The sequence below is a fragment of the Lichenostomus cassidix genome, chromosome 17, assembly GCF_008360975.1.
Source record: "Lichenostomus cassidix isolate B80296 chromosome 17, HeHo_3.0, whole genome shotgun sequence".
Taxonomy (NCBI): Eukaryota; Metazoa; Chordata; class Aves; order Passeriformes; family Meliphagidae; genus Lichenostomus; species Lichenostomus cassidix.
Window position 1 is genome coordinate 8,841,432 of NC_139497.1, and position 239,223 is coordinate 9,080,654.

General features: G+C 51.5%; 3 protein-coding genes and 1 long non-coding RNA gene across 23 annotated transcripts; all 4 read right to left on the reverse strand.

Annotated features, from left to right (window-relative positions):
• Nucleotides 1–19,576: 19,576 nt before the first annotated feature.
• EHMT1 (euchromatic histone lysine methyltransferase 1) lies at nt 19,577–139,331 on the reverse strand. 18 transcript variants are annotated; one of them, XM_085076396.1, is made up of 29 exons: nt 89,525–90,307; nt 88,294–88,954; nt 83,693–83,780; nt 71,779–72,332; nt 69,233–69,274; nt 62,399–62,573; nt 60,661–60,797; nt 59,717–59,905; nt 58,698–58,778; nt 56,627–56,768; nt 54,695–54,826; nt 51,546–51,691; nt 48,489–48,632; nt 46,545–46,771; nt 45,739–45,903; nt 44,584–44,666; nt 43,236–43,342; nt 41,254–41,376; nt 38,987–39,088; nt 38,278–38,382; nt 35,245–35,399; nt 34,372–34,539; nt 33,867–34,011; nt 32,879–32,956; nt 31,466–31,581; nt 29,231–29,317; nt 24,543–24,621; nt 22,313–22,488; nt 19,577–21,466 (listed from the first exon to the last, which is right to left on the reverse strand). In XM_085076396.1, exons 3-29 carry the CDS (start codon nt 83,736–83,738, stop codon nt 21,283–21,285), a joined length of 3,888 nt encoding a protein of 1,295 aa, XP_084932522.1. In that variant the 5' UTR covers nt 83,739–83,780; nt 88,294–88,954; nt 89,525–90,307; the 3' UTR covers nt 19,577–21,282. The 18 variants fall into 18 exon arrangements, with proteins under 18 accessions (XP_084932522.1, XP_084932519.1, XP_084932514.1 ...); XM_085076393.1 differs by having other exon boundaries at nt 89,514–90,307; XM_085076388.1 differs by lacking the exons at nt 88,294–88,954; nt 89,525–90,307 and adding an exon at nt 139,271–139,331.
• Nucleotides 139,332–142,746: 3,415 nt separating this feature from the next.
• On the reverse strand, nt 142,747–181,645 carry ARRDC1 (arrestin domain containing 1). Its single transcript, XM_085076402.1, has 8 exons — nt 181,444–181,645; nt 163,550–163,660; nt 150,619–150,669; nt 150,351–150,505; nt 149,683–149,865; nt 149,177–149,353; nt 148,608–149,019; nt 142,747–147,660 (listed from the first exon to the last, which is right to left on the reverse strand). The coding sequence occupies exons 1-8, from the start codon at nt 181,559–181,561 to the stop codon at nt 147,596–147,598; spliced, it is 1,272 nt and encodes a 423-aa protein (XP_084932528.1). The 5' UTR covers nt 181,562–181,645; the 3' UTR covers nt 142,747–147,595.
• A 21,334-nt stretch (nt 181,646–202,979) lies between these two features.
• LOC146429991 (glutamine synthetase) lies at nt 202,980–227,054 on the reverse strand. Of its 3 annotated transcripts, none has more exons than XM_085076406.1 (7): nt 226,745–227,054; nt 208,686–208,861; nt 207,964–208,125; nt 206,166–206,312; nt 205,191–205,318; nt 204,013–204,212; nt 202,980–203,717 (listed from the first exon to the last, which is right to left on the reverse strand). In XM_085076406.1, the coding sequence occupies exons 2-7, from the start codon at nt 208,849–208,851 to the stop codon at nt 203,396–203,398; spliced, it is 1,125 nt and encodes a 374-aa protein (XP_084932532.1). In that variant the 5' UTR covers nt 208,852–208,861; nt 226,745–227,054; the 3' UTR covers nt 202,980–203,395. The 3 variants fall into 3 exon arrangements, with proteins under 3 accessions (XP_084932532.1, XP_084932530.1, XP_084932529.1); XM_085076404.1 differs by lacking the exon at nt 226,745–227,054 and adding an exon at nt 208,966–209,078; XM_085076403.1 differs by lacking the exon at nt 226,745–227,054 and having other exon boundaries at nt 208,686–208,905.
• Nucleotides 227,055–228,792: 1,738 nt separating this feature from the next.
• LOC146429992 (uncharacterized) lies at nt 228,793–235,176 on the reverse strand. The gene is made up of 3 exons (XR_014855405.1): nt 234,317–235,176; nt 229,417–230,702; nt 228,793–229,380 (listed from the first exon to the last, which is right to left on the reverse strand). It is a non-coding gene; the product is annotated as an uncharacterized LOC146429992 (long non-coding RNA).
• Between the last annotated feature and the right edge of the window lie 4,047 nt (nt 235,177–239,223).

Consider the following 239,223-nt stretch of genomic DNA (forward strand, 5'->3'; position numbering starts at 1 on the left):
AAATTCTAAAAATGGATTCGGTCATGAGTGACTCCTCCTCGTAAGCCCCAAAGACAGAAGGGAGTAAATCACTCTGCTCTCCAGCACCGCTTAGCAAGGAGCCTTCCTCCTCCCCGAGCAGCTTTGCCAGGCAGCCAAGCGTTTCCTTGGACTTTCACCTCCATCCCAAGCCCCGGGCAGGTGACTGGGCTTAATGGAGCAGCACTTCCATCTGGCAAGGCACAGTCAGGGCAGAGACAACGGTCCAGGGCTGCAGGATTTTCCTGTCAGATGATTGGGACACCTGGAGCATGGCACTGCTCGTCTGCCCTGGCAGGGCAGCTCCCAGGAGCTGCTGGGGCAGTCTGGATCCATCTCTGGATGGGTTTCTGGTTAAATCACAACGTGGATTTCCAGCTTGCTGTGCTCCACGGGCTTCCAGCATGAGGGACAGTGGCTAAAATTTAGGGACACAACGCCAGCATCCCACTCTGGGCAGGACAAGAGGGACAAATTGCTGAAAGAGCAGCAGGAAATGAGATTTATTCCTTTAAAAGGGGAACTTCCACCACGCCCTGACTTCCCTGGATGCTGCCCTGCACCTGGAGTGGCTCAGAGGGAAGGTCAAAGCTCCACAGCACACCTTGTACCAGGTGAGCTCAGGGAACTGCAGGTAGGTTTTTATTTGCTCTCAGAATTTGCAAGAGTGAGGAACAGAGGAGCCACTTCAGTCCCATCTCGAGGCTCTGGATCCAGGGTATTGCCAAGCAGAGCAGCTCCCAGGAGCACATTCCCTTTAAAAATAAACAAACAACACAGACTGTACATCTCCTTCCAGCCCACAGGAAGGTCCAGAGCTTCAGGCCAAGAAAAGCAGCTTCCCAAGGTGTTCCTGGCCAGGGATTTCTGTTCTCCTCAATCTCATTTTGCACCAGCTGTGCTGGAGGAAAATCCAGGTAGAGGAAATTATTAAAGCTGGTGCTCAGGTCTGCCAGAGGATGTAGCATGGCTTATGAGAAAGATGCTCTGACACTTCTAATCGAGAATAAGAGAGTGAACAAAGGGGAAAGAGGCTTTTTGAAGGTACAGCTCCTCCTGTGCAAGTCCTGATCATGGCACTGCTTGGTGCCCTAAACCCCCAGGGCCAATTACCCTCAGCTGCTGCATAAACACAGAGCAAGAGAAGCCCTGAGCTCATCCCTTGGGTGGGAGCTCTGCTGGAAACATCCCTGGGCTGGCACAGCAGCCCCAGCTCTGCACAGGGAGCTGCACAAACCTCCCAGGCTGCCACAATCCCATCCCCACAGCTCCACACAGCTCTCCCAGGCCTCTTCCAGGCCACAGCAGACCAAGGGCAGTGTTGATAAGAATTGGTTGGAATGAGAGTTCCTCAGAATTGAGGGAAGAGGAACAGAGGGACAGCGCTGGGAGCCAAGAGCAGGGCAGGGAGGGGAAGCAGGAGCTGGGAGTCCCTGCTCAGCACCTTCCCCAAGGCACCTCCACCCTGAGGGAACCCCAGGGGATCAGGAGCTGTTGTGCTCATTCTGTTCCTCTTGAGCTGAATTCCCTTGTAGGTGGATCACGACTCCAAACCCAGCTGCTGGCTGAGTTCAGTTCCAGGAAGCTCAAAAATGAGGTTGTCAGCTCAGAAAACACTTCAGCCACCAGGACCAAGGTCTGAACAACACCACACAGGGAAATTAATGGGAAATGACCAGGAAATCACAGGACACAGGGAAGCAAAGCTGCCAATGGGTTGAAGAGGGACAAGAAGCCTCTGTGGTGCTCAGTGTTCCCTTCTGAGCTCCAGCACCACCAGAACAGGGTTTGCTCTGTGGGAAAGCAAAGTGTTTGCACACAGACAGTGCCTGTGGCAAGGAACTGTGGGAATATGATAGATAAAAGGGACTTAAAAGTACATCAGGCTTCATATTTTTATTTTTTGGGACATTTCTAAGATCATTTCTGCCCCACAGGTCTCCAAGACTTGCCAGCAGGGAAAGCCAACTTCACACCTTCTCTCCCATCATTTGGACCTCAATTTAACTGAGGCCTTGATCCCCAGGAGAGGGAGATTTGGGGAGTCTTTGCCTGTCTCTCAGTACATATCTGTCTGTGCTAAATGATTAGACATCTAATCCTCCTTAAGATTCAGGTCTCTCCTCTCCTTAGGCTCTTGTGAACATTTGCCTGGATGCTTCTCAGCATCTCGATGTCAAAACAGCTTTTCAAATCTGACTTTATCTGAACTCGAGTCGTGTACAGGCTCAGCTCTGCGTGAGCTTCACTCTGGAAATCCAAGAGGGAGAAACATCACAAGGATTGACAGAGCACCAGGTCCAGCTCTGGAACCAGATGGGCGAAAAAGTCAGAGAGATTTGGGGATTTCACCAGTCACTTGCCCAAAGGTTAATGCAGGCTGAAGCCATAAAGCCACCCCTGTCTGTCCTTGTGCCCCACAGGAGTTTGCTGTGTGTCAGCTGTCAAATCCCACTGCAAAAGGGGTCACACCCTGCCTGGGTTGTTTATTTTCAGCATTATCATTGGATACAGACTGATTAAAGACCAAGAGCTTTTCGTCTCCTCAGTGATGGGCAAGAGAAACTCTTCAGGCACAAGAAGAGAGCCCAGAGAAATTATCACAGTGAAAAGGCTCCATGTTCACGTTTTGGGCTGAGATGACCAAAATGCAGGAGCGCCCAGATTCCCAAAGTCCTCTGAAGTTTTGGAGAACTTGAGGCTTGAAGAGCAATATCACACAAGGATAGCACCACAATGCAAGGCCTTCTGCTTCCTCAGTGGGAGGATGGCTGTTGCTGTGGAATTAAGGGAGATAATAAACCCCTGCAGGTGCTGTGGGGGGTTTTGCACCCAACAGCTGCAAAAATGTGGCAAAAATGTGTTTGCAATATCAGTAATTATGCCACACACCTAAGGGAGGGCGTGGAGGGGAACAGAGAACCTCTGTAGTGGTTTTTTGTGCTAGAAAAGAGCCTCTGCTGTGGAACAGCTGGAACAGCTGGCTGGGCAAGCCTATCTCCCTGAAGACATCACTGTGGAGCAGAGAACAACGTGGAGCAATGACAGCACCAAAGCTGCTGCAGCTGCAGTCAGGGAGAGCTGACCTTCATCCTCTGGAAATGCTGGTGCAGCTCGGGGCAGGGCAGCAGCACCCACCTCACACATCACCTCCTCTGCAGGAAAACATCACAGGGAAATGTTCCTGGGACTATCTTTGAATCCATCACAACTGTTCCCAGTTTCAAGTGGGTTTTGGTCTTTTTATCCTAGGAAAAGGAGCAGGGTTTAGTGCCACGTGGTCAGATGGCACAAAACAAGGATCAGTTTCCCATACAGGGTCTTCAGCTCATTGTGGCACAAAACTAAATGGATAATTAGTACAAAAATGTGGGCAAGTTGCCTTAAAAATTGGCTATTTAATTAGTTTTTCCCGAGTGAGGTTGCAGATACATTCACTCCCACGTCACACACACAGGCAGAAACAAAGCCAGGGCAGGGATAACTTCTCCCCTTTCCCCAAACCCTGCAGCAGTCACTGAGGCCACCGTGCTGCTCTTTGTGCTCTTACAGTGCTGAGGTTTGCTGGCCAAGTGCTGAACCAGGGCCTGGAGGGCCACACGGCTTTGTCTCAGTCCTTTAAACACCCCCGGGCACACAGCCACACCTCCAGCCTTTAAATCACTGTTTCCCTTATCTCAAAATGGGAATCAAGACCCTTTGCTTGTGTTTTCCCTGTTTGAGTTGCTATCTCGGTGATCCCGGGAGGTTCTCTCCTCTGCAGAGTGCTCAGCTCAGCGAGGTTTCAAACGCACTCGGGATCTCCATTCCACCTAAAACACAAATTCAAGGTCTGATGAAGTGCTCAACGAGCTGCAGTTAATGGGGGAATGTGCTGTTACTCTGTCTAGGACTGGATCAGGAGCCATGCAGCAAGCACGGATAATAGGAATTAAAATAAAAAAAGCAATGCCCGCTGCACAGCCTTCTAAATCTGAAAGGTTAATGCACACGGAAAGGGAGAAACACAATAAAAAGCTCCGCAGCTACAGATTAACTTTCACTTTTCAGAATCTGTTATTGTTATTAAGGAAGCTATCGAGAGGCAGGAATAGGAGCTGGCTGCCCTACTTCCACTGCACTGCACTGGGAGTTGGGGTTTGGGTTTGCTTTTACGCCTTTCACTCTCTTCCCCCATTTGTTTTTTTCCGAACCTGCAGTGAAATGCAAATGCCAACGACTTGGAGAAGCAGCCTGAAAGCTGAATAATATTGACAGGCAGGGAATCCCCCAGGCTTGGGGTAGGTTGGGGCTTTAGAAAGCATCTCCCCTTCACCCCAAACCCACTGCCAGGCAGAAGGAAGGTGGAAAGGAACCAAAGCTGCCCAGGAGAGCTCCGGTTCTGACCCCACATCCATCAGGCAGCCGATCCGTTTAGCTCGGGTGCTCCTTGTTTATTCAGCTAATGGTGAAAGTTATGTCCACATTCCAGCGTAAATTAAGTATTCAGCTATTTTACAGACGCGGTAAGTCGGTCAGCCTTAGCCTCAGTAATTAGGGCTCAGTGTTTAATTAATCTCTTGTGGTCACACGCGCAGTGTCTATCACACTCTCTCCGTTGGCTCGCAGGGCTCGGGGAGGAGAGGCTGAGGAGCTGGAGGAGTTAATCCCTTCAGCTGATCCCACTGCCCAGGCGGGAAGGGAAAGGGGGAAGGGGAGCTGCTCTGTCTCGCCGGTGGGAGAACATTGGGATTACAAATTAGGAAAAACCCTCCTTGCGCTGAGCCCCTTGCCCGGGACAGGGACACCTCCGGACAGGGACACCAGCCAGGGACACAGCAGAGTCCCCAGGGACACAGCAGAGTCCCCAGGGACGCGCTGGCTGCGGCAGGGAAGAAGGGACCTCACCGGAGCTGCGTTTCCCCTGTCCCACACCCCCACAGCTCCCAGGCTCTCTCCCGCCGCTACAGCCCCGGGTCGATGTCCAGGGACAGCTCAGGGACCTTGGGGACACCCGAGGAGCTCCATCCCTGGCAGCGCCACGGAAGCAGGAGCAGCAGCAGCCCAGAGCTCAGGCAGGAGCTGCGTTTTCACTCGCTGAAAATGGGAGAATGGGAAGGAGTCAGAGCTCCTCTGGAAATAGAATCACAGCATTTTTAGGTCGGAGAATACCTCTAAAGCCATCGAGTCCAAGGTTCACTCAACACTGCCAAGGCCATCATGTCCCCAAGCGCCACATCCTCAGGTATTTTAAATCCCTGCAGCGATGGTGACATCACCACCGCCCGGGGCAGCCTGGTCCAGGGCTTGACATCCCTTCGAGAGAACCAATTTTCCCTAATATCCAATCTAAACTTTCCCTGGAGCAACTTGAGACCGTTTGCTATCGTCTTACCAAGATCTCAGGGGGAAGCAGAGCGCAGCCAAACAGAAATGTGGTAAAGCCTCAAAATCAACTCCCAGGGTGCCAGAGCAGGGGGAAAACTATCAGTGGGCCAAGATTATCGCATTAAAATGGTAAATAAACAGTGGGAGGGATCTTCTACAGGTTCCAGCACCGAGGGGCTAAGAGGGTGCGAATTAGTGTTGACCCCAAATATAAAAGCAGGTGATCACCAGCATTTCAAGGCGCTTTTCCCTTGCAGGATGTCAAGGAAAAGAGTCTGGAAAGCCAAGGGCTCCCGCGGAGAGCACCCGCTGCCCTGAGCTGGCGGCGAGGGACCCAGCGAGGGTCTGAGCTCCTCGGGCTGGGAGCTGCTGGGAGAGGATGGGAAACGCCTTGGATGAAAATCATCATCTGCAGCGTCCTCCTCTGCCCTGCCCTGCCCGGCCCCGGGATGCCGAGATGGGCACCGCTGCGACAGGGACAGGGACAGGGAGCTCTGCCCATCCCTGCCCAGCCCCAGCGAGCACCTGCATCCCGCAGGATGCGCTCAGCAGCGCTGGGATCGGCGGGATCGGGTGGGTCTGGAGCCGCTCGCCGCATCCCCGGCACTTTGCTGGGGCTCCAGCGCCCTCTGCTCCGGCACGGGCAGAACTGAAACTCCGCTCGCCCCACGCGGGGCAGTGGGGCAGGGCTGGGGGTGCCACCAACCCGCACCCGCGGCCGGCGGTGGCTTCCCCCGAGTGTCACCCTGACTGTCACCCGCCAGCGCCAGCCCTGGCACTCGGCAGGGCGGCCTCGGCAATCCAGCAGCTTTCTGACTTTGACTTTAAAACCTGATTTGCAAGGGAAACCGCCGGGGGAGGTGGCAGGCTGGGGACAGCGGTTCTTCGGGGCTCCAGGGGCATCTCTGCTGCCAGCCCTGCTGTGGCTCCAGCGGGAGCAGGACGGAGCCTCGGGAGTGGCGCTGGATGGAGGAGCTGCCAGCGCGGTGTGGCACAGCTCCTCCGGCCTCGGCACGGCCACCCGCGGCTCCTCCGGGTGTTTAGAGAGATATTCGCTCCCTTTCTGCCCCTTCCCACCCGGAATGCCCCGGAGCAGGCAGGAGCTGCCCGCCCTGAGCTCCTCCTCCCTCGCTGCTCCCAGGGCAGCAGAGCCTGCGGGGCTCCAGCATTCCCACCACCTCCTGGAGGATCCTGCTCCTCCTTCCCCAGCCTCTGGCACTGACAGAAGCTCCCAGAGCCACTCCTGCAGCTAACAAGCCTGTCTGGCTCAGGAAGCAGAAGCTGCTCACATTCCTTCAGAACAGTTTCCAGAGCCTCCCAGACCCACAGGTCACCCTCACTCTGCACAAGAGGTTCCTCAGCCCTGTTCTGCTGCTGGCTCTGGGTGTGAGTGTGACTGATTCTCCTGGAATGGAAAAGGCTCAGGTGGTGCCAGGCATGAGGGTTTAGAGGAACCTGGAGCCTTGAGGGGACCCCAGAGTCAGGGAGCAGCTGGACAGGAGTGGTGCAGATTTGGATGGAGGTGTTCAGGTGTCCCAGCTTTGGGTGACACATCTGGAAGGCTCTGAGTTTCCAGCAGAAGATTTTCCTCCATCTCTAATCCCCCACAATCAGTCACACACACAGAGCAGGGATGAGGCACTTCCCTTCAAACCTGATGCACCCTGCTAGCAGCTCCTGGGATGCTGCAAAACAGAGGCACCACCACCTCCTCTGACCCAGGAGGTCTTCTGAGAGCAGCTTCGAGGAGAGAGCAAATAATTCAAGAAATAAACATTATAGAAACAGTTCAGAATCCACAGCCATGTCCTGTTGGAAAAGTTGCACTTTTCTCCATATTTCCCCCAGTTTTCCCTAGATAATATCTTTGTGAGGCACTTATCTCTTCCCTCCTACCTGGTTGATGCAGTCTGGGCATCCAAAGTTTGAGACACAACAAAACTGAAGAAAAAATCCAACTGTTGCTATGTACATGGATATATATATTTAAAACTGCTTATATAGAAATGTAAATGCATATTTATGTGTTCAGAGCACCAGATTCTGTCAGACCAGGACCTGCATGGTTTCACCTCAGAGCTGCTCTTTGGAGGAGGGACAGTCCAAAACCCCAAAAAGGTTCCATAAAACAGCGACAGGTCCCAGGCATGCCCTGGGGACACCATGGCACCCCCAGGGCCCCCAGGCTGTGCCATCACAGGTGGCACTGGGGGCCAGCATGGGACCAAAGCCTGCTGCCATCACTCAGCTCCAGGACACGAGGAGGTGGCACCTCAGGAGCAGAGCTGCTGATTTATGATGTACTCAGGACTCTCCAAAGGCATTATTTATCTGCATTACTGAGAGGACTTAATTATTCCTCCTCACATCAGAGGAGACACTGAGAGCTTCTATTACTGAGAAAATCATTTTAATCAGCAAACAGAGCACACGCCACCACCAAACACTCATTTCTTGGGAGGGAAGTCAGATGGCTGAAGAGTTGATGTTCCCAACCTCACTGGGTAAAGCTGTCTGTGCCTGAACTGCCCAGGCTGGCCCAGAAAGGAGGGAAAAACTGCCCAAATGCAGCAAAACTGAGTGAGCTTTTCGGTGGGAGTGCTGCAGGAGAGGCCCAGCAATGCCAGAAAACGGGAAATTAGAGGAAGAAACTGCAGCTGACGATTTCACAGCACAAGAACTGGCAAGAGCAGGGGTTAAAAACAATAAATAAAGCAAAGCAGAGCATATTTAGGAGCAGGAGGCTTATTTCCTTGTCTCTTTGGCAAAAAGTGGAGCCCAGTGGTCAGAAGAGGAGGGATGTGGGAACTTCTCACCAGCACTGACCCCACTGCCAGCTCCTGGAACACAAACACACTGACCATGTCTCTGAAGCATTTCCATCTTTACATCAGAGGCAAAGTCTCAAAAAGCATTTCCAGCCCGCTGGGATTCCCACAAGGACCTCAGCAAGAGGCTCCCAGCTCCCGATGGAGTCAGCACTTCCCTCCCTGCAGGGTGGTTTTCATCTCTTTGATGTTTTCTTGGAGATCCAAGAGCAGCTGAAGGTGGGCTGAGGCACATCTGCTGAGGGGGTGGTTGTGGTTCCAGAGGTGACAGTGACACCAAAGGGACACCAGTGATGGGCACAGGGACCTGATTGCCAGCCTGGGCAGGCCAAAGGTGATGTCCCATCACCACCACAGTGCCCAGAGGTGACAGCAGCCCCTCGAGTGCTGATGGTCACCTCCTCCTCCAGGAGATCTCTGCTAAGACTCAACAGGAGCTCCAAGATTTTTTACCCCTGCCTGCAGCTTTTATCAAGGCAAAAATTAATGTGATTCAGAAAACCTGTGGGATTGCAGAGGGAGGTCACATGTGGTTTTAAAAGTTCAGTTCAAGCCCATGCTTGCAATATGATTTGTATTACAAAGCAACTCCTACTATACTATTAGCCCTGTGCCATCACTTGGTTTTCTGCAATCACAGAAATTCTCTACAGTCTTAAAATAACAAAAAATCTGTTATGGTCTGAACCAAAAAAATTCCAAACCCCACAGCCCCTCTCCCTCCTTGGCAGTTACCACAGCCTGATCTGCTGCAGGACTTGGACCTTTCCTGGAGGAAGAGAACTGGAAAATCCAGGGATTTTGGCCCAGCTGGGGAGGGTGGAGGAGCTCATCCAGCACAGGCACTTTCACTCTGCCTTTCATGCCCAGCTGTTTGATGTTTTCTTGAAGATCCAAGGAACCTCTGTGATCCTCAGATCAAATGTTCCTTCAGTGAACCAATCCAGGGCCTTTGGATGCAGCCAGGGCTGCTGCTCTGACCATTATGGTTTTTTTGCCTCTCCCTCCACCCTCCCTGTGTTCCCTCCAAGGGATGGTGTTTGCTGTTCCTTGGAGGAATCCAGCTCTACAGCCAGGATTTCCAGCAGTGGCATCTCTGCCCGTTAAACCCAGTAATTACAGCTCCCCAGCCTTCAGGGGAGGGACAATTTCCCTGCCAGGGAATTCACTTCAGAATCCACTTGACATCCTCCCCTGGAATGTGAGAATTAGAGGGATCAGCGCTTGGGTGGAATGGGAATGAGAATTCCTGCCAGGGAGCTGAGTGGTCAGCTCAGCTCTCAGCAGGTCGTTTGGCCAGTGAGGAATGCAGGCCAAGAGCAGCAGAGCAGGGGTCAGTCCCTCTCCAGAAGGGTCTGGTGAGAGCAGAGAGAGCTCTTTACCCTGTAGGGCAGCAAGGACAGAGCTCAGAGCCACGGGAGCTCCTGTGGGAGCAGGACTGCAGGAGCTGAGTGAGGCTGGTGACATCTCCTGCACGGGCAGCAAGGTCAGGCAGTGTCCCCAAAACACCCCCGAGAGGTTTGGGGCTGAGCTGAGGGCACAGAGGAACAGAGGGCAATGGGACATCCTTGTGCTCCCAAAGCTGCCGGGATCACTCCCTGATCCCAAGGAGCCCCTCGGGCAGGGGTGTGGGGGGCACAGCCCAGGTGAGCCCCACCGAGCAGTGCAGGGAGGGGAGCACAGCATGGAACTGACAGGCTGATCCTTCCACCCAAAAGGCACCCAGGGAGCAGCTCACCTCGGAGGAAAGGTGGTTCCCAAAGCAAGGAGGGCTGGCAGCTGTGGGAATTGGATCCCAGCAGCAGCACAGGGCACAGACTGGGGCAGTCAGCCATGAAACTAATCCCACAGAAACCTTGCTGGGGCTGATTTACACTGTCTGGGGAGAGGAAATCTGAGAGGAACAGGAGCATTCTGCCCACACTGGGGTCTCACCTCCCTGCTGGGATGGGGGACAGGCCTGCAGGGTATTTGTGCACAGTTCTGCTCTTCCATTCCCTCCCAGCTCCAGCAGCCTCCCCTGCAAACAGCAGCTCCAGCCCATGCTCACCCTGCCAGGCTGCTCCTCATCCCTCCATTTCCCAATTGCCCGAGTGCCTCATTCACTTTATATAGAACCAGAACAAAAAACCACCAAACCAAACCCAAAAAATCAGTATTTTAATCAGAAATTGGTTGCTTGCTCTAGTCCTGAAACATTCAGTAACAGCCAATATCTGAGCAGCCCAGCTCACTGTTTAGAATATTTCTCTTCAGTGGGTCTGTACTGTTCCTATTTCAGGGAGTTTATGAAAGGATTAGTTCTTGGGAACAGCTGCATTTCTCACTTCACTGAGAAATAAACACATCAGGCTGGTGCTGCAAGTGCCATAAAAGAGCTCAGTCCTTTCCATGTGTTGTTCCCTCCCCACCCCACCTTGGGGCTCTACAAGTCCTCTCCATGCTCAGAAGGTGTTTGGGGTTTTGGAAAGACCTCAAATATCACGGAATCACAGAGTCACAGAGTGGTTTGGATTGAAGGGACTTTGGATTGAGGATCATCTTGTTTCACCCTTACCATGGCAGGGACACCTTCCACTATCCCAGGCTGCTCCAAGCCCTGTCCAGCCTGGCCTTGGACACTGCCAGAGATCCAGGGGCACCACAGCTTCTCTGGGCATCCTGTGCCAGGGCCTGCCCACCCTCACAGGGAGGAATTCCTTCCCAAAATCCAACTAAATCTACTCCCTTTCAGTTTGAAGCCATAACTGAAGGACCATTAGGCTTCATCCTCACTTCTTCCCTTGTTGCCTTCTCCTCTTGCTCCTTCCCGAAGGAACAGCCAAAAATACCCTTTCCCAGCCCTGCTGGGCTGTCAGGGAGCTGCAGGACACAGCCCAGGAGAGGCTGCAATCCAGCAAGTGTTTGGCACCTCTGAGCTGGGGGGAGCTTTTTCCTGGGCTGTGAATAAAAACAACTTCTTAATTAAGCCCGGGATATTGATTTCATTTTCATCCTATTTACTGCTCTGCCCTCCATGGGTTTGCCACACTCTGTAGGATTCCCCTTGCCCCCACTCTGTGTACACACAAATTGCCAAGATAAAAAAGCTTCATTAGTCCCATCTACTCTTCAAGCACTCATTTCTTTAGGTTTTTTTTTTTTTGCTTTCAAGTGTTCATAAAAGAGGCTCTTTGACAGCTTCCAGAGCTGCATCTCTCCAGCAGAGAGAAGATTCACGAACCAACATCAAGAGCTCAGCTTCTTTGGAAAGAGAAGGAGGGGAAAAAGCCTCTGCAGAGCTCCTGAAGAAACCCAAGCTCTGGGTAGCCTCAGGTGTGAGGAGCTGGAGGTCTCACAGCAGCAGAACCCCTGAGCTGATGGGACTTGGGGATATTTTATTTTTGTTAAACAGTGGCAACAATTTGTCTTTAAACCCTGAGAGGCTCAGGGGTCACCCTGAGTGGGAGATGATTCTCCTGCTGAGAGAGAAATTCAAGTTTTTCCTGTTTCCCCCACACAGCCAGAAAAGGGAGAAGCCTCAGAAGGGAGAGGAATGAGACAAATATCCAATTAGAGAATGAGAACATAGAAAATTGGAAAATAATTGAAAGATGATAAATCAAGCAGAAAAGCAGTGTTTTGCATGATGCTTGAGTCAAAGGTACCAAAAGATTTGGGAATTTACTCTCCATCCTCAGAAGTTGTTGCATCAGTGACCATAAACCCCATGAACTCACACATTTTGGGCTGTGACCCAGAGAATTCCTAATCAAAATTAAGATTTCCAGCAATGAAGGAAAACAACCCCAGGGAAGATGTTCTCAGACAAGAGATGTGGGGAGGTATTCAAGCATTTGAGGGAGAAAAAAAAAAACAACCCACAATGATTTTTCCAGTCTTTATTGCCACATTAAGATGTGACAGGAGGGCACTGGAGGAAGGAGAGGTGGTTTAGAGGCTCAGGGAAGATGTTCCCTGCAGGAGCATGGTGGGAATTGTGGGGCTGTTCTGTGCAGGGCCAGGAGTTGGATTTTGCTGATCAAACTCAGGATATTCTGTGTTTCTGGCAGAGATATGGGGAGGGTAAATCCAGCACCACCTCAGCTAGGCTGGTCAGAGCTGTGAAGCACTTCCCAAACCTCAGAGAGTTTGAGTTTCCTTTGATTTTGAGCTGAAATCACAGGGATTTTCACCACTGAATGATGAGAAAATATTCCTCTCATCCAAATCTGGGAATTGCAACTGAAATGCAGCTGGGGAGAGCAAAGATCCTGACACTGGCTGGGCTCAATACCAGGGGCAAACACTCAGAAATTCAAAGAATAATCAACAACCTGAGGAGTGAATTGAACTTTCTCCACCATGAATATCTGGCTCTAAAACACAGAGTTGATCTCCAGCCTTCTGGTAAAGCCTCCCATGTGGGTCTGGGTTGTTTTTCCAGAGCAGGGCTGAGTTGGATCATTTGCCTCATTCCAGGCACTGCTTTGATGTTTCCACTGATTCAAGAATTAGCCTGGAAATCATGGTCTGTGCCAGGGGCAGTGGCAGCAAGGATTGGCTGCAGGAGAGGTGCCTGAGCTCTGCTTCGCAGTCCAGACTCTTCCTCCTCTGCTTTGTTTCAAGAAGTGAAGCTCAATAACATCAAGCCAGCCTCTGCTCAGCTCCAACCCCCAGGCATGCCCTGGTGCTGCACGAGGATCTCAGCCCTGCAGATCCCCACACCAGGCAACACTTACTCCAACTGAATTAGCAGGAAAGGTCTGGAATGGTTAATTGGAATTATTTAGCCATCATGTTTTGCCTTTCTCCTCCTCCTCTTCCTCTCCCTGGCGTGATGTTTTCTAAATTGAATTCCTTTAACAGAATCCAATATACAGCAAAACTGTTGGTACAGAGAAATGTTTCATTTGGGGTCTGGCGGATGGACTTCACCCCGGGGGACTCCCAGGGACCCTTTTGTGCCCCAATCCCCTGCCCAGCACCAGCAGGAGCCAGGAGGGCACAGGGAATTTGTTCCAGTTGGATAGGATGAGCTGGGATCACTCAGGGATCACAGCTGGGGGAAGTTCAGCTCCAGGAGCTCCCTGGGCAGCTGCAGCTCCATTCCTGCTGCACATCCAGGGAATCTGTGCTGGAAGAGCCACTCATGTCCTGAGCTGGAGGGACCCACAGGATCATCAATCCAACCCCAGCTCTACACAGACACCCAACAACCCCAGCCTGTGCATCCCTGGCAGCATTGTCCAAACACTCCTGGAGCTCTGGCAGCCTCAGGCTGTGCCCATTCCCTGGGGAGCCTGGGCAGTGCCCAGCACCCTCTGGGGGAAGAACCTTTCCTGATCTCCAGCCTGACCCTCCCGAGGCTCAGCCAAGCCACACTGCCCTTCTCTGGCCTTTTTTGTGCACACAGGTTGTGAAGAACTATGGAGACATCACAAAGAACTGGGAAAAGCTGGTTTTGCTTAGGCCAGCAGCCCTTGAATTCCATCCAAACCATGGTGGATTTTTCCCTCAGGGGAGTTTTCCACTCACAGGCCAAACACAGAGGAGACAAACAGCAGCTTCCTGCACCAGCAGAGGGTTGGGAAAGAGCTTTTCCAAGACACAGAGGTGCAATGTCCATCCCAGGGACATCCCAGGTCCATCCCAGGTCCATCCCAGGTCCATCCCAGGGACATCCCAGGGACACCTGTCCTGTCCCCAGAGCCCCAGAGCACAGCCAGCCCCTGGGTGTAACACCTCCCTCACCAGCACATTCACTGCACAGCAAGACAAGGATGGGAAGTTCCCAGGGAATTTTGTGTTCTTTTCCCTCCTCTTCAGTGCACTTCCATTAAAAAAATCAACTAAAAAAATAAATACATCTGTTGAAACAATCGAGGATGTTTTCCAGGGTAGTTTTACAGGAGCAGCTTGGTTGTCTCAAAAAAAAACCAAACCAGGATCTTTCTTTATCTCCCCCAATATCTTCCCAAGATAAAAACCCAAAATCCCTGTTTTTTCATTCTATTTGTCTCCAGCTGTGAGAGGGAAGTTCTCCTCTCCCAGGCATGTCCAGCTCCTCATTACTTGTTCATGGGTTGGTGAGGGTTTCAAAGCCAGGAGCCCAAAGCACCACACAACCCACAGGGAAGTTTTATTCCCATTTTCCTCCTGGGAAACTGAGGCAAAGAGAGATCTCCAGCTACCGAGAAGAGCTGTGCAGAGGGTGGGTAGGAAGATCCACGGTGCTAATTAGAGGTAAGAATGCTGAAAACGTCCCAAACCTTCCTGGGGTGAGCGAGGAGGCAGGCAGGGCGGGAATTGCTCATCCTCAGCCAGCCCTGGGGCAGAGCAGAGCTCATCCCTGTCCCACCCAGAGCCATTGCACACCTTCCCAGTCCCAGAGGAGAATTCACACCTGAAGGAAAGGAGGGGAGAGCTCAAGCAGAACCTGCAGCAGCACAAAACTGCCTGATTTTAGGTTTGCCTCCCCCTGAATTCATCATTTTGGCATTTCCCCTGCCGTCCCTGGGCTCATGCATGGAACTCCTGCCCTCTGAGGGATCAACTCCTGCTCTCTCCAGCCCAGCCTGCCTGCAGCATCCTGAGGGTTCCTGACTCCTCCTGCTCCCCACAGAGCTCCAGGGATTTGCCCCAGGGCAGAACAGCAGCTCCTGCAGCAGGAGGGAAGAGCAGGTAGCAGGAAAACCAAACACCACTGAACTTCTTAAACTTTTTCCAGCTCAAGCCTGTGTCACAGGGATTTTCACTATATAAATGAGAATATTCTCCCCACTCCCATTCTATTCATTTGTAAAGTCACTTTGCTAATGGTGCAGGCCATGTTTGCTGCTCACCAACTCCCAAGCAATTCATTCCAGCTATTTTCCCCCAACAGCTGCACAACCAGAGAGAAATTCTCTTCCCAGCAGAGGCAGGAGAAAAGGATATTTGTCTTGTTATGTCTGGGTAAAGCTTATCTGCTTATTTGCTGCTCAGAATTATATTTACAGAGCGCAACAAAGGCAAAGCCAAGTGCACTAATTGCTGTTGCTCAGGTGAAATATTTTCTGCTCACCCTGAGCCCTGCATCAGTGGGGCTTTATACTTTATCCAGCATGAGTGAGCTGCACAGAAGGGTTTTATTATCCACCCATCACTGCTGTTTCATTGCCACTGTGTTTTCTGAAAGGAGGGAGAAAAACCTCAATGATTTCTTGCGTGTCGTTCTGCTTTTCAAACAAGGGCTGCTGAGGGTTTTTTCCCGAGCTCATTGCACGTTGCAGACAAATAAATCACCATTTAAATCAGCCTCATTCTGAGCACACAGATGGAGGCTCCTCCAGAGGGGAAGCTCTCCATATCCAGGTGCTTTCCATCCTCCACACTGTGGGCTCCACATTTCCAGGCTCCCAAGGGAGCAGCACAGAGCAAAAAGCAACCCCTGGCAGGGAAAAATTCCAGCCCCAAAATCATTTCATTTTCTACCTTATCAATGCTGCAAATCCTCATTTTAGCTCTGCTGCAGGTGATTTGGGCACAGAACATCCTCCCAACCCTTTGTTCCCACAGCAGAGCCCAGGGCAGGCACAGCTCCCAGCACGGGGGGTTTATGGCCTGGCAAGGGGCTGGAAATGGGGTCAGTTGGTAAGCAAAGGGGATCAGGGGGTGGCACTTCCTCTATGCCCCCTTTCCTGGGGGAAGGGAAAACCATCCTAAATGCAAAATTCAGCTCCTTTGCCCACATCTCCCTGCCTGCTCCCCAGCCACCTCCTGCAGACTAACCCATCCCAAAGGCACTGGGCTCTGCTGGGCTCTGCTGGGCTCTGCTGGGCTCTGCTGGGCTCGAAGGAATTGTGTGGCTTTTGCAAACCCCTCAGAGGGGAACTGGGCAGGGATGATCTGTGTGTCCAGCACTGTCCATTCCTGTGGAATTCCAGGCTCTGCAGCCAGGAAAGCTGGCAGATGGATGCCTGTCAAAGAGCCAACCCTTTCCCAATGTAATCTCCTGTCATCCTTGTTAGAGAGCAGAGCTGCAGAGTTTAAACAAAGCCTTGCTTTGCCAAGTCCCTGCTCCCCCAGCTCAGCTGGGACACTTTCTGTGATGGGGAATGGAATCCCAGCCCAATGCCAGGCTCTGGGGGCTTCACTGGCAGCCCTGGCAGAACCCCCCAGTGCCACCCATCCCTCCATCCCTCCATCCCTCCATCCCATCTCCCTGCAGACCTCCAGAAGCTCTGAGAGCAAGGATGGAGAGCAGCTGCTGCTGCTCAGGGTGTGACCTGCTGGGGACACTCCTGGGGCCTGAACTTCCTTCCTTCCACTCCCCCACCCATCCCGGGGCAGATAGAGAACACTCATGAACGAAAAACTTCCCAGGAACAGGGGAATCCCTTGCTGTGGGGCTGCTGAGTCCCTCTGGTGCTGCAGGGAGAGCAGAGGTGACCCTGTGCCATTCCCAGTGGTGCTGTCACCTCCCAGGGCACTCAGGTACCCCCAGCAGGACCTCGTGTGTGTCCCCAGTGCCACCAGCAAAGAGCCCCAGCAGCTGCTGGACACCTCCCGAGGGGCTGAGCCCTCTGCAATGCCTTTCACATTGGCTAAATGGAAATCAGAAGGCAGAGGTGAGCAGAAATTCAGGCGTGGGGCTGAGCTTGTCCAACCTGCCCCTCCCGGGTGAGGCACACCTCAGCCTGCAGGCAGCACTCAGCAATATTTGCTTTTTCCGGGCATTCAGGCCATTCCTGGGGCTGGGGAAGGGACAGGGAGGCTGAGCCTGACCTCCCCCAGCATCACCTCCTGGCCCTTCATCTCTCCCACCCACCTGCAGCCTCCAACTCCAACCTCAGGCTGCTTCTCTCTCTCACAGCCTCACGCTGAAGCCTCTCCCTGCCACCAGTGAGAGCAGCAGAGCTTTTTCATCCTGCTTGGAGCACCAGAAAGGAAATTAAAAGGGTGATAAGGGAGCTCCTTCAGCCGACAAGGGAATATTCTCTGCTAGTGGGGAGATAAAGTAATATTTCTTCCAGCTCTGGCAAAGGCTCAGGAATGAGACTTGGGGAGAAATTCCACATTTATAGAGATTTTATAACTCTTACCTAGGCTGCAGGATAACCATCAGCCTCACTCATATTTCCTCGTCAGAGGAGGTCACAGCAGCACAAAGAGAGAGACAGAGTCTGTAAAGAGAAGCCAGATTAGCTGCAGTATCCAGGATCATTTTCTGGCTTTGCTGGCCCAGGTCAGCCCAGGGCAATGGATGCTTTTGGTGCCTTTGTAACACCCTGGAGAGATGAGCCAGGAGAGCTCCCCAGCTCGGTGTGCAGAGGGTTTGCAGTGCCCTGGGGTCCCACAGGGCTGGATCTGCCCCATCCATGTCCCATCCCTGCTCCTGGGGCAGGAGAACTCTGGAGCAGCTACAGAGCCCTGGGGATGTTCCACAGGAGCTGAGCCTGGAGCAGCCTGACCCCAACAGGGCACCCCAAACCATCAGCTGCCACTCTTGCAGGGAATGATGCCATCCCTCTGTGCCCCCTGAGCTGGGAGGGTGGGGCAGAACCCCAAAAATGCCTCACACCCCATCCTGCTGCTCAGGGCACACCCACTGAGCCTCCCACCTCCCTGAGCTTCACTGGGGGAAGGAAGGGGAGCAGGGGTGTCCCAGGCAGGGAAGGAGAGTGGGATGGATCTCCCCCAGCCCTGTGGAATGTGGGATTTGCCCTGGAATTCTCCTTCCAGCCATGGGGTGAGGGTTGGATGCTGTGGGATCCCCACAGCCACCTGAGCTTTGCACCCAAACCCAGCACCCAAAAATCCCACTCCCTGGGATGGCTGAGCCACCATGGGGACACCCCAAAGTGTGCCAAAATTCCCAGGAAAACCCAAGGAATGATTGAAGGTATCTCTGCATGTTCAGCAGAGCCATGGGGAGGTGGCTGAGAAGGGAAAACAGCAGTCTGGAGTTGGTCACTGCCCTGAGCAAAGGCAGTCCTGGCTGCTGCAGAGCCTGGAGCAGGAGCTGTCCGAGAGTGAGAAGGGAGAAATCTCCCTCAGACAAAGGCAAAATCTCCCTCAAACAAAAGCAAAATCTCCCTCAAACAAAAGCTCACCTCGGGCAGCTGGGCTGAGCATGAAGCAGCTCAGGGCAAAATATTCCCATTAAATTAATTGTGCTTCAGGGCAAGATTTTCCCATTGAAATCAATGCACCATTTGAACGAGCTGTCTCAGTATGGGGTCAGCAGAGGGGCTGAGGGGGCTTTGCCCACATTTCCTGACCCCAAACCCCTTTCACATCCCCTGGCCCTGGGCTGGGGCCCAGAGGCAATGCAGAAATGTCTGTTAACATCAACACCCCTTTTCCAGCTCATCCTTAACTCTGGGAACATGCTGGGATATGAACTGTGTGTATTTAATGCATAATTATTTGCACAGGAAAGCAAAGGAATTCCCAGAAGTGCTGGGGCTCACCTGGAGCTGTGTGTGACCTCGACCAGGAACCCCTCCTGTGATCCCAAAACCTCGAGTGGGTCCCACCCTCCACCCCAGGGAAATGCTGACTTTGGCCTAGAGATCTCTAGGGGTTTTCCACTTCTCCCCTTCAATTAAAACCCAGTCTTTTCATGGAAATGTTTAATTACATCATATTGAACTGTGTTATTGTAATCAGCCCGTGGCTAAAGGGTCTGGATGTGTGAGAACCCCTTGAAGGGGTCCAGCAGCTCTGGGGGGAATCTTTCACAATTCCAGCAGTAAAATCCATCATTTCTCACCAACTCAACCCAACCCAACCTGCAGACACAATTCACTGCCCACCTGCCCAATTCATGATGGTCACCATGTCCTCCTCAATCCTGCTGACCCCAGGCTGGGTTTTTCTCCCATTTAGGGACATTTTGAGGAGCTGTCACCCTGCAGGGACTCAGAGCTGCTCTTCCCCAGTTCCAGGGTGCAGGGAGGCTCTGCTGTCACTACATCCCACCCAGTCTGGCACCCCAGAGCTCCCCTGGGACCCCCAAACCCTACAGAGCATCCCCTGGGATTGCTCCAAGCACTTTCTGCCCCTCAGCTCCTTCCTCGGTGTTTTTGATTTGATTTGATCTCATTTTCCCCTGGCAGAGGGTGGAGAGACATCCCAGGATCCCCAAACCTGAGCCAGGCTCAGTGCTGCCCATCCAGCAACTGCAATTCAGGCAACTCAAAAAATTTCAAAAAACACCCCAAATCCCCCAGAATAAAAGGCAAAAGCCACTCACATTCCTTTTCTTTACATGAATATATCTTTTTTTCTTGTTTTCTTCATTTTCAAGCTCACAAAGTAGCTCAGCCCCAGCTGGAGGTGTCACCCCACCCTGGGCCATTTGCCCCCAGCAGACAAAAAAAAAAAATCCAAACTCCTTTTAAAGCACTTTTTTTTTCTTTTTTTATTGATTTCATTGAAAACAGAACAAGAAAATGATCAGAGCCAAAAGGCTGCTCCTTTAAAACTGTCAAAAACATTAACAGAAAAAAAATAATAATAATAAACATGATGGCATTATGAATGTTCTAGAAGAGATGAACAAAAAAAAAAAAACTTGTTACTGCACTAATTACAGTATTTAAAGATATATGCAAAAAAAAAAAAAAATTAAGATAATGACCTGCCCAGCCACCACACAAAAGGTGATGGCAAATTTATTCACACTACAATACTAACAATTTAAAAAAAGTTTTGTTTTTTTCCTGCATTTTTATACTAAAATCACTTTGTTCTTTTTATACAATTGATAAGTTTATATTCACGTGGTGAGCAAAAATCACACCAGAATCAGCACCGTTTTGTTTTGTGGTTTCTTTTTGTCGTCGTTTTGGTTTTTTTGGTTTTTTTGTGGGTTTTGTTTTGTTTTGTTTTTTTTTAACTTTTTTTTTTTTCCATGTTTTTTTTTTTAATGCTTGTCCCCTATGTTTCAATAATGGTAAAAAATAAATCAGTTCATTGAAACCTCATAGCGTGTGGCTTAAAAATCAATCCAAGGTGCCCAGCGTGGAGCAAAGGGATGGAAACAGATGAGCTGGTGGCATCTGGGAGCTTCTCACCGTGACACATCTGTCCACCCCAGCCAGTCCAGATTCTCTATAATATATATATCATTCACTTTATCTTTAAAAAAGGGAGGGGGGAAAACTGGTTTTCTTTAGGAATTAGTGTCTTGTAAAATCCTCTTCAGCCTTCCCTCTCTAAAACCACTCGTGGGACAGGGTGAGGGGAATTCCTTCATGGAGGAATCCAACACTGCAGGAGCAGGGCGTGGAGCAGAGCTGGTTTGAACGGAGAAAATCCAGGAGGGAGAGAGCCACGGGTCACAGGGATGGGAAGGATTCTGGGTTTCTTCTCATCAGATGAGAAAAAAGCTGTGGGGATGGGAGAGAATTGAGGGTATTTGTAGGAAATACCCCAGTTGGGAAAAGCCCCACCACAATGTCCTGCGAGATGGGGGAGGAATTATTCATTTGTAGATCCAAAAAAAAAAAAAAACCAAAAAACAAAAAAACCAACCAACCAAAAAACCAACCAAACCAACAAAAAACCAACCAGCACGACCTGCCCTGGGGCTGTGCCAAGCAAACCCAGAGGCAGCACCTCCTGCTCCCTCCCCACTCCCAAAGTCCCAGCAAGGATGCAGTTTCTTGGGGTGAGCTGGAGGTGTCTGGGCAGGAGGGATCCAGGCGTTCTGAGGACGGGAGGCTCTCCCTGGGCTCTGCCAACACTCAGCACGGGCAGAGATGGAGGCCAGGACAGCTCAGGGGGGCAAAAAAAAATGCAACAGCCACCCCTGCACACAGAGCTGTGACAGCCAGCAGCTTCCCAGGAGCAGGGAGGGGAGAACAACACCAGGAGGAGGGATTTGCTTTCACTCATTCCTCAAGTAACAGTCGGTGGCACAGCCCTAAGTGTCACAAACCCTTGGCTTTCCTCGAGCAGGGTTTTTTTTTCTTTTTTTTTTTTCCTTTTTAAATTTTTTGTGTGGTTTTGTGCCTTTTTTTTTTTTGTCTTTTCTCTTTAAATGAAAATTCAGACAGTATGTGAATCTCTAGGGCTGCGAGGAGTCACTCTGGGGGTCTCAAAAGGGGCCTGAGGCCGTGGCAGAGCTGGTGTCAGGTAATCCATTCTCCTGCGTGTCCTGGGCTGAGGTGCTCGCCTGCCGCTGGGCCAGCGCTGAGCTCGAGTGTTTGCACTTGGGTGAACCACACTGACAGCTGAAGAATTTGCCTTTGATGTCCCAGAACCTGTCCCCGTAGTCAAAGCTGCAAGAGAGAGACAAGAGGGGTCATGGGATGGCAGTGGAATGAGGATTGAGGGGGATGTGGGCAGGGCTTGGTGCTGCCAGGATTTCAGAGAATGCTGGGATGGTTTGGGTTGGAGAGACCTGAAAGATCATCCTTGTCCATGGGCTGGGACAGCTTCCTCTAGAGCTGCAGCCAACCTGGCCTTGGGCACTGCCAGGGATCCAGGGGCAGCCACAGCTTCTCTGGGCACCCTGTGCCAGGGCCTGCCCACCCTCAATTTAACAACTTCCTCCTAATCTAATCTAATCTAATCTAATCTATCCCTGCCCTCTGTCACCGTGAAGTCATTCCCCCCTGTCCTGCCCCTCCATCCCTTGTCCCAAGTCCCTCTTCAGCTCTCCTGCAGCCCCTTTAGGCACTGGAAGGAGCTCTAAATTCTCCTCAGAGCCTTCTCCTCTCCAGGCTGAACAATCCCAGCTCTCCCAGCTTTCCCTCCCAGCAGAGCTGCTCCATCCTCTGCTCATCCTGGAGCTCCTCTGGACTCTCTCCAGCAGCTCCAGCTCCTTGCTGTGCTGTTCCCCAGGGCTGGGGCAGCTCTGCAGGTCTCTGGGGTCTCACCTGAGGGGGCAGAGGGGCAGAATCCCCCCTGCCCTGCTGCCCAGGCTGGGGCTCAGCCCAGCTTCAGGGGGCTCAGGGCTCCCAGAGCACATGGCCAGCTCAGGTTGAGCCTGGGGCTTGGCAAACTCCAGGGGGATCCCCAAGTGACCCTGGGGCCACCAAGGGATGGAGTGGCCCAGCTGGGCAGCAGCAGAGCTCTGTCCCCACGCTGTCCCCTCCCTGGTGGCAGCCCGGGGTGGCACCTACCCGATCTCCTCTCCAGCCTCTATGTGCCTGGTGCTGAAGAAGGCGATCCTGGGGAAGCGCAGGTCCTGGTGGGACATGAACACCCGCACTGGGATCAGGTTGGGCTCACACAGGTGGTTGATGAAGCGGCTGATGTTGCCATAGAAACGAGCATCGATGCAGTAAACCTCTCCATCCTGGGGGGAAATGGCAGCTCTCGTTAGGGCATGGCAGGGTTGGGGTTTACTGCCTTTAATTAATGATCAGGCTATTGGTTTTGCCATTAATGCTCCAGAGAGCTCCAGAACAGCCAGGGCAGGGCACTCACTGAGGGGTTAAAGGACTGAAATCACACACACACTTCTGTGCTCAATTTATATTCAACAGTGCCCTGAAAATAGAGTTTCTGCACAGCACTCTGCCCCCACAAGCCCAAAGAGCTGTAAAAATGCCCATGACACTCTGGCACTCCGGTTCTCCCAGCCCAAGCACCAGCTTGGCACAATGGGACTGATGTTCAGTGCAGACACCTTATGGGGAGCAACCCCTGGATAGGGGAACAGGCATCTCTTCTGTCCTCTAATTGAACATGACAGCTTGGAAACACAAAGCCAGAGCCTCGAGAAAACACAGGGTTTTGCAGATAACAGTGAAAGTGAGAACACAGAAATTCCCTTTGCAGAGAGCCCGGAGAGCAGTAATACTTTGTTTTCCTTGAAAATAAAAGAACCCCCCTCAGGGCTTTTTTATTCCAGCAGAGAATGACTGTGCAAAGCAGAGGCTTTAATTACAGCAGCTAATTTCAGTTGCAAAGAGGCCAAAAGCAAAAGGATCCATTAGTGGTGCTCCAAGTCCCTTCTGGACGAGCACCTCGGATGGTTAATGGATGAGCTGTGCCAGGTCACACCCAGGGGTGCAGGAGGACAGGAAAACATCCCAGCAGCTGGGGGAGGCCTGGAGCACACACAGTGACATTGGCTCTGACTTCATAAATCAGTGATTTCAGTCCCTCATTTCAGCCCTGCAGATGCTGTGGTGGGGCAGGGTGACAGCAGCCAGTGCCACACCCACAGCAGGACCTGCAGCACTCAGTGATACCTCACACGGGGCTGGCAGGGACAGCTGAGGGACAGGGACACCAGAAATGCCAACCCAGACACCAGAAATGCCAACCCAACCCCTCTCCTGGCAGCACAAGTCCATTCAGGCCAGTCCTTCAAGACACACCAGGACCTGGAGGCCTCTCCAGAGCTGGGGTTCACACCCTTGGCAATCCCCCACCACTCTGGAGGGCACAGGACCTGCTGGCTCTGCCCTGCCCTTCTCTGCCCAGCCTGATGGGCAGCTTTAACCATCCCCCAGGGATCTGGTGCCTGGTTTTGTACAGATGCTCCTCCTTGCTTCCCTGAAGGCTTCCCAAGAGTCAACACAGAGGTTCTCCCCCAGGGCTGCCAGCCAGGACTAACCAAGAGGCAGGGCAGCACCCAGGTGGGCTCTTGCTCATAAATGCACCAACCAGGCTGAAGTCCCTTTCAACTGCTTAATTACAGTCGGACCCCCTGTTTTCAGACCAGACTCACTATTTCACTTTATTCAGCTCTTCAATGTGTGTTGCTTTAAAAAAAAAGAGGACAAAAAATAAAGCAAAGCTTCTTTGTCACAAGCTGATGACAGAAACAAGACACAGAGTGTTTGACAGCCTTCCTTGGAAGCCACCCCACTCCTCTGAGTCCCCAGCTCACCTCTTCTCACTTCTCCTTTCCCAGGGAAACTCTGAAGGCATGGCCTTGCTTAAAACTTTCAGATTGTACTTTGCAAAGCAGAATTTCTGCTCTGAGAGCTCTGACAGAGCAGTGCAGGGAACAAGCAGCAGAATGAGCCTCAAGCCCCTGCCAGGGTGTCTGATGGATCCTTTATGAGTGAACAGGGTTTGTTGGGGTTTTCTTTTTAATCTTTCAGCTCATCATCACTTTATGAAGAACTCCCAGAGCTGCCAATCACCAGGTGCCAGGCTGGGAGTACCAAAACCTAGAAAACCAACCTCAGGATGCTCCAGGGGGTGTGCCAGGAGAGCATCTTGCTCAAAAGTGCTGCTTCTGCTGCCCTAAGTCTCACTTCAACCACATTCCCACTAAAATGCAGCTCTCTGCAGGGTTTTGCTGCACATCAGGATGGAGACAAACACTCTCTGGGCTGTTCTGGGGAGGCAAGACCTTGTGTTCGTGTCTCTGGACAGCTGCAGACACAGTACCTTGTTGTCCAGGTCGAAGAGGTAGGAGTCCTCCTCACGGACATCAGCCTCGGAGTCAGAGATCAGCTCCCCAACGTACCTGTGGGCAAAGGGACAGCTGGGAATGAGGCTCCTGGGATCATCAAATATCTCTTTTGGGAAGAGAGGAGCAAAGGGGGACAGCCCAGCCACAGAGGGCAGCCACAGCAACAGTGCTGGTCAGCTCTGAGCCACCTGGGCTAACAGAGCCAGCTCACAGTGGCTGCAAACTCCATCTTCTCAGAGAAACACTTAATATTAAAAATGACTTTACTGATATTAAAACCACTTTAATATTAAAAAATAATTTACATTTTTCTGAGGACTAGGTTTCCTTTCACAAATCTCTTTGTTGGCCAAGATCAACACATGAACCCAATTCTCCTGAAGTTCCTGGTCAGGCTCAGGCTCTCCCATCACCACTGCAGTGCTCGTGCTCTTCACACCCCAAAACAAAACACTTGTGTCTGCCCCTCCTGCATTTTCCAGGGAATTTTGAGCAATTATAGAGTACATATAATTAAAAGTCTTAGGTCCAACCTAACCTGGCAGGATCCCTGGAAGGGTCCAGACTTCTTCCCCAATCCCTCCTGAACCAGAATAAATCGAAGCTGTGATCCCAAGCACAACCACCCTGCTGTAAAACCAGGTGTAAGGCAGGTGAAAGCAGCTCCTCCAAGCAGGATGAAGCAGGTGCTGCTTGGCCTGGGCTTGCTGAGAAGGACCAAACACAGCCCCACCTTTCAGAGAGAGGTCTGGGGTTGATGAAAATCCTCTTTTTGCCAGAGTCCCCATGGTGCTGCTGTGGAACATCTGCCTGTCTCCATTTTGAACAGTTTTGCACTGTCAAGGTTCAACACTTCCTGCCCTGAGCTGCTTGTAGGCAAAGAGTCAGCATGAAGGGGTTGAGGGAGGATGTGAGAAAAGAAGCAACAGCACAGCAGCTTTTCCAGTGTCCAAGGACAGGGTTTGGAGCAGCCTGGGATAGCAGAAGGTGTCCCTGCCCTTGGCAGGGGGTGGAATGAGATGGGATTTAAGGTCTCTCCCAACCCAAACCAGCCTGGTTTCTGTGATTTTGGTATGTAAGTGTTGCCAGCCTGCAATGAAACTCATTAACTGCAAGCAAAGGATTCACCAGATGAATAAATACTCTTTGCAGCATCAACAGAACTCCCATGGCCAGCAGCCTCTCTCACAGCATCCCTGCAGCTCTCAGGCATATTCCAAGTGTTAAAAAATTGCCTCCAATCCCCCTGGGGCTCAAGGCAGCAGTGAACTCCCAGGCTAGGGAGGAGGAGAGCCAGGAAACATGAACCTGGAGAGGATCCCTGTGCTCTGTGAACAGGGATTGTTTGGCTGCAGTTCCCAAGTGGGAATGATGTGCCCAAGCTGCTCCACCAGAGCCTCCTTTCTGCCCTCACTGCTCTACTGCTGGAAATCACCCACTCCTTGGAGGCCTAAAGCACAGGAGAGTAGCCAGGGAGGGAAAGAAATTGCTGTGGAAAGGCCCAGCAGGCAGCAGCAGCTGAGAACAGCTGAGATCAGCTGAATAATTCTGCCCAGAGAGGCCCCATGCTCAGGGACAGCCACTGCAGGTTTATAATTCCATGAAATAAAATACCACAATCTAATTTAAAAATAGTTGGTTTAATGCTCCTTTAAAGACTGTTCCTGTAACTCATTTCCTTTCCAAGGCTGTTTACAGATACAAATGGGTCCCTGATTTTCCAGGTCCAGAGTTAGGACAGGATGGGCAAGGGGTGCACATTCCTACCCAGAAAAGAGCAGGAGCCCCTTCATTTAAGAACTCCTGTGGTCAGAGCAGTGCCTTTCTTCCCAGCAGGATGTTTAGCACACACTGATGGCAAGGAACTCTATTCCAGAGCTTTACAGCTCATCACTGCTAAAACAGGATGGACTTAATGATCTTGGAGGTCTTTTCCAACCTTAATAACTCTGTGATCAGAGGGTACCCCATGCAAAAACCAAGAGCAACAGGCAGTCCCTAGCACAGGCTCCAGGGTTTCCATGGGATGTAGGAGACACACCTGGCTGGAGGTGTGGCTGAAACCCCTGGCTTGATGCAGCTGGTGTCTTCCTAAAGCATCATTGTAAAAGAATTAAATATTCCAAAACCACACAATGGATGCAGAAGGAACAGAGCAGATCCTCTGGTTTCTGCATCCCACTAATTCCCAGCCTCTCCAAGAGTCAGCACAAGCTGTGCTGTTTCCAGAAGGAGCAGTTCCACCACCTCCCAACTAGGCACAAACAGAACAGATTCAACCCAACCCACAGCAGCACAGAGTGAGCAACAGCAGTTTCTGAACAACAACAGATCCCCAGGCCAGGGAAAGCTGCAGGGGAGCACAGCCCTGAGGAGCTGGGGAGCCTGAAAGCTCCATGGGAGCCCAGAGGGACACGAGGTGACACTGCCACACCCACCCTGGCCAAGCTGCTGCTCCAAGGCTGCACTGAAGGACAGGAGGCACTGGAGAGTCACAGAATCATCAAGGTTGGGACAGACCTTCAGGATCATCACATCCAATCCAGCACCACCACAATCACCCCAAACCTTGTCCCCAGCTGCCACATCCAGATGCCCTTTGAACATTTCCAGAGGTGGCGACTGCAACACCTCCCTGGGCAGCTCATTCCAACGCCTGGCCATGCTTGCAGCAAAAAGACATTTTCATACCTCTGATCTGAACCTCCCCTGGCACAATTCGAGGCCATTTCCCCTTGTCAGTCCCTGTTCCCTGGAGCACAGCCTGACTCCTCTGGCTGTCCCCTCCTGTCAGCAGCTGTGCAGAGCCACAGGGTCCCCCTGAGCCTCCTTTGCTCCAGGCTGAGCCCCTCCAGGTCCCTCAGCCATTCCTGGTGCCCATGAAGAGTTACGGAATAAAGGTCACACTAATGCAATTATCCTTCCAAAGCAGAGCAACAACCACTGGACAAAGCACTGCCCAGTTTAACATTTTAAAGATATTTAACCCAAAATGCTCCTCCAGAGGAGCTGATCCTGGGATCTGCTGTGTCCTGACAGCCCCAAGCACTGCCAGCACTGGGGCAGCTGTCCAGAGGAGGAGAAGGAGGAACCAGCTCTATGGGCTACTCATGAAGAACCACAGCAAGGACATCAGTGCAGCTGGCTCGAGGAGCAGAGGACTTTGAGTGAGTAAAGGAGCGTGAGAGTGATGGAAAAGGAGCAATGTGCATGGGCAAGGCATTAATTAGCTCAGCTGCTTAGTATGCAGCTCATTTAGATAATGAAGACAGTGCCTAGCACTGACACAGTGTCAGCAGCTCCTGGCAGGCAGGCTGTGCTATCTGCACCCCAAGTGCTCTGCAGTGTCTGTGCTCATCACACCTTCTTCCCCAGGCTGCCTCCTCCCTGCCTGCTCCCCCTGGGCATTGGCATTCCAGCAGGGTTTGGGGAAATCAATGCCTTCTTCCTCCTTTTTGCAGGAGCAGTTCACTCACAGGCTCTGCTTTCTCCCTGAGCACTGCACACTGGACCTTTGGTACTTATGGAAAGCCCTGCATGAGGACACTGAGATACTCCCCACAAACAGCAGCTTTTGGCTTTATCTCTCAAAAAAAATATTTTAGCAGCTGGCAGCTCCTGACATGGAAGAAATATTTGGCCAATTCACTGCAGAATTATATTTTCCTTTATTTTTTCTTTTAAATACTGCAATAGTCTTCCTCAATCCCCCACCCCAATTCCATAACACATCAACAACTAGTTTTAAAAATCCCCAGCATCTATTTCCATGACAGATGTGAGTCCAGCCTTATTTAGAAGGTCTTCACTCACTGTTGTATTGCAAAGAAGAAAACATTTTCCAAACTATTTAACTATTTAATATTTATTCCACTTCAAAGCCTAAAACCATGGGGTCTGATGACAGGTTTTTCACTTCACATAAATCTGAACATTTCTGTGCCTAAGTACTTTATTGAGTCAGGGCCAAACTATGTGCCTAACCCCAAGTGCTTCAGTGTTTTGCTGAATCAGACTAAAGCCAGAATTGTGACACTGGAAAACCTCTGGAGAAGTCAGGATTGAAGAAGAGGAAGTTCTTCCAAACTGCCTTGGTCTGCAATGTCCCTTAACCATGGCAAACACCTGAGCTGAGCACATTTACAGCACAACCCAAATGTGGTTTTGCCCCATCACTCGTGTTTCAAAGGGGGAAGAGCTGAGTGCAGATCCCAGCAAGACAGAGACAGGAGGAGAAAGCTCCACACCATGAAGAAAAGGAGAAACAGAGCAGGAAGTGGAATCAGGAAACCTCTGGCTGAGGGCAGGCAGCTGGGCTGGATGCCAATTTGATTTGCATGAAAACCTCTCCTTAAAGAGGAGAAAACCGCGTGGGCCCTGGGGAAGTGCTGGATTTGGGAAGTGCTCGTGTTGCTGGGCTGAGGAAAGGTGCACAACTCACTCTTGGATTTGGGAATGGCTGGGATTGCTGGGCTGATGGAAGCTGCACAATTTACTCAGTGATGGATTTGGGATTGCTGGGGTTGCTGGGCTGATGGAAGTTGAACAACTCACTCTTGGATTTGGGAATGGCTGGGATTGCTGGGCTGATGGAAGCTGCACAGTTTAGTGCTGGATTTAGGATTTTTTGGGTTGCTGGGCTGATGGAAGCTGCACAACTTACTCGCACACAAAGGTTCCCAGAGGAATGTCCTGCATCGTCCGCACTCCCCAGCCCATCTTTTGTGTCCGGTAAAGCTGCAACCGAGTCCTGGAAAAGAGGGAAAGAGAAAAAGAGGGAATGAAGCCAGGTTGATGGCAGCACTCCATGGAAAGAAAACAGATTTTCATTTAGAGATGAGCAAAAAACCAGCACCTTCCATCACCACACACTCCCCAGAGGATTTTAATATTCACCCTCCTGTTCTCACACTGCAGGGATGCTGCACATCCCCAGCTCCCAGCTGTGGGCAGCTGCTGGCATGGAAACAGCCCAGGGACAAGGGACAGGTGCCAGTCAGCCCCTTCTGCCTGGCCAGGTGCACAATAAGGGGCTGGGGAAGAGGGGACAGGGCTGGAAGCTCTGTGTGTGATGATTTACACAGAGGACATCAGAATCCCTCCACCCGCACTTCCTTCCCCTCCATGCACCCCCCAGGAGGGAAGGCAAGGAGTTTCCAGGGAGTAAAGAACACCTTGAGCTAAGTGCTCTGACCCCTGTGCCCTCTGCCAAGGCCAGTGCATTTAGCAATTCCATCATATCCAGCTGTCTGGCTGAAAGACAAGGAAGAAACTCTGCAACTTGAAACTTGGTGGTGTAATAGCTGCTCTGTGGAATTTTACTGATGGGGTTTATAGGCAGAGAAAACAATCCTGTAAGTCATTCTGCCTCGTGCTCAGCCAGAACTTGAGTTAAGTGCAGGATGAACAGTCTCCAGGGCTAGGAAAAGCTTCCCTCTATCCCTGAGGGAACCAAAACCCACTCTCAGCAGCACTGTTATCGGAATTAAGTGAAATCTGATGCTCACCTTAACTTCACCCTGTTGCTTTTCCCAGTACTTCTCTTCTCCCCCCACCCACTCCCTCCTGCACCATCAGCTCAAACCAGGGGATGTGAATTCTATCCTGTTTGCCCACAGCTCCTGGAGCAATCCCCAGCACCTCAAGGGAGGGATTGCTCTCAAAGAGACAGGGTCCAACAGTGGGTTTGGGGCTTGGGAAGCTCCCCCAGGTTTTGCCTCGTCCAGCAGAGCAGAGCAGAGCTGACACTGGCAGCAGCAAAGCCACAGCTCCAAGCTGAGCCTGCCAGCTGAGCCGGGCCAGGCAGCCAGCTGGGTACGTGTGCTCTGCCAAGCAGAGTTAATTTGGAGCAGACCTGATGCAGGAAGCACTGAAAATGGAGCAGCAGCACCCCTGTGTCAGCTGCAGCCCCACAGCAGGAGCTTTCCCCACTGCCTCCCAGGGACTGAGAGCTCTGCCCAGCACCTGACTCTCCTTCCTGGCAGAGCTGCTCTCCCCAGCTCGTGGCTGGGTTTCCAACCCTTGCCATCTTTCAGAAAAAACACTTCAGCAAGGCAAAAAATGCAGAAGCAACAGCTCTAGCTGTACAGCTCCTAAATAAACACCCACAGAGGCACCGGAGCTCAGGAGCTTGGCAGGGAAAACCAGAGAGAGGTAAAGTTCTCTGGAAACACACTGAGTTTTTTCCTTGCTTATTTTTAACGTTGTAAAATGTCATTGAAACTACAAAGCTTGCAAAAAGAGCATTGTCAGCACCACAAAAAAATTCCAAAAAGTCTTTTTTTCTCCAGTGGGATCCCTTTGAACTCAGCACAGTGGCAAACTCCTCCATAGCAGAGGTCCAAACCAAAACACTGACATTTTTAGCCAGGCACCCAAAATCCCAGTGGTCTAACCTGAAGCTCCAAGGCCAACAGATATCCAGGTATCCAATTCAGGGGGAATCATGCCAACAACTTGGAAATTTTAGGAAGCCAAGTCTGGGCGTGCTGGCCTGTATTTCTAATCTAGACTGCTGGCTTACAAGATCTTCTGAGTTAAGACTCTACAGCTCTGTTGCTGTCATGTCCTTCTCAGCTCTCCCCGAGACACCACACTTGGGCTGTGCACGCAAACCCACAAGCCATTTTGATGTTTTATGGTCAGCTGATGGAAGAACACTGCAGTTCCCACCTGATGGTGCCATGGGCAGGGTGCAAACGTTAATTGAGATGTAAATGGAGCTCATCAACCCACTGCTGCTTCATTCCCAGCGGCAGCACAGGAACCCACTGCCATCCCAGCAGCCCCAATCTCTATCCTGGGTTTTTGTGGGTTTATGGGTGAGCTGAGAGCCAGCAAGCTCACGGGTTTGGGGATGGTCGTGCCAAGATCAGCTGTGTTTTGTCCTCCCTCTCACCTGAGGCCGTTCTGCACCACCCGGTTCCTGCAGGTTCTCCAGCACGAGCAGGCGTGGTTGCACTCGAAGATCAGGGGAGGCTCAGCCATGTTGAACTCAGGCAGCAGTCGGCCATCCTGCAGGAGAGAGCCATCCCACACTGGGTTATTTATCTGCTCCTGGGATCCCCAAAACCACAGGCAGAAATTCCCCCCAGGGTAAAAACAGCCCGGAGAACCCCAAGGTGGAGTCATGCCCTGATCTCCCCAAAAGCAGCATCACAGCTCAGGCTCTGCCCTGCTTTTGCTCTGCCCTGACAGCAGCATAGTCACCACTGTCACCCACAGCTGACAAACAGCCAGAGATTGGAGGTTTTTGCTGCCTGGCATCACCCTACCCAGCACTAAAAAAATACCTCACGGTCTGTGCAGAAAACTGGTGTGCATCATCATCATTATCGTCATTTGCTGTGCTGGAGGGGAGAAGTGGATGCTTAGTCTGCCTCTGGAATAAAGCCTGAGCTTGCAGAGTCCAAGGCCAGTACACCCAAGTTCTGTGAACCACATTACCTTCCCAGAGAACACTCCCAAAAAACCTACAATTCAATTATTTACCGACACCCAGGATTAAGGAAGTGCTTGATGCAATTTATCATATTTAACAAATTTGGCTTTTAAGGCTTGAAAGGTGTAATCACCTATAAATGTGTAAATAAAATAGCTACAAAGCCAAGAAAGATGCCAATGCTCCCCCTGGGAGAAACCTACAGAGATTCACAGAACTTCTGATCTTAGGAGCACCTGCCCAAATGTGAATCTCAGAACCTCCCTGGAGGGTTTCAACATTTACTCAAAACAAACCTGACTTCTGGCAATGTGGCAGTGAAAACATCTTTACTTTGCCTTCATCCAGAAGAACCACAATGAATAAAAGCAGATTAAAAAAAAAAATTCTCTCTCTACTCCCCTCCCTTTGTTTACATATTACAGCACTTCCCATGTTGCTCTGAAATGGAAGTTGATTTCATGCATGGATTATTAAATGCTCCCTATCACATGGGTGTAATTAATGGCTCAGTTGGCACGAGAGGAGCACAAATAAATGACACAAGAAAAGCTGCCCTGAGCACACCGTTTGGATTATCACATATGTCTCAGAGCTGAGACTACAACTTCAGGCATTCTAAATCAATAAGAAAGGAGCTGGAATTACAGAAGCAGGAAATGGTTTGGGTTGGAAGGGACCTTGAAGCTCAGCTCATTCCAACCCCTGCCACGGGCAGGGATATCTCCCACCAGCCCAGGCTCGCTCCAAGCCCTGTCCAGCCTGGCCTTGAGCTGTGCAAGGAATTAAAGGGAACACCCTAATTGCTGAATGAGGCAGAATTCAGCTCTCAAGGCCTGGAGGGAGCCAGGAGGGGCTGTGTGTGCTCACCTTGTCGTACCAGCAGCGCATGCTCAGCTGGCCACACATGCAGTTACTGGAGGAGCAGTCGTCTATGCAGACACAATACTGCAAGAGAAGCAAAGGGTTAATTCCACACCACTCACACAACTGAAACTGCAACTTGTGGTTGGGTCAGGCAGGAAACCACATCTCCTCCTCCTGCTGCAGCTCCTGAGCCAGAAGGAGAACCAGCTTCACCATTCAGTGGCAGTTTTACTCTGTTATTTATCTTTGAGTGCAATGAGTACCAAAGTTCTCTGCCTTGCAAGGGAGGATCTCATTCTGAGCCAGCTTCACTGCTCATGGGAAGATGAACCCCTGTTATCAACCTTCCCCCAAGCCCTGGGAGCTGCTCTCCACACCTGAGGACAAGGAAAGCTCCAACAGGGGACCAGAGCTGGGAGATGATGCAACTGTGCTCAGCCCTCCCCTGCTGTTTCCCAATTCCCACTGCAGCTGGCTGCTTCCCCAGCATCCCCAAGGCAGCACAGCCCCACCAGCAGCTGCTGCACACCAGGGATTGGGCACAGGAAGGTCACTTTAGGAATGCTCACCCACACCATGAACTTCCCCACCTCTGCTTTCCCCTTCCAGGACCTTCAGTATCTCAGCCAGGACCTCAGCCTGGATGCTGCAGTCCATGGGAAGGCAGCATGGGGAAGGTCTCCCAGCAAATCCCTGACTCTTCAGCCTCAGAACAGAGGACAAGAATAAATGGGAGCCACATCAGCCAGCACCAGATGGCCAATGCTCCAGCTGGACACAGAGCTCAGCTTAAGCCTCAAAAGTAAAGAAAATCAAAATCTCATCTCCTGGATCAAGAGCTGGAGGTGAGGAACTCAAGCTTAGCTGGAATTTGATGGCAATATTAGGACATGACATTCCCATTTGGAATGTCAAATCTGCTCTGAGGAGCACTGCACTGCTCTGGCTCTGAATGCACAGCCCAGAAGAGGAACAAAGCAGGATCCCTCACCTGTAAATGAGTGATGTTCCTGTCGATGTCCATCGGGGAGGTGACACAGTTCTGTGACACATATTTGTAGTTGCTGGGACAAGGCTCACTGTCCACGGAATTGACACAGGGAATGGGGATCCTCTCGTAACCCCGGGCAATGTCTCTGTCAGGGGAGAAGGAATTGTCACAGAAGGAAAGTCCCCCCAAACCAGGGGCCATTCACATGCCATCCTGGGGCAGAATTACTGGCTTTGATCACCAAGCACTCAAAGCCATTCAGTCTAAAACAGAGCTCCTGTTTTCCCACCCTGCCTTACAGATGGTTCTTTGTGCTTGTGAATATTTCCACTTGGAGGATGAATTTACAGACCATGGACTGAATCAGCTTAGTTCTTGCTAAGCTCACACCGACCTTCACACCAGTTTAAAAAGCTAAACAGTTCTTCCTTAAACCAGGACCCCAGCCTTGCCTGTGCAAGGGCTCCATTTCATGACCCACAAGCAAAGCCAGCCCTATTCTCACCTGCTCACCACCTTCTCTATCTGGGCAGGCTTCTCAGAAGATGATTCTTTGAGAGTCTTGTTCATCTGTAGGGCCACCCAGACCTGAGAGTTAAGGCTGGAGCACTGCAGCGGGGTCTCACCCTCCTTGTTCTTTAAAGTGACATCCGAGCCACGGGAAAGAAAGAGACTGCAAAACAGCAAGGAAGGATAAGGATTCTCCAGGAGAAACCAGGCAAGGGTTTACATGCTGAATCACATCCTCCAGCCAGCCCTTAGGGGATGAGGAAGAATCTGTAGTAGTGAATAATCACCTGAGTTTTCTTTATTAAGCATGGTTCAGTGAATCCTTCTGACAGAAGCCACAGACTGGAGCTCTAGGAACCCATGAGAGCTCTGGGCAAACCTTGCCTTGCTTCAGGTACCTTGCTGGTACCAGCCTAACTGCAGACAGGCTTGAAACTCTCTCTGGCAGGGAAAGATATGGGGTGGGAAGAGTAGGTTGGAAATGGAAGAGTCCCACAGGAAACTGGTGCTGGACTTGGCTCTTGTTTATACTCACCAGCTTTGGTGAGAACATGATGGCTTTATTCAGAGCAGGGATGAAGCAAAGGAAAAGCCCTGTTACCATGCTAGTTGTGGGGGGAAAAAAGCTTTAATCAAGGAAGCCTGACACCTTCCTGCTGGGAAGCCCAGGCTGAGCACAGCCCCTCAGACTCCAGAACACTCCACATCTTCTGAGCAGCAGCTGGTACCTCACAGCCACCACCCCAGGAGGAAAACAAGCCTCCATCCCCATGCTGGGCTGTGTGTAAAGACCAAAGGCACTGCAGAGGCCCTGCTGAGGCTGCCAGGCAGCAGCAGGGGGGCAGGCTGGGGTGAGCAGGGCACTTACACCACACACTCGTAGCGGTTCTCTCGGGCTGCGATGTGCAGCGGTGAATCCCCATGGATGTTCACGGCGTGCAGGTCACACTTGGCTGCCAGCAGGATCTCAGCTATGTCAACACAGCCAGAAAAAGCAGCCCAGTGCAAACAAATGTTTTCCTCCTGGAGGGGAAGAGGACAGAGCGGAGAGTGTTTAAAACCCCATGGCTTTGGGACCTCACCTTCCTCAGCTCTGCACCTGCAAGGTTCAACATGTGGCTGCCATCCCCACACTGCTCCCTCTGGCCAGGGAATGCCAGGGAAACCTTGGAGCAGCCAAGGAGAGAGTTCTCACTCCATCCATCCCTGCACAGCAAGGACAGGGAGGCTGCACACAGGAAAATCTTTCACCTTCCCTATACATACACTCAGACACAAGCCGTCTGTCTCTGAGCCACAAACCAATCTGGATCAATCCAGGAAAGAGGTGACAGACATGAACAAACATGCTGGGAAAGGCTGGGAGCTGAGCATTCCCAGCCCCAACAGCCAGGGAAGCTACTGTGCCTCTCAGGGCTACAAAATTAAGGAGAAAAAGAGCACAGTGCAAAATTAAAGAGAAAGAGAGCACACAGGGTGCGTGAAGGTGCCAGGAAGAGAACCAGGAGCCACAGGGTAAGCAATCAATCTGACTCCAGGCATCTCTTAAATACTGTATGTACTCATCTCTCACTAGCAGCACTGGAAATAGCTGAACACTCATCTTTCTGATGGAGATATTTTGAGGCTGATGCTGTTTTCTGTTACACTGCAATTTGCAGCACACGTCGATCCCTTCCCCATGACAGGCTCTAAAGACGTCGATTACAACAGTGAAATGATAGTAATGATCACCCAGCTATTCTCTCTCCTTTTTTTTCTTTTTAAAGCAAAAACAAAGCTGCTGCTTGAGTGTTTGACTAAAGGTCCTGCTTTAAATGGGGAGCTATTGCCACACACCAAGCAGGGGGAGACACCTCTCCACCCAGCTCCTGCCTCCCTTTATGGCATCATCTAGAAAAACCCCTGACACATCCCATACCAATCTACAGAAAAGATTCATCCTGTGATTTGCACCCACATGCTGCAGCTCAGACAGGTCACAGACACCTGGGCTGGGGCTCTGCCTTGCTCTTCTCCTGCCTAAAAAGCAGCATCATCACAATCAAAAGCGTTTCTCCCAGAGCAGGATGTTTCCCAGCACGAGTGACATTTGTCCTTAACCACATCCATCAGGACACCCCACCTGCAGGTCCAGGACGGATGTGTGACACACACAGCTGCTAACAGCACAGTTTTCTTTCAAGTAAATTGTTGACTGAGTTGATTTGATGTTCATCACTAACGTGTGATCTTGGAGATGTGACAGATCAAATGAGTCCGTTTTGTTCAGAGTCAGCAATCAGATGAACAGCCCAAAAACTCCCTCTCACCTTGACTTTCATTTTGAGCAACAGGATTGGATCCAGACCTGCCTGGGAACTACCTAAGTGTGCTGGCTTTGGCTGGGAGAGTTAATTTTCCTCCCAGTGGCTGCTGTGGGGCTGTGATAGGATTTGTGCTGAGCACAGGGCTGGTGACCCAGAGATGGTTTTGCTGCTGCTGAGCAGGGCTGACCCAGAGCCTGCTCTGTCCTCGTGCTGCCATGCAGGGGAGGAGGCTGGGTGAATGGAAAGCTGGAGGACACAGCAGGACAGGGGACCCAAAGAGACCAAAGGGATACTCCAGACCATATGACATCAGCTCAGGATGTAATGTGGGGCAAGAAGGAGGAAGGAGGATGTTTGGAGTGATGGTTTTTGTCTTCCCAAGTCCCTGTTCCATGGGATGGGGTCCTGCTCTCCAGGAGGTGCTGAACAGCTGCCCAACCATGGGAAGCAGGGAATGAATTCCCTGTGCTGCCTTGCTTGTGTGTGTGGCTTTGGCTTTCCTTATTAAACTGTCTGTATCTCAACCCATGAGTCTTTTTCTACCTCTTACCCATCCAATTCTCTCCCCATGGGTGGGGGAGTGAGTGAAGGGCTGTGAGGAGCTCAGTGACTGGCTGAGGTTAAACCACAGAATCACAGAAGGGTTTGGGTTGGTTGAGACCTTAAAGCTCATCTCATCCCACCCCTGCCATGGGCAGGGACACCTTGCACTACCCCAGGTTGCTCCAAGTCCTGTCCAACCTGGCCTGGGACACTTCCAGGGATCATGGGGCAAGATACACCTTTTTAATACTCTTAGGCACTCCAAGGGAAAAAAGTGAAACAGAGTATTAAGAAAAAAAGAAGCAGAGCAGTGCTGATACAATGACTCTTCTGAAGAAGGCTGGGGAAAAAAGGAGATACATTGCTGTATCTCCTTTGTATCTTCTCTATTTCCTTGTAAATCCCTGGGAAAGCAGCTGGCACAGCCCCACAGGCACTGCTGTCCCACAGAGCTCCCAGGGACTCCAGCACTGAGTGCTTCCCACTGGAGCAGGATTTATGGAGGGGAAGGGCAGACCCAGAGCTCCAGCACTCTGAGCTGCCAGCCTGGCCATGCTCTGGACACATCAGTGGCTCTGTGCTGGTGATGTCCTGGAAAAGCCAGGCTTTGACAGCTGCTGGCAGAGTGGCTGCCCAGTCCATCCAGAAACACAAACACAGCGTCATGCCCCTCCAAAGGCACACAGGGTGCCCCTAACCCACAGCCAGAGCCACTGCCCTGGGACAAACATGGAGCTGGTAAGTCTGGACTCCAGGGAACCTGCCTGGTGCAGTGTCAGTGTCAGCACAGCACCCAGAGGGATGGGAATCAGCAAGGCTCTGAGCTGACTCCAGCCTGAGAATTCCACACAGCAGCCTTACAGAGCAGCTGCAGGGAAAGGACATCCCACCAGCTGGTGAACTTCATCCCAGAACAGAGAACTCTCACCAGACACTCTACATACACACTGCATCAAGGGCCTGAGCCCAAAATCTGTCACCTCGGGTGTGTTTGGGGTTTAACCAAGGACTGTTTGTAATTCCTGCAGGAGATTCCCGAGGAGCCTTACGTTGTCCCGGATGTTGATGTCGGAGCCCTTGGCCAGCAGCAGCTTCACCAGCTCGATGTGTTTGTACTCCGTGGCCCAAATCATCGGCGTCCAGCCACCGTCATCCTGGCCAGGGACAGCAGAGGGTGACACAGGTGACAGCCCCAGCCCCCTGCTGGCCCCCCTGCCTCTGTCCCCTTCTGCCTGCACTGCTGCAGGTCCCTCAGGGGCTGCAGAACCCTGCAGAGCAGCACATCTGAGCCAGCTGGAGTTTATTCCAGCCCAGCATGCTGGCATGGCTCTCCAGCTTGTTCAAGTGCATGGATTGTCCAAAAGGCACAGCTAACACCCAGGCCGTGTCAAAGCTCTCACAGAAACTCCGTGAGAAGCCTGGGGGACCTGTCCTTGCCCCAGATGCAGCACTGCCTCACCCCACAGCGATGGATAAACCCCATAATGTGCCAGGCTCAACCCAGCCCACAGCACTGGCCATGATTGCCCCACGAGGAAAAGCAAATTCAGCAAATCCAGGGCCAAGGAGAGCCTGCAAACCAAGGGAAGTTTCCCTGAGGTCAGCAGAGAGGATCACCCTCCCTGGCAGATGGGAGGCCCATGGAATTGCCACCCTGCAATGATTTGGAGGTGTCCCCCAGCAGCAGGACTGTTGAGTGAGCACTCAGTGAGTCCCTGACCTGGGAAAAGCAGCTCCTGCCCCAGGGAAAGGCCTCACCTGGCAGTTGACATCCATCTTCCCGTTGGAGAGCAGGTACTGAACCACATCATAGTGCCCCTTCTTGGCTGCCAAGTGCAGACACGTGGAGCCCTCAGCATCCTGGACACAACAAGCACAGAACCAACAGTCAGGGATGCTCAGGAGCAGCAGAGAAGTTCCCAGAAGGAGCATAAAACTCCAGTCCACTGCCAGGAGGGCAGAGAGCAGAGTCAGGGCCAGCTCTGAGCAGAGCTTGGGAACTTTACACCAAACAGAGAAGAAGGCTGAGAGTGCCAAGGGCTTTGCAAAGCCTGGGGAAACCCCAAACCTTGGCAGTGATGCTCCCCTTCCCCAACAGCCCCTTTCCCACTCCTCTGTGTGCAGCAGAGCCAAAGGGAAGCAGAAATCCCTTAAAATCCAGGCAAAGTTTGCACTTTACAACAGAACAGTCGCCTTGTCTCAACTCAAAATGCTGCATTTCTCCAGGTTTTTTGCTGTGTTTTATTAGCCCAAGGCCTCATCCCAGCAGGGCACAGGGGTGTGGTGCCTCTCTCCAGAGAGACCACATCCCCAGCCTGCCCACAACCATCTGCCCAGGCAGGAGATAAAAAACAACCCGAAGGTTGAAAGGAAAAGTGCCTCTGGGAGCTGGAAATGCAGGGTCTGGAGGAGATGGACAGGCTGTGAGTCATGGTGGAGATGCTCCACACTCACACCAAACATCTCACTGGCTGCAGCCTGATTTTTATCAGGCTTTGATATCCCAGGAGCTTAGCACAGAGCAAGGCCCAGAGAGCAGGGAAGGACAAGGAAAGAACAGACTGAAAAAAAAACAACTCCTTCCAGCTAAATTCCTGGAAGCAACACCGGAGGTGAGAGTTATGGGATGGAGCTGAGTGGGATGCAGGGTGAGGGAGCAACTCTGAGCAAGGAGGAGACATCTCAGGTCAGGGATTGCACCATGTGGGCTCCTTAGGACACACAAGGAGTTTCTACACCCCCATAAGAGCCTGTCCTGTTTGAACAATTCCACAGCTTTCCCCTTGGATTGGCAAGAGCCAAGTGCACCTCTTCAGCCCCATGGAGAGCTGGAAGATTTTAATGTCAGGTTTCTTTAGGTTTGGAGTGGGACTTCTGCATCCTGTTAAGAGGAACACCAGCTTCACCCTGGGGTCTGAGAAGCTCCCACCCAGCCCAGCCCTGCCCCCCTCTGCATTCCCATGGGCTCCAAACACATCTGCCCCAGGTAATTTCTCATGGGAACAGCTGGAGCTGCTTCCAAACCAATGCTGCTGCTTCCAGAGGCCTGATTTGGTGCAAGAAACTAACTGACATAACAAACTAGCCTGGGCCTCAGATGTCATCTCAGGCTTCTAACTTGCTTTTGCAAGCTCAGAATTTACCTCCCTCCCTTTACCTTTAGGAGCACAAACTCCTCTCTTTTCTCTTCCACGGGAATAAATCAGGTGAGAGATGTCTGGAGTGCTCCAGGACCCTTGGGACAGTGGCCAGCATGAACCCACACATGCCTGTGCTGCCCTTTCCCCCTCCCCAGCTCAGAACCAGCCTCCCAAGGATCCATGTAAGGCTTGGATTGGGCAGCACTCAATACCTTATGCAACCCTGCCAGTTCCTTCCCAAACGCAGCCAAGAGCAGCAGGTTGTGACAATAAGAAGTTCACACGGGGAGGGTTCCTGTGCTCCAAATAGCATCTGATTTATGGGACTAATAAATGATCTGTATATTTTCCAAGATTGCAAAGCAACCAGAGCATGCTAAAGGCAAAGAGACAGCTGCATTTTATTGTTTTGGTTTAAATTAAAGGGTAGAGTTTAAAGATGGGGTTCAATTTTGCCACTGCAGCGTGACTGCAAGAATCCACACGTCAGTCCTTTGGAAAGGAAAGCTTCCTCTGTCATTCTTCCTGGCTTGGCAAGCACCTAATTACCAGCTCATTTTAAAGCATCACCCCAAAACTCTCATTATTAGAGTCTATAGAGAAGGAAACTCTGAAATCCAACTCTCCTGCAACAGATTTGGGACACTAAGGCTTATGAAATCAAATCCCCCTGACATTTGGTGCCACAAACTAATGGGATAAGTGGCAATATTTGCCCCAAACAGCTCATGGCAGCAGAAAAATGAGATAATGACACCCTCAGCCTTTGCTCCAAGACAAACCAGCCCATTTCCCCTCAGCCTGGGCACTTCCAGCCAAAACTTCAAGGAAGAAATGTTGGCCAGAGGCTTCCTCAGGAGAAAAAGCTATGGAATAAGTTGCTACCTTAGGATCCACTAGTGCTCCAGCCTTGATCAGGTATTTCACAGTTTCCAGGTGGTTGTTTTCTGCTGCTTCCATCAGTGGAGTCCTCTGGTCCTCAGAGCAGGTGTCAATGTTAGCACCAGCCTGTGAGGAGGCCAAGGCAAGGACAAGGACAATTAGCAGAGGAAGGATGTGGGAGTAGAGATTTAATAATGAGATTTCCCCCTGAAATTTAGCCATATTAAGCAAGGTGGGAAAAAAAGAGTAAAAAAGGAGAAATAAAACCAGGAAAGAAGGCAATGCAACTCCACCTGCTTTGGAAACAGCACACACTGTCTGCCTCCTCTCCTGCCTTCCCCAGCCAGGAAAGAACTGTAAGGAAGCCAACAGCTGGTATTAAATAACTCCTGTTATTAATAGATTTTGTACTCCTACTTTCTAGATATTGTTTGTGTAAGAATTTGGAAAAATCAGCCTCCTCCTTTCTCCAGCAGCTTTGTTTTCCCTGGTCTATCATTTAGACTAAAACAACCAGCTCTTCTCAATGTCACAAGCACCAGGAACAACTTGCTGATTGCAACAGAGGCAGGAGCTGGAAAAAATATCCTGGGAATTGGCTAAATATTCCTGTGGAAGTCAATGGCACCACTTCCATAGAGGTCTCTGAGCATATGTTCAGTTCAACCCAGTGCCTTCAAGCAGAACCACACTCTTTCCCAAACCATGGCTGTGTCAGGTTATCCTGCCTGCTTTGACTCCTGGGCTGAGCTCAGGAAGCACCCAAACCTGAAAGCCCAAAGGTGTCAGCCACACAGCTCTGGGCAGGGCAGGCCATGCAGGGGTGTGTGTGAGGCTCAGACCTGCTCAGAGCAGCTGATTTGGGTTCACCTGGCACAAGGAGCTGCTTTCAGGTGCCTCCCACGGAATTCCTTTATTTTGACTCTTTTCCACAGCCAGAGCTGTTTAAAGCAGAGCAGAGCAGAGGCATTTCAAGTGTAACAACCTGAGGCCATTCCCAGCCAAACACAGGGCTGCTGCAGAAGCCAGACAGCAGGGAGAGACAAGATGAAGCACTTTGGAAACAAACCAAGCCCGCTGATAACTAAATTGTTTGTAATATCTCACAAGTTGTGCTCCGTTTCCTCATTCCACTGTCTTCCCATGCAGTAATTTCAGTGAGAGCAGCCAGGTAGGTGCATTGCTGCCTTCAAAGAGCAACTGAAAGCCTGCAATTCCAGGTGCTGGAATGCACCATCCCAGCAGGATCATTTCCAAGGGCCACTCACTGCTGCTTTCTCAAAAGCCCTTTAAGGTTTCCCTATCCCACAGGGTAAACAAAACACACTTCCAGTTACACCAGACCAGGTGCACAAGCAGAAAAAAATAAAAACTGTAACTTTTTTAATGCTTCTTTTTCTTCTTCTCATCCTTTTGGAGCAGGCTCAACACGGCTTTGACCATCTTCCCTCACTTAGGACCCAAATCTCAGTCAATAAGGCAAACTTGCATCTTCCCTTCACTCCTTTCCACATGTGGGACATTTACACTGCAGAGGGAAATCCTGCTGGAGCTCCTTGGGTTTTGATGGAAGGGAAAACAAGGCCTGGCAGCTTCCAGGCTCCAGAGCCTCACTGCCCTCATCACAAAGAGATCAAAACAAAGAGCCTGGAGATCTCCTGCAGCCTGGCAGCACATCTGGCAGTGCCCAGCCTGCCAGCACATCTGGCAGTGCCCAGCCCTGGCTGTGCTCAGGCACAGATTCCCACCTGCCCCACAGTGCCCTGCATCAAATCTTCCCACACTCCTGGCCTGGAGAACAACACAGAAGGACCTTCAGAGGTTTCCTCCAAGCCCTCCCATTAATCTGCCCCACTCCTCCCTCAGCAAAGCCCAGGATGGAGGAGGTTTTTCACAGGAGGGATTTTTCCCAGCTGATTTCCACGTGGGGCAGAGCAAACCCCACAGCAAATGGCTTTTCCAGAGGGCTGTAAGTGGAGACAGACCTGAATGAGCATATGGCAGATGTCCACGTGGCCAGACTCGGCGGCAGCATGGAGAGGGGTTCTCTTACTCTGATGCTCCATTTTAAAATTAGGGTCAATTCCATCCACTGCAAAACAGAGCAGAGACACTTTCAACCACAATTCAGAGATTGAAGTGTAACAGGAGAATCATGTCTCAGCTAAAGGCTTTTAAAGGGTGGGTTCCCAGCCCATCCTCAGCCCTGCTCACGTCTCACTGCACATTTAACCAGACAGCTCTCAGGGCTGTCCCCTGGATATTCAATATGCAACAGCCCTCAAACCCAGAGCTTAGAAACACCACAGAATTCAATACCTTCTGAAGGCATTGCTATCTCTCCAAAGGCCACGTCCCTCAGATTCACAACTCATCTCAGAAACAACAAACACCACACGAGGATTAAAAGGAAAAAAAAAAATCACTGCTCGCTTTAAAGCAACACAGAAATTGGGAACAACACCAAGTTGGTACTACCTGGCCTCTGTCTCACCACTATTAACTGCAATTAATATTAGTGATCCTTGTTGCATCCCTGCAAACAGAGGGGGATGGAATTTCTCCACACAGGCTTAGGATCTGGCCAGGGATTCTCACAGCTGTGCAGAGACTGACAGATGATGCTGACAGCCAGACAAAGATGTCTGGCCATGATAACATGTTGTGTATGATGAGGCTGTAGTTAAATATCGATGAATAACATTTTTGTGCTATTGAAGGCTGGAACAATGGAGCAAACACTAGCTAGACAAAAAAAAAGAAGGAACTGATAAAGGGCAAGGACAGAAAGCGTCCAAAAATGTACAGCAAAGTACTGAAGTGGAAAGGAAGTGATCCTGAGGAAACATTGTGTCCTTCAGAGGGGGAGATTCCTGGGGGATATTGGTTGGTAAAAACAAGCTCAGCAGCTCAAAGGCATCGGGGGACAGGCACTGTGTACCCCCAGACAAACCCCATGGACTGAAGGCTCTTCCTTTTTGCTCTCTTGCTGATGGCTCTTGGCTTAAGCTACTCCCATCTTTTCCTCCTCTACCGGATGCAAATCTGTATCTATCCCACGGAGAGGGGACAGGAAAAACCACATGGAGCTCATTCTGGGGATCAAACCACACTCCAATGCAGCCACAAACCAGGAACAGTGCACACTTCCCAGAGACATGAAGCCCTTTCCAATGACACATCACTCGCAGGAGTGTCTCTCTGCTCCAGCTCCACTCCCCAGGGGCACTGGGGATATGAGGTGATGCCATGCTGGGAAGTGGCTGCTGGCACTGCCTGGCAGGAGCTGGGAGTGCTGCCAGCCCAGCCCTGGCACGGGGAGGAGGCACCTACCCAGCATCAGCAGGACCTTCTGCAGCTCCCCTTGCCTGGCAGAGAAGTACAACTGCTTCGGGTGGAACCGCAGCTTCTTGGGCCTGCAGGGAGAGAGGTGGAATTGATACACAGGGAAGGACACCAGGAATGTCCCACCCCACTGCCACCTGTGTGTGTGACAGTCTGTGCCACCCTGTTCTGGGCTGAGCCCCAGTGTGGGCAGCAGGGGAGGGGAGATTGTGCCCCTCTGCCCCCTCAGGTGAGACTCCACCTGCAGAGCTGCCTCCAAGTCTGGGATCCCCAACACAAGGAGGACCTGGAGCTCCTGGAGAGAGTCCAGAGGAGGCACCAAGGGGATCAAAGGGCTGGAGCCCCTCTGGAGCCAGGCTGGGAGAGCTGGGGGTGTTCAACTGGAGAAGAGAAAGCTCCAGAGAGACCTCAGAGCTCCTTCCAGTGCCTGAAGGGGCTCCAGGAGAGCTGGAGAGGGACTGGGGACAGGGGATGGAATGACAAGGGAGAATGGCTTTAAACTGAATGAGGGGAAATTTAGGATTAAATATATGAAAGAAATCCTTCCCCATGAGGGTGGGGAGGCCCTGGCACAGATTCCCAGAGAAGCTGTGGCTGCCCCTGGATCCCTGGAAGTGTTCAAGGCCAGGTTGGACAGGGCTTGGAGCAGCCTGGGATAGTGGAAGGTGTCCCTGCCCATGGCAGGAAGTGGCACTGGATGATGTTTAAGGTGAGTTCCAACCCAAATCTTCTGTGGCTCTTTGACAGAGCTCCAGAGTCAGAGTCAGCTCTCAGCAAAACAGAACAACTCTCCAGAAGGCGCTCTTAAAACTTCCAGCTCCAGCCCCAGCCAGCCTTGTTCCAATGAGGGCTGGATCTAGTCAGTGCTGCTCAACAACAAATTCTGGGTCTCACTGCTGTGAACAGGAGCTCCCAGAAGCTCCAGCTGCAGCTGAAGAGCCAGTGAAAAAATAAATCCTCCAGAAAAATCAATAAGACATTTAGAGCTGTAACAGTTCTCCCAAATCTGTTGGGGATGACTAATGAGTGAAGTGAACAAAAAAAGCTCTGAGTTGGGCCAAAATCCAGAGAAGATAAATCTCATTTTCTCTAGGTTAAGCAACTTTGTTGGGAACTGGAGTGACCCAATGGTCTTTTTCTTACTTTTCAGAGTCCAGGGCGATCAGGGCACTTTCCAAAGTTTCTTTAACTGGTCCCTGGGTCAAGCTAGTAGTAGGCTTTGGAAAAACTGAAGACCCAGCCATGTCAAACCCTTCAGCAGCCGAACTTTCTGGCTTGTCTTCCTCTGACAACCTCGTCCCAGTGCCACTGAAGAGGCAAAATGAGAGATAGCCAAAGCACAGCCATTAAAAATACACGACAGTGACTCTCTTACGCCAAAAAAGGAAAGCAAATGCATTTTAAATACAGATTAGTGTAACTGAAATCGAAACACAAAGCAATATATTTTACAGCCTTTTCAGTAAGAACTTGTCCCAGAAAGGAACTGCACTGCCCTGTCATTACATCTTGATGTACTCAGTGCTACAGGAGACCTAGGCACATGGGGCAAGGCTTAAAAGCCACCTGAACAAGGCCAGGTGTGATGGGAAGTCAGAGTACAGTTCAGCACAAGGCTGGTTTGGTTTGCCTTTCCCTCTGTGCTCTCCTCTCTTTGCCTTTGTGCTCATGGGTGCATCAGGAGCTGCAGGAATTGCTGTCACTCAGCAAACCTGGCAATATCAACTAACTGTCCATTCCTGACAACAAGAGGAAGGAATGGTTTAACTCCTGAGCCCTCCCATCTCCAGAGCTTTGGGGCAGCGAGCAACACCAAACAGATTCCTGCAGCTGAGCCTGGCTCAGCAGAGCCAGCCCAGGCAGCACTTTGCTCATCAGGAGGAGCCCAACCATTCAAACCAAAGCCTGCTCTGGCAGGAGCTCTGAGATCCCACATGGCCCAAGCTCACCTCCCCGTCGTGGTGTCGGCCCTGCCCTCCACAGCCGCCGGTTTCTGCTGCTCGTAGCTCAGGGACACCGTGGAGGTCGTGTCAGCCTTGGCTATCGTCACCTCCTTGGCCTTGGAGGCCTCCTCCCCGCAGTGTGGGCAGTAGCTGGTGTCGTTGACCTGCGAGGCACAGCTCTTGTGGAAGCGGTGGGAGATGCTGCTCTCCGGCTGACACTCCATGAAAGTGCCCTTAAAAAACCACAGAGAAGGAATTGAGCCCCAGCTCAGCCCCTGCCTCGCCCCTGAACACGCCGAGCTCAACCACTCCTTCACCACCTCTCTCGTCCCTGCTGCGTCCAGTACAGTAAAGCAAGCACTGCCACTTCTTTAGAAGAGAACAAAACCAAGGTAAAGGGGGAAAAACTCACTTGGTTAAGGACTGCAAAGCAAGGTTTGGAATTGTGCTTGGGAAACAGAACAAAGAAGTCCCAATTTCCAGCTCTTCCCTCTAACGCTTGACGTTCTCGCTTCTGTCTCTAGAAGTGCCAGTGCACTGTAAGGATGCCCCAAAAACTGGAAAAGAAAACTTCAGACCTGTGCTGAGCCAGCATTAAAACTACCTAAAACACAGCTGTACACAAACCATTCAAGAACCTACATGAATCTGTCCTTGTCCCCACTGTAACCCAAATTAGTGACTCTTCTGCCTGGACCAGCCTAATTAACCCAAACGAGCTCAGTGTTCACGCAACAAACTGGGCAATTCCTCTCGAAATTATTTTCCCTTTCTAAAAAAGTTCCTGCAACTGCTGTGCAGGACCCCAGAACTCCTTGCCCTGTGGTGTCAGTGCTGCCTGAAGCCCTGTTGTGCTCTGGGTTAGGGATGGGTGGCACAGAAACACTGCAGGTTCACCTCTGTGCACCGGGACACAGCACTGAGAGACAGAAGAGAGTGGAAGGAAAGGCCAGTCAATCCCCCTGTTCTCCTGAATTCAGTCCTCCCAAGCAATCTAATTAACTCTATTTCAGCTTTGCAAAATGCCTTGGAGGGTTTTGAGGGTTTTATCTTCTAAATGATCTTTGACTCAGCAGGAAACCCCAGGATGGCTCCATTTACTATAATAATGCTTGAAACTATTGCAGCGTTTTTCCTTGAGTCATCTTGAAAAATACCAGCGTCACACAATTAAGCCTCATCATCACTCCGTGAGGCCTCAACTGGTGCCTTTCAGCTTTATCCACAGGGAAAGCAGGACACTGACCACTAAAGGACTGCACCAAGTCCCTTAAAAGCCTCGGTGGCAGAGGTGGAAGAAGCAGCAGGAGATCACAGAGTTGGAAAAGACCTTAAATCTCATCTGGTTCCACCCCCCTGCCATGGGCAGGGACACCTTCCACTATCCCAGGCTGCTCCAAGCCCTGTCCAGCCAGACCTTGGACACTTCCAGGGATCCAGGGGCAGCCACAGCTTCTCTGGGAATCTGTGCCAGGACCTCATCATCCTCACAGGGAACAATTCCTTCCTAATATTTAATCTTCCTAACATCTAACCTAATTGAGATCTCCAACCCTGACTTGGTCCAGTGCCATCACTCAGGTTCCCCATCCTGAGAGGACACAGAGGTGTGGGCAAAGGTTCATTTACAAACCAAGCTAAGACTTTTTTTATATGATTGATCTGTACACAGAAAGAAAAACAAACCCTTGTTCCAAAGAAATTCCAAAGGCAAGACTTCCAGCATGTGAAATCCCTTTGGTAACACCCCTTGGGGGTCTCCAGGAAAATAAAGGTGATAATTTCAGCTACCCTCACATCCATCCTACTGAAAACACCTCCTGACGTGCTGTGGAACGAGGTGGGGCTGATGCCAGGAAGTCAGGAAACCCCTTTAGGGACCATCTCAACCTTCAGCTTCCAGCTACTGCAACAGGTACCCCCTTCCCTAGATTGAGAGCACGGACTTACTGCAGTGCAAAAGTATCCACAGCCAGGGCAACACTGGTGTTTCACCATCCTCCCTCTATGGTCCTCACACAGCACCAAAAGCTGGACTTTGTTAGACGGGCGCATCAGTTCATACTTAACCACACTGTTTGTGCATCGGCCCAGCTGGAACAGGAGAAATTAAAGGAAATGAAATTACTGGAGACCACAACACTCCCTGTGCTTGTGCGGAGGAAGATTTTTGCACGCTGCCTCGAGGAGGCCTGGCTTTTTCACAGGAATTCAGCTGTGTGCCAGAGAGCATTAGCAGTGCAGCAGGAAGCTGTGAAAGCTGCTCTCAGGAAGGAATGCATCATTTACTAACTAACATGCATGTGCACCCCGAGTCGTTTGTTCCTTGCAACAACAACAACAACAACAACAACAGAAAAAAATGATAACTGGAAACAGGCAACAGCCAAGCAGCAGAAGGGGCAGTCCCAGGGGCCTGACTCACACAGCACACACTCTCCTCTTGCCAGGAAGAGCGAGTGTCAGTGACCAAGAGAACGAGACTGTACGCACTAAATCTTGGTCCTGCTCACAAGTCCGAGTCACAGCAGATAAAGGGAAAAATAATTGCTCCTCCTTGCCAGCGAAGTTATCGTCTGTACTGCTTCCAGCACTGGCCCCTGCCCAGACCACAGGGATGGAGCCAGGCTTTCATGAGAGCTCAGCTAAAGTCATGTTTGAAGCGGGTTTTCCAAAGGATTTCACCAATCTACAGCTCTGGGCTTAAAAATCAGAGAATTGCAGAATCGTGGGATGGTTTGGGTTGTAGGGACCTTGAAGTTCATCTTGTTCCAAACCCTGCCATGGGCAGGGATGTCTTCCACTGTCCCAGGTTGCTCCAAGCCCTGTCCAGCCTGGCCTTGGACACTGCCAGGGATCCAGGGGCAGCCACAGCTTCTCTGGGCACCCTGTGCCAGAGCCCCACCACCCTCACAGGGAAGGATTTCTTCCCAATATTCCATCTCCACCTGTCCTCCTTCAGTGTGAAGCCATTCCCCCTTCCTAACCCTCCACACCTCATGCCCACCTTGCCCTGTTAATGGCAGCAGCTTCCAAAATTGGAGTTCCCTGCTCCCAACCAGTGCTCCTTGCTCTGCTGCACCAGAGGATCAGCACCTCCTGCTGCTGCCCCACTCCTATAGCCACCACACTGTCCCAGCTCAGCTGTCACCTGCCAGCACAACACCACACTCTTTGGGTTCTGTTTCAAGTTCCCCTTGATAATAATCTTGCTTTCCCTAAATACCTGGCAAAGGAGATTTAGAAGCTAGGAATGGAAAGGTGAAAGGCTGCTCCAAGGAAAGGTCCCTTGGAGGGAAGGTGCAGAGTTTACTGTCCTGTGACAGAGTCAGTCAGGGACTCAGTGCCACAGACTGTCCCTCTGCTCTAGCCAAGGATTTGCTGCTTTTTCTCAACAAACCTAAACTTCCTCTCTAATTTTTTTAAATTCCACTTCTGCAGAAGCAACACCCCTGTGGGAAAAGAGACTGGATTTTAACCTAGGCTCATCATTCACCCTGCCATCTCCAATTCAGCTTTCCCAAAGTCCAACTGCAAAGCCTTCCTGTGGTTGGGACACCTTGGCCAGACTGATCCCTGTCACCACTCTGACCCTGGGGGCTGCAGGGGTGGCACAAGGGGACTATGGAACTTTTCCTGAGGAGGAATTTTACTGGGCTGAGGAAATTCCAATAACATGTGGCAAGCTGCACTACCCATGCAAGGAAGACCCTGCACTATTATGTCACATTTTATTATTTGTTAGGAACTCTAAAAAAAATTCAGGATGATTAATTGCTATTTTCCAACCATTAGAGAGTGCAGCAGGGTGCTGGTAACTATTTTTAACACTCTCCAAGGACATGACAGTCTGGAGAAGCCACTATTCACACATCTAATATTCCTACAACATCTCTGAGTCATTTATCCCATTATTAAAAAGAATGTAACATGAAGCATGGCCTTTGCTGTTCCTCCCCGTGATTTATCCAGGGACAGAACTCTCAAAGCAATGTAGACAGGAGCAGGAATTCTTTCATACACCTCGTGTTTGTTTAGAAACCCTGAGCTCCCCCATCTCTGATAATTCTCCCAGGACATTCTCTCATTAATGAATTGATTTTGCCACTCTGGAAATTCTTCTCCCTACAGACACAGAAGCAGAGGTGGTCTGTGAACCAGATTATCCCTTTATCCCTCCATCCATCCTTCTCCTGGGATCCTAGAGGAGAACCAGGGATATTCTCACTCCCTGTGCTACCACCAGTGAGTGTGAGGGTGCTGCAGTGAGGCTGAAGCTGAAAAGAAACCCAAGTGCCTCCCAGTACAAGGAGAATCCATCAAGTGCATTCCTGTCCTGCAGTTCTCACATTCCAGATTTTGGAATGGGGTCACTTCTGCCACTTCCTTCCAGCTTTTGGAACCAGCAGAGCCCAACCAGCCCAGCTGTGACCAACCCCAGGGCAATCCCTGTCAGTCAGTCAGCCCTGGGGCTGCAGAGGTGCCAGGACATGGAAGCTTTGAGACAGAAAGAGAGGAGGAGAGAGGAAGGCTGGGGCAGCAGAGGCCATGCCAAGCTCCTGAAACTCAACACGTGGCCACACAAAGGTTTGCAGCAGTTCCTTCATAGTCAAGGGAAACCAATCCTTGACTGGATTCCCTCCCTTTGATGCAGGTTCATGTGTTTTAGCCCACTTGGCCTCAAGTGTGAATGTTACATCAACCAGACCCAGCCACACAGGCCAGGACAAGCCAGAGAGACCCACCCAGAGCCTCTCCCAGCACAGACACAGCACCTCCTCCCCTCCCAGTTGCCTCACCCCAGTACTGGGACAGACACAGAGTGCTGGAGCCCTCAGCTGAGCCAGGGGGACACTGGCCCTGCCATTCCTCACACCAGTGGGGTCCCAGTCTAGCAGGCCCAGAGCCCCCGAGTGACCCCACACGTGCTCCTGGCACAGCTTTTCACTCTTTAGGGCTTTGTCCTCAGCACAAAAGGCTGTGGGCAGCTCAAGGACAGGCTCCTACCTCGTTATCCACACTCTCCGTGGCCATGCACTGGTTGTTGGCTAACGTGGTGATCTCTCTGCTTTTGGGGGTTTCCATTCGACAGCTACACAGGGGCACCTCCTGGAGACCATCCACTTCCATGGCTTCAGGGCCATTGGAGAGACCTGCAGTGCAGAAAATCAGGAAATCAACTCGAGTTCTCCTCCAGGAGAAAGGATTCATCAACACCAGCCATGTCCTGGGACATCTTCCCATTCCATGTCCTGAAGGCTCCCAAGGCTTTAGCTAAACACTGTAGAAGAGACCCTTTCAGAGCAGCTGGAGTTTGCAAAAGCCTCCTGTACTTTTCCAGGTCCAGCCACACTCAGCTGACCGTGCTGAAATCAAGAGTGGTAAGTTAAGATCAGGTTACTCCGAGAAAACATCAGCAAGGCAAAGCAATGAGGTGCAGGTTTTTATCAGCCTCTCTCTCCTCCCCACAACACTGGGCTCTGGCACCAGGAAATTTGTAGGAAACCACCCAGAGCTGGAAATTTGAATAGGCAGTGGAGTGATAAATAGAGATGATCAGGAAAGCACAAACTCCTATTTGCAAAGGCTTATTACACAGATGGGAAAACAAAATTTCTGGGACTATTTGGTCTCAGTCAACCAAGAATTATTTATTTTGGAAAGAGAACAAGCCAGGCAAAAGAGAGCAGCAAGATGCTCCCATGTTCTTGCCTTTTCCTCATGTCTTTCTCTCAGATGTTGAACATTTACAGACCTATGAAAAGGTGGATAATGGGGTCACCACCAGGTATGGGACACAGTGGGAATATTCCTGTGATTCCTCAATCAATCACTGGGTTACCCAAAACTGCAGAACGCTGGCCTAGTGACAAAGGGGTTGATTCTAACCCTGCCCTCCTCTTCCAATCCTGCCCCAAACCATCTCCTTGCAGTGTCTGCAATCCAGAAGCAAATCTTTTTGGCTGCTTCCCCTTGGAGTACCCCAAGCTTTCCCACTGCTACAGGATTGACTCACACTGAGAAGAAAGCTTGCTGCTATTTTCTAAGCTTTTGACTGGAGAGTTGTTTTGCTGTGAGGTTTTGCAGATTAACTTCATCCCTGGGGGAGGTCCCTCTTCAGCTGGCCTGGCAATGGCAGCCTTCCCCCAGGGCACTCTGCCCGTGCCTCTGACCCTGCCAGCCCCTTTCATCCCACCAGGAATTCCTTCAGCCAACAAGTTGCAAGCCCAAGCCTAGCAAAGGGATATTTCAAGACATACAAGACCAGGGAAAGTCCTCGCTGTTTTCATGTAAAATCCTGTCAAGATCTTAAAGGTTTAAGATTTTTCTCTGGGAGCACAAATCACAAAGCTCATTCCTCACCTTCCGAGCTGTCACTTCCCTAATCTGTTTGACATCCAGAGGCTCTGGTGAAAGCATCCCTCATCCCTCCTGACCCTCCCTTGGTGGGGAAGGCTCCCACCCTCCCTTTGATGTGTCTCTATCAAAGGAGCCAGACAAGCTTTGAGGGAGCAGCAGGGACAGGCGGGAGGATCCAGGCAGGAGATGCTGGATGTGAGGAGAGTTCAGCCCTGGGAGCAGCAGCTGGGCTGAGCACCCTGAGCCCAGCACCAGTCCCTGCTCCTCCCAGGGCTGAACAAGACATTGCTGAGGGGCAGTGGCAGCGATTTTGAGGGGATGGTAAATCAGCACCTTTCAGGGAATGGAGGGGAGCTGCTGAGTGGGACAGGAGGGCTAGGACAGGACCTTGGAGCCTTGGTGAGTGCACTGCTGAGCTAATGTACCCCACTGGAACTGGGATCCCATCTACACCCTCACTCCATTACAGTGCCATCCCAGCACAATCTCTACCCTCACCCATATCTCCAGGCCCAGCACCATGCCCATCCCCATCCCAAATCCATCCCTGTTCCTATCCCAGCCCTATCCCAGCCTCATCCCTATCCTCATCCCAGCCCCATCCTATCATCATTCCCATCCTAGCCCCATACCTATCCTCATCCTCACCCCCAGCCCAGCCCCATTCCCATTTCTTCCTCATCCTCAGCCCCATTTCCATTGCTATTCCAGATCTATCCCTATCTTCATCACAGCCAGTCCCATACCCATCATTGTCTTCATCCCCATCCCCGCTGCATTCCTACCCTCAACCCTAGCTCCATCCCTATCCTCATCCTCATCATTATCCCCAGCCTAGCCCCAGCCCCATCCCTAACCCAACTCCATCCCTAACCTCATCCTCAGCCCAGTCCCAGCTCCATCCCTATCCCCATTGCTATCCCAGCCCCATCCCTATCCTGACCCTCATTTCAGCTCCAGCCCTACCCCTATCCTCATTCCCACCCCTAACCCCATCCCATCCCATCCCATGCCTATCCCACCCCATTCCCCTTGCACTGCGCGCTCTGTGGCCGCCAGGGGGCAGCCGGGGCCCCGCACGGCGCCGCCCGAGGAACAAAGGGACCCCAAACCCAGACTGACCCCAACCTGAACCTGACCCCAAACCCAAACTGACCCCAAACCCAAACTGACCCCAAACCCAAACTGACCCCAAACCCAAACCTGAACCCAAACCCAGACTGACCCCAAACCCAGACTGACCCCAACCTGAACCTGATCCCAAACCCAAACCTGACCCCAAACCCAAACTGACCCCAAACCCAAACTGACCCCAAACCCAGACTGACCCCAACCTAAACTGACCCCAAACCCAAACTGACCCCAAACCCAAACCTGACCCCAAACCACCCCAACAACCACCCCAAACCTGACCCCAGACTCAAACTAGACCCCAAACCCAAACCTGACCCCAACCCAAACTGACCCCAAACCCAAACCAGACCCCAAACCCAAACCTGACCCCACCCTAAACCTGACCCCAAACCCAAACCTGACCCCAAACCCAAACCAGACCCCAGACACAGCCCTGACCCAAACCCATCCCCGACCCCAATGCCAAACCTAACTCCAAATCCAGCCCTGACCCCAAACCCAGACACAAAACCAGCCCTGACCCAACCCCAGCCTTGACCCCAAGCCCAGCCTTGACCCAAAGCCCAGCCTCGACCCCAACCCAACCCTGTCCCCAAACCCAGCCCCAACCCCAGCCCAACCTCAACCCCAAACTCAACCCTGGCGCCAACCCCAGTACTGACCTCCCACTGGCGAGGAGAGGATCCCCTTCACCCGGAGATCCAGGGAATCCAGGGACACCTCCATGTACTCCATGCTGTTCTCCTGGCCAGGGCCTTCCCTGCTGCCCAGCGAGGCTTTATAGGCTTCAGCACCTGGATGGGAACAGGGGATTTACACAAACCCCACAGCAACAACCCACCTGAGAGTGTGGGGTCACAGCTCAGCCCAGGCTGCTGCAGGCTCCCTGTGGGAACCAGGACATGCAATGTGCAACATCTGGGCACACAGGGCACAGCTGGGCACTGCTCCGGTCAGACTGAGCTCCCACCTCTGCCCAGGCAGGGAATGACAGGAAGAGAATAAATGAGCCAAGTTCTGCCTCTGCCATGGCACGAGGAAGGGATGAAGCAGGGCTTGAGCATCCTCCTGCCCCCGAGCTGCTGCCCAGGGCTCAGCTACAGCCAGGCAGAGCCAGCTGCACCTCGGGAGGAGGATGGGACAGGTGACATTCAGCTTCATGGGAGGGGAAACACATCAGAGGCAAGTTCTGCCTCTAAGTGAACAGAGCTGCTGCTGGGAAGAGATTGTGGGAGATCCCTCAGAGCCTGAGTGGCAATTTGCAGTCTCTTCACACTCCCTTGGCTTCGTTTTCTCTGCTGGTTTGCTTCTCCCAGTGCAGCTTGGCTGACAGAGTTTGGTTACCCTTTAAGACAAGCTCCCACCTTCACTGAAGACTTTCACATGCAGACTGGCAGAAAACCAGTCTGCATCTGAAATGCAGAATTAGAGATTTGCTGTGATGGGGACCAGTGGTCCCTGGAGGACCAGAGGAGCAAGCCAGGTGACTGCCAGAGAGCCCAGGCAGGGCTGAAACAGTCCATTAACTCAGAAGTACCAAGGAGCTGCTGATACCAAAATGGTCTGTTTGCCATGTTGGCACGGAATTAGCAAACCCAGAACAAACCTTTGGTGGCAGTGGGTGTATGAAATCTGAGCAACTATCTACTTTATCTCTCCCATGCTGTTATCTTTACCAAAGAAGCAGCACATCCAGCCTGAACTCCTGGCTCTCCCCACCTCACAGCTTTCAGCAGAAGCCACTGAAACCTTCCTTTAGTGCTGGGTGCTGGTTTGTCCTGAGGACAAACAAGAGTGACCCCCTGAACAACAGCCATCCTTGAGATGGGCCTGAGGCAGCTCCTCACAAATGTCGTGGTGCTTCAAAAAGGAGTGAAGCCAACCTGCACTTTGCATTCAGCTGCACAAACATCCACACAAAAGCAATGGAGCACCATTCCAGGGTGTCTCTTTCTTTTCCTTCTGCAACCAAACATGCTCCCTCATGGGACAGGTCCCACACAGACATGGGTCATGGAACCCCAGACTGGTTTGGGTTGGAAAGGACCTTAAATCTCATCTCATCCCACCCCCTGCCATGGGCAGGGACACCTTCCACTGTCCCAGGCTGCTCCAAGCCCTGTCCAACCTGGCCTTGGACACTTCCAGGGATCCAGGGACAGCCACAGCTTCTCCAGCACCCTGTGCCAGGGCCTCAGCACCCTCACAGGGAACAATTTCTCCTGTATATATAACCTCAATTTCCCCTCTTTCAGTTTGAAGCCATCCCCCTGTCCTGCCACTATCAGCCCATAAAAAAAGTTCTTCTTTCTCCTTTTTGTAAGCTCCCACGGGGACTTTTCTGGATACTCCAAAATAAAGTGATTCATGACCAAAGTAACATCCCTCCAGCATTCCAAGGACAAAGCCACATGCTCTGCTGCTCCAGTGCCACCAGCAGCTCCTGTCACTGACAGCCAAATCCACAGCCTGGCTTATCCCAGCCCAACCTTGGGAAGGAAGAATGAGCCCTGCAGACTTAGATGCCTCAGCTCCTTCCCCTACACCTGGAAGGCTCATTTGGGTGGAATGAAGGAACAAACCCCATGAATTACCTAGCACAGCGCTTTGTTTCTTTTTATTCCTCCGTCTCCTCTTGCGGGTGGGTTTCAGCCATGGACTGTCCGTCTTCCCTTTCCTCTTCAGCAGCTTCTTCTTGACGCTGGACTCGGAGCTCTGAAGGACCAGAGAGGCCACCTGCACGTCAGGCATGGTGACACCAAGGTCCCTCACCCAGCTCGAGGTGTGTGAGAAGGCCTGAAGGACCAGGGCTTTGAAACCAAGGGGTGCTAAGATGCCTTTATAGCACTGAAAAGGAAACTCAGGCACACGTGTGGGTGGATTTCCTGTCAGTTCAGCAGTACAGGCTGCACTTTCTCTTCCATGGAGGCCCTCACACCACGCTCATGAGCAGCACTGCAAGTGGGCAGGCACCTGCATGCTTCCAGCTTCTCCCCCAAAAAACTGGAGAATCACAGAATATCCTGAGTTGGAAGGGAGCCACAAGGATGACCAAGTCCAGCTCCTGGCCCTGCACAGACACCCCACCCTGTGCCTCAGAGTGTTGTCCAAATGCTTCTTGAACTCTGGCAGAGGGGCTTTCAAATGAAAATGTTCATATTTCTCCACAAAAAAGCCGTTTTGCACTTGAAGAGCCACCTGGCAGGGCTGGGGTGGACCCAGGGGAATTGAGCTCTACAGCAGCAGAGCAGCCCCTCTGTGAGGCAGGCACAGGGCAGCACAGATTGATCATGCAGCAAATATTCAGCCACGTGGATGAATTCCAACAGACTTTGGGGTTTAGTTCAAAAAAATACAGTTGTGTGGGGTGGGGTTTCAAAGTCAACACCAGAATAAGAATCAGGCACCCCAACCCTGCCAGGGTTCAATGAATCAATCATAAAATCCATCTTCAGACTGAAACCATCAGCTCCTGATGCTTATCCAGCTCCCAGTAAAGCCTAAGGAAAAACCTCCTGGATCAGCTGGATCAGGCCCTGCTCTCCCACTGAGGCACCACGTGGAGCTGAGCCCTGGCTCTCTGTGCTCCCCAAAATCCCCGAGTGTGGGCTCAGCACGTGGCTTTGCCCCAGCTGCATCACTCTGCTCGTGGGAGAGAGGTTTGTGTGTGAGCCACTGCTGTCTGGGGAGCTCAGCGACTCCCCAGAGCTCAAACCACTGTCCAGCATGTGGAGATCCCACCTGGGGGTTGGATGTGAGTCTCAGCCCAGCCTTTGGTGGGGTCTAACACCACAGACTGGCCTCAGCTACCCCAAAAAAGCTGCACTGCTCCTGGAGTGCCAGAGCAGGGGGAACGAGACCCTGAAGAGCTCCAGTGATTCACTTGATGTATTTTGTATGTGTGATTCTACCTTCAGCTCAAAACATCAAGAAAATGAAGCCTAGAATTTTCTCAGGGTGACTGAAGAGTTGGGGTGCCTTAAATGCTGGCTCTTTACCTTGAGAGGCTGTGGAAAGGGAGTGAAAATTTTAAGGAAAAGGGGAAGGTTGGGGACAGAGGCAACCAATTTTTTTTTAACTCATCAGATTCTCTTCACCAACCACCTAAAAATAAAAATTAGAAATCCCCAGCAGCTGCTGAAAGTCTTGCCCCGGTGCTGTACAACCAAGGTCCCAGGGAGAGTGTCTGTCTGTCTGTCTGTGCTATTTGCCTCCCTGATAGGAGCTGCTCATCTGGAACAGTGAATTTCGGCTGTGAACTGTGTCAATGGATTTGGGAACAACCCCACCTGAGCCCAAAAAAGCCCAGCAGAACTTCAGGTTGGTAAGAAAGCTTTGCAGGCTCCTACCACTTGCCAACTGTGCACCTGAGGAACTCAAGCACCCTTAAATACCTCTACTAACATTGGAATGATTAAAAGCAGTCAACACCTTGTTGAAAACAACAAAAGCCCATTAGTTAGCATCAGAAAGCAATTAAGTGTACCACAGATCAGGGTTAAGCACCTTGTGGAAAACAATACTCCGTGTGTGGGTGGTTTCAGAGAGTGAGTTTTGTCAAGGAGACTTGAAACTGCACCGCTCTGGCTCTGCTCTCTTTCTGGCAGCGGTGCAAAGGGGAAAAATTATTATCAACAGAAAACCACGTGCAGCAGCCCAGCTTACCAAGTCAGACTCGTCTCCATCCTCCTCCTCCTCCCCAGATTCTGCAGACTCTTGCTCCTCCTCAGACTCACCATCGTCGATCTGCAACCACCATTTGCCCAAGAACAAGAGTCAGTCAGGTCGGGTCTCCCAAAATAGAGCATCCCCACCATCCTGATCCACCCAGCAGAGCATCTCCCACCATCCTGATACACCCAGAGCATCCCCCACCATCCTGATACATGCATCAGAGCATCCCTCTCCATCCTGATCCACCCAGAGCATCTCCCACCATCCTGATCCACCCATCAGAGCATCTCCCACCATCCTGATCCACCCATCAGAGCATCTCCCACCACCCTGATCCACCCAGAGCATCTCCCACCATCCTGATCCACCCATCAGAGCATCTCCCACCATCCTGCTCTGCACATCACAGCATCCCCCACCATCCTGCTGAGCCCCCATCCAGCAGAGCATCCCCCCAGCTCCCAGTAGGCACATGCACTAACAGGGCAGGGACTCCAAGGCTGCAGCTCAGTGAGTTTCAAACACATTATGGAACATCCATGGGGGTGGCAGAGAGGTGGGAAATAAAAATTCAACTCCAGAATAGAGTTTTCTAACCGAACTTCTGTGATAATCCCAAACCTGCCTCATGCTTTACTATGTATCATAATCCAGGGGAAAAAGGCAACTAAATTGTTACAGTGCTTAAATTGTTACAGTGCTTCCCCAAGCAAGACTGGGAAGATGTCTCCTGTTGTTACAGTGAATCCTAGAACCAAAGGTGGTGGGGGTTCTGCAGAGTGGATCACAGAGCTGTGTAGAGCTGGAACTGGGGGGAGCTGGGGAGACCCTCGGAGGGGGAATGGAAAGCAAGAAATGGTCACCAAAGAGCCTCACTACCATTGCTGATCCTTCAGTCATTTTGCAGGTGAAAAAACACCATAAATTGCTTCAACTGATGCCCTGCTATCCCAGGTGTCCCAGCAGTGTCCCACCCTGCTCCTCAGGCCCTGCTCAGGGATGGCAATCACCTTCCTGACGTTGTCTGCGTCGGACACGCTGTCCTTGGAGGTCCTGTTGTCATCCACGGGGAACATGGCTGCCTGATCTGCCCCATGATCATCCTCCTCTTCCAACTCATCCGAGTCCTCCTCTTCAGAGTCCACATCTATGCTTTCCCCATTCACATGAGGGCTGCCATCCCCCAGGTCCTTGTCACTCTGGAAGTCACCCAAGTGCAGGAGACAAAGACAACATCAGTTCCTGGGACAGAGCAGCTGGATCCATCCCAGACCTCCTCTGTGCTGGGAGCTCTAATGCTGCCTCTGGGTCCCCACAGGTGTCACCTCACCCTGCTGGATCTGGGGAGTCATTCCTTATGTTTCCATAAGGCATTAGGGGAGGAGAACCCAACTCAAACATGGAGGAGCAGCTCCACCAAGGGTGCAAGAAAGTTTCTAAGGAATGGAAAGGGAAGTTACATGACGTTGGGATTTTCCTACTAGCACTGTTCTCCTTGAATTCTAAGACCAAACTCCAGGACATGGGCTGCAGCAAAAGAAGAATTTAATCCGGAGTGAGTCCATGTCTAAACTTTTATAAGTAACCAAGTGTTTTGCTGTGCAGCCTCAAGCTGCAACACGAGACCTTGAGGACACTGAAAGAGAAAGGTCACACCTGAGGCATACTTGAAATCTCTCCAGATTCTCAGGATTCACAGGACAGAAGGGGAACAACCACTGGGAAAGGTTTGTTTAAGAGCAGGGATCTGAACAGCCACTCTGAAATAGTCACTCCCAAAGCAGCAAGGCTACTCCAGGCAGGAAGCTGCTGCCAGAGGGAAGATGGAAACTGAGAAGGGAAGATGCTGATCTCAAGTCAGCACATCCCTGCACCTCCACGTGGGCTTGGTGGCCACAGAAAGGGACATGGAAGTGACAACAAAAATCCCCAGTGGGCTCAGTGCTGCCCTTACCTTGGCACCCACAGAGGAATGAGTTATGCTCTTAAACATCTCAATCATTGTTCTCTGTTTTAACACTTTGGTCTTTTTCTTGGGAACCAGGCTATAGGTTCCCATTCTCCGTTTTTTCTTCCGAGATACTGCAGCAGCTGGAAGAGAGAAGCAAAAGGAACCCAAAGTTTGCTCAGGAATGAAAAGAAGGGAGAGAGTAGGAGCTGTATTAGAGAGGGACTTTGGACAAGGGATGGAGGGACAGGACAAGGGGGAATCTCATCCCAGTGCCAGAGGGCAGGGAGAGATGGAATATTGGGAAGAAATTGTTCCCTGTGAGGGTGGGCAGGCCCTGGCACAGAGTGCCCAGAGAAGCTGTGGCTGCCCCTGGATCCCTGGAAGTGTCCAAGGCCAGGCTGGACAGGGCTTGGAGCAGCCTGGGACAGTGGAAGGTGTCCCTGCCATTGCACAGGGTGGAACAAGATGAACTTTAAGGTCTCTCCCAACCCAAACCTTCTGTGATTCTATGAAATCACACTTGAGGGCACAACCTGAGAAAAAGGTTTCCCACTTCAACTGATTTATTTACAAGTCAAGCAGAAAATGACACACACAGATGTGCAGACACACAAACAACTTCCTGCCAGGGCTGCAAAGCTTCCCAAATTCTGAGCACCCTCTGCACACTCCTCCTGGCCCCTCCATCACCACACAAATCCTTAAATTATCCTGCATTTGGCAGTGCTGCTAGTGTTGTAGGAGGCTGAATGGAATCCAATTGCTCAAATAGAGACTGCAAGGCCAACAATACCCACTGACAATGGAAGCAATCTGACAAGAACTGAAGAACACACAGGGAAAAGGCACCTTACATAAAGCGCTGTTTGCCATTTAACCTCATTTCACACCTACTAGGGAAGTCTGTTTGATTCCTTTCACTCCTTTGATTGGGTCTTAATTTGTTAAGTCTCCCTCTTGGCTTTCTAATCAAACCAGACATCACAGCTCCCTGCCTGCTGCTGTCTGTGGTGAATGCACAGCAGAAGGATGCTTGGTGCACTCTTGCAGGAACAACCAGCTTCAGCACCACTGCTATTGCTTGCACTTGCACAGCCTGCTCCTTGAAAGCATTTCTTCATCTTCCATGATAAGGAAACGTCACCAAAATTTATGAAGAGACCTCTAAAAAAAATTCTGTGAACCCAATTAGTTTTATTTATAAGGCTGCAGTTCTTGGTAAGCAGCTGTGGTGATATTCAAAGTCCTTCAGAATTGATAGAAATCTCATCAGAATACCCCAGAGGAAAAAGGGATCAAAGTGTCTCCTGCAAGAAAAGCTTTTAGCAGAGGCAGGAGAGGTGCCTGGCAGAGCATACCTGGGGGGACTCTGCACCCCAGGACACAGTGGGGCAGCAAGGACAGCACGGGAAGTGCTCCCTTCACTTGGGAGAGGACTGCAGCAGGGCACTGAAGCAATGTCCCCTGGCCAGCAGCAGAGGGGAGCAGCAGGAGCCTGGGGACAGAGTGTCACACCTGCAGGCCACTGGCAGAGGGAGCAGAACATACAACTGTGACACACAAGGTCTGGGGCAGCACAGCAGCCGTAGAGGAAGGGAATCCTGGAGGGGTTGAGTGGCAAAAAGGTGCTGACAGAGGTTTTAATCCTTGTTAACCTCCTCATCACCCACTCAGCCCCACACACAGCTCTGGGAGGTGGGTGCTGCTGAGGATTCCAGCATTCCAGCCCTTCCCTTTTTACCTGTCTGCGACTTGGTGGTGGCCACATAGCTCTGGTTCTGAGGTAGTGACTGGTGAAGGCCCGGGAGAGAGGGCAACAACGGCTTCACAAAGTCCAGCATGTTCTCAAACTCCTTCTCCTTGGATTCTTTTTGATCTCTGCTGTCTCTCCCATCTTTGGGGTCTTTACTTGCATGCTGAAAAACAAAAGGCAGTTAAACTCAGCCTCTGCATTAAATAAATAAATTTTTTAAATCTAAGAAATTAATTCAATTCCTTTCTCTCAACTCTAATCACTTCCATCTGAAGGCAGGACCACACACTCCCAGCAGAAGCACACAGTTTCTGCTCCAGCACGTCAGGGGACTTTGCATAAACTCTCCCAGCCTGGCTGAGGTGACTCCCTCGGTGGCTGGAGGCTGTGAAGGTGACAGGTGAGCTCACAGAGGTAATGACAGGGATCAGAGCCTGTTTGTACAGCTTTGGGTGGCTCTCCAGAAGAGGAACCAACACAGCCATTCCCAGGAACACACCCTCAGCGTGGCTGCCACACCAAGCAAGCACAGGAACACTCCTGTGGAGCTGTTTTGGGAGAGCAGGCAGCAAAGGAAAGAGATCTTTCCTTCTGGACAGCATTTGGCACCACAGAGCCTCAGCAAAGGCTCCTCTCTAACCCAGCACACGACAGAACACAGGCTAAGCAGCTCTTTATGTGACACTGCAGGTGCATCTCCAGAGACCTGCCCAGGCTTCCCCAAAACCAGCTACCCCTGCTCCAGCTGCTGCTATTCCAAGCCCCAGGCAGGCTCCAGACTCCTACTGCAAACTAAGGGAATTCTGTAGTTGCCTCTCAGGCACCACAGCAGCTCACAGCTGCTCTGATTTGAGCTTTTACTCAGTATAAAGCCTCACCCTGCACCTCTGGTTATGAGAGAAGGGTTCCTACAGCTCCACAGAGAATCATTTAGGTTACACAAGACCTTTAAGGTCACCAAGTCCAAGCATTAACTCAGCAGGGCCAAGTCCACCACTAAACCATCTCCCTGAGTGCCATTTCTCAGCTTTTGATGCTACTTCAGTGTTTTCTCCTCTAATTTAGGAAACAATCCCCTTCCTGAGTGTCTAACTCCATTTCCTCTACCCTAAAAGCCTCAGACAGAGAGGTGCAGACTGTATTTGTGTCTCCCTTTTCCATCTGTGTTCATTCTCCTGGCTTGGGTTAAATGGTGCTTTTATTCCTGTGCCTTTTGTGTCAAGTGTGGCAAAGGGAAGTCAAGGGCACTGCAAAGCCCCTCAGTCCAGTTCACCAAACGTTTTCCTGTTACAGCCAAGCAAGGAGGTACCTGGTGAGGAAAGGAAACACATGGAAGCACATGAAACAAAGTCAGGGCTTGTCCTGCTCTCCCACACTGCTGCAAGCAGGGTGTCAACAGCCAGGGGGGTAAAAGCTGCTTCTGCTGTGCCATTTGACACTGGATTTGCCCTCTGATTTATCCCGCAGATGATCCAGCTGTACAGGAGGCTGGTTTGGCAGAGCTGCTCCAGCAAGCCAAGAGCACAGGCAGCAGAACACAAGGAAAGGTTGGGAGAATTGGGATTGTTCAGCCAGAGAAGGAGAAGGCTCTGGAGAGACCTCACTGTGGCCTCCCAGTACCTGAAGGAGCTACAAGACAGAGACTCTTTACAAGGGCACAGTGACAGGGCAAGGGGGAATGGCTTCAAACTGAAAAAGAGGAGGTTTAGATGGGATATTGGGAAGGAATTGTTCCCTGGGAGGGTGGGGAAGCTCTGGCACAGAGTGCCCAGAGAAGCTGTGGCTGCCCCTGGATCCCTGGCAGTGTCCAAGGCCAGGCTGGACAGGGCTTGGAGCAACCTGGGATAGTGGAAGGTGTCCCTGGCTGCGGCTTTAAGGTCCCTTCCAACCCAAACCATTCCATGATTCCAAGGTTTAAGTGCTGCTCCACTTGCAGGAAAACTCTTATGGGACTTGTGAAGCAACAGCTGAAAAACTCAACCAGAAATAGGAATCCAGGTGAAAGCAAGGCTGGAATAAAAATCAGGAAGCACTAGAAGCCCTCTGTGGAGCTCAGGGTCAGCCAGGCACCCTCAGCCACTGCTCCCAAGCAGTGTGACCTTGTGAACAACGGGGAAGAGCTGATTCCCCTAATTAGGCAGTGCCACGTGGGTGGTGCTGGCAGAGGCAGGGCCAGCAAAGCTCTAATGATAATCAGAAATGACCCACAGAAAAAGGCCATCAAAGTGCCAATGATTCCTGCATCAAGCCCATAACTTATGGCTCAATTGCCACAGCTTTGCTAAAAGGGCAGCAAGTCTTGGATTAACGATTTCAAAGACGACAAATCCACCACAGCCTTTGATATGTTGTTCTAATGCTTAATTGCTCTCACTGTCAAATAATTAAATGCATTATGCTTTTGCAACTAAATTAAAAAGCCCTGTCTCATCAGAACCTCTCACCCCCAGGAGATACTTATGGACTATGACCAACTGGGGCTTTTTTTTAAACTTTGTCTTCAATAAGTTTAATAGAATGAGCAAATTAAGTGCCCACAGGATCATTTTTCTGGACCTTGGGTCACTCCTGAGTCTGCTCCCAGTTGTTCTATCCCTTAAAAAATGCAGTCAGGAGTGCAGGGCACAGTATGCCAGGAATAGTCCCAACAATACTATTTATACCTCTTAAAAGTCCTGAGTTTATAGATCTAAAGGTTAACAGTAACTCTTGACTACAAAATTATTCTGAGAATTCCCAAGTCCCCTGAAATATCCAATGTTTTCCATTTCTAACTTAAAATTAGAAAAATGAGCTTGGGAGAGGCAGATCTGACCCAAGTGTAAACAAGGGCTGCATTTTGTGTCCTGAGAGTGCAAGGTTTTGCAACTGGTCTCTGATAAAAGGTGCTGTTATTCCCAAAAACCAGGAATTCATATTCAGGCCATGCCAGGCTGTTTGGAAGAACACAATCCAATTTTTAAATTAAAAAGTAGTATGGTATTAGCTCGGGGGCTTTCTCTCCCTCTGTAATTACAACATGGAAATAAATTTAAAATCTTCAATAGGCTGCACAACAACTGCTAAATGTGAACTTTTCATGGCAATTCTGGTAAAAGTTTTTTTAGAACAAATTAAGTGTTGTGAGATAAAGATTTTGCTTGGAGGCATATGCAGCAATGGTAAAGAAAACAACTTTCAGAAAGAGGTGAGGAGATCTCTCATATGTGTGTGTATACATATATATAAAAATTACATCTAAAAATTGTAGTAAAAAGCTTCAACACAAATTTTTAAGCACCCATAGTCAGTTTTTTCACCATCTTTCCTCATTCTCAGCTACATCAAAGTTACATCTTTGCTGTTCTTATTCAGTGTTACTCCTTTACAAGGTGGATGTTCAGTGGATCAAAGTTCATTCTTTTCCCATTTCCAACCTCTCTGAACTCCTGCACTCCCTCCTGCTCTCCTGCACTGAGCTGCTCTGCTCTGCTCTGCTCTGTCAGCTCCAAATTTAAACACTCCCAGAAAAGAGGTTTGCTACCCCAGCACAGCACTCTGCTGGGAATTTCTGCTTCCCTGCAATCCTTCACACTGGACAAGAGCTGGTTCAAGCTGGCTCCAGGAAACAGCCTCAAGTTGTGCCAGGGCAGGTTTACATCAGATATTAAGGAAAAAACTGTCCCAGACAGGGTTGGAAAGCATTGGAACAGGCTGCTCAGGGAACTGGTGAAGTCATCACCCCTGGAGGTGTTCAAAAAACCAACCCTTGCTCCCTGCTTAGGGCTTCTCCTCCCTTTTCCCAGCACAGGACACTCGTGCTGGCAAAGCACAGAAAGGTATACAGCAATAAAAATAAAAGCAAGTTGCTGGTGCTGCAACCAGCCTGAAGGAGCTGATTGCTACCCAGCATCTGTCCATCCAGTGTGACAAACCCTAAAACATTCCTGCTTCCCTTCCTGCAGATCCAGATTTCTCTGCTAAAGGTGGGAAATGCCAGAGCAGCAAAGCTGGAGCCTGCAGAGTGACCATGCTGGGGAAGAGAGGCACAGCTTTGGAAGAGCTGCTGGGCATGTCCTGACCTGCCAAGGACACCACTCAGGGCACACCTTCTTGGAGGGTTTTAGCTAAGTTTTAACTGACAAGACTCCCATACTCCAAAACTGGATGAAGATCATCCTCCTTCACTTCAACCATCAAGCATTCAAGAGAGTTGATATTCAACAGATAGCAAAACCACAGTGAGCAGCACCATTCCTCACCCTAAACTCCATCACTTTGTATTATCCTTGTCCAAAACAACCATGGACATCTCTTTTCTCCAATTACATTTACCACTCAATCACAGGTTTTATCTACAGTTTGAGAGAGGAAAGTTTCCTTTCCACACAAAGGCAACTCCACGATGCAGTTTGAGCTCCCTGTGATCACATGTTGTCCTAAACCCAACACTGTGGGCCACTGGAGGCCAAGAAAGGACTATAAATGAGAGAGAAAAAGAAACTGCAACACCAACATCTTCATTTCTTGCAGCTTCTCATCCTCTGCAAAAGACTGTAAGGTCACTATTTCATGTTTGGAATAGTGAAGAAGGTGGGCAGCTATTCCAACATTTCTAGAAATGCTTGTGCCTGGAAACAGCAAAAATGGGACCAACACTATGTCCAACCCACTGTGAGAAATACAGCCAAGAAAACTGCTTAGACTGGGGCAAGAACACAACATCTGACATGTCTACAAAAATTAAACTGAAGTGCTGTCTACATTTTAATGGGATCAAACACATTTCTATTACTGGCACAGAAGTCTCCTACAGCAGCAGGGAGAAGTTATTAAAAATGGCAAAAAATAGAATATCCTCACAGTTTTTGGTTGTTTTCTTTTTTCTTGAAAGCAAAACTAGAGACCAAACCACCCTTAGTCATGGACCTCCCATGTTGGCTCCATAAACCCCAGAAAGGGCATTTCTCCCACTGCCCAGCATTCAAGGAGTCTTTCCATCACCAAAACCAGCAAGCTGGGAGAGAAAGCAGAGTGCTGGTGGAAGAACACAGGCAAGGTCCTGCCTGGGAGCAGGGCAGCTCTGAGAGCACTGCAGAAGGCTCTCGATGCCTGACATCACCTCAGGCTTGGATTACACATTCCCTGATTTCCCTTCTCTGCAGGACTTTCACCTCCAGCACAGAGTGAGCTGCAAACCAGAGCCAACTGGGCAGGAGGACTGAGCTAAGCAGCAGTGCCACTGGGAGCAGGGCAGTGCCAGGGAGCAGCTCTGCCTCTCCATCCATCAGGGTCAGGGGCAGATCTGCCTTTGAAGAGCACAAAGCAGCAGCTCCCGGGGGGATTTGCCTCTAACAACTGGTGAGTGGTGGTTAAGCAAGAAATATCAGTCTGCTATAAAAAATTGATCACAAGCAGATGATAGTGCCTGTAGGAGCTGTGGTGGTGCTGCTCTGCCCCTTCTGCTGCTGCTGCAGGGTTGTGTTTTTCACTACTGAATTTCAGGAGGCTGATCAAGCCTTACCTTCGAGCAACAAACCTGCAAGGCTTTGGTCTTAATCTAGACCAGAGCAGCTGCAAGGCTGATCCACCTTTGGATCTGATCAACATGTGCCCATTAGAGCAGGGTTTCCATTGTGACTTGATTACAATTGCACTGATCTGAGTGCAGCTGTTCCCCCAAAGCTGCACTCAATGTGTTTCTGAAGAACACCCAGGCTGGATCTCATCCTTGTCCCCTCCTGCACCAAGCAGCTCCAAGGGAAGGGAGTGTCCCCCATCAGTCAGAACGAAACAGGGGAGCCCAAACCAGATGTGACACTAAGGCTCCTGGCAGAAATCAACCCCTCTGCTGGGGCCAGGGCTGTTATTTCTGTGGGCTGTGGTCAGAGCTGGGGCAGCACCTCCAGCCAGCACAGCCACCTCAGCAGCACCAGCACAACCAACTAAATACCAAATTAAATGCAGTGCACAACAGCCTTCATTCTTGCTTCCCTCAGCAGCAGCCCCTCTGCACAGGAAGCCCAATGGCAGCCTTGTCACTCCTGAAGGAGATTTCCCATCAGGGCAGATGCTGAAGGGTCTGGCAGGGCCATACAATGAGCAGCTGGGAGCACAGGCTCCAGCACTGCACACACAGGAGGCAGTTCAAAAGCTCTGGGATCAGGTATTTCATGGCAATGCTACTTAGAAGAATAGTTTGATGAATATTGGTAGAAAGACCAACATAAGCAAAGCATGTTCTGCTCCAAGCTCCCTGCCAACATTGCCTCCCCCAGTTAAATTGGTACCTGGCATTTTGGGGACACACTGAATCAGGCCAAAACACTCATTTATAGGATTTTTGCACTATTTCCTGACCTATTCCTCTGCACAGCATAACAAAATACCAGCAAAGACACACACCCCAAACTGCAGCCTCATGGTCACTGAGCAAAGGAAACACAACTTGGGATTCCCAATTCAGCCATCTGCTCCTCCTATCTCCAAAGCTAACTCTGGGATGCTCTCACAACCTTTATCATCCTTTATCCCTTATGTTTTACTGATGTTAAGCTCAGAAACTGAGGTTTCCAAGCAGGAGGAGCCTTGTCCAAGCACAGGACACACACAGACACACACACACACTTGCCTTGCAGTCTGTTGCCTGGCCCTGGAAACTTTTAGGTTCTTAACAGGGTTGTAAAATGGATTAGGAGTGAAAGAAAGATTCTTCCCAAAGACGCACTGCTTGTGTTACTGCTCTATTCAGAAGGGGAGCAGAAATAATGCTGTCAACAGCTCTTCTGAGGTCTCTGTCCAAAAACCACCTTAACATGCGACAACATCAATTAAAATTGTCACCTGTTTCAGATTCAGCTTCGATCCCAATTCAGGAAGCAACTCCTAAACAGAGAAAAAGCTCGTTAAATTGGTGAGAAAATTCTCTTCCTTCTCTCAGAGACCAATTCACATGTGCAGGAAAAAGGCTACCAAGGTCCCCTGACAGCTATTGGATTACAGAAAACAATTTTTTGGCCCCAGTGGGTTTCTGCAGGAGCCAGGGGGAACAAATGTTCACACTTTGCAGGCAGCAAAATACCTTCCTCCCCTCCTCCTCCCAGGCAGAACAGGTCTGTGAGAACAGTTTCACATGGAAAACAACAGTGCTCTAAAAAATACTAGCCAAGCAAACTACTGCGTCCTGTAATATCAGCTTCTGGATGATTTCCACAATTTATTTCCTAGTATACAGCACCTGATTTCATGATGGTTTTGAAGGGGAAAAGGGGTGAAGGTTGGTGCAGGAAAAGCTCCTGAGCTGCTGGGCTGAGGAGCCTCTAAGCAGCCAAAGAAATAATCAGGACAGAAAAATGACAACTAGCAAGGACCCTGCTGCTCCAAAGAAAATAGCATGTAAATCCCAAAGACAATGGGGAAAAATGAGGTAGTAATTATCAGGAAGGCTGAACACAACAGATGTTTTATTGTCTTGCAGGACTGAGATCAAATCTTGGGTTCCCATTCAGCTGCAGAGGCTTGAGCAGAGAACATGGGAACAGCCTCCTCTCACCACCCTTCCTGGGAATGTTGCTTCTCTCCCTATTTTAAGCCCAAGGCAAATGGCCAGAGGAGCTGAGGACAGCCCATGTACTTTCTAGGGCAGCCCAACAAGTGCAGGCTTTGGTGTTGTGAAGCTGTTTTTGTCGTGTGAGCAAATAAAAATCACCAGCACCATCCCAGCACTCCCAAACACCACACCACTTCCTAGAGACAAACCTTGAAACCCAAGGGGTTGAATATAAATATTCTTCTGATGTATCACAAAATATGAATGAGGAAAACACTCCCTCCTAACCTAGCAGTCACCTTTTAGGAGGGAATTGCCTCTTTCAATTGCTCAGCCCCACAGGGTCTCTCTGTAGTAAATTCCACAATGGTCTGGATGTTTGTCCAGCCTAATTCCAGTGCACAACTGGGGCCTGAAGGCAGTTTGGGCTGCAAAGCCATCTTTGGGTCTGAGATATCCTGACGGGAGATTTCTGGCACCTGGGCTTCCCCTGTGCAAGCCAGGGAGCACAGCCAGGGTGAGAGCAGAGAATTCAAACACAGCCAGGGGAAGGCAGAGGGGAAATGGGTGGCTGGGGAGGCTGGCTGGCAATCCTGGCAGGCAGGAGTGGTTTCTGCCCCTCTCCCGAGGCTGCTGCCCACAGGTCTGTGATCCTGCTGTGCTCTTTGGACTCCCAGCTGCTTCTGGAGGCACAGGGGGTACAGTAGGGACCTTTCCCCATCTGGGGCTGGCGAGGTGCCACCCTTCCTTCCCCTTCCCTTTTTCTCTCTCTTCCCCTGCTCCAGACCACAGGGATTCACAGCTTTCAGCCCTTCACACCTCACCACTGCTGTGCTGAGATGTGTGAGGGACATCTGAGGGCCATTTTGGACCTGCTGGATCACAGCACCAATGAATCCCACTGACCTTGACAAAGCTGCAGCAGCTTCCATGCATTTCTGGGAATGACAATGAGCCCCATGGCTAATCTTTTCCTTGACATAAAGGCCAATCTCCCTGCACCCATCAGACACAGCTCAGTGAGAGCATCCAGCTCACTGTGGGCATATAAAGCATCACAGGGATGAACACCAACTGCTTGTAGTGGAGATCTGCCCGTTCCAGGACCTATTCCCTACCTCTGGCAAAGAACCAAAAAAATAACCAAATTTGTCCCATGACAAAGAAAGGCCCATTTCTGTCCTCCTCACTGTGAGATGAATGCACCAAATGACATCTCCTCATGCCTCCTAAAAAAAAGCAGGGCTCTGTTTTATTAAGTGATGGTAAATCCACCACTAAGGATTCCAGAGAGAACACTTCCCAACAACATGGAGAGAAAACATCATCTGGTTTAGCCTTATAATGATTCCTACAGCAATGCAATCAAGCTGCCTAACAGATCAGCTCCTTGACAGCTTCCAAGCTTAGGAGGAGCCTCAAGTTTACATGCTATGCTTAATTTCCTTTGGGTCGACCTCAGAAGAAATCTAATTTGTTTCACAAGCAGCTCTGGATATCAGCAGAGGCTGATTAGCAATAGAGCCATGAGAGAAAGGCCATTTAGTGTCTTCCATAGATCTGCTGGAGGAGGCAATTGATCAATCATATATTTAGAAACACACTGGGGATGAGAGCTGATGGTGGCCATGTGACCATCTATTTTAACATCTCTGTCTGCAGGAAGAGAAAAATAAAATAAAAAAATAAATATATATATTAAAAAAAATAAAAACCAATCCACTCAGTGGGCAAGCTCTGAATGCCACGTGTTGCCATGCAGCCAGGTATCCCTCAGACCCCCAGAGAAAGGCAAGAGCAAGCCCAGCAGCAGCAGCTGTGTGCTGGGCAGGTACATTACCAGGCTGGGGGTGGGTTTAGGCATTGTCTTCCGTGCTCGGTGCACCTTGACCTCAGCGTTAGCAGCAGGGGCTCTTTTAGCATCCATGTCCTTACTGCCCTCCCCGAGCTTGCTGGGCATCGTGCCTTGCAGCTGGGCAAAGGAACCCACAGTCCTGCCTTTGCCTGCTCCTCCAGGAAGGGTTTTTGCAGCATGGCCAGTGAGAGAAGCAAAGCTGGTAGTCCTTAGAGGCTGCTCCTGTGCCATCTGCTTGGTTAGGATATATCCATTGCTCCCTGTGACAGAAGTCTGTGTGAAGTCATTTGCTTTCAGGTGGTTTTGCTTCCCAGGCTCGCCGTCCCGCTCCGAAATGCCATTTTCTGCTATCCTATTTAATTTAGTAGTAGAGTCCTGCTGGCTCACTTTCGTGTTGTCCTGAGTGTTTTTCGCTGGGTTTGGGTGGCCCCCACCCTCGCTGTGCTCACAGGAACCGTTGGTTTCACCATCTACTGCCATTTTTGGTTCCCCCACTTGCTTTTCTGTAGCGCTTTCATCTGCAGCCATGGCATTAAACCCTGGAGGGAGAGGGAGGACAGGGAGGAAGAGAGGAGAAAAGGGTCACAAGTGGTATTGAAACTGCCAAGAGAAGGTACAGCTACCCACAGCGTAAGAGCAACCCTCTCCTCCAGAATCCTGCTTGATGTAGCCCAGAATCCCACAATCATTAGGGTTGGGAAAGACCTCCAAGACTGCCCAACCATGAATCAAGCACCACCACATCAAGTGAGCCACAGCACCGAGTGCCAGGCTGTTCCCTCACCCACCTGCCCTGCCCTCCTGGATCCTCACACGGTGCCATTTGGGCTGGGTGGCCCAGGTGACAGCAGTGCACTCATTCCCACTTGCCTCAGCTGCAGATGTGGCCATGTATTCCCAACAACGGATTTTTCCAAGGTAAATATTATCTCTGGCTTTTCCAAAAACTGCATTTATTGGACCATATGTCAACACCTCGCCTGGCAAACAAAACTCTGCCCCATCTTGCATCCGGATCTCTGGCAAAGCCCTGCCCCAAGCCAGGCTGGCACAGCAAGGCTCTGCTGGTAGGGCTGTCCCAGGGAGCTTTGGTGGCACAGCACAGCCCAGCAGCCAAATGTCCACATCAGGGCTCTGTATGAATTCCTTGTGCTACAGGGAACAGCACAGGGAATAAATCCCTGGCTATCCCAGCTCTCCTGGGAATGCTGTCCAGAGGGAATTGGCTCTTTCAGCAGGACAGGACCAGGATTCATGGTGTCATTTCAGAGGTAACAGCAGGAGGAAACACAGGAGTGAAGCAGGGTGAATGCAATTTTAGACTAAAATAATTCTATGATTCAAATGCAGCAAGATTTTTGCAGCCTGACTAAAAGCTCATGCACAACAATGCTCATGTGAAACATTCCTTTTCCTTCCCTTCCAAACATCTCCCTCCTCCTCCATCAATGACTTTGTCCCATCAAAGATTTCAGATCCCAGCTGAAAAAAATCTGACTATGACTGTCATGTACTTGTAGGAAAGTTTCTGACATGACAAACCAGCAGCTCCCCAGGCAACCGGCAGTGATAACAATTCACTGGCACCATCAGTGCAATGATTACATCAACCTGCTGTTAGGGATTCCTCAGCTTGTTTTCCTTCCAGAGACCAGACAGTTATGAAAAGCAACACAAGGAGTACAGGGAGAGCTCTGACAGAGCAGGGGGGATTGATTCAAACCAGCTCCCATCAAAGAAATTCTCACCTACAGGATCCAAACAGCCTGGAGTCACACCAGAAGAACAGCCAGACCACTGGGTATCAGCAGCTCATTTCACACTGCCCTTGAAGCCCAAACAGGCAAGGAAAACAACACTCTGAATCCCAGAATCAAGGCTGGAAAAGACCTCCAAGATCATAGAGTCCAACCTGTGACCAATGCCCACCTTGTCACCCAGCCCAGAGCTCTGAGTGCCATGTCCAGGTGCTCTTTGGACACTTCCAGGGATGGGAACTCCCAACCTATCTGGGCAGCTCCTTCCAGCCAAGAAATTCCTCCTGATGTCCAACCTGAGGCTGCTCCCTGTTCTCTGGAGCACAGCCTGATCCCCCCGGCTGTCCCCTCCTGTCAGCAGCTGTGCAGAGCCACAAGGTCCCCCTGAGCCTCCTTTGCTCCAGGCTGAGCTCCTTTCCCAGCTCCCTCAGCTGCTGCTCATAGGACTCTCAAATGTCTCTTCTGACCTGGCAAGAACCTGATGCCAGGCTAAAGCCTGAAGGACCAGCTGGGATGACAAGTCCAATGTACCTACCTGGGCTGACATGCAAAGCTCAGCTCCAAGCACAGGCAGCTCCGTGTAAAGGTCAGCAGGGAGGAGACACAACACTGCACAGCTCACCAGAACAGCTCTTCCCAAAACCCACCCAAATTCTCTTTCCATTTCCATTGGGAAAAAAGGTATCTTCCCCTTTTCCTACCCCTTTTTAATGCATTTGTTTTATCAGAATCACAGAATCTCCTGAGCTGGAAGGACCCACAGGATCACCCAGCCCAGCTCCTGTCCCTGCACAGACACCCAACAATGCCACCCTGGGCATCCCTGGCAGCATTGTCCAAACACTCCTGGAGCTCTGGCAGCCTCAGGCTGTGCCCATTGCCTGGGGAGCCTGGGCAGTGCCCAGCACCCTCTGGGGGAAGAACCTTTCCCTGGTATCTAACACTTGCTTCCCATTGGGTTGACCTGGAAGATTTGAGTACCATTTCTGCCCAAACAGCCCTGGCAGCTCTAGATTATAAAACTGATGCATTCCAGTACCTGAAACAACCTTATAATTCCCCAAACTTCCTGAGTTTTGGTGCCCATCCGAGATTTAAAGACATTTCCAGCAAACTCAAAGCCTTCTCAGCCTGGTCAGTACACGTGGAGCATCCAACCCAACCTCTGGTTTGACCCATGGTCAGTGCTGAATCCCACCAGGCTCTGTCCAGGGGGTCTCAAAGACCTGCAGCAGCATCCAACCCCTCCAGCCTCGTCCTACCCAGCAGTTAAGAGGGGGACAGTCCCACTGATGCTCCTGATTGCCAGCTGAAATCCACAGATGTTGGGCACAAAGCATCTTTCCAGATGTATGTGGAAAATGTCTCCAAAGCCTGAGTGGTCACTGCTCCCTGGGGATCAGCTCTGGCCATTGCTCCTGATGAGACACCTGCACTAAGAGAGACAACCCAGCCTGGGACTGCCTCCCACCTGGGCTCTGCTGGCTCACAGCCTCCACAAAGAGCTCCAAAACATCCAAAAATTGCTCACCAGGGCTCTCTGGAGCACAGAGAGACACAAACCCCACCTGCAGGAGCAGGGACTGAAGGTTCTCCAAGCAGGATTGAAAGTTATCACCTCCAGCTGCTGCCTCTCACACCACCCAGACCCCCCTGGGAACAGAGAGAGCCACAAGGGTTTGTTTTTGATAGGAACAACTCTGGGAGAAGATAAAGTGCTCCTTTTTCACTGTTTTATTTAACTATTTGAAAAGCTGTGGGCAGAGGGAGCCACAACTAGGCCCTTATTCTTTCAATTCTTGTTTCTCTTTCTGCTTTCAGTGTCTTTAAAAGGCCATTTAAGCAATTATTGCAGCAAAGTCAGTGCCAGGAAAAAAAAAAAAAAAACAACAAAAAATGAGCTCTCTAACCACAGCTGGAGGTTTCTAGAGCTCAGCTTTAGGCACCTGGCTGAATGAAGCCTTCAATATTTGTTGATTTAAATACTGTGCTCTCCCACCAGAGCAGTCAAATAACTTCAGTGGCTGCCTATTAGATAAACTGAATAAGCAGAGGGCAAGAATTGCTCTACCTGCCATGAAGGCAACCAAAACAACGTGAATTAGAGCACTGCCCTAGGGAAAAGAGAAACTGCATTACTCCAGAAAGTGTCATTGGCTTTATGAAAAATCCATGACTCTAAAATTAAAATCACACACACACAAGTGGCATCAATCCCCTATAAACAGGCACCAGCTTCCAAACCTGTATGAGTAGATATTTGATGAAACAATGATATGGAATTTCATAGCAGAGGCCAAGGACTGAGGAGGAAGAGAGACCATGATCCCCTCCAGCCTCCAACAAATCTGAGACACCACAGGCAGGACCTTCTCTTTCTTTGCGGAAAAATCCCCTCTGTTCTCCCATTCCCTCTTCTGGCAGCACTAAAACAAATCCATGAGTAGCCTGGAATGGCATTTGGAATGTTTTCTACAAACTGAGCTCCTGCAAGAAGCATCACCTCATCATCCCAGGGTCCAATCTGAACCCCAACTTAAAGAGCTACCCATGGAGAACCAGTTTATGTCAGGAGCTGCATCACTTAAATTGTGTGGCAACTCAAGTGAGCTGGTCTGGTTTCCCCAGTCAAAACACTGGGTCTGGCAATAGGAAAAGAGGAATTGCCATCCCAGGCTTGGCTGCAGCTCCTCTGGTGCTCCATGAGCTCCATCCCCCTGTGCCAGGACATGTCAGCAGCTCTGACCACACTCAGGATGTCTCAGGTTCACCAAGGGCACCTGCACAGCACTGCTGAATAGGCACAACTCGACAGAAATTCACACCTTTGCTGAACTCTGGCCCATAGACAGGGATGGGAACACAAACCAGAGCCAGCAGGAGCCTCACTGTGAGAATACTGAATAAACAGCCCACAGAAGCTCTTCAACAGCTCCAGACACCTAAAGAAACATTTCTTCCTGACGTGACCTTTTCATCTCCCCTTTCTCATTCCCCAAAAAAAAACCTTCACTGAAAACCTGCTAACATCCTCATTTCAAATACACCTCGTGGCAGTGAGTTCTCCCCTTGAAAACGCTGTTCAGCAGCTTTTCTGCTCTTGTGCTGCAAGTGCAAGGGAATTATAAAACTGAAGTTGGTATTCCCCTAAAACTTTGTGACTTTACAGCATTCATCCCTTCTAAGTAGGCCAAAACAAGGTTTTCTCCACATTCAGTTTTCTCTCCATCTCACTCACTGCTCTTTAATCCACAACCATCCTTTCTTTAATTAAAAAGAAAGCAAAGGTAGAAAGTTCTAGCCTGCATCCATGAAGTGGAACCTTATTAGAAGCATCCCAGTCTTTTCACAGCTCCTTTATGCATCCCCTATGCCAGATGCAGCAGGAAAAGCTTCCCCCACGGACCCCAACACTGCCTGAATCCTCATCCAAGCTTGGATTTATTTAAAACCCAGCAACATGGAGGACAGGAAACATGGCCAAGAGATTTGTTGGTGGTATTTGAAGTTGATATCAAGTTGGCACAAACTTTAGTAAAAACATCAACTTTGAGGGCTGGGTACATTTTAGCAACACAAGGAATTTAAGACTCAAGAAGTTGAGCTCTTTCATTATCCCAGTGACTCCATGTGGCAAAGAATACCCAACAATGAATTTAAATCCCTCCTCTGAATTAACAACCCCCTGAGAGCCCTGCAGAGCTCCCAGCCCTCACCAGGCTCAAGCAGAAGGGTTAGGCTCAAGTTTTCTTCTCAGAACATCACAGTTGTCCAAAATTGAATTAAAATTTCCCTGAAGTAAACAGACTCCTATGAAAGCAGAGGAGAAGCTAAGACAGGATGAGACCACCCCATCTAATCTGAGGTGTCTCAAAGGCACCTCAGACTCCAGGGTGTCCCTAAGCCACCACTGCAAGCCAGGGAGAGAAACCAACAGCTCAAAAGCAGCACAGGCTCACTTTAGACATCTTTGGACAAATTCATTCCTGCCTGGAATATGTCTAACCTGCCTGCTACCGTGCCTAAGCAGAAATGAGCTGGACTAAATCAGAATTAGAATGATTACTTCAAAAGAACCCTAAATTAGGCAAAATTAGACCCACCTCTGCTCTGCCAGCCCAGACGTCAGTTCCTCTTCGCTGTCTTTGCCTGCTGGGGTTTCCAGCCCTTTCAGCAGAGCCAGACCTGGCTCCAGTCCTGTCCTGGAGCTCGCCAGAGCTCAGTCCAGCCTGCCAAAACTGATCTGTGGGCAGAGGCTGCCTAGCAGATGTGCTACTGTCCCCATCAGCCATGCTGGCCACAGCCAGAGGGGACCAACCGTCTCTGTGGGGACCCAACAGGATCAGCACCCACCAGAAACAACTTCTGAGGCAGGCCAGGTATCAACTCAAAAATCAGTGTTACTTTGACAATGCTCTGAAAAAAATTAAAGGCTTAAATGTATCTTTGAAAGTTGGATTTCAGTGCTCAGAGAAACAAAGTAAAAAAAAGATGCAAGCGTTAGGAGCCCTTGTACTCCAGGCCAAACTGCAGCCACCACGAGGTCTGAGGGAAAAGAGGGTGAAAAATAATAAAAAAAGAAATAAAAAATTGTTCTACAAGCAAAGGTGCTATTATCTGATCTGGAACTTTTACACATTTTTCTGATTATCTTGGTGCTGAGCACTGGTAGAGGTAAGACCCTCACTGCCCATGGGATTTTTCCATGCATTTGCAGAGCCCCCAGCACAGAGCCCAGGCAGAGCCTAGAGGCTTCAGCTGCTGCAAGAGAAACCTTTAATCAAAGGCAGAGCTTAAATGAACTTAGCTTAAATGAACAAAGCAAAGAGAGAGCTTAAAGGAAAAGCTGAGGATTTGGAGGTGCAGCCCAAGAAGTGCACACAGCTGTATTTATACACACACATCTCACACATGTTCTACCTTAACCACTTTGCAGATCATCTTTAAAACACCACACATCCCACAGACTTTGATTCAATACCCAACTGTCCTGCTGGATAAAAGTGAGAAATGCACCTGCTTGTAATCCCTGTGTTACAGCAGCTCCCTCCCCTCTTCCTCCTCTAAGCCAAACAAAAAGGGAAACTGCCAAGCAGAGAAAAGCCCAGCTGACATCAGGATGAAGATGTTTGGGCTGAAACCACACAGATAAGGGAGAGGTGGCAGCTGGATCCATGTATCCATGGGGAAGGAAAGCACTCCCTCCATCACTGAAGGCTGGAAGGGGCTCTGAGCAACCTGAGCCAGTGAATGGCATCACTGCCCATGGCAGGGCTTGGAAATGGATCATCTTTAAGGTCCCTTCCAACCCAAACCACTCCAGGATTCTGTGATTGAAGCCAAAAAGCAGAGCATCTTGAAGCCAAGAAATGCAGACAAACATGTTTTCAGGCAGAAGTTCCTCTCTGGGCTGAGTTATTGATGGTCTCTTGTTCCCCCCAAGCCCTTGTGAAGATGGGTGGTGTCCATGTATCTCCAGACCACAATTATCACTCCTCCCTGGAGCACTGTGACCCTGCACAGCAAGACTCAAATCAGGAAAAATAAAATAGAAAATAGGAAGAATCAACTTCTGCTGTGAGTGCTCAGCATTGAGGTTACACAGGTTGGGCTGATGGGGTTCAGCACTTGGCCAGTGGGCTGGAAATGCTGGTGGGGACTCAGAGAATCCCAGAATAGCTGGGGTTGGAAGGAACCTCTGGAGATCATCCAGTCCAACCTCCTGCCAAGGCAGTGTCACTTGGAACAGGCAACACAGGAACATGTTCAGGTGGGTTTGGAATGTCTCCAGAGAGAGAGGCTCCACACCCTCCCTGGGCAGCTGCTCCAGAGCTCTTTTTACCTTTCTCGTGCTGATGTGGAACTTCTTGTGTTTTAGTTTATGGCCATGGCTCCTCATCCTGTCACTGGAAGCAATGAACAGAGTCTGGCACCATCCTCTGTCACCTCTTGGAGATATTTATGTACATTAATCAGATCCCCTATGAGTCTTCTCCTCTCCAGACTAACCAGACCCAGCTCCTGCAGTCTTTCTTCATGTGAGAGACATTCCAGAGCTCTCATCATCTCTGTGCCTTCTGCTGGAGCCTCTCCACTAGCTCCTTGCCTTTCTTGAACCACGGAGACCAGAACTGAACCCCAAACTCCAGCTGAGGCCGAGGGGAATGATCACTTCCCCTGACCTGCTGGTCACACCCTTCCCAATGCCCCTCTGGATCCCCCTGGCACTCCTGGCCCTGAGGTCACACTTTTAACTTTAACAGTTTAACAGTTAAACTGACTCAACAACTTAATGACTCAGAGCAGGTTAACAACCTCCATGAAGCTCACTCATCCCTTTGCCATGGGATGGGGCTGTGGCCACGAGGCCCTGAGCCCAGCCATGTCCAAGGGACGCTCCTGCTCCAGGGCTGCCAGCTCTGAGCACATTTCCTGGGCTGCCACAGGCACATCCTTCCTGGAGCAAGGGTCCCAAAACCAGGGAGTGCTTGGCTGCACAGCTGGGTGAACATCTAAAATCCTGAAGCATCACTTAGCTCTGCCTGGTCTCCTGCTGCCAGCCTCAGCAGGGGATCCCAGTGCCAAGTACCTGAGGAGAGCAGATTAGTCCTTCCCTCCTTTCAAGCTGCCATCCCTGCACCTGGGAATGCAGAGGCTGCAGCTGCTCAGCGGAAGCAGCACTTCCCGTGCTCACAGCAGCTTCCTACCTGAAATAAGGGAGAAAAAGGGAAAAAAAAAGGCCTCTCCAAGAGTTTAAACCCCTGAGAGTCTCTCAAAGCACTCTGAAGTTTATCTGAGACTGTGCAGGTCTCACCCAGCACTATGCTCCAGCACTGTAGCTCTTGTAAAGCAGCTGCCTTAGGTGAAAGGTCAGAAACACTGGAGCTAATGGAGAACGTCATTCCCAACACCCATTCCTGCTCCTTCATACCACTGCTTTACTGGAACTTTCCATCCCTGGGGCTGGGGAATCAGAAAGGAGTGGTTTGCCTTGAAAGGTCAAGGGAGACGTAAAGCTGGGAGTGAAGCACATGAGGAGAACTGAATGCACTTGTAATTCTTGCAAAGAAACCACTTTTTAATAGTTTCTTTCTGAGTCAGACTAAAGACAATATGGCCTAATAAAAGGTTTTTTCCACTCATCTCCCATCTCCCTGCCCTCTTCCCCATCCTGTCAGAGGGAAATATGGACCTAAGATCACACCCACATGTAAAACTGAACTGGAACATTTCCCACAGACAACAAACAGCCTCATCCACAGCTTTTGTCTATCTGTGTTGAGCAATTTTACACAGAAAAGGACACTGAGCCTAGTGAGCAATTTCCACAAGCTGGGACTCACCCCCAGAACTGGAAATGAAAGTACTAGAACATGCAAAGGGCTTGCTCCTACAAATATTTGTTAGAGTTCAATTCTTTTTCTTTATCAGGATGAAGGCAGAAGAGGAGAGGCCAGCAGGGAACATTTCAGCAGGGCATTTCTGCAATACCTCCCTCTTGAGGAACAAAGAACAGAACACCACAGCTGCCCACCCAAGGGCAGCCACCTTCAGGATGCTCCCTGAAAACACCAACCCCACCCCAGACACCAACAACCCATCCCCAGCTGCTGAGCTGCCCAAAGGACAGGCTGAGGACCACCAGGAAAGGGTCCACTGCCTCAAACCAGCACATTAATGAAGGCTAGTTTGGACAGGTGTCCCTGCCCATGGCAGGGGGTGAAATGAGATGGGCTTTAAGGTCCCTTCAACCCAAACCAGCCTGGGATTCTATGATTATGAACTGGGGCAGCTCAGCTGCTGCCCCACTAGAGCAGGAGCCTTCTCTGCAACAGGAAATCTTCATGGAGATCTCCAAAATGATGATGTTCATCTGTGCTGAGCCAGGCAGTGCTCATGGGCACCACTGCAGGCCTTGCTTGCAGTCAGACCCCTAAATATCAGCCAAAGCTTCAAGCTGCCTGAATTTCCTGTCTTATCTTGGACTCAGGCAAAGCACAAATTTGTACACAGAGGTGTAACTGGTACAAGGCCATTCAGAGGCAGCAGTGGAGCTGTGAGATGTGCTAACTCAGTTCCAATGGAGATCTGATCTACCTTCAGCATCAGCATCTTTCTGAGTAAGGGGGGAGTGAAAAGAGAGGAAAACACAGCAATTCACACCAAGCCTTTAGCCCAAACAGCACCTTTAGTCAGCCTTTGGTTCTGCAACTTCAAACTTCTGGAAGTTTCGATTCCAGGTTCAGTATTGACAGGTTAGCTGCCAAGGGGGTTTTCCCAAAGGGAACACAGTCCAGAGCAGGTTCAGTCGCACGCTGAAGGCCATGGATCCCATCAAACACACCCTCAGCAGCCCAAACTAAACCAGTCTGTGCCACTGACAAAGATATTCAACAGCACCATCCTCCTCACCAAAGGAAATTACTGTTCAAGCAAACTTAAAGAGAGAAAGCTGAGATTTCAGGGTGCTTTTCCAGTCCATATATCCCAGCTCCACCTCCAAGCCAGGAAACTGGGCTCAAGGAAACAATTCCATGCCATCTTGCAAGTCTGCTGGATTAATTTCATGTTCATGCAACAGTCAAAAATGTGAATTCTGTGCCAGCACTAAACACTGTTATTAACAGGCTTTTGGAACATGAACCAATGTTCTGGTGGTGATGATGCTCTGAGGAGCCCAGCTGGGGAGCCAAGGGCAGAAGGGACAATGTCCCAGCAGAGCAGCACACACAGCATTGTCTGTGCCACACGTGCTGTGCCTGGGGAGGGAAGGACACATTCAGAACATTCCAGAAGAACGGAGACTGCACAGCTCACATTTAAGACTCTCCTTTCCCTGCTAACAGAGCAGGACAATGAACTGGAGAGGTTGGAATTTGAGCACCTTGTGAAGCTTCAAGACTGCTCCTGCACAGGGAGGGTTCTCAGGGTCCTTCTGACACAGCATTTGCTCCAAGTCAAAATCAGCCAAGACATCTGAGACACAGAAACGTCTTTTCCCACCCTCCTTTTGGAGTTTTTACTTCCACACACTCTTGACACCGTAAGATCAACCAAGAGCTACACAAACAAGCTTTATAGTCCTGAGCTAAGCAAGGCAAGGGATCAAAGTGAGTCTCCCCCAGAGCAACACAAGTTCCCACTGACACCTCAGACATTGCTCTTCCCAGACCAGAGGTCTCTATGCCACCAGCCCTGGCAGCAGGATTCCTGTGCTCCCAGTTAATATCCAAGCACCTGACACAGCATTCAGGATTTCTGCCCGTTCTGAGCTTTACTTTCTAACTAGAACAGCTTGACAAAACATTATACTGGACAGAAAAGAAAGAAAAAGCAATGCTGTGCTCACACACAACTGAATTAAGTCCAAAATTTTGCTTCTAGATAAGAGTAGGGATTTTGATGGGGCCAGTTCAGTGCTTTCCTAATGCTCTATTATGGAAAGCAGAACAAAAATACGCCAAATCCCTGAAGAGCTATGAGAAGTAACTAGTCCAGGAATAATAAAACCATGGGAAGAAAGAAGGGAGTGGGGGGAAAGATAAAGGGTGGTGGGCTTTTTTCCCTAATCCCACTGACACATTTATTAAGCCCTTAGATTTGTGAGCATGTAACTCACAGACAACCCTGCAGGAAAAGACTTTGTCAAATGAACTTGTGCTGCATCCTGCCCAGTAAAAGCTGCAGCACTCACACAGGAGCCATGAAGTGTGGGGTGTCTGACCCCTCCAGCCACCCTGCAGCCATCAGGGCTGCCCTGCAGCAGCAGAGAAACCCATAGCAAAGCAGAAAGTCAATGTTCCTAGAGGGAGGAAAAGGTCAGCGTGGGGAGGGATCAGAGTTCAGATAAAACCAGTCACACACAGGAAGTTCAAAGTAACGCCTGTGCGCTTCACACCAAAGAGGGGTGAAAATTAGATCTCCTTCTTCAGTGGAGTGGTGAGGGATGGACTGAAAAGGAAATTTGCATCTTTTGTGGAGGAGCCCTGCTGAGAATTAACACAGGAGAAGGGAGCCTCTGTTTGTGGGAGCACACCTGAGGCACTGGGGGCACTGAGCACATCTCCAAGCCCCCAGTTTTGTCCCCAACACGTGCCCACCTCACGAGCCAGGTGTGACCCTCAACCAGGGCAGCTGCTCACCTTCCTCTTTGTTGTTGGTGATGTCTTTCAGCAGCTCAGTCTTCATGCAGCCGTCTTTCCTCGGCTCTCCCTTACTCAGCACTGCTCGCTATGGTGGGGGGGAGAAAAAACAGAAATATCAGGGTTGAGCTCAGTGGTCAGACACACGTTGCATTCAAAAGAAGAGACAATCATGGACACATCCTGTTTACAGCACGGGCAAACCTCCCCGTGCAAAATGAGGCTGCCAGGAAGCTGCCACCAAGGCACAGGTCACAGATAAAACACGGCAAGGCTGGCCCCAGCTGACAGCCCCAGGAGCACAGGGGCTCTGGGTTGTGCCCAGGGCTGGCACTTCCCAGCTCTGGCTTGGAGGCAGCCAGACAGATTTGCCCAGTGCAACGTGCCTGGGAATCCTGAGTCTGTCTGTGTGAAAGGCATCTCCAGGAGGTGACTCTGACTCCCCCAAAACTTTTTAGGCCTTGGGTGGGGGAGGCAGATCTACCAGACTTCTCATTGCAACCTCATTTATCAACGTTTCCAGCCCATGTGCTTTTGGTGGCTTGGTTGGGTTTTTCTGTAGTTCATTCAAATGAACATCCAAAATGCAAACCATCAGTCAGCTACAGCTAACTCCTCATTCATAACGTCCATGTTTATTAAAGTTAATGAGCTCTATTTTTAATTCTATAGAAAGCAATTTTTCTTCATCCCTCTCTTTAAAAAAAAAAAAATGCATGTAAAAAGGGAACACCTGCTCATCTCCTCTGCCTTTCACACGCCTGGAGTCACGTTGTTAGCTCAGGTCTGCAGTGTTAATACCTTCTCTTTCTCTTTCTATTTTGAAGTAGCAAGACAAAAAAAAAATTTTAAAAAAAACCACTGAAACCAAAGAAATCCTACCAAAACAAAGCAGAAGGAAAATTGTATTTAAAAAAATAAACTAAGGGGTCTTTGCCCAGCTGTGTTGAAGGAGAGCAGTGGTGTGGAGGCAGAGCTGGAGGTCGGCGCTGGGTTCAGCACACTGCCGGTGCTGCGGCACAAGAATAAGCCCAGGTCAAGCCAACTGCTGTAGGCCAGCACGGGGAGCAGATGGTGCCTGCAGCCATGCAAATCACAAGGTTTAGAGCGCACTGAGTGATAAAGAAAGAAAAACAACCTGCCCACCTCCCATAAAGCAAGTGAGGGGGATGAGGCACAGGCACAGAGCCTGGTGTGGCAGCTCCCAAACCTTCCCACAGCAGCTCGCCTGTGCCCGTGTGGGATTGCCCAGAGCTGGCAGGGGACATGGGCCTTGCTGCTGCTGCTGTCACCAGCCACCCTGGCAGGTTTGGGAGCTCAGTGCAATGCCCTGTGCTGGCAGGTGCTGCACAGCAGCCCCCAGCCCCACTCAGGGCTCATCCAGCCCCACTCAGGGCTCATCCAGCCCCACTCAGGGCCCATCCAGCCCTAGATCCCTACAGGATCACCCTGTCCTGAGCCCTAATGGCACCATCACCAAAGGGAAGGAGGTAGACAGATTCCTGGGAAAGCCTCCACTACCTGCCAGGCCCACAGCTAAGGGCACTTCAAGGATGGCTCCTGCAGCACAGGACAGAGGCTGTGGGTGGCTGCCTGTCCCTGCCTGTCCCCAGCCTGCCCCAAGCACAATGAGACAACAAATCCAGCCGCATCTCGGTGATCTCAGCACCAGGAACTTGTACTCCAAACACAACACCTTCAATCTCCAGTCACAGACCAAAAAGCAACTGTGAGCATCTGAAAGCTCAGCTCAGCCCAGCCTGAAACACAGCCTACCTTCAGCAGACACTGGCCAACAGCTTCCATTGAGAAATCATCATAAAACACAGCCCAAAGTCTGAACATAGAGCAGCTGCCTTATTTATTTATTTGCTAAGCCAGGAATATATATCCTTGCTGCAAACACAAGCTTGTAAACCCTACCTCTCCTCTACTCAGACTTCTTGTAAACTGGGAATAACCTCGGTTTTTCTCATGGATTAGCCTGCTGCAGGACTTGAGCAAAGAGAGCTCAGAGTGCTGGAGGGCACCCCCAGCTCCCACCACAGCCAGGGGCACCCAGGCCCTTGCCACAGGCACCAGCAGCAAATAAAGAGCCTCAGTCAGTCTAACAGGGACCAGCTTGTTTTCCCAACCTTTGTTGCAACAGGGAAAGGTCTTGATATTCCTGCTGCTACACTGACTCATACAAGCAGCCCCAGGATTACCAGGGGCCATTCTTAACCATCTGAGCCTAAGTTTTTCTGTATTTTCTAAGCAGTACCCCCACTACACACATCATCCACATTCTCCACAGAGGCATTGCTGCTGCTCACCCATGAAGAAAGGCCACTGCAGAACCCTGGAGTCAATCAGACCTTGACCACTCGCCCTCCTTGCTGCAGTCACCAGGAGCTCAGAGCTGCCTGGGTCCTGCCCAGCTCTCAAAGCAGAATTCCCAACTCCAAGAAAGAAACCATCGCTTTTGTCCTTTGATAGTACAAAAGCTGAGTGCCAAGGCAAGGCTGGTTGAGGTGGCATCTCACAGGCTCTCCTGCTTCCTATCCCAGAGACAAATCCCTCACTAGCAGAGGCAACAACATTACAACTTCCCAACAAAAACTCAGTATCAAGGTAGAAAATAATAATAATTTTTAAAAAGCCAACTGTGAATTTTGAAGCATTTGATCAGAAGGAAGCTACAGGAAACCCCTTCAAAGCCCTCGAAGCCTCATCCCCCCAGGCCAGCGCTCTCCCGACCTTGCTCCATCAGCACCCAGCAGATGTGCCCAGCACCAAGGGACACCCATGGGGCACCCAGCACCATTCATCCCCACCCAGCTCCACCCAGCCAACTTAGCACCAACTTCACCGCAAGTGGCAATACCTCCAGCTTTTGCGTGTGTGTATGTGTGTGTGTGAGTGTGAGTGTGTGTTGGGGTTTTTTACCCTCCCCTCCCTTAAATCCAGAGCAAACTTCCCTTTCTGCTCACCCTCCCCATGCCCCATCCGTCCGCTCCCGATTGGCAGGGAAATCCTATACCCACCCTCCCCGCCGAGAAATGTCTGCTCTTGCAGCAGTCCCAACAAAGCCAACTGCCAAGCACACGCTGCTTCACAATAAAAGTCTCACTCGCTCCATTTATTTTTTTCCTCCTTTCCCCCTTTCCCGCAGCCGTCTGCCTCCATTCCCTCGCCCACCCCAGACTGATTATTAACCATCCGTGGCTGGAGAACCTCCATAAAGAGCACACACCACCAGCCACGAAGCATTCTTGCCCCCCCAACCCTTAATTTTTAGGTTTCAAAGGGTAGTAAAAATTAGTGCATCTGAAGAAAGACTGATTGGGTCTTTGAAAGGGCTTTAAGAGCCATGAGGAGCCAAGCAGAGGAGCTACTGCTGGTTTAGTTTTTTCCTCTCTGCCTCTGTTTACAAGAAAACAAGCTTCCTCTCCTCCATGAGGTCTTTGGAGGGGATGGAAGACAGGTCAGACCGGCCAAGGAAAGGCTCTGCAGCATTTCCAAACAGATGATGACTACAAACTACAGTGGTGCCTTTAAAACAAAAAAAAATACCAAAAAGCAAAAAAGCCCACCAAAAAAAAAAAAAAAAAAGGGAAAAGAAAGAAGAGAAAAAGAACAAAGCTGGGAAACACAGAAAGAGCTTTCGCAGCCTCCTCTCCTTGGCATTTTCATCAGCCATCAGGGTGCCCTTCGCAAAGGTCCAAACAGGGTTTAGAGGCAAAGACAACACATGCACAGCAAAACTCCAACATATTGCAGCTTACCAAGCCCAAGGGAGCAGAGTTACATCATGAGGCCGAGCTCCCTGCTCTCCCGGCAGCCCGGGAAGGAGCGCAGGCTGAGGTGCCAAGATGTCTACCTTCACCAGGGTCTTTTTTTTTTTTTTTTTTATGTCTTAAAAATCAACGGTCTGGGAACCTGAGGCTCAGCAGCAGCGTTCCTGAGAGCAGAGCCGTGCACACACAGCAGGGCCATCTGGAAAGGGGCTGGGAGCAGCAGACCCCTCCAAGTGCCCGTTCCCATCCGGGGCAGCGGATGCACCAACACCTCTGCGGGATGGACAGGATTGATCCTGCCTGGAATCCTCCAGCTGGGAGGTGTCACCAACCCCTCCGAGGTGACACCAGACCCCACTGAGGACACAGCCCCAGGGAAAGCTCCCACCAGCCAGGAAAATGAGGGCTGCAGCAATGCCAGAGCAAGGCAGAGTCAAATCTCTCAACAAATGATGCAACCCCAGCAGCAGCAGATTCTTATTCACTCATTTTTTCCCTCCTTCTCCTAAAAAAATAAAAATAAAAATAACACAACCCAAACCAGCCTGCTCATAATAACCTTTGCCTTGAAGAGAAGACAAACATTTTGTAGTTAATTATATAGGAAGTAATGATTAAGAGAATGTTTGTAGAAAGAGAGTGCTTCTTTTGTAGGCACGGGGAGGCTGCTCATTTCTGATCTCGGCACTGCTCAGGTCCTGCTGTGCTTGGGCAAGGCCTGGGCTCAGGGCTCGTGGGGACGCTGACCACGGGCCTGTCATTAGAAACAACAGAAGCATTTGATCTGAAGAAGGAAGGAAGGAAATGCAACCACCAGCATACCTGGCCTACAAAGCAGTCACCAGTCTCAAAGCTCCTTTTTTTTCAGGCTAAGGCCACTTCCTTATAAGCCTCATGCAATCATGTGAACATGGAATTTTATCTGCAGCTCACAACAAGCACTGCCCTCAGCCCGAAGTTTGCTCCCAAATCGAATTCTTTGCAATTCTTTTGTCTCCTGAAATCCTTTCATCCAGACTCTTCTCCAAAGAAAAGAAACACTTCCTTCTCAACCCCCATGTCCTCTCTCCTATTCCAGTCGCACACGTCAACTCCTCAAAGAGGGGGGAAGCACAGAAAGAGGTGCAAGTCCCTGCATGCAACAGCTGGGAACACGGAGACACGTGCATGAAACACAACAGGACTGAAAGTGACTTCTCCCAAGACAAGGCATTCCACGATGGCGTGCAGGCTTCAGGCAAGGGGGGTCTGCAGAGCCCGTGCCCTCCTGGAAAGGGGAGATCGATTTACACTTCCTCACTGCTTCCAGGCCCATCTAGCTGCATCCCAGTAGAGTTAAAGCCAGTGCAACTCGTGTGTGCAGGCAAATGTAAATCCAGAGCAGACAAAGGCGTCCCCTCCTTCCACGGGCTGAGGGTAGCAAGGAGTCCAGCTGCTGCCTGCCTTCTCCTAGCCCCCGGGAGGGGAGGGGGGGAAGAAAACCCTAAAATGGAGACCAAGATTCATCACTATCTCTAGCAAAAGCAAACCAGCCATTTCAGAAACACCCAGTCCCCAGGAACTGGCTGAGCCAAGACAAAACCAGAGCACCAAGAGGAGTCTGGAGCAAGCAGATTCCAGCAGTCCAGGGCAGAGGAGCTGGAAGGCAGCTCACCCCCATCAATGGGGCTCAGGCACCTCTTCAGCCTCCACACTCCTCTTCCTCCCACCCCAAAGCACCGCAGCCAGCGGAGTGGGTCCCTGTCCCCCTGCCCATCCCCATGCTGCCCAGCCAAGGGGCACACGGGGCAGCAGAGGAGGGAGAGCCCCTCGTGAGCTTCCCATGGGACCAGGAGGACCTGGCTGAGATGCCCACACCACCTCCACCTGGGTCACCTCTGGCCATCGAGCGGCCAAGCAGCGAGACAGCGGTGCCTGCGAGCCGGGAAAGCGGACGGGGAGGAGGAGGGGGGAAAAAAAGACAAAATAATCATGAAAATAATCATAATCATAAAACTTGCACCCTCGGGCCTGTCCCTCTAATAACTACAGCAAAACCTCACCAAGGCCTTACTCTGCTGGAGGGCGAGAAAGCGACACAGCGCTGCCCAGCACCCGAAGTCCTGGAGGTGGGAGATCCTCACACCCTCTCCTCCATGGCCTACGGGCTTCGTCCCCGGCGTGGGGCCTGGTTTTTCTGCTCTGTCATTAAGAGTGGAGCCTGGTCTTTTCCTTCAATCCCAAGAATTGCACGGAATTAGATCATCTTTCTGGCTCGCCTCCCCCTACAGGCAGCTCCCGAGCATGCTCAGCGCGGCCGCGCTGCCATTTCATAACCGCATTGTTTACGGACACACGGACCTGCCATCTTTTGACAGGGACACAGGGCCTGTCCCTGCCCAGCGCCCCGGCCACAAACACCCCCTTGGGGGAAGGCTAACTGCAAAAGCATGGAGAAGTAGAAGCCTGGGGGGTGATGGTGATGGGTTTGTTGTTTTTTTCCTGATGGTTTTTGTTTCTTTTTTCTCCTTTTTTCCTTCTTGATTTAGGTGAAAATCCACCTGCTTTGGCTGGAGAGGTTAACCCCTGTGGGGAGGAGGAACTCGCAGGACTCAGTGCAAAATGTCAGCCATGATTTTTAGCTTCTTCGAATCACAACTGTGCTTCGATGTCACCTAAAAATATAATCCCCAGCCCAGTCTGCCATCCTCTGTCGAGCCTTCCTCTGTGAGAGAAGGGGTTGGAAATATGGTATTTCCCTTAAATAAACAAGTTGGCTTAGTCCCAGCACATACAGTTTTCTGCTTTAAATGCAAACCAGAGTATTTTTGCAGGCACACAGGAAAACGAGGAGAGGAGGAGGGGAAATGTTCCTCATTTAACACCAAGAACTCCATGAAAAGCCTTGCAAGGTTGCTCAGAGCCCTGCTCCATTCCAGCCCTCTCCCCGTCTGTGCTGATCATACTTTACAGGTGAAAGCAGGTCTGACTTATGACAGAGAGAAAATGCCAGAAGAGCTGGAGGTTTCCTCATCCTTGGAACAAGGACAAGTTGTGAAAAGCTTCCTTTGCAAGAGGCACTGTGCTGCTCGGGCACAGTATGGCAGCGTTGCAGGGAGGACACTTGCACGTCAGACCTTCTTAACCCCCACTGCCTCGATCCTTCTCCACGTCCTTCCCCCTCCTGATGGGGACCGAAGGAAAAACATAAAAAAGTCACCTGTTTTGAAGGATGCAAGCTGTTGTGTTGGAGTCCAGGATACTTTTTTAAAAGCTTGTTTGATATTTCTTCCCCTTCTAATTTTTTCTTTCCTTTTTTTTAAAATGGATGCTTTCCAATTAGCTCGTACAGTTTGAGAGCTTCGCTCCTGCTGCTTTCCTGACTACTGTAAATCCTGGCAGGCCGCCCTCCTCCTCTGCCCCTCTCCAGGACCAACACCACCCTACAGCAAAGCCAGACACATATCCTCCACCCAAGAGACCAAGGAGCTCACACAGGCATAAGAGGGACAAATCCCACTGGAAATACAAGGAGCCATAAGGGTCTGCAAAGAGAGGTTGGTGTCTAAACTCTAAATTCATAGGAGTCAGAAAAAATAACTGGCTGAAAAGGGGAGTTAAGGATTATAAACTCAGGGATTCATTTCCAAATCACTGACATTCCATGTCACTGCAGGAACATATGGTCCTCCAAGGCTTGCAAGCAGGGAGCACACGCCATCAGTGCCCCGAGCCTTTGGGCTGACCCCAACACACGGTCACTCTCCCGCTGCGGCCATTCCTCGACCACTCTCAGCTCCAGGAGAGGGAAGGTGAGAAGGAAAAACTTCAGGGAAAAGCAGCAAAAGGAAAACAAAGAGGAGCAGCAGGAACCAAGCCAGCCCTCCCCCAAACCAGCTGGCCAGGAGAGTGAAGCTCCTTAAAACTCCTTGTTTACCTGAATAAAACAACTCACTGCCATTGCATGAGGTGCACACAATCCTCTTTCCTTAGGAGATGGCACCACATGGGAGAGCTCAGGGGAGCCAGGTCATGGAGCTGCCCCCCATCCAGGGCTGGTCTCACAGGGGCTGAGAGCAGGAATATGCCCTGTGTGTGCCACAGAGCCCAGTTCTACCCAAACATGTTCTGGGACGAGGGCAAGAGCTCATGCTGGCATTGTAGCGCCAGTTAAACACATGAAACAGAACAATACCAAGACCCAAAGGCCCCACTTTGGGCTCTTAACCCTTGCCGAGACACAGCGCCAAGCCCAGACCTCGGCTGCTCTCTTCCCTCCAAAGTAGGTCAGGCTTTTCTGCGTCTCTGCAGACGCTTCCAAAGGGCCCCAGCTGGCAGGGACAGCGTTGGGCACTTTCGGCCGGTGCCACGCCGGTGTCACCGTGGTCACCACCACCCAGGAGCATATCTCACACACCTCAGCAGGTTTTTGCTTCTTTCCTCAGCCTTCATCAAGCCTAAAGCCCATTTTCTCTCTGGATGGAGCTGCTCAGGCAGCAGGTCAAGGCCTCAGCTCTTCACTGTTAAAGAGAAATCTCATCTCTCTCCTCGTGACTTCTGATGCCTTTTCCTTTTCTTCTGATGATGAACAACGAGCACATTTATAGTCCAGTGGAGAGACGATAGATATTTAGATTAGGTATCACAGATTGTCCTGTGTAAGCTCCCTAATCTTTTAAATGCCATCTTCACATCTTGCTCCTTGATTGAAAATTCAATATTGTGTCTGCATTGCAGCTTTGAAGGTCTCCCTGGAGCACAGCAAGCTCAGGCCAGTGTTTTGCAGGGATGTCCAGACCCTCCACAGCCCTGGGACCTTCTGTGTCCTTCCCAAATCTCACCGAGGTCTGTGGCAGTCAACAGAGCTCTTGCATGTAACACAAACACAAACCAGAGGAAAAAAAAAAAAAAATCTCCACGGGCAGAGCCAGGGGGCTGAATTTTAAAATATGTTGCAGACGGGGACCTCCTGCCAGGAAACAAACCAGGGATGTTTCCTTTTAATCAGCTGTTCCCTTGGATTGCTACTATGAAAAAAAAAAAGGAAGAAGAAGAGAGAGGGGAGGAAGTCGCCCCAAAATAAAAAGGATTGTTTCTTCCTGGTAAAATATTGTTGGCTCTGGCCTCCACCCAAGTGAGCCATAGGCAGAAGCTGTCAAAAGAGACGCAGTGAGGAGCTGCCATGTGCCACAGGCCCTCCCCTCCCCTTTGGAAGTTCAGTCTTCGAGCAGCTCAGACACCCCAGGCTTTGCTCCTTTTCCTTATCAGAGCTACAAGCAGGGAGGGCTCCTGGGAGAATATTCCAGAAACTTCATGCTTCAAAAGCACAAACAAACCCTAAAAACACCAAAAAAAAACCCCAAAACCAAACCAAGCCCAAGCAAGCCTCCCCACCCCAGAAGACAAACGAAAGGCAGGAGGAAACAAAGCCCGAGGTTTCCCGGAGGAGATGCCAGGAGCTGAGGCCCCTGGAGCAGCCATCCCAGCAGGATGGATCATCCCAGCAGGATGGATCATCCCGGCCCAGCCAGGCCTCCCGCGCCCACGGCAGCCACACGCAGGAATATCGAAACAAATGAACAAATAACCCCGGCCATGATTCCCCGGCCTCTGCACCTCCTCTCCAAGGCTTCTCCTTCCCCAGCAGGACTCAGCCTGCCCTGCCAGGGCCTCGCCAGGCACGGGAGGTGGACGGACCCTGCGGTACCTGCGGGCAGCTGTTGTCTTCTTCTGGTGAAGACTCCAAGAGTTGCATATTCCAGATCCTCATGAGCAGTGATTCAGTTTCTGCTCATGTGATAAAGCTCCCTCTACAGAGTGAGCATGCCCAGAAGAGCCCATTTCACTGCTCCCTCCACTGCAGCCATTTCACAGAGAACCTGCCGGCTCCAGGGCGTCCATTGGAGCGCGATTATCCCGGGCATCCCGGGGACGCACCGGTAATGCAGATCATCTGTCAACTTTCTGACAGGGCGCCAGGCCTCAAAACTGATCACTCGCCTGAAAAAAAGAGAAAGCTTTTTAAACCAGAGTGCTGTCTTGTGGCCTTCAAGAGTAGCGCTTGCCCGTGGGAAAAGGAGAGGCAGGAGGGACAGGGAGGGATGTGAGTGGCTTGGGGATGTCCCCGGGCTGATTTTGTTGTGCTTGACAAAGGCCCAGACCTCTGAGAGCTGGGATGAAGGCTCATGGGTTAAACTGATGCAGGGAGCAGTGTCCAAGACAGTGTCTTCGACATCTGAGCTGCTGATCTGAAGGGGAATAATTTTCACTTTGGGGATTAATAACCTGACCTGGTACAAGTGACTTTAAAAGGGTATCATATACACAGTCATGGAAAAGCAGGGGGGGGAATGGAATGAAGGGACAACCTCATGGATCCATCCTCATCCTCACCCTAATGAAGGGATAGTACATTACAAGGTGCAGAAGCTCTAAGCTCAGCCTATGTCAAACCCTACAATACTGCTGGCCCAGCCAGCAAGACAACAGAAGAAATTTTAGCTTCAAAATAAAAGTAGTTTGTCTCTGTTCCACTTCACAATTAAGCATAAACTCTTGGCAACCTTCATATCTGCTCAGGCTCCCAGTAAAACTGCCAGAGCAGCTCACAGGAACATCTGTAAGCAGAGCTCGGCTGGAAGGGATTCAAGGAAGACTGGCATTTCTGGGAGGCAGGAGCAGGAGGCTGCTGGAGCCGGTGTCAGGCTGGAGAACCTCCCCCCGAGCAGGGGGAGGGCGGCCAGCAACCCCGGGAAGAGGCCAGAAGGAAGAGGAAACTCCGACATGGCCTCGTGGCACCACCCGCATGCTCTTGGCCAAAGGAAAAGCAGCTTTCCAGGAGAGGAGAGCACAGCAGAGTGTCCTCCTTAAGAGAGAGTTCTCTTTAAGAGTAGAACTGAAGTGAAGATGAGTGGAGTGCAACGTGTGACAGTGAGCTGGGGAGGGCAGGGAGCAGCCTGCACTGAAGGGAGGAAAAAGCCATCCAAATCCATAAGGAGGTTTGGAGGAGTCTGGGGGTGATGTTTGCCCTGCCCCAGCACCAGGTGAGTCCAGGCCTCAGCACAGCACACAGCCATGGCCAGCTCTGCCAGGCAGGAAACATCCACAAGCCACGTTTCCTCCACTCCCAGCAGCTCTTTCACCACCGTGGCCAGGCACATTTGCAGAGCTGCAAAAATTAAAGCAGCAAAGAGCTGCTATGGATCTCCCTCGGCTATGAGGATGTTGTTTTCCTCTCCACACTCTGGAGAAGTTTCCCTGCTAAACAGTTAAAACACACAAGGCTAGATCGAGATGACTGAAATTCATAGGCAAGGAGTATTTGAGGTGACAGCATAAAGAAAGGATCGCTCTTTCACCCACTGGGTTTTCGTTTGATGTGAATCTTAAGTTTTAATATACACAAAATGAGATTTTCCTGGCCTTTCTCTCAGTTGCTGAGAGGTGTAGAGGTAACTGATTTAAAGACAAATTCAAAAATCCCCAAACAAAAGCAACAAACCCTGGCTATGCAGACAGAAGTTGCATTATCCACCGCATCAAAAGATTACTGTACTTCAAACCAAAGATGGCTTTAAAACAGTTGACGTGCTGCCCTTTTCTTGCAGCATGAAATTACTAAGCTTTCATTAAAAGCCCAGAAATAGAAACGAAGATATTAACAAAGGCAGTGTCAATGATCCACCACAGTCAACATTCCCTTTCCAAGATAAAATAACGCCGGAGAACGGCACAGCCGCAGCCTCCCCACTGCATCTCCACACCAGACATGTTTTCACTGCTGAGGTTAAATATACACTGAGAGCAGATGCTACCAGAGACGCTTTTCACATCTCACGGCCATCCTTGAAAGCACTAAACACTGTTTAGAAACAAAAAGGAAAAAGCAGAGCTCATCAGGGCACTGCAAATGCTTCAACAACCAACTTGAGTAAAGCAATCGATCGGCGGCGTAGCAGCATCTCTGCCATGGGGGATGCCTGGGTGTCAGTCAGTGAAACCTTACATTTATGTCATCCAAAAGGAGAAAAAGCTTCCAGGACACAGCCATTGGCTGTGGGAGAGGTGCCTCCTGCGTGGGACCCTGCTGTCCCCCTTGGCAGGGATCAGGTGCTGCACACCAGCACTCCCAGACCCATCTCCAGACTGGCTGTGGAAGCAGTTTTGCTGTGATGGAGGATGAGAACAAGGCCGTGCTCCATGAAGCTGTGCCCTTTATTTAACCCAAGTGCTCTCCAGCAGCCTTCCCACCACACTGGCACTGCCAGCCCGACACCCCCTTCCAAACATTCCTACCAGGGCCCACAGATTACAGGGTATTTTCACTTTAGGCTCTCTGGCCTCCCTTCCCTGATTGAAGGCTCAAACATTCCTTTCAAAAATCCCACATTTTGAGGAGGAAGGGAGCAGCACAAACACCTCCCTTCTCAAAGGACACCAGGCTCCTCAGGGCTCTTGCTTAATGACACCATTAAGTCCAGCATTTTCACAGCTCCCTTGCAGGGGAAGCCCAAGTGGGAGGCAAAGGGAGGTTTTTCTTTTTATAGGAAGAACAGTATTTAGCTCTGCAAAATACAGAGGGTTTTCCTTATTTCCTTTTTTCCATCAGGCTCCTCTTCTTGCAGACCCTCCAGCTGATCAAACCTGATGCTCCCTTTCAGCCTCCTCACAAGCAATCCCAAAAGCACAACAAGCTAAAGGCCCTTTGGATATGAGATGAACATTTCTGCTGGAATCCTGATTTGTTTCTGCACTGCTATAAACCATTCCCCAGCTCCACCCCGAGCTGCTCAAATGTTGCCTTCCCTCCTCGACAATTATATAGGACATTCCTTAACCAGAATGTCCCAGGATACACTGGGTGTTCCCAGTATCCTCCAACGTCCACCTCCAGGCTCAGGCAACAGCCTTGAAAGAGCAGGCAGTCATTAGTGCATCTTTTGGAATCACAGCTTTCCCTACCTTTCAAACCTTTTTATTTCCCCCAAAGCTTCCAAGCCATCTCACTTCCTCCCCTCTTTTCCCCAGCAGAGCTGAAAACTGTTTTTACTTAATAGGAAACAAGAAATGCTCCCTGGGATGCTGCACTGAGTACATCATACACACTAAAAAGGAAAAAGAAAGGAAAAGAAAAAAGATCCTCTTGGACAGCAATCGAGATGTGAGCTCTCTGGGAGATGTTGCTATGTTTTGATAAGAATATGCATTGAATATTTCATTTACAGGGCAATCCTAGAACTTTATTTAGCAGCATATTGGCCAGACAGCTGTAATTTAGAACATACTGTATTCCTAACAGTTCCCAATTATAAATTCCTTCAGCTTTAACTTACAGTAACCACAGCTCCTTCTATTTTGGAACTCTAAATCCACCATTTCTCCCCTTCATTCAGCTATGGCATATCAAGAGCTCCTACAGTACAAACACAGCCTTGCTGGAGAAGGGTCCTAAATCCAGCATTCTACCCCCAGCACAGCCAGCAGGCTCATGCTTCCAGCACACTCACTGCTCCACAGACAAATGTTTTATTGGTTTATTTGGGGACAGTGGCCCCATTTGTCAGCGCAAAGCCATCCTGCAGTGCCCTGCCAGCAGCAGGCTGGGAAAATGGCTGTGCACATTCCATCCTCCTCCTGCTGCAACAAGCGCTGGAGATCCTGCCAACGAGCCTCACGTGTTCAGCATGTCCCTGTTCTTTGACCTCACACCTATTTTTTTTAAGGATTAAGGCACTGACATGAAAATAAGCAAGTTCTTCACTGGAGGAGGATCAGTGCTCCACAAAGGCTTTGTGTCTCCCCAAATCGTGAGCTCCTATGGAACAGCACCGTTGACGGCTCTCCCAGCCATCCTGCTGACTTTATCAAATCTCTGCAAGGAACAGAAGGAGCAGATGAACTCTGTAAAAACAAAGCTCCTGCCTCCATGCAAATACCCCTGGTTAAGAGGAGCGGAGAAATAGAGCGAGCATGATGTGTGCACGGAATTGGCTCAACAAACGCTGCTTCTCAGCAACTGCCATAAGGTGGCAGTGGGTCTTTAAGGCTACCTTACACCTTCCCACAGCACAATAGGAATTAGCACACCAGTGGGTTTCCAGCAGCTGAAACTGATTAAGTCAAATCTCCTCATCAGGGGAAGCAGACCCTACCATGAAAACTTGGGGGTGAGATCACCTCCACTGCCAGAGTCACACAAGGAGGAAAAGCCACCGAGGTGAATTCTGCAAAGCCATAAAGGCAGTGTCCATCTGAGCCAAAGAAAATCAACCCCTTTTCCCTCTCGCTGTACAATCACAATGCTGTTTGTCTTACAGAAACGCTTTCCTTTGTGCATTCATCCAGCCATAAACAAGCCACCGACCATTAAGGAGTAGAAGTTCTGCCTGGCCAGCAAGCTGGGCTCCAGCAGGATTTTATGCAGGGAACATAAAAGCAAGCCCAGTAAGCAAGCTGGTCACCAGCTCAGCACTGGGCTTGATGGAGCAAAACAGGCCCAGAAAGCACAGAAGAAGAGTTGGGTTCACAAGAAAGATGGAACCAGGCAATAAGCAGGCAACTTACTTTAGGTAATGAAGTGACTCATCATGCAGAATGCCCATCACCTGGGACACAGCAATAAAATCAAATCTTTGCCAGTCACCCCCTGAACTATGCTGTGAAAAGTAGCCAGAGTTGCCCTGAAGGAAGAGCTGATCTACCTTACAGCACACAACAAGCCTGTGATCACAGAGAGTTCTGTTCAGAAGGTCAAACACAATCATTCTGTACCACCCAAGGATTCCCAAAGCCCTGAGAGAGCAAACCCCTCACCTTACCTGTACTACAGCCAGGCTGCACCACAGTTGGGCCCCTGTGCCACACCTCCCATGTGTGAGGGAACAGGTCAGAGAGGGCTGACATCCCCCTGCTCCACACCAGCTCACAGCTCTCCTACACCTCGCTGACACAAGCATCCAGAGCCAACGTAAATGTTTTATTGGCACCTCACCACGCAGCGTGCTTGTACAACAACTGGAGTCAATCGGCTCATGCAGCACATACCTGCTGGTGCTTACACATTCCTTGTAAAAAGCTGGCAACTACGGATGAAATCCAAGAGCCCAACCGAGCACAACTCACACTGCCTTCCCCCAAACCCACTCACCAACACATCAAACCCCTGCAAGAAGCACAGAAAACCTCTCAGCCAAAGGAATAAACGCACATATTCCCTCCTCTCCATGCCAGTTTGGAGGACCTGATGTGGCAAGGTTTGTTTGCCATCACTGGAATGCAAAGTAAGTCTGCAAGAGGGGAGTTGGAGTTTAACATTCTTTCACCCTCCCACAGTCCCAGACGGATCTGGCTTTAAACTGCTCGGAGCAAGTCTGAGCCCTGCGAGGCTCCCCATTAATAATAATTAGCGCCCGAGCCCACGACGAGACGCAATCACGTGCCTGCCAATATGAAAGCTCAGCCCTGGCTGCAGCCCCTGCCTGCTGTCACCTCATGTCACCACCCTGACGTTACACAGGTCCCTTCTTTCCGCAGGCCTGCCAGCCAGCAAAGGTCAGTATTCCAAACCCCTCCCCGCGGATCCGCAGGAAGCGTTTGAAGCCATCTCGTGTCAGTGGTTTAACTGCGCTGCTTTTGAATCAATTCCAACAGTTTTTACTCCATCCGGTCTCCTGGCTCCCCCAGCCCAGGGGCACAGCAAGGAACCGATGGGTTTGCCCTACCTCCATCCCGGCTGCGGGTCCCTCCAGGTCCTGACTCCAGGCCTATCCCTCCTCCAGCCACAAATCCATCTCACTCCATGGGTGCAGCCTCCACCCCGGAGCATGCTCAGTACGGGCTGATCTTCAGCCATTTCAGAGCTTTAATGAAATGTAAGCATAAGGAAGTGTCATTAGCAAAAAAAAAAAAAAAAAAAAAAAAAAAGGAAAGGGGAAAAAAAAAACAAGGTGGAGGATTCATCCCGATCCGGCCAACCTTCCTCTTCCCATCCTCTTGTCAAGGAGGCGAAGCTCTCGCTGCGGGGATCGCAGGCATTTTTAGGCAGCAAGCATCTCGTTTTAGAACAAAAGCAAGGAAAATCCTGTCTCAGGCAAGCCTTGTGCAAAAGGAGCATTTCCCAGTGACACTCAAACCAGCCAATTTGTCACTCTGGGCCTTCCACAAACTACAATATTTTCATGAAATGCCATTAATATTATTTTTTCCCCCAACGGGCTTCAAGTGAAGCTTTTAGCTGGCAATGCAAATAGTGCTTCCCAGCCATCTTAAAGCTAACCTACCCCAGTCTACCCTGAGCTCCTTGAAGGTTATTTTAACTCCATTTGCAAGAAAGTTAAACAGCAAGATGAAAGAGAAGGAAAGAGACTGCAGTGTAACATACTTCATGCTATGCTTTCCTAAGGACCTGAATTTTAAGAGAGGTTTGTTTTTCACTCATCAGCCCTGAAATTCCTCCATCATTACCTCGTCCCCTCAATGCAGAAAGACTGTTTCAAGGAAGAATTAATAGAGGATTTTTTTTTTATATCCTTTCCAGGTTTCCAAACAACAAAATATGAAAGACACACAATGCTGGAGCACACCTGGGGAATACAGCCCTGCGTACTGAGTGATCTGCACATGGAGCTTGAATGCTCCTTAAAAACTCACATTTCCCCACATATCCTTTGCATGTCCCCTACATGTCCAGATCACTGAACTGCTTCAGAAAGCAAAGATAGTTGTTGCAAAAGTAAAGCTTTGCCATGGCAAAAATTGGTTATTCGATCCCAACAAAGCTGGAACATATATATCCTCTTCCTCATGTTGGGCCCAGGCCAAAACCAACTCTGGCTGTTGAAATCCATGAATTGTGTGCACTCTGCCCAGCGATGCTCACTTCCCGTGGCACACGAGCAATGGCTGCTCCAGAGCTGGAGTTTGAGGAAAATTCAAAAAAAGAGCAAGCTACTTCATGAACACAGCATTTCAGGAAACACCGGGGTGGCAGCTGAACACCAAACCAGCTTTTTCCCTGAACAAAACTTCCAAGGGAATCACAACAACGCTACAGCCGTTCTGTACAATGCCACAAGCCAAGTTCAGGCCAAGATTTTCATCAGGCCCCAGCACATCTGTGCCAGATGCTCTATGCAAACAACTCATGACGTCGTTCCCTCATCCCCTCCCTGATAAATTCAGCCCAGTGCTCACCACCAAGCCACAGCTTTTCAGCAAATTCTTTGGGCCCATGTCTGCCTCAGGAGCGCCAGGCAGCCTGGCACGCCAAGTGCTGGCGAGTTGCTTTGCACTGAAATATTTTTAGAGCACAAAACATTTGGTAAAGTGACCCAGGATAAACCACACTAACTCAGTGTGCTGAGCTCCCCTCAGACCTCTCTTCCTGCTGAAAGGTGTCACCAAAGGCCCTTTGGCCCCAGGCTGCTCCTTCCCAGGGACAGCCCAGGATCAATTCCCTGCACGCCGCACTGGGCAATCCCAGATCCGCCCAGCGCCTTCATTAAGCACAGATTGATAAACCCTGCCAACAAATTCTATTCCCATCCTCTGCCTTGCCTTGAAATTGGAGGTAGTTTAAAAATAATACTCAGACCATAAAATCCCGAGGCATGTCTGCTGAATCGAGCGGTGTTTGCATCTCGCACAGCTCAAGCATGTCAAATTTGTTTCCTTGGAAACAAAGACCAATTTGCAAGCATTGCTTTCTTCCCTTTTTTTTACTTTATGTAACGAAGACATCCATACCTGCAGCTCTTGCTGATACAAAGGAATTAAAGCGGATTCACCTACCAACAGGGTTCATAAGAGAATTATTAACATATTCCACTAATGAACCATTGGTTTGCTGCACTAAGGGAAAACCAGAGTTCATTACTATTTAAAAATCCCGTTTTCCCTCAATGGATGCACACTCGAGGCATGGCATTTATATTGTTTCCTTGGGGACAGGTAGGAAAAAACCAGCAAAAACCAGAGTGATTTGCTTACCCTGGGCTAGGGATGGTGGGTCCAGGGGAGGAGCAACCTAAGAGGGAAATCCTGTCCTGCTCCTGCCACATCACTCCAAAGGATACACAGCTCAAACACACCTGCCTCCAGCACAGGCTGAAGAGTCAACACAAGCTTAATAAAAAAAAAAAAAAGCGATAACATCTTGTGGATATGTTTTGGCAGTTTTAAGCCCAACTTTTCCCCGAGACACGCAGCAGGGAAGTGGGAAGCCAGACTTTCTGTGCAGCCATAACTCTTCTCGCAGACCCACTCCCACCAGATCCTCTCAGGGAAGGCAGTAAATCCTAAGGCAACGACACACAACCTCTCTGGGAGGGCATGAAACAGGAGGGAGGGCAAAAGTGTCAGAGCTGAGTTATCCACAGGCTCATTTACAAAGGGAGTCAGTGCCCTCACCCCCCAGAGCTTCCATCAGGAATCACAGGAGCTCAGCCTCTCTCACAAATCCATTAGATATGGCATAAAATGGACACATGAGAACAGCAAATAAAATGATGGCTCCTCAAACATGCCCTCCCCGAGGCCTGCTCAGCACAGAGGTCATTCCCAGCACACCTGGGCTGAGGCTGGGTTGCAATCTCTACCTGAGAAGGTGACCTTCACATCCAAGGGGACAGAGCCCCAAACTTCTCCTGGATCACTGGATAGAAAAAGCCATGGGAGCTACACAAACAGGAGGTGACAGGACCAAGAAACCCCTCATTCCTCCACATAAAGGACAAAGCCTTGCCACTCCCTGCCCCTGGAGAATCCCACAGTCATTCCTGGAGCCAATGGCCAGCACTAAATCTGATGTGAACCTTGGATACTTCACCCTTCTGAAAGTCAAGCCTTGGACTCCAACACCTCAGGTATTCCAAAGAGGTTTTGAGCTTGGCAAGGCCACTTCCCAGAGAGAGCAGCCTTGCTCTCCTCTTCAACATGCCCACAGTAGGACCAATCACCTGGAGGGCCATCTGCAAACAAAAAGCACCAAAAAAACCCCAAACCCTGCGAATGTCCAGCAGAACTCCCACAGGGTCTCACCCTCTTGAAAAGGAAATCTCTTTTCAGTACATTGACTTTTCCAATGCAGCTGAAGAGCACTTAGCACCACCAGCTCAAGGTTCCAATCTTGCTGCTCTCAAGGAATCCTGGAAGCAAATCCCCCAGACTACCAACAAGGTGCACCCTTTACCAAGTATTGTAACTACTAAATTTTATTCCAACCAATGCCACAGTCTTAAAGAGTTTTGGAGACCCTTGAATGAATTCTGGGGGAAGACCAAGGAAATCCATCAAGTTCTTCCTGATCAAAAGCAGAGCAAATACTGAAAAAACACATAAATATCACTGGGTAAAAGAACCAGAGAGATACATGGTGATTTGCTTAAAGGTATTGTAACAATAACATTAATTATGACTTTTATATAGCAATTTATAATAAAGACAGGAATAGTAGGCAGTATTAATCATCCACTTTTGCAGATGGGAAAATTAAGGTTTGGAGAATTAACTGCCAAAAATTTCTGGAGTGGTCCTTCACAAATGTCTGGAGCAGAGGAACAGGATACAGGACAACTCACTGTGAAGTCATGCTCAGCTGCTGATTTACTGAGTCACCTCAACTGGCCAGGCTGGGTCAGCAAGGAATGTGTCCAGACAGCCCATTTGGGATGAGTCAAATTTAAATTCCAGTGAAGTTTGAGCACCTCAAGTTCCCCTGAATAAAATCCTCCATTATTTAAAAGCTACCAGAAGACCTCAAACCACATAATGTACGTAACAAACACATCAGTATTTTCTCTCTCAGTCTGATATTCCCTTAACCAGCATGTTTTTGGAGGGGAGGGGAAATATTTATGCAGAACAGTGACCTTGCAATCACTAAGGAGCTCTTTATGCCCCTTGCCAAGTTTGAAAGTGGGTGGATGCCATGTGGGTGAATCTGTGACACCAGGACACAGGCCAGACTCATAAAAGGAGTCAGACCCGTTGGAATCAACCAACAGGAGCAATAAATTCCAAGAAGTTACTTAGAAATGTTTTGTCAGATAACTGGGCTGCAAGTCAAAGCCCCTGGGGCAAAGGCATGAGCTCCATTATGGGGTTTTAATGCAGATGCATGAAGCACCTGGCAAAGGCTTGGGTGAAAAGATGGGATCAAACAAAAGGAAACCTGGAAATAGAGGAGATGATGCCACTTCCCATCAGATTTAACTATTGCAGGTATGGGAGGAACAGTGAGAGCCCTGGGTATGTCTGGAGACCTCTAAACTCAGGTGTAAATTTGGGATGACACTCACAGAATTTATTTTAATGCCCAAAGCATTAAACCATCCTATTTTCTTGAGCTCCCAGAGCCACAACACTAGAGCCTCACTGTATTCCAGAGGACAGAGGCAAGGACAGTCTGTGGAGCTCAAAGCTAAGACTGACAAGCTCATTGTGATGTTTTCCCACAGGAAAACTCTGTAGGACAAAAAAATAAATTTTAAATCAAGAGTCACACAGTGATTTTGGGTGGCCAGTTGAGACAATTTTTCAAATCTATTTTTAGAATCACAGAATATTCTGAGTTGAAGGGACGCACAAGCATCATCAATCCAACTCCTGGCCTTGCACAGACAGGAGCTGGATTGATCCCACCAACAACCCCACCCTGTGCATCCCTGGCAGCATTGTCCAAACACTCCTGGAGCTCTGGCAGCCTCAGGCTGTGCCCATTCCCTGGGGAGCCTGGGCAGTGCCCAGCACCCTCTGGGGGAAGAACCTTTTCATGATATCCAACCTGTCCCTCCCTGACACAACTTCAGACCATTCTTCCAGGAGAGCATCTCCTACCCATGTACAGACACCACAGCAAGATGCAAATGGTCAGGCCACTTGAAAATTCAGCACTGGTTTCACATCAAAAATTGCACCACTTTCATAAATATCTTCCCTCCAATTCTCCCCCCTTTCCACCCCCCTGTATAAAACCCATTTATTTACCTCACAAGGAGGCACAGAGCTTCGTTCTGTTAACATTTTCAACTGAAGGACTCAGAATACAGTGAAACACGAGGAAGAAAAAACCAAACAAACCACAAAATGCTGCAATAACAACCAGCTCTCAGAGCTGAGAACCACAGATTGGGAAAGATGAACTTTGCAGAACATCTGCCCAGCAGCCCCTCTCCCCCTCTGCCCACTCTTGGCCACAGCAACAAGAATCTGTTTGGGAAGCAAAGCAAGGGAAGACAGGATTCTACCAGGGAGAAGTTCTGCACATGGAGAAAAAGATCATTTGCACTATTTTTATTATACAAGAAACAGGAAAGGGCTGTGCTGAGCCCAGAGTCTCCCTCCCAGTGCTGATCTGCTGAATTCAAATGTGCATCAAAAGTATGATGGACCTCTGGAAGCTTCTCCTGCACTGTCATACAGCCTCACCCCAGCGAAAAAACAAGCAGAAGTCATTGGTTCTGGTTCAGTGATAATACCAAAAATAAAATAAAAGCAGCTAGGCAATGAGCAAAAAATATAAATCCTGAGTATTTCACTTCTGCAACAGGAAGCCAAATGCCAGCCTTGATCACTCCTGAGCTCCAGTTAAACAAACTCAGGGCCTGCTGGAGTCAGCTTCCCTTCCTCCTGCAGTTTTATAAGACATTAACTTGGTAGCTGAAAGCTCTGGAGTTTCACATGAAACTTTTCAGCAGCTGGATCATGACTCAAACCCAGGCCCAGAGCAGTGCACCAAGGCAGCTTTGATAATGATTCCTGCTGCACCTGGGGAATGGAACTGCAGCAGTGTTTTCATGCACAAGCCAAGAAAAACCAGCCAGGGGGACAGAATATGGCCCCAAAAAGGATCTCCAGGATTCCCTGGCAGTGAGCAGCTGAGGATACCCAGGCAGACCCCAGGAGCAGAGGGAGGAATCCTCACAGCACATTCCCCACAGCCACAGTCGGAGGGATGATCCTTCTCCAGACGCTGAGAGTGGAGCCCAGAGCTGCTGCACCAGCTGGCAAAGATCACTCAGCTTTTACTGCATCCTTGGTGTGTTCAGCTCTCCCAACAGATCCCCCAGGAGCTGCAGCTCTGGACTGGGAGAGCACCTGGGAGCCACAGGCAGGGACAGGGCTAGCTCAGGACACTCTCAACAGTCCCTCTCACAGGATTGTTTCCAAATAAACCTGCCCTCTTCTAGGCGCAATGATACATTGTTTCAAAGCAAGAACCCAGGGAGGAAGTCAAATCCTTCATAACCTTTTATGGATACAGGTGGATACACACCCTGCCTCGTTCTTCTGCCCACAAGGCATTGAGAGCCCCAAGGGGACAGACAGGGGCCTTCCCAGCCAGCCCTGGGGACATCCTGTCCTCTCCTTCCTGGATCAGCTCCATCAGCAGGCACCTGAGATCAACACAAATGCTTCTGAGCCTTGAGCACAGCATTCCCATCTTAGCAGCAGAATTGCTCCATGGCATTTTTCCCTCCTTTAAGAAGGAGGAGGGAAAGCCCCACTCAGATAATGATAACAACATTAGCCAGGTGGATATAAAGGGAATATCCCTCAGGTACAGCCACCTCCACTGCAGTATTTCTGATATTCCCCTTTCCTGACGTGTGGAAAAGCTGCAAGGCTGGATATTTACAGGTCAATATGCTGTGACCTGCCTGAAGCACCAATATTTTTTTTCCTAAGTCCTTTTTAGAAGGAGCAGAGTTAAGGATCAACTCAAGCAGCTCAAAGTGCCTGTCACTTCAAACTGCATCTAACACCCCTCTTCCTCTCCACACTGAAAACAGCATTGCAGAAGGTCCTGTAAAGCCCTGCATATCCCTCTGTGAATCTAAACATGCCCCACTCCCAAGGGGAACGAATGGATATCATAAATATCACATCACAAGGCTTTAAAAACTCAAGGCGAGGCTGCATCCACTGCAATGCACAAGCAAAAAAACCCCAAGTAGATACAAATCTTCCTACAACAGCATCGTCTGTACACAGCAACCTAAATAAATGCCAGGTGTTCATACAGCAGGACTAACTCTACAGGGAAGGAAGGAACCAAGTCCAGTAATTCATGGAATTCTTCTCCATTTGTTTTTCCCAGGTTCTTACACCTCATTTCAACCCCAACGCTGCCTTGCACTCAGCAGTTGACTTCACCTTCATTCAGTCTGCTTGGGAAGAAGGAAGGTTGTTGCCATCATTTTGTTTTAAAGAGCTACTTCCCCGTGGATCCAGCTGTGCTGATTTGCACAGCTGCATTGCAACAAGATCCTTCCAGAATTAAGGTCAACTCAGCCTGGATCTCATTGTAAAATTCATCAAATATTTTGTCATGTATTTTTCTAGAGGTGAAAGCCAAAATTCTCAGCAGAACCAAACTGTGCCGAGCTCAGACCTTTCAGACTTGCCACATCTGTCAGTGACACAAAATCTATCCATGCACAACTCATTTCCTACTTGCCACATAATTGAGAATTAAATGGAGGCTCTGTCTTCACTGCAAAAGCCATGCCTGTTCTAAAAGGGCTACCTGAAGATGGGTTACGTGAAGGTTAAAATTACATTACCTTGACTCGCTAGTAAGGATACAAAGGATAAATTGCAAATTAACTTAAACTGTCTCTAGAGGTTAAAATATCCTTTGTTTTGTCTGCATTGGGCTGCAGTGCTGGACAGCCACCTGTCCTGATGCAAAATCAACACTTTTGGCACTGGGGACAATGCAAGACTGTGACACAACCATAAACCAAGTGTGGGAGACACAACTTACACAGCTCTTCATCCATTAGCCAGGTAGTTGTGCTTGACTTCCTCTCCCTTCAGCCACTCTCAGGGTTTGTGGGAGACCTTCAAAGTCAGGTTTTCTCAGCCTAGTAGAGCCCTGCCTCTCCTAAACAATGGAACTGGAGGCTCCCAGTGGAGAACGGAAGGGTCAGACCTTCCCACTCATCACCCCATCCACCATCACGGTTCACAGGACATTTTGGGATCCCTTTGAGGTCATTGGCCTGAAGGACAATTAAAGCAAATCTTCTGCAGCTGCTGCAGAGACAACCAGCAGCACTTGCCTCCCAACCCTTTGCCATTTTCACCTGTTTCCGACCTTCCTCCTCCACACCCAGGTGCCTCCCTCGAACATTTCTGGAGAAGTTTTTCCTGTTCACAGTTGTTCACATGCACAGATGCCCAGCTCCTCAAAGTTTCCTTCTGTGTTTCAAAACTCTCTTCCCATATTTTTAATTCCTGTATTGTCTTTTACTTCTGTTTCTAATTTATTCTCTCCATCCCACTTCTTTCTAATTCTTTAACACTCTTCTATTGGGGCAGGTTTAAAAACAAGGACCCTGCTGCTGTTCACCTCGAGGTACAGGCAGCAACAAGGCCTAACTGCCTTAAGACTTAAGTTTTTCCTACAAGCTTGGCCTAACTTGTCCTGCCCAGCTAATGATGCTTCTCTATTAATCACACATTGGATTCTGTCAGAAAATTCAGGTTTAAAGAGTTGCCCTATCCTACATATAGGGTGAACCATTAAACAACCTATTAGTGCAGCAAAACCATGAACCCAACCCAAAGATGAAGATCCCTTTGTAGCAAACAATAGGAATAAAAGTGGTGGGTGAAACAGGGGTTGGCACTGACAGCTCCCCTCGTTCACCACAGCTCGATGGATGCCCCAGCTGCCCCCCTTTAAAAAAACAGGCTTTACCTGGTTACCAAACCTCCCAAAATTCCTAGATTCGTTAAGGCTGGAGAAGTCTTCTAAGCCCTGTAAGATCATCCAGTCCAACCATTCCCCCAGCACTGCCAAGGCCACCACTAAGCCTTGTGCACCCCAAGTGCCACATCCAAATGTATTTCAACACTTTCAGGGCAGCCTGTTCCAATGCTTGGCAACCCTGGAGAAGAGTTTCCATGAGGAAATTCCTCCTGATATCCAACCTGAACCTCCCCTGGCACAACTCAAGGCCATTTCCCCTTGTCAGTCCCTGTTCCCTGGAGCACAGCCTGACCCCCCCAGCTGTCCCCTCCTGTCAGGAGCTGTGCAGAGCCACAAGGTCCCCCTGAGCCTCCTTTGTTCCAGGCTGAGCTCCTTTCCCAGCTCCTTCAGCCATTCCTGGTGCTCCAGACCTTCCTAGCTCCATTCCCTTCTCTGGACACTCTCCAGCCCCTCAGTGGTGTTGTGGCAGTGAGGGGCTCCCTGTGCAGCACTGGGAGGTGACAAAGGTGTCACCCTGGGACACACTGGGGACAGGGGGCTCGAGCCAACCCACAGAGGGACCAGGGATGAGCAACCAGCACCAGCTGAACCATCACATCTGCCCAGGACCTTGCTGGGGCTGGGAGCCTCCACGTGGAACATTCCAGAGCCACAAAGCCCAGCCCAAAGCAGGGCTGATGCTGATTCCTGCCCCACTCTGCAGCTCTGCCTGCCCTCCCAGCACTCCCGTTTGCTTCTGCAGGAGACATTTTCAGCAATGACCCCATTCCACTGTGCCTCCTAGTTTCACTTGCTTTCTTCCATCATGAATCATTAACCATCCCCATTTATCACCAGATAGTTATATATATAACACTTCACTTTTTACATATATAGAACTTCACATATGCTTGAAATTAAAATAATAAAGAAAATTGCACTGAAGCTTCAGGGTTTGGAGGGTTTTTGGTTTTTTTTTTAAACAAAGCTTCAAAACTATCCCACAGAAAATTACGCACTTTATACTAAAAAGGGAAAGGCAAACCTGGTTGAATTTTGAGCCTACCAACCTTCTACCCTTTTGATGTCTGACAACAAAGAGGTGTGAATGCTATTAAGTCACACACAGGTACAGGCAGAACCATCCTGTTCTGGGCTCGTTTTGATACAGCACAAGCTGCCATGCAATTCAAAAAGCCCCAAAACCAAAGACTGTCAAAAACCTACTCAGATACCCCACTCCCCTCGTTTTTAAGTTTAAATGAGGGTTAAAAAGGCACCAGGGTAGAATTGCTTTGGCAATGTGTCAGATTCAAAATCAAACAGCCCCTCCTGCCCCATTATAAATCCTCCCACAGGGATATTTTCTATATTCCATGTATTATGAACATGTCCCAGGGCACAGACAGTTTCATGGCTCCCTGTGCCACCCACTCCCACATTCCCAACAGGAAATCCCATCCTTGGCACAGCTGCATTAAAGCAGAAAGAAGGACCTGCCTTACCAATGGGCAATGAACAACTTGGGGGGAATAGAACAGAAAATAAATACAAAGTGTCCTTGCAATCCATGGCCTCCCCTGCTGGGAAGGAGCTCTCCTGCCACAGCACTTTCAGGGCACAGAGGCTTCAACCTGCCAGAGCCATCAGCACAGGGATGAACCAACGAGGAGCCAGGAAGTTCAGAAGCATTTTGTCCCAGGAAATCTCTAGGGATTTTCACTCTTTCCAACAGAGTGAAGCATCAGCAGGAAAAACCTTTTAGGGCACATCTGGGGTGCCACATCCCTCTGGCCATAACGGGATTTTATATTCCCAACCAGGATTTTGGAGGCCTGCACTGGATTGTCCATCAGCTCTCACCGTGGAAGGGCTGAGGAGGATGCTCAAAGCAGCAGCATCCTCCTGGCACAACACAAATCCATCCCCTTGCCATGGTGGGATGAAGGAGCTGTGCTGCTCCCAGAGCCTGGCAGGGGGAAGGAAGCCAGTCGAGGAGAGCAGGGACAGTTTTTTAAGCACTCTTGATCATTCCTTGGAATAAAATATAAAAAAAAAAATTGCTCATCGAGCGATTAAAATGTGCAAACATTTTGCTTGGTGTTCCGACTGCCACATTTAATATTTCAAACAACATCCAGGCCAATATTGTTGCTTAATTTAACATAACTGGATCCTGAATGCATTTCTAACAGATTAAACCACAGAAATATCCACATGTTTTAATGAGGATTTGGCACTACTTGGAGCCAAACACATTTTAGCAATATTTTTGGACTACAAATTCTTTCAGAAGAAAAGAAAGCCCACTGGTAATGGAGCTGCATTCCCTACATTTCAAGCCTCTTTGGATTTATGTAAATTGAAAAACTGAAATATTTAGTGCCATTATAATTCAAGCAACATCTGGACAATTTTCTTTGCCTCGTAAAAGATTTCAGTCAGCTTTGCAGAGGCTCAGGCCATGTTGCTCAGCAGAATGGCTCCTTTTACATTTGCATGCTTCACTTCCATTCTGCAGTTTCTATGCCAACAAGCATTTGTAACTCTTTAAAAAGCACATTTGGAACTGGGGGGAGATGGAAGATTGGAAATGTGATAAAGATTTGTTTGTTTTGGGGGGGTTTTGTTGGTGGTGTTTCCCTAAATCTAAATCATCTTCTTCTTTTTTTCTTTTCTTTTTTTTTTTTTTTCTTTTTGAGCCCTGGAAACCTCAAAAAGGCCCAATAACCATCACTGCAGCCATGGCAACTCTTCCACCTGCTTCAACATGCAGCAGGGACTTGGGTAAGAGGAGTTTGTGTTCAGCCAATTTGATGTATAAAATATAAATATAAAGATATATTACTCCAGTTCTTTCTCCAAACAAAAAATCAATGGCAAACATCACAAATGTAGGTGTCTATCCCCTCCTGCAGCATCCAGGTCCTGTGTGTTTCCAAATCCCAAGGAAAAGTAAACAGAGAGAAGCAGCTATGACTGAACTATCAGTCAAAACCCAGCAGGGTGATTTTTAACCAGATTTTTGGAAGAAACTCCTCCCCTTCCTCCCCACCCCCAGTCCCAGACCTCCCAGATGGCTCCAATTTTATATTTAAAGCTCATGCTCAGCGCTGTGACATTACAGGTGCAAGGAGATAAAGGAAACCACAACCACCAAGATGCACAATACAACATTCAGAGCAAAAAATAGTACTGATCTTACAAAACTTAGAGAAAAAACTGTATTTCTTTATATCAATACAGCCTACATTGCAAATTCCTCTCCTCCGGAAGCTCCCCACAGGACCAGAATGGAGCTGCCATCCTGGGACACCAGCAAAGGTGCCAAAAAAAACCCAAAAAAACAGTCAGACCAGGCCATTCCATGGACAGTGGGAACAAGGTGTTCCCACCAAAAGGCAGGACTAGGAGGGGATTTCCTGAGGGAGCTGCACAAGCTGGGAGCACCTACCAACAGCAGCATTTTTATTATGTTTAAGAGTATGTAGTGATGGGATAACAGGGAATGGCATCAAGCTGAAAAGAGTAGGTTTAGATGAGATATTGGGAAGGAATTGTTCCCTGGGAGGGTGGGCAGGCCCTGGCACAGGGTGCCCAGAGAAGCTGTGGCTGCCCCTGGATCCCTGGCAGTGTCCAAGGCCAGGCTGGACAGGGCTTGGAGCAGCCTGGGACAGTGGAAGGTGTCCCTGAACAGAGGTTGGAATGAGATGAGATTTAAGGTCCCTTCCAACCCAAAGCAGTCTGGGATTCTCTGATTTTCTTGTCCATGAACACCAGAGAACATAAACCAGAACCCACAGTGATCCTGCCAGTACTAAACCTTCCCGTCCATGGATCTGTCAGCCCCTTCCATCCACCTCCTGTGCAGATGTGACACCTGACCTGATGTGCTGGGAGGGCACAGGATGATGGCAATGCTGAGCAAGAATCAACCCTAACCTCAGCACCAAGAGGAAATCACAGAATCATTAAGGCTGGAAAACACCTCTAAGATCACCAAGTCCAACCACCCCCATGTTCACCATTAAACTGTGTCCCCAAGTGCCACATCCACATGGGTTTTGAACACTTCCAGGGATGGTGACTCCACCCCTGCCCTGGGCAGCCTGTTCCAGTGCTTTACAATGCCCAAATATGATAAACTTCTCTTCCTTCAGCGAGACAACAGACACAGAGGAAGGGAGACTGGGTGCCCTTGGCCAAAACAAAATGTTTTACACATTAACCAGTTCCCTCCCTCCCTGCACAGCCACAGATGATGCAGCACATCAGACAACTCATTTCAGTGCCAGGCCAGGACTTATTTTTGCAAGAAGGGATCAGAATGAGACCCAGGAAAGGCAAAAACTCCCTCAGGGAGGAGGAGACAAAAGGGCAGGATTACAGTGGTGGGGACTAGAAAAAAGTTATTAATTTTCCAAAGCCGTTTTGTCTCCCAGGAGAGTTAACAGTTGCCAGGTCCCAAACACAGCTCCTGCTGCACAGAGCCAGCAAAGAGCAGCAAAAGCTGCATTTGTGACACTCCTGTCATCTGAAAGAGGCCTACAAGCCACTGCCTGGCACCTGGAATGCCTGCAGCACAAGGAAGGAGTCTTGCAAACCTAAAGCCACCAAGACTCACTTTTCCAGCCCTGGCTGTGCTGTAGGAAGGGGCAGCTCCTCCTCTGGCCTCTGGTGTTTCCTGCCATGATTTCATAACCTCTGCCATTTCAAAAGTCCTTCTGGCAGCCCCAGCAGCAAGCATGGAGCTATTTTCCACCAGTGCGTGACTGATACAGTCAGGCTCCTCTCCCCACGTCGTGCACACGGAGCTGCCCACGGATCAGGGCCATAACTGCTGCAAACTGGAGCATTTTCACCTCCCTCAATGAACTGTATGGGTGTGGACTAGCTGGAAATACAGCTCCATCTGGGATTGAAGAGACTGAGCCTAAAATACTGAAATCAACGGCAGCTTTCGACACACAGGAGCTGGCCACATGGGTGTTCTCTGTCTGGGATAACTTCTTCCATGCTGTGCACGAGCCAAAGGCACCAACAGCAAGAAATAGCAATCCCTATCAGCTACAGAATGAACAGAACTGGGCAGGTTTATGCTGCAGCCACACCTACACCTTCCCAAGATGTCTGAAGAGGGAGGAGAGAGAGATCTCACCTATTAAGAGGAGAGAGAGTGACTTGAAATCAATGTTTGGCAAAATCAAAGTCTGTGGGGACTCGTGTTAATGAATTCCCCTGCCGGGTTTATGATATTTAAGGGAAAGCAAAAGATTGTTGCATGCATGGCAGAGCAGGTGGGACCTGAGGAGGTTGTTCACACACCTGGTTTTATATTCCCTAAGCTCCTCCTAAGCAGGAGAGGCTCCCTCCCCACCCTGTGCTCAGGGACACTCGGGTGATGAGCCACTGTCTCACTGGGCTCGATGGTCTCCCGGAGGTGGGTGGTGTTGAGGTGCCCCCCTTGCTCTCCTGCTTGAGATGGCAGCTCAGAACCGGCTGGAAATGCCAGAGATGATCTCATGTGCTCCTCAGCTAATGGAAATACCCAGGGGCCAAGGGTCCTTCCTGCCCAGGCTGCTCCCTGTGGGTCCCTTATGGGATTAGGCAGCAGCCAAGCCCGACAATTCACTATTAGCTGGACTAAGTGCTACAGAGAGATCATGAAAATGAATTAACTCTGCCCTTCTCTCTTCTGTGATGGATTACACTCTGCTCCTTCAGAGCAATCTTACATAAGGGGAGAGGGAAACATAGGAGAGATAGCAGGAATTATTTCCATGTGGTTTCTCGTGTGGAAACACAACACTGAAACTGCCCTGTGCTTCTGGCCACTCTGTGAGGTGAGGAACAGCCACATCCAGGGGTGGTGCCAGCAGCTTTTCCCTGGACACAGAGGAGATGAGCTCCACCTCCACTGGCCTGGGAGCCCCACCTGGGTGTGCAACTCTTGAGGGGACATGAATGACTGGGCAACAGCCCCTGGTCATCACACAGATCTGCTGGGTCACCACACTGGGCTTTTTCTCTCCATCCACCCTCAGTGTAAACCCCACTGGAAGCACAACCAGCTTCCAGTTTTTAAGTATTTCTCAGAGCTTGTTGGGATAAAGCTGGAAAGCAAAGTGAAGGGGACATCCAGCCCTGCCCTGCTGCTGACCTGGAGCTGCAGCTCTGCCAGTGCTCCCACACCACCTTCCCCAGAGCAGCCCTGGGATGAAAAATAAATGTGTTGGGTGATAAAACACAGAACTCCCTTCCCCAACCAACGCACCCACCAAGGCACTCATTTAGCTCTGAGATTCATCACTGAATATTGCATCACTTTGGAGCCTTTTAAGGAAACATTCCAGCATTTTCCCATATTAATCAGGTAACTTTTTTTTTAGCCAGACAGAGTTAAAAATAACCAAGAGCCAGGTAGGTGTCAGTGAACAGCTCCAGCAGGGAAAATCTTGTTCCATCACACCTGTAAGGAAGAAGTCCTTGCTCATCTCCAGGCACTGTCCCTGCAGACAAACAACCAAGCCCAGTGATAACTCTCCCCATTAATGCTGGATAATTTTAGGGTTTCAACTGCAGGCAGTCCATCTTTCTAGCAAAATCCTACCTAAGACTTGCACTATCTACCACAGCAGGCTTGACCCCGTTTTCATATGCAGAAGAAAAGAAAAAAAAACCCTCCTAATCCTACAGAACCCAGAGCAAATAACACTCTGGGAGTGGGTGATACCACCCTATTAAATACAAATATGTTCCTACAGTAGCTCAATGATTTTAAGCATTCACCATCTTTTCATTTCAGTTTTAAGCACTTTGCCTGGCAACTGTCTGAAGGGCAAACCATTATGGAAATAGGAAGACAATTAATTTTCCTTTATTCTGGAAGAGAGGATTATTGGAATAAATAAAATAATCAGCTTAAACAAGAGCATAATTCACAACTTCTGAAAAACAGGGGACAGGTTTCTTTCATTTCTCTTTCCAGAGAAAAGATTTCCAGGGATGGAGTTTGCAAGTGCAGAAGTTTTGGAGTTAACCTTGGACTGCTGACTCACAAATCACTGCCTCTATGTCTTCAGCAGGAGGAAGGCTGGCATTTCAGACACTCCTAGAGCAACTTTATATATTTATTTAATAGAGCAAATTAGAACAGCCCCCCCAAAAGATACAAAAACCATCTTCCCATCTCATTTTGAGCAGAGGTAAATCTGACACAGCCACTATTGCATGCCAGCCTTTGGCAGCAGATGTTCAGCATCACAATTATTATAGTTAAAGGAGGATCTGACACCCTGTGACACACATGTACACCTACATATATGAATTAAGTTAAAAGTATTCCACTCCCAACCCCAGAGGGAGAAGGGAAAAAATGGAAGAGGAGAGCTTTAAGTTCATATTAGTAAGAGATGAAATTATTTACTGAGAAAAATTTGGGATATCTTGGTGAGAACTGTAGAGTTATTTCTGGAGGACTCCTCTAATAGGCAGAATGAGTTATAAAAATAGGATGGAAACTGTGGTTCAAGGTTGCTACAGCCTCGAAAAGAAACAGATAATTGATGGAGGCACAGATTCCCAGGAACACTAAGGACTGTAGAAGTACTGAGAAATCAAATTGATGATCTGGAAAATAACACGAGATTAAGAATGATCAAGTTAGTGGGGGCTCCTGAAGGAGCAGAAGAAGGAGAAGGCAGACTTTTAGTTTGCAATGCATTATGAGAAGGTGGGGGAGGAATAATTGCCACTGTCCAGGGTGTCTGGGTGAGCCATGTCCCCACACAGGCCAGTATGCAGTGCTCCACATCCCTAAGGGAAGGAATTCCAGCACCCATGTGTTTATGGAGCTCACAGATCTGAGCCTGGTTCCAGCATCCAGCACCGTCCCCCTCCGTGGCTGTGACAGCAGCAGAAATGGCTCAAACTGCTCCCTGTCCTTTCTCCAGTGACAAATTTGGGGTGCCCAGGCACAGCCACATCCCAGCAGCAGGAGCTGCACCACTGGAAAGAGCTCCTGCACATCCCAGCACCCTGTGCTTCCCACAGGGAACAACATTCCCTCTGTTTGCTCCTCCAGCTGCAGAGCACCATGGCAGCAAGTAGGTCATGGACTCGATGGAAGCTGAGCAATCACCTGCAGTTTGTTTCCTCTTCCTTTCTTCACCTTTTTGGTTTTATAAGAGCCACCAAGTCACTTTACCATCAGCTTCAAACCCAGTGCTATCTATCCATCCATCCATCCATCCATCCATCCATCCATCCATCTATCCATCCATCCCACACCTCTCCTTACAGCCCCTATCTCCTGCATTTCTGCTCTCTCCCAACTCTGTTTAACTCCATCTCTCCCCTGCAGGTCTTTAAAGCAGGATTTTTCTTCCATCTTCCCTTTCCCCACGACCATATTATTCCCACCATAACACACCCCTTCTCTCACCCTCAGAACCCAAGCTATCCTCTGTGCTGGTCGATGCATTAAACCTCATCCACCATGGGAATGGAGTTACTCTACAATTCCACTTTTGGGTTAAAAAAAACACAGCTTCTTCTCCTGTGTCCCTAACTTCACTCACTAATCCTCAGGGAAAAGGGGGGTAGGGAGTCCCCTCTGCCAGCTGCTGCTGTCAGCCTTGCTCAGGTCCTGTCTCCATGCAGGACTCCATCAGATCCAAGGAGCACAGGATGCCCCAAACCCCTCCCTGCTTCACCCACAACACCTGGCAGGAGGGTTTGGGCAGAGGGACAGCACTGCCAAAGGACACAAAACAAGGATGCAGCAGCAAGGATTGATCCCAGGTGTTAAGGAAGCCAAAATTCAGCCATAAGCTGGGTTTCAAAATTGTCAGGAAGGCAGAAGAGCAGGAGATAAAACTCCTCTGAAGGCGGAGAAATGCTGTGCGTGACAGCAAACCCTTCCACACAGCGTCACCACAGAGAGGGTTCATCACAGCAAATAATTACAGAGGATAATGTCTGCTCTTAAAGGCTTTGCCAGTTGAGTCCAGGTTGGCTGAAGCAGTTAGAAGGGAGAGAAGCAAAGGCACCAGGCTTTGAAGTGGTCACCATCTGATTATTAAAGACTGGGGCTTGCATGCCATGTATATCCAGCACAGTTACTTTCTCCTCCCTGGGATTGCCAAGGTTGCATGAGGCTTTTTTGTTATAAACCTGTAGGGTTCAGTTCCATCTTGTTCTTTCTGGTTTGATTACAGTCCTGGGCTGATATGAGAACCAAAAAGGTGAGCAAGTCCCAGATTCAGGTTTCAGTTCATCCACTGAATAAAGCTGTGCTGGTGGAGAAAGAGACAGAACTGGCCACACAGGCAGGATTTTTCACACAAATCCAAAGACGTGAATGTGAAAATTCAAGCAATGAATCCTTCTGAAAAGTCCAAGCACCCATCTCAAAGAAAGTATCCAGGAGTCCCTGCTGTGCATTCCCTGCACATCCCACACCCCACAGCAGGCACTGGACACATTTCCACGGTCTGGAGAACCTCTCTCAGCTCAGCCACACCACAGCCTGGGGGTTTGCAAGGAGAGAGAGGTGCCCCCTCCATGGGAACACCCAGCAGGGCTCTGCAGAACTCCTCTGGCAGAGCCCATGAACAAACCCACAGACTGAAACTACATTTGGCTGTAGCTATTTTTTTCCTTCCAGACTTATCAGTTCCAGGGTTTGCTGGAGAGGAGCTGAATGTCTCCCTGGAACAGAGGAGCTCTGTGCAGGAGGGAAGCAGCTGTGGGATGAGGCTCTCCCAAAAGCTGCTCTGGTCCAGAGGAACCAAGTCCCCAGGCCTGGTGAGGCTGAAGCACAATGCTCCATGCTGGGGACTCTCCTCAGCCACTGAAAATAGCTCATTTCCCCCATTTTAGTCTAAAACAAGAAGAGGAGGAGGAGACCTTTATCCTCTGGCTTTGATCCAAAAGCCATGGCACTAAGGAAACAGTGTCACTTCTGTCCATTTGCTGAGCCTTTCCCCCATTCTACAACTGGAGATAGGAGGAGAAAGCCTAAAGCTGGTCCAAACCATTTCAGGGATGAACTTGATTACTCTTCCCAGTGAGGCTGTAATAAAGAATGTGATGATGGATCCAGACTCCCCAAAGTCACCCTCTGGAAAAGGGAAAGACAGAGATGGCCTGCACTGGGGGACACCCAGGGACCTGCACCTCCTCCCAGCCTAAGGACCAGTCCTGGTGTCACAAAACCTCTGGGGCCTGTCCTGGTGAAGCAGCCCCTCCTACACAATTCAGCCTGAAGATGTATTTTTGTTATCCTCTGATCATAGATTTTAAGGCTTCTTTTCACTTTCTTGCTTTCGACTTTGCTTCTCAACAAAACTATTTCCCAGCTCTTCCACCAAATGCACTTTTAAACAGAATTAGATCATTTTTCTCTGAACTAAAGCCCCTTGTCATGGTGACAGATACGTTGCTGGCATCACTTAAAAATCTGAAAGAGAAAACACTCATCCACCACTGAGAAACAAGCAGCGCCACTGAATCCTGACACAACCATGGTCCTCCACGAAATGAGTCTTTGTTCTCACCATCATCTCCAAAACAATATTCTGACAACACCATCCCCCCCATATAGATTTATATTGCTATATCTCTATCATTTCCCTCACGCCCATCAAAACGAAGTTATAATTAACCCATCATCAATAGAAATTACAATGATTTTGAAACAGCAAGAAACAATCCATTTGCATTTGGTAGCTAATTATTCCCCCTACGCACACAGCCACCAATGTTCCCTAAAACCATCCACGGAACAGACAGTCTGTGCTAGCCAGAGCTTCTGGAAAGGAGGGGAAAAGGAGGGACTAAGCAAAAAAACCTCAACATTGGGGTGGCAAAATTTTCTTCAAATCCGCAGCATCTCGAGCTCAGCCAAGTCTGTAATAGAACTGCCCTTCTGAACTCATCCAGCAGTGTTAGAATCCACCTGGGTATCACATGGAAGCTGACAGCTACCTCAGGACCAACCTAGCGGGAGCCACTGACATTTGCTCAATTATTGAATTATTATTCCCTTCTTCACACCACTCTAAGGAAACGTGAAGCCATTTTCTGATAAAAGTCGTTGGACATACATTTCACACTGGGTAACACCAGGACTGCTCCCAGAGCCAGGCAACGCTGGGATTCACAGTGGAACAGGCAGTGTTGTATCCGTGATTATTCCCTCCTCGAAGCAGGAAGGGTGTGCCCTCCTTCCAGCCATGCCCAGGGGTGACCTCCAGCCCCTCCAGCTCCCATTCATTCCAGTCAGGTACAGAACACAGCAATGCCCTTCCCACCCCTGCCCCCACGCCAGGCAGGTTCTGCTGACACATCACCTCCATTTCCTCACTATCCCCAAGGATCAAAACCGTGTTTGTAAGAGGTAAAGACACAAACGTTGGTCAGGGAGAGCTGCCTCTCCCAGCTCGAGCAGCCTGACAAAATCCCAGCCACCCAGGTATTCCTGCTTGGCATCCTGGCAGCCCCAGGTTGGCCCTCCATGGCTGACACAAAGCACTAGGGTGGTAAATCACATCCTCCTTCACCCACGCCTCTGGAGGTGAGTAGGTAAAACACTCTTTGCTCATTAGGAACTAGCTGAGGTTTCCCTTCCTCCAGGATGCCCCACAAAGCAGGGATTGGGGAGGAAGGGGCTCTGTTTCACCTGGATGCAATCCCTGTGCCTGCAACACTTACCTGGCTGGCAAGGCATCCCTCCTCAACACGCCGAGAGTCATCAGCCTTCAAAGCAAAGCCAAAATAGCTCAACGATTGTTTTCCTTCCCCCATCTGACACGGGATTGCAGCTCCTCAGGCATGGGGAGGAGGGGGAGCAAAATAATAGTAATAATCATAAGAAAAAGACTATTCTTCTGTAGGCAAAGCTAATCCTGTCACACATTTTCTTCCCAACAGAAGCATGATAGATCGAGTCCCACTGGGTTCTGCTCACAACTAAACAGGACGAGGTGGTTTCAGCTCCCTTCTGCCAACACAGCTCAACGAGCAGCAAGGCCTCACCTCCCAGAATCATTTAACTCAACACGAAGCCACCCTGGTGCTCTACCCCAGCTCTAGAAAGCCAGCCCGAGCCTCAGGATGGCCTTGCACGGAAATAGGATTACTTTGGCCTGGAGGAAAAAAAGAAACCACAACATGAAGGTCACCCATAAAATCATTACACAGCTCCCTCTTCCCCGGCTCTTAGAGAAAAAAACCTGTCTCAAACCCTCAACCTGAAAGGAGAAACACAAAAAGATATGTACATTAATGCCATATACCTCCGTCAATTTTTTTCCTCGTGTCTTTAGAGCAGTTGTTTACTGCAGCCAACTGCAGAGAAATTACAGTAGCTTAACTCTCCAACTCCCTCTAAAGGATTAATCTTCCAGTGAGCATGCTCACGCGGGAGCTTTTTCAGCACTTGCATCCATTTCATGAGTGAGGGCTGCTGCACACATGAGGAAATGCCATTTCAGGGCTCCAGGCTGAGCGAGCAGCCCCCAAACCAAGGCTAAAGCCCTTCCCAAGGCTCCACAAAGGATCTCTGCCCAAGCCTCCAGCTCCAAGGAGGTTGAAATATTCCACATCCATGGCCCCTTTCAGGAAGGAGGGGGGAGGTGGTTTGCCTGCGACACTCGTTTGAAATGTCTGACCTTGGCTTTTTCTCTACAGGCTGGTGGACAGTTCGTCCACTGAATCTGGAGTCAAAAATAGCTTCTTCTCACTGGCAGGTTTTCCTTTTGCATCACTTGTTGGCTCATCTTTGCTCTTCAGAAGAAAAAAAATCAGGAAGATAATTTGGGGTGCAGGGAGGGGGAGGGGAGGGGAAACATTCAAATAAAAACAAACAGCCTTAAAAATCTAGTTCTCAACTCTGCATCACAGTTGGTAACAGATCCTGAGACACATTTAACTCCACAGATTAAGGACCCATGCAAATGAGGATTTGCTGGTAGACAACAAATCCAGTATCTAAACAAGGCTGTTCAAGTAATCTTGTCCATTCTCTCCTAGACCACTGTGGATTAAACTGCTCTATTTGAGGTATTTCTCCCTCACTTCAAATGATGCAACTCGAATCAAAGCCTTCCTGGTGAAAATGAAGCTCCAAAACTAAGGACAAATACACTGCAGAAATAGTTTCTCCCATTTTCATCTTCTCATATTCCAGGGTTCTGCCCTTCCCCTTCCCATTTATCTAGTTTATGTCCTGTTGCTTAATTGCTCTTTGTAGCTGAAAGAGATCCAAGCCTCCCCCTCCCCCCAAAGGCTCTTATTTCAAGTTTTAAACCCAGCTTGAGTCTAGGACATGTAGAGACCAGACTGCAACCCCTGAGTCCAGGGAAAATCACAACTCCTGAGCCCAGGGAAAACCCAGAGAGGGCTGCAGCCCCAGGTTTGAGATCTCTTCCCAGATGCAGCGCCAGGCTTCACCCCAACCATTACAACCACCTAAACATGTATTTATTTTTTTCTGAAACTCTTGAGTGTCTTTGATGCCATGAAGCCCCTTTTATGTTTTAAGCCCCACAAGTGAATCCACAAAAAGGCAGGATGTCAGGAGAGTGTTAAAGAAGAGCTATGGCTGTGTTTGACAATGAGCTCTCACCATAGCGACCGCCCCTGTAAGAAATGATAAAACCTATGGTGACACTGGATATTTTGCTCTGTTGCCACCTAAATAGAATCACCCCCAGAAAGGGAATCTCTGTTACCATGCATTAAAATAGAGGCTTTGTTTTATTTATAAAGCATCCAAACTGGTTGGTTTGGATGTGTCAGAACACAGGCTGCTCAGCCACCCCTCCCTGCTCCATCCTTCGGGGACTTAATGACTGATGGCTGCACTTCATGCTGCCCTCACCTCCCACGGAGCTCAGGTGCTGCTGAGCTGCCCCAGCTCCTCCAAGGAAGGTTTGGAATCCAAACCCTGACCCTGAAAACCCCTGCAAAGCAAAGCCCAGACTGTGGAGAAGATGTGAAAAAGCCTCGATGAAGGAAGATCACATCCCACGCTTCCTCCTCCACGGCAGGACTACACCCACCTGAGAGGGTGGGACAGCAAATATGGAGTTATCCTGACCTGTCATTCCTAATTTGGAAACCAGTCATACTCCCTGAGAGTTTCGACTTTGAAGATTGACTACTATTGATTCTTCTGCAAGCAAACAGCCCAAGCTGGCAATCAGTCAATAATAAGCAATTACTCGACAGCCTCTTATCTGCAGATGCCAGCCCAGACAGCTCGATTCGTGGAGGCAGCAGGTCAATAAATCAAAGCTGTTCTCAAATTTTAAAATATCACCATTTAAAAACCCACCCAGCCTTCAAACTGGCTGGAAGAGCAGCCAGGTCAGGGGGATTCCTGCGGAACAGAGTGGTGGCTATCACTAATTTACAGCACAGGAGATAAAATGTGATGTGCTGAAATCCACCCCTGACACTCCTCATCTCTCAGGGGCTGCATGAGTGGGAGCTGGATGAAGATGATGAGAGGGAGAGGAGGAAACAAAACCCTTCTCCTTCAAACGTGTATGGGGAAAGCAGAGCAGAGCAGCCTTCCCAAAACACTCACCATTCCCAGGGACCCACCTTGCTGCTCACCAGGAGCCTCAAACCCCAACAAAAACATGTTTAACACCACCAAGACAGCAAATTGATGGCACCTCTCTTATCCCCCTGCTGTGACCTCCGTACCCTGGGTGTACAATTAATCATTTCATCCCAGGAAATGCACTTCTCTGCTTTTCACGGCCTAAACATGATACAAGCACATGAGCCAAAGGCTCCTCTTGAGCATTTTGGTGTGACCCAGAGGCGATGCTTTAAAGCCAGCAGTACCAGCAGTGCAACAAAGAAAATCAGCTGAAAACACATGGAGGCATTTGATGCTTACAGTACAGACTCCCTTTACAGGCTCATTTATATGAAAAGAGATAAAAATTGCCTACATAATTTGCAGAAGACTAAGCATGCAGCTGGAATGCCAGCCCAGTGCAATGGCAACCTTTATCTGTCTAATCTATCTATCATTGCAAGGGCAATCACAACCTTCCATCTAGTTCTGCAGACTCTGGAAATTCTGGTATCTTCCCTGTTTGTCCAGGGGTTCTTGCACAAGTCATGGAAAGAACCTAAAAGTACCAAAAGAACAGCAACACTTCAATAATGCTGCTGGTGCTGCTGGAGGAGGGTGGGGCATGCAGAACATCCACTGCAAACAGGATTAATCCCATAGATAGAACTCAATCTTCAAACTCCATTTACCACAAAACTCAGGCATCTGAAGATAGATTCTAAATGTGCTCAGTCTTCAACACTTTTCAGAGGTCTGGGAGGGAAGGTTGAGTGAAAGGCAGCAGATAATGGATTATTTCAACTCTACTTGGCAGTTGGGTCAGAGTTCTTGAGGAGGAGCCTACTGAGGTTTTCACTGCCAGCTACACACGCTGCACTCAGGTCCTGTCAGCAGTGGCTGGGCCAGCAGGAAGCTGTGGGCAGCTATGCCCAAAATCTGACAAGGATTTCTTCTCTTCTTACCCACAGAGCACCTACAGGTGGCTTTTACACTGCCAGCCTTGTCTGCAGCACTGTGGCAAAGCATGGGAGAGCACTCATGAAGAAAAAAAAAGTGTTAAATGCATCTTCCTGTATCACTCTCACCATTTATAGAGAAGCTTTGAAATGCCAAAGCAGCTGACAGGATCCCACAAACCGCACTGCAGAGCACCAGTGGCTCCTGGGTTTTGCAGGAAACCTACCAAGAAAGATTTTCACACAATACCTGCAGTTTTATACCACTTCAGACCAGTTTTCTGGTAGAAAACAGCAGACCCTTTTCCTTGCCCCTCCAGGTGTGCAGTGAACAGCAGGTCAGTGCATCCATGCTCTAAGGACAGTCCAGTGGCAGCACAGCTCTGAGGAGGAGCCTGCAAAGCTGCTGGAGTTGCTGAGCATGGAAAACATTATTTATTACCCAGAAAGGAGCTGCCTGCCATGGGCCTGGCTCCCTCAGCCCCACTGAAACCTGTGCTGGCCTACTCCTCACAAGGAAAATAATACAGCAACATTACAAACCACAGCCGTGGCAGCAACACAAGGCTATTTCTCACCTTTTATGACAAAAGCAATGCCAGTTGCAAGACAATAAGATATCACAACCTGCCATTCAGCCTCCCATCTCAAGGCACAGCCGTTCCATACAAAAGCTGGAGATCACCTGTCGTGCTCTGCTTCCTTCTTTCAAATGCAGCATTGTGTTAGCACCAGGATCCCGCTGCTTTGGGGCTGGAAGTGTTGCTAGAGCAACAAAAATGCTGGAAAGTAGAGCAGAGAACAAAAGGACTCCATGGCCCCACTGAGGATGTGATCAAGGAGACAGCAAGAATGTAAAATGGGACCAGGAGACCTCCCTTAGAGCAGGGAACTGCCATCTCCAATCCTCTGCTGGGCAGAATGGTAATTTAGCAAGTAGATCATCCCAGAAAGAAATTACAGCAGCTCAGCCCCATCTCTGCTTCTCATCAGGAGCCCCATGACTGACCAGGCACTGCTCCTCTCCATGATCTATCCTTTCATGCCCAGCAGGAAGATGCCACTCACAGCTGCCTTTGATGCAGAGAGGCAGGAATTAGGCACAGACTTTTCTGTAACAGCAGAGTAAATCCCTGCTTGCATGTCCAGCAGGTTGCCCTTGCAGCAGGAGATTGTGGTCAGAGTTCCTCTCACTGGACAAATCCAAATCAGGTGACATTCCAAAAGGTCACTGGGCTGGGCAGACACCATCAGCCTCTTCATGGGATCCCACTGCACCTTGCAGGGTTTATCAGAGTGGCCCTTGTGGATACTAAAGTGGATGCTTTAGGAAATAATCCTCAAAGCAGACCGATTCAGGGACTCCTCTTTGTCCCTTCTGGCACCTTCAGCACCGGGACACTGTGCCCAGGATGTGTGGAGAGTGTCCTAAGTGGAGCTGTCACCCCTGGAGCTGGGGAGAGGGTGATAGCAAGCAGCAGGCTGCTGAGTGATGGCAACCCACTGCCAAAATCCATCCATGGAGGTTTGTGTGCACTGCATCAGGATGTCTGGAATACTCTGGAAGAGCTCAGAAGATCCTCAGACTTCACACACACTTGGATTCGTTTGCCCTGCACTGGTCACAAGGATCTGGCTAACTCTGATTTGTGCCTCAAGATAAAGAACCACTGTTTAAGGGCAACATTTTCATGTAACAAAACCTGTCCTTCTGTGCCTGGTCTTCCTGTCACAGGTTAAACCTGTTGGCTTTAACCCTGGATCTGCTGACAGCTTCCAGAAGGCTCTGAGAGGACAGTGAGCTCCTTGCAGGAGTCACATTTGCTACACAGACATTTACACCACCTTGGCATGGGATTACAAACCACTCCAACTAAGCAGCAGCATCAGGGCAAGTCCTGGAGGTGTCTGGCTTGAAGTATAAAAGCAAAAAAAAAATTTTCAAGCTTAAGCAAATCCTTCAGTGAAGCTGATGAAGACAAAAATCCACACAGTGGCTTATGAAAATAAGCAAAGGCAGGACCAGTTTGAGGGAAGTGAAGCTCAAAGCCAGGCTCAGAGCTGGCCTCACCTCCTTGTGACCACTTGCACAGGTTACAGACCAAGCAGCAAAGAGGATGAACAGCATTTATCCACCCTCTACAATTCAAAGGTGGAGAAGTCACATGAACTGCAGAGGATCCCAGCACAGGAGAACAGACAGCCAAGGCTGCCGGAGTGCTCAGTGAGACTCCACACCTCAGGAAAACTGAAGGGGTTTGCAACTTGATCCAAGGCCCTGCTGTCCATGGCTGTGACTGTGACCTTCCAAAGCAGCCCAGGATCAATGCTCAGATGCCTCCTCATGCCTGCTCCCAGCTCTGGGAGAATCCTTGTCCCCTCCTCGCTCAGAGCCTTGCTCTGCTCTGCTCACAATGCACCTTCCCATGGCATGCAGAGCACTGGAATGTGCTCCAGCCTCACCTCAACTGGCACCTGTGGTCAGTGTTTCCATTCCAGAATAGCTCATTCCCCATTTGACCCATTAAAACAAAAAAACACAAGAGAAATACAAAGAATTCAAAGAGACAGACTGACAAATGCTGAAACTGTATAAAGTTAAAAAAAAAAAAAAAAAGCAAATTAATTCAAGTTCCTGAAGGGCGGTCCATCCACAATTTTGGCATCTTTTTAGCCAGCCCTGATAAAGGCACCTTTATAAATGATAGTTCTGTTGAGATAGGTCAAAGTTAGACCAACAGAAATGTTGTCCTGTCTGAATGTGCTGATACTGACACAGCTGTGCCCCAAGTCTTCCCTCAAGGACCTTCAATCTGGGTGTCAGCATTATACAAACACAATCTTCATTAACAGCCATTGCTTTCAACATGCAAAGGAACGGCCATGATCATCCTGTCAATTATTTCTACACTTCCAATGGACAGAAACCTGTAACTGAGGGTAAAACACGTCACATCTGCTTCTCCCTGGCTTCCCTGCTCTGCTGAGGAGGGCTGGGAGGAGCCCAGGACCCATCCAAGATGACCTTTACGCCATGGAAGCAGCTCACTTCACTCAGGAAGGCTAAATTTGCCAGCAAGCCACGTTCAAGCTATACAAGACACCCACACAGCATTCTGAGGCAGCATTCCTGGATGGAGGCATGGCTCACACCTGCCCACACAGCCAGGGCCTGATGTGCAGCCTGTTCCCAGTGTCTGTGCCATTGTGGCACCACAAACAGCTCTCCCTGCAATGCTGAATGCTCTGGAATATTATTACTGTAATAATCAGCAATTATTACTCTGATGCATTAAAGTTTGTGAATCCCAACCCCACCTGTGTGGCCTGGTTGGGTAATTCCAGAGCAGAGCCCTCAGCAGCACAGCCCTGCTCCTCTTCCTCCTGCTTTAGGTCTGCCCTGGACCATGGGCAATTCCCCCATGGAATGATGTTCATATAAACGACCTGTGTCACAGGTAGATCCCTCAGCACACCCCTGGGGGCTGTCAGGGCAAGGAAAGGATTTTTTATCTGATTTTGGGCACTTCATGCCTGGAGAAGCTGCTGCTGTCACATCAGCAGCTCAGAGGATGTAGCAGGAAAGACAGAGATGTGAATTACTCCTCCCAGAAGCTGCCCAGGCCAGCAGGCAGTGACACAGCCTCCTGTGGGGAGGGACAGATGTGCCCAGTGCCACAGCACAGCTGGGGAGCTCAGGGGATGAGACACAGCACCCAGATAATGGCAGTGCCTGCAGGAGATCAGCTTTGAAACTAAACCTGGGGAAACAGCACCTCAATTCACATGGAGATTAACAATCATTCTGATTCAAGTATTCCCAGAGAAAGAAATGGACCAGATGAGCCATTGTGGTGCTTCCAACCTGACTGATTCAGTGATTCTGTGGGATTTTCCTGGGAATTCTCCTGCAGAGGTGGCCTGTGTCTCTCAGTCTGCAGGCAGCAAGGGAAGAACAATCTGTTGAGACATTCAAGGAACAGAGAATGTCTGGCAAAGGCAGGAAACCCTGTCTCCCCTCCTGCCTTTCCTCCCTGGGTGCTGTGACACACAGGGATATTCCCAGTCAGCACAACCCTCCATTGGCCAACCCTTCACACAGTTCTGGTAATGCAGTGAGAAAACAATCCTGGCTGATTTTCCTTCCGTGCAATTTAACTTCTAGTACTGAATAGAACACACTCCTTCCCACTCCTGTGCCCAGAGCCAAACAAAGCAGATCTGCAGGAGAGGCATGTTTAAGTAGGATTTAAGATCTGCCTTGAGCTCCTGGTGGCATGGAGTGGATCCTACCCAGGCTGAGCAAGAGACTGCAACCACATGGGTTTGTCATGCATGGAATAAAAGAAGGCATGGAGAAGTTGTGCCAAAATATTAAGGCATTTTTCTCAATGAAAAAAATAAATAAATAAAACAGCTGAATCAACCAGGAGAGAGGAGTTTTTCCCAGGGTTTTTGCAGGCCAGATGCAGCCTGAGGCTGGGAGGATCCTGCACTGTGACACAGCAGGGCAGGGGATGCTGCTGGGGAGATCCAGCCCTTGTGATCCCCTCCCTGCTTTCCTCCACTCCCCTGCCCTGTGAAACCAGGCCTGAACCTCCAGCTGCAACTGCTGTGCTCTTGCAAAACCACATTAAAAAAAAACCCCAACAGAACAAAAAAGAAAGGTCACTGAGGTGACACTTTCAATTTTACTTTAGAAAAGTCCTTGACAGGTTGTCAAAGTGGATTTGTTTATTAAAAGTGTATTTTTCCTAGCAAGGAGCACAGAATGTCTGTACAATAGATGCCATAATTGCCCAGGTTTGTAACTAATTGCATCGGCTGGAACAGGATGTATTAGCCTAATTTAAGAACGAACTAAGAACATATGAAAGATCACAGATCCCATTTTCAAGGTGAACCAAGGCTGCTATCACAAGTCCAAAGAAGAGGAGCTGGACATTCAGAGTCACACCGGCTTTGATCACAAATAGTTCATACTTTACAAAGTGCTTCTAGAAGTTTTCTATTTCCTTCATCAGGCCTAGCCATGATGTCAAGGAATAAAGCCAAAAACCAGAGCACATAAAAGAGTGAACATTATGTAACTCGCCATCTCTTACCTAATGAAGATAATCTGGGCATTTAAAAATTAACGTTCAGCAGTTCTTCAACACTTCCATTTAAATGCTTCCAACACCAAGTCAGGCCTTAGAACTTTGTAAAAATATTACCTCTGTTTTACAGATGGGAAAAGCATCACAGCAGCAAAACATCAACCAGCCTTGCCTGGACATTTCTTTAACTTCTTTTGTTTGAGCTGCTGACTGCCCCATTGCCTGGGCACACTGCAGGGAGGCTGCTGTCCCTGCAGCTGATGGCAAATCCCTCCCTGATTTCTGTAGGTTTGGATCAGATCCCAAAACTCTTTTTAATATAATGCTCCAGTCTGGGTAATCTTGTGTCTTATGGAGGTTCAACACTGCAAACTCCCCTTGCAGTTAAGTGCTATTATCTGTCTGCACTAATTCTGCACAGAGGACATTTCCTCAGCTCTCTGCTCAGGCAGCACCACATTCACCAGCCCCACACATGATGCCAGGCAGCCGCTAAATAAGAACAAAAAATAAATCAAACCCCGGAGTTTTACCTTTCTCCAACACTCAACCACACAATCAGCTCCTCCAAACCTCCCATTTCACCCAGGGGACAACACTGCAGGAGCCCTGGGACACAAGCAGGTTATGTTCTGTGCTTGCAAAGCACCCTCCACACTTACAGGGTGACAAAAATTAGCTTAATTAATAATACATCGGCAAGGAAATGTTAACGAGCAGCCAGCAGGGGAGCAAAGGACTGCTGTCTAATCTCCTTGTGTGGACTGCTTGCTTTGGCAGGATCAGCAATGCAGCATCCCCATCCCGGGCAGGGACAGCTCGGAGCCACCGGGGACACACACAGGAAACATTGACATCTCTCTGCAAAAGCAGACACTGTTGCATCAGGAGTTACTCTTGGCAGCCCCAGCCAACTTCCACTTGTGGAGTTTTGGTCATTTAAAGAAGAATTTCGGCTATCCCCGGGCACCCTGTGTATAAACACACAGACACGGGGTCTCCTCCTGCTGCTGCAGCTCTTGGGCCATGTCTGCAAATTCTGCAGCTCTGCCCATGCTGGCCTCGAGCTGCTGGGTCACCAGTGGGGGACCAGAGCAGTTCTTTGGAGGTCACAGGGAATATCCAAGCCATTTGCTCAGGGCTTGCCCACCCTGAAGATGCACAGCGTGCTGAGGCAGAGCAGACAATGGCAATCCCCCTCACAGGAGGCTCTCCTCGCTGGGGCAGGAGGCAGCTCTGCACCCCACGAGAGGCAGCCCAGGGCTCCCAGCTCACAGGCAGCCCTGCCACGGGAGTTCATCCCCTGGGCAGCGTGGGGAGGAGGTTTCCTGCAGCCCAGGGAGCAGCCGCCGCTGCTGCCTTTCATGGGAAGCGTGGCTGGGAACAAAGGCCTGCTGAAGAAAGGCAAGAGGGCTGCTGAAACTTCCCAGCACTGGCCCAGGCCCAGACCTGACAAACCAGCCTCGTTCCTCAGCACCTCCTGCCCTTCTCCTCCTCCTGCACTGATCCCACTGGGTCAGTGCTTGAGCGCAAATGCTAGCAGGGGATAGGGATAGGGACAGGAAGGGAGATGGGGAGGATCTGGGTGTCCTACGGCACTGACACAGCTCCAAACCCCAATTCCTGACCAGACAGGAGCCACGATCCCATCAGCAGCAGCCACATGCACGTTCTCCCTGCACAAAGCACCAGCATCTGCAGCAGGAGGGGAAATCTGGGGCTGCTGTCACGACAGGGGCAGGAGATAAATGGTGTCTATAGAGGAGCCTCCATGAGGGCAGTCTGGAGGGTTGAGAAAACATCAAATCAACAAGGTTTTAATAAAAGCCATAAATGATTAAGACCAATGTGCTTTTATCAAAGGTAAACTCCTAGAAACACAAGAATGTAACCAGATCACCGACACAAAGGGCAGGTTCTATAGGGAAGGAGACTACAAAACTCACAAAAAACCCCAAAAGAAGTGTAAGGTGTGCATGGAGTTCACTGCGTGTGGCAGAAATCTTTAAAAAACTCTTCAAAAATCCATGAGAAATCCAACTCGCAGTTCCTAGAAACCCGAGTGGAAATAGAAGACAGAATATGATCCCCCCTCGCTGGCCTTTCCCAACGCTGCACGCCGGAGGCTGCGCTCGCTGCTGGCGCTGGAAATTCCCAAATTCAAAGCAGACGGATCTGCAGCCTGTTTGCTCACTGGTGGCATCTCCCTGGTGCAGGGGGATGTTGATTTAAGGACAGCCAGGATCTTCACCTCACCACTCCCAGAGCTACAGGAGCTGGCACTACAGCAAGAGGAAACATTCCAGCTCATCCGAGGGACATCTTTAAAGGAACAGTCGTTGTTTGTCCTCAAAGTGTGGCAAAAAGGATTAAATATTCCACATGTCACCTCCAGGCCCGACAGGACACCGTATAAACAATCACCTTTGCATATTAAGAAGGTATTAAAGCACCAAGTTGAAACAATCCGAGCGAGACTGAAAATCACCCTCCCTAATCCAAAGAACAAAAGGATTTCTAATGTATGGGATTCACAGATCCTTAACATTTAAAACACAGAGCTGATAAAAGCCATTACAAACAGGTTTGCAATTAAAAGGACTTCATGTTTTGGTTACCAGTTCAGCAGTGGTGCTTTCAGCAGAGCCTTCTAGGTGTTGGTTCAATCCATCAAATATTAACAATACTCTTCAATTAATAAAATATTCAGACTCATGTTTTATATTCCCATAATCTGGAGGTTTATGTGCAAACTGGCAGGATCCTACATGGAACCACACAAACCAGCTCCCAGCCCATTGTTAATGCTTTCATCTCCCCAATACAAATATTCACTTCTTTACACCTACAAACCCACATTTGACTATAAATCTGCTGCCAACCCCAGTGAACATAAGAAATACACCAAAACAGAAATTAATTCCTCAGGTCCCAAAAATGCAAGTGAGTTAAACACTCTTCTACTTAGTGCATGTCCTAGTGACCTCCAGACTGGAGGTGCTGCCCCTTCAGATCCCAAATCCTCCTCACAGGGCAGGAGGAGCCAAGAGGAGCCTCCAGCATCTTCCATGAGTCTCCTCCATGTGCCTAGAGCAAAACTCACACACAGAGAATGAACTGCAGCCAAAGCAGCCTAAAAACATGCCTTGGGTGACACCCCAGGAACTGAAATAATCAAGAAAAGACAAATTAAACTACAGGGAAGAAACAGCAAAAGATATACAGGGCTTTTCCACCCAGCTGCTACCACCTGGGCTGAGCTAATCCAGCATCAAACCTGGAGTCAGACTGGAGGTCAGGCATGGCTTTGGAATCACAGATTTGGGACATTTGCATTCACTAGACACCGAGGAACACCATGTTTCAGTAACTCCCTCCCAATCCTGCAACAGGCATACTTTCAATTCCCAAATCAGCAGCTGGATGAAGCATGTAATTTTGAAACCCATTAATCCTTTCTAAGTCTTCTACCATGTGCATGTTTAATTTCCCACTTCTTGAAACAATATTATGATTTTTGAGAGAAGCAGAGCTTCTGAATGCTCTGGGTCAGCAGTATGAAACATCCCCAATTCCCACTGAAGTTGGATAAAGCATTGGGGTAATTTGCCTTCTGGCTTTGAGCCTGCGGGAGAAATTACCTATTAAAACTTCCTCTGAAACTGCAAGGATTGGAAATGTGCAACTGGAGAGGAAGAAGGTAGCTCAGATTCTCAAGAAACCAGGAGCTGATGCTAAAAAATGAAAAGAAAGGAGGGGAAATGTATCTCACTGCACTCAGGGCTTACTCAAATGCACCTGCAGGTCATGGCCAAGAGCCCTAGGGAGATCAGGGCTCCCTTTTCCAAGTCAACATGCTCAAATTGTTCTATCACACCTTGAGTTCTAAATTGATTTAAAGTCTGAAGCAGCACTCTGAGCAACTTTTAGCATCACCAAGGCCCCAGCACAGCCTGGACTGCTGTCCTGCCATTCCCTCTCAAAGAGGTGCCCTCGTGCCATGCTCCCTTCAGCTCCATCAGGTTCATCCTGGCTGCCCCCTGATCTCAGAGGCAATAAACACCACATTCCTGTTCTGTTCACCAGCAAGGGCAGCAGGAGCAGGCAGTGCTGCTGCAGCATCCCAGGGCTCCTGGATTGGTTCTCCCCACACCACAGGGAACAGGCCTGAGCTGTCTTTGGGCACCACTGATCTCCACTCAGCTCAGCTCCCCAGCCTCTGCTGCTGCTGAAAATGCTCTGCTGAGCTCACAACACCTTCTGGAGCAGCTTCTGGCCCAGATGACCCAAGGATATATCATCACTGTAAATATTTTTATCCCTGTTTGCACAATTTCACATTTCCCTGTAACGCTAAGTCACTTACCTGGCTTTATTTTCAGTTTATCCATGTCAGCCCGGTTATCTTGCTCCATATTTACTTCCTCCCCAGCTGCACCACCTGCAAATTTCCTCCCTGTCCATGTGCTGGCTCTGCAGGACGATCAGCCTTATGCAAACAGAAGTGGACCTGAATTTTCTGCTCTGCCACTCAGCATCTCCCTGTCCTGAACTGACACTGCCTCCGAGAGCTCTCCTGCGAGAAGGAGACACTGAAAAGGATGGATTTAATATTTATTAATCTCCATCTCCACCCCCCAGCCAGCCCCTGGTACACACAGACAGCTCAGCCCCAGGCCAGGTGGGCTCACCTGGCTCAGGATTTGCCTGCACCACGAATCAGGCAGCAGCTTTAAACAATCCCAAATGGAAAGCCGGGCTGAGATGGAAGCAGATGGTAAGACAATGGTGGGGATCATGCTGGGCATTAAGGAAACAGGAATCCTCTTGAAGCAACATTTCCTACTTGAAAAGAGGATATGCTGGATGTGCTTGACACTTTGCCTATGCCAGAAAGTTTTAATTAAAAGCAGGAAAGCCTTTCTATTTTAGACACAGTGATACCACACTGAGCACTTTTCCAAACATGGTTTATTCTGGGTTTATGAACTTCTCAGAGCCTGGCAGCCAAGCCAGGAGAGCCACACCAAACTCTTCCATTCCCTGTTGGATTTACTTTACCACTCCAACCAGACTCCAGCCATCACCAATGGGATGTCCCTGCCCACACAGCCACACAGCAAGGGAGGACAGATTCACAGGACTGCTCCCTGATCCACACACAGCTGGGTGAGCTTCGTGGTGACCTTTGGCTTCCACAACAGGGAAAGAGGAAACTCTCCAGCAAAATGTGTCTAGAAGCAGCTACACAGACTCCTTGAACCTCTCATAGTCCTGCACAAAACACAACCCCCTCTCACCTCCTCCTTTTCTGGGATGCAGTGGCCCAAACCAGCATTTTGCCAGGGAAAAGCAAGAGGGGAAGAGACAGAGCACAAAAGGCCAGGCAAGCTGCTCCAGAGCAAGGTCCCAGACTGGCATTCCAAATCATTCCCTGATCATTCCATACACATTTGGGAATGGGAACCCCCGAGGCACCAGCACTGGCTCAGGGATGCTCATGCCTTCCTCACTCAGCTGCTCCAAGGGGAAGGATCCAGCTCCAGAGACTCCAACAGGCTTCCTCCACAGAGGAGCTGCTCATTTTCCCTGTTGCTGTTGGGGTTTTTGCTGGTAATTGCATCTCTCCCAGGGCTTCTGCTGACACAGCAGTGGGAGAGCAATTGCTTTGTATTCATGGACAGAGAACTAAGTGGGCAAAACTTCTCAAATGGAGACCTAGGCTCTACTTTGGAAAGCAAACAAATAAGCTACCTTGGTCTGGGATCACCGCTAAACTAATAAAGCTGCATCCACAGCAAGGACTTTTATTACAATTTCAGCAAGAAGAAATGAAAAATCATCCTCTCCAGCCAGCATAATTACATTGGAAGGGTTTATTTAAAGTATAACCCAGGCCTTTGATTCTGCCTCGACTGACATAACGTTCTTCAGATGCTCTCTTCAGTCACATTGGCTCAGTCATATCAGCTTAGCACAACTGAAGGGCACTTCTAAGGCTTTCTTAAAGCTTCACAAGTCATATTTGCTCATTTTGTTATTATTTAAAGTTTCTCTAAATGGAAGAAAAGGATGAGTTCCCCACGGGCCTTTTCTAGCCCATAACACGTGAGAATTCATGGAAAAAGTAAAAGTTAGCACCCACTTGACACAGGGGAAGACTTTGCCAGGGCCAGGGCTGAGTGTAATTAAAACAATGTTAACAAAGTAACCCCTGTGCAGAAACCCCCACTTCGAAAAGTTGCAAAATCTCCTTAGGAGGAAGAAAAAAAAAAAACCACCTTTCTCTGCACAAAGACACAGGTAAAATGTATTAACCTGGTGGCCCAGGAAGAATTGAACCCAAGTGAAGCCCAGGTGTGCAGTGTGTGCTCAGCATGGTGTGAACACACCTCGGTGCACTCCGGATCCCTGGGGAAGCAGCTGCCCTGCAGGACACAGCCCTGAGCAGGGATGGTGGGGTTTAGAATGCCCCAGGCCCTCCCGAGGTCACTGACTGAAATGGGATGTGAATTAAAAGCCACAAAGGCTTCTCCTGACTGGCAGCAGGGAATAGGGAGGGCAGCCTGTGAGCAGCGCTGGGTTGTGCGACACCTGCCAGACAGAGAGTGGGAATCTGCAGCACCTCCCTCCGAGCTCGCTGCTCCAAGGCTCTGCTCCTCAGCTCCTGCCTTCGGCTGGGATCCCTCCTGCACTCAGCACCTGCTGCAAGAGCCTCTCTCCAGGCAGAGCTGGGGAGATGTTATGCCTCAGTGCCACGGGGAGGTCACTGAGCAGGCAGGGGGCTCAGCCGAGCTCCCAGCACTGGCTGGAGGGGATGAGAGCTGGGATCAAAGCCACCGAGAAGCCTCAGCATCACAGCTGATCTCCCCACCCAGCGTGGGGAGCTGCTGGGTGCTGAGGCCAGCCCAGATCCAGCCTCAGCCGGGTGCAGAGCAGCAGGCAATTCTGCCCTCTCCGCCGGCTCGTCGCTTTAAAGATCAAAGCTGCACCTCCAGGAAAGAGATTTTACAGATCTGAACAGACAGAAGGGAAAAAATGATGAAAAATGCAGCGTGACTTCTGAAGGGAACCACTTCACTCAAAACCACACACACACCTTGCTTCCTGCACCAGCCTTCCTGAGGTTACCACGAGTCCCAGGAAAGACATCACAGCTGGAACTTCAAACCTGCACCAAACGAGTATTTTAGGAAACACACAAATGCAAGGCCAGCTCTTCACCAAACTGATGCAAACTGGAGGAGCAGCATGAAATCCAATGAACGTGCATCATCATAAAACTGGCTGAGCAAGGCTCAGTTCCTCAAAACCCAATTCCTTAAATGTTAAACTTCAGTGTAGTAGGGCTAAAGGATGTAACAACCCCAAACTGGACTGGATATAAGACACCTACTAAAGAAAACCAACAGCAAAATCAGATTTCTCTGCCGCCTGATGGTTACTGCACCTAAGGACTGCAGCACAGCCATTCTCCAACACAGAAATCACCTGGGGAATGTAACCAGAAGAGTACAACCACTGAAGTTCACAGGACTTTGCAAGAACTTGGTGTTCAGAGAGATTCTCCCTCATCTATCAACACTGAGATCTGGTAAGAAGCTGTTCTAGACTGGGAGTTTTTGTTTGAAGTGAAGTGACTGCCAGCAGAGTTGTTGGGCACTCCCTGCAGACACACAGACATCATCTTCCCAACCTGCCCACTCCCTCCCAGCTCTGTGCTGGGAGCAAGGATCTCCTCCCAAAAACACACCTCCGCACCTCTCTCAACCAAGTGAAATAATTCCATCTGCACACTGCAGAACATCGTGGATGTGGGATGTTTTTCCTTGCTCTCCCACACCAGCACTGGGGAAGCAAAGAGCTTCTCCTCCAGTCCCCACATTCCAGCCAGACTTACACCAACTTCCTCCCTCCTGGCCTCAGAGGGGTATAAGCAAAGGCAGATCAGGCCTCAGACAGAACTGAGTTCATGGGGGAGGGGAGGAATTAAACTCCAAATGAGTCACTGTTCCCTCCCCATAATCCACAGCAACATCTGTGGATATTACTGACTCGAAGAGCAGTGGTTCTTAATGCTCTGCACACAGGGCAGACCCAGCCAGGGCTCCTGGGAGATGCTTCCCAAAACAAAACCTGTGTGTCTGGAGTGTTAGGACTGACCTGTGCATTAGGAGCTGATGAGTTATGAGCCAACTCCTGCCCCAGTTACAGCCATGCCATTCTCCTGGAAGCAAAACTGGACCATGGAGTCACAGAGGCACCTGAGGGCTCATTCCTCCATCACAGGGAAAAATCAACACCAGTCCTCTTCAAAAGCACAAGGGAAAGGCAGCAGGATCAGGCCAATTGTAATGGAACAGAAAACATAAAAGATGCCTCAGACGATCTCCCAGCAGCAATGATGGGAATCCTGTCTGAGTAATAAATCCAAGCTGTCTGCAGCACTCCCAAAGCACTGCTGGTGTCACCTGCATGGCCCTGCCACAAACTTCACCCCACACAGGGCAGATGTTCCAGGCCAGAGCACAACCCTGGGAACAGGGAACTGCAGAGAGAGAGGCAGAGAGCTGGGAAGAGCAGCAGCCAGCCTGGCACACCTGGGTGGGCCCAGATGCTGATCAGTGACCACACCTGGCTGCAGTCACCAGCAGTTGCTCAGACCCAGCTCTGGTTGGTCTGTACACCAGTGTGCACCTGTATAATAATCCATGTATGATGCACACCTGTATCACAGTCTGTGTACAGTGTACATCTGTATCACAGTCTGTGTATGACTGTACACCTGTATTATAGCCTGTAAATGACTGTCTTAGTCTGCATATAAAGACTAATAATACACTATAATACACCTGTATTATAGCCCGTGTACAACTGCACACCTCTACTACTCTGTGTACAAATGTACACCTGTATTATAGGCTGTGTACAACCACACACCTGCATTAATGCACACCTGTATTACAGTCTATGTTCAACTGTAGACCTGTATTAGTCTGTGTACAAATGTACACCTGCATTAGTCTGTGTATGATGCACACCTGTATTATAGCCTGTGTACAGCTGTACACCCGTATTAGTCCATACACGACTCCATACCTGTATTGAGGTCTGTGTGTGATGCACACCTGTATTGTAGTCTACGTGTGATGCACACCTCTACCACAGTCCATGTGTGATGCACACCTGTACCGCAGTCTATGTGTGATGCACACCTATATTGCAGTCTGTGTGTGATGCACACCTGTATGACAGTCTCTGTACAGCTGTACACCTGTGTCACAGCCCGTGTGCGATGCCCACCCGTGCCATCACCTCGTGGCTCTGTGCACGAAGGCTCAGCAGCCAGCCTGCTGCACTCCCGTGCCCACCCGAGGGCACAGCCCCGTACCGAGTTTCTATTCTCCCGCAGCCGGGGCACTGTCAGGCCGCACAAGGCGCTGTCGCAGCCCGCTGTGGCCGCACATCCCTGCAGGGCGGCTCAGCCTCCCGGCATGGTCACAGCCCCGGCTGGCTGTCACCCCGCGGCAGTCCCGCTCCCCGGGGCCGTGCAGGCGCTGCCGCTGTCCCCGAGCCGGCAGGGTGACGGGGCTCTGCGGGCACAGCCACCCGCTGCCGGTACAGCTGGCACGGGGAGCCCAGGGATGCTGTGGCTGCTCCTGGATCCCTGAAGTGTCCAAGGCCGGGCTGGACAGGGCTGGGGGCAGCCTGGGATGGTGGAAGGTGTCCCTGCCATGGCAGGGGTGGCACTGGATCTTTAGGTCCTTCCAACCCGAATCATTCCATGACCGATCCTACACGCCCGGTGCGGCGGGCAGCCCCGGCCCCGCTCGGCAGCGCCCAGGCGGGTCGGCGCGGCTCAGGGAGCCACAGCACTATCAGCTCGCGGAGGAGCGGCCGGGCAGCGGCGGCAGCAGCAGCTCCCGAGCCGGGCTCTCCCGGGACGCGCAGCCCCGGCTCCCCCGTGCGGCTCCTCCCGCCCGCGGGCCCGGCACCCTGCATGGCTCCCGCCGCCGCCGCCCCGGACCCTGCATGGCCCATAGCACCGGCCCGCCCGCCGCCGCCGCCGCCGCGCCCGGCCGAGCCCCGGACTCTGGATGGAGGCGCGCCAGCGCCGCCCCGCCGCATGGAGCAGCCCCGGAACGTGGATGGCGGCCCGCCGCTCCCCCCTCCCGCCTCCGCCGCACGCACTCGCTCCCATTGGGGGGCGCCCCGGAATCTGTATGGCACATACCACCGACTCACCGTGGAGGGGTGTAACTTATACAGAGTCCCGGGCCCCCCTACACACAATGGCAGCAGCTCCCACATTCTTCCCCTGAGAGGAGTTGGACTGAACCATGGGGCGGCGGGGGCACGGCCCCCCTCCCGGCCTCCGACAGAACCCGCCTGGCCCTGGGCGATACCACTCCACGCTCCCCCATCTTCCTTCCCCCCGCCCGGGTAGATGGACGCCGCCGCTCTCACTCACCTCGGGATCCACTGTGGCCATGGCCGGAGCCCCGGAGCGCAGCCCCGCCCCCCCGGCGGCTCCTCGCGCCTTGGCTCCGCCCCTTGCCCCTCATTCTTCTCAATGGAGACGCTCGGCCGGGCACGGCGCATGCGCGCGGCAGCATGGCGGCTCCCTCAGGGGCCCCGCTGTCCGTACGGCGTCATGGCGGCGCCCATCGGGAGGTGCCGTACAGGGACGGGATGCGGTGACACGGGGACAGGCTGCCATGGGGACGGGCCGGCACCGGCACCCGTACACACGGCTCCTCACTGTTCCTACCGAGAGCCCCCGAGGCCCCAGCAAACCCCGAGACTGCGGGGGAAGAGCAGCCACCGTTCCCAGCGGAGCGCATCACGAGCTCCCCAAACTTCCAGCAGCACCCAGCACCAGAGCTTGCCCAAAAACCTACAGAAAACCCCTGCGAGATCCCAGAAAGAGCCAAAAAGCCCCTCTGCCCTCCTGCCAAGAAGTTAACCATAGAAAATCACGTCCTTTTGTAGCTTCTCCCACATTTTGGTCATTTTCAGCCCAGCTCATGCAAGGTTTTTGGTGTTTGTGTCACCTACAGACAGGGATGGGGCAGAGGGAGCAGCTTGCCCTGCTCCATAGAGGAGTCACTTCCAGCCTCTGACTCCCTTCCCTGCATCCTGAGCACCCAAAACAGCTTCAACCCTCCCAAACCCCACAGGGCCCTTCCTAATGCCCAGGCCATAAACCCATGATTGTAAAACAATTATCCCTTTTACAGCTCTTCAGTAAAGCAGAAATAGCACAAGGCAGGAGATAAACACCTGCAATGGCTCCCTGGCCCCACAAGTGCATCGGAAGTCACCCAGGGAAGTCACACCTACCCCAGGGAAACCCAGGGATGGGCAGGTGCTGCTGCACCAGCCTCCTGGATAGGGGAATCCGTGTGTCTTGGAGAGAAACAGGAGCCTTTGAGTGCTCTGCAGTCAGTTTACACATTTATTATCAGCTCTCTGGAGGGACACACTCCACGCCTTGGTCCTCAGGCTGCTCTCCTGCAGCCCCAGCTGTCACCTCACTCCTCCGAGCAGGCAAATGGACAATTCTGTTCCAGCTTCCTCCCGAGAGCAGCTCTGATCTCTGCTGTGGGACAGAGACAGCACCCAGGGAACGGCTGGAGCTGTCAGGGAGGGTCAGGCTGGAGATCAGGAAAGGCTCTTCCCCCAGAGGGTGCTGGGCACTGCCCAGGCTCCCCAGGCAATGGGCACAGCCTGAGGCTGCCAGAGCTCCAGGAGTGTTTGGACAATGCTGCCAGGGATGCACAGGGTGGCATTGTTGGGTGTCTGTGCAGGGACAGGAGCTGGGCTGGGTGATCCTGTGGGTCCTTCCCGCTAAGACATTGTTATTTTGCCTTGCAGTGAATCTCTCACCTTGCGGCACTCCCAGCCGGGGGCAGCGGCCATGGGCAGCCCTTGTGAATGCTGGGGTTACCCCGCTCCATCCCACACCTCCAGCCCCTGTCCTCTCCCGGCTCAGCCGTGCCAGCCCGGAGCTGTCGCTGTCGCGATGCACTGGCTGACTCGGGGAGCTGTGCTGCTGGAGCGGCGCTGCCCGCACAGCCGGGGTGACTCGGGCTTGGGGACAACTTGTGACAGCAAAGCGCCGCAGCTCCACCGGAGCATCTCCAGCATGGGGATCCCTTCCGGACCCCTGGGCCAGCAGCCAGACCCCGCAGGCGCCGGGCAGCGGAGGGGTGTGTGAGGGAGCCCGAGAGGGTCCCAAAGCCGCTGCGAGCCTCGGGCGAGCCCCGGCACAGAGCGAGCGGCTGCAGGCAGCGCTGGCTCGGCCGGCCCGGCACGGGAGGAGGCGGCGGCCCTCAGCGCGGCCCTCAGCGGCGGCAGTGCCCGCCCGGCAGCGCCGCGGTCAAAATAAGAGTCCCCGCGCCTGCGGACCCGCCCCCCGCCCGCTCCATCCCCTCCGAGCAGCCTCGCCCTCCGCTTGGCAGCGGCAGCTAATTAATTAATTAATATCCCAACACCCCCGCCCCCCCGAGAGCCGCCTGTGCACCGGTAGCCCCTCACGGCCGTGGCAGTGTCCCCAAGGAGCCCCCGGCGCGGCGCCTCCCGCCCGGCGGGGACACACAGGGGCCCCGGGAGGCTCATCCCGCCCGGGCTGAGGCGGGGTGGTGACAGAGTGCGTGTCCTCCTGGGATGCCCCCGGGATGGAGCCGTGGCTGCACAAAGAACCACCTCTGAAATATGCTGCAGCACGGGCCGGGGTCAGCCTGGACATGGCCAACATGCCGCGCTGGGGATGCTCAGCATCACCCCATGCCGCACTCGGGATGCTCCACGAGGGATGTAGGGGATTGCCTGCCCTCATCCCTGCTCCTACCAGCCAGGCCCAGCACCCCGGGGAAGGACGGGATAGGGATGAGGGCGGTGGGGGAGGCCGGACGCGATCGGGACAGGCTCTGGTGGCTCCTCTCCAGCATTTGCTGCAGCTCTGTCCTTCTCAGATGGACACAGGGACGCAGCAGCCACTGGGACAAACCTCCCCAAGCCATCAGGGATGGGAGAGGCTCTCAAAAAAAGCAGAAAGAACCAGAAATACACAGAGCCTTTGCAGCCCATCACCACCGGCCACAGCTCTTGTCCATCTCAAACGCATCGCTTCGCCTCCCGAGCGAACTCCAGCGGGGCGAGGACGGGATGTGCTGAGCCAGAACTCCCCGTTTTCCCGGAGCAGCTGCTGGGAGCCGGGGGAGGAGCTCGGGGTTCGGCCCGAGGAAGGGATTCGGGGCTCGGCCAGGCAGCCAGAGCACCTCGCAGGCTCTTCACGGCCGCGCCGAGCTCCAGCCGGGCGGACATCGCCCTCTCCCGCCCGAGCCGGGCGAGCGGAGCCGCAGCTCCACATCCTGGGATTCCTGCCAGCAGGAAGAGCTCAACCCAACCGCCCCGGCGCTTCCTGGCCGCAGCCGCGTCCTTCCAGCGGCACCTGCCCACGGAGCTTGCCATGGAGCTGTGTCGGGGGGGACGTTTAGGTTGGAACTCAGGAAAGGTTCTTCCCCCAGAGGGTGCTGGGCACTGCCCAGGCTCCCCAGGGAATGGGCACAGCCTGAGGCTGCCAGAGCTCCAGAAGTGTTTGGACAATGCTGCCAGAGATGCACAGGGTGGGGTTGTTGGTGTGTCTGTGCAGGGACAGGAGCTGGGCTGATGATCCTGGTGGATCCTTCCAGCTCAGGATATTCCATGATTCTGTGATTCACCATCACAGACTAGGTGGGTCTTCCCACTCCAGCCACTCCCCTGCTGAGCTGGAGGAGCCATGGCTTTGCTTTAGCCTCAGCTCTAACCCAACTTCCAAGCTCTGACTCCAGTGTGGATGCCTCCACTGACAGCTCTGAACCACTTCTCTCCATCAGCTCTCAGCATCCAGACAGCTGAGGTATCATTTATGATCATCACATACCCTGAGAAAAACACCCATGGTTTTAAAAAAGATCATCTTTATTTACATTTTTCCAGTTCTTTACATTTGGGGGGGTTAAAGCCCAGGACAAAAATACTCCCCAGAAGCCATGGTAAACCTGGAAAACTGTGAGTTTACATTTGAAAACCCAGTTATAAATTGCAGAGAAGTCTTAGATTGTACAGAGCCTTCACAAATTGTTGTATAAAACCCCAAAATCTGTAAAGAGAATCACAGGAATAAAGAATTACAGCCACAAGTAGTGGTACAAGAAAGGGCACAAGTTCTGAGGGTTTTACCCCACCAGTGTCTCTTGGGGAGGAGGGATGAGACATTCCTGTTGCAGATAGTTGGAAATACTTTAAAATATAGAATAAAACCCAAATGGAGCCTAGAACACCCTGTATCTCCCATCTTGTGCTGGCTCAACAGGAAAAAGTCCTAGCAGAAAATATTTATTTTTACAAAACTCCTGGAAGTTCAGTGGAAAGCTAAAAAAGAATCATTGTCCAAAAGAAAGAAGAGCCTTTGCATCCCCCGACTCCCCTTTCCCCATCTCCTGCAGGCAGAGAGACAGCAGATGCCAAAGCAGAGCTTAGTGGGACACAAACAACACTGAAAAAGCCAAAGATACAGTGGTGGGACATGTAGAGAGCAAGACAAGAACAAAACCATGAAGGACATAAAAGCAGCAGGGAAAAAAAACCAAAAAAGAACCAATGATATTTTTGGTGTTTTCCATTGAACACTGAGTTTGGAAACAACTCACAAGCTTCTCTCATACCCCACTGCTCCCCCTCCCCATTTCAAACAAACTCAAAACCAATTGCTTCAAACATCTGAGCCAGGAATTTGCATGAATTCCTATGTGCTGAAGTTTTTTACCCAGAGCTGGGTTAGGAAAAATAGGCTTTTTTTTGTCTTTATTCCAGTGTTCAGCAAGAGGAGGGAGAGATGACCAAGGGCCTAAAGGAGTTCCCCAAGACTTCAAGAGGTAGAAGCCAGAGAGGCTGTGGACAGAGGACAGAGGGATTTTTCCTCTCTGGGGAGGGTGAGTAGACAAACTCAACCCCAAATCCAAACCCAAACACTAGGGTTTGCCCCACTGTGCTCATCCAAAGCCCTCATACACCCCAAGGACTTGCCCTGGGGCCTCACCTGCAGGGGGTTCAAGGAGAGCTGGACTAACCCCTCCATCCTGCCATCCTGGCCCATTTCAGAGAGCTCCATTAAACATCAACAAGGCTCTTTGTGCCAGGCTTCACTTCCCTGTGCAGCCTGGGACAGGCAAGGCAGGGCAGGAGGGTTGGAAAACACTGATTGTCACTTGTTACGTCAATTCTCTTGCACAACAAAGAGGCTGCACAGAGACAACCCCAGGGTAATGACTTGCACCATGGCCAGAGCCACCTCACAGGGCTGAGAGGGACCCCTGTAGAGCAGCTGGGTTGTGGAGCTGCCCTGGCACCCAGAAGGACAAAGACCACCATGAGGTGTAGCTCCAACTCCTTCCACAGCAGCTGGAGGTGATGGACACTCCTGACCAGTGAAGTGTTCCCGTTTGCTCCTTGCTTTGCAAAGGGCACTCCGTGAACAGCAAAGAGGTCCCAAGGACCAGTTGGTAGCAAACAGAATTTGGGAGAGCAAGTTGAGGTGCACAGGAGCACTGGAGAGACCCAGGGCATAGCACAGGAGCCAGGCTCCCTCCTCCACAGCCTCCAACACAGATGGGATATTCCCAAAGCAAAGGTGGAACAAGGAGGACAGATGCTGGCTGGGAGTCTGGAAAAACAGCCCAGTGGCTCTGGCCACAGCAATCCCATTTTCCAGTCCAGGAACATGGGCTGGACACATCACCAGCAGCTCAGCTCCTGGGATGGAGAAGAAGCTGGGTGACCAGTCCTGGTCCCAGTCCTGTCTGCCTCTGCCAGAGCCTGGCTGGGTCAGGAGCCTCCAGCCCAACCCAGCAGGTCCAGAAGCACTGACAGTTCATAGGAATTTTTCCTGAGGTGGGGAATTGGATTGAGGGATATGTACAGCCAAGAGCAAGGAAGGCCACAGGAGCTGCAGCCTGAGCCAGGCAAGACAGGCTGATCCAAGGGGGAGGAAGAGGGAGAGCACTGGGGAAGAGCTGTACCTGCCTTTGACTCCCTGTGGATGAATAATGCTGCTCATGGCAGGCTGGAGCACCAGGCAAAGGAGAGTCTGGGCCATGGAAGCTGGGCAGAAGCATAAGCTGAGCAGAGAATGAAGAAGGATCTTTGTGTCCAAGACACAGATCACACCCTGCAGGGACAACATTTAGGGAACACCTGCATGCTTCAGACATGGGATCACCAAAGTGGGGTGTGGGGAGCAGCCTGCCTCCACTTTTAGTAAGTTTATTCCAGATGGCTCTTTAGGAGAGGGCTTGGGCTGGTGGTCTCCAACCTGTCCAGCCAGACTTTAGCTGTGCCATCTCCATCCTCTCAAAGGGAGAGTCTGCTCTCCCCTTCCTCCCCACCAGCCCACCCTGTCAGCAGTGAGCACTGCCCAAGACTCCCAGGGCACTTGGACAAATCCTGGCTTTGGGACACAGGGCCTGGGAAGCAGCAGTGCAGTGGCTGCTCTCTCCAGAGCCAAACCCACATGGTGCCAAGTTCCCTCCAGCCATGTGGAATTATGAGCCTGGCACTGTGGTCAGACCACACCGTTTTTGTTTTCCCCGAGATGCCTCAGCAGAGTTCACCACCCTTCCTGGTGAGAGCAAAAAAAACTTCACTTCTTTTTGTAAGAAATCAGCAAGGTGCATTCCTGGATTTGGCATGAACAGGCACATGGATCAGCATCAGAAATGGATGAAAAAGCACAGCATTTCTCTTAGAATAATTTATTAAATACATCATTAAAATTTGTATTTCTGAACTCAATCATTAAAAACAAAACTTAATCTCTTATATATATATTTATATATACTCAGGGACAATGATAATCACTCTATCAGCATCGGTGCATGTTGTGCCAGCACTGCTCAGAACAGCACCTTCGCTACACTACCCTTAAAGCAGTTCAGTGCTTAAAAAAAAAACCAACAAAAAACCAAAAAAAAAAGCATTTGCAAAGAAAGAGTGCAAAGCAGGGCCTGTCCCAGCTGCCTGAGGGGTGCACAGAGGTGGCTGAGCGAGGAGGCAGTGGCTGGAAACGCTCCTAAAGGTCTGTCAGATATTGCCTGCCCAGCCTGAGGCCGTGTGGGGACCAAGTCTGAGGTGCCAAAAGTCTGGAGGCCACAATTCCAGCCTGGCTGGGCGCCTGTGGCTCTGAAGGACATGGCTTGTGGTTTCCTCACCTTGGGCAGTCAATGCTAAAAAAATTAAACAAGGAGGGGGGGAAAATGCACAAAAGAAAAATTGCAAGAAAACCCAGCTTGTTCCCCCAACTGCTGGGTGCAGCGCAGGCTGTGAGCAAGGTGCAGCAGTTTGTGTTCCCACACAGTTTGTGTTCCTTGTCACATCCTGCTGAGGCTCAGGGGACACACAGCCAGCCAGTGCCACAACAGGCCCCTGGCCCAGCAGCCTGGTGTGCTGCCTTGGCAGTGACAGCCACTGACTGCTGGGGACAGCCACGGCTAAGCCCCACAGAAGGTGGTCCAATGTCGCTGTTGAACCACTAGCAGAGTGCAAGGACCAGGCTGTATCAAGTGTGGCAAAAATTCTGATTTTATTATTTAATTATAAAACTTATATAGACTTTCAAAGGTTGTCTGGATTGGGTCAATTCAAAACCTCCCCCTAGGCCGATTGGCCAGGCTTGAACTGCCTATCTTTCCAGAGACCATTTCAATAACATCCAAACTTTATCTTTGTTTATAGAACACAGGAATAAGAAGAGAAAAATTCCCATGGGAAAGAGTCTGTGCTTGCCACAGTCCCAGAGGGAAGGGATCCCATGGGCAGAGCCCCTGGGCAGACTCAGAGGTAGCAGCAGACAGACTTTTGTGATTGATGGTCATGTACTCTGGCCTGGGAGGACAGGGCTCCGTGCAGGGGAGCAGATGGGACATGGATGTGATCTCCCTGCTTGCAGAGTGACCAGTGCTGTTATCCTGGGCACCAAGGCCCAGCAGGGAGCAAGGATGGGCTGTGTCCCTCATGGCTCTGCAGAGGAAAGCCACCCATGATGGAAAAGGGCACCCCATGGAACACCAGGCTCACCCCCACAGCTCACCAGGGCTTATCAGCAAGTGCCCCCATGAGTCCCTCCTCTGCCCATGGCCACTCACACTGCCAGTCACTCCCCCCACAACTCAGGTACAGCGAAGGCTTGTGCTTTTGGCTTTTTAGAAGTCCTGACCTTCCAAACCTGCTTACTCCAAGAAACCTCCTGCTACCCTTCGGACCTCTGAGGACGAGGAGGAAGGGCTGTCAAAACCATTTGTGAAGAGCACATGGCCCCTAAAAGAGGAGAGAAAGTCCACCCAGCCCAGCCTTCACCTCCGGTGGAGCTGTGTCAAGTCAGGAGCGTTTCAGATAAGGCATCGCAGGTGCTTTGATAGTAAAGCAGTTAGTGTTGACTACAGTACTGGAACAGGCTGCTGCCCAGGGCATCCCTGGGGTAAATCCAGCTCTCCAGCACTTGGTGCAGCAGCAGGAGGCAGTTCAGTTCCCCAGACCTCTCCTACACACATGCAGGCTGCTCTGGCTGCCCTTTTTGGTTCTTTACCCCCTCCCTAGAAAGACACTGAAAAAGCCCAGGCCGGGATGTGGCAGCTCCCCCCCCAAGCAGCCAGAGAAACAAGAAGATGCCTTGTTCTGTACCAGACTTTGCCACAGGCAGGTGCCCTGTGGTGCCAGGGTGGGCAGCGCCGGCAGGGCTCGGAGCAGGGGAGGGCTAATTGCCATTGCTGATGCTGGAGTTTGCATTGCTGCAGCTCTGCTCGTAGGATGGAGGTGCCTCTGTGGGGAAAGGAAGAATGAGAGAGGTTATGGTGGGTGTTTTGGAGGTTCCCTTCACCCCAGTCTCTCTAACCCAGTGCAGAATGGAGCAACACACCTCCACACACTCCCTGCCAGGGCCCCAAAACCTGCCCTGCTGAGATACATGGGGTTTGTAGTATTTGAGCCAGCCAGGCCCATCCCTGCCCCAATGCCCACAGTGGTTGAAATCAGCACCTCACAGTTCTGTTTTGTTCCTCCCCTTTTTCCACAAGCATCCCCCTGATCTCCAGCACCTCCAGATCACCCATGCTCCATGTGCCCCAACCCAGGGCTGAGTTACACATGGAGTGTCCTGTTAGCCCAGTGCAAACAGAGGGGTTGATTTGGGTAGGACTGTGCTAACACACACTGCTGGCCCTGTCACCCCAGTAATCCAGCACACACTGCTAACCCTGTCACCCCAGCAATCCAGCACACACTGCTGGCCCTGTCACCCCAGCAGGGCTCCAAGAATCCAGCATGCTGGGATTTCCCCATGCTGTTCCACCCCGGACACTTTCTCACCTCCCACCCCCACAGCTTCAGACCAGCTGCAGGCCCACTCCAAGTCAGACAGAAGATTTCAGTGACATCATTTTCCTGGCTCTGCTCCCACCACAAGCCTCACCAGAAGCCAAGAAGTTTTTCTATCAGTGGGAGGCTGAAAGCTCATTTAAGAGCAGGGAGATCCTCTCCTCACGAGCCCAGGACAGGCATGGGCGTGGATGTGGGAAGGACAGCCAGCTTTTACAGCTGGAAGAGGGGACTCCTCCAGAGGCTAAAGCAGGCAGAGAGATGTCACAATCTGTGACACCAGCCTCCAGCAGACTGACTGAATGCCCAGATTCCCAACAGTTCACAGCTAGCAGAGACTGGCAGTAGGAGCCGTTTATCCCCCAGTCCCAGATCCCGGGAGCGCTGCTCACCGTAGGGATATCCCCACGTGCTGTACTCTGGGGGCAGGATGAGCGAGCTGGCTGTGGGGACAGGCACCACATTCCCCTCGGCGTAGTAGGGGACAGTGATTCCTGTGGACAGGCAGAGTGTGGGGTGGTTTGGGGAGCCCGTCTGCTCCGAGACCGCCCGGATCTCCTGGAAGCTCAGTCCTGGGGCGTAGCTGAACGGTTGCTGCTGGGAATGGCTTTTGGTGGGGATGGAGACATTGTCCATGGGGTGATAGCCACTGGCAGCCTCCTCTTCCTCCGGGGGGGCACTGGGGACCACCACAGATGGGATGTGCTGGATGGAGCAGGAGGGGCTCAGCGGGACCCTGTTCACAGCAATGTTACCAATGTAGATGGGGAGAGTGACCGAAACCTCTGGGGACTTGAGGGAGACCTGGAAGAGAAGGAAAAACAGTGGCATCCTCATTATACATGGCAGTGGGGTTCACCTGATGTCAGGACCACCCACACCACAGCTCCAGAGCTCAGCCCAGGGAGAACAGAGGCAGAGCCCAGCCCAGGGGTATCCCCAGGAGCACGGATGAACTCACCTGGATGTAGTAGTCGATGTGGATGAGGCTGCAGCCCTGTAGAATGGACTGGGGCAGTTCTGGAACCAGGATCTGCTCCTTCCATTCTGCATGTTTCCAGGCTTTCACCCCTGAGCCTTCCACCTCTGCGATTGTCCTCAGGTCATAAATCCAGCGCTTGGATTTATAGGCCACTTTCTGCACAGACAGGAGGAAATACAGCTTGTGCAGAGGCTGCAGATGGACTCCTAACTCCCACAAAATGTAAGTCAGGACACAAACCCACCCAACTGCTTTGTCAAATGAGCACAAGCACAACCCTAACAGGTATGTTCCAGAGCAGGAATACAAATTGTTGTGTGACAGTCTGAGTAGGGATAAGCAAGGCAAGTTCTACCTCCTCTTTTCCCCGGAAGGCAGAGAGGAGCAGAGTCGGACATTTGGCCTCCTGGCTGCCCCAGTTTCACAGAGGGCTCTCTGGGGTGAAGCACCAGCACAAGGCAGAGAATCACCCACTGGACACCCACCTGGAGCAGACTGGCCACCACAGCTCCGGTGTCGCGGCCAGACTTGTTCTCTATGTCGGTGCGAAGCTGGATGGCCTGGCCCACAATGTAGCCCTTCAGGTCTGACGTGGCCGTCAGGATGATGTTGCCACTTTTCACAAGCTTGTAGTTGAACTTCTTGGTGATGGACATAGTGTTGGGCTGCTGCAGGATAGCAGAGACAGAGGTGTTGGCTCAAGAGAGTCAGAGAGCCTCTGGGAAAACACTCAAGAGATTCGAAACAAGCAAACAGAAGTATTTGCAGAAATAGTTGCATCTAAGATGCAAAGAACCAGCAACACCACAGACAACAGGTTTCACTTCTCCAGCCCACAGTTCTCATGTCCTATTAGTCACTCTTGCCTCCAAAGCAAGCTCTCCACACCCAGCTCTCCAAGCACAAGACAACATATCTCCCTGCATGGTGAAAATTCACCTGAATCTTTCAAAACAACACATGCAAAAGTCAAAAATCACCTGGAGCAGGGACTGACAGCAAGGCAGAAGAAATGAGGAGTCCTTGTCCTGCTCTTGCACAGTCATAACATGCAGTCAGAGTTGTCCAACAGCACAGTGACTCCTCAGATAGCAGGACAAAGACAAGTGCTGAAGTGCTGGCACTGCCCATCCATGCCTCTCCTCATTCTTACCTCGATGTCAGGGATGTCATTCAAGTTGAGAGGGCAGAGAACATAGAAGATCTTGTTGCATTTGTAGTCCTTGGAGAAGCGAGGTGTGTCTATCACAGCTTTCACCTGATGCAGGACCTTACCAAAAGGGCCTTCAAATGATGTTGGAGCAGAAGCTGGAGTTGAGAGAGAAAATACAAGGCTGGGTCAGGCCAGTTTCTGAACTGGAGGTATAAGCAAAAGCCAAGGCTTACAGAGAAAGGCCTTCAGCCACTTTTCTGCATCTTACCTGGCAGCAGGAACTGGAAGGGAAAGTTGTGCTCTCCAGCTGTCAGGACCCCTGTGGAAAAAAGAGTGAAGGGTAAGAGGGATAGGCTGACACCTTGGAATGTGTAGTCTTCTGGAGAGAGAGGCCACCAGCCAGGGAATCCCGCATAACCTGCTCAGCTGCCTACAGCCACTGGGCAGCTCCAGATCTGATGGGCAGAGCTTGAGCTAACAGGAGCACCTGCTGCCACCCACCCCTCCTCGGGACAGATGTTCTGCATTAAGATACCCTGTAAATCAAGCTGTTTGGGGCAGGGTCTAAGGGATCCCAGTGCCACAACAAGGGGTTATCCCAGGATATCAACACAGAGCAGGGCTGCTGTGTTTATTTTTCCTCAAGTCTTGCCCATGTCACGCAGTCAGGGGGAAAGTGAGAGATCACAGTCACTGTCTGAGGGTGGTAGGGAATTCTGGTGGGCATCTCTACCACCAGCCACACACCGAGCCCCTCACAGACTGCACAGGGCTCAGGAGCTGGAACCAGAGGTTCATCCACCCTGGTCACAAGAAGGACCAGCAATACCTCAGCCTGGCTGCTGAGACAAGAGAAGCCCAGAAAAATATTTCCACAACATTAAAACCTCAGCACTTGTTTTTTACAACAAGTGCTCTGCAACAGCCTTGAGGGCAGAGCCAAGATCCAGTCCATGGCTAAAACAACAGCTACAGATTCCAACTCCCCAACTCCATCTACCCTCCAGCACTCCCAATTCTGATCCCAGATTCCCTCCAGGGCAGTATGATGGCTGGACTGGACCCTGGACCCAGGGTGATCCAGACACACCAGACATCTCCCAAAGTTGCCTTCAGTAAGAAAACCACTGAGGTTTATCCACATTTGTTAAATCCGTGTACACACAAGAGGTTTTGTTTTTAAAGTGGCAGAGCTTGAAGGAGACCTGGATACCCAGTAAATCGAGCTGTGTTTGTTCTGCTTTGTAGGATCATTGCTGGAGGTACCAAAACCCCAGATCCAGCTGGTGCTTTTGTTGTTGCAAGACAGGAGGAGGCAGCTTGCCTGTTAGCAACGCTGGCTCTGCAGAGCTGACAGTAATCGAGTCCTGTCGTCAGGGGATTAAGTGGATTACATGGAAGGGGGAGGTGGGGGAGAGAAGAGTAAATCCCCCCCACTGTCACTGCAGCCCAGACAGGACTTGGTGCATCGTTTGTGCTGTGAAAAGCTGGATCTCTGCCTCTCTGCTCACTCAGCCACCCCAGGGGGACAAGGGACACCCCAGTGAGCATGTCCTGCCCGCAGCGCAGGGACAGCAGAATAAATAATCCAACACGCGCCTCATCACGGATTCCTGCAAAGACTCGTCAGGAAAACATCAGAGATATCTATTTATACACTTTGTCCTCATAGAGAGGAGCAAGATTTGCTCATTGCCATCACCTCCCTGCTGATTCCCCTCCCGTCCCCCAAACAAACCCGAATTATGTAGGCTAAAATGCAGCACCCGGCGCTGTCACCAGGTGGAGGCACCAAGCCAGGCTCTGCCCTTGCTGCCAAGCCTGATGCTCCAGAGCTGGGCAGGCTCGGTGGCAGGGGTGGGACAGCCCCTCCTGTCCATCTTGGGCAGCCTGGCTCAGTAAAGGCGCCAGGTGAGCTGCAGCAGGTGCCTTTGCTGGTTGGCTCCAGGATAAAGTCAGGTTAATGTGAATGACTCAATGAACGCAGCCCTCGTGTGCTGCCCCGAGGGTTTCTGTCTTTTAATGGGCACCATTCACCATTGATCTTATACCCATTACCCCTGTTTTCAGAAAGCAAATGGATAACTGGAATACATCGACTGCCCTGTGCAGCTTCTGCATTGCAGTACAGGAACTTACTCCACCTGAAAGGGAGTGGGAGCAAGTCCTGTTCCTGCCCTGCAGATGGGAGGGAGGTGGGAATTCCAGAGGGTTGTGGTCACTGAGTTTCCACCAAGACCTGGAGAATTCCCAGCTGTCTGACCTGCAGAGCCTCAGATTAAGGTGCAGGCAGTGATTCCAAGTCTCCTGCTAAGAGCATTCAGTTTTTCCAGGGCCCTTAGGATGAGCCCACAGAGTCCATCAAGTAAAAGTCCTCATTCTACATTACAGGCAGCACCATCCAACAAGTCATTTCTGTCAAACTCCTGCCCAGCTCAGGTGCACCAACAGAAAGTCAGGCTGCAGGTGAACCTGTGAGCACTTTCACAGTTTCTAACTCACACAGCACCACCAAGCAAGGCCATGAACTCTCCCAGGTACACATGTGGGCAGCAGCACCCGCAGAGAATGTGGTTTGGCTGTCAGAGCGCCGTGTGACTCGCTGGCACTGGGACAGTTTCTGCACAGCTCTGAGTACATCACCAGAAGAGAACTGCCTCAGAGACAGCCTAGACCACCCTGATGGTTCTGACCAAGCCCAAGTGCCCAATGACTTGTTGGCTGTGACCCCACAGAGCAGCCTGCAGCTCCCTCCTGCAACAAGCTGCTGGTGAGGGCTGGAAAAGGCCCTTCCTGCTCTTTGCAGCCAGGGAGGAGTTCCCAGACCAGCCACCCCAGGCTGACGCTGTGCCCTGCCACAATTCACAGGGACCAAGGGCATCACAGCCCTGCTCAGCTCAGGGCCACAGAGCCCCAGCCCCACCCTGAGCTGAGCAGGGAGCCAGAGAAGCACAGAAAGCCCTGTTCTCCACTCCACTGAGCAGGGTGGAGATGCTGCAGGTGACCAGCAGCAGCTCTTGTTTTCAGACCTGCTCCTTACAGCCCACTCTCTCCTTCCCCCAAAGAGAGAGAAGCATCCTTAGACACCCTCGGCATCCCAGAGTGGGCATTCCAAGGCACCCACTGGTGCAGAAAGGAATTCAGTGCAGATATTTCAGAGACAAGGGTTAACAAAATTAATACAAAGAAAAGCCCAAGGTCCTGACCAAGATGGGAGACTCCCATGAAAGCTCTGGCATGATCCAGAGTGCCTGGCAGAGCAACAAGGCAGCAGAGACCACAGGTGAGCTCAGGTCCTGCCTGCTTCCTGCTGCAGCAGGAGGAGAGGCAGATATTTAGCAGCAATCTGGGTACAGTAATTCCTGCTTCTCCTGGCAGAGGTGCCTCCAGCACCGACACAGCAAAGGCTCCATTTACAACCTGGAATTACAAAAGACCATTTCTGTCTTCTGCCCACTGTCTGGTGGAAAGCTGGCAAACCCCAAGCCAAGCACCCTTACAGGGGGAAGGGAGGTAGCAACTACTTTTAAACTCTCCAGCTGGCAATTTTGCTCCTAAAGACTGAGCTTCCATTTCCAACTGCTGACTAATCTTGCTATAATAGGGAAAATCTTCAATTTCCCTCATCCCAGCCACTCCTTGAGCACAAGCAGGGCACAGACTGACCTTGAGCCAACACCCACATACTTTTCTCATTGAAAACAGGAGAAAAAGCCACCTCAGCTCCTTGCAAGGGACGCTGGCAGTGTCAGTCCAGCACAGCCTCTGTGATGGTGACACAGGGCAATGTGTGTCTCTCCAGGAATTCACATGCCTTGAACAGATCCCCAGATCACAGCAGGGGAGATGCAGCATCAGGCACAGCATCCAGAGCTGTCCCACAGCTGCATTGCCTGTGCAATTCCAGCATCCCAGCACCAAGGGGAACACAAAGCCCGTGGGAAGCCACTCATTACCCCTGTGCCTTCAGCCCTGAGAGTTTCAAATAACAATCCAGGGCATTTATTGTGCTTATTTCATTTGCAAGTGGGCTTTGCAACAGAGGTTGTTGGCAGCAGGCAGAGGTGAGCTGGTTTCCAGCCATGGTGGGGCCCACGGCCATCCCAACACCTGGGAAGAGCTGCCCTTTCCATGCGGCTGCAGAACCAGAGGCTTTGCCAAACCAGCCCCCAGCTTGGGCAGGGCACAGCAGGTCAGCAGGAGCTCACCACTACTCTAGGGGGGCTACTGAGACCCCTCAAACAGGGGCTCCAGGGCAGCTCACAAACCACGGTGAGGGCAAAAGGGCTGTGCCAGCCACCGCAGCCACGCCGAGCCGGCACCTCCCCATTCCCAGAAGCCGGAACAAAGGCCACAGTGTCCTCGGCTGCAAAAAAGCTTTTCCTGAAGTTTACGTGTAGCTAAAAATACCTTGAGAAAGTCATTAGGCAGCAGAGGCAGCTGGCTTAGCAGGGTTTTGCTGTGGGGCCATACCTGCAGCAGCCTTTCCCCCTGATAGGAGCCGAGCCAGCAGAGATTGGCCTCCCCCGCATGGCCTTGGGAAACTTCCGCCCAAAACATTCCTGGAGGGAAAGAAGCTGCTGCCCCAGACAGCCTAGGAAAAAACTGGTCCAGATAGCAGGAGCAGCAACAACACACTAACAGTGCAGAAGAACCTTGGAGATTTCCCTGAATCCAGTGGAGATCTGTCCAGTCTCTCCCATTCATGGCTCAGCTGCTCCCTTCCGTTCCACACTGGGACTGGAGTTGTTCACTTGTACCATTGGAAGGCGAGGAGTTCTGGAACAACTCATCATTTACAGACAGCAAATGCCTTTATCCAGAGGGCTGATGCCAAGTCTCTGGATCCCCTGGTGATGCTGGGTTGCCATCCAGAGAGACCTTGCCAGGCTGAAGAGGTTGGGCCTGTGAGAAGCTCAAGAAGTTTGACAAGATCAAGTGCAAGCTCGTGCAGCTGGGTCAGGGCAATCCCAAGCAAAAACACAGGCTGGGCAGAGAATGGATGGAGAGAGGCCTTGAGGAGAAGGACTTGGGAATGCTGGTGGATGAGAAGCTCAGAATGCCTCAACTGTGTATGCCAGGCCGATCCCCCAGTGTGGGCAGCAGGAAAGGGGGTGATTCTGCCCCTGTGCCCTGCTCAGGTGAGACCCCACCTGCAGAGTTGCCCCAGCCCCAGGGAACAGTACAGGAAAGGTGTGGAGATGCTGAAGAGAATCCAGAGGAGGCTACAGAGATGTTCCAAGGATTGGAGCCACTCTGCTCTGGAGCTGGCAGAGCTGTGGATGTTCACCTGGAGAAAAGAAGGCTCCAGGGAGAACTTAGAGCCTCTTCCAGGGCCTAAAGGGGCTCCAGGAGAGCTGGAGAGAGACTTAGAACAAAAGCATGGAGTGACAGCATAAGGAGGAATGGGTTCCCAGTGCCAGAAGGCAGGGATAGATGGGATACTGGGGAGAAATTCTTCCCTGTGAGGGTGGGGAGGCCCAAGCACAGGGTGCCCAGAGAAGCTGTGGCTGCCCCTGGATCCCTGGAAGTGTCCAAGGCCAGGTTGGACAGGGCTTGGAGCAGCCTGGGATTGTGGGATGAAACAAGGGGGGCAGGGGGTGGAACAAGGTGGTCTTTAAGGTCCCTTCCCACCCAAACAAAGGTTTCTGTGCACTCACTGCAAACCAGCACACTGCTGCACCACATGGGAAAACTGACACCCTCATACCTGTGTGGAGTGAAATGACCACACATCTGTATTTACACTCTTAAACAAATGACCCAAGTCGAATGATCCACAGCTGCTGAAAGTGTCTGGGCTCTTGTCCGAGCAGTGCAGCCTCCCTGGCTGGTGCTGCCAGGCCCCTGCCCAGGCAGAGCTGGCAGCCAGAGGAAGTCACCAGCCCTTCAAAGCCATCATCCCTCCAGATCGAGGGGAAGCTCCCTGCCCACACCCTGCCCTGCCTGCATCTGGCCAAGGGCTGGGAAAGGTCCTCCAGCAGCCTCTGCCCAGCACAAGAGCAGGGCTGGGCTGGGGCTCAGGAGGAGCCAACCCCACAGGAACAGCAGCCCTACCTGCTGTGTCCCACCCACCTTCCCAGGGCTGTCTGGCAGCTTTCTGTGCAAACATCCCAGTCTGACAGCACTGGGGCCAGATCTGCCTGGGCTCTGAGTTCCAAGCAGTGCCACTGCAGGGACACCTGCAAATCCTCCTCCCAGGCTGGCTGCCCCAGTGTCTCTATCTGGAAGTCACAGGCAGTCACAGCCATCTCTCCACAAAGGTCAAAGCCACCACGACAAAGCCAGGTCCTCCAGGATGGCAGAAGGGAGGTGGGAAGTGCCTTGGTCACTCATGCAGAGACACAACAGACTCAGGTGAGCCTTTATTCCTCTGCTATGAAGGCTCACACTGCTGTGCACTGGGACAGCCTGCCCAGATATGTGACACACAGCAGGCTGCAGGCCAGGAACTTGTGGCACAACACACACCTCTGCCTCATCAGGCTTCACCCACAGCTACACAGGGCAAAAGAGGTGAATATTCCACATATCACTCCCTCCATCTCCCAAAGAGAAGAATGATATTACCTCCACAACCACAACCAGGAGCCTGGAAGGTGTCCTGCACTCCAGGCACAGGAGACAGGGAGTGGCTGAAACAGAGCTCCTGCTCTAACCTCTGTCCCTCCCCACCAGTCCCTGCCAAGCACAGGGTTGTGGCTCTGCTTCCTGCTGTACACATGGATGCTAGTACAGGAACAGGCTGCACCTTTGGAGTACACAGATTTTTTGGTTCTTCTAGGAGAGGAACAGCAGGCCAGACCATATGGCAATTTCTCCCTGGCCACTTAACAAGTGATGCATTAACTGTGTTGGCCAATTCAAGGAGTACAGAAAGGTACCTGGTGCCTGCTGGTCCCTGTGCCATCACTTGTAGCAATATGGTCTTTCTTCCTGCTGCCTAAAATTGGCCCTAGGGAAGGCAAGCTCCTCCAAAGGTGCTGAATTAGACTGATTCTGGTGTTGCTGATGCACAGCTTGAGTACTCTCCTCTCAAGGCTCTTCAGGCAGAGATGAGGGAAGGAGCAGATTTATGTTTTCCACTCAGGGGTGGAGAAATAGACAGACTTAGCTCTGCTCTGTGCCACAGGACCCCAACTCCCCAGCTACAGGCAGAGATGTCACTCTCACTGCAGTCCCAGCAGCCAGCACCCCCCTCACCCCTGTCCTCCCCTCTCTCCTCATCCACTTTTGTAACCAGAAAACTGAATATTAGATGTAAGCAAGAGGCCAGAGCTCTTTAGCTCTCAGGAGGCTCTATCAGAGCTGTCAGAAGGGAAGCATTAAGTCTGCCAGGGCACTTGAGGTGATGCTGAGCCATTGCAGCTTTAGCACAGGACTCAACTCAGCCTCTGGTGAATGGAGTTAATACAGGGGATTACAAACTGCAACAAAGGAGGGAAAATGCACACATTTGCTCTTGCCATCAGGAGGCACAGGTGCCACAGAGGGAGCAGCCAAGAGCCAGAGGAGCAACCTGCCAGCAAGCACAGCCAAAGCTGCTGGGAAAGCCTCAGTGTTCAGCTCCAAGGAGAGCACTTCTGCTCTGTATAGCAGCAATGGAGCACAACCCCAGCAGGCTCCATGCTCCCTTTCAAGGCAGCAACTCGTTCACTCCAGCTTTGCATACCCACAAACACACAGCAGGAACAGCCTCCAGCATGGGTAATGCTGCTGAGATAAACCTTTCTGTAACACAGGAGGTGCAGCAGAGAGCCCAGCGCTGAGGCGAGGGCTCCACTGCTCACAAACCTCTGTGTCAGCAGTTTTCAGAGACCTTCTCAATGAATTAGCAGGATCTGGCAGTATTGCAATGCTGCAAAAGCACCCAGAGGATTAACTGGTCTACTGAGGCAAGAAATTGGGAAGTGCTGAGGAAGCAGCTGTGACCCAAGGCAACTGCAGATCCTTCCGTGTGGTTTTCCTGGGCTGAACCTGCAGCTACTGCTCCTGAACCTGGCAGCAGTGTGCCCAGGAGCTGGCACAGCACATCCTTAATGGCTCACCACTGCCCATGGGCACCCTCCTGCTCTCACCTGGGCAGGGGCTGTCCAGGAGCATCACCTGCTGCTCTGAGACCTCCTGCTCACACAGGACAACCTGCACAAGTCTCGCAATCCTGCTTAGTAAGGCCACCAAGATTTTTTAATTCAGCTGAGAGCCAGGATTGTTACCCTGTGCCAAGTGCTGGCCATGAAGGTGTTGTGCCAGGCCGGCAGAGAACCACCCTAGGGAAGAGGTGATGCACAGCTGCCCCTTTTTAGCTCTTTGTGCAAGAAATCTGCCAGCAGAGGAAGCGTGTGGAGCTGCCAGGAAATCCCTGCAGCGCCTTCAAGCTAAGTAACAAGCTGCCAAAAGAAAGGTCAGCTGGAAATTACAGCCAGCTCCCTGCATGAGTTCAACTCAGGTACAAGGAGGGAACGAAAAAAACAAAAGTCTACCTTTGCATGCACAACCCTTCCACAGGGCAAGAGCTGTGTGTGCAGCTGGAGATCCAGGGAAGGGACAGCCCCGTGGGGGTACAGGCACATGATGGACCTGCTCCTCTCTGGCTGAACAAGGGCAGAGCCACAGCAGGGAGGGGGAGAGGAGCAGGAGGCTCTGCAGAGCTGAATCACTCCATTATATTGGATCAAGAGAAGCATCTCTGTGTCTGAGAGCTGTGGGTACAAGCAGTGCCATTCTGTGCTCACTGCCACTTGATCCCCTGCACTGCTGACACCTACAGAAACCCAGCAGCCCCCACCCCTCCTGCATTTCTTTGCTAAAGAAAAACCAACACCAGCGAGCAATCAAAGTCCAAGTGGGAAAAGTAAATACCCTCTTAGCCTCCCCTCCAGGAGGCAAAAGACAAGTCCCCCTGGGAGCCCCCCGTGGGCTGAGTGACCTCTGTAGCACAGCAGTGCTCTCCAGCAAACAGAGCAGCGAGAGGCTCTGGAGCAGCTGGCACACTCCGCACTTCCCAGCAGCTTTTATGTAAAGAGCCTGAGTTCATTAAACCGTTGGCCTGTGTGTGATTGCCAAGGCTACAGCACAATTCCCTGCTCCTCACGGCTGCCTGCTCCTCCAGCTCCTGCTCAGCCCCACGAGAGGCTTTCCCAGAGCACAAAGGATGCCCTGCTCGAGTGGGGACAAGCCCCGAAGGGAGCAGGGTCCTTTGCAGCAACACCCAGCACCAGTGGCATGGCTGAGTCCTCCACATCCTGGGTGCTGTTCCAAGGTGGGGTGAGAAGGGAAAGTGCCTTAAACAAGTGCCAAAGTGGGCATCTGGGTTATTTCAGGGCCTGCCTCCTTTTTCATGCAATGTACAGCCTTAAGAAAAAACCCAAAGCAATGTGTAATACAAGCAGCGGCTGATGCCACAGAGGACGAGCTGCCCCCTCACTTATTTCAATTCAAAGGTGCGTAGGAGGAGAAGTGTGGAGTCACTCTTAGAGGCTTAAAGAGCAATCCGAGCCTCGACAGTTTTGCAAACCTCCTCTCCCCTTCCCCCCACGTGTCCTCAAAGAGCACAGATCGGTGTCTTATGAAGTTCCTGCTTGGGATGTGGGAAGGCAGAGAGCGAGACAGGCTGTTTTTCAGGCTGAGCCTGACTCCCTGCACCACCTCCACAGGTGCCAGCACTGCAGTGCCACCACTGGAGCTGAGCCTCTCACCAGGGACGGGCAAGACAGAGCTCCATTAGCTGTGTGGCCTTGGGGACACCTGGGATTCTTCCTCAAGCCAAGCCAATGCTGTGAGACTGGATGAGCCCCCTTCGAGGGGATGGTGTTGGAGGACAGCCTGGAATCACCCTCTGCCCCAGGGCACAGCCTGGCTGCCAGTTCCACCCCCCAGCAGGAACATGCTGCTCCTCCTCACCTTTTTTTGTAATGCACTTGTTCAAAAGGAAGAGCTAACAGCATTGCTGCAGTGGGGGGAAGGCAGGAACAGAAAAGTCCTCTGAGGCAGAAGCAAATTCCCCCTACTCCTCCACTAATTTTCAGGCAGTGACATTCCCTGTGCAGATAAGAACTGTGTGGCAGGAAGGCAGCCCCTCCACCTGACACCAGGACCTCTCACAGTCCTGCCCTCCCTTCTACTGCTTGCTTTTTGATGGGAGAAGGTGAGGTGGGCACAGGCAACCCTCACCTAGAGGAACAGACACAGATTCACCCTGGGGGGTTTTTGCATGGGTTTTACACACCTGCAGGACCATAACAGATGCCACCACAATAACTTGCTTGTCATGCTCTGTCACGAGTGGCTGCTGGTGCTGGCCAGTGTAGGCCAGTGGTCAGGCTGGCCTCATGCTCCTTTAGGAGTTCTTTCTTTGGAATTCTTCCAGCTCCCTTAACTCACCCTCACCTGGGCTCCTGCCATCACCATCAGTGACCTCACCACCCTGTGCTCCAACAGCCGGGAGTCCAGCCTGCCCCAGTTTCCCCTCCCAGCCTGGTGTCAGCCTTGCAGGGAGGCACCCAGGGAACACCCACATGGGACACTCCATCTGTCTGCAGCTCCTTCATGCTCTCTTCAGGAAAGGCCAGGACAGCTGAAAGCTATTCCTGGAAAGTCTAAAAACGCCACGGCTGAGTCAGCGCCGAGGCTCTGCCTGCACAAGGCCATTGCAGGACACCCCCAGCACAGCCCTGCCACTGCCTCACTGCAGGGCTGAGCTGTGCCAGCACACCGCCCTGCCAGCAGCCCCTTGGAGGACACAGACAGACAGACAGGCAGGCAGGCAGACACAGAGGCAGGGATATGGAGAGGCAGCCCAGCTCCCTCAGCTCTGCCAGCCCAGACACGCATCAATGTCACAGTGAGGGCTGTGACAGCAGACAGCTCCCTCTGTCCCTGTGCCGCAGGCTGGAGCAGTGCCAGACCCCAGGGCTTTTGTTCCACAGCCCTGCAAGCCAGCACAGCAAATGCAAGGGTCGGCTGCAAAGCCATCTCCACTGGTGGACTCAGTTCCAAAGGCACTATTGACACTCTCCCTTCCATCTACATCCTCCCAGGGCCCCAGCTGTGCTGCTTGAAGGCAGACATGGGACAAACCTGTAAGTCCAGGACAATAACTCCTCAGCATGAAGGGCAAACCCCCCTTGGCTGCAATCCCACCCACAGGGACTGACCACCCTCTCCCTATCTGCTGCCCTGCAGCTGGGAATCAGGGGCTGAGAGCTCCCAGAAGTTGTGTCCACTTGGACACAAGCAGCTGAAGAGCAGAGGTCAGTGACTGTGAGTACCCAGCACACTGCTCCAGACCAACTGCTGGCACCTTGGGCTGGGCTTTCCTTGTCATCTCACTGCAGCTCTGCAAGGCAGGACAAGAACACCACCACAACACAGCTCAGTTTCCGATCACACGAATCTATAGGAACAGATTTTCCCTTCAATCCATTACACCTCAGGTAAATCACACACTGCTTTTCTTGCCTCACCTGCCTGGAGCTGCGGCAGCTCTGGGAGACATCAACTGGCCCGTTCAGTCCCACTCACAGCCCAGGCATGTGGCTCTGTGACCAGCTCCAGTGCAGAGCCAGCAGCCCAGCCCTGCTGCCAGCCCCAGGCACCTGCTCAAGGCTGGCAGAGCCTGTGATACCAGTGGGTGACAGATAACAGCACTGCACTGGGATGTATACAGGAATCTGGGACCCAGAAAACAAAGAGTCAAAAGACCAGGGTTTTCCACAAACACTTTGAGAACTGGGAATACCAGATTTTGGCCACCAAATTTTGGATGTCAGGCCTTCAAAGGGCACACTTCAGCACATGGCTTTTCCTTCCATCCTTCCTAGTTCCTAGTTATCAAGGAGATGGCTCCCAAGGGCAACCTTAAAGAACTGACTGCCAAAGCAGCTATCAAAGTCTTCCAGAGGCTGCAAAACCAACAACCAGCACACCCACCTCTTCCCACTCCACCCTCCTGCCTGGCTTTTGCTGCTCAGTTTGACCAGCACAGATCTGACCACAGTATCAGAGTTCTCCCTCTAATCATTAAATATGAGAAACAGAAGTTGGAAGAAGAATTTTTCAGTGCAGTTGAAGGTTAAAACCTCTCCTCAAGTCCACATTCATACACAGCCTATAGCTCCCAACTCTTCTAAGCCCAATGGTCTGCAGCACCTTATAGAGCCTCTGTGATTGTGCCCCCCAGCATTCATGGCTGGGCTCTCTGTGCTCAGCACATCCAGAATCAGGCAGAAATGTCTCCCATTGCCCTCCCAGGCAGTTTATCTCTGACTGCAGCCCCCAGGCTGTGAGCCAAGAGCCAGCCAGCCAACCGTCTCCCCTGGCAGGGACCTGAGAGCAAGCAGCACTCTCACCAGTTGCTGTGACGATGAGCTCAGTCTCCTCTCGATGCTAAAAGCTCTGCTTGAAAAATTGCTGAGCTAGCAGAAACTGCCATTTCAGTTTTACCCATTTCCTGTTATTAGATAAAACAGTATCAGAGGGCTGAGATCCTGCTACCCTGGGCTTTTGCTGTGTTCCTGTTACAGCCACTGCCTTCAGCAGGTGCATACTGGCACATCTTGACTTCAACAGGAGCCAGGGCACAGCATGAATTATTTGTGGTAAGGCTGACCTATTTAACAGCAGAAAGACAGCATTCATTCAGGCTCAGATCCCCCAGAGGCTGCTGGTGTCACTTTACCCACAGGACAATACAACCCCATCGCTATCTCTCTCCATCTCACTGGGAGAAGGGGTAACTGTCCCAGGCTGATCCTGCCATGCTCCCAGGGCTTCTCCTGGAGCACAGGTGATGTGATACCCCCACATTCCTTTCAGAGCAAACTACTGGCTTCTGCTGACCACCTTTGATCAGTGTTTTGTGACCACCATAAGCAACATATGCAGGCAGCAGAGCAGCGTGAACCCACAGAGCCTCGAGACAGGGGAGCAGTCATTGCTGACAGCCCTGCTTCAGGCACACCAGAGCCAGAGGATGCCAGCAGTGTTTGCAGGGTGGCTGCCAAGTTCTGCTCAGGATCCTTCTCTGCACAGCTCCTGCTAAGCTCTTGTAGTCTCTAATTCTGGCTCCCATCCTCTGTGCACAGGCCAAGGCAGCCTGTGAGGGGTATTTCACATCGAGGGGATGCTGAATCTTGGTGATACATTTCTGTAAAGCATCTCCGAACCACAGATCTCCACCAGGCCTTTGTGGGCCATACCTTTGTCTGCCAGGGACAGCGTGCTGTTGAAGTACTGCTCCTCCACAGTCCATGCTGTGTCATTGATCTTGTTGGACACCCCACAGGATCCAATGCAGCTCACCTTGATGGCTGTGGAGAGACAGGACACATGTCAGCACTGGGAGAAAGCAAAACCTCAGGTTCAGACTTGCTTCAGGTCCTGTACTGTGCAGGAGCAATGCCTCCTGAAAACACACACAGGGTGGGAAAATGGAGCAAAGGAATGAGGTCATGCTTTCATTCCAAAAGCATGTTTTCCAGCACTCCCAGCATTTCTGCACACTCCCTGCTACCCCAGTACCCCAGATATTATCACCTTTGAAGTCCTTGAGCTGGCTTCCCTGCACTGTGAAAGCCCTTACCAGCAGGGATTCCAGCCCCCTTACAGGTAAACCTCTCCAGTTTTCCCCCAAATGAAGCAGTATCCCCTCCCAAAACACCCACCAGCCTTGGCACTCTGGCTGGGAGCAGAAGCCTTGGGTGTCCCTGTCCAGATAGGGATGAGCAGCCAAGGGCTCTGCTGCCTCCCACCCCACAAGGAGTCAGGCATCCCACCAAGTGTCCTGCTGTCCCTGGGAGGTAGACACATTTGGCATGGCCCATTAACCAGCTGAACAAGGGGTACAGCCCTGTTTGAAGCAGCAGCCTGGACAAGCTCCAGTTCACAGCACTGCTGCTCTCAGAGGACACTCCAAATCCCTGGGAGCCTGCTCCTGGGTCAGTCCTGGGGTCAGTCTCAATTTCAAATGTTTGCAGCAAAAGCACTTTGCCCATTAGCGCTTATCCTGCATCAGGATCTACAAAATATTGATACACATGCTGTTTCCCAGCAGCCAGACAACACTTCAAGGGAGTGGCTTCCTCCTCTGTTAGAGACACAGCAAAGCCACACAGCAAGAGGCGCCATCTCACCCTCCCAAAAGCAAGGACAATAATTTGAGCTATGTTTGTGCCTTGCCTGGACAAAGTCACCCCAGAGCTCAGCCTGCAGTGTGGCTCAGAGGAGCTACGTGGCTCTCAGAGGAGCTCCCCAAAGACATTTTCAGTTAGTCTTGGCCAATACTCAGCAGGTTGAAATTAGATTCTGATGTCGACACTGGACCACAGAGACAGACAGACGTGACAGACTGGCCTTGCTGCACAGCAGGAGATGATCTGCAGTGCCACCCCCACGCAGGGAGGACACAGGCAGACCTGTCACAGCACAAACAGAGCCTTCAGGGGTGTCCCAGCCCCAACATCTCCCACCCCAACATCTCCCACCCCAAATCCCATCAGATTTTGCAAGAGCTTTAGAGGAGTCTGCAGAACTCCCTTACCCCACTTGCCAGGTGAATAGTTCTGCTGGCATGAAGGTGACAAGATCCACCAGAGAGACTTTTTCCCTGTTTGACACATCTACCCCCCTGTATTCCAGCTGCATCCACAGGAAGCATCTCCCTGGGAAGCAGGTGGCTGATTTGCCTTGTCTTCAAGCTCTCCCCCTCCCCTCCACAAGTGCTCTCAGCCCTGTTGATATCATCACCACCACCCGCCTACCCAAACACTGAGGGCTGCAAGTCATGCTGCTTGCAACCACCTCAAACAGCCCTCCAGAGCACCTGCCTGGCCAGTGTGACCTTGTCCTCCATGGTGACTCAAGGCAGGGTTGAAAGAGCCCCAAATCCAGGCCCCTCTGCCAGGGGAGCACATAGCTCTTGCCCCAGTCCCAGTGAGGGGGGGTGCTTTGCTACATGCAGGCAGGCAGAATGAGCTCCTCAAGGCTTAAAGTCTGTAATCCCACAAGGAAGAAACAGCCTTCCCCCATCAGATCTCCTGCCATACCCTCACAGATGATCATGACTGTGAGATGAAGAGCCCATTGCAGTCCAAGTGTTGTTCTACACTCAAGGACAAAGGATAAGCAGCTCCAGATGCCAACTCTCATTAACTAAACATAAACAGAGCAGCGAGGCTGACACATCACTGCTTTGTTTGTGTTTGTGATCTGCTTCAGCACTTCCAAGGCAGGGGAAGAACAGGATAGTGAGGCCTGGGATGGGAACTCCCCCACCAGAGCACAGAGCACACCTGAGAAGACACTGGTGCCCTCTGAGGTACCATCACAACAAACTCTCCACACCCTCACAGATGACACCCAATACTCTCTTTTGGCAGATGGCAGAGCCAAAGCCACAGAGGGCTCTCAGCATCAGGAGCAGGGAGTGGTTTTAGCAGGTTGCCATCCTGTGTAGCCATACACCAGCTCTCATGCTCCCACCTCGGACATACCAACACATTTCTGCACTCACAACAAACCTGAGAGTTAGCCCACATTACACAGATGGATCCAATCAAATCAAGCCCAGACTCACCCGCTCCATTCCCACATTTTCACACAGGAGATGCGAGCAAGAAAAAGCCCAACCAAGAGCTGGGGAACATTCCCATCCTTCAGGAGCAACAGCCCCTGAGCAGGCTCCCCCTCAGCCTCCCTGCACCACAGGAGTTTCTGGATCACCACCATCTGTTGTGACGCCCAGATAAAGGGCCAACAGACTCTAATTCCAGCCCGATGGTGCACTGCAGTGCGGAGGCTCTCCTGTTGCAGGGAGGCAGGTGGGTGGGAATGCTCAGGAACACACACTGTGGCCCAGCTCCCTTCCCACAGCAGACAGACTCAGCAAGCACAGGCAATGGGTTTGCAGTCTGACACTCAGAGCCAGCCCTTGGCTGCCATGGTTAAGCACTAGAGTTAAAGTCAGACCAAGTCCGAAAATCCCTCTACAGTTTGCTAAGGAGTTTTTCAGCACAGGAGCTGCCAGCTTCCCAATTAGCCACTGACATCTCAAACTGGCATGGTCACAGCCCAGGAGGGACAGTCCCTGGAGGGAGAACTCTGGGGCTCCAAGAGCTTCCAGCCCTTCATCCCCACCAAGGGCAGCCCTCCCAAGTCACATTCCCTGACCATCACATGCCCAGGGACTGCCATTCCAGCCCCAAAGGACAGAAAGCAGCATTTCAAGCTGAAAAGTTTGAAGGAATTTCACTCTCCCCTTCCCTCTACATTCCCTAAAGTTCCCAGTGTTCCATCACCAGGCACATCAAGTCACCAGATGTAGGACAAGCCTTGGAGCAGTTCAGGGGGCAGAGATTTGTTTTGGAGCATCTTCTTCAACCTGCTAGAGATGCACGAACTCCCCCCACCTCATTGGGGGAGAAATGGGGTGGACAATAGCTCTGAGCTATTGCCCCACAGCTGACAGGGATTGCATATCCCACCTCATCCTCCAGGCTCCTGAAAGAGCCAGCAGATCCCCAGGCCCCCACAGAGGGGGTGATGCTGGGGGCAGCAGGTTCAGGACAGCCAGAGAGTCCCCTGATTTCATCCCCAGGGCAGGAAAGCCTGGTAACTACAGGGCCAGGTTATCTGGGAGGTTTCAGAGGTGCCTGGTTCAACAGATCAAAGCATTTATCTCACTCCTAATCAGGTTTTGGAGCAGTGAACCATGAAATCAGCCTCTCCATGAGCATCCCATGAGCAGAGGGAAATACTGGGGACTTAGCTAGCTCTCTCTTGTACAGGCTCCTGCCCACAAGCAGGAGGAGGGACAGGGGTGTGTGACAGGGACAGCTCAGGCACATGGTTCTGGGGGAGCTGAAACCTAAAAACAGCATTGTCAGGACAGATCTGGCAAAACCAGCAGTCAGAGCTGCTGCAATGGAACCACCTGAGCACAGAGCTTGTCAGCCTGCCTGTCAGGAAGCAAAATGCACAGTCTGAGGCTTTCCAAGGAAATCTTGGAACTGCCAAGCTGCAGATAGAGAAAATAAGAAAAGTTTCTGCATCAGAATAGGCCAGTTCCAGTTATTAGAAACCCATTAAAAACACCTGTGGAATCCAGTGCTACCAGTGGCCCCAGTCACCTCCCTCCTGTTCCCTGTTTACCCAGGCTGATTTGAATAAATACAGGAAAAAAACAAAGTTCAAAAACTGTAAGGGGAGTGGAAGGGGGAGGCAAAGAGCAGCAAGTAGAGAAGCAATGAATGATGAAGCCATGCAGAAGGCAAGAGCCCTTCACCCCTGCAGTCCCTCGGGGATTCAGGGAAGCGGGCAGCTCCACATCCAGCCAGACACATCTTTAGCAACACGCTACAGCACGCGCCAAATGCTGGAAATACAAGGAGACAGCTCAGCCATATCCATCTCTGCACAAAATAAAAATAGAGATGCCAGGAGCTGGGCACGTCTGCCTTCTTCCAAGGTGATTTAAGGAGAGCAGCCATAGACTTCAAACTGCTTTTTCTCCTGACCCAGTGAGCTGCCCTCCTCAGCAAGCTGGCGTGGCATTTTGGGTATGAGGAAGGCACAGGACACATATCCCCTCCTCTGCCAGGGGCAGGCTGTGTGTGCACATCTCTGCTTCCAAAATCCAGTCACACGCTGAGCAAGAAGAGGTTCAATGGCCACCCTGCTTTACTCAGCCTCAGTCCCAAACAAATGCCTCTGACTTCAAGTCCCACCTATGTCACACACCTGCCACAACAGGTATGGGCAGAGGGGGAGGGAAGGAGCTGCTGCATCTTGGTTGGTTTGAGTTTTCTAGGCTGGGCAGGGGAAGCAGCAAAACCAGTTCAAATAATCACCGAATACCCTGAGCTGGAAGGGACACACATGGATCATCAGTCCCACTCCTGCCCCTACACAGACACCCCAACAACCCCACCCTGTGCATCCCTGGCAGCATTGTCCAAACACTCCTGGAGCTCTGGCAGCCTCAGGCTGTGCCCATTCCCTGGGGAGCCTGGGCAGTGCCCAGCACCCTCCGGGGGAAGAACCTGTCCTGATCTCCAGCCTAAGCGTCTCCTGACACAACCTGACACAGTTGGAGGTGGTGGCTGTTGCATTTGGCAGCAGCTTAGTCAGGACAAACAGACCATCCCGGCATTCCCTTTCCTCTGCAAGGATGGATGAAGAGCTGGCAACTGAGCTCTCAAATGGCACTTACAAACAGCCCTGGGATTTTGCCAGCTGAAGCTTACCCAGGTCACCACGTGGCCCCAGCCATGTTTGCTGGACCCAGAGGCTCCAGCCGTCCCTGCTGCAGGGAAGGAGAAGCCCAGCCCTGCACACGTGGGATGAGATGGATGGCAGAGCCACTGTGTGCCTGCAGTGACCCCACAGAGCACAAGGGACCAGGGCATGCTCTAGTAACAGAATCAGAGGGCAGCCGGCGACTGAGATACCCTCTGGAAAACTCGTGCATGCCTGGGTGCAGCTAACAAGGGAGCAGGGGAAGAGAAAGTGCTGTGGGAGTTGTGGGAGTCAAGTGAGTCTGCATCAAAGAAGTCTTCATTTCATGGAAACCAGCCATGGGAAGCCAGAGCCCCATTCCCTCATCCCTCTCCATCAGAGCTGTGGCAGACAGCAATCACCACGTTTTAACTGATTGCCTCAAGCTGCCATCTGAACACTCAGAGCTGCAGGGACTCTGAGCATCCATGAGTTGGGAATGAGCCATTTTCCATCCCAGGAGCCAGAAACAGCCCTGGGAGAAGGGGTGATGGATTCCCCTGAGCCCAAACCCCTCCCCAAAGCATGGTAGTAGGGAGCTGTCCTTGACAGAAGGATGGGCTGTCACAGTGGCAGCAGGACATCACCTCAGCACCACTTGGAGTGACACCTCTGGGTTCAGCAAAGATCACAAGTTTGGGTATGCCCTGAGATCCTCCAGCCTTGTAAATCTCTGCCCTGGATCTGCATGAAGATGAGTGGTTTGAGGTTACCCACACTGCCAGCAAAGCAGGGCCAGATAGTGCTGGGAAAATGGAAAGCCTGGGAGACAGCAAGACCCATAGGCAGAGCATGTTACTCTCAGTTTGTAGAGACTGGGTAATTCCTAGAAAAGTTCCATGAAAAGTGGACACTGAGGAAGCTGAGGCAGAAAAGAAGGGCAGAGTGATGTTTTTCTAGTGATGGCCTTTACACAGAAACACAGCTTCAGACAGAAAGGGCTGAGCAGGAAGACTGGAAACTCACGAGATACACAACTCCCTCATGCATTAATATATTGAGACACTACTAATTAAACCAACAGCTCCTAATTAAATCTCAGCTGTCCCCATCCTTCTGGGTCCATCCTGTCTGTTCTTGAGACACAAATAGTCTTGAGCATTTCACAAGCCAGTGAGGCAAGAGCAGAGCTTACACCAAGTGCTGGAGGCAGCAGTGGGTTTGGAACAAGGTTAAGGATTGTCTGGGGAGGTTTTTATCTTCTTCCTTCCCAAGAGCCCAGCACAGAGGCAGGAAAGAAATCTGGCCCCTAATGGGGAAGGAGAGGAGTTGTCTAGAAGAGTTGTCTCTGCTTTCCATCTCAACTCAAATCCAAGCCTGTAGCTGGGCCCTGGGAGGTGACTTGTCTGGAGCTGACGCACAGGGAGCTGCATCTCCCACAGCACCAGCAGCCTGCAGCTCATGGAGGACTTGGCTGCTGCTCCCCGTGACCCAGGGGGACATCCCACCTCCCACAGCCTGCCAGCCATCACACAGCTCACACCCAAGCCAGCTCTCTGCTCGGAGGCGGCAGACAGGCTCCCAGTGAAATTCTGAGCTGTTGCTGTGTCTGACCCCTCTCTGTCCCTGTGCTGCTGCCTGTGGCAATGCTCCTGCCATGCACGAGCCCAGCTGCAGCCCCTCCGCAGTGGCACAAGCTTTAGCATCATTTAGCCCCCAGGAGCAAGAGCAAGCTCTGCCACTCAGCCATTCCTTCCCCAGGCTGGCACTTGCCTTCTACACCCTGTAAAGGGTTGGACCAGCCAAACCCCTCACAGCAATGCAAGGGACAGTACCTCCCTTCCTGACCTTCCAGTGAGCTGATTTCCAGGGCAACAGGACCAGCCCTGCAAACCCAAGTTCAGCAAATGCCATCCCAAGTGCCAGCAGTGCCTGTTGCCCTGGCTGTTGCAACAGAGTTGTACATGTCCACTGCCAGGCTGAGGCAGGAGGATGCACCTGGATGTCTCACACAACCTGCAGGAAGCCCAGACCCACCAAAAGCAGTCCCACACTGTAGGGAGGCTGGAGAAAGTGCAGTTTTCCTCCTGGAAAACTCCACCTGTAGGAACACGAAGGGAGTGACAGCTCTGCCACAGGGGCAAAGTGACCCACAGCCATTATTTTGATTACGCATTAGTTATTTTAGCCAGAGTCCAGCCCAGCACGAGGAGGGGAAAATAGTATGGATGAGGGAGTGTAAACATGAGGATGTCCTCATTCCAGCAATGCAGAAATCTCCAAAGGGAAGCTGGGCAGGTGTGTGCCTGCAGAAAAGCAGGAGAACAAATCTTGTCTGAGTCCTTTCCCAGGTAGGTCAGTCCTTCCCCCTCTGCAAGCACTTTCTTCCATCAAGCTGAGAGCAGCAGGGAAACATACATTTTCCAGCTCCTCCCCAAAACCAAGGGTCAATGTACATCCTAAGCGAAGAAAGCAAACTCTTGGGCTCCTGTTTAGAACACACTCCTGTTCAAACCGAAGGCTTTCCTCCCTTGTGGAGCAGACAGGTTTATTTATAGCATCACAGCATTTGATCAGCACGCTGGCTGCCCTCGGAGGAAGGGGGTCATCTCAAACATCTGGAATTAAATCCTCAGCTGAGTACATTTAACAAGCCTGGCTCTGCACATGCCAGGCTGCAGGGGGAAAACTCACCAGTGAGCAAGGCCATACGGGCTGCGGGAGGGGGGTGAACACGTGCCACAAAGTCTGTGCCTTGAATCTGCCACAGGCAGCTCCTTAGCAACAGGCATGGAGCACCACATGACCGAGGGACTTCACCCTAATCCCACCATGCTGCTGCTGCTACAACCAAACTGCTCCCCAAATATGCTCTAGGACAGAGGTAATCCTTTCTCCAAAACTGCCTCTTGGAAACGCAGCACAAGTTTGGGATTTTTTTTTTAAGCTTCAGACTGATGTAGATCTCAGTGCTGAGCCATGCAGACAGCCTGGGAAGAGGTGGGGAGGAGTGGGCTTGCTGTGCTCAAGAGCCCACGAGGGCAGAGGTGGTTGCACCATAACAGGCAGGCAGAGCAGAGTCTGTGGACATGGCCAGGCACTGGAGGAAGCAGGGAAGGAGAAAGCTGCACATCAGACCAGTTTTAGGGACCCAAACTCTCCCCCCATCCTAAACAGCCCAGCAGAGCTGCTCCTTCAGTGCCTGCTGCCACACATGGGGCAGAGGTTGGTGATGTCCTGGGGTCCTCCTGCAAGGACAACAACCATGCCCCACCCCAGCACATTGAGGGACCATCCTCTTCCTCCCAGGCCAGGCTGGTGGACACAGGCACCCCTGAGTGCTGGGAACAGCCAGATCAAACAGCAGTGAGAAACTATTTGGCAGAGAGAGGCAGATCTCACAGCTCCCCAGGAATATCTCTACGCCAGCCACCCACCTGAGCCACACTGCCAGCACTCACAGCCTCCTCCTCTCCCAACATCCATCCCTCCAAGTATTGGAGGGGAAAAGCAGAGAGGTTGCAGAGGAGCAGAAGGCTGGAGGAGAGATGGAGGCAGCATTTCATGTGGAGCTTCAATCGCTCTGGGGTGTGAAGCCAACTTTTAGTCTCAATAATCTTCTCTCCTTTCTGCTATTCCGGACAGAAATTCATAGGTGGAAACTATGAGAGACTGGAGTGCCTGCCCTTCTTCTACATTACATTTAAGGCTCAATTCTGTTCACCCCATCCACAAGGAAGCAGCCTCTGTTGCTCTCAGAAGGGATGGACTGGAATGGGATCAAGCTCCAGGCAGGGTCTGCAGATGCCAGCCTGGTACAGCAACATCTCGTATTTAGGATCTCAGCAGAGTCCAGAAGAGTTTTACTCATGATCCCCTGCACAGGACAGACTTATTTTAATAAATTTGGTGTAGATTTATTTTACTCCATCCTTCTCAGGGGACCTGAGTAACAAGCTGGATTTTGTGAGCCCCGAATTTAAGTAAGCTATGATCTTCAAAGCAAAATGAGGTTGTACATACATAAGCAGTCAGGGCATCTTAATCTTCAGCATTTGGCCCCCAGAGCAGCCCTGTGGGAAGGGAATGCAAGTCCCAGATGCCCAGCATGCAGCCAGACAAGTGGAACAGAATCAGCAGCTCACCCTGGCTCACAGGAATGCTGATGGATGCCAGGACCTGCCAGCACTCAACACTTCAGCCAGCCAGGGACCAAAGCCACCCTTCCTCAGGCTGAGCAGTGCTAAAACAGAAGTGAGGAATCTCTTTTTTTATAGCTTGCCCAAAGTGAAATAGGTTTCCACCCAGCACTTAACATTACTTTAGGCCAGAGGAGTTAAGATATTCTGGTACAACTGATTTGGCTGTCTAAAAAAGGAAGAACTGGGCAAGGAACCCCACCACAACGGGACCACACAGCACTGCAGGTCCCAAGGGGGATGTGCTGGATGCTGATGTAAGAAAACACCCTTTTAAACTCATTAGCAAACTCAATTGTTCTTTCCCAGCAAGTGCAAAGCCTGGCACTTTCTCCCACCTCGCTGGCAGAACAAGCTGCAATTCCAGTGGAAAAGGAGCAGCCAGGCAGGCTGAGCTCTCTGATGTCCTGGGAACACACCTCTGTCCTGGGAACATACCTCTGTGTGCGACCACCTCCAGCCCTGCTCCACTCTTCCCACACCCTGGAGCAGGTTTGACAAGCTCTTTCCCCAGACAGCCCCTCTGCCCCCGCTGCAGGAGCATCACCCATCACCCTCCACGCTGGGTGCAAAAGCCACTGCAGAAGATAAACAGCCGACTGATCAGGTTTCCCTACTCACCACAAAGAGGTTGATTCACCAGAGCCTACTCCCTTTTCAGACTCTTTCTAAATAAAGGCTTCAAAGAGTTCTGGAAATTCATGCTTAACAGGCTTACTGTAATACCAGAGCACCAGAGCTCCTGTGGGCAGACTCTGCTGTGGGACTGAGTCACACTCGTTTTCTTCTGAGGCTCTCAGATACCCTTTTCTAGGAGGGAAGGCTACAAGTCCTGTTGGCTGGTGCTCATTTTGGCAGACCCTCACTGCCACCCACGACATAGCTGGACACAGCTCTCCTGGCCTCAGCAACAGACAGCCCTGCAGATGTAAAATTCAGGAGATATGACACTTCTCCATCCCCTCCTGGGGCTCAAGGGATGCTCCTGAGAACAAATTCCCCAGCACCCACTTTTGAGAGGAGGAGCACATGCAAAGTCAGCCCAGCACCTGGTGGGACTGGAAAAGGTCAGTCACAGGCTGGACACCCCTGGGGCTGGAAGGACTCAGCACAGACAATGTTCTCACAACCCGGGGTCCTGAGTGAGCCTCTGCCTCCACGGCAGGAGAAAGACCAGAGCAGCACACGCAGGACTGCTCAGCCATCCTGGGAACACGAGTTTTGGTGTGAGGGGTTGAAGCCCACATACAGGGAGAGGAGATAGGAGAATGGAGATAGGCAGCCAGGCAGAATCACACCAAGGGTCTGTCCTCCTGCTGCTCCAGGCACTGAACTCGCAACTCAGCACACAGAACTGCTGAGACACCTCCAAATGATTTAGTGCTGCTGCAGCTCCCAAGCACGAGCCTGGAGCCAGCTCCCCTCCTCCTAGAAGGGGAGGTTTCAAGTGCTTTTTCCTGAAGAGCCTTATTTACAAGCAGTAAAGCAAGCCTGCATTTAGTGCCTCCTCATCCTGGCTGGGTCCCAGCACAGGCAGGTTCTCCTTGGGGAGGCAGGAAGGCACAGCATGGGATGGGAGATCCCAGCCTCACCTGCTCCCTGCTGAGGGTTCCACACATCACACTGAGCTCTCATGCACTGCTTTTGCACATCTCAGTTGTCAAGAAATCTCCCAACCCCAGCATCTTCAGAGAAAACAGCCAGAATCCACTTCACTAAGCATAAGAGCTGCTCCTATGATTTTCTTTGATGCCATTCAACGCAAGCAGCTGGATTCTCTATTTATAGCAAGATCATCAGTTTGGAAAGATGACTTATGTTCTTGTTATTACCAGAGCACCAGATACATAACAAATCCTTGCTGTGCTGGGAGTGCTACAGGTTGGTAAGACAGTGCTCATGGTCAGGCTGGGCTCCTCAGAGATATGAGCAGACAGAAAAGGACCATTTGGGACCTGAGCTGGACCCCTGGGCCCAACATTCAGTCCCTTGCTGACATTCCCCATCAAGAAGGCACCAACTCCTACCCACATACTGAGCTTTCCCCCCTTCTGAGCCAGTTTTATCCCGTTCTTATTGCAGGAAGCATTTGGGATTCAGGAGGGTGTGTTTGGGAGGGGTGAACAGTGAACTGCTGCAGCATTGTTACCTCTGGTCTGAGCTGCCTGAGCCAGAACGACTGACAGAGAGCACAGTGCCGTCAGCAAGAACAAAGGAGTGGAAGTCATAAGCATTAGTGCTCCAGAATGATTCATGCTCCTTGGAAACAGCTTTTGCTACGGATATCTGACAAACTCCGGTTTTTAAGGAAGATTAAGGTGCTCAGAGATCAGGGTGTTTTTAAACTAGGTCTCCAAATAATTCCAGGTTGGCACTAGCTTGCCACCCTCATCTTGTCGAGAGGGTCAAAAACAGCTCCGTACTTACCTTAGGACACCCCATATCCTCTCCACTGCCATCATCCAGCATCTCAAGGTCCCAGTGCATCTGTGGGAATTTACTTGAGCCACACAATTCAGCTACAAGGCACTGGCCACCCTTTTGCACACAGCAATGCCCAGCCACAGGAACCCACTTTCTGGTAAAAGGCCTCTACCCACAAACTTACCCATGGCAAAACACCTCACTGACATGTGCACCCCATCACCTACTTTTTATTTGCCATCAGAGAGAGTGTGGAATGTGGAGTTGCTGTTTAAAAGCCACAACAAGCAGACAGAAGCCTGAACATCTTTGTGGTGTGAATCCATTTCACCTCTGTTTTGGATCCTGGACACAACCCAGGGACTCTGAGCACACACAGAGCACAAGGCAAAAATCCACTGACTGGCAACAGTCTGGTCCTTTGCTCATTTTCTCCTCTCCTTCAGTCTGCATTTCTCCATGAGAGATTTGAAGAGTGACAGATTTTAAGAGCAGCACAAAGAGGCAATTAACTTCCACAGCAACTGCTGTTGCCAGACTCCAGAGGTCACACCAGTAGCCTAAAGGCTATACATTGGTTATCTCAGCAATCAGCCCTCAAGAAAAGAGGCACCAAACCAAAGCCCAGCCCCTGACATGTTTGCCAGCCATTCCAGGAGTAGCTGCCCTGAGCAGGAGAAGGAAAAGACCTTCCCCAATGCCTGGCAGAGCACCTTTCTCTGTGCTTTGGCACAGGTCAGGCCTGCAGCAGCCTCGCAGCACAACCCAACCACCCCACTCCCTTCTTCTCTTGGAAGGGTCTGAGCAGCCCCTCTCCAGACAGCAGAGGAAGATCCACATGTCCATGCTCCTCTTACTGGCTGTGAGAGACTCTAACAAGTCTTCACCAAGTTAAGTGACAGCTCTCGTGTGTCTTCTATACACCTACTTCTTCCCTGGGGATGACTTTCAGCACAAAGTATTCTGCAACACACTCCAAGTGGAGCACACCCATCCCTGCACCTCCCTGGCTACTCCTCCTCTCCCAACACAGCCAGAGATCGAGAGCTGCCTCGGGAGGAGAGGGATGGAAACCCACGGGCTTCTTCCTCCCAGCCAGGGAGCCTCCCTGCCGCCTACCTGACTCCAGCCCTGAAAGACAAGCTCCCTCTCTGACAGCTCTGCGCTGCTCCAGGGAAGGAATAAGCACTCACACCCCGTTTGTCACACTTGGAAGCAAATCAGACAGACAGAACTCCACTCCACTTGTCCTCCCATTTTGTTAAACAAGGGATGGGAGGCCGTGGCATGTCTCCTCGCCAAGGAAAGCAGCAAACAGTTTTTCAGCTGAGCACAAGTGGTGCGCGGGCGGGGGGAGCGGCCAAGAGCAGCTCACTGCAGCAACAAGAGACACAAACCCATCTCGTGATTAGTTATTGACTCCAGAGGAGTTGGAGCTCTAGCAGCAAGCCAGCCAGGAGAGCAAAAATCCCTCTTTTGTTCCCCAGCCTCAGACAGACTTGGCCACACAGCTCCCCGCTGTCTCGCTTCACACAATGAGAAAAGAAAGTTAATCCAGCTCCCCTACAGCAGGAGCCATCCAGCCTGCGGGAGCGATGCTGCAGAGCCATCCATGAGCATTCCTGTGCAGCAGTGCCAGCCTCGCCTCATCCTGGCACCCACTGCTGCTGGTGGATACCAGGCAGCTCAAGAGCCTCATGGGACATTGCCAGGATCACCAGGGACAGTGATGGAGCTGCTCCTGCCCTCCAAACCCCCGGGCCTTGCTCAGCTCTGTGGATCACACTCCCTCCCCACATTGTACCCAAAACAGGGACCAGCCATGGGGTCCCTGCTGCCCCAATGGTGTGCAGGTGACCTAAGCTGCAGCACAGGGATCTCAAATCCTCCTTTATAGACAAACTTCTGACTCAGGATAGAGCCAGACCACCATGCAGAGACTGAATCCACCTTTTCCCCAGCACTTTCCCAAGCCACAGCCTTCCCACAGGAACAATGTTTTCCTCTGTATCAGAGGTCAAGTGGTAGGAGAATCGTGGCCAACAGAGTCCTTTGGTGTCATCCCTTCCCCTCAGGAAGGGCACAGGTTACACACACATCAGAACCACCAAACCCAAATTTTTCCCTACTGCCCCTTCTAGGGAAGAGAAGCTACCTTTTAGTTTGGACACGACTCAGGATTCCAGTGCCCTGCTCTCCATACCCCTTCACAACCAGCTTTCTCTGCTCTCCATTTGAGAAGGAAGAATATTTACTAGATTTAAGATCAGAGAAAGAAATTACGATTCATGGGCTCTCTGCTCTGCAGAAACAGGAATTATGTATCTGTATTTCTAGAGCATGAACAGACACAGGTACTTGTGTCTGGAGCTTTGTAGTTCAAGGGAGTGATTTTGAAGTCAAGTCATCCCTGCATAAACCCGCACAGCCAAATAACAGAGTGGAGAACAGCAAAGTGCTGAAATCTGTTCCGGAAAGCACTTGCTGTTTCTTTACTCTCAGTGACCTGGCAGAGAGGGCTGTTATTTTAACATTACGCTCGTTGAAGCCTCACTGAACGGCAGGCAGCGGGACCGAAATAATCCACATGGCCCCTGGAAGCCACAGAGTTGAGAGGAAAGTGCTCCAGCATCCCCAGGCAGCACAAGCCTTTGTTCCCGCACACTCCTGCCGGCAACCAGGACTGCCTGCCCTGCTCCGAACAAACTGGCGTCCCTCCTCCTCCCTCCAAATTAACTCCATCTCCAGCTGTCCCTGCACAAGCTTCCTGTATGATTAATTATTCTTTGTACACACACGTTTGATGATTTACCCAGCAAGTCAGGCACAATGATTATGAATTCTCCGTTTCCATCAGGGCTCTCCCCTGAGGCTCAGAAGTTTTCTGGCAAGATCCTTCACCCTGGCACAAGCACAGGAAAAAGTGTGACTCCTCAGAAGGTCCACGTGTGTATTGGTTTGAAAACAAACCAGTGGGAGATCACAAGTCAATATTAAAATTAATAGGAAAAATTAATAATAAGTGAAATAATACAAAGAAAAGCACTGACAAAGTCAGATACAACTTGACACCCTGTTAGGGTGGTGGTAGCAGTCCAACTGAAGTAGTTCAGTTCAAGCGGTGATCCTGTGGAAGGTCTGGTCTCCAGCTGAAGGTCCAGTGGTAGCTCTCGTCCTCTGGGAACCCAGTAGACAGGGCTAGCTCAGGCAGTTCCAAGGCCAGGTTATGTCCAGGTGGGAATGCTTAGCTCTTCCCTCCTGGGCAGAGCATCTCACAATGGGATGAGATAAGTCCATGAGTCATTTGGTGGGTCCTTTGTGGCCCATTGTCTGTTATCCGGGGCGGGTCATTAGCAGGTGGTAACAACTAACGGCCCACAGCTGGTGGTAATAGAATACTTAACTACATCTATATTGTAACCTAGGACAACGTGGGTCACCAAGGACCAGTCAGTATTTGTGATGCTGCTGCACGGTCAACTGAAGATGATGTGCTCCTGAACAGCCTTCATTGCTGTTCAGCAACACCACCAGCGTAAATGGGAACATTTATAATCCCAAAAGGTGTGTCCCCAGCTATGCTGTCCTATGACCCAAGATTTCTCGTGTGTTTAGCAAGGCTCAAGGAGCTCTGTTTGTTTGCATTGTCACCTTTCAGAAGGTGTAATTTTCAAGAGCCATAAGTTACCGTGTGAAGAGTCACCTACAGCCTGGTTCCGGCTGTGATCTCACACACTACAGCACTAAGAAGTCACCACACCGGACCCGCCCGGCTCAGGAAATGGAAAGCAGCAAACCTTGGTGCTGTGGGCCAGACCTATGAGGGGTGGGGACTTTGTGTCTTCTCCTGGGAGCAGCTTATTAGTCTGAAAAGTCACAGTTGGCCACAGAAGGTGTGGGGGGTGATATATGCAATGCAAGACAAGTTGATGCCACCCAGCTTTCCCCACACCTCAGCAGGAAGCCAGAGCATGTCAGGTTGTCTGATCCCTCCACTGCTGAGCCCACAGAGCTCAACAGGGCTCAGTAGTCCCTTTAAGATCTCTTTCAGCAGGTGTAACCTGCTGTTACACCAAAAGGGTGTTTCAGCAGCATGTAGAATCTCTTTCTCTGAGGGTGAGACATTTCCTTCATCCAGGAAGAAGGAGACCCCTAGAGATCCCGAGAGATCCCCAGGCAAGTGTGGAGAGTTTAAACACCAAAGACCATAAGGTACAGAGTACACACAGAGAACACACAGCAAAGAGCCACCTTGTGCTTGGCAGAAGTTGGTTTCACATCCAAATGTGACTTCACTGGGTGATTTCAGACACCTGTAATGAAAAGGTTCTGCCCCAGCCTATGAAGCCAAACTGTACAGGAAACTCAGCCTGAAAGCTGCTCAGGTGACCTCAGCACAGCAGAAGAAACAACTACATGGAGCCCACCTCAGATTTTGGCTCTATGCTTCTACCAGCTTTCCTAGAGCTCAGCTGCCCCAGCTCCTACCAAAATCCCTGCACTAGCACCAACACCAGATTCCACAGCAAAACCCCTCCTAAGTTCAGGACCAGTACTTATACCAGACCCTGATGCTTCTCAGAATCAAAGCAATAAGGAAGCAGAAAAAAGATCTTGAACAAAGAGACACCTTCCTCCTTCGCTACAACACCAGCGGGAAGCAAAGGAGAGCTGGTGTAGAGCAGAACCTGGCAGGTCCTCTCCAAATGGGAGTTGTAGAGGCAGCAGCAAGGTGCAGCCATGGCCAGCCGGCAGCACAAGAGGCCAGCACAACCAAACCCTCCAAGGCCAAAGTCTTGTCCCCCCCAGAAGCCCCTTCAGGACGGGATGGAAGTCAATGGGATGGGCTGAGGAGGGAAGTCAGCCAGACTTCATTAAGAACATCTTTGCTGGAAGAAGTGCGTCTGGGAGTACTCTCCGAGGAGATAAACGCTGCATCTGCAACTGTTTTGCTCTGACAGGACTTAAACAGGATACAAGTTTGCACTTGTCCTAGATACTTTTTTCCACAAGAAGCTTCCAAAAAGCTATTGCAGGCAACTGGGAGAGGTGCTCACAAAAGGAAGGCACAGGCAAGCATAGGCACCATCATCCAGGCTGACGGCTCTTGAACAGAGACTTCGCATTTTACATTACTTGGTCTTTTTTCCCCCTCCAATAATTTGTTACAAAGGAAGCAGCATGCACACACGAGAAGCAAGCAAGACCTCAGGGAAAACAGCAAATCGCTTCACATTTCCACAGCACTGAGCACAAAGCTGACTTGCAAATGCGAACGACTTCTCTAGGGCGGGGGAGGAAGCTCCCGGTTTGGATGATCCGAACCCGGCACCTCATTTCCCTGTAGTCCAGCCCCATCCCCCTGTCCTGACGGACTGCACCAGCCACGAGCATGGCCTGAGCCTCACACGGAGCAACAGCCACGCTGTACCCAAACACCTCCTGCTCCAGATCGCTGCTGCCCAGCGGGCACTCTCTCCCCTGGCACACACAGCACCTCATACACAGCCTGGACATCTCCCAGACTAGCGCAGCCACAACTCAAACACCCAAGTTCATCCAAGACATTACAACACGGCTGCTCGCTGCGGACGGTGCCTGCGAGCCGGGGGCTGGGTGGGTACCGCTCCTGCCAGGACACAGCATCGCCCTCCTCCTCCCTCCTGCCGGGGCAGCGCTGCTGCCCACCGGGACACGGCATCGCCCACCTCCTCCCATCGCCCTGCCCTAACACATTCGGGCTCCGTCCGACCCAGGAGCTCCGTCCGACCGGGCTCGGCGTTCGAGGGCGATGCCGGCAGCGCAGGGAAGCCGCAGGGCTCCGGGAAAGCAGAACGAGGCGGCCGAGCTCCTCCACCACCTCCCGCTGCCACCCTGGGCACCCGCCAGCTCCGGAGGCTGCTGTGGCACAGCCCCGCACTGGGCGGTTTTGGGAAGGGGGTGGGGAGGCTGTTCGCTTATTTATGGGATGGGAGCAAAAAGTAAGAGGAGGAAGCGGAGGAGGAAATAATCCAGCAGGTTGCTCCCATCAGCCCCTCCCGGGCCGCCGCATGGCAGTAGGGGCAGCAGCGATGGGGCAGCCCCGGAGCCCTCTGTCCCCAGAGCCGGGGAAGGGAACCCGCCTGCTGCCCGGCACCATCCCCACGGCGCCCCGCGGGCCGGGGCAGCCCGTGAACCCCCCCGGGATATCCGCACCGCCGTGTGTCCCCGCGGGCTGCGGGCACGGCACGGCAGGGCACGGCAGGCCGCGGGCTCACCTCGATACTGCAGCGAACCCGAGAGCCGCACGGTGACGGTGCCGGCCAGCGGCTCGCCGGGGCTGTAGACGACGCGGCTGTCGCCCAGGCGGATCTCGAAGAGCTGCACCTTCCCCATGGCCGCGCCGGCCCGGCCGCTCCGCTCGCCGGCTCCGCTCGTACCTGCGGCCCGCGCTGTGCCTGCCCCGGCAGGCGGGACCCGCCCCGAGCCCGCCCCGGCACGCCCCGCCCCGGCCGCGCTGAGGGAGCGGGGCGGGCCTCAGGGACGGGGCAGCGCTGCGGCCGGGCGGCGGGCGAGGGGCGGCCGGTGGGTCCCTGACTGCTGAGGGAACGGGCCAGTTGTGCGGCCAGGCTGTGAGGGAAAGGAGCAGGTTGTGGGGCTGGGCTGTGAGGGAAGAGGCAGCTGATGGATCCCTGAGTGCTGAGGGAAGGAGCAGGTTGTGGGGCTGGGCTGCGAGAGAAGGAGCAGCTGATGGATCCCTCATTGCTGTGAGAGAAGAAGCAGGTTGTGGGGTCAGGCTATGAAGGAAGGGGAAGCTGATGGATCCCTGGCTACTTTAAGGGAAGGAGCTGTTTGTGGGGCTAGGCTGTGAGCGAAAGGGCAGCTCCAGGGGTTGGGCTGTGCTGGGAGGGAAGGGATTGATTTTCGGGTCAAGCTGTGAAAGAAAAGTAAGCTGATGGGTAGCTGATTACTGAGGGAAGGGGCTATTTATGGGGCCAAACTGTGAGGGAAGGGGAAGCTGATGGATCCCTGACTGCTATGAGGGAAGGGTCCTTTTGTGGGCTGGGAGAGAAGGAGAAGCTTGTAGGGCTGAGCTGTGAAGGAAGTGGCAGCTGATGGATCCATGACTGGTGTAAGAGAAGGAGCAGGTTGTGGGGTCAGGCTGTGAGGACAGGGGCAGCTCCAGGGGCTGGGCTGTGCTGGGAGGGAAGGGGCATGTTGTGGGGTCAGGCTATGAGGGAAGGAACAGGTGATGGATCCCTGTCTGCTATAAGGGAAGGAGCCAGTTATGGAGCCAGGGTGTGAGGGAAGGGACGGGTTCTGTGATCATGTTGTGAGGGAAGAAGCCGCCTGCCCAGGATGGGGCCATCTTGCCTCCTGGTGATCCCTGCTCCCTGTAATCTCATTTCCTCCCTGTAATTCTCCAGGCCCAGCTGTCACCTCTCCCTGCTCCTGTTTTTATAACCCCAGTCGCTTTAAGTGTCCAGTAAGAGGCAAAGATACCCGACAGCCACCTGGGACTGGGGCTGAGGAGTCAGTGACGGCCCCATGCTCCCCGTGGACCAGCGGGTGAAGGTCAGGGTGTGCCAGGAAGCCAGGGATGACCAGCACGCTTCATACACTTGCCATGTTTCCCTGTCATCTCTGCCTGATTGAATAAAAACCATCTGTAAAACCCACACCAAAGGCAGCACCGGGAAAAGGCACCTCCCGGCCGCTGGCGAGCGGGCTGTGTACACAGGCAGAATGAGTAAGTGTAAAAGGAGCTGTTTATCTGCAGAGCACACCCAGCCCGGACCTGGCTGGACAGACAGACGTCCTCCCACTGCCCTGCAGTGATGCCAGCCCGGGCGTGCGGGGCTGAGGGACCCTCCGTGCTGCCCTGTGGTGGCTGTTGCAACCTGAAACTCCTCACAAAGCACCAAGGAGTTCGTGTGCTCCGGGCACACGGGGCTCCTGCTGGGAAGCCCTTGCAGGCCCTCCCTCCTCCGGCGTTTAAGAGCTACCTCTTGTTTCCAGGCTGCGTGTAGTCACAGGCTACAGACAACCGAGAGACCTGTGCCAAGGCTTTCTGCAGCTCATCTCCTCCCGCAGGGCGTACCCTGGGATCCATCCGCACACCGCTCTCCTTGTGCTGCCCTTAGCTTTTGTTTTCCCAGGCTAGGCACGCCAATTTGCTCCAGCCTTTTTATTTGGTAATATGAGCCTGCAGCCTCTTTCATCAGTCTCTGCAGCCCCTGTTTAGCTCTGCCAGCAAAACCAAACAAATTAGGAGAAGCGGGGGTGAAAACACCCTGAGCCACAGCAGATTTTACTGAACCTGCTTCCCCCATGGAAAGTGGCCAAAGGCTCATGGCTTGGTGCACAATCGGGGCCACCCCATCCCTGGGACAACATTGGCGCCCTTGCCCCAAAGGGACACCACACATGTGACAACTTGGCGTGGAAAAACCCTTCACCAAACCTGAGCCCCTCATGCTGTGCTGCAGCTTCTCCTGACACGGAGATTTATGTGCCTTGTTTGCAGAGAAGTTAATTTTAAGCACAGCAAAGTTGCTTGCCCAAGGTCACAATGTAAATGAAAGGGATTCCTGCACCAGGAGCTGAACAAAAGCACCCAGGCATAACTACAGTACTGCAAGGATCTTTTTCCTATGTATACAGGGATCCTTGTCATGTCATGGCCAGCAGTGATGCCACAGCATTGATCCATCCCCTGGATCACAGGTACACTGTGCATAGCAGTCTGTAAAACGTAACTAGATGGATATAATTGGAACACGGAGAAGAGAAGGCTTCAGGGAGACCCCATTACAGCCTTCCAGCACCTTAAGGAGGCTTATAAAATGGAAGGACAGGGACCTTTTATACGTGCATAAAGTGACAGGAGAAGGGGCAGTGTTTTCAAACTGACAGAGGGCAGGGTTAGATTGGATATTAGGAAAAAAATCTTTACTTAGAGGATGGAAAGGCCCTGGCACAGGTGCCCAGAGAAGCTCCGGCTGCCCCCGGATCCCTGGAAGTGTCCAAGGCCAGGTTGGACAGGCTTGGAGCAGCCTGGGATAGTGGAAGGTGGCCCTGCCCGTGGCAGGGAGTGGCACAAGATGATCTTTAAGTTCCCAAGCCAGTCTGTGATTCTGTAATTCAGTGTATTCAATGTCTGCAGTGCCAGGGCACCCAACATGCCTTGGTGATGCCAGATCCAGGAGGATTTTACTCATTGCAGTTAAAACATGTGTTTACATTCCTGCCTCCCAGCTCACCTGCCCATGCCCCGGAGTCAATCCTCTTATCTACTTGTGTGAGGAGTCACTGGAGTTAAAACTCTGAGCTGGCAAAAAAAAAAAAAAAAAAAAAAAAAGCAAGCTAAGGATGTTTACTAAACTGCCATGATATGCTTTCTGACATTGTTGGCTATTGTTTTGCTTTAAAAAAAAATGTTTTGAAGAGTTTTGTTGTTGCAGTGGAAAGTCTCACTTCCTCTGCATTCTTTCTGCTCTCCCTTCCTCCTTTTCCCCTTATTAAAAGAGAAATTTAAAAAGAGAGAAGAAAAACAAATGTCAAGACAAGCTTTAGAATAAAATTTTCCTCTCAGATGTCACCACATTCCCGTAACTACAAGGAATATGGTATTTTCTGCAAAGAACATAGTAGTTATGAAAAAAAAAAATTATCAATAAGCGCTCCTCAACAACACCTGAGCCATGCTCTGCCAGCAGCACAGATGAGCTTCAATCACAGGTTCTGGGAGAGCAGCTGCGAGTTCTCTCACATGTGGGCAAAATGTGCCCACGAAGGGCTCAGCTGTGGCTGCTCGACTACCAATACATGAATTGTCAGAGACACACAAGACTCCATCGTCAAGTCACAGGCATTGCCTTGTGACTTAAATGCGTTCCTCTCGGCTTTTTAGGAGTTTCCACCTGCGCCTGGTGACACGGAGGAGGCACAGCCCCCACCTGACTGTGCCTCAGTTTCCCCCGCGCTGGGGCTGAGCTGAGCGAGGTAGCCGGGGCTGCTCAGGCAGAGGCACCGCGGAAATGCCTGGGCATTCCTGGCCCGTGACTGATGCCGGGTTAACGATGTGAGCGCGGCTGGGTGAGGCAGCAGCACGTTACCCCCGGGGCAGTTTGTATCTCACGAGGTCATTTCCACCTGCCCGACGCTCCGGGGCTCCTTCGTGGCTGCAGGGGAGAGGAGCGAGCCTGGCTGGTGCTGCTCGTCACCGTGGGGACACCCAGAGCCTCTCCAGCTCTCTTGTTAAAAGATGTGGAGTTTTAGCCCTCAATTCTCTTGCTTTTGCTTTTCCAACCTCTTTCCTCTCCTACTGGGGCTGGCGAGGGAGTGACACCACACCCCATAAGGGCAGGCAGCGGAGTGGCTGTGATGGAGGGGGAAATAAAGGCGCAGAGCTAATGGAAGTTGGCCTTTAGGTATCTTAAGTTTCTCAAACTAAAATACACAGATGTGAAGAGCCATGGAGGGCTCCCTATGCTACACACACTGGTAACCGTTCTGTATTCCTGTGTAAGCAAAATCCATTATGCTGATATATTTATATCACACTTAGGTTTATTACCTTTCTAAATAATTTCCCTGCTTACCTCACTGCCTCACCACTTCTCAGCTGATTAGCTGGCCGGTCAACTACGTCATTTGATACCAAGAGAAACAATTACTCATTTGTTTCAGGCTGACACCTTCCAGCAGTTCAGGCAGAGGTGGTAGCGTTCAGCCACACCTCCCTGCACACCCTCCCTCTCCTCACTGGAGGCCACAGCCAAGGTCTCCTGACCCCCTTCTGTGTGTTCATCTGCATGGCAGCTCCCAGGCAGCTTCCCCAAGGGTGGTGTTGGAGCTGGATGTCCCTCCAGTGCTGCATGAATCTCTGGGATCAACATGATAGAATTATAGACTGGTTTGGTTTGGGAGGGATCTTAAAGCCCATCTCATTCCTCCCCCTGCCATGGGCAGGGACAACTTCCACTATCCCAGGCTGCTCCAAGCCCTGTCCAGCCTGGCCTTGGACACTGCCAGGGATCCAGGAGCAGCCACAGCTTCTCTGGGCAACTCTGGCACAATGTCCCAGGGCTCTGCAGCAGCTCCCCACTGCTCCTGGAACTCAACCAGACACAAGGGCCACCAGCCCCACCACAACCTGACTCCTGGGAAGATGAGAGGGGAGCAGGAAGAGATTAAAAACAGCCCACAGAGCAGAGCCAGGAGGCACCACTGCTGAGGAGCTCTGCAAGGAGGGCAGGCAGCTGCTTTGGGCTCCATCCCATGGATGCTTCGCCACCCTATACCCTGAGAAAGTGCCCCAGGCCTCATTCAAGAGGTAAAAAAGAGACTGAAATGTAAGGGACTCTAACAGCATAACAAATAATATTGGCTTACCCTCACATGTGTGCCTGATTATGGAATAATTTGGCTGAGACACCACCAGAGGGACTGCCCTTCACCAAGCAAGAGAAACCCTGCCATGCCCCCTGGCAGTTTGCTTCCGCTGCTCATGCCCTTTGTGCCAATGTGCACACCTGCTCTTCAGTCCAAATTTGGCAGCTTCAGCCCCTGCTTCTTGTTCTGCTTTTCTCTGACACTAAAGAGTCCTTTGGTGCCACCTCCTTTCTCCTTGCAATGGTATTTACACACCAGAATAAAGACATCTCTTGATGTCTGTGGTAAACAGAGCGATTTGAGCTCTTCCAGCCTCTCCCTGTAACGCATTTTCTCCAGCCCCCATGTTATTGTGCTGGTTTGTGTCTGTGCAAGCCCACGGACTGGCATTTGTGTGTCGACTGCAATGTGCATGCAGGAGCAGCCTCCCACATACAGGCACGTGCACAGGCAGGAGTCGATGCATTAAAGCTCATTTACATCCATGAGCACAGAGGTACACACAGGTCCTACAGTTCACATCACTGGGGGCCAGGAGAGCACCCCTGGGTAACACACAGGGTGCTCCTGGCCTGGTCTTCTCCCCCATCCATGAACACTTATCCCTGGGATTCCTAAGGCAGTTCCTCCTAATCCTGCCCCCACAAGCCATGGAGAAAGATGAGGGCAGGGAGAGTGAAGCCCCCAGCTGAGGCAATGACAGATGACATGGTCCAGATGACAACCATCCCTTCACATGGGTGCTGTGGCTTTGATCAGTTAATGCCCAGCCAGCACCTGGCGAGCCTCACTAGAAAATCCTTAGAGAGAGGCGAGGCATTAATTACTGTTATTATAATTCTAATTGCACTGCCTGGATTTCTTTCCTTTGCTGGACGAGTTCCCGTTGCTCAGCATGGGCCTAGGGAGAAGGACTGGAGGGTGAGATGCTTGTCCTCCCTTCCCTGTGGGGCTCAGCATCTGTGGGGACAGCAGTTTGTTTGCACAGCCTACAAGCACTGGGAACAGGAGGATTCACCCACTCGACCTCAATGATCCCAGTGGGACCTCGCCTGAGAAAAAACGGAAACCACAGGCTGGATTCTCATACTCCAGCACCACACAGGATTTTGCATTTTTCCCTCCCTACAAAAAGATGTTTCATAGACTCATGGAATAACCTGAGCTGGAAAGGACCCACAAGGACTATCAAAGTCCAACTGCTGGCCCTGCACAGGACCTCACCAAGAATCACACCGTGTTTATCAGGACCAGGGAAAGGCAGCAGTTGTTGTTCTAAACATAGGAGCAGGCTGAGGTCAAGGGTCTCATGGAGATTTCTCCAGGGAAACACTGTGCTGTGGGAGCAGGGCAGCCCCATCCCCAGCTGTCTGCCATCCCTAGAGATGTCCTGGGCAGGCAGAGAGTCCAGCAGCATAAGATCTCTAACCCTGCCTGATACCACCAGAGGAGCAAGACATCTGGATCCTGTATTTGACCTGTTTCTCATGCCTTCCTCCCCTTCACTGCCCAGTTTGTCCCTTTTCTGCTGTAACAGGTCCCTCCAACAATATCACAGCACAGCTGCCCAGAGCAGTGACCCATTACAGCCCCAGCCACAGCTCTTCCCACACTCCTAATGTTTGATTCTGTCCCTCCAAGTGGAGATCACTTCTCTACCACAGACTCACCATTAGGGCAGTGACATCTCATTAACCACTCCCAGACAAGGTCCACAATCACACCTCCTGCACCCCTTACACCTAAATCCACTGAATTCCTCACAGAAATGGCCGAGGAACACTCACGTTGTTGGCTGTAGGGGACACAGCCTGTGACAGAGCCAGTGACGACAATGGTGACATGAGACCACCACAGCTGCCAACCAGAGGATTGGATCTGTGTGGCTCAGCAGCCCCCTGCTAGGATTAATTCACTCAAGAAGCCCAGATGTCCCAGTTCTAGCTGATAAAAAGCTATGGCATGGCCCCTGACCTACATGTCAGGGACAAAAGTCACAAAAAAATCCCCCAGAAATCCCTCAACCCTCCACACAACCCCAGGGGAGGTGTCTGGGGAGAGGACATTGGGCACCAAGGGCCACATCAGTGACACAGCTGGAGAGCCCTGGGGTGCAGGCACCCCACAAACACCCCTTCTCCTCTCCCACACCTGATTGCCTGTGACAGCTCATGGAGAATCCCATTCCCTCTCCCAGAACACATCTCCCCACCCCACTGCTGATAAAAACATTTCATTTTAGTGCTCATCACCAGTCACTCCATGTGTCCAGAGCAAAATATAGCAATCCCCAGCATGGAGAAACATGTCCCAGCAGCTGCTCGTGCAGGAATGCAGAGAGCAGCCCTCTGGGTATGTGCTGCAGCAGGATGTCTGAGCTAAAGCATGGCTTGGTGACAGAGCAGATGCACCCGGAGGACCAAGGCTCAGGGTGACACTGAGCCCCCTCCACCTGCTGATGAGAGTGGGGCTAACAGTCCAAATCCTGGTGACAAAGCCAAGGCTCCTCTTCCAAATAAAACCACCCCTCCATGGTGTAAGGTGACATGCAGAGCCCTTCCCCATCACCCAGGACCTGGGCGAGGGACAGGATGGCACCCCAGCAGTGCTGACACAAGGACACCCCATGGATGTGCCAGGCCAGGCATGCAGGGGAAGGAGTTAATCGCTCACCCAAGCTGCTGCTGAAGCAGCGCTCTGGCTCTGCCCGAGGGCACCATCAGCCGCGGCACATTTTTCATTGTGAAGTAATGCTCTCCAAAGCAGTGTGCTGGCTGGCTGCATCGGGGGCGACGCTGGGGGAGGAAGCCGGGGGAGCACAGGTGTCCCCAGCTATGGCACCTTGCTGTTCCTACCCCTGCTCACCGGGGCTGCCTGGGGACTGTGCCTTTCCAGGTATTTCCCTTTCCCAAGTCATTGTTTGGGTTTCCATGAGCTAATCCGCCAGTCTCAAAGGTCACCGCTCCGAGGCCAGCCAGAGCCGTCACACGGCAGGTGAGTCACACCTGGCAAACCTGCCCTGGCCAGCGCAGGAGGCAGCGCTAAAACGTCCTCCACTGCCAGCACGGGAGCAGTGCCTTCCCCTTTCACACACTGGCACAGTGCTGCTCACCAGGTGAGTCCCTGCCCACGCCAGAACTGCGGGCTGGACACCTTCCCCAGCCCGTGCCACCGCCAGCTGAGGGGACGTCTGCGACATGTTCTCACCCAGTGACCCGGCAGCAATGACGCCCCTGCAGCCACTTGCTTTGCGGCCCTTGTATTGGGCCAGTTGGCAAAAATCAAAGCCACTGTCCCCAGAGGATGGAGCAGCTAGTGACAGGTTCTATGAGCAGTCCCTGGGACACTGCTCCTGCCAGCAACCCCCAGCTCTCTGCATGGAGGAAAACTCCTCATCCCGCCTGCACAGGTCCATTGGGGATGCAGGGTGGTGACAAAAACAATTCAAGTGGTTTTGGTGTGGCCCAGGGCTGGACCTGGGTGCAGAACTGCCCTCGGGTGATAGCCAACGCCTGCCACTGTGAGGGCAGTGATGGGAAAAGCCTCAGTGCTCTGCCTGTCTCCACGCCTCCCATACTGATGGGAGCTGAGCAAGATGAGCTTCTGCACGTCCCTGTTCACTCCCTCCACACTGCCTCTGTGGGGAAACCTGCCCAGGAACCATCACCCAGTTTTCCCACTGAGACAGAGGGAGCTGAAGACACTGTGCCACCTCGAGGACCTGTCCGAATGCAGGATCCCAAAGGGGCTGAGTCAAGCAGCACATCAGGGGCAGCAGAGAGAGCCTCGAGCACTCAGGAGAGGTACGAGGGTACAACCTGGCAGAAGGAGGCAGAAAAACAACCAGTGGGTGCAGCCAGGAGGGCAGAGCCTTGTAGAGCCTCATACAGACATCCAGGAGTTTCATCCACTAAACTGAAAGCCAAGAGCAGATCAGCTTGTTCCAACAGCATGAGTCAGAAAGCAAAGGAGGACAGAGCAGCACTGAGGTATCTACAAGACCCAAAACAGCTTTTTTCTTCCCCAGATTTTGTGCCAGTGGGAAAACACACCCTGAGCACTGAAGAGCTGGTTAATAAGCCTTGGGACCTTTGTCTGAGGACATGGAGGGGAAAATCTTGGTATGCCTGAATTAATACAGCCAGGATAACTGTTAACAGCATGCTTCATCTCCCTGAGAACACGTGGGTGAGGTGAAAACATCCCAGGCACAGTGTGGGTCCATCTCCATGGAGCTCACTCCAGGACAAGACAATCATCCCAGCTAAATCTGTCCAGATTGATTTTATCCCTCAGGGCTGGAGTTTTCTTTTAGATCAGCTGCTGCCAAATCTGTCAAACTTTTGCTTTCCCTGAACTACAATATCACAGTTATATTTCCCCACCCTCCCCACCTTCCTGGGATCTTCAGGTAGTTTAGGATTAAACCCATTCCTTTACTAGCAGCTCTCTTTCCCAACAGCACCCACCACCTTGGCACATTCCTGCCACGGAGTATATTTCAAGCCCAACCCTATCTACAGCTATTTTTACAGAGTCCTTCTAAAACCTGCCTTGCACTGACATTTCAGCCGCTGAAAACACCTGCCCGGGTGGGAGTCAAGGCCAACAAATGCATTTAATTTGTGTTATTAGAGTTACCAGGCTAGAGCAGCACCAGAAGAAATAGCTTCATATATAAAAAGCAGGAGAAACAGCTTCGTTTGTGTTAGGGTCATCTCTCCACCAGACACCTGCCTGACAGCAGCTACAGCCCAGCCTCTCTCTCTCCTTTTGTTGGGCAGCTCTGCTGATATAATTTCACTGCTGGCCCTCCTTGCTGCAAGCCAAGCACCTGCAGAAACTGCAAAGGGCTTAACTGAAAAAGAGAAAGACATTATGGCAATTACATCTCATCATCCTCTGCAGATACATTCCTGCTCGTGGCATCCCATCACTGGCATCACTCCTCAGCAGCTGCAGGGAGTAAAGATTGAGGAAGAAATTGAATTCCACACACCCAACACTTTATTTTCTCCTGTAGCCCTTTGCACAACCTCCTCATCCCACCCATCGGGGCACAGCAAGGGCCAGGGGCACCCAGAGGTCCAGGAAGCCAGAAGAGACCCCACAGCTACAAGGCAGAGTCTCACCAGCAAATTCCTGTCCCTCTGTTCTCAAGGATGCCATATCCAGGGATGGTAGAAATGTTCATCCAGGAGTCCAGATCATCAGGAAAGTTCCCTACAATGAGGCAGGTCTGAAATCAAGCCAGAAGAATCAACCTGCAGTTCAGGATGAGGCTTGGTGAGGGCAATCAGGTGAGACACAGCCTGGGGATCTTCTGACAGGCCTGCAGTCCATGGGTTAAGCTCTGGGTGACCAACGCTGGAGAACAATACTCCTCAGTGAAACTCAAACAAAGGACTGATGGTTCTGGTAGAGCTTAAACAAACATCTCAGAGCCTCTCAGGGTGGGAATCCAGCTGAGGCTGATCACAGCCATTAAAGCCTGTTGGTGGCCAGACACCCCATGCAGATCCCTTGTAGCCCCCAGCCTGCATCTGGCGGCTGCTTCTGATGGGTTTTCTGGCCCTGTTCACCCATCAGCAGGACTGAGGGCTCAGGAGGGGTGCTGGGGTGAGCAGAGGGAGCTGCTGCAGGTCATCAAGGACTCCTTTGAGGATGCTGCTCTAGGAACACCTGGGGGAAGAGGATTCTTTGCAGAACTTTCTCAAGCCAATCATCAAAGTGCTGCTGTGACCTCATGGGGACTCTGGCCATCCCAGTGTGACTGAGACAAGCTGGGACTGAGGGGCTGGTCTGCTCTGCACTGTCACAGCCTCTGCTGCCTTCTCTCCCAAGAGCAGGGGACAGGCCTGGTGGTTCCTCTCACACCTGGGTACAAGCCCCAGCTGAACCCAAACTGCTCACCTTGAGACCATTTGCCCCCTACAAACACCCCCAGGCTGTGAGTGCTGCCCCAGGGCACTGCATTGCTCAGGATTGCTCAGCTTTGCACCATCTAGATTTTTTTTTTTCAGCAGCAGCAGCAGCTGGGTCCTGCCATGGTAACAGGCTTTCCTGGAAAGTCTGATTGCTGCATCTTCCCAGCAGTGAGGGAGCAGCAGGTCTCAGGCAGCATGATCCCTTCCCCAGAGCCCCTGGGACCAAGCCCCAGCTCGGATGTGGAGAGAGGGTGTAGTAGCAGCAAAACAAGAAGAGCCATCGTGCATTGCCAGGTCACTGCAGCATCACCCTCACAGCAGGACACTGCTGTCACCTGGGGTGTCTTGGTTTGAAAACAAACCAATGGGAGATCACAAGTCAAGATTGAAATTAAAAATAAGTGAAATAATACAAGGAAAAGCACTGACAAAGTCAGATACAACCTAACACCCTGTTAGGGTGGTAGTAGCAGTCCAACTGAAGTAGTCCAGTTGAAGCGGTGATCCTGTGAAGGTCTAGTCTCCAGCTGAAGATTCAGTAGTAGCTCTGGTCTTCTGGGAACCCAGTAGACAGGGCTAGCTCAGGTAGTTTTAAGGCTAGGTTATATTCAGGTGGGAACACCTGGCTCCTCCCTCCTGGGCAGAGCATCTCACAATGGGATAAGTCCATGAGTCACACGGTGGGTCCCTGATGGCCCATTGCCTGTCATGCGGGGTGGGTCATTAGCAAGTGATAATAGCTAACGGATGGCCCATTGTCTGTCATCAGGAGTGGGTGATAGCAGCTAATGGCCCACAGCTGGTGGTAATAGAATACTTAACTACATCAATATTGCAACCTAGGACATTATCCACCCCTTATTCTATTACCATCTACACAGTTCTCACTTAAGATAAGGTCTCCTTGTGGGACACAACGGGTTTCCCCATCTGCCTGCATCACCCACCAAGTATAACCAGGTCCTTGGGCAAAAACAACCCCACGGATGGGCTTGCCTTTGCCTGAGGTGGGACTAATCCAAACAGTCTTTCCTAAAAAACCTCTTATGTGTACCACAGGGACTTTATCTCCATCCACTGTGTGCAAAGGTTCGGACTCGGCAGGACCGGCTCGATTGATAGAACCCCTTGTGTTAACCATCCAGGTGGCCTTTGCTAAGTTCAGTTCCCAATTTTTGAAGGTTCCCCCGCCAAGTGCCTTAAAAGTTGTCTTAAGTAGTCCGTTGCACCGTTCAACTTTCCCGGCAGCTGGTGCATGATAGGGGATGTGGTATATCCATTCAATTCCGTGTTCTCTAGCCCAGGTGCTTATGAGGCCATTCTTGAAATGGGTTCCATTGTCAGACTCGATTCTCTCAGGGGTACCATGTCTCCACAGGACTTGCTTTTCCAGACCCAAGATGGTGTTCCGGGCAGTAGCATGAGGCACAGGGTAGGTCTCTAACCATCCCGTAGTTGCTTCCACCATGGTCAACACGTAGCGCTTTCCTTGGCGGGTTTGGGGAAGTGTGATGTAGTCAACTTGCCATACTTCCCCATACCTGTACTTTGACCATCGTCCACCATACCAAAGAGGCTTCACCCGCTTGGCCTGTTTGATTGCAGCGCAAGTCTCACAGCTGTGGATGACCTGTGAGATGTTGTCCATGGTCAAGTCCACCCCTCGGTCACGAGCCCACCTGTATGTCGCATCTCTCCCTTGATGACCAGAGGCATCATGGGCCCAACGAGCTAGAAATAATTCTCCTTTGTGCTGCCAGTCCAGATCCACCTGTGACACTTCCACCTTGGCAGCTCGGTCCACCTGCTCTTTGTTACGATGCTCTTCATTAGCCCGACTCTTAGGTACATGTGCATCCACGTGTCGAACTTTCACGGTCAGCTTTTCTGCCCGGGCGGCGATGTCTTGCCAAATCTCAGCGGCCCAGATGGGTTTTCCTCTGCGCTGCCAGTTAGCCTTTCTCCAGCGATCTAACCATCCCCCTAGCGCGTTGGCTACCATCCAGGAGTCGGTGTAGAGATAGAGCCTTGGCCATTTCTCTCGTTCGGCAATATCCAAAGCCAGTTGGATGGCTTTAAGCTCTGCGACCTGACTCGATCCACCTTGTCCCTCAGTAGCCTGTACAGCTTGTCGTGTGGGGCTCCATACTGCAGCTTTCCATTTCCGATCTGCGCCGACAATTCGGCAGGAACCATCGGTGAAGAGGGCATAGCGTCTTTCACTCTCTGGCAGTTCATTATACGGGGGTGCTTCCTCGGCACGTGCTACTTGCTCCTCTGCTTCTTCTGAAGATAATTTAAAAGTCTCACCTTCAGGCCAGTTTGTTATAATTTCCAGAATCCCAGGGCGTTTTGGGTTTCCAATACGGGCGCGCTGTGTGATGAGGGCAATCCATTTGCTCCACGTGGCATCAGTGGCATGGTGGGTAGAGGGAACCCTTCCCTTGAACATCCACCCCAGCACTGGCAGTCGGGGTGCAAGGAGAAGTTGTGTTTCTGTGCCGATCACCTCTGAGGCAGCTTGGACTCCTTCGTAAGCTGCCAAGATTTCTTTCTCGGTGGGAGTGTAGTTGACTTCAGACCCTCTGTAACTTTGACTCCAGAATCTCAGTGGTCGACCTCGGGTCTCGCCAGGCACCTTCTGCCAAAGGCTCCAGGACAGACCATGGCTCCCGGCTGCAGAGTAAAGCACATTCTTTACCTCTGGTCCTGTCCTGACTGGTCCCAGGGCTACCGCATGAGCGATCTCCTGTTTGATCTGGGTGAAAGCTTGCTGCTGTTCAGGGCCCCAGTGGAAATCGTTCTTCTTGCGGGTTATGAGGTAGAGAGGACTCACGATCTGGCTGTACTCAGGGATGTGCATTCTCCAAAAGCCTATGGCGCCTAGGAAAGCTTGCGTCTCCTTCTTGTTGGTTGGTGGAGACATCGCGTTGATCTTATTGATGACCTCAGAAGGAATCTGACGCCGTCCGTCTTGCCACTTTACTCCCAGGAACTGGATCTCTCGGGCAGGTCCCTTGACTTTACTCTTCTTGATGGCGAAACCGGCTTCCAGGAGAATTCTGATGATTTTCTCTCCTTTCCCAAATACTTCCGTTGCTGTGTCCCCCCACACAATGATGTCATCAATATACTGCAGATGTTCTGGAGCCTCACCCTTTTCCAGAGCAGCCTGGATCAGTCCATGGCAGATAGTAGGACTGTGCTTCCACCCCTGGGGCAGTCGGTTCCACGTGTACTGCACACCTCTCCAGGTGAAAGCAAACTGAGGCCTGCACTCTGCTGCCAGAGGAATGGAGAAAAAGGCGTTGGCAATGTCAATGGTCGCATACCACTTTGCTGCCTTGGATTCCAGCTCATACTGAAGTTCCAACATGTCGGGTACAGCAGCACTCAGTGGTGGTGTGACTTCATTCAGGCCACGGTAATCCACCGTCAGTCTCCATTCTTCACTGGACTTACGCACTGGCCATATGGGGCTGTTAAAGGGTGAGTGAGCCTTGCTGACCACCCCTTGGCTCTCCAGTTCCCGAATCATCTTATGGATGGGGGCCACAGAGTCTCTGTCAGTGCGGTATTGCCGGCGGTGCACTGTTGCTGTAGCAATTGGTACCTGCTGTTCTTCAATTCTCAGTAGTCCTACAGCAGACGGGTTGTCTGAGAGACCAGGCAGGCTATTCAGTTGTCTTATGTCTTCCGTCTCTACAGCTGCTATCCCAAAAGCCCAGCGATGTCCCTTCGGGTCCTTGAAATATCCACTCCTGAGATAATCTATGCCGAGGATGCATGGGGCGTCTGGACCAGTCACAATGGGGTGTTTCTGCCACTCATTCCCAGTTAAACTCACTTCAGCTTCCAGTACAGTCAGCTGCTGGGATCCTCCTGTCACCCCAGAAATAGAAATGGGTTCGGTCCCCACATACCTGGATGGCATCAGGGTGCACTGAGCGCCGGTGTCAACCAAAGCCGTGTATCTTTGTGGGTCAGACGTGCCAGGCCATCGGATCCACACAATCCAATAGATCCGATTATCCCTTTCCTCTACCTGGCTAGAGGCAGGGCTCCTCTAATCCTGTTTTTGGTGCACGATGTTCTTCTCCTGTAAATGTGTTCCTGAGGTCCCTTCAAGAGGATCAGTCATATTATCCTTTCCATTCTGTCGGGGGTTCTGTCCACAAGAGACTGGGGCAGTGTTGTACCTAGATGAGCCTCCTGAAGTGGATGTTTCTGTTTTCAATTCACGTACCCGGGCTGCTAAGGAGGAGGTGGGTTTCCTATCCCACTTCCTCATGTCTTCCCCATGCTCTTGAAGGAAAAACCAGAGGTCACGTCGTGGAGTTTGTTTTCTTTCCCTGACTGGAGTACGTCTACTCCTGATGGCAGAGACTCGGGTTGGTTTTGGTGTGGCATGGAAAAATCTTTCTGTGAGCTCTTTCCTTAGTTTCTGATGGCTCTCTTCAATCAATCTCCGGACTTGCTCGGCCAGGTTTGTTTCTACCGATGAGACCTGGGTGCGTAGTGGGGCGGTGACAGTGTCCTCATAAATTCTCAGTTTGTTTGCTAACACGCCCACCTGGTCTTCGCCTTCCCTCCACTGCAGTGTTGCCAGGTAACGAGAGCATATCTCTGGTCCGAGCCGCGCGAATCTTAGCCACATTTGTGAAGTGCACTGGACATTATCTGGGCTCTTGGGGAATCTCTCATTGTCCGAGAAAATGATCTCTAGCACGGCCAATTCCCTCAGGCATCGGATACCTTGTTCTATTGTGTTCTATTTCCTTTGGTGCATCTGGAGGTCTTCTTTGCACAGGTATCTGTCCCGTACACTCAGCAGCAATCGCCGCCAGAGGCTGAGAGTTTCCTGGGTTTTCCCAATCCCCTGGTCAATGACCACATCCTGAGACAGGGATCCCAGTTGTCTGGCCTCGCTTCCATCCAGAATAGTGTCATTAGCTGCGGCGTCCCAGATGCGGAGCAGCCAGGTCAAGATGGACTCATTCGCCTGCCGGGTGAATTCCCTCCGTAGGTCCCACAGCTCCCCCAGGGATAGAGAGCGAGTGATGATCTCTGGCTCTGTCTCTTCTGCTTGGTGAGATGGTCCTGCCGCATCCTCATCAGTCGCTGTGCGGACTGACTTGCTCTTGGATTTCTTTTTCTGGACGGGGGCAACTGCTACGGGCTTTAGCTGTTTTGACTTGCTTTGTTTCTCCTCCGCAAGAAGACAAAATATTTTCCTGATCTGCAGCATGAGGTACAGGGTGCTGGTCAAAGAAAACAGAACTAACAAAAAGATTATGCCATCCCTAGCATCCAGAGAGAACTCAATATCCTCAAAAATGGCTGTGCCTGACCTGAAAGGCTGGAAGAAACCGCTCTCTCCTCCTAGCCCCAGAGGGTGGGTGCGATTGCTGAGGAGGTCCCAGATGGAGCAGCTCAGGTTAGGCCAGGCAGACAAAGTTGAGTAAATATACCGAATGGTGTTCATCGCCTCACAGGTTACTATGCAATAGGCATAATAAACCAATAGAGCAATTTTCATGCTATGCCCTGATCGTAACAAGAGCAATACGACGGGCAGATAGCTTCCCATTTGAGGAAAGATATAGACAGCGAGATACAGCACCCATATAGATAAGCTGAGCATCATGGTGATAGGATTTCTGCGTTTCCCCAGGTCGTGCCCCACGTTGGGCGCCAAAATATGTCTTGGTTTGAAAACAAACCAATGGGAGATCACAAGTCAAGATTGAAATTAAAAATAAGTGAAATAATACAAGGAAAAGCACTGACAAAGTCAGATACAACCTAACACCCTGTTAGGGTGGTAGTAGCAGTCCGACTGAAGTAGTCCAGTTGAAGCAGTGATCCTGTGAAGGTCTAGTCTCTAGCTGAAGATCCAGTAGTAGCTCTGGTCCTCTGGGAACCCAGTAGACAGGGCTAGCTCAGGCAGTTCCAAGGCCAGGTTATATCCACGTGGGAACACCTGGCTCCTCCCTCCTCGGCAGAGCATCTCACAATGGGATGAGATAAGTCCATGAGTCACACGGTGGGTTCCTGATGGCCCATTGCCTGTCATGCGGGGTGGGTCGTTAACAAGTGATAATAGCTAACGGATGGCCCATTGCCTGTCATCCGGAGTGGGTGATAGCAGCTAATGGCCCACAGCTGATGGTAATAGAATACTTAACTACATCAATATTGCAACCTAGGACATGGGGTGTCCCCAAGGACTCCCCAGACAGCCCACCTGGAGCTCATTGGGCTCTTTCATCCCACAGTTTTGGGGACCTAACCAAGCTGAGAGCAGCTGGTTGCAAAGCCAGCCCCAGCCTGGTGACCACCCACCTGCCAGCCTGAGAGCCAGGCTTGGGCCAGGAGAGCCACACAGGGCTAGTGGGGCTTAGGGCCAAGGATCCCCCAGCCAAACCTCTCCCTGACTCTCTCTCCATAGTGCCTGTCCCTCTCCACTTGCATTTCAACAGCAACAAATTGCTGGTAATGAGCTGTGTCTCTCTGAGAGCTGAGAGCCTTCGAGATCAAAGATGCTCTTACACAAAACCAAAATATGATCAGTGGCCTTTAAAGCCCAGACTAAGCTTCTGAGGGAAAAAAATTCAATTTTCTGTAGATCTAATTTGAAACCATTTTAATGCTCATTAAGATAGAGGGACCCAAGCAGATTGTGCAGGCTGGAAGACAGGGAAGGAAAAAAAGGAGTTATTATTGACATTTTAGTTTAGGTCTTTATTCTATCCAGAGCTCCCCACTTCTGGGCAGCAGCTTTGAGTAATGCTATTGTTAGCACCAGAATCGTAATTCCAATGTCCTTTTTATAACTGGCTTGGAAAAAAAAAATCCTGAAGCTTTGACTAAATTCAAAGTAATGGAATTCATAGTGGTGAAAAGAGATCTGAAAAAAGAGAAATGTGCAAACCCCTGCTCTGTTGCTCCCTGTCATGGGGTGGCCATGATGTTCACCCTCCCTGGGGAGCTTCTCTGCAGCACCATCCTGGGGTGAAGGAAGAGACACAGGGGATGCCTGGATGAGGATATGAGGATGTGTCCCCACTTGGTCACCCTCTGAAGCCATGTCCTGAAATCAGCTGGGTCACAGCCCTGGGGACAACTGTCCTGAGGGGTAATGTGTCCCTCAGCAGCAGCACCCAGCTCCATGCCTCCAGCCTAGGGCTGGGATGGGCACTGGATAGAGCCCCATGGTGTTTTTACTTGCCACTAACTGAGTATTTGTGTGGAAATACAAAATTTGGTAAAGGTGGGTGCGTCTGCCCTATGGGTGAGGGTGGAAGGGTGGCAGGTGGGCATGGCTGGAGCCTAAACCAAAGGAGTTTAATGTTTTGATTTGCTTTTCTCCCTACAAGTATTGCTGACAGTTTTGGGTGATGCAGGCAAAGGTTCTGTTCCAATCTCCTCCCAAAAAACTAGCTTGAATTTTGCTTCACAGCAGCATGAAATGATTTGGAGCGTTTTAAGTAGATTTGTTTTCCTTCACCTCCTAGTATTTAATTGTACTTCTGTAAGGGTGCAAGAAATCCAGTTTAAATCTGGGATCAGATTGTCTGCTAGTTATAATCACTTCTCTTGCACCGTGTTACGGCAGCTGCTGGATTTCTGGCTGTCAAACATCTTCATTAGAGGGTAAAAAATATGTGAGTCAGATATCTGGGCTTAACACAACACCTTCTACAGGCACCTGAAAGGAAGGTGAAGCCACGTTGGGGTCATCTCCTCTCCCAGGTAACAAAGATGAGAGGAAATGGCCTCAACTTGTGCCAGGGGAGGTTTAGGTTAGATATTAGGGAAAATTTCCTCACCAAAACGGCTGTCCAGCCCTGGCATAGATACCAGGCGGTGGAGTCACCATCCGTGGAGGGATTTGAAAGCCGTGTGGGTGTGGGGACATGGGGACTTGGGGGCACGGGTTAGCGGTGGCCTTTGCAGGGCTGCGGGAAGGGTGGCACTCGATTATCCCAGCGGATTTTCCCAGCCCGGATCGGGGCGCTGCTCCCTGCCATTCCTGTCCGCGCCTGCAGAGGGCACCAGCCTCCCGAAATGTCCCTGCCACCCCCGGCCTGGGGGTGACACCGCCGGGACAGCAGGGACACTGCTTGGGGATGTCCGGGATAACACTGAGCCATCCACACCGGGATGGTCCTTGGGACTGTCCCGAATAACACTGACTCATCCACACCGGGACACTCCTTGGGAATATCCCGGATAACACTGACCCATCCACCTAGGGATGTTCCTTCGGGCATGCCCTGGATAACACTGACCCACCCCCAGCATCCCATCCCAGGCTGGATCCCAGCTGGGATCCCACCACTGCTCCAACCCATCACAGTCCAGCACAGAGCAGTAGGCCATGCTGGCTGTCTCCTCCCAGAACTGTCCAACCCTGGGGTGGGGATGGGGATGTGGATGGGGATGTGGACACTGCAGCCCCTGCCAAGGCCTCAAGCCTCAGCTCAGGCTGGCTCCATCCCCAGCACCTCACTAAACCAAACAACCCCACCTGCAACAGCAGCAAACACAGCAAAACGATCAGAAAACTCTTGTGGGAATGTGTCATTGTCCTTGTTTCCCCTGTGCTGCAGGCCCTGTGGGTGGGAAACTCTGCTTTAGTAAAAACCCAAAACCCTGAAATGTTTTCTGGCTCATTTTGACCTCAAAATGTACAAGAGAGAAGATCTGTGTTTTGGCAAAGGATAAGCATGAATGTCTCCAAGCACACAGTGGCTCCTGGCACGTGGGACAGGACTGAGCCCAGCTCAGGGAAAAGCCTCAGCAGTGGCTTTGGGAGAGTCTCTGGATTGCCCCTGGAGCCTCACTATCCTGCCCTGGAGAGGATTGTCCTTGGTTGCAGGGGAACCACAGGGTGAGACCCAGAGACACAAAATGTTTGCATGTCCCAGTCGCTGTGTCCAGCCACAGACATTGCCATGATGGGAATGTGAACTCACATGTTTCCCCAAATTTGACAGTGTCTGTACAGCATAGTGTGATGAAAGCTGAAGTACTTCAGCCACTGGTACAGCCAGGGAAGCAGACAGGAGTCTTCCCACTCCAGATTTAGCTCTTTATTGATTTTCCAGCTGCATCCATCAGTCATTGTCCGAGCGCTCAAATTACCCATTAGAGACATCATAGAAATGAGAGGAAAACAAGACAGGGTTGTGGTTTTGATGAAAAACGTTAAACATCCCAAACAGCAACTTCTGGAAGGAAAATGTGTCCTTTTTAGGCTGAGGACTGGGTCACATTTATTCTTGAACAGCTCAGAGGCACCAACGGCTCCTGGCTACTTGTGGTCCAAGGCTTGACCCTCTCCTGGCTCCTGTGGCCCTCATTCCCTGTGCCACTGGCAGTGCTGTGACCTGCAGGAGGGACTCAGGGGCCTCCATTCCAGCTTGTCACCTGTGTCAGATCCAAGGATAAACATAAAACCAGTTTCAAAACCTGCATGACTGCGCTGGAATGATGTCCTCTGTCCATTCTGCTGCTTCCCTCCCACCAACAGTGACTCCCCTGTTGGTGAGACTGCAGCTGGGTCACATCCTGCAGCTCTGTCCCACAGACTAAACCTGCCTGTTTGAGGTGTCCCTGGAATTAGGTGGATGTTCCCTGTGCTTGCCACCAAGATCCCCACAGCTGCACTGCAGAGGGACCAAAGGGCCTGGGATTGGAGATGCTGTTAACACTCATCTATATGGAAATGCCTTTCCTGAAGATTGGACTCTGTGACTTTGATTGGATGAGAGGGAATGGCTTTAAACTAAGAGTAGGTTTGGATTAGATATTAGGAAGAAATTCTTCCCTGTGAGGGTGGGGAGACCCTGGCACAGGGTGCCCAGAGAAGCTGTGGCTGCCCCTGGATCCCTGGGAGTGCCCAGTGCCAGGCTGGACAGGGCTTGGAGCAGCCTGGGACAGTGGGAGGTGTCCCTGCTCACAGCAGGGGGTGAAAAAAGGTGGTCTTTAAGGTCCCTTCCAACCCGAATCATTCTGTGATTCTATAAATAAATCTATGACCTCCACATTGTAGAGAGACTCCAACCCAGGGAGCTGCACCATGTCTCTGTGGTTCACCAAGGCAGCAGAGTAGATGTCCCCATGGTCCCCTCCTGCACCCAAAGGTGTCCCCAGAGGGGAGGGCTGTGCTGGCTGTACCCGGGCTGGGCTGGCAGTGCTGACTCAGCAGCACACACCCTGTGTAAACGCCCGCCAGCTGCTGCCCCAGCCGCTGTTTGCTCAGCCCGCACTGCTCTGTTTGCCTTTGGGATCACGATGGAAGGAGATGGCCTTTGGGCCAGAAAATGAGGCAAGGCAGCTCCAGGCACCTGCCTCAAGGTTCCTCCAGCATCTCTGCTCCTCCAGCTCCTGCCCAGGCTGCTCAGTAGCTGCAACCCACCAGCAACACCTGAATTATAATCTCCATGGAACTCTGGGAGCTATGGAAAAATGCACTCGCCACGGCATAACCCAGCTGCCACGCAGCCAGAAAAATTATTTATTATCATTTCCTTGCAACAGAGATATGGAAAAAAAGCATCCACCCTCCCTAGGTACAAACAGCAGCAGCTGCAGCATCCACATAGGGATCTATGTACATCACAGTGTAAAGTCCATCAGGAAAAAAATTCAATCCAAGTTTTAAAAAAAAAACAAAACCTCACGACCTAAAACCAGAAACCAGAAGAAACGAAGTGGTTGAGAAAATAGGTTGGGCCCCTCCCTCTTGCTATAAAATATATATTTCTAAGGCGACGTTTCACAAGACCAGAAGCGAGGTTCCTAAAGAGTCTGAGCGTGCAGCTGAGGACACCGCACAGGCACAAATCCCACAGGAGAAGCTACTGCAGACACGAGAACCTCCACCCACCCCGTGCCTTCAGTGGTCAGCGTAGTCCTTGGTCTCCACCCCGGTCTCGTTGAGCACTGTCGTCCTCATGATGGCCTCGGTGACAGCGTAGGGGTCACAGTTGGCCGCTGGCCGCCGGTCCTCGAAGTAGCCATAGCCGTCCTGGCCGACCTGGCGTGGGATTCGGATGCTGGCACCTCGGTTGGCCACACCGGCAGAGAACTCGAAGATGTTGGAGGTCTCGTGGTGGCCAGTGAGGCGCCGGGAGTTGTCCCTGCCGCCCCGCGGGTCGTACACGCAGATGTGGTAATCGTGCCTCTTGCTCAGCTTCTCGATGGCAGCTTCAATGTGTCTGTGTGAGAGGAGAGGGGGGTCAGCAGGTCCATTTGGGGAGTGTCACCCCCTCCTCCCATGCAGGGACAAGGACAGCCCAGGGGACACGCCCAGATGATAGGCTGCTTTTAAAATAATGAGCTGGAATAGCCCCAGCCCTGCCTGGTGCAGCCACAAAGGTAGGGAGACACTTCCACAGGGCCCAGGATATCCCCAACCTCCCAGGTACATCCAGAGAGCCTCCCGGGATTCCCTTGAGTCCTGAGACACCCCTTGAGACCCCCAGGACTCACTTGAGACCCCCCAGGACTCACTTGAGACCCCCCTCTCTCCGCATCTCCTCGGTGCTGTAGTTGGTGTGACACCCAGCGCCGTTCCAGTTGCCGGTCATTGGTTTGGGGTCCAGCGTGGCCACAACCCCAAAGTCCTCACAGACACGGTGGAGGATGAAGCGAGCCATCCAGAGGTGATCCCCCATCTCAATGCCTTCACACGGCCCCACCTGGAACTCCCACTGGAAGGGACGAGCAGATACCAGGTAAGGTAAGAATAACAGGTGGGTACCTCTCCAGCCACCACATTACTGCCACTCTGGCCTACACCTGAATGTTACCCTTGGGAATCAGCAACAAGGATGGGGAGCATCCATTTAAGCAACAGGACAGCTCTGGCATAGAACAAAAATGGGAATAAACCGCTCATGATTACACAGAGCAAATCAGAGGGGTTTTTAATCAAAACAGCGGTAAATAAACACCACGTCTGATTGAGGCTGGTGCTAGAGCTGCAGGACCCCCAGCCCACACTGCAAACAGGGTGGAGGATTAACGAGGAACCTGTTAGTCCTTCCCAGGGCTGCTCCCTTCCCGGCCGGAGCCAGGGTTGCACCACCCACGGTGACTAAGCACAGGGTGACGTCTTTACTGCTGCTGGCATGGAAGAGCCTGAGCCCAGGATGAGGAACGCAGCCAAGGAGGACCCTGCAGAAGTTGGGGCAAACAGCAGGGTCGGCAGAAGTCCCACCTCAGCTCCATTGATAAGCTCCCTGCTTATCAATGCCACATCAGCAGCAGGAGAGCCAGCGATCCGCAGCCAGTCAGTCTGGCCACCTGCCTAATGCAATCAGGGACTCTCTGCTGCTCACTCCTAGATAAACCCAAATCCCCCCAAGGCCATATCCCACCCAAACTTCCAGGTTCCCAGGTGGCGGAACAGGGCTCAGACCCTGTCACTGCACGTGGTGTTCCCACAGCCCACCCTGGATCCCACTGTCCCCTGCATCCCTGCTCCCAGCTCTGCTCTGGCTGCCAGAGCTCAGGCTGAGCTGTGTAAGGAGCTCGGGGTGAGTTAGGAGAAAATGAAATGTATTTTCATTCTAGCAGTGCAACTGCTCCCATGTGAGGAGTCACCGGATTCCAGAGGAGCTGGGAGCTGCTGGGTTATTCCAGCCTCCTGATAACTCATCTCCATCACTGGAAATGCCTCCACGTACCTGGGAGGGCATCACCTCTGCGTTGGTGCCACAGATCTTCACCCCGGCGTAGAGACAAGCCTTGTAGTGAGACTCCACAATATCTCGCCCATACACCTTATCTGCTCCAACCCCGCAGTAATAGGGGCCTGGAAAGAACAAGGAGTCACCACCCAAGGAAAGCTTTGGGGAGCAACAACAGCATTGTAGCATAATCCCACACTCCCAGGTACCTGCTGCCACAGGCAGAGGATTTATGGGAATTAAAAGGATGTTTCTCTCTACAGGACATCAAGCCACCAACCCCAGCTCCAGGACCAGCAGTGTGAGCAGTTCATCTTTGCAACCTCAGCCTTATCTGGGCGGTTAAATAAGAATTGTAACACATCAGCTGGGAAGTAGCCAGGAGATAAGGAAAGCTTGCTCTGCCCCAGGGCACCTCCCTGACCCTCTGAGCACATCAAGCATCCGAGATTGTTCTGACAACAGCTGGCATTGTTCACAGCTAGAAAATCCAACTCGCTGGGGTTTGATATCGTCTTCATTCAAACAGGTCAGGCAAAGATCTTCTCCCCGCCTGGGGGAAGGGAGATGTTGCAAGCAGCAGGTCCGCACAAAAATCAGGTTGGGAAAGCTCTGGCTCTCTCCCAGGAGGCAGCTGAGGAGCTGGCTCGCTGCTGCAGGAGGGCACAAGGAGCCATGCCAAGCCCTTTCTCCAACAGCCACGGGGAGGAGGTTTTTCCAGCCCAGTTCTCCAGCCCTTGCCAAACAAGTCGTGCAGCTGAGCTGTTTGTGCAAGCAGGGTCCGGCGGGAGCGGCGCTGCTCACGTGAGCCGCGGGGCACCAGGTGCTCTCTGCAAACACCTCCTACCTGGGGTCATCCCTGACGGCAGAGCTGCACCGAGCCTGCGATGGGATAACCACCATCCAGCACTGCACAAGCGGCAGTGTGGGAGCTGAGGGGAGGATTTGGGCAGGCGCAGGGAGGGAGCTTACCCTGCGGGCCGGGGAAGCCGTTGTCGGGCCAGCCGTAGGGGTGGCCGTTGATGCCCAGCAGTGTGTACTCCTGCTCCATCCCGAACCAGGGGTGGCTGTCCTTCACCAGGTCCATGACTTTCTTGCACGTGTGTCTCAGGTTGGTCTCTGGGAGCAGAGAGGTCCGGGTTAGAGCCGTGCTGTGAGCCAGCACCCACCATGCTCTGCTCCATCCCACTCAGGCTCCACCACTGCCAAGTGCTTCCCACAAAAGCCTTGAGGAAATCATGAGTGAATCCCCCTTCCTGCTCACCAAATTCTTCTTTGCAGTTACTCCGTCACCAGAGCATCAGGCCACAGGTCAGGAGGGTTTAATTACCTTATTCCCCAAACCACTGCTGATGGTCCATGAATATCCTCCTCCTCCTCTTACTCACATAGAGATCAGGAGCCTTACCCCAGCCCCATCCTCCAGGCATCCAGCAGACCTGGGAAGAGTGACTATATGTCTTCCATCACTCCTTCACCCCCATCCTCTTTCTATTAGCCTCATCTTAATTATTCTTATCTTTCTCCAGCTCCATGGTTTTGGTTGGCATCCAGACTGGCTGGCCCTGCCTTGGCCTTTCGAGATGCTGGAGGCAGCTGGGGCTTTTCCAGGAAAACACAGATATCAGAGAACAGTCCAGACACGGGACAATGTGCCAGGCAAGGGGAATGAGAGCTTGGACCAAGATATCTGGGAAAAGGCTGATAAACTGCCGTCCCAGGGACAGGCTGCACATTCTGCAATAAAAGTCCCAAAGCAGCTACAACAGAGCATGGGGCTGAAGGGAGCAGTGGGAGATGGGGAGCAAGGGAAAGAAAACTTCTTCCCCTGAGCCCACACAGTCTTTAAGGTCCACGGAAACCCATCACGGGAAGGGCTGGAGGGTGCACCTCCCTCGCCAGCAGGACTCTGGGCTGAGCTCTCTCTGCCCCAGGGGCTCCAGAGTCAGAGCTCTTTTTACAAACTGTTTCAGTGGAGGAGCTGCAGCGCAGGAATCTCAACCAAAACACTTCCCCCCATCCGTGGCTGAAAGGCAGGACGCTGTCAGAGGAGGAATCAGCCCCGTCTTTCACCATGGCTGCCCGCAGCCCCCGCTCTCCCGGCAGATGTGCACCACCCGCAGATGCTCTCCCCCTCCCCCTCACACTCAGCGGGGCACAGCCCTGCTCGACTGGCAAATATCCGGCTATTGGCCGGCAAATAACCCCTCCGGGAGCCCCTCAGCGTGTCCCTGCAAACCGGCTCCTTTTCCTGTGTCTGAGGCTTTATCGGAGGGACAAGACGGACTGCAGACTTCTGCGACTGCAGACTGGGTGATAAGACCGAGAGCCAGCGCGTTCTGGGCTGCTTGCAAAAGGTCACTCGGAGCCAGCACACGCCGTCTCAGCATCTTCTCCTTCCTTTTCTGCAGCCTCCCACCAGCGAGGCACGCAACCACAGCCCGGCATGCTAAAACCCCCGCGCTTGCAGCTCCCGCTGCCCCGGCGCTGGGTGCGCTCGGGCTCAAGAGCAGGGAGACGCCTTTGGCGAGTGCCGTGAGTGAGCTGCACGTCTCGCTGCTCTCCTCCTCGCCCTGTGCCACTAAAACAAGTTCCCGCAAGCAACCACCACCACCAGCGCCCGGATTTCGGAGCCTCGGGCCAAGCGCTCGGCGCTGAGCTGCACCCCAGGGCCAGCGGGCCAGAGCAAGCGGCTCCTGGGGGAGGTGGCACCCTAAATAATAAGGGGGTGACCCTGGGGAGCCGCGGGGTGCTCGCTGGAGGTGCTCACCTGCGGGTTTCCTGTTGTACTTCAGCACTTCGCAGAGCACCAGCTTGTTGGGGTCCAGGCAAAAAGGGTCCCTGAACATGCAGACGGGCACCAGGAACATGTCACTGTTGGAGCCCTCTGCCTGCGCCGTGCTGGAGCCATCGAAATTCCACTCGGGGACATCTGCGAGGCAGGAGGGGGACGGAGGAGGAGGGAGTGAGGTTGAGAAAAGGTCCACATATGGATTGTGCCAAGTGCTGGTGGCTCAGATCCAGGATGGAGCACCCAAAGGGTGCTGAGTTCCATGGGATGACAGCCACAAAGGTTTTCTTTCACATCCCCAGAGCCCATCGGTGCTCCCCGAGCATCAGTGTGTTCACCCCCCAGCACCATCAGGCACGATGGTGGCAGGATCAGTCCCAGCCACACCACGTCCCTCTGCCAAACCCCATCCAGATGCCGACACATCTCCATGCCTGTTTGCCTGGCTGAAAGGGGCGAGGAACTCATCCTCCCCTTCCCACCCAGCACTAATAGCAGAGATTAGCGGATTAAGCAAACCGCAGGGACGCCGGTTGGATATTCACCCTGCTGCTTGGTGCAACAGGTATCACTGGTGCCACGCAACCAGGCAGAGCCAGTCCCAACTCCCACCCCCTAAAGCACCCCAGAACTTTTCCCAGGCGATGCTCAAACCCTCCACCACTCCACCCATCACCCGGAGGGACAAGCAGCGGCCTTACCTTCGATGCTCTTGGGCTCCTTATCGAGGGTCCTGCTCTTGCAGCGCACTCCCTCGCCGCTGCCGTCGATCCACACGTAGGTGACCTGAACCTTCCCATCCTGGGGCAGCCTCATGTACTGCTCCCGCACCAGCTTGTTCAGCCTGGAGCTGTGCGACACCGACATGGCGACGGCCCTGCGAGGGCGCACAGGTGAGTGCCACATCACCCCCGGACCATCACCCCACGGGGACTTGACAAATCAACCTCCCAGCCCAAAATCAACCACCCAAACCCCCACCTCGGCTGCCTCCCCCCGGGCCGAGCGGAGTGTCCCCGGCGGGACTCGAACTTGTAACCCCCGGTCTCACCGGCCCCAGCGCTGCCCGCGCCCGCTCAGCCCGCGCTTTAAAGGCGCCCGCGGTCGGGGGAGGTGCGCAGGCAGCTCCGCCCCGGGGAGGGAGCGCCTGGCCCCGGCCCCCACCCCGGGACACCCATTGAGGACGTTTAGCATTGTTTTCTTTCCTTATTAAAATATTACTTATTAAAAACGAAAGCTAGCGCATGGCTGAAACATCACTTTATTTAAAAAGTGGTGAGTTATCGGCTAAATAACTTCCTGTTTATTTAAAAAGTAACAAGTGCTACACATTGAAAATATAATTTACCACCTTCCATCCTCTCTGTGAGTGTGTCGTCGCTCTTGGCCCCTTGTTTGTGTAGGGTTGCCCTCTCACACGTGTGCGGGTGTTTTCTCCCAGCTGGGGAGGCTGTTTGGGGTGTGCTCCCCCCAGCACCCCAAAAGCCTGGCTGCGACCATGCCCTGTGAGGGGTGGTGTGTGGGAATGGATCTGGGTGCCTGGGTGGTCCTGGGGACATCAGTGACAGAAACCGATCCCTGGGGACATCGGTGACAGCCAGACTCCCGGGGACAGGGGCAGGCGGGTGCCTGGCAGCCCTAGCGCTACCCTTCTGCCCCCATCCTGCCCTGAATACCCCAGGGATGAGCCCTTCCCACCCAGCTGCACCCCTCTGTAGCTGCAGGGCTTCTTCCAAGGGAAGAAAAGCTGAGGGCTGCAGGGAGAGCTACTGGGAAAACACTGACATCTCCTACTTCAGCCCTTCCCATCTATAAACCGCTGAGTTAAAGTACAAATTTTAAGCACCAGAGCGTGGTAAAGTCTCTTTAAACCCCCAAACTATCCACGCTCAGCACAGGCTCTGCTGTGATTTACAGTCAGCAAAAAAATCCTAAACCAACAGGTGTGAATCTGAGTCGATTATTTCAATACAGCAGCAATTTCCAGCTATTGAGCCGAGCGCAGATCCAATTAGGGGAATTAAACGCCTCGCTGCCTTCCTAGTTTTCCATCGATGCTGCGTTAGAGGCTCCCACGTGTCACAGCAGACAGACCCGAAGGTGACAATGCAGAACCAGCACGGCACAGCCGTGAGCGGCCCTGCCGGCGCCCCGGGGGTTATCTCAAATACTGCTGTCGTTTTCTCTGCGAGGAGGGTAAGATTCCAAACAACCCCCCAGCAAACCCGGCGGGGTGAGAGCACCTCGAGTCTCCAGCCTCGGGTTTCAAGCAGTTTTTCGATGTTACAAGAGGAGAAAAGGCTTTAAGGCATGACTGGGCTCTAAAGGAGTTGTGCTTCTGCTAATTCCCCCGGTTCTTAAGGCAGACTCATGCTTGTGGCTGCCTGACTCACCCCCAGGAATGTTTTTCTGCAAAACAATAAAACATCTGCACCAAGGCAGCTAAAAAAACCACTGCACGGTTGATTGCTCCCCCCAGGACATCTCCTCCCCGGGCACTGACCCAAGACATCAACTCTGTTTTTCTTCTGGAGGTGTTTTGGTCCCGCAGGCAGATAAAGAACCGGGAAGAAACCTGAAAGCACTTGGGGTTGCACAAGAACCAGGAAATGAGATTGGCAGCGAGAGAAGCAAAACTTAATGAGCAATTTGGGTGACCGGGCGGTGACATCAGTGGCAGCAGGCTGCGGGCAGGCCAGACGTCACCCACCCCACAGCTCGTGGGTGTTGCACCGAGCAGAGCACCGGGGCAGGAGGTTGGCACCCAGGGATGTGCCCAAGGTCCCTGGAGCAGCAGTGGCAGAGCCACTCTGGACTGCCCCGTGTCCTTGATACTGCCCTGATGACATTCAGAGCCTCCTGTAACTGAAGCTGGGGTGCAGCTCGAAAGCAGCCACCTCCCTCTCCGGGGTATTTTAGGGACATATCCACGAATGTGGTTGCAAAGCTCAGCATTTCCTCATTCTTGTTTGGAAACCGTCCCAGGGCAGGAGGAAATGCACCCCTGGGTGTGCAGCCGTTTCCCAGAGGCGTTGCAACACCGAGCCGGCGCCGGGCTGGGGAGGCGTCAGCGGCTCTGCTGGATCCTTGGCTCTGAGCTCCCATCTCCATCTCCATCCCCCTGGGGAGCTGCAGCCCACGGGACCGGCCTCAGGGCTGGGGAGGCAGGGCCTGATGCTGAGCAGGAAGCACAGAGATGGATCTGCATCCCTTGGGAAGCACCACAAACCCCAGGAGGAGAGGGGAGCTGCCTCTCCAGAGCCTGAAGTGCTGCATCCTTCACAGACAGCAACCCTGTGCTCACTGTGATATGAGGGCTCAGCTAATACCCTGCACCTTCTGACCATCTAGCTATGGCAGATCCTCATTTTATTCCCAGTAAAAACTCTGGCTTCCCTCCTGGGTGTGCCAGCCTCTGCAGAAATACCCCAGAGCTTGAGTGGGCTCAAACCCAGGGAGAAAGGAAACAAAATCCAGGCTGTGTTAATGCTCACTGGTAACCTGGATCGGAAAGCAGAGCTCCTCTGTGACCAGCTGGAATTCCTGAGCACCAAAACACCCAAAAGGGGAAGACAGAACAAACACCAATAATCCCTCACCTGATCAGAGCCCACCTGCCCCAGGAGAGCAAACACTGTGTGTTTGTGGTTGTTTGGGGACAGCAGGGACAACACCAACCTGTGGGTGCACAGCCATGGAATCACAGAATTCCTAAGGGTGGAAAAGATCATCGAGTCCAGCTGTTACCCCAGCACTGCTGAGGCCACCACTAAACCATGTCCCCAAGTGCCCATGTCCCACCCCTGCCCAAACACCACCCTCGAGGCAGCTCGCCAAATATACAAAATTATTTCATACCAAAAAGGATTTCAGTAAGCAGGAAAAGGTGTTTCTGCCATATAAGGTTGGGCACCTGCTTAGTCAGCTTTTCCTGGGATCAAGCCTTACCTCGCCAGAGTCTAATCCCAGCTATTTCTATAGCAACAACTCTGCCACACCAACACCACCGAGCACCATTCACACCTGGATCCTCCAGGCTCTTGGATAACATTTCACCCCGAACAAGCCCACGCTGTCTGCAATCAGAGGGCTCCTGCCTGCTCCCCTCCACACCAGGTACAGTAAATATTAACCACCACGAGGCTCCCGACTCAGGGAATCAGTGACTGTTCCAAGGTCGGGCAGGCAGCAAGGCTGAGGGCAGCCAGGGAGCAGGGGTGTCCTTGGAGAAGTAAAAGGTCACAGATTAAATCTCCAGAGGACTTTGTGAAGCCTGGTCAGAGCTGCAGCACAGAGGGGTTTCTCCACATAAAGGACAGCAGGAAGAGAAGCTGATTCTGCTTTGCTGCTCCAGCCCAGCCCAGCCATCCCCTGTGTTGTGCTCCCTGGATGCCATCCCAGTCCCCTGAGGGATGCAGCAGGGCTTCTCTCCTTCCCAGTGTCTGGTTTTTTGGTGATGGATCAGTCTGCAGGCAGCCTGGAGAGCCCTCCTGGGGACACCTGGCCAAGGCTGAAATACTTCCAGTTTTTATCTCTCTGACTTTGAGGCTTTATCAGCCTGAGCATTTTCCAGCCTTGCCAAAACACACTAAAGATATTTTTTCCTTTGATAGGAGTAATAAACCCTTAGGAAATTTTTCAGGTTGAAAATCCTCAGTAACACAACAGGCTTTACCACAAAAGGGGTTAAACATGGACTAATTTACCTGCTGGGGTGACTTATAACACCTTCTCCTGGTTCTGCAGCAGGGCAGGGGGTTGGGATCATCCCACCCACCCAAGAGGGATCATCCCTGGACACAAAGCAGGGATACTGGGATGAAGAGTTTGGGTTTTACTTCAAATCCTCCTCCAGGATTTAGGATGCTGCTCGGAACTGAGGGAGTTTCTCCCTGGTTGTTAAACCCCCAGAGCATCTCCCAGAGATCTGGACCATGGAGCCCCACAGGAGAGCATTCCCTCTCCCCAGGCTGGGTCTGAACAACCCAGGGTGGTTTTTGTCCTCCCAAACAGCTTGATGGGGAGATTAGAGGGAAGGCAAAGAGCAGGATCGGCAGGAGGAGCTCGGCACAAACACCATAAAGGGATTAGAGGGGCTGGGGGTTGAGCAGGTGGGAATTCTGTGAGCACTGCACTGGAAAAGACAGCTTTGTCCAGCTGAGGAAACCAGGGCAATGCTGTGGGGAAGGAATGGCTGCAGGAACTATGTGCAGGGATGTGGCAGGAGGTGGCCACGGTGGGTCAGATCCACACTGAAGGATTCAGCAGAGACCACCTAGTGCCCAGGGGCTGTGCTGGCATCCCCCTGTCCCCAGTACACACCCACTTTTATACTTTTCCTATAAAGCAGCTGAACTGACAGGTTTCCTTTACAGTTAAAACACATTTAGGAAACAGCAAATCTCCTTAGATTTGCACCCAAACCACTTTCCCTTCATTCAGGTAGTGCTGCCATACCTTTTTCTACACACACATATATATACATATATGTATATATGTATATATATAAGCACATACACATCATTCTTTATGTCATACTTGACTATGCCTGGGGAACCCACAGTCTCACCTCAAACAGCACTTCAATGACTGCCAAAGCACCCAGAACCAACCCTGTAAAGTCAGATTCTCCTACTCCCACTCATCCCACCCATTTCCCCCAGTGGCAGGACAGTGCACCACTCACTCCTACCCTGAGGGAAGTCCAGGAGACCCCAAACCTTGATTTTCCTCCTCTATTCTCTCAGTAGGGCTTCAACCCACTGGTGACTCCAGATCCAGCTGCACCAGCCCAGTGCAGGCAGGACAAGCTCATGGCAGAGGGTCCTCCTGGACACGATGGAGGCTTCAAACCCTGCTCTGAGCCAGGCAAGGAGGGACTTCCAGCAGGTCCCTGCTGTCCTTCACATACATGCCAGGAGGTGTTTGGCCCAGGAGGAGTGTAGCTGCCTGTCCAGCATCACAGCCAGGCATGGAGCACTCATCCTGGAGCAGCTCAGTGCCACATGCTGGAGCTTTGTCCCTTCCTCCGTGTGCCCCTGGGCTGGGCTGTGGCAGCTCCTGGCTCCTGCTCTGGGGGGACACCTGTGGGGACACCCGTGGGGACACCCAACCTCCCATCCCTCCTGGGTGAGCCCTGTGGGACACAAGGGCTCCTCAGTGACAGGGAGAAATGACACCTCACAAAATGCACTGACCTGGAGATGTGAGGAACATGCTGGAGGTCACAGAGAAACCCTCCTGGGAGCCAAGGATTCCCCTGCAGCCTCACAGCTCTGCTGGGAGCTGCCAGTGCCAGCCAAGCTCCCTCGAGCACAGAGGTGCATTAGGGTCTGTTTGCAGAAAGCTCTTACAGATTATTGTCACAGAATCACAGATCAGTGAGGTTGGCAAAGAACTCCAGGATCATCGAGTCCAAGCTGTGACCAATCCCCACCTTGTCACCAGCCCAGAGCACTGAGTGCCACATCCAGTCCCTCCAGGGTTGGGCACTCCACCACCTGCCTGGGCAGTTCCAAAACACAACCATCCTTTCCATGAAGAAATTCTTCCTGATGTTCAGGCTGAACCTCCTCTTGCCCTGTCACTTGTTCCATGGGAGAAGAGCCTGACCCCCACCTGGCTGCCCCTCCTGCCAGGAAGCTGTCAGGCTCCCGTCAGCCTCCTTTTCTCCAGGCTAAACAACATTTTGGAGGTTATTTTCAGCTTCAGGGACATGTTTACACTCATTAGGCTAAGGCTGCTCCCCACAGCAGCAGAAGGGGCTCAGAGCAGAGCTGCCCTGAGCATCCTCACTGCTCCAGCCCACAGACAGGACAAACCCCAGGTATAAACCCCAAACAGCTTCCCCCTGCAAGGCTTTCATTTGAATTCACTTTTTAATCCAGTGAAAGTCACTTCAGGCTGTAGGAAAAGAAAGAGGGGGAAAAAGAGAGTGGGCACAGGATACATGACCAACCTCAGGAAACCAGAGTGAGAGGAGCCAACCTCCAGCTGAACAGCTACAGTTTGCTGATTGCCAGGGCAGGAAAAACAGCACAGGCAGGAGGAGGAACACAAAACCCATTGGATCAGTGAAGAGCTGGGCTGAATTTCACCCAAACCTTCCCTGGGGTCACCCACAGCACAGAGCCAGGAAGGAAAAGCTGCCTGTGGGACACAAACTAGGGCTGCCCCAGCTGATGGCAGGGGGGGCAGGGCACCCCAGGGCTTCTTGGGCAGCAAAAGGGACAAATTTCCCTGTGATCTCTGCAGAGAAGGACCTGGCAGAAGGACCTGGCAGGCTCTGACTCATGGGGGGAATTTCTTTCTCATCTCTTCAGAGAAAGAAACCATGAGCTGGAGCTCCCCATGCAGGAACCAGGAGCTGTGTCCCATGGGCTCCCACCCAGCGCTTTGCTCTGGGGAAGGACAAGTCACAGAACAAGAGGAAAGTTGCACCAGAGGAGATGGAGACTGGATACTAAGAAAAACAAATTAATCAAAAAGATTGTAAAGCACTGGCACAGGCTACCCAGGGAACTGATGGAGTCACCATCCCTGGAGGTGTTCAAAGAAACGTGTGAATGTGGCACTTGGGGACATGGTTTAGTGGTGATCATTGTGGTGATGCTGGGCTGACAGTTGGACTTGATGATCTTAAAGGTCTTTTCCAACCTTAATGATTCTGTAATTCTGTGATTGCTGCCCTGTGAGGTCCCTCTCCAGGCTCCTATCTCACAGGATACAAACCCAGGGAATTTTAACCGACAGCACTTATTTCAGCAAAACTAAACACCCAAAATCTCAAAGTGCATCCAAACCCCCATAGCAGCACAGCGCTCAGAGCAGTGTGTTAAAAAGCAGTGAACCACCAAAAAGATTAACTCCCCTTTAATGTCAATAGAATTATCAGCACCAGCAAATGATGCACTCGGCAGGCCACAGCCTCCTCGCCCAGCTGGTTTCCCAGCCTATATCCTGTTTGGCAACCCCATTTTGCAGCCTTACACAAATGCAAAGCTTTTTTCACTTCCCTCCCTGCTCACACCAAGCCCTGGCTGCTGCCAGCCAGCCCTTCAAACCAGCCTCACTTTGTCTGAGTCACAAGGGGATTTTTCCCAAGAAAACAGGAGGCTCCTGGCTGGTGATTTTTGATATGTGGGTGCTTGCCCAAACCCAGGGCTTTTCTCAGCAATGTCATCTCCTTGCAATCACATGCTTTCAGGAGATGGAACTTTAAAGGGAGAAAATAATTATTTAAGCACTATTAAGGTGATTTTAAAATGTGAAGGATTTGGTTTTTGGTAACACAGAACAAGGCTGCCTTGAAGGGGTGTCATGTCAGAGGCCTTTAGTGCAGCTGAGGAGATATTTTGGGGGCAAAAGCTTTGTTTTTTAAAGAAAACCTTACTGCCCACTTATTGAAGGATTTACCTTTTCTTCACAAAGGAAAGGTAAATTCCTGCGAGTTCTGCAGAGCAAAGCAGCCAGATGTGCTTCAGCACTTGGGGCAGTGGTTTGAACTTGAGAGGCTCTAACTCAGTCTGGATCTTTCAAAGGTAAAACCAGAAGCTTGCCTTGGTGGGGCTTTAATGTGAATTTAAACCAAACCCAGAGCCCTAGGAACCCCCTTATTCTGGGAGGAAACACTCTCTAAAGCACTTCATTTTGGCCTTGTTTAACCCCTTTTGCAAGTAGATTGGTCTTACATGAATTCCTTTTGCTTCCCAGCAGAGCATCCCCATCCACACTGGCTCTCATCCCCTTCCCAGGTGAGATGAGGTTGATGCAAGTTTGTTTTCCTGCCATAGCAACACCCACTGCACAGTTATTGCCATTGGGTGCTAATCCCCAGCTCCCAACACGATCCCCTCTGGACAACACCCAGACCCAAATGCAGCTTCTGCCCCTGCCCAAATCTTGGGGATCTCTCCCAGCAGGGATTGGGGTGAGCTGCTGAAGCAGCCCCACATCACCACCTGCCCCCATGTGCTGCCCAGCAAGACCAGGGACATTACTGACCCTGTGCATTTACCCTTCCTGAGCAGCCAAACCCAAATCACCAAACCAGTGGCTTGGGGCTGATGAACCCTGAGGGACACAGCTATGCACAGCAGCCCCTCTGCACCCCCAAATCTGAGCCTCCAGCCCAGACAGGGGGGTCCAACCCCCCAGCATGGCTGCAGACACCCCAACACACCCAGAGCCAGTCCCTGGGAGCCTCTGTGTGCAGCTGCAGCAGTGGCACAGGCAGCCTCAGCTCCCCAGAGCCCCTGCCCCTCCCTCCAACCCCTTTCCCAGTTTTACTCCCTAGAATGGAGCAAAGCATCTCTCCAGCACCTTTCTCTTCAGCTGCCCAAAATTTGGCAGTGAAATCCCATTGCAAGGAGCAGCTTTGTCTCTGCTCCCCTCTCACCTGCATCGCCAAGGCTGGCAGCTCTTCACTGCTGCCCACACAACCAGGGCACAGCTCTGACACCTGAAATCAGCTCCCTCTGCCACCCCCCGGCCTCGAGAGGCTGCAGAGGCACTAATTACCCCTTGGTAATGAGCACAGGGAGGTCTGGGATGTCCCTGATGGGCTCGGTCTCGTTACAGGTGCCCATTCACCGAGCCATAGTGCTGCTGAAGGCAGAGGCTTTGCTGTCCCCTTGGCTAAAGGTTCAGGTGGTCACAGGACAAGGTAGCAAAAGTCACAAAGGAAAGTCAGATTTATTGTTCTGTGGGACCAGGAGCTTGTTCCAGCTCTGGGCAAGCCCTGGGGGTGCTTTTCCATCTCTTTTAGCCAGACCCGTCCCCTGTTCCTGCACACAGTCACTGCACTGAGCTCCCTGCAGCCCCTGCTCCGGCTGATGGCACATGGGGACATCGGGGGACAGAAGACCCCAGGCTCTGGGTGAGCATGGAGGGGCCACATCTCCTCCCCACAGCAGCCAGCCAGGGGCAGCCCCTTCCTCCAGAGCCAGGGACACCCTGATTCCTCCAGGACATCAGACTTTCCAGCAGCTCTGGCTGCCTGGAGAGCATCCCAACTCAGAGAGCAGGAGGTGCTGCAGTGTCCAGCCCAGGGACACAGATGTCACTGTGACCTCCCAGCTGGTCCCCAGCCGGTGGCACTGTAGGGACAGCCCTGCCCTGACACAGTCTCAGCTGGCAGAGCCGTGTGCCACTTGGCTTGGGGACAAAGACACATCCACAGCTGTGTGTCTCCAGCACCCTGACTGCCTGTCCTGCCCCTGGCAGGGTGGGAAGGATGAAGGACACAGCGCCTTGGTAAATCAGGCTGGAGCAAATACCTGCTGAGGCTGTCCTGGCAGGAGTGACAGGGGCCGGTGGTGGCACTGAGGGGTGCAGGATGTCCCCTTTACAGAGAACAGCCCCATGTGCAGATCCAGACCCTCTTCAGCCTCCCAGGGCCAGGCAGGAGGAAGAGGAGGGTGGCCCAGCAGGGAGGATGCAGGACCCAGGGCAGCTCGAGGAACATCAGCATCCCCTACCCTGCAGTGGAGGTGTCACTGTCCTCCCTGGGGTCACTCAACCCCAGACACCAAAACACAGCCACCCCCAGTCTGGAGGGAGCCCCTCAGCACTGGGGACCCCAGGGTGCTCACCCAGAGCCAGGGGAGGCTCATGGCTCCCCACACCCCTGCTGGGGTTTGTCTCACCCATCCCAGCTGGGCAGGGTGGGAACCTGACCTGGGCAGGGATGTGTGTCCATCTGTCCCTCACACCCAGCTGGACATGTCTGCTCACACCTGAGCCAGCTCTGGGCAGCAGGGATGGGGGGAAGGGGGAAAGGAAGCAGCTCCTCCCCAGCAGAGCCAGAGCAGCCATGGGGAGAGCCCAGGAGCACAATCCATACCACAGGGGGGTCTGCAGGGTCTGGCATTGCCAGCAGTGGCATCTCCACCCAAAAATGTCATCTCCATATTGCCACAGTGACACTGCCCATGGCATCCTGCTGAGGGAGGGACACCCCACAGCCATCCATGGGTGCCACCAAGCCTGGGCACAGCAGGTTCCGAGGGACCATTCCCAGGGTGCTCCCCATCCTGTGAGGCCAGAGGGGAAGGGGAGCCCTGGACAGGAATCCTCCTTCTGGTCCCTCATCCCTCATTCACTCTCCATCCCTGGTGGCATCACCAGCCTCCACCTGGGAATGGACCTTGAAAAAACACGGGAAGCTGGAGCCAGGGAGCAGTGTGTGGCTCCAGCTGTGCTGGTGGCCCTGGGGAGCTCAGCCACCACCTGGAGCCACTGCTGGGACAGTGCCAGCACCCTGGGATGCTGCTGGCTGAGCCCCAGCTGCCCCATGGTCACCTCTGGGACACTCCCCACATCACCCACCTCTTCAGAAAGCCAAAACAACACCGTGTTTGGCCTGCAGCAGGCAGGTCCTGGTGCTCCCAGGAAGGACCCAGCTCCAGCATGAGCTCCAGCAGCATCCTGGGGCTGCCCAGGGCTGCTGCCTCCCCATGCACCTCCCACCTCCAGCTGATGATCATCCTCCATCCCACACCCACACCTCCCCAGCAGCAGGATGGGGGTTGGTGCAGCCCTTGGCAGTGGGGATGGCCTGGGATGGGATCAGCACCCCAACCCCTAAAGCTTCCCTAGAAAGGGAGAAATCCCTCATGCAGCTTCCTCTCCTCAGGATGGGTGACAATCTTCAGCAGAGGGCAGGGAGGGAAACTGAGGCAAAAGGATGAGCCCTTGCCAGCTGGCTGGAGGAGGTGCAGGAGGAGAAACCAGGAGTTTCTCTGGTGGTCTCTGAGCTGCATTGACCCCAGGCAGCTCGAGCTCTCTTGGCACTAAGCAGAGCCCCAGGAGCTGCACAGTGCCTGCTTGGCCTCCTCAGCGTGGCTGTAAAAATCCATTTCTGTGTTATTTTCCCCTTAGGCAGACAAACTACTCCCTCCAGATACTGACACAGTTCCTCTGTTTTCCCTTTCCGCAGGCAGAACTTGTGTTTTCTCCAGTCTAGAGCAGGGATCATCCCCAGGGATCTGGGTGACAATCTCATGGTGGTGGCTGGCACTGGTTTTCTTGGCTCATCTCTTTTCAGCTGGGCTGGGCTGGGAAAGGCTGGTGCCCAGCTTGGGGCAGCGAGGTGCTGGAGCCAAATGAACATTGTCATCTTCTGGGAAGAAACTGAGGTGCAAAGCAGCCACTGATTGCTCCATTCCCAGCAGAAACGGATTTGGGATGGGTTTTGCTGGTTTTGGGAGGGCTGACCCCAGTGGGTGCCATGAGCCAGCTCAGCATGGGGCTGGACACAGGCCAGTGGGGCAGATTTCAATGAATGTGGAGGTTTTTAACCAAAAACACTGGCTGGGACATCCAAAGGTGCCTTTTCATACTAATTCTTCTTGTAAATATTTATCCTGCTGCAGCCTCCATCAGCGAGCAGCCCTGCAGGTGCTGGCAGGCTCGAGTGGCCTCTTGCCAGGACAGCAGCTTTTAAAACTGCTTTTGTTTGTGCTCAGAGCAAGAAAAGTCACCAAGGTCCTGGCTGGCAGGTCCCAGGGCATGTGACCTTTCAGTTTCCAGCCTCTGCTCCCTGCCAGTCACCCTTGATGATTGACTGACCTGCAGATTTTCCCATGTAGATTTTCCAGCTGGTTTGGGTGCAAAAACAAACTTGAAAATGCATCTCATCCCCTCCACCACGGCAAAGCTGATTTGGTGATTTGGAGCCCTCACTCTTGGGCTTTGAGCTGTTGGGGCTGGAGGAGCAGAGAGTGGATTGCAAACTCAGGAGTGGTTTGGTTGTGATGGTTGGCACAAAGCTGAGTTGGCAGCCAGTGACTTGTGTATCCCAGGGGTCAATCCTATAAATCCTGGCTCCAGTCCTGATCAACATCTTCATTAGTGACCTGGATGATGGGGCAGAATGTACTCTTGCCACCAAACTGGGAGCCATGGGTGATGTGCCAGGGGGCCGTGGTGCCACCCAGAGGGACCTGGGCAGGCTGGGAAAGGGAATGAGGAACCTCATGAAGTTCCACAGGGAGAAGTGCCAAGTCCTGCCCCTGGGAGGAATAAACACCACTCCATGCTTGGGGCCACCAGCTGGAGAGGCAGGAAAGGACCTGGTGGACACTGACCTGCACATGAACCCCCAGAGAGGCTCCTGGCACCTTGGGCTGCCTCAGCCCAGGTGTTGCTGAGGGCTGAGGGAGGTGATGTTCCATCCTTGGAGATGCTCAAAAGCTGCTTGGATGTGGCAACCATCTCTGGGTGACCCTGCTTGAGCAGGAGCTGGACTGGGTGGCTTCAGGAGGTCCCTTCCACCTCCACAGCACTGTGGAGGAGGAATAAAGCATTGCCAAGAGCCCTGAGCCCAGGCAGCATGCAGAGTGTGCAGTCAGTTTTGGGATGAGTTTTGGCACAGTTTTGGCACAGCATGTTCCTGCTGCGGTCAGGCTTTGCCAGCTCAGCAACAGGAAACACCTTGGAAAGTCACCACCTAAAAATGTGGGTAAATGGCCACAGTTCCTGCTGGGCAGGAGGTTCTGGCAGCTCAGGCTGCCCACACACCACACTGGCACTGCTGGCATCCCACAGCAATGCTGGACACATCCTCAGCCCTGCACCCTGGGCTTTCCCAGCCCCTCCAGTCCTCCCTCCCTCCCTGGGCTCTGACATCATGAGAAATCTCCCAGTCGCTCATTATCAGTATTAATATGCAAATTGGCTGATGTTTCCTGGGGCAGGAAGGGTTGTGGGAAAACCAGGGAATGTGCAGAATGAAGTGTTTGCACCCACAGCTTTCTGCTGAAGCACCAAGCTGCGGCTGTAGGATCTGCTCAGAATTCCCTACCAGCAAATAATCTGGATTAACCGAGGTATGGTGTGGTCATGGTCTTTACAAGCACACAAATTAATCTCAGAAAGGCATAAAAAAAAATCACCTTAAAATACTACAAGCTTAAAACCATTTTCCTCAGAGCGAATAAGGACCATATTCCCAAAATTCCTTTAAATCAAACAAGTCTGGAATGGAAGGATTTTACTGGAATTACTAAATACTGAGTAACTGTTAAATTGAGCAGAGACAACAGGATATGGGGGGTGATCAGGGTAGGTTTTGGTGTTTAGATGTAGCCTGAGCTACCACTGCTTGCAGGAATGTAGATACATTTTAATTCCTAGCTATTTCCATGCCTGGGAACAGCTCTGGGTTTCACAGCTGCCTGTCCCGAGGGAACCACTAATGAACAGTTAGTTAAGAATAAAAAGGTGACTGTCGACCTGCAGAAGTGTTTAGTACCAAAATCATTAGAGTTATGCTCCCTGGTGGAATAAAAAGGGATTATCCTGGTTCAGTTCCTCCCCAACCCTTGCTCAGCTGAATGTTGAAATATGAGACTTCAGCTGTTTGCTGGGCACTTTGGCAAATGTGGGGACAGCAACAGCCACTTCTTCCACAGATATATAAAAACATACAAATATTTATGCATCAAATCATGAACCCAAAAGCATTTCCTCCTCTAAGAGCCCAAATCCAAGGTGCTGATGGTGCCACCCACGAGCCTCAGGCAGACTCTGGGCTCTGCCTGTTTGGTAACAGGATTTATCCAAGGAGAGTGTTCTGACAGCAGGGAGCAACACCTTTCCTCTGAGCTTGCCAGGTGCATGAGAGACACAAATTCAATTAAGCTTCACAGCAACCCTGGCGAGGCAGGCAGGTGGGGATTAATCAAGGAATTAATTAGTACAGAGAAGCCAATTTGGAAAACAAGTCTGTCAGTCACTTCTACCCTGCCCTTGACAGCAGGTTCTAGGGTAAACAGGTTATTTGGAGAGTTCCATTAGAGCAGACCCCAAACCCAAAGTGCAGCACTGGGAACAAAAGCCTTGGTGGAAATCCCAACTACTGCCCAGCTCCTCCTGGGAGATGTGGAATTGCTTCCTCTCATTCTCACAGCAGCCTTTACTGTAGAGTCTTCCAGAAACCCAGAGAAAATCCAGGTCTCTGTGCCTGACTTTGCTGATGCAAAAAGCAAATCCCAGTTACTCTGTTAACTGCAGGTTTTCCATTGAAAAAGGCAAGATGGAAAGGGGAAGGGCATTTCAGACTGATTTGAGGGATGGAGAAGTGAAATGTGGGTCCTGTGTCATGCTCATGGGTTGAGTTTACAGCAAATCCTAAAAATAAACCCTGACTTCCAAGCTGTTGCCTTACCTAGAGGAACATTTCCTCTCTCAGTCTCCTGGCTCTAGAGCTCATTTCATTCCCCTCTTTCCCACAGTTTGGATCACTACAACATGAGCTGATCTGGGTGGCCAAGGGACAACCAGGGGCCTGGATTTGGGTTATTTTCCCTTGTGTTGGGATGCTGGATTCACACCTGTTCCTGCTGGAAGAGAAAAAAAACCCCACAAAATACTCATGGGCAGGAAACCCATGGCAATTCTCACTGGACTTTCTCATCATGGATGACTTTAGTCGTAAATTCTTCCCCTGCTTCTCCCTTGCTTCCAGCGAGGCCTGGGTCCTCAACAGTGCAAAAAATGCCACCTTTGAGATATTCAGCCACCAGTACAGGCAGGAGAGGTGTCTGCTCAGAGGCTCCTTACAGCCCAGGGAGTCCCTGCCCACAGCAACAACCCCTAAATAGCACAGGAGGAAAACAGAGAAACCCCAAAGTGCTGCAGTGCTGCTCCCAGGAGCTCTGGGACAGGGCAGGAGGAGGGAGCTCAGATCTCCAGCAGCTGCCCCACGAGACCTCCCAGGAATGTCTGGGCTGGCTCCTGGGCCTTTCACACTCAGCTGGTGCCCAGCAAGTGTGAAATGAGTCAGCAAAGCTCCTCTGAGAGCTGCCATTGGCAAACTCATCAATCAGGGGATCCAGGGGGTGATGCCAGGGTGAGCACCCAGCTGATGCTGGAGGCAATGTCTCAGTGCAGGAGGTGACAAATGTGCCCCAGGACTTGCCCAGGACAGCACTGAGCACAGCAGAAAGCACCAGGAACACTTCAATCCTCTGCAGCAGGGACAGCTTCTCCTGATCCTGAGGATCTGTGGCCCAAAGCTGGTTACTCTCTATTCTGTCTCTACACCTGGCAGGTGCAAGGGGCCAAGTCTTGTTTTCCATATGCAAATACAGGAGCTTGTGGGAGTCAGAGTCAGACCTGCTGTGCTCAGCTTGACATCACAGAATCATGGAATATTCTGAGCTGGCAGGGACCCCAAGGGTCATCAGTCCAGCCACAGACACCCAACAATCCCACCCTGTGCATCCCTGGCAGCATTGTCCAAACACTCCTGGAGCTCTGGCAGCCTCAGGCTGTGCCCATTCCCTGGGGAGCCTGGGCAGTGCCCAGCACCCTCTGGGGGAAGAACCTTTCCTGATCTCCAGCCTGACCTGCCCTGGCCCAGCTCCAGCCATTCCCTGGCTCCTGTCCCTGTCCCAGAGCAGAGCTCAGAGCTGCCCCTCCTCATCCCCTCAGGAGGAAGTTGTAACTGCAGTGAGTCTCCCCTCCATCTCCTCCAGGCTGAACAGACCCAGTGCCCTCAGCTGCTCCTCATACAGCTCCCCACAAGGCACTTCACCACCTTCATTGCCCTTTTTTTGGACAGTCTCTAATGGCTCAATACCTTTCTTACACTGTGGTGTAAGAGCCCCCAGACTGCCCCAGCACTGGAGGTGAGGCTGCCCCAGCCCAGAGCACAGTGATTGTGCTGCAAGGGAAAGAGGAAGGGCTGTACAGGAAATGTTCAGCAGCACCCACTGCTGATGGAGGATAATGAAATAACTAATGCTGTTACTGCTTGGCTCCAAAACTGCCTGCATTTGAAATGCCAGGTGAGAGCTCAGAACCTTCCACACTCAGTGATTCCAGCTGGTTTGGTTACAGCACACTCAGCCAGGGGCTGAGGAGCTGCTCCCTCTCCTGCTGCCAGAATTCCCAGCCCTGCAGCCCCCAAACACCTCCCTCTGTCCCCCAAACACCTCCCTCTGTCCCCCAAACACCTCCCTCTGTCCCCCAGACACCTCCCACTGTCCCCCCAAGCAGGTCACCCTGCTGGGAAGGAGGTGCTGCTGTTCTGAGTCAGGTCTTTCTCCTGGAGCACAGGGCTGATGCTGCTCCCTCCACCCACAGCAGCTCCTGCCCTTCAGCTCCCTCTTCACTGCCAGGGCCACCAGCAGCTGGGGAGGCTCTTCTGGGGACAGTTTGGGGGCACAGCCTCCTCCCAAGCTGCTCTTTCCCTTGAGGACAGTTGTACCATGGGGTGACCCAGGCTCAGGGTGGCAGCAGGACAGTGGGTGAGGAGCCCTGCTGGCAGGGACCCAGCTGTCCCTTTTTGGGAAGCAGCTTTCCAGCCCATTCACCAGCTGGGAAACACCTCCCTGGCCACTTGTCAGCCTCACTTCAGCTGTGGGCAATGCTCCAACCAGCCACTTGTGATTGTGCTGAAGCACTTGGATTTACAGCCTGGCTGCTGTGCCAGCCCTGCTCACTGTGGCTCTGGGCTGTCCCCGTGTCACATCCCAGCATCTCCCCATCTTTGGGATCTGTGTAATGATGCTGTCAGCCTGCCCTGCACCACATCCCAAGGGATGAGGGACACATTCCACAGAGGGAACAGCCTGAGGGCATTTCAGCAGCTGATGTGTCCTCAGAGACACCTTTGCTCCCTCCTGGTCTGGTGAGCCAGAAACACCTGCAATGAGCCTGTCCCCTCCTTGTGGCTTGAACAGATCAGAGATGGTGAGAACCACTTTGTCCTTACCAGGGCTTCCTGAAGCCTGGCTGGAACAGGGTGGCAATTCCTCAATGGAGCCTTCAACACCCCTTTTGGTAAGTTTGGGAGTCTAAATTCCCAGGGGCTCAGGGAATGCTGACTATGATTTGCAAAGGACAGTGGCTCCTAACACAGGGAGGGCTATGGCAGCCTTTAAGCCTTTGCTTTCCTCTGTCTTTCACTACCCTTCCCAAAAAGGGAACCTTTCTAAATTAAGGACTTTTTGACAATGTTTTGTTTTGCCTCCTGGCATAATCATCCACAAAAGTCCAGAAATCCCACCCCATGGCAGAGAGCTGGCAACAAGTAGATCCTTTTTTTGTACCCAAAACAGTGGCAAAAACCTGCTCAGGGTGACAAAAATTCACAAAATCATGGGTTTTATTTCCCCCCCAGTAGCCATAGCCTGGATTCAATGCCTACTCTGTAGAAATCAAGCTTTAATATGTGCAATAATTTCTTCACAAAAGAGGCAGAGGATCAGAGAGAAAGCATTTTGAGTGGTGAGAAGAAAACACCTAGGAATTACTACAGAATTTGAAATGGGCTTCAACTTAAGGCAAAGCAGGGAAAAAAAAAGTTTAATTTTTGTTTAACTTCGAGAGGAATCACACAAACCATTAGCCACGATCTTGCCTGGAGAGCAACAGTAGAAATGCTCCATCCCTGGAAGTGCTCATGGCCAGGGCTTGGAGCAACCTGGGATAGTGGAAGTTGTCACTCCCCATGGCAGGGGGTGGAACAAGATGGTGTTTAAAGTCCTCCCAGCCCAAAACATCCTGTTAATCTGTGATTTTATAATCAGAACTGATCTGGATGTGAAGGGGAGGAATCAGCACCTACATCCAGCCCTGCAGCCCTGAGCATGACAGAGATTTTCTGGGTATCAAATCCCTTCACCTGTTCCAACCCTTACAAACCCCACCAGCACTGGGGTGACACCCGTGGAAAGCTTTGTCTGTAACCATGATTCCTGATAAAGCAGAATATGAAGAAAGCAGCACAGAGAGCCCCAGGGACACTCACCCTGTCCTCCCACGAGGGTCAGCCCGTGGTGCAGCCGTGGCTGAGCAGCAGAAGCTCCTTCAGACTCCCCAGGCAAGAGCTGCTGGGCAGGAGGCTCAGGGCACCCCTGGCTGTACAGCAGGAAGGAGATTTTGGTAGTGAAACTCCAGCAGCTCAAACTGCAGGCAGCAAAAGCAGAGGCTGGTTTACCATCACAGCTGGGTTTTGCTCAAAATCCCCCAAAAGGAGGAGCCTCTGGGCTTGCAGAGAGGTTGGGTTGCAGAAGGATGGAGGTGAAGGGGCTGTTTGGCCCTGCTGAGCGTGGGGAGCAGAGTCTGGACACAGCAGGAAGCACCGAGGGGTGCAGAGCTCAGCAGGGCTGGGTGACATCACTTCCCAAACTGCTGGGGTGACATCACTTCCCAAACTGCTGGGCTGGCATTGACATCACTTCCCAAACTGCCAAAGCACAGTGGGTGAGCAGGGCACTCAGACAGGGCTGCCAGGCACTGCAGGCACCAAGAAATGGGAGCAGCTGTGATGTCAAAGGCAGAATTTGACACTGACAGGACATTGCATCTCCCTGGCTTGGCCTCAAATCCAGCAGGTTTGGGTGCAGTTTGGCCCAGTAAAAGCTGCAGGCTGGTGGGATCACAAGCTCTGGGTGAAGAGGTGTGTCCCCAAGTCACACCAAATGCTCCAAGCAAGCATCATGTGGAGCTTCAGAAAATGGGAATTTTTGAAAATGTCTTCCCAGGCGAAAGGAAATGCCAAGAGAACTTCACTGAGATGTTCAGCAGATGATCTCCAGTGACTCCAGCAGTGTTCTGATCCAAGCCCAGCCCGTCAAACTCACTGCCTCCACTTTAATTTACACCAACTCTTTGCTGTGTAAGGCAAGACACATCCAGAGCTGAGATTAAAAGCCCAGAGTGTGAAATCCTGATGCTCCAACGCAATGAACTCTTTGGGACCTGATGGAAACAGTCCCTGCAGGAAGCTTCATCTATGGATGGTCCAAACTTGATGCTTTAAAATCTCTCTGAGCTCTCCTGAGAGCAGCCAGCTCCAGGGTGACCTGGGCTTTCACTGACTCACGGTGACAGGGCTGCAAAACTTAAATTCAAGCTGAAAAGGAAGTTTCTGAGAAAAGTGTGGTTCAGGGTGCAGCCCACAGAGTCTATTTCGAGCAGAGCCATCAGCCCCCACAGCCTCCTGCCCCAGCTGAAGCCACACGAGGTGCCATCCCCCTGTTCCCCTCGGGGGAAGCTGCACTTTGTGACCCGAGCTGAGGAGCTGCCAGGCATCCAGAAACTCCTGGTTCTTGTCTTTTTTGGGGTATTTTGGGGCGTGTGTCTTCTTTTGGATCAAACAGAGCAGCTCAGTGCAGTGTCTGTGCTGGTTTGGGGTCAGAGGCATTGCTGGTTACAGAACATTGTGGGGATTCCTGGCAATTCCTGTCCAGTCATTCCTTGTGTGTTAGGATATCCCAGCACAGCTCTGCCTCGCTGAGGAGTCACCCCATCTCCTGCAGGGGGAAATGAATGGCCAGGGGTGCTGAAAGGGTCAGGCAGGTACCCACTGGCCACCCTTGGCTGTGTCCTCCTCACCCTGGGCCATTGGTCAGCCCAAATGCCCAAATGCCAAGGGGAAGGGGAGTCCCCACAGGCTCTGGACACAGCTTTGGGTTTCACCACTCCCTCAGGTCTCTGAGGTTCACACACTGCAGGCTGGTGGATCCTGAGCTCTCCACCATCACCAGTTCCCATTCCAGGGTACATTGCTTGGGCAGGACTTTCTCCAACAGAGATGCAGAGTGACCTAAATGTTTGAAAAAAACCCAAAGCCTAGGTAGGGAAATAAACCCTACAACCATCCAAAACTGGACTCTGGTCAGCAGTCCTGGGTTCCTCTGCATAAGGGATGAGATAATGAACTTTTGTGCTGTAAATTCAGCTTTCAGCCATACTGGGTCACTACCAAATTCCAGCCAGCACCTTCACTGGGTCTCTGGCTGGAAAAGCCAAAACCAGGAGAGAGACAAAAGGGTTGAATGAGAAGAGACAATCTGAACACCACATATGTAAAAGAGTTTATTGGGAGTAAACAAGATTATATTCACAGGGGTAAATGCATCATGGCATCAGCAAGGCAAGGCAGTCCTGGCCCTTCACCCTTCCTTCAAGGTGCATCTCTCTGTCCCTGCTCAGGTCTGTCTGTCCTGCTGGGACTGTGAGCCCAGCATGCTCCCTGGGGCCAATCCCACCCTGCCCCACTGCAGGAATGAACTCAAACCCTTTTTCCATAGCCAATGCTCCCAAACTCCCACAGGCTCAGCAGAAGAGCAGGGAGAACATCCTCCAAACACACACTAAACTGCAGGGAAGCAAATTCCCCCAGCACCCAGAAACACTTCCTGAATGTTTTTCCTCCTGACACCTTCTCCATCTGTTGCTGTCACTCATACCTGCATGGATCAGGACAGGAGAGCAGCCACAGTGTCACAGAGCTGAGGCACAATTTCCGAGTTTATGCTCTGAAATGTGCAGAAAGCGTTAACTGCTGCTTCTGCCTCCTTTTTCCCAACCACCTCCACACAAGGCATGAACTTCAAGGTAGAAACTTCATCTCCCCTAGGTGAAAGTAGAGATTTACATCTGAATTACTGATCCAGCCTGCCTGGGACAGAGGACTGGGAACTTCCAGCCCTGGGTGACTGAGCAAACACTGCATCAACCGCCAGGAAGGATTTGCAAACAACCCAGCAGCAGACAAATGTGCAAATGTATCTGGTGGCTACTTCTGGGTAATGAATGCATAATCTATTCCCACTCCCCTTCCTATCTGCTTCTGGATAATGCATCTGTGAGCCTGAGTCAGGCTTATAAATGGTTGGCAACGAGAAAAACAGGCTGTGTTTGAGCCAAACATTATGTTCAGCAAATAAGGAGCAGTTTTGCCATGGACAGCTGCAGTCAGAGCTCAGTGTCAGAATCCTTCCAGTGCTCCACCATTCCCATCCTGCCCACAGCAGCTATGTGGGATGCAGGACATAACAGCTGACTTTTGCCTCTAAAATCTGATTTTATGCCTAAAAGAGCAAGAGAGTATCTCTTCCTCACCTATCCGCTCATTGGAAAGTGGCTCTTATGTTTATTTGCCTCAGCTGCTGGGAAGGCTCCAAAAATGCTAATTGCAAGGCCATTGCAGTAAATTGCATTTGGTGACATAACTCTGAGTCACTGGTTGAGGGCAGTTCCCCTCCTCTTCCCTGGAGTAACTCATTTAATAAAGGTGAAGAAAGGCTGAAAAAATTTGAGAGGCTCTCGGTGCATGAGATTTAACAGGGAGCCAGCATTCCCAAAGTGGTGTGACTGCTGGGTGTCCCAGGGGAGGCAAGTCCTCCTGGGAGTGGTGACAGACTGGACACTGGGCATTTTCCAGCCACTTTGGGAAATGCTGTTTACTGGCCAACAAGTCTGGAGCAGGAGGAGAGGAGTCTGAAACCACTGGGAAGCTTCTCAGGGCTGCCCATGCAGGAGCAAATTCCATTCTTCCCCCGGGAAATCTGCTCTCCATCCACTCAGCCGTTTGGGAAGAAGAAAGAAAAGTCACCTCAAGGTGTTGGGTAGTGAAAAGCTGGAATGCTTCTTCCCACCTCGGGCTATCCCACTGCTCCAGTGTTGCTCCTCACCACGCAGGGATGGATTCCCAGGAGGAAGGGGCTCATTCCCTCTCTGTGGCAGGCTGCGTGTGGAAAGCTGCAGGATGCAGATCCCTGGGGGATGCAGATCCCTGGAGGGTGCAGACCGGAGGGGTGGCTGCCTCTGGCTCAGCAGTGTCCCCAGGCTCCCAGCAGATCCCTGCTCAGGCTTTCCGGATGATCCTTCCTGGTTTCCTCCAGTCGCGATACCTCTCCCTGCGCACCGAGTGCACCAGGGGCCTGGAGAAGCTGGACGGGGTTGGTCTGGTGGTGCTGCTGGTGAGGAACAAAGCAAGACATCGTTACTGGTGTGGGACAGGGCTGGGGCCATCCTGCAGCCAGTGGAAGCTCCTAGAAGGACAGGGAGTTTTGGGTCACCGACCCTGTTCCCAAACAGGGCTGCCCATGGGGATCTCTGGGGCTGGGGATCAGAGATCTCTTCTCAGATCCTGCTCAGTCCCTTGTGCTGTGATCCCCAGTGGCTTTGTCAATAAACATTGTCCAGAGGAGGCCATGGAGCTGCTCCAAGGGCTGGAGCCCCTCTGCTCTGGAGCTGGCAGAGCTGGGAATGTTCACCTGGAGAAGAGAAGGCTCCAGGGAGACCTTAGAGCTGGAGAGGGATGGAGGATGGGGGTTCAGGACAAGGCAGGAATGGGTTCTCACTGCCAGAGGGCAGGGATAGATGGGATATTGGGAAGGAATTGTTCCCTGTGAGGATGCTGAGGCCCTGGCACAGGGTGCCCAGAGAAGCTGTGGCTGCCCCTGGATCCCTGGCAGTGTCCAAGGCCAGGCTGGACAGGGCTTGGAGCAGCCTGTCTAAGTGACCCTGTCAGGGGGGTCAATGAAATGGTCTTTACAGTTCTTTCCAAGCCAAAGCAGTCAGGAATTCTCTGATCCATTCCCCCCTGCCCAAAGCACTGGAGGAAAGGCGGGCAGGGAGCACTCGGGGCTGTGCAGGGAGAGGCTGATGAATGGAGCAGGGGCGGGGAGCCGCCAGCCACTCCAGGAGCGGAGGAAGACAGAGCTGTGGAAAAGCTGTGAATGTGAGAAAAAGCTGCCTCACAACAGAGCCTGTTACTATTCAACAGCCACAAAAGGGGGAAGAGCCCTGAAATCTCTGCCTGGGCTGAGGCTAGTCGGGAGAGCACCCTCCTGTCCTATTCAGCTCGCTGCTTTAAAACTTAATTTCCTACTTGGTTTTTAACAGGCTGGGGAGGTGGCACTCAGGCCCCGTGGCAGGAGATGGAGCTTCACCTCTCCAGCACTGGCCCAGCTCCAGGCTGTGCTGGGAAGCAGTGTCCTCACATCCACCTCATCCCAGGAGCTCTGCTGTGCTCTTACCTCAGGGTTAATCTCTTACAGGAAAGTTTTGGCTGAGTGCTTGGCAACAAATCCTTCCTAAAATCTAATAACCCTTGAGCTCCAGACCTCACCAGCCCCTCGCTATCTCTCCTCCTAGCTGGAGATGGCACCAGCCCTGCCGAGGTTCCTCTGCCCCCAGGGCTAGGCTGAGTGTCCCCAGGTCCAGGTTCTCACTGTGGTTCTGAGCTCACATCTGTGCACCTGCAGTTCAGCAGCTTTCCAAGATCTCCAGGAGCTGGGACAGGGAAGGTTCCATCACCCACCAGGTGCACAGGAGAGGCTCAGATCTCACTCTAAGGAGGGTTAACACCCCTGTTAAGCTCCTACAGGAAGGTTTTGGGAGACTGCCTTGGCAATGTCTGCAAATCCTTCCTAAAATCCAATAACCCTTGAGCTCCAGATCACACCAGCCCCTTGCTGTCACTCCTCCTGGGTGGAGATGGCACCAGACCTGCCGAGGTTCCATTGCCCCTAGGGCTGGACTGGGCTGGGCTGGGTGTCCCAGGTCCCTGTTCTCACTCTGCATCAGGTGCTGCCTTGGTGCTCTGCTGCTCCTGGCCTGGTGAAAGGCATGAGGAAGTTTTTTCCTGCTGCTGAGTCACAGCTTGAATTCCATGGACAAGCAGGCTACAGATGTGGCAGCTGTTTCTGAGCACTTTCTTAACCCAGGACTACACTGAAGGATGAACATCTGGCTCCAGCTGTGCTCCCTGAGCACTGGAAACCTCATCTCATGTGCTCATCAGTCAAGAAAACCTCAGCATTACTGCAGCAGGGGGTGTGAGCCCAGGGCACACCAGGGAGTCCTACAGGACAGTCTTAATTCCTCTAAAAGGATGCCAATTCCTCCTGTGATTCTCCACATCTCTGGGTCACAGAGCTTCACCTGTTTATGGTGCAATCTGTGAATTATCTGCGTGATCCACACAGACCTGGTAGCTCTGCTTTCCCAAACTGGGGGCAGCTGGAGGAGCAGCTGGAGCAGGGCTGTGACAGAGGGCAGGCAGGGTGGGCTGCACATCCAGCTCGGATGGAGAGGGCTGGGATGTCTCCAGGATGTGGGGCTGCGCACAAATCATCCAGCTTGGTCCCAAAATGAGGCTGGCTGAGGTGGCAGCTCTTGGGGATTTTTTAGTTTTGATGAGGTACCTAATTCTCTTTTCAAAAACCAAGTCCTGCAGCGTTATCCTGGCTGCTTGATGCAAGGTGTTTGGTGGCTTCTAGTAAATCAAATAACTCTGTTAGGTTTTCTCGTTTTCCCCAGAGCTCAGTGCAAGTTGTGTCCCAGTTCCTCCCTGCACTCTGCTTGGAGACAGCCAGGAAATCTGCCTGTGACCTCGATCAGAATCCAGCCAGCCCCATCCCTTTCAGGCTATTTCTGCGCTGTCTCCACCCATGGCAGTGTTCCCAGTGCTAATCATTTCACTTGCACAAGGTGCAGCTCAGCTCTGCTGCTCTGGAAATCCAGCCAGGCAACGAATGTATTCCTGAACTGTGGCTGAAGGGGCTGGGAGCTGCTGGCTGCTGACTGCCAGTGAGCCATGGCTGCATCCTCACCCCACCACTTTCTCTTGGGGCTTTTATGGATGGAGACACCTTCAGGGGGTGTTTGTGCAGCAGCAGGCACAGCGGGGCTGGAATTGCGGCTGGGAATGATGCACATCAGGGGATTAGGATAAGGAGTGAGCTGAGAGCTCTGTGCACTCGAGCTGCAGCAGCCAGACCTGGAGCAAACTGGGTCACAGGCACCTTTTCAGGTCCAGAGCTCCGAGGTGTTGGTGTGCCATGGACTGAGATCTGGCAGGAGGTGGATTTTGGGTCCTGGGGTGTGATTTACTAATCACAGCTAATGGAAGATAAGGACATCAAATATTCTTCATTATTACACCCCAACCAAGCTGATCCAAACCCCAAACACTGCTACATGTGAGCAGCACATAAACAATATTTGCAGGAACGGATCTGAATTTTAAAAACATGCAGCATTTTTCATTAATTGTTCTTACTTCTCCAGCTTATTTTTGTTGTTGGGCAGAAAACAAAGGATGAGTGTAGTGGGCACAGCCCAGGGAGTGGGAGGAGACGGAGAGATAGTGACATGCACGGTAGTGATTTAACATGAAATACTCTGATTGCAGAGTCTCTGGAGGTTTGTGCCTCATTGATGAATATCATGCATGAAGTGTAGCTCCTTGTGCTACCCACATTTTTCTCTTCCAGGTCTGGTGATTGGGAACCTGAGTCACAGCAAATATGCTGAGTTACAGCACATTTCCATAGAAAAAACCACCAAAAATACCCAACCGAATCTCAGGCATGTTTATCTGCAAGTGTGTCAAATGCAGGGGATGCTCAGACAATGCAGGCTCAGGGGATTAACAGCCCTTAATCCTCCCTCAGTGCATTAATGCCCAGCAGATGAGACAGACACAGACACATCTATAAGGAGCAATGGATGCATACAAAAACAATTCTCCCCATCAAAACACCTCTGTGCACCTTTGGGGACACAACAGGCAGCTACTCACCTGGAGGACCAAACCGGACCTGCCTGCTTCTTTGGCTTGGCCATCTGCTTCTGGTACTCCATCCAGCCGCTCACCAGCTCGTGCAGGATCATCACGTAGAGAAGGAAAATGAGAATCCTGGGATCCATCCGTGGCACCTCGGGGTCTGCTTCATTGGGTACAGGTGACATTTGCTCGGGGCCAGCCGGGGGACAGCCGCTGCTGCGGGCAGAGCTCCGGCCGCGGGGGAGCCGCAGGGATGCAAAGGTGGCTGCTGGGGAGCGGGCTGGGCTTTGTGCAGAGTGAATTAGCGCTGGAGAAATCCCCCGGGGGGATCAGAGCCCGGTGCCTATCGCGTGAAGCAGCACAAACACGGCTGAGGAGGCTCCGGGCGAGTCCTCCCACGGGCTGCAGCCCTCCGTGCCCCCCTCACTCATGGCTCTGTGAGCATCGCTCCGCAGCCCCGAGCTGCCCACGCTTGGGCGGCAGGAGCAGCCGCCCCTCTGGGGTGGGAAGGGGAGAGTTGGCTGCCGTGCTGAGCAGCGGCACAGGCAGGGAGCACTGGCTGCCTGCGAGGAATAAATTAAACCCCCAGTCAGTGGCTGGGGATTCTCCGAACTGGCTCTTCCCAGTGCCTCAGGATTTTGGGCTGCACCGAGCCAGCATTGTTTGGGAGCATTACTGAGTATTTTGCAGCTCAGGATTTTTTTCTCCTTGCTCAGTTTTCTCACACCTTTATTTTGTTTTCCTCATTATTATTCCTTACCTGAACCTTCAGCTGCTGTTTCCCCAGTGGAGAGGCTCTGATGGCACCTGATGTGCAGGAAAGCTGCAGCCACAGCATCCAGGCTCCCCAAACCACAGCTCCTCTGCCAGCCCCTCGAGTCCTTTCTGTTTGGAGTGGAGGATCTTGCTCAGCGGAGATCTGGTTGTGCTACCAGATCACAGAACCCCAGACTGGTGCAAGTCAGAAGGGACCTTAAAACTCACTTTGTTCCAACCCCTGCCATGGCAGGGACACCTTCCACTGTCCCAGACTGCTCCAAGCCCTGTCCAACCTGGCCTTGGACACTGCCAGGGATCCAGGGGCAGCCACAGCTTCTCTGGGCGCTCTGTGCCAGTATCTGAACACCCTGAGATCCTCTCAGCCTCTCCTTTTTTCCTCCAAGGACACAATGCAAGATTTGTGCTTGGAATTTCTAGCGGGATAAAAGTATAAAGTGTCTTGCAATAAAGACAAACAAAGAAAACAAAAAATGCCCCCCCCCAATTGTTTGTATAAAGCAAACAAAAAATGCCCTCCCCCAATAGTTTTTAAGACCATCTTACTCAAAATTCTCATTCTTCCAGTGCAATCTTTCCATAAGTGAAACAATAAGCCCTGAATAACTAATTTTGATCTTCCAAAAGCAGCTCAAACCTGTGCTAACTGCAGAAAAGGGGACCCAGGGGAGGCAAACACAGGGATCCCCAGGATCCTCCATCCCACAGCTTCTACAGGGACACAGGGAGTGCTGGCCTTGGGGTTCCACACACTAGGCAGCACAATTCTGGTATGACAAACACATCATAACCATCCCATTATAAACTCACCACGAGGAAGCTGCTTCTCACCTATCCCAGGCTACCATACCCTCCTGAGGTTAGAGGTTTCTCAGAAACTTTTGCCCTTTGGTGTCTAAGTGCACACAAGTGTGCAGTAGCCAGGGCTTTGATAGTTTTCTATGAAATACAAACTAAATACACATTGAGGGATGTAAAATCCATGTTTTACACAATAGATCTGCATAGGAAATAAACTCAAGGGCAGCATCAACACCCCAGACAAACATGCACCTCCAAGTGCTGTGGGACTTTCCTGCAGCCAACTCACAGTGAGCCCAGAAGTGCTGAGTAACTCTCTAAATTGGGAGGAGAAGAGCTCGTGGAGGGAGTGAGCAAGTGAATGAAAGCAGCCAGGGCTGGAGGTGTTCTAGCTGCTCCGAAAATGGGAATACTTGAGGTTCTCCATGAAAAGATAGTGGAGCTGTTCTCATGGCAACAGGGAGAGTTGCCAGGCTGCGGGTGATGGGTCCTAATGTATGGTATGAGTGAGACGTGGTGAGGGATTGGAGACCAAGGACAACACTGATTTTTTTATACATATGCAATTTTTGATGAGTAAACCCAACGTGACTCCTTTGTTCCAGTGGGGAGCAGCTTTTCCCTCAGGGAGAGACTTCACCAGGATAGGAGCAGCAGAATAACTCATAACAACTTACTCAGATCTGGAAAAGGTGCTCTAACATCTGAACAAAAACAATATTTAATACTACATAAGGTAGAAAAGCCAACAACTCGTGAGCTGAGAGCATGGCAGCTGATTCCCAAACTGACTAGTCACGTGCAGTAAGTTCTTTGACAAATGAGTCAAAAATATTTAGAATTGAGAGTGATTAAAGCCCAGGTTGGGAGGACAGGATGGGAGCTGGTGGTGCTGCTGAGGGACCTCTGTGGTGGCTGTGGGGTACAAAGGGTCCTGGACCCCTCTCACAGTAGTGGGGATCCCTGGAATGTTGGTGTTTCCCCTCTGCCCCTCAGCCTGAAGGTAGATTTAGATCAGATATTGGGAAGAAATCCTTCCTTGGGAGTGTGGTGAGGCACAGGGTGCCCAGAGAAGCTGTGGCTGCCCCTGGATCCCTGGCAGTGTCCAAGGCCAGGCTGGACAGGGCTTGGAGCAGCCTGGGATAGTGGAAGTTGTCCCTGCCCATGACAGGGAGTGTAACAAGGTGAGTTTTAAGGTTTCTTCCAACCCACACCAATGTGTGTTTATGTAATTCCACTACTTCAGCCCAAGGGCACAGCCTCAGTGTTCTCATGGAGAAGTCTGGTGGGAACAGAAGCACCTGTGAGGATTCTCCACATGTCCAAAACTCTCAGTAGAGCCCAGCAGCAGTTTGCAAACTCCCTGTGGATTCCTAAGAGTTAGGAGCAATTCCCAGCTGGGCTGTTGCCCTGTTTGATGATCATCAGTGCCCAAGAGATGCACCAACAAAATGTGTCTGTGAGGTTCTCACATAACACAGGCACCAAACAGAGCTCACCTGCAGGCCTTGAGCTGCTCCTCCAGCTGTCCACTGCTCTGCAAATGGCTTTAAGGAACAGCCAGCACTCCTCAGGGACACCCTGGCCCTGCTGCTGCTTTCAGAGCACTCCACAGAAGTGACAGGGAGGTGGAACCTCAATGGAGGCTGTGTGGAAGAAGCTCCCCAGCTTGAAGTGACAGGGAAGTGAAGTGACAGGGTGAGGTCAGAGAGCCTGGAACTCAGGCAGGCTTTGAAGAGCAGGGAAGGGAAAGCAAATGTTGGGGTACAAAGCAGGCTGCCCCAGTTGTGGTGGAGCACAAAGCCATGCAGAAGAGAACTCTTTCTACTTGAAGCAGACACAAAGGGACACAGCTGAGCTCCTGAGCAATGACAACATCTCATTCCTAAGCAGCAGCAAGGGCAGGTCTGAAATTCCTTTGTAAAACCAGAGTGGAAATGAGGTCAAGTTCCTTTGTCCAGGGCTCAGTCCAGCTGATTGGGCTGGAATTAAAACCCAGAATAATTGAGTAATCACTGAGCACTTCCCTCCTTGCAAACCTGACTGCTGCAGCATTCCCATGGTTTGGGCTGTGTATTGTTGGAGCAAAGGCCCTGAGGAACAGGACTGTGTCACTCTGCTCCTCAGGTCTATTTTCCTCAGTTTGGGTGTCAATCTAAGCCTCTTTACTGCCAAAGAGATTTTAAGAAACAGAGGTGGTAAGTGCCAGTTAATATTATTTTCTATTCACTGCAGCCCCAAGAGCACCATGTAACACCAAAGATCACCTTCCTTCAGGTTCCTGGGACTCATCCATCATCCTGTTCTTCCACTTGGAATGTGCTATAACTGACTAACAAATGGGAAAACCTTCCTTACCAAGGCTCACCACTGACCCAGAACTTTCCCAGTCTCCAAGGTGCATCACAATAAAACTATTTTGTTGCAGTAAATCAGGGCTGACCTAAACCTTGTCACAATTTTTGGCTTTTTAGAAGGAACTCCTGAGCTTCACTGGAAAGACAGTGATCTGCATTCCCCTCCAGCTACCAGGATGGACAAGTTCTGGAAACACCAAACCTCCCACATGCAGGTTGAACTGAAAGATCAGGACAAGCAGCTCTTGCAAGAGGCCACGAGGTCATGGCCCAAAATTCCTGTGGTATCCAGAAGGTCCAGTGACACCCCCAGGCAGAGTCAGGCCACAAACACCTGCAAGTGCAAGTGCCTCTGCTCAGATACAGCCCTGGCCTGTGGATTGGAGGAACTTGTGTCTCCAGATGCCCCAAGCAGGACCCTGTTGGTTGCTGGGGTGTTTCCTGCACCTCCACAGCCAAAGCCCATGAATGTTGTCCTGCTGGGCTAGCTGAGATGGAAAACAGATCCCTTCTCTGCCTTTTGGCTGCTCCTCAAGGAACCCACCTGTAAAAATCCCTCTGCAATTATGGGATTATTCAGTGGAGATTAAACAGAGCTCGTTTGGAGAATGTGGGCTGGTGACAAACCTGGCTGTGACCCCACTGGAGCAGAAGTTTTGTTGTTGTTGCCACCCAGGCTTCATTTCACAAGTCCCTGATGACATCTTGGACAATGTGTGAGCTCAGGGGGATAAACCACTGCAGCCACAGCCCTCTCTTTCCTCTCTCAGCACGCCAGAGCTCCCTTCCTGCACTCAGGGGTCCAACACATCTGGAAGCAGAGAGGAGAGTGGATATAAACTGCCAGAACAGCTCTCAGCCCTCACAGCAGACAGGAGATGGGAGTTTCAGAGTTAAAAAGAACTAGGGGCACAGCAGAATCTGCCAGCTCCTTCCACAGGCTCATATAATTAACAAAAAAAAAAAAAAAAGAACAGATGCTATGAG

Coding starts and splice junctions, on each gene's coding strand:
- EHMT1 (XM_085076382.1), bottom strand. CDS start 119,953: ATGGGGGAAGGAAAACAATCGTTGAGCTATTTTGGCTTTGCTTTGAAG. Junction 48,633..51,545: donor CGGAGAGTGTGGATAACGAG/GTAGGAGCCTGT, acceptor CTCCTGTTCCAG/CTGGGCCGATGCACAAACAG. Junction 45,904..46,544: donor GCCGACACCACGACGGGGAG/GTGAGCTTGGGC, acceptor TTGCCTCTTCAG/TGGCACTGGGACGAGGTTGT.
- ARRDC1 (XM_085076402.1), bottom strand. CDS start 181,561: ATGGGGAAGGTGCAGCTCTTCGAGATCCGCCTGGGCGACAGCCGCGTC. Junction 163,661..181,443: donor GGGTTCGCTGCAGTATCGAG/GTGAGCCCGCGG, acceptor GTCTCTCCACAG/CCATCAAGGTGAGCTGCATT. Junction 150,506..150,618: donor CTTCCAGTTCCTGCTGCCAG/GTAAGATGCAGA, acceptor TCTCAACTCCAG/CTTCTGCTCCAACATCATTT.
- LOC146429991 (XM_085076403.1), bottom strand. CDS start 208,890: ATGTGGCACTCACCTGTGCGCCCTCGCAGGGCCGTCGCCATGTCGGTG. Junction 208,126..208,685: donor GGAGCCCAAGAGCATCGAAG/GTAAGGCCGCTG, acceptor CCTGCCTCGCAG/ATGTCCCCGAGTGGAATTTC. Junction 204,213..205,190: donor CAGAGGTGATGCCCTCCCAG/GTACGTGGAGGC, acceptor CGTCCCTTCCAG/TGGGAGTTCCAGGTGGGGCC.